The following is a 243,539-nucleotide window of genomic DNA, read 5'->3' as shown; positions in this document are numbered from 1 at the left end:
TTTAATAAGCCATTTAATGAAGGAGCTATAGTCTAAGTAGAAATGGAAACAGATTTGGTTAATCAGGTGTTCTTCAGATAAATGACCACAATTAAAGCCCAATTATCCTTGGGTGTCTCCACACATTTCTTCCTTCCTGATTTTTTTGTTTTTGTACATGTTCTTTGCCTTCTTGCCAATCCAGATTCTTCCCTTCTTTCCAAACTCAGTACCAAACTGTTTCTGGAGAAAACTCCGATCTTAAACCAGTCTTCTGTGGGTCTCTCCTTTACTCTGCATTCTGGTTCAATTGATGGTTAAGTTAATATTGCATTTGCTCGTACTCAAGTATGTTGTCATTTCATTCTTCACCAGATCCTAAGTTGTTAGGGGACAGAGTCTCCATCCACCCTCTACCCCTCCCAGCCTCACCAACCCCCTTACAAATACGACACACAGAAGATCCTGCAGCAGAGAGTGGGGGGGGGGCTGGGCTGAAGGAAAGTTGTGGTACTTAACTAATGATGCAAGAAATCCAGCCTCATCCTTCCCTGCTCAAATGCGTTCCTCATTCTCATCTAAAGCACCTCGGTCCAGGCCCCTGAAAACCTTCCCCAGCTGATGCAGACAAATCATGCTGCTGCTATGGCAGACTCTAGTGACACTGCCTACAAGCTTTGTGAAAGCAAATGATGCCTGCAGTTCCAAAGGAGGGGGGAGCACCTTTCCCTGCTTCCCAGTGCCCTGAGCTGGTGGCCAGGAACTCACCCACCTTCATAGGCTTCTTCTGGAGGAAAACTTTTGTTTTTATTCTCACAAATTCTGACTAATCCTTCCCAATATTCTGTACGTTATTCACTGTTTAGAAACAAGAATTTTGTGGAGGGTGGGCCATGGTGGCTCAGCAGGTAGAGTTCTCACCTGCCATGCCGGAGACCTGGGTTTGATTCCCAGTGCCTGCCCATGCAAAAAAAAAAAAAAGAATTTTGTGGAGTTTAGGGGTAGAGTGATAGGACATTTTATGCCTTACCAGGTCATTAGCAATAATTGTTTTTTCCCATTGGTGTTATCTATTTATTTTTAAGATAATTCTCTGGCCATGAAATACCTACATTATACTATAACATACATGTCCTATAAGCTTATAATTTGCTTTGCCAGTCTTTACATTAATGTGAGTTCATATTTCAAGAAAAAAAATGTTCTTTCAGCTATTAAGAATTATTTTGAGCTTTTTATACAGATTTAATATTGGACCCTTAGAGGTGTGGCCTGCCATAATTCATACCACCCTATTATAAGCCAATGATAAATACAATGCATTTGCGTTTGTTTCTTGATAATTTCTGAACAGTTCTCAGTTACAAATTATAATCCTTCCATGTAAGAAAACTAGCACAGCTGATTCATGCAGTCTTTATTAATTTGACAAATACAGGAAAATCTGCAATCATCTATCAAAATTATATCTTACCAAGAATTTGAAAGGTATTTAAAAAAGATGTATTCACATTCTGTCCCAATTATGTATAAAGCAGTATCTGCAGAAGCAAAAGCCAGACAATGAACATGTTGATAGTAAACGATCCCATTGAAACCCACATTTCAGCATCTCCAATCATACTATAAAGAAGACAATCCTGTACTCACTACATACAGTTGATTTCGAAGCTGCCTGATTTCAGCAGTTATTTGTTTCAGAAGGAAAACTGCTTTCTGGGAAATCTACTTTGCCATACAGATCAACCTGAAATGCTAACAACTCATTCCAGGGTCCAGGGAGGCCAACCTGTTTTTTCGCAGCAATGTTGCAGCATCCAGCGGGAAGCACTGGGAGAATTCTTTGACAGTCAAGGAAAGGGCTCATTTCAGCACCAGGCTGCTTCTTAATATGCAAATCTGAGGTTTTATATGCCTGACCAGGGTATGTTGTTGCTCGCAGCTGCCTAAACTGAAGCTCAGGCAGAGGTGTTTCCTTCTAGAGAGGAGTCCTGTTCAACGAGGGCATCCAGATGATTCTGAGATATGAGTGAGAGCCGGCTTTGTTGGTACACTCTAGCCTGCCACTCAATGAGTGTTGTCAAGAGCTGAAAGCCAGTGGTTTCAACCTTCTATGTTTCGGGAATTTAAAAAGAGGTGAGAAGATCACAGATCACTAGGCTCAAACTCACGATGATACTGTTTCCCTGCCAAGGGCAAAACCGAATGTACAGTTTTCAAGCCACTTCCAAACTCAGGGTTCTACATAGACTATGCAAAAGCAAATTCAGAGAAAAAGGAATACTTTACTGAGAGGATTGGTTTCTCAAGCAATCAAGTCACCTTCATAACATCAATTTTATAAGACTGCCATCTCCTTGGTGCAAGAAGAATCCACACAATGCCAAGAGATGTTACAATTTTCAGAACTGACTGTGCCATGACAGTAGAGCCTTCAATAATGATTACTGTGAGAAGTGGTTACTGACAAGAACCCAATATTTTATCGACGTTAAAGATGTCATGTTCCAGAAACAAGAGACTACAGCTGCATTCTGAGGCTCTGTCTTATAGTCTCGGTATCCTTGGTCTCCAGTGTATCTTTTGGAAGACACTGAACAAATCTTTTCACAGTGGTTTCCAAGCTCTTTTTCTACCAGGGTTAGATCATGAACGGGCCAATACACAAACCCTGCACTGGGGGATCAGGGATCACACGCTTCCTTTAAGCACCTTATTTTGGAGCTTAACTTCTGTTTCACAAGTACTAAACATATTATTTGTTTGGGCATGTACTAAAAAGAATTTTTAAAATAAGGAGAACACTTAAAAAAAAAAAGAAAAGACTGAGGAGTTAAAAAGTAAAAATATCACATTTTTAGTTGTTGCTTCTCCATTGAAATAAATTGTTTACTTATGACTCTTTTCTTCAAAGTTGCTTAGAAAGCATCCCTCTCTCCATTTTGATTGAGAAATTTAGTCATTTATAACAAGAGCTGTGACTTTAGAATCATAAAGTAACCTAGTGAGACTCAAAAACTGGAAGGTGAGCCCCTTACTCTTTGGAAAACAAAACAAAATTCTACCAAGCTTCCAAATGTGGTTAACATCTCTACAGGCTAGTTTGTGGCAATGATCTATAAATAAATACTCTGTCCTGTAAACCAGTCAGACTCTGATACTTTTCTTCCTACTATCTTCCCTTCCCTTTAAGAAGCCAGTGAGCTCAGCTGGTCATGCTTTATTTTTAGTCTTCACTAGCTCCAGTCAGCCCCTCTCCCCAGGGTGTGAGCACCTAACCTCTGTGGAAGTGCTTCTGTTCTCTCTGGTAACAAGCTATTTTTCATGGTGGATGAATAGCATTTTGTTATTTCAGGAGCAACTGAACTGATTCTGAAAAGAATGTTTGAAGGAAAAGTTCTGTGGCCAAGATTAGTGATTTAAAGAAATAAAATGGGTTCTTCTGTATGCAGCTTTATAACTATGCTCAGATGCGGCTCAGACTGTGGAAAGTGACAAATTTACTGCACTATTTCCACAGAGAACAATAGTAATAGAATGGATTTAAATACATGCCCTTACACATTTCACAATGCTCTTCTAAGATGAACCTTGTCATGGAAGATACAACACTTCTGGGACACCTGCACAAATAAACTACTCTAGAAAAGCGTTCCCTCAAGAATGCTTCAAGTCACAAACTGGCATGCAGGTGGCTCTGTTGAAGCCACTGAATTGCATGTGCTTTCTAGAGGATAATACCCACACTGCCATGTGTCATAAGAGAAGAGAGAGGCTGTTGGAAAAAAAAGTAAATCGAGAGGAGAGAACTTACTACCCTAAGCCCCACTCATTCTTTGTATAGTTCTTACTTTTCCTGTAGTTCCCCACTGCCTACCTAATATGAGCCCATTTTTACTTATATTCAGGTTGGACCAGCATGTTACTCCAAAAATTGGTTTCCTGTACGAAATACCCGACAGAAAACAAAAAGGCTAGTTCCAAGGAGAACCCCCAAACAACATCATAGGATAGGCAGGGAGAGAAAGCAGCAGGCAAAAGAGTAAAACCCTGGCCCAAAGAAATCAGTTGCTCACAAAGTTTAGCGTCTGATCACCATGGCTAAGGGTTCTCTGCAGTAAAAGAAGGGCTGTGTCCTGGTAAGGTTTCATTCAGCAGGGTCATGTGCACACAGGCTGATGGCTCTGTTCACATGCTTTGCCTTTCTCAACTGCACAGAGTCAGAATTTCACTGTAACTTTAGCCAGTATCTCCACTGCCCCGATTCAGATGAAGATTCACTGAGACAAAAGGTAACGTAGATTGGGAACCACAAAATACCCACTGTGAGATTCCTGAGGAATAAGTTGGATCTCCTCGATATCTGCTCATGAGACATGAACTCATTAGTCCCGTTGGCTACTGGAGGCCTCTTCTTCATTCTCTTGGTAGCTAGTTCTTCTCCTGAGCCCACATTCTTCTACAGTTTGCCAAGAGAAATAATAATGGTTTTCTCCAAAGCCTTGCTTTTGTACTAACACAACTGATTCATAAACTTTATAAAACACCAGCTTTTGTCTATTAGTTCATATTTTGACCTACTGTCAGAGACAATGGGTTATAGTATAAAAAGAAAAACCAGGACAGAAAAGTACTTCACCAGCCATTTTACTCTTCTTTAATTCTACCGCCTTTGGGCACATTTCTTATTTGCTATTGAGGAAATATGACAGCAAGGCTGATAGCAGTGATTCATAACACATTCTTTGCATCAAACAAAGAACAAAGTCCTAGAATAACTGGACCATCTGCTACCATAACAGAGCTATCTCATTTTCTGTATAAAGACTGCTTGTAAGTGGGAATGAGAGGAGAAAAGGGGAACAGAAGAGGCATTTGGGTCAAGCAAACTTACAAGTATATCTAAAAACTAGGATCGTGGTGGAAAATCCATATTTTACCTAAGGATGTTAGGGAATTATTGAACAAGCATTCCATTATTTCCAGAAATTACTGAAATTTGGAACCTGAGATTAAGACTTTTAAATCAAACACAAATAAATTCAAACTGGCCTTGGGAAGAAATGGCAATCATAGATGATAATGGAGTTTCAGTGCTTGAGAACATAAACTGTCTAAATCAACCAACACATCTGACTTGACCCAAGGAGAAAAAAAAAACTTATTTAAAAATGACAAGTCTGCAGCAAAACAAGTCTGAAAGTGAAAGTTTGAGCCCCTTTCCACATTTTCATTTTGCTGCTGGTGCCAGCTCTCCTCACAGTACCTCTTAAAAAGGTTCAGATTCCAACCAATACAGATTAGGTTAATATTCAACATGTAGTTTAAGATGAGTCCTGTTTGGTTTAAACCACTTCACTTAACCTCTTGGCAATGGTAGTCCTGAGAGTCCGTAGTGTTGGTAAAATCTACCTGTGACCAAGGGTCAAACTGCTGGTGGGAGCACAGCAACTTTTTGGCCCATTACGTTTCTTTCTTTCCGTCCCTCAAATACAGTAGTTTCTGCACTGAGGGACTCAGTCCAACACGAAGAAGTATGTTCAAACCATGTTCTGTAGATTCCTGCCTGCCCTTCAGTGTCCAATACTGCAGGGAGTCAGGAAAACTTGGAGGGAAGCTGTGAAAAGTCCAGCTGAAAATCTTGAGTCTGTTAGATGTGGACACAGGAAAATCACCTTAGTCCTCCCCAGATTTTATTACAGTCAAAGGAGAAAAATCCATGGGATTCCAATTGCAAATATGCTAAATATAAAATTGATGGAATGCTAGCTGGTCCATAAAGGGCTGCACAAGATAATCTGTGGCAAAGTAGAAAACAAGCCCAAAGGTGATAGAGATGGGAAGAGCTGGCAATGCTTTCTTGAAAATGGCAAGGAGTAATAATGTAAGGCACAAACCCTGTAGAAAAGAGAGAAAAAGACACAAACTTATAGATAATTATGAAACTATTTACGTGCAAAGCAATTCAATCACATGTCTTGGTTTTAACTTAACTGAATACTATAGTTTTGGGTTAAATTTGAAGAGAAATATTTTCATTAAATCTGAAGGAAGAGCCATTAAAAAATATAACTTCCTGATAAAAAGGAAACATTTATTTTCCTTTGTTTCACAGAGTTCTCTATGAACACAATGTTGATATTTAATCCCTTAATTCTAGGCAAGGAATAGTATCTAAAAATAAGTAAAAATATACAGTTTTTAAGATTTAAATAATAATGAAATGTCTATCTAAAAACATTTAGTTGTCCCCTGTGATATTAGTTTGGCTAGCTAAAATCCCAGAAAAGCATTCTTTAAGTTGTGTGGACCCCAAAAAAGAGATCCTCAAACTGATAACAAAGGTTTGCTCATGGAGAGTATATTGCTTTCTTGTAAAAACAGAGTAGCTATAACATGGTCTACTTTTTACCCTAGCAACTAAGACACTAACTATAAACTCTGATGGCTGAGCACTGTTTCAGTTTATCAAGAACAAATACATTTTTTCTTAAAAGCTACAACACAACCAATAAATAACTTAAAATCCAGAAAACTAACACTAAAAGAGAAATAAAAACATGAATATTTTAACTAGTTATGTCATGATAAATTACAAATGTAGTTACAAAACAAACATATAAGTAAAGGCTCTTACCTTACTCATTTAACTTCATTCATATACTACATACCAAAGGTATCACAAGAAAAATACCATTAAGAAACATTTTATAAATTATCTACCTACATCATAGCTCTGACAACTTCAGTGTTCATGTGTGGCACTATAAGCAAGACCTCTGTGGCTCATGCCCTGTGTTAGTGTTGTGCACCTTATACGTGTGTCCAATGTAACACTGTAGACCACAGGTCGTGTCATTAAACACAAAACAACAAACAAACCATCAGCAACTTAGTCCAGGGACTAAATGAGGATCTGCTTATTCTTTTTTTTTTTCTGATTCTGGAAATAAACTGAAATTTTAATTCAGCTTCACTTAAAAAACAAAAGTAGATTCCTCACCCCCACAATAAACATATTAATCACATTTTCACAGACAGAAAATGTAGGTACATTCAACTGTTTATAAGACATGTCTCTACATAATACATTCACATTCATGTGTATATATGAACTTATGTAATTGTACATATTGGTGACTTTTCTGTATATGGTACCTTTTAAAACAACTAACACATAATATGCTTGTTTTCTAAAAGTTCATGTAGAATGATTTAAAGTTAGTCTGTTTTGAAGAAATACAATAGCAGTATTCATACTAAGATAATTCAATACATTTATTTTTCTAAACATAAGCTTTGAGCTGAAGTTTTAGTGATTTATATTATCTAACTTGCAATGCATGGAATATTTATCAGGTTGTACTATTTGGTTTACAGTTTAAGTCATTTCAAGTAGATTCATAATCATTTGTGCATCAGGGGGAAAAAGCACCAAGGATAATAAAATGTTTTTCACATCAATGATGAAATCATAACACATTGATCTCAATTTCCCTTCAAAATCTAACTACTTGGAAAGAGTATTTATTTGAAATGCTCAATCTTTAAACTTTCTGAGATCAACTGACACATTAGAGAAAAGAATGGAAATGGTAAACACAGATGCTATATGTAAAATCTACTAACTATAGAATACAGATACTATTCTAACATTGAACTGAGTTCCTTAGATCTAAAAAGAACTTATAATATGTAATATTTATAGATTTTTCAATCACATCTCAAAAAGAAATTCAAAAGGTATTTACTTGCCAATATATGAAGCAAAAATTTTCCTGATGAACAAAAGAACCTTATAAAAAAATATATAAAAAGAAAATATTTTCTAAAAATTAATATGCAAATTTATACGCACAAATGTGTAGGTAGCCCAGTTATAAATGCAATATTTTAAATAACACACAATAAAAAAATTCAAAGCTCAGATTGAAAAAAATATCCCATACACCAATACTCCAGCCATTAAATATTGCAGCATACGTCATTTTAACAACTGGGAAAAAAGAGCTTCTAATCTAAATGATTAATGAAATCTCTTTGGAAATATACTTTAATTAAAAAAATCTCCAGTATGATATCCTGGCTATCAAATTTCAGCACAAGTCAAATGTTTTTAAAGCCAAGATGCAATGTCATGAGAACAGAAATGTATACACAGGCCACCTCAACAGCCCCTTTGGTAAGTACCATTACTGTTGTGACACTGTCACAGGCCAACTGGTTTTTATGTTCCTTTTCTTCACCACAAGCACAAGTAAACATGATAGGAAGAATGGTAGAGCTTTATCACCATAAGGTTTGCTACTCATGAAATGCTAATAAACATAGTTTTAAACATTTCTATATCATGACTAAAGTTATTTACTTGAATATATACAAAGAATCATCTAGCTGTTTAAAAATGAACACAGAGATGTATAAGGAGAAACACAAATTACTTGCTTTGACAATTTTTAGTCAAGGTTCATTACATGTTATTTTTTCCCCTTAAATGTGATTTCTATAAGAAATTCTAGCTTCTGCTAAGATTTCATTTCTTCTTCCCAGAGGTTTTTTTGTGTTCATGCACTTCTGTTTTGCTAGCTATGCTCTTTTTCCGAGATGAGGTATTAGGAGTAATTGCACTAGAATGTCCACTGGTACCTGGTTTGTTGCTTGCTTTAGTACTCTTTAAGGCAGCTGATGGTGTTGGGAGGATCTTTGCAGGTGTATATGTATTTAAAGATACTTTTCTTCTCACTACTGGACTGGAACGTGAAGCCGTAGATGAAATTTCAGGGGTCTTCCGTGGAACTTCACTTGATGGAAAAGCAATGGAAAAAAGAAATTCATCCACCTGCTTTAAAGACAGGGCATTGTGAAGAGTTTCTAGAGGACAAATAGATGGCACCATGGAATACAATTCAAAGCCTACAGGATTCTGTTTCTGTTCCACAAAAGTTCTTGGTGTTCTTAGGTAATTAGCATTTTCAGATACAACTTCATTTGTAGCAATTTTCCTAGATCTTGGAAGTGGAGACTTCCTGTGTATATGAATTGGTTCTGATACCATAGGTTTGAACAAGATCACAGCTCAATCAACCTCATCTTTTTTAGAAGTATGTGGTTCGTCATCATTATCAATTTTGGATCTCCTGCCTTCATTCTCTCTGGAAGCTGGTCTATATCCATAGCCAGAGGGTAAATTTTTATCTTCTTCACATCCCTTGGCTCCTGGACTAAAGTGTAATTCAACATGAAAGCGTTCCTCTGAGGAAAGATCCTTGTTGGGATCCTCATAAAGCATGATAACAATCTGAGTCATGTAGTTGAGTTCATTGACAACATTTAAATAAACCATAGCTCGTTTCCACTGTTCATCCTTTGATTCATCGCATAAGGCACCATAGCGAAGAATAGACAGCAAAGAATGTACATGACTTTCACTGGTGAAATACAATCTGGTACGGACATGACGTTCAGGAGAAAGAACACCTCTGGAATACACAGGATGGAGTTTATTTACGGTGTCATCATCTTGTGTCCTCTGAAGGTCTGAGCGAATTTTTCTAACTAGAGGTGTACAGTATCCTTTGGCAATATCCAGTTTTTCAGCTTTAGTTATACCATATTCCTGAGGGATAACAATATCTGCTAATGCTTTTGAAAGCCTATATAATTCCATTGTGTTTTCTAATTTCAAGGAACCATTATGCTGGACATCATATTTTATACAGTCATATATGTCAGGGATTTTACTAATGTCATATCTTCCATTCTTTGTTTTAAAGTCCTTTTCCAACTTGGACCATCTACGTAGCATAAGCTCTAATGTCTCGCTATGGTAAAGCTGAATATCTGATGACTTCGGATCTTCCATTCGATGTCTGATTTGAGAAGTTAAACTTTGAATCAAGGAATAAACTTTGTCACAAGTCTTCACAGGATTTTTAATTAAATGCATTGATTTGATAAGAGAAATGCTTCCAGATGGAGTAAGCTTTTCATAATCTTCTGTAGTAAAATCTCTATCTTTCTGAAGTATTTCATGAAGTCTTGCTTTCACACGTTGCTGACAACTGCTCAAAGTCACTATCACTATCCAAAAGACCATTCATATTGGCACTTTTTACCATCTGAACCAGAATGGGTGTAAGCTCTCCTTCTAAAGCTAAGAGTCCCTTTGCAAAAGCAGCTGCAGTCATCTGGACTCGTCCCTCATCAGAGGCATATATTTTGAGGTCATGTCGGTAGGTACTATGTAATCTAAGTAAACCACAACCAGGAAATCCTGCATAATCTCCTTGACCTCCAGGATACATACACCTGAAAGCTCTTCCAAGTTCTTCAGCCTGGACCCTGCCTGCAGGGGTTAGTTCTCCTCCCCATTTTAGAACCAAAAGTAAGGAGGGTTCTTCTCTTCGGCTGTCTTCCTCTTCACTAGATGTTTTAGGACAACCATGAGGGAGATAAGTCAATTGGACCTTACGATTTATTCCAGAAAAATGGCCATACATCTCTAATACAGTCTTAAGTTGTTCAAGTTTTGACTTATTTTCTTCAATCTCAGAATCATTATTTTGCCCAAGTTCAATAAGAAGTTGTCGTGCAATATCCAACACTTCCTGTAATTGTTTTGGTTTTTTGAGTTTTAATTTCCCAGATTTATATCCATCACACTTTTCAAAGAGATCAAAAAATTTTTGATGCCTCACTTCCATTTTCATTTTTTGTTTTGGTGTTCGATCCCCATGACGTATGACTGCTATCACACATCTAAGTTCCATCATAGTTCCAGACGTAGTTGGTACAATAGGGATATCTTCAGCTTCTAAGGGTATTGACCAGGGAATATGAAATTGTGGAGCAAGCTCTCGCATTACAGTATTGCCAAGTATTTTTGCACAGTCATCATAATACTTCATGGAATTTTTCACAAAACTAAAACCATTGACATCACAGACATAGGACTGTCCACTGGCCCGTAACAAATCAAAGCCACAAACTGTTTGCTTAAAAGCAAGGCAGACTTTCCAAGCAATTAATTTCTCTCGTGCATTGAGAATAACAGGGTATCTTACTTCCTTTCCTTCACTATCTCGTTCCACCTTGCCATCAAGTGCTGGAGATTTTCGAGCTTCTGCATGGGCATAATCAGGACCCACTGTATAAACCTTAACATCAGTACCATCTGTAGGCATAAACTCTTCATATATATATGAGCCTGTTTTTCGCACATTGCTTTCTGGGGAATATACACTACTTCTACTGCCAATCTTTCTAAAGAGTCTTTGACTCCCACCACCTGCAGATGTTGGATAATAAATGTAAACATTGTGATCTTCTGCACTTACTGGCTTTTCTACAAAGGGTTTTTGGAAAACTTCCCCATTTACTTCCACGTGATCTTCTCCTTCAATCTGATTACATTCTTTGGGATTATCTGGGTCACGATTCAAGATTGCATAACGAGGAAGCAAAATACCTTCAGCTTGAAGAATACTATACACTTCTCTCCTATCTTGAATGAGATACTGCATATTCAAATCATTGATTACAAAAGGATTCCTGAGTTTTGCATAGGCAACTGCTTTGTCCAGTGGAAATCCTTTAGAATGGAATGAAATAAGACAATCACACAAAGGCCAGTTTTCCACTGGTTCATTCAAAATAACATCCTCTTCAAATACTACTACTGTGATATATTTAAATAAGGAGATCCGTTCAAGAATTTCCTTCATTGGTTTGGATTTGGATTTCTTTGCCATGGAACATATTCCAACCACAATCTGCCTTTCTGGTGGAGAGTCGTCCTCGTCATCATCATCGTCATCTGCATGGTGGAAGAAATGTCGATAATTTCCAGGACTTATTTCTGTATCTTCAGGCCCAACAAAGAATCTAGGGGCTTCACTCATTTTTATTTCATTTGATATAATTAAAATGATCTATTCTAAAACGGCTTCTAAGTAAATGTTATCAGAAGAAAGCATTCTCCTTATAGCTGGTTGACACATAGGTCTGTTGCAGCTGGTTTCTGCTTATACAAATCACTTGAAATTATGATGACAGTTAGTTGGCAAATGTTCTTTTGTTCTCAGATATCAATGCTTCATGTTGATATTTAAGTTGTTGCTGCCACGGCTGCGGTCATCCCACGAGCTGCTCGAGATGACCGAGCCCATTCAGGTCTCGGTTTCCCCCTTAATCCCAGGAGTGTGAGAAGTAAAAGATGTTCATCAAGACACCCCAAGTGTTGGTGCGGACGAGGGTCTGTCTTCTCCCTTCAGTGGCAGTTGAAAGACACATGCAAGTATCTAGAAGCACTACTTCACCGCATGAATCCCGGCCACCTGCTTATTCTTTTAAGACTGATTTCTACCAGAGTTATTTTCATAAAATCTTGACTGCTGGGCTTGAAGAAGTGGTTCCTAAATAGAAATACTTACTAAATCTCCTGGGAGAACTTTTTAAAAATACACATATTAAAACATAAATAAGAATGTCTCAGGGCAGGGCTCATAGTTTTAAAATCTCCCAGTTTCTAATGTGTGGCCAGGGCAGAGAACTAATCAGGTGAGTCCAATCATCATGCTTTTAAAGTATTCCCCTGGTAACTGGAACACTCAACCCACCTGGGATTAAAACAAGACTGCCTGAAAGAGACAGAGTAATCAGGGTTTTGAGATTAGGAGTTCTGGCACATTTTTATTAGCATATACTTACAATTAATATGGCCACAAAACAGGCTATGGTTGTGTTCCAGTCTCCACTGGCTGTTGCTGAGGCTTTACCAACCAGAACACTGTAGAAAATGAAATCTCCCAATCCAAGTTTTACTCCCCCTAAAAAGGGAAAATCACAAATATAAAAGTTTATTCACTTTGTTCTGATTTCACAACTCAAAAACATGACTGTCTTACTCCACCTTATACAGAATGAGAAATCAGTTCAAGATATCATGCAAAATTAGGTAAGTGTGCATGTGTGTGTGCTCTGTGTTTTCTATACTAGAAGTGAATTTCAGATTCTACATATGGCTCACTCTGGTGTCCTGTCAGTCTTTAGGAGATTCTGCTGTTATATATCAGTAATAACAACACTAATAATTGATCGTTATTTATCAAATGCCTGATTTATACTTATCACTTGTACTAGTAAATCTCAAAAGATTCCCTTCCCTATGATAGGTATCCTCACCATTAAAAAAAGAAAAGGAGAAAAAAAGCTTTATTGAGGTATAATTTACCTTATAAAATTTATCCATTATTACTACAATTCAATGACCGAAATAAATTTAAGAGTTTGTTGTAACCATGAAGATAATCTATCCATCATAACATTCCCATCTCCCTAATAAGATACCTTGTGCTAGTTTATACTTTAATCCCCACTCTCAACCCCAGCCTCTGGGCTTTTCAAGACATTTCATATAAACAGACTCATATAGTCTTGTGTATCTGGCTTCTTTCATTTAATGTAATTTTTTTAGATTTATCTATGATATTGCATGTACCTGTAGTTCATTCCTTTTTGGTGACTAGTTCCCACTCTAAGGACGTATAAAACTATTCAGTTTCATATTTATGAGGGTCATTTGGCTATTATGATCATCTCTGTATTGTTCCAGTTTTAGTATATGTGCTACTGAATCAAGCACTTTTTGCCTTTTTTAAAAGCAGTTTTACTGAAATATATTCACATACCATCTAATCCATCCAAAGTGTACAACCAATGGCTTTTAGTATAATATAAAGTTGTGCATTCATCTCCACAATTTTAAAACACTGTCATTACTCCAAAAAGAGAAATTCCATACCCCTTAGAAGTAGTCTCTCTATCATTCTATCCTTCCCCAGCCCTACATAACCACTAATTTAATCTACTAGGTATCAACTCATAAGTGAAAGCAGGGATGCAAACAGACAGAAGATCACCATGGCCCCTGTGCAAGGCTGACATGCAAACACAGGAAAAATGGGCAAAAGATGTGAATAGACATTTCACCAAAGAAGTAATATAATGACTAATAAGTACATGAAAAGATGCTCAACTTCATTAGTCATTATCTTGCCAAAAGATGGAACCAACCCAAGTATCCATCAACCAATGAATGGCTAAACAAAATGTGGTATATACGCACAATGGAATATTATTCAGCTGTAAGAAGGAATGAAGTCTTGATGCTTGCACAATAAACCTTCAGGATATTATGCTGAGGGATATAAGCCAGACACAAAAGGACAAATATTTTATGGTCTCACTAATATGAGCTTATTACAATGAGCAAACTCATGTAGTTAAAATCTAGAATACAGGTTACCAGGAGATAGAATGAGGATAGAGAATAGGGAGCTGATATTAATTTGTGAAGAATTTTTTTTTTTTTTTTTGGCATGGGCAGGCACTGGGAATCAAACCCGGGTCTCCAGCATGGCAGGCAAGAACTCTGCCTGCTGAGCCACCATGGCCTGCCCTGTGCAGAATTTTTAATAAGATTGAATTTACATGTTTGGAAATGGATAGAGGTAATAACAGTACATATTGAGTATAATTAACAGTACTAAATTATGGGTGTGACTGTAGTTGAAAGGGAAATTTAGGGTCATGTATGTCACTAGAAGGAAAGCCAGAGGATGATACAGAGGACTGTATAATGTAGTGAACCCTGATGTGATTGGTGTATATATGAATGTTCTCTCACGAACTAGAACAAATATATGTCACTATTACAAGGTGTTAATAATAGGATGGTACGTGGGTTAAAAAACACAACTAACACAAACTATGGACTACAGTTAACAGTAATATTATAATATTCTTTTGTCAACTGTAACAGAGGTACCATGTGTATGTGTCAATAATAGGGAGGTATAAGAGGTATTGGATTTTTCTTTCTGCAGCAATCAAAATGTTCTCAAATTGTGGAGATGAATGCCAATTCTGATTAAACAGAGGAATATCAATTGTATACTTCGGATGGATTTTATGCTATGTGAATAAAACTTAAACCCAAACAGGCTGATATTTATCATTTTACCTTTCTACTACAAAACTCCTTCCTCCATTTAAAGATACTGGCAAAATCCATCTTCCTCCCAGTCTCTTGAGGTTACAAAAAAAAAGAAGTCTCTATCGGGTAATATTTCTACTCCTGGAAAGAGGCCAATTTTACTACTCTGCTAACCTTTAGGTCTATCAGTAGTGACACTTTTGATGAGCCTGTTATTGACATGCCGTTTGTAGGAAATTCATATTGAAATTCGCTAGAAACCAACTGTCTACACAGAGAATACAAATGTTTTAAATTTCTAATTAACAACTCTACTTTCTGATTAAATGCTGACTTTTAAGTATTCTGGGAGACATATGTATCTTTTAGAAACCAAATTCTAGTATAAACAGACTTTTTGTGAGTTACCGCAAGTCTGGTTTAAAAGAATCAGACATGACTACTATAGCAAAGCTGATATTTGTAAAAATTTTTTGATATTTTGAGAATGCACATAATTTTGATAGTTAATCAAATGGTATTTAAGATAGTGTTTAATATGTAGAATTCAAGAAACTGTGATATCTGTATTTATAGATTTTTTTCCCTTCCTTGCTTTAATTTTAAATTGGTTTACGAAACATATTGTACAAACAGGCTTTATGATGATAACTTAGATTTTTTTAATATGCCTATGAATAAGCTAATTAAGATGTCCATTTTAAAGACTTCCATATGTTAACTGTAAAAATATTTGTATCTTCACATTTTCCTGAAATAAGGAAAATATTTAGTAACATAGGTCATCACTATAGCAATGCAGATATTTGTTAAGAACTTTCTACTTGATATTTTGAGAACAATGGCAGTTTTGGCAGCTGATCAAATGGTATCTAAGTTAGTGTTTAATACTTAGAATTTAAGAACTTTGCTACTGAATTTGTAGATCTTTTTCCTTATTGCCTTAATTTTTTTTTGGCTTTTAATAAGGGGATTTATTTAGTTAAAAATTTATAGTTCTTCAGCAGAAAGGCAGCTAACTTTCATCTGAGGTTCTCTCTTACATGGGAAGGCACAGGGTGATCTCTGTTGGCCTTCTCTACTGGCTTCCGGGCTCCAACAGCTTTTCCCAAGGAGATTCCCTTCTGCATCTTCAAACGTCTAGACTGAGCTGCTGAGCTCTCTTCTGACCTCTCTTTTAAGCCTCCAGCTAATTAAATTAACCATCACTCACTGTTGAAGGCACTCCCTTAGCGGACCTCAAATGTAACCAGCCATAGATGAATTTCGCATGCTGATGATTTAAGTACACAGAAACAGAACAATGGGGCATCATCACCTGGCCAAATGACACCTGAACCTAACTACCTCAGTCCATACATTAACTCACTCACTACTCAGAGTAACTGGATTTTACACAGGAGGCTCAGAAAGGTTAAATGACTTGCCCAAGGCAGATCTATTCATAAGGGGAAGGAAAATCTTCAGACCTTAAGTCCTGTGATTTTTAAAAAAAATTTATTTATTAATTAAAAAATAAAGAAACAAAATAAAACAACATACATAATCAGTAATTCACAATATCATCACTTAGTTGCATAGTCATTATTTCTTAGAACATGTGCATTAATTCAGAAAAAGAAATAAAACGAACACAGGAAAGAAAAAAAAAAAGATTATACCTACCATACCCCTTACCCCTTGCTTTCATTGATCACTAGCATTTAAACTAAATTTATTTTAGCATTTGTTCCCCCTATTATTTATTTTTATTCCCTATGTTCTACTCCTTTGTTGACAAGGCAGATAAAGGAGCACCAGACACAAGGTTTTCACAATCACACAGTCACATTGTAACAGCTGTATCATTACTCAATCATCCTCAAGAAACATGGCTACTGGAACACAGCTCTACATTTTCAGGCAGTTCCCTCCAGCCTCTCCATTACATCTTGAATAACAAGATGATATCTACTTGATGCATAAGAATAACCTCCAGGATAACCTCTCACCTCTGGAATCTCTCAGCCATTCACACTTGGTCTCATTTGCCTCTTCCCCCTTTTGGTCTAGAAGGTTTTCTCAATCCCTTGATGCTAAATCTCAGCTCATTCTAGGGTTTTTCTCAATCCCTTGATGCTGAGTCTCCGTTCATTCCCCTAATGATGTTTTTAATTATAGGTATCAAAAATTTACTCTCCTATCTAGTATGAGAATCTAACACTATGAAACTTAATTTGAAAAATTTTAAAGGCACAGAGAAGTGTTTATAGTCAAAGTTTTTACCAAAGTCAAAGAACATGAAAATTAAAATGAAATTATTTTCTTATATAAGAACCTAATTAGCCACCATAAAACCTTTATCCAATCAGAATTCAAAGTCACCCTTGGAGATAGAAAAATGAACTCTCACTGAATTAAGGTTATGTGTACAATAAATCAAATAAATGTATTGTTACTTTTTCTATCCTTATTGCCTTCATTTTAAATTGGTTTATGAAACTTACTGTGCAAACACAGGCTTTACAATGATTATATGGATATTTTATTTAAATATACCTATGGTTAAGCTAACTAAGACATCCATTTTTGGTGGTTCTAAGCGTATTGTTTGTTTTCTTACAAAGAAAAATCAGAGATGGTTATGTGTGTGCTGGATGCAAAAGATGATAAAAGAGTATCACTTATTGCCTTATACTGGCCACAGGTAAAGAACATATTGATCTGAAGTTAAGAGGGGGAATACTTGGATTTTCCTTTTTTAAAAATTTGGTGGTGAGAGGGAGGAAGACAAAAATTGGTGATGAGGAGAGGGACTCTACAAATCTGAAAAAATAGTCATGAAAGGATCATGCTACTGCTATGCTTAACAGCTACATTATTTCTTTCTTTTGAACCCTGGCACCTTTGAGAGAAGAGGAGAGGAACAGAAGAGGCAACTTAGTTATAGTGTAACTTTGTGGGTAGAGAAAATATCAGAAAAGAGGTCTAGGCTAAATTCTGGCCATAAGATTAGGCAAATTACTTCAAGCTCTCTAGCAATGTGAAAGTCAGAAGCTATAGCTGGGCTCTGATATCTGGAAATCTCAGCTAAGCATCAAAGACTGGATGTGTCCTGGGAAAGCTCTGATCCATTTGAAAGAGTCAGGGTGAGCTGTAAGAAGTGTGCTGCTCCAGCTGAAGGATAAAGTCAAGATTATAATAGTGACTGAAGAAACTAAGGAACTAGGTGTTTGTTTCTTTAAAACCTACTTAAATATTTTGCTGCAATGTTTTAATCAAGAGGTTTTTTGGTGTGAAAAAAAGAAAAAAATGAGGATAACTTAGTTATAAAATGTACTAATCTCTTAACCCCCATGTGGTAGTTTGGAGCTGTTATGTATCCCAGAAAAGGCCATGTTCTTTTAATCCATCCCTTTGGGTGCAGACCTATTGTGGGTGGGGCCTTTTGGTTCAACTGGGATGTGACCCACCCAATACAAGATGGATCTTAATCCTTTAGTGGAGTCCTTTAGAAAGGATACAAATAGAAGCACAAAAAAGAAAGAGCAGAGAGTGAAACGTCCCAGTTTCAGTGCTTGTCAACAAAGGGAGTAACAACATAAAAATCCATAGATCTTTGTATAGGAAGTAGCAAAATACATTAATGAAAAATTTTTACATAAATATATTACAGCCCTGAAGTCTTAATGGAATAAGAATTTCAAAAAACTTTCTTTTTTTTTTTTTTTTTTGCATGGACAGGCACTCTTTTACTTTTTAAAACAAACATCAAGGGTGCACAGGTGGTTCAGTGGTAGAATGCTCACCTTCCATGTGGGAGACCTGCATTCAATTCCTGGAAAATGTACCCCCACCACCAAAAAAAAAAAAACTACCAAATATCAAAAGATCGGGCTGCAAATGGTCAACTAGGAAAATATGAGGGAAGAATTCTGCCCATCAACAAACTTAGCTATGAAAAAAATACCAATTACTAAAATTCAACTCGTAAAACCAATTACTAGAATTCAACACCCTCAATTCACTTTATACTTGGAGATGCTGATAAGCACATACTTTCCTCTGGATCCTCAGTGGGTGGGACATTGCTGGGAAGTTCCTGTACAGCAGCTCGTGATTCAGGTGTAGATCGATGAGGCCCCAAATGACTGTCCCTCTGGGCCTCCCATTCTTCACTGAAGCCTCCATCATCATTTGCTGTAACGTTGTTTTGTGTTTCACTTTCTGTGCCTTGAAGAGAAAGTGGAAAATGCAACCCTAATATTTAGGAAAAAAATCTTAATACCTTTAAGAAAATTACATGGAAACAGTAACCATCAGACTGTCACTGTAACTAAGTTAGCTGACTCTTACACCACAAATCATGGACTGCAGCAATGCTTTCTGGTTCCTTACACAACTGACATTCTCTTCTTATTTCCTGATTTTATTTGTGTTTCCACCTATCCGGTGGTAAATCCTGACTAATCCAAGCCAAACATGGCAATTCTACCTTTTCTCTTCCCAATGAAAGGCCTAAGCTATGGGGCTGTGACTCAGTACTAGCCAATGAATGGTGAGGTAAGTCTGCTGGTAATCGATGGGAATATTTTTCTCACTGTTTTCAATAGAGAATCAAGAAAGAAATCAACAGCTTCCTGTGCTGGTTTGAAAGGATGTACATCCCCTAGAAAAACCATGTTTTAATCAAAATCCCACTCCCTATTCAATACTGCATGTTTGAAACTGTAATCAGATCATCTCCCTGGATGATGTGACTTAGTCAAGAGTGGTTGCTAAACTGGATTAGGTGACGACATGTCTCCACCCATTTGGGTGGGTCTTGATTAGTTTCTGAAGTCCTATAAAAGAGGAAACATTTTGGAGAATGGGAGATTCAGAGAGAGCAGAGAAAAACGACATAGCCATGAGAAGCAGAGTCCACAAGCCAGCAACCTTTGGAGATGAAGAAGGAAAATGCCTCCCGGGGAGCTTCATGAAACAGGAAGCCAGGAGAGAAAGCTAGCAGATGATGCCTTGCTCACCATGAGCCCTTCCAGCCGAGAGAGAAACTGTGACTGTGTTCACCATGTGCCTTCTCAGATGCAAGAGAGACCCTGAACTTCATTGGCCTTCTTGAACCAAGGTATCTTTCCCTGGACACTTTTGATTGGACATTTCTATAGACTTGTTGTAATTGGGACATTATCTTGGCCTTAGAACTGTAAACTAGCAACTCATTAAATTTCTCCTTTTAAAAGCCATTCTGTTTCTGGTATATTACATTCTGGAAGCTAGCAAACTAGAACACTCCCCTTCTTCTGGATGTTGTTTTATCTGGATATGATGCCTTGCGATTACAGTTGTCATCTTGTGACCAGGAGCAGGATATGGACCAAGCCTGTCTGCTAGGAACTGCAGAGTAGGAAGATGGAAAGAACCTGGGCCCTGATACATCATTAAGTCACAAAATTAATTAACCCTGGAAGTGTTCAAACCCCAGGATTCTTGTCATGTGAGAGAATACATATCCTCTTTGTTTAAGGCAATTGAGTAGTGTTTTTCTGTTCTCTGTAGCTGAAAGCTTCCTTCAGCATTCACCACTGACTTTAGTGACTAAGTTATAAAAGCGGATTTATTATGGGAGGAGTGGGTAAGGTGGGAGAGGTGAGTCATTTCTTTATAGTAGCTGTCAATCTGCTTTAGTTGTCAATACTTGAAAATTGTGAGCATAACATAACAGTCTTGAGAACTTTCCATACCTTAAATAATTAAAATACATAAGTGATGCCCATAATATTTTTCTTCTTCTTTTATTTTTTATAAAAGTAATTACATGTTCATAGCAGAGGCAGATTTACCATGAAAAATTAATGAAGCTTCTGCTTCAGTGCCCTCACTTGCTTGGCCTTCTTGTGGGAGGGGACCTAGCCATATTTTTAGTTCTGTATTCTTTTTCTTAAAGGAGTGCCCCACCCCACCCAAGCTGTATAATCATCAGGCCCCACAAAACCTGAATCTTCCCTGGTGTTGAGTTTATAAAATTCATGTAAGCACAAGGTTATAAATAAAAACAGCAGTCCCTACTTTATCCCAGCCCTCCTCACTCCTGATCTATCCTCACTCCTACTTTCTATCTCTAGCAGTTTGGTATTTACTGTCATAATTAATTACAAATAGCATGCTCACACTGCTCCATGCTGATGTTCTGATTTCAGGTACTTATCTTACGTCTTATAGACAGATAAGCATTAGCACCCATACTGTTATAAATATGACTTTAATTGTCCCCATCTTCCAAAATATGTCATAATGTGGGGTTAATATTCAGTTTTTATGTTATCACTATTCAAATAGTATTCACAAGTAAACCACTTTACTACAGAATATACTATACTCACAGTTACTAATTATATTTTTAATGGCCGAATTCTTAACCTAAGATCTCTAGACTGTATTTATGGGTTTGAGCTAGTAGAACTCTTTAAATACCTATCTGCGTATTTACTGGGTATTACCACAGCTTACAGAAGATTCTCAAAGGAGTCCATGGCCAGTAAAGGAGGTTACTGCTTCATAGCACATTATTAGCCTAGATGATATGACAATGACTCTGAACAACCAGGAAATTACCAAATAAAAACACCTACTTTGGGTACTATAATTCGACTTTCTGGATACACTCCTCTGGGCTTCTGGGTCTCCTTCTGCCATATTCACCAACCACACCATTGTTGCTGTTGAGAAAGACAAAGTCCAGGTAAGCACTGGAAACACAGAAGGAAAACAACATAGATTGACAGTAGGCTATTATTTCTCTACACAAATTACCAGTTTTCTTAATGCTGTCTTAATAATCCTTAACAATCGAAGGTAAATGCATACTGACAAAAAAAAGGTTTCCTTTGGTCTGGGCAGGTAAGAAAATATTCTGAAACTGAACATTTCCAGAGCACTCAAACTGCAAATGCTATAGCAAAACCATTCATCATCATATAAAGCCCTGAAAAACAACAATAGGAAAACTTTTCAGGCAAGCAAGATACCACCAAAACAAAAGATGGACTAACTGAATATCCTAAAATAGTATGATCTCATTGATGAAAATCACTTATTGGACTTAAATTTGAGGACAACATGAGATTCACAAAAGCCTCAGCTGATGATTGTAATTCTAAAGGGGCAAAGAATAAGTTTCCTTCATACTATGTCTTACTTCTGAGACTTTCAATAATGCTAAACTGTGCTTTATACAAGCAGGAAAAAAAAAGTTAAAAGCAATAAACATAAAGAATACAGTCAACTGGCTTCTTCTATGTTCCTTCTACAAAAATACATATATCAACACATCTCTATCCCTATCTATATAGTACACATATCTAACAACCATTCAACCACCACCTCTATCACATTTTAGTTAAGAGTCAATGTGAGTACTTTAGTACTGTGCTGTGGCCAACTTCTCTACCTTGTCAATGATCTTGCTCCATTAATTATTTCCTCCTGCTGTCTCTTCAAAGCTTTCTCTATTTTTCTTTTCCCTAAGCCTTAGAACATGAATAAAACTTCCCTCTCCTGTAAACATCTTTTCTCAAACCTGCTCTCCTCTCCAGTCATCATCTACTTTGCCTGTCATTCAGGAATCTTTGAGGTAGTAGGTGATATCTACTACACTTCACCACCCATTTCCACTTCATTATTTTCATTGCCAGGAGCAACAGCAAGCAAACACACACATACACCACCACCACCACCATACCTTCCTCCCTTTGGAATATGACTTCTAGCCCTATCATTCTACTGAACTTGCTCTCATAAATGTCACTAATGATGTATTAAATACCAAATTCTATCTGGTTTGTGCAATTCTTACTATCTTTGACTTCCTCACAGTATTTGACATTGTCTCCTCCTGCTTTTCAAAAAACCCAAGAGAAAAATAGTCAAAAAAATGAAAAAAAATGTAAAAGGATTTATATCAAATTGATAACAGGGGTAATCATTTGGTAAGGAACTAAGTGGGATGATGATTATAGTGAAATTCAGCTTTATCTGTAGTTTTTCACTTTTAAGGATAATGTATTCATGTATTATTTGTAAAATTAAAAATTAATTTTAAAAATATGGAAAAGAATATTTGAAAAAGTCAAAACAAGAAATACAAATAAGTAAGAAAATCATGAAAAAATGTTCATTAATCACTAATAGCCACTAATAAACCAAGAAATGCAAAATGAAACAAGATGTTATTTTTGCCTATTAATTTCACATACAAAGAAACAAGTTATAATGAAAGTGCAAAGAGACAGGTACCTTCACGCTACTGAAGGGAATGTAAATAGATACATCCTTTTTAGGGGGCAATTTGGCAATATCTATCAAAATTTAAACACACACATCCTCGGACTTAGCAATTCAACCTTTAGAGATCTATCTTAAAACACAAATTCATGGGTCTTTTAAATATATTTTTATTGATAAAACAACATACAAACACAAACATTTTTAACATACAAACATTCCATACATGATGTACAATCAGTGGCTCACAATATCATCATGTAGTTGTGTATTCATCACCATGATCATTTTTTAGAACATCTGCATCATTTCAGAAAAAGAAATGAAATGGAAAAAGAAAAAACTCATACAGACATACCTCTTACCCATCCCTCTCAATGACCACTAGTATTTCATGGGTCTTTTTTTTCCAGGCATTGTGTTTATGACTGAAAAGAAATGGAAATGACCTAAAGGTCCTTCAGTAACAGACATTCTTTACTGAATATGTAAGAGAAGACTACACAGCCACTTCACATACTGACAAGAAAAACTGTCAAGATATACTGCTCAGTGAAAAATTCTGGTTTTTCCAATTTTCTGATAGATATATATTTATTTCCATTTCATTTTCTCACTTTCTAAACACTAAGAAGCTAACAAAGTACTTTGCTTGGCATTTTCTTTTCTCTCTGAATTTTTATTGTTCCTTTTATGAAACCAGTAACTTTTTGACTTGGATATTGTTTATATACTTATCTTATCTCTTTTCTAAATTGTAAGCAAATGAGCTTGAGGGAAGGCAAAGTATCTTATACAGGGCCCTGTGGAAGTAGATTAAGTTGACTGATGCTCAATAAATATTTACTGAATGATTAGGAAGAGGAGAAGGCACATTCTGAAGGACCAGGAAGCATAACTCTTTCACTAAGTTTGAGTAATAGTCACCTGCAATATATGTAACAAGGGCTCAATAAGTCTTGACTAACAAGATTTTAAATGGGAATACTGAGTCAAAAATCTCTAAATATTTTCTGTGTCCACCCATTTTGAAAACTTTCTTGAATCAATGTCAAATAGAAGACAACAGTTGGCAGGAAACAAAGAGGTTTGCAGGATGTCCATCAATGATATGCATTTACAATGGGAGGAAATACCAAAATGACTATAATTAACAGCTATCTGAGTTCCTGTAAATTCAAAGGTTATTACTAATTTGCCATCATTCTGAAAAACTTACAGGAGTAAATAAGAGCTGGAAAGAGAGTTTCATTTCTTTCCTGAGCTGTTTCAACCAGCATACGAAGTGGACCTTTTGGACACAAAACTGCTACTAAATCTAGAAAGAGAAAAGAGAAGAGATATCTGATAAAATGTACTGGCTGAACTTGTAAATGGGGAAGTTAGAAAAAAATAAGCAAGGGAAGAGAAATGGCAGGTAAACTGCTGGGGAAAAACAACCTAAATAAACAAAATCACATAGTAATAGATCTGTGAAAATTTCATGTGGAGTTTGACTTATTTGCTTAGTCTACCGTGTATCATCAACAAGTCTTCCCAGTTTGAAGATAAAAGGCAGAAATAATGACAAGACAGCTTTCTAAAGCTGTTATCAACCTACAACAAACAGAAATGAGAACAAGTCATTTTTAAACAAATCAAACTATAAATGGGAGCTTTATTATGAGAGGAATTTAATAGGAGGAATTTGACTGAATTTCAAGAGCAGCACAGAAGAGATGATTAGTTCCTTCTTTTAAAAAATAGTATATGTACTACTTAGGGATATTTGAAATAAGAGGGCAGTAAATTCAAATGAAACAAGATAGCTTATAACTCTGCATGACAAAGTTTAGTTTTTCTTTTATTCTTCTGTCAAATAAAAGCACCTCACAGATACTCAGGTGTCATGTTACATGTGCTGAAAAAGTAGTAAATAATGCCACGTTTACATATTTACAAAAACAGCAACTCAGTGAGGAAGAAAGATGACTAAATTACTCTTAATTCTGATTCTACCAGCATCTTTCCATTGACTGAAATTTTTCTTACATTTTCTCAGGCATTAAAATTCAGAGTACAGAAATACAGAAAATATTTTCAAACATTTAAAAATATAAAGCAAGTATAGCTAAAATTCAAAGGAAGACTTGACAGCTGTGTTGTCACTACTGTCATCCACTGGCATTTAATTAAGAAATTTCATGCCACCAAGTAGTCATGTATCCTTCTATAATAATATGATAATAAAATAATAATAAAATACACACTCATACACCCAAAGAAATCTCTGCTCAGAGTTTCCAGTTGATTTGTTTTGGAAGAAAACAGGGAAGCCTGCCTTGCTCTGAAATACTGAGATTTTCTTTTTTTTGCATGGGCAGGCTCCGGGAAATATACGGAGATTTTCAACTTGTTTGAAGTTGCCACATCTTGTCACCATTTTGGTTTTATAACAAACTCTCTAACAGCTAAATGATGAATTCCATTTTAAAAACAGTTGAACTGAATTAAAATTAGTTTTGCTTTGGGAATTTCAGAACAACCTTTGTGATGAAATGAAATACCTTGAGACCTTGTAAAAATGGAATTAAGGATCATTACTCTCAGTACTAGATCCAAAATCCTCTCATTTTAAAGGAACTCAAAGCTCTGCAGAGATAAGCATTTCTATTACATGTGGAAGAAACAGATGGTTGATGGAATAGTGTAGCATAGTATAAAGAACATTGGACTTAGAGGGGTGCACGGGTGATTTGGTGGTAGAATGCCTGCCTTCCATGAGGGAGATCTGAGTTCAATTCCGGACTAGGCACCAACCATCCCTACCCTGCTCCCACCAAAAAAAAGGTATTGGACTTGGGATTCAGATCCAGAGCAAATGGTATATAGCTGGACAAATAATTACCTTCATAAACCTCCAATTTCGGAACAATAAAATAGGGATTCTAATGACTTTGTTTACTTCAAAGGACTGTATTAAAAAAATAAGAGCTAACATTTACTGACTGCTCTAAGTGTTTTTACATGTACTATTTAATTTATACCTTTTTTTTTTTTTGCAAGGGCAGGCACTGGAAATCAAACCCAGGTCTCCAGCAAGGCAGGGGAGAACTCTGCCTGCTGAGCCACCACGGCCCACACTGTACCATTTAATTTAATCCTTACTATAACTGAAACTTAGAGGTTGAGTGAATTTCTATGGGCACATAACCAATTAATGATAGGAGAAGAGTGTGGCATTGAACCCAGGGAAGTCTATTTCCAGGACTGGTGTTCTTCGTCACAATCATGCAATACTAGATGAGTACTTTGCAAACCATCAGATACTATAAAGTCATTATGAAAGTCAGGCACAGAGAGTTTATGGACTTCTAGCTCTATGACTGACTTCTCAAATATGAGGACAGAACCAGTTCAATTCTATTTTCACAGACTTTCTCTTCATCAATCAAATGGGGATGACAAAGTTTTCTGTCACAGGTCACTGGTGCCTTATTATAATACACAGACCACAGAGTATGTACCTACGGCTGCCTTGGTTATTCATGGCTGGGATATATTCTGACTTTTCAGGATCTATGCCACACTGGTTGTTAAAGAATTTGACTTGCATATTACCTAAGAATTACTTGTATATTATTTTTAGAAGGATAATTCAGCCCAAGTTGCCTTATAAAAAGTACGTTACCTAATTTTGATTTTAAAATTTATTGAGCAATTTATGTGTGTCAAAAACTCTGGTAGTACTTTTCAGCATATATTCAATTCACTGAACTTCTACAACTCTGAGCAGTACTGTCTATTCTAAAAATGAGGAAACTGAAACACGTTCCTAAGGTCATTATGACTCTAAGAGGCAGAGGTGGGATTTGAATCTTCTCTTCCAAGAAGTCCTTGGCTCCTTCCACTAACCCACCAATGAGTTAAACTGGAGACACTAATAAAACATTTTAAAAAGAAGTTAACTTAAAATTTTTTGAAAACTTTATATGAAAAAGATTCTATAGCTTACTATTTACTGAATAGGCAGGGGATGTAACTGATATCATTTTCCCTGAGTCAAGATATTAAAAGAGGAAGGAAAACACACCAGTGAAGCATTTCTATGATGAACAACATATCAGTTTGAGTTTTACCATATACTGAAATCACAGCCAAGATGAGCCACGCAGTCCATTCAGGGAGGTACTTGATAAATACGAGGGCCATGAGGGCACTTATCATAATGAGATATGCCTGCTGGAGTCGAAGTGGACCTTTCCAGTGAATGGCAATCATTCCCACCACACCAAAATTCCAGATCAGGAGGGCAACAGTAATATAGTCTGTGGCAACATTGTAAGTTTTAAACACTTCCCTGAAAGAATTAAACAGATATTTTTAAAAACTTATCTAATAATCATCAATACATTGTTTAAACTATGGTTCCCAAACATTAGATATTCATATCCCACCTTCATATTTTTACCATATCAAATAGCAACTGTGATATTTAATACTTTTCTTTAAACTAAGTCATATTTTTCTTAAGTTGGCTTATTTTAACAGGAAACCAGGTCATTCTGGGAAACCAGTATCACATGCCACAACTGTAAAAATAAGTAGGAGATTATTAAAAAAATTTAGAGGTTTATCACCTAAACCTCTATACCATATACTTTGGGAAATCCTAGTTTAAAATATCTGACGTTGGTATATAGTCAGCTTATCTGAACACCGTAATTAAACGGAACCTTGAATAGGGAGTAAGGTCTTTTTGGTATGTACAGGTAGTTGTGATCCCCCAATACATCCCAGAAGAATGAGGGCAGAAGATTAAAAAGTACTTGCAAAGTTCCTTTGAGGGACTGTGGAAATGTTAAACTTCCCCACCTGGGGAATTTCTGACACTCTTGTAAGGAGAGGGGACCACCAGTTTGATGGGCCAGGCCCTTGTTCTTGGGGCTTGCCTTTATGAAGCTTATTCCTACAACGGAGAAGCTAAGCCTGCTTATAATTATGCCTAAGAGTCACCCCCAGAGACCCTCTTTTGTTGTGCAGATGAGGCCTCTCTAAGCCAATTCTGCAAATAAACTCATTACCCTCCTCTATAAGTGGGAAATGACTCCCAGGAGTGTAAATCTCCCTGGTAACATGGGATGTGACTCCCAGGGATGAGCCTGGCCCTGGCATTGTGGGATTAAGAAAATCTTCTTGACCAAAAGGTGGAAAAGAAATGAAACAAAATAAAGTTTCAGTGGCTAAGAGATTTCTAAAGAGTCGAGAGGTCATTCTGGAGGTTATTCTTATGCATTATATAGTTATTCCTTTTTAGTTTCTAGTGTATTAGAGTAGCTAGAAGGAAACACCTGAAACTGTTGAACAGTAATCCAGCAGCCTTGATTCTTGATGATTATTATATTTAAGTACATAGCTGTTGCAGTGTGATCATATGATTATGAAAACCTTATGACTGATGCTGCCCTTATCTAGTGTATGGGCACATAAGTATAAAGACAAATAAATAAATACATAATAGGGAAAGGCTAAGGGGTATGGGATGTTTTGGGTGTTCTTTATTTTGATTTTTTTGGAGTAATGAAAATGTTCTAAAATTTATTGTGGTAATAAATGCACAAACATATGATACTGTGAGCCACTGACTGTAAACTCCAGATGATTATATAGTTTGTGAATATATCTCACTAAAATCGCATTTAAAAAAACCCCTACTCTCTCCTCCCTATGGTTTTCTTTAGTTATTTATGGTTTCACTTCCATATTTAAATTTTTAATGCTATTTGAAACTAATCCTGGTAAGGAAGGAATCCAAATTCTTTACCCTGATGATTACCCAACCATCTCAATACCAATTATTAAATAACCCACCTATGGCCTACTAATGTTATACTAAATTCCTTTTATGTATTTTAGCATTCTTTTACCCTTTCTAACCCTTTCCACTGCTCATCTATTGATGGTGCAGGTGCCACACTATTTAGTTACTGCAGTTTTATTAATTTCATATGAGGAGTAACATCCCTTCATTTTTTTTCTTTTTCAGAATTCTCCTGGATTCCCTAGCTTATTTATTTTTCTAAATAAGCATTAGGATCATTTTATCTAGATTAAAAATAAATCCTGTTTGCATTTTGTTAGGATTATGTTAAATTTTAAAATAAACTTAAGAGGGAAGGCCACAGTGGCTCAGCAGGCAGAATTCTCGCCTGCTGTGCTGGAGACCGGGTTCGATTCCTGGTGCCTGCCCATGCAAAAAAAATAATAATGATAAAATAAATAATAATAAACTTGAGAGGACTGATATCCTTATGGTATTAAGTTTCTACAAAATCTGATAACTTTCCTTTTCTTTACATCTTCTTCTGAAGTCCTTCAATAGTGTGCTGGTTTGAAATGATATATGTCCCCTAGAAAAGCCATGTTTTAATCCTAATCCCATTTCATAAGGCAGCCATTTCTTCTAATCCCTATTCAGTATTGTATGTTTGAAACTGTAATCAGATCATCTCCCTGGAGATGTGATTTGGTCAAGAGTGGTTGTTAAGCTGGATTAGGTGATGACATGTCTCTACCCATTTGGGTGGGTCTTGAGAAGTTTCTGAAGTCCTATAAAAGAAGAAACATTTTGGAGAATGGGAGATTCGGAGAGAGCAGAGAATGCTGCAGCACCACAGCAGAGTCCACGAGCCAGTGACCTTTAGAGATGAAGAAGGAAAACTCCTCCCGAGGAGCTTCATGAAACCAGAAGCCAGGAGAGAAAGCTAGCAGATGACACAGTGTTTGTCATGTGCCCTTCCAGCTGAGAGAGAAGCCCTGACTGTATTCACCATGTGCCTTCTCACTTGAGAAAGAAACCCTGAACTTCACTGGCCTTCTTGAACCAAGATATCTTTCCCTGGATGCCTTAGATTGGACATTTCTATAGACTTAATTGGGACATTTTCTCAGCCTGAGAACTGTAAACTAGCAGCTTATTAAATTCCCCTTTTACAAAAGCCATTCTGTTTCTGGTACATTGCATTCTGGCAGCTAGCAAATTAGAACAAGTAGCATTTAAAAATCTCTTAATGTGGATCTTGTACAATTTTTGTTTAATCCAAGATATATTATTTTTTGCTATAATCACAAATGAGTATTTTTTTCACTACGTTTTCTGATTAGTTGTTTATGTGAAGGCGGTTAATTTGTGTTTTATTGGTGTTTAATTTTGTGTTTTGTGATTTGTGTTTAATTTTGTATTCAACTACACTACCAAGTTTATTTAGTGATTCTTAAATTTCGGGGGTTAGTTATAAAGCCAGATGAAGAATCATGTTATCTCTAAATATTGGTAGTTTAACTTCTTCCTTTCCAAATGTGATAACTCCGATTTCTTTTTCTAGTTTAGTTCTCTAGTACCTACAGAGCAATGCTCAGCAACAGTGGTGTAAAGGAAAGTCCCACAGTTTTCTTGACCTTAGTAGGAATGCTTCTTATTTCTCTATACGATGATCTTGGTCTTTAGAATGAGATTCATACATTTTATGTTGTTAGAGAAACTCCTGATTGGCAAAGCCGAGGTATGGGGGTCATGCTGTGAAAAGGGTTTTCTTTTTCTTTTCTTTTCTTTTTTTTTTTTCCTGTGGCAGTGTTTCTATGGCTTGACTACCCTTTGAATACAACTGCAAGGCTTCATAGGCTCCAACTGCCCCAGGCAAAGGCAGAATTAAGCTTGCCTGAGAGGCAAAGAGGCTGGGCAGGGGAAAGGAAAGAATTCCCTGGAAGCTGTGTCTTCCCCAGGAGAGGGGTAGGGCCCAGCTCAGATAGAATCCCTCCCTCAAGGAATTGAGACTCCAGGGTCTGGAAAAATGAAGTGATGAAAGCCAGCCTATAAACTCTCCTCTGTCTCAACCACGTCCCCAGCAGGCGGAGTCTGCTGAAGCTAAAGGTACTGCATTACTTTAAGCCGGTGATAAAGCCACACACTGAGCAGGTAGAGAAAGCCACATACTGAGCAGGGCAGGAAAAACACCGAGTCTAGAGGCTTCATAGGAAAGTGTTTCAACCTGCCGGGTCTCACCCTCAGGGAAAACTGATGCAGGTGCCTCTTTCCTCCTGAGAGGAAGCCAGTCTGGTCTGGAAAAATCTGACTGGGGTCTATAACACCTAGGTAGACCCGCCTAACGGGGAAAAAAAAAAACGGTACCATACAGCACAGCAAGAAAAAAAAAAAAAAACAGAAAAATTCTTATCTGTTAAACAAAACCTATGCTAGAGGTCTAGCATAAGCTGAACTGAATGTCAAAGTACAGCTAGACAACAAAGTCATCCAGCAAGAAAATCCTAGGTAAAAAAGTGAAAACACCCTCCAGAATAAACTAATTAAGGAAATTAAATGTCTAGATGCCAGTAAAAAGTAATGAATCATACTAGGAAAATTGAAGATAAGGCCCAGTCAAAGAAACAAATCAACAATTCAAATGAGATACAGGAGTTGAAACAATTTCTTCAGGATGTTCAACAGACATGGAAAATCTTATCAAAAATCAAATCAGTGAATTGAGGGAGGATATAAAGAAGGCAAGGAACCAACAAAAAGAAGAAATCGAAAGTCTGAAAAAACAAATCACAGAACTTATGAGAATCAAAGGACAGCAGAAGAGATGAAAAAAAACAATGGAAATCTACAATGTCAGATTTCAAGAGGCAGATGATAGGATTACTGAACTGGAGGATGGGACATTTGAAATCTGACAAGCAAAAGAAAATATAGCGAAAAGAATGGAAAAATATGAACAGGGACTCAGGGAACTGAACGACAACATGAAGTGCACGAATATATGTGCTGTCGGTGTTTCAGAAGAAGAGAAGGAAAAAGGAGGAGAAAAACTAATGAAGGAAATTATCACTGAAAATTTTCCAACTCTTATGAAAGACTTAAAATTATAGATCCAAGAAGTTCAGCAAACCCCAAACAGAATAGATCCAAATAGACATACTCCAAGACCTGAATGTCAGATGTCAAAGAGAAAGAGAGAATTTTGAAAGCAGTAAAAAAACAGCAATCCATCACATACAAGAGAAGCTCAATAAGACTATGTGCAGATTTCTCAGCAGAAACCATGGAGGCAAGAAGATAGTGATGTGATATATTTAAGATACTAAAAGAGAAAAATTGCCAACCAAGAATTATATATCCAGCAAAACTGTCCTTCAAAAAATGAAGGGCAGGGCAGAAGATGGTGGCTAAGGAGGCAGAGTTCTCGCCTGCCATACTGGAGACACAGATTTGAATCCTGGTGCCTGCCCATGAAAAAAAAAAAATAAGGGGGCACTGGTAGAATGCATGCCTTTCGCGGGGGAGACCTGCGTTCAATTCCCAGAACATGCACTGCCCCACCTCCACAAAAAAAGAAGGGGAAATTAAAACATTTGCAGACAAAAAAAATCACTGAGAGTATCTGTGACCAAGAGACCAGCTCTGCAAAAAATAGTGAAGGGAGCACTAGAGACACAGGAAAAGACAGGAGAGAGAGGTGTGGAGAATAGTGTAGAAATTAAGACTATCAGCAAAGATAAAAAGAAGAAAAATTAGATGACATGTAAAATCCAAAAGACAAAATGGTAGAAGAAAGTACTGCCCTTAACAGTAATAACACTAAATTTTAATGGATAAAACTCCCCAATTAAAAGACATAGACTAGCAGAATGTATTAAAAAAACAGGACCCATCTATCTGTGTGCTGTCTACAGGAGACACATTTTAGACCCATGGACAAACATAGGTAAAAGGTTGGGAAAAGATATATCATGCAAACAACAATCAGAAAAGAGCAGGAGTAGCTATACTTATATCCAACAAATTAAATTTCAAATGTAAAACAACTAAAAGAGCAAAAAAGGATACTATGTATTAACAAAAGGAACAAATTAAAACAAATAAAAGAGCAAAGAAGGACACTACATATTAATAAAAGGAACAATTCAACAAGACATAACAATCATAAATATTTATGCACCGAGCCAGAGTGCTCCAAAATATGAGTTAAACACTGAAAACATGGAAAAGAGAAATAAAAACAGCTACCATTATAGTTGGAGACTTCAATTCCCCACTCTCAACAATGGACAGAACATCTAGACACAGGATCAATAAAGAAACAGAGAATCTGAATAATACAATAAATGGACTAGACTTTACAGACATTTATAGAACATTATACCCTACAATAGCAGGATATACCTTATTCTCAAGTGCTCATGGATCATTCTCAAGGACAGATCATATGCTGAGTCACAAAGCAAATCTCAATAAATTTAAAAAGATTGAAATAATACAAAACACTCCTGTGGATCATAAATGAAGTTGGAAATCAATAATAAGCAGAGGGCCAGAAAATTCAGAAATATATTTAGGCTCTACAACACACTCTTAAATAACCAGTGGGTCAAGGAAGAATCAGTAAATATTTCGAGGCAAATGAAAATGAAAACACAACATATCAAAATTTATGGGATGCAGCAAAGGCAGTGCTAAGAGGGAAATCTATTGCCCTAAATGCCTCTATCAAAAAAGAAGAAAGAGCAAAAATCAAGGAATTAACTGTTCACTCAGAAGAACTACAGGAAAAACAGCAAACTAACCTCAAAGCAAGCAAAAGGAAAGAAATAACAAAGATTAGAACAGAAATAAATGATATTGAAAACAATCAAGAAAATCAACATAAACAAAAGTTGGGTTATGAGAAAATCAGTAAGATTAATGGACTCTTAGCAAGGTAGACAAAAAGAAGAGAGTAGATGCAAATAAATAAAATCAGAAATGGAAGAGGAGACATAACCACTGACCCTACAGAAATAAAGGAGGTAATGAGAGGACACTATGAACAACTTTATGCTAATAAATTAGACAACACAGATGATATGGACAACTTCCTAGGCTTGAACAACTAATACTGACTCGAGAAGAAATAGACGACCTCAACAAATCAGTCACGTTGTGCTGGTTTGAAAGGATGTATGTCCCCTAGAAAAGCCATGTTTTAGTCTAAATCCCATTTCATAAAGGCAGAATAATCCCTATTCAATACTGTATGTAATTAGATCATCTCCCTGGAGATGTAAACCAATCAAGTGTAATTGTTAAGGTAGATTAGGGGAGATGTGTCTCCACCCATTTATTTGGGTGGGTCTTGATTAGTTTCTGAAGTCCTATAAAAGAGAAAACATTTTTGGGAGATTCAGAGAGAGATTTCTGAGAGAGCAGAGAATGACTTAGCCACAAGAAGCAGAGTCCACCAGCCAGAGACCTTTGGAGATGAAGAAGGAAAATGCCTTCTGGGGAGCTTCATGAAACAAGAAGCCAGGAGAAGAAGCTAGTGGATGACGCCGTGTTCACCATATGCCCTTCCAGACAAGAGAGAAGCCCTGAACTTCATCGGCCTTCTTGAACCAAGGTATCTTTCTCTGGATGCCTTGGATTGGACATATCTGTAGACTTGTTTCAATTGGGACATTTTCTCGGCCTTAGAACTGTAAACTACCAACTTACTAAATTCCCCTTTTTAAAAAGCCATTCTGTTTCTGGTATATTGCATCCCAGCAGCTAGCAAACTAGAACACAAGTAAAGAAAGTGAATTAGTCATTAAGAAGCTCCCCAAAAGAAAAGTCCAGGACCATATAGCTTCACATGTGAATTCTACCAAACACTCAAGAAATAATTATTACTAAAATCCTGCTAAAACTCTTCAAAAAAATTGAAGAGTAGGAAAGGCTACCTAACTCATTCTATGAAGCCAATATCACCCTCATACCAAAGCCAGACAAAGATACTACAAGAAAAGAAAATTAAAGGCCAATCTCTTTAATGAATCCAGATGCAAAAATCCTCAAAATTCTTACAAATTGAATCGAGCAGCACATTAAAAGAATTATACACCATGACCAATTAGGATTCATCCCAGGTATGCAAGGATGGTTCAACATAAGAAAATCAATTAATGTAACACACCATATGTATTAGTTAGATTCAGTTGTCAACTTGGCCAGGTGAGCATACCTAGTCTTGTTGCTGCAGACATAAGCCAACAGTATGTGAACCTCATCTGTTGCTAATTACATCTGCAGTCAGTTAGAAGGTGTGTCTGCTGCAATGAGTGATGTTTGACTTAATTGGCCAGTGCTTAAATGAGAGAGTGCCAAGTAGCACAGCCTAAGCAGCTCGGCATTCCTCATCTCAGCACTAGCAGCTCAGTCCAGATCTTTGGAGATGCAGAAAGAAGTCACCCCAGGGAAAGTTGTTGGAACCCAGGGGCCTGGAGAGAAGACCAGCAGAGACCATCTTGTGTCTTCCACGTAAGAAAGAACCTCAGTGGAAAGTTAGCTGCTTTTCCTCTGAACAACCAACAAAATAAATCCCCTTTTATTAAAAGCCAATCCGTCTCTGGTGTGTTGCATTCCAGCAGCTAGCAAACTAGAACACCATATCAACAAATCAATGCAGAAAACCACAGGATCATCTCAAATGTCAGACATCTGACAAAATTCAACATCCTTTCTTGTTGAAAACATTTCAATAGATAGGAATAGAAGGGAACTTCCTCAACATGATAAAGGGAATACATGAAAAACCCAAAGCTGGCATCATCCTTAATGGGGAAAAACCGAAAACTTTACCCCTAAAATCAGGAACAAGACAAGGATGTCCACTATTACCGTTGTTATTCAACACTGCATTGGAAGTTCTCACCAGAGCAATCAGACAAGAAAAAGAAACACAAGGCATCAAAATTGGAAAAGAAGAAGTAAAACTCTCCTGTTTGCAGATAATATGATATTATATGTCGAAAACCCTAAAAAATTCACAGCAAAACTACTAGAGGTAATAAATGAGTACAGCAAAGTGGCAGGTTACAAGATCAACACTAAAAAACCTGTAGTGTTTCTATACACTAGTAATGAACAATCCGAGGGGGAAATCAAGAAAACAATTCCATTTACAATTGCAACCAAAAGAATAAAATATTTAGGAATAAATTTAACTAAGATACAAAAGACCTATATAAAGAAAACCGTAAGAAATTGCTAAAAGAAACCACAGAAGACCTAAATAAATGGATGAGCATACCATGTTCATGAACTGGAAGACTAAATATAGTTAAGATGTCAATTCTACCTAAATTGATTTATAGATTTAATGCAATAGCAATTAAAATCCCAAAACTTACTTTTCAGAAATAGAAAAACCAATAACCAAATTTATCTGGAAAAGCAAGGTGCCCTGACTAGTTTAAAATACCCTGAGAAAGAAAAATGAAGTCAGAAGTCTCACACTACCTGACTTTCAGGCATTATTATGAATCTACAGTGGTCAAAACAGCATGGTACTGGCATAAAGATAGATATACTGATGAAAGGAATGAAATAGAGTGTTCAGTTATAGACCCTCGCATCTGTGTACAATTGATCTTTGATAAGGCAAGTCAGCTCACCTGGGACAGAACAGTCTCTTCAATAAATGGTACTTGGAGAACTGGATATCCATATGCAAAAGAATGAAAGATGATCCATATTTGACACCCTATACAAAAATTAACTCAAAATGGAGAACTAGATATTCATATGCAAAAGAATGAAAGAGGATCCATATTTGACACCCTATACAAAAATTAACTCAAAATGGATCAAAGACCTAAACATAGAGCTAAGACATAAAACTTTTAGAAGAAAATGTTGGGAAATATCTTATAAATCTTATAAAAGGAGGCAGTTTCCTAGATCTTACACCCAAAGCATGAACACTGAAGAAAGAAATAGATAAATGGGAACTCTTCGAAGTTAAATACCTTCATGCATCAAGGAATTTTGTTACAAAAGTAAAAAAGACAGCCTACACAATGGGAGTCAATATTTGGAAATGATACATCAGATAAGGGTCTAGTATCCAGAATATATAAAGAGATTGTTCAACTCAACAACACAAAGGCAAACAATCCAATTAAAAAATAGGCAAAAGACATGAACAGACACTTCTCAGAAGAGGAAAAACAAATGGCTAAAAGGCACATGAAAAATGTTCAACTTCCCTGGCTATTAGGGAAATGCAAATCAAAACCACAATAATATCTCACACTCACCAGAATGGCCATTATCAAAATAACAGAAAACAGTAAGTCCTGGAGAGGACGTGGAGAAAAGAGGCACACTTATCCACTGTTGGTGGAAATGAAAATGGTATAACTGCTGTGGAAGGCAGTTTGGAGGTTCCTCAAGAAGCTAAGTATAGAATTGCCATATGATCTGGCAATACCATTGCTAAATATCTATTCAGAGGACATGAGGGCAAGGACACAAACGGACATTTGCACACCAATGTTTATAGCAGCATTATTTATAATCGTCAAGAGATGGAATCAGCCCAAATGTCCATCAATAGACGAGTGGGTAAACAAGCTCTGGTATATACATACGATAGAATATTACGCAGCTGTAAGACAGAATAAAGTCATGAAGCATGTAACAACTTGGATGGCCCTTGAGGGCATCATGCTGAGTGAGATTAGCCAGAAACAAAAGGACAAATAACGTATGGTCTCAATGATATGAACTGACACTAATGAATGAATTTGCAGAATTTCAGTTAAGAACAGAGGCCATCAGGAGACAAATATGGGAGATATAAGGTAACTGGAGATGAAAGAATATAGATTTTGCAACCGGACTGATTGTAAAAATTCAGAAATGGGTAGCACAATACTTTCCAATTGTAGCACAATAATGTTAGTACACTGAATGAAGCTTAATGTGAGAATGATAGAGGGAGGAAGGCTGGGGGCACAAATGAAACCAGAATGAAAGACAGATGATAAAGACTGAGATGGTATCATTGAGGAATGCCTAGAGTGTACAATGACAGTGACTAAATGCACAAATTAAAAAATGCTTTTGCATGAGAAAGAACAAAGGAATGTCAATATTGCAGGGTGTTAAAAACACATGGTAATTCATGTTTTAAAACTTTAACTTATGTGGGTGAGAATAAAACAAAAAAATGTTTGGTGCAAAACTTATATTTTGACTAGTGTATTTCCTGATATAACTTATATACACAGTTTAACTGAACACCATAAATACATGGAACCTTAAATAAGGCATGAGATTTTGCAGGTTTGGCCAGAGGGATGCTCCAACAAATCCCAGAGTGATGTCCCGATAAACCCCAGAGTGATCTGAACAGTGAATAAAAAAGTATTTGTGAAGTCCCCTTGGGGGAATGGTGAGAAAGGGGCAAAATTCAACTTCCCCATTTGGAGAACTCCTGATATTCTCACAAGCAGTGGGGACAAGTAAATCAATAGGCCGAGCCCTCAATCTTGGGGTTTGTTCCTAAGAAACTTATCCCTGCAAAGGATAAACTAAGCCTACTTAAAATTAGGCCTAATAGTCACCCCCAGAGAACCTCTTTTGTTGCTCAGATGTGACCTAGCGATCTCTCAGCCAACATGGCAAGCAAACTCACTGCCCTCCCCATCTCTATATGGGACATCACTTGGGTGTAAACATCCCTGGCAACGTGGGACAGAAATCCTAGAATGAGCTGGGACTCAGCATAAAGGGACTGAGAAAGCCTTCTCAATCAAAAGGGGGAAGAGAGATATGAGACAAAATAAAATGTCAGTGGCTGAGAAATGTTAAAGAGTCAAGAGGTTATCCTTACACATTCTATAGATATCCCCTTTTTAGATTAAGGTATAATAGGCTAGAGGGAGGTGCCTGAAACTGTAGAGCTGGGTTCCAGGAGGCATGTTTCTTGAAGATGATTGTATAATGATATAGCTTTCACAATGTGATTGTGAAAACCTTGTGTCTGATGCTCCTTTTATCTACAGTATGGACACATGAGTAAAACACATGGATTAGAAATAAATAATAGGGGGAACAAATGTTAAAATAAAAAAATATATTGGATAGATGGAAATACTAGTGGTCAATGAGAGGGAGAGGGAAGGGGTATGGTATGTATGAGTTTTTTTCTTTTTTCTTCTTATTTCTTTTTCTGGAGTGATCTAAAAAATGATCATGTGATGAATATGCAACTATGTGATGATACTGTGAGCCACTGACTGTACAGCATGCATGGAATATTTGTTAGGAATGTATGTGCTCGTACGTTGTGGTATCAATAAAAATTTAAAAAAAAAAGATCAAATGTGATAGTGGAGTCATACAGAGAAGGTATGATTTAGCAAACAAGTATGATGGCTGAATCATTACATTGATATTTCTTTTAGTCTCCAGTATCTCAGAGGTGCTAGAAGAAAAAAACCTAAAATTGTGAAATTGTAACCCACACAAACTCTGAAATCTCTTCTACAACTAATTGTTGTGCTGTGCTTTGAAATTTATTGCTTTTTTGTATTTATGCTATTTCACACAAAAAAGAGGAAAAAGTTGATTGTGAGGATAAAAAAAAATATTTATTCTTCCTAGCCTCCAATGTTCTGGAGCATCTGGAAGGAAAATTCTGTGAGGATGGTACGGTAGCCCATGACAAAGTCTGGGTTCTGTCCTGTAAAACTGCTTGTTGAAGAGTGCTTTGAAAACTGTTGCTTTTTTATTTCTTTGCTTTGTATATATGTTATACTATACAATAAAAAAGTTAAAAAAACAAAACAAAACAGGATTGTTTCAGTTTTCTTTTCCTCGATAACTAATATGGAGTTTTGTTATCAGTGTTAGGTTGGCTTCATAATGAGATTCTGGAAGTTTTTCTATGCTTTGGAATAGTTTAAATATTATTAGAGCTATCCATTCCTTAAAAGGTTAGTAGACTTTCCTTAACAAGTAAACAAATAAACAAAAAGTTTAGTAGACTTTCCATGTGAAATTTTGAGACTGGTGTTGTTACTGAACTTTCTGTATTTTTTCTTTGCTCTTTTTATAGATATCCTATCTTCAATGGTCAGATCTAATAATTTTGATTAGAAAATCATCCATTTCATATACTCTCACATCTGTTTCTTTTGTTAGTAGCGATTCCTCCCCATCTCCAAAGAATTAACTCTATTTACTGCCTCTGTTTATAATTTAAGAACTAGTGCAATGGTTTACGCACTGTATTCTGTTATGGGGACTGAAAGGCCAGGATGACAAATCTCTGAGCCTCTCTATTCTCTTCAACAGAGCAGCTCCAGGTTTTTCTATTTTATATGTGCATATTTTACATATAATTTCATTTGAAAAAAACGTCCACTGATAATACAGTTAAAACATATGAAAATCAATTAATACATTCCCCAAATCCTTATATAACATTCACAATCATCCTACCAGAAGTAAGGATTACTGAGTTCTTTCAGTTCTATTTATTCTAAGCAACGATCACTAAAAGAATTCCCTATCTATAATGTCTTGTCTTATCTACCAAGTATGGCCTATATTTGGAAACAGCTATAACTGAAGAGTAATTCATCAACAAAGTACCTGATGTCATAAGTGACAATTACAAGGCCCAGATAGATCTTATTTCTGAAAAACAGACGAAATATTTTACCACTTACCCTAAGTAAATGAATGAGAAAAAGAACAGCAACAATAGAGATGAAATAATAAGCCAGGCATGGATAACCTAGAAAATAAAGAGTATCAGTATAATTAACAGATTCCCACAGCAATCAAAACATGCAAACTTTAAACTTCAATAACAGTGTATTATATCTATAAATGTTATGTTTTTCAAATGGCAGAACACAAATGGCTTTGGTATACATACATATATGGAACTCCTCGGTGAGGAATTATTCATAAAATAGAAACCTCAGTAAGACATATAAACCCTCGTTTCTTTTGAAATACGTGAAATTTTGAAAGGAAAGCATTCTAAAATACAAATTATTAGCAGAATCAATAGGTTAAACTTTAAAGAAGGTTACTATTATTTTTTATTTATTTTTAATCCACGTTTACTCATCTGTTAATAAGGTAGATAAAAGGAGCCTCAGACACAAGGTTTTCACAATTACACAGTCACACTGTGAAAGCTGTATCATTATACGATCATGTTCAAGAGTTACTGGAACACAGCTCTACATTTTCAGGCAGTTCCCTCCAGCCTCTTCATTACTAAAAAGGGGTATCTATATAATGTGTAAGAATAACCTCCAGGATAACCTCTCGACTGTATCTGGAATCTCTCAGCCATTAACACTTTATTTTGTCTCATTTTGCTCTTCCCCCTTTTGGTCAAGAAGGGTTTCTCAATTCCTTGATGCTGAGTCCCAGCTCATTTTAGGATTTCTGTCCCACATTGCCAGGAAGGTCCACAGGCCTAGGAGTCATGTCCCACGTAGAGAGGTGGGAGGGCAGTGAATTTGCTTGTCATGTTGGCTGAGAGAGAGAGAGAGAGAGAGAGAGAGAGGCCATGTCTCTCATGGGGGTGACTCTTAGGCCTAATTTTAAGTAGATTTGACCCATCCTTTGTGGGGTTAAGTTTCATACAAACAAACCCCAAGTTTGAGGGCTCAGCCTATTGCTTTGGTTGTCCCCACTCTCTGTATGAATATCAGGAATTCTCCACTTGGGGAAGTTGAATTTTCCCTCTTTCTCAAAATTCCCCCAAGGGCACTTTGCAAATACTTTTTTATTCATTGTTCAAATCACTAAAGCAGGTTCTTTTCAATGGAGGAATTTTGTAATATTTCTAAAATAAAAACAATTTAAAATCAAATACTCAATTAAGTGAAGCTTATAACATTGACAAAAGAACATTCTGAGTCTGAAGTTTCAAAAAGTATTGCAATACTTTCTGTGTTTATTTTACATGGCTATTAATAAGTATTAATATTACAATTTTTGGAAACATAACTCAGTCCATCATTAACATGTGGAATTCACACAGTATTACATAAATGGTAATTTTATATAATAACTGTATTTAGAGAAAAATTATACAACCCAATAAATCTGGGTTTATTTATTTATTAAAACAATTTAACAAATGAAATGAAACAAAACATTAACAGATAATCAGTAATTCACAATATCATCACTTAGTTGCATATTTATCATTTCTTAGAACATTTGCATCCATTCAGAAAAAGAAATAAAAAGACAATAGAAAAAGAAATAAAACGAAAACAGAAAAAAAAAAAATTATACCTACCATACCCCCTACCCCTCACTTTTACTGATCACTAGCATTTCAAACTAAATTTATTTTTGTTCCCTGTATTATTTATTTTTATTCCATATGTTCTACTCGTTTGTTGACAAGGTAGATAAAAGGAGCATCAGACACAAGGTTTTCACAATCACACAGTCACATTGTGACAGCTGTATCATTATTCAATCATCCTCAAGAAACATGGCTACTGGAACACAGCTCTACATTTTCAGGCAGTTCCCTCCAGCCTCTCCCTTACATCTTGAATAACAAGGTGATATCTACTCAGTGCGTATGAATAACCTCCAGGACAATCTCTCAACTCTGTTTGGAATCTCTCGGCCATGGACACTTTGTCTCATTTCACTCTTCCCCCTTTTGGTTGAGAAGGTTTTCTAAATCCCTTGATGCTGAGTTTCAGCTCATTCTAGGGTTTTTCTCAATTCCTTGATGCTGAGTCTCAGCTCATTCTAGGATTTCTATCCCACGTTGCCAGGAAGGTCCACACCCCTGGGAGTCATGTCCCACGTAGACAGGGGGAGGGTTGTGAGATTTCTTGTTGTGTTGGCTGGAGAGAAAGGCCACATCTGAGCAACAAAAGAGGCTCTCTTGGGGGTGACTCCCAAACCTAAATTTTAAGTAGACTTGACCTAGCCTTTGTTGGGTTAAGTTTCATATGAACAAATCCCAAGACTGGGGGCTCAGCCTATAGCTTTGGTTGTCCACACTGCTTGTGAGAATATCAAGAATTCAATTTAGGGAAGTTGAATTTCTCCCCGTTTTTCATCATTCCCCGAAGGGGGCTTTGTAAATACTTTTCCAGTCACTGATCAAATCACTCTGGGGTTCATCGGGGCATCATCTGGGCAAACCAACAATCTCGGAGTTTTAAAAAGAGAATGAAATAGTATACTTGACTGTCAGGTCAAGTAACTTCTAACCAAAAGTGAAATTACTTGGAGATGGGTACATTCATTACTTGCTTTAATCTTTCAACAGATTTTATTGTTAATACGGAAAGTACTACTTAACGATAAACTTTTCCAAACTGGCATCTCTCTCTTTTTTTTTAATGATCATTCCATTCTACATCTATAATCAGTAATTCAAACTGGCCAGAACAGACCAAGTCAAATCTTGAGGAAGAGAAAAGAAAACCTCCAAATCAAGAATATTATTTTTTATTGATTTTTTTAACCTCTCACCCCATTCAACAGATCCACTTGTTGCAAAAATCAAATTCTGAACTATAAAAATCTTGTAGTGCTGAGACACCCTGTTATTTTTCTCTGTGGCCCTGTTTGATCATCCAAAGTGTTTAAAATCAGTGATTGCGAATTCCTTTGAAAGAAAGGATTTTTAAAAAATTCTCAGTGTCTCTATAACACCTTTAAAACATACTACAATTTGGGAGAAGTTCGACAGAATGGCTTTACATGGAAGGTGGTACTGTATGGACATTTAAATATTTACAAATTAACCTGACTATGCAAATAAAACAAATTTAATTTCTGGTGTTCTTTCCTGAAAATATTCCCCCAACATTGTATTATAAAAATTTTCAAACATACAGAAAGGTTAAATAATTTCAAAGTGAATACTCATACACCACCTAGATTCTACCTTTCACATTTTGCTGTACTTGTTTTATAACATCTCTATCTATCTCTCCATCTATTAGACCATTTTAGTTTTTACATACATCATAGTAAACTGCAGAACATCTGCACATTTGTCCCTTAAAACTTCAAATTCAGCAAATTTTTCTAAATTGTGTCTTTACTCTATTTCATCTGCAAAAAAACAACACAATACAGTTTAAGCAGAACAACAAAACAAAACAACAGTTTCCTCACTTGTCCCACCCCACCATGCTCCCAGGTTTCACCTTTAGAAACAATCCAAGTTCCAAGACTAAAAAGTACATAAAATATTACATGATGCAAAAGCTTTAAAGGCCAGAAGATGTACAATGGCATTTCCTATTAAACTGTAAGCTAAGAGCCAGAGTTAATATGAAATAGATTAAATTCCCATCTCTCTTAAGAGAGGAAATGCAAATCAAGCCACAATGTGGTACCATGGCACACCAACTTGGATGGATATTGTTAAAAATAAATAAATAAAACAAACAAAATGGAAACAAGTGTTGGCGAGTATGTGGAGAAATTGGACCCTTTGTACATTGTTAGTGGAAATGTAAAATGGTGCAGCTGCTGTGGAAAAAAGTTTGATGGTCCCCAAAAAGTTAAACACAGAATTACCATGTGACCCAGCAAGTCCACTTTGTGATATATATCTAAAAGAAGTGGAAAAATGGACACAGATATTTGCACACCAATATCCATAGCAGATTTTTCACAATAGCCAAAAGGTAGAAATGTAAATGTCGACTAAAAGATGAATGGATAAACAAAATATGGTAGATGCATACAGTGTATACAAAATGGATGAACCTCTGAAGACATCCGATTGAATGAAGTAAGCCAGACACAAACGGCCAAATACTGTATGATTTCACTTATATCAAATAATTAGGATATGCAAATTGAGAGACAGAAAGTTTGTAAGTTACCAGAGGTCAGGAGCATGGGGGACAAGACAGTGGAAAATGGGGAGTTAATGCATCACGAGTGCAGGGCATCTGTCTAGGGGGATGAAAAAGCTTTGGCAGTAGATGGTGTTAGTGGCAGGACAACATTGCAAACATGATTAATGGCACTGAATACACTTAAAAATGGTTAAAATGGCAGATTTTGTTATATGTATGTCATAACAAAACTTTTAAATAGAAAAAACAGGAAAAAGGTGCTTTTCTAAATATAGAAGTTATATATTCTTATTATAGCATAAAACAGTTAGAAAATACACAAACACTAAAATAAGAAAACAATTCCCAATGGGCAATGACAGCCAAACTTGACATTAACATTTTCCTCCCAGGCATATTTTCTGCTTGCATATATAGGCATGTGTAAAGACCTTTTAACAAAATTAGGATAACATAATAAACAGTTTTTCATTCTGCTTTTTAACATTTAATATTTTATTACAGACTATATTTTCAATTTTGAAGTTACTAAATAATAACATTCCACTTATAAGGATGAATCCATAATTAAATCTTTCCCTTATGCATGGAATGTTGGAATTTGGGTTGTTTCCTTTTTATTTTGTTTCAATTATAATTAATGCTAGGATGAACATCCTACTACACAAATATTTTCCTGCATTTCTAATTCTTTTGTTGGGATAAAATCATAAAAGCAAAATTTGTGAATTAAAAAGTACCAATACTGATTACTGATACATATTGGTTTAGTTATTTCACCAAAAGACTGGATTAATCTTTATCAAGCTGATATGCCAAATATGTCAGTTCATTATTTTAACATGCATTTCTTTTTTTGCTAGTGAGGTATTATTCAAACATCTATCTACTGATATGTAACTATTTATTTATTGGTCATCTATATTTCCTTTATAATTTCTCTGCTCAGGTCTTTTTACTGTTTTCCTGTAAGGATGTTCACAATTTTCTTAATAATTTGTAAGTGTTCTTTATACTGGAAAAATATTAACTCTTTGCCTGTAATAACAGTTGTAAATATTTTCCTATTTAGGTTGCTTACTTATCTTAAAATTTTATGAATTATTACCTGAATTCAAAGCCTCTTCTGATGACTAAATAGCTCCCCTTTTAAAAACTTTTAAAAGAAAATCGGGTAGTAAAACAGGCCCTTCTCTTCTAGCAAAAATCCCTAGCTTAGTTTAACTGTCTAAAGGCTCTGGAAAATAAAAAAGGTGCTGTTACCAAACAGTAGTAAGTCCTCTAAATCCTGAACTATGAAGGCCAAATATCATGTGATTTTAGTAAGTTACAATTCTATCTAAAACACATATATCAATGCAATACTTATCTGTCTTTTCTATTTATCCCCTTCCCAGGTTTTCTGGTCTTTTAGCTTCTGGTACATCTCATGGACATTACAGAGCCAACCACTGACATGACAAATCCTTAGGATTTATTTCCCAACAGGTCCTGGCAAGTTTCTGAACTTCTAACTCAAAAGCTCCTTTGATTTTACACTAGGAGTCAAATTAAACAATTTGTTTCTATAGAAGTGGCTGTGCTTGCCAGGACATGAACATTAAAAGAACAACTGAAGAAGTTAAGTGTGGAATTCTGGTTGAGCACAAGCTTTGTAAAAGTCTGTCTAAAATTCTTTACAAATTTGTAAGATTGAAATTATCCAAAGCACTTCTCTGACCATAATGGAATGGAGCTGGAAATTAACAACCACCAAAGAACCAGAATTTTCACAAATATATGGAGATTAAACAACAAACTTTTAAATAATTACCGAGTCAAAGAATAAATTGCTAGAGACATTGCTAAATATCTGGAGACAAATGAAAATGAGAATACAACATATCAGAACTTTTGGGTGGCAGAAAGGCAGTGCTAAGTGGGAAATTTACTGCCCTAAATGCCTGTATCAAAAAAAGAAGAGCTCTTCCCCCTCCTGCTCCGGCGGCTCTCCAACCACCACCGTGCCCTCTTCCGCCTTCACCGGCTCCTCCGCCACTGGCCTCGACAGCCTTGCCACCCTCACCTTTCCTCTTCCAGAACAGCTACTGGGGGAGTGGAGACAATACAGAGCAGCTCCCGGAGCCACAACGGAGATCAAAGGGATGGCGTACCCCATCCTGGAACAGCTGATTGTCTGGGAGAACCAGCTCCGATGAGATCGCCGAGAGGCGTGGGCTTTCCCGAGCGGGACGGCAAGCTCCCTTCCTCCTTCCCAGGTCAGCTGGCAGAATTGGGCAGGCGGTCCCCTTGGGCCGCGGCAGCTGGTGCCCCCACCACGTGAGGCCCCCCGGACCAACTGAGAGAGTTGGGTCGGAAATCCCCAGACTGCGGAGAACGGTGACCGGGGGGTCCCTTCCAAACACGTGACTCCCCGGTCCGGCTGGGAACAGTGCACTCTCCCGGGCTGCGGCAGCTGGCGTCCTCCGCCATGCTTGGCGCCCCGGGCCGACTAGGAAATTCGGTCGGGCGCTCTCCCGTGCTGCGGCGGCCGGCAACCCTCCCCGCGTTCGGACCCCCGGGCTGGCTGGTACTCTTCCAAGACGCTTCGGCTGCCGAACCTCCCCTATGGCGACAGTTTTCCAAAGTTAAAGGACCCACAGCAACTTTCACTGGTGGAACCGGTAGACAAACGTGTGCCACGAACGCCACCTACTGGGAAGGATAGGGAAAACAGAACCCAGAGATTTCACAGAAAAATCTTTCAACCTGTGGGGTCCAACACCCAGGGAAATCTGACTAAATGCCCAGACGCCAGCAGAAGATAACGGATCACGCTCAGAAAATTGAAAGTATGGCCCAGTCAAAGGAACAAACCAATAGTTCAAATGAGATACAGGAGCTGAAATAACTAATGCTGAATATACGAACAGAAATGGAAAACCTCTTAAAAAACGAAATTGATAAATTGAGGGAGGACATGAAGAAGACATGGGTTGATCAAAAAGAAGAAATAGAAAAACTGAAAACACAAATCACAGAGCTTATGGAAGTGAAGGATAAAGTAGAAAAGATGGAAAAAACAATGGATACATACAATGATAGATTTAAAGAGACAGAAGATAGAATTAGTGATTTGGAGGATGGAACATCTGAATTCCAAAAAGAAACAGAAACTATCCGGAAAAGAATGGAAAAATTTGAACGGGGTATCAGGGAACTCAAGGACAATGTGAACCGCACAAATAGACGTGTTGTGGGTGTCCCAGAAGGAGAAGAGAAGGGAAAAGGAGGAGAAAAACTAATGGAAGAAATTATCACTGAAAATTTCCCAACTCTTATGAAAGACCTAAAATTACAGATCCAACAGTGCAGCGCACCCCAAAGAGATTAGACCCAAATAGGCGTTCCCCAAGACACTTACTAGTTAGAATGTCAGAGGTCAAAGAGAAAGAGAGGATCTTGAAAGCAGCAAGAGAGAAGCAATCCATCACATACAAGGGAAACCCAATAAGACTATGTGTAGATTTCTCAGCAGAAACCATGGAAGCTAGAAGACAGTGAGATGATATATTTAAATTACTAAAAGAGAAAAACTGCCAACCAAGACTCCTATATCCAGCAAAATTGTCCTTCAAAAATGAGGGAGAAATTAAAACATTCTCAGACAAAAACTCACTGAGAGAATTTGTGACCAAGAGACCAGCTCTGCAAGAAATACTAAAGGGAGCACTAGAGTCAGATACAAAAAGACAGAAGAGACAGGCATGGAGAAGAGTATAGAAAGAAGGAAAGTCAGATATGATATATATAATACAAAAGGCAAAATGGTAGAGGAAAATATTATCCAAACAGTAATAACTCTAAATGTTAATGGACTGAACTCCCCAATCAAAAGACAAAGACTGGCAGAATGGATTAAAAAACAGATCCTTCTATATGCTGTCTACAGGAAACACATCTTAGACCCAAAGATAAATATAGGTTGAAAGTGAAAGGTTGGGAAAAGATATTTCATGCAAATACAACCAGAAAAGAGCAGGAGTGGCTATACTAATATCCAACAAATTAGACTTCAAATGTAAAACAGTTAAAAGAGACAAAGAAGGACACTATATACTAATAAAAGGAACAATTAAACAAGAAGACATAACAATCATAAATATTTACGCACCGAACCAGAATGCCCCAAAATACATGAGGAATACACTGCAAACACTGAAAAGGGAAATAGACTCATATACCATAATAGTTGGAGACTTCAATTCACCACTCTCATCAATGGACAGAACATCTAGACAGAGGATCAATAAAGAAATAGAGAATCTGAATATTACTATAAATGAGCTTGACTTAACAGACATTTATAGGACATTACATCCCACAACAGCAGGATACACCTTTTTTTCAAGTGCTCATGGATCATTCTCAAAGATAGACCATATGCTGGGTCACAAAGCAAGTCTTAACAAATTTAAAAAGATTGAAATCATACACAACACTTTCTCGGATCATAAAGGAATGATGTTGGAAATCAATAATAGGCAGAGTGCCAGAAAATTCACAAATACATGGAGGCTCAACAACACACTCTTAAACAACAAATGGGCCAAAGAAGAAATTGCAAGAGAAATTAGTAAATACCTAGAGGCGAATGAAAACGAAAACACAACATATCAAAACTTATGGGACGCAGCAAAGGCAGTGCTAAGAGGGAAATTTATTGCCCTAAATGCCTTTATCAGAAAAGAAGAAAAGGCAAAAATGCAGGAATTAACTGTCCACTTGGAAGAACTGGAGAAAGAACAGCAAACTAATCCCAAAGCAAGCAAAAGGAAAGAAATAACAAAGATTAGAGCAGAAATAAATGAAATTGAAAACATGAAAACAATAGAGAAAATCAATAAGACCAGAAGTTGGTTCTATGAGAAAATCAATAAGATTGATGGGCCCCTATCAAGATTGACAAAAAGAAGAAGAGAGAGGATGCAAATAAATAAGATCAGAAATGGAAGAGGAGACATAACTACTGACCTCACAGAAATAAAGGAGGTAATAACAGGATACTATGAACAACTTTACACTAATAAGTACAACAATTTAGATGAAATGGACGGGTTCCTGGAAAGACATGAACAACCAACTTTGACTCAAGAAGAAATAGACGATCTCAACAAACCAATCACAAGTAAAGAGATTGAATTAGTCATTCAAAAGCTCCCTAAAAAGAAAAGTCCAGGACCAGACGGCTTCACATGTGAATTCTATCAAACATTCCAGAAAGAATTAGTACCAACTCTCCTCAAACTCTTCAACATAATCGAAGTGGAGGGAAAACTACCTAATTCATTCTATGAAGCCAACATCACCCTCATACCAAAACCAGGCAAAGATATTACAAAAAAAGAAAACTACAGACCAATCTCTCTAATGAACATAGATGCAAAAATCCTCAATAAAATTCTAGCAAATCGTATCCAACAACACATTAAAAGAATTATACATCATGACCAAGTAGGATTCATCCCAGGTATGCAAGGATGGTTCAACATAAGAAAATCAATTAATGTAATACACCACATCAACAAATCAAAGCAGAAAAATCACATGATCATCTCAATTGATGCACAGAAGGCATTTGACAAGATTCAACATCCTTTCCTGTTGAAAACACTTCAAAAGATAGGAATACAAGGGAACTTCCTTAAAATGATAGAGGGAATATATGAAAAACCCACAGCTAATATCATCCTCAATGGGGAAAAATTGAAAACTTTCCCCCTAAGATCAGGAACAAGACAAGGATGTCCACTATCACCACTATTATTCAACATTGTGTTGGAAGTTCTAGCCAAAGCAATTAGACAAGAAAAAGAAATACAAGGCATCAAAATTGGAAAGGAAGAAGTAAAACTATCACTGTTTGCAGACGATATGATACTATATGTTGAAAACTCTGAAAAATCCACAACAAAATTACTAGAGCTAATAAATGAGTACAGCAAAGTAGCAGGCTACAAGATCAACATTCAAAAATCTGTAGCTTTTCTATACACTAGTAATGAACAAGCTGACGGGGAAATCAAGAAACGAATCCCATTTACAATCGCAACTAAAAGAATAAAATACCTAGGAATAAATTTAACCAAAGAGACAAAAAACCTATATAAAGAAAACTACAAAAAACTGCTAAAAGAAATCACAGAAGACCTAAATAGATGGAAGGGCATACCGTGTTCATGGATTGGAAGACTAAATATAATTAAGATGTCAATCCTACCTAAACTGATCTACAGATTCAATGCAATACCAATCAAAATCCCAACAACTTATTTTTCTGAATTAGAAAAACCAATAAGCAAATTTATCTGGAAGGGCAGATTGCCCCGAACTGCTAAAAACATCTTGGGGAAAAAAAACAAAGCTGGAGGTCTCGCGATGCCGGACTTTAAGGCATATTATGAAGCCACAGTGGTCAAAACAGCATGGTATTGGCATAAAGATAGATATATCGACCAACGGAATCGAATAGAGTGCTCAGATATAGACCCTCTCATCTATGGACATTTGATCTTTGATAAGGCAGTCAAGCCAACTCACCTGGGACAGAACAGTCTCTTCAATAAATGGTGCCTAGAGAACTGGATATCCATATGTAAAAGAATGAAAGAAGACCCATATCTCACAACTTATACAAAAGTTAACTCAAAATGGATCAAAGATCTAAACATTAAGTCTAAGACCATAAAACAGTTAGAGGAAAATATAGGGAGATATCTTATGAATCTTACCATTGGAGGCGGTTTTATGGACCTTAAACCTAAAGCAAGAGCACTGAAGAAAGAAATAAATAAATGGGAGCTCCTCAAAATTAAACACTTTTGTGCATCAAAGAACTTCATCAAGAGCTCCCCTCTCTTTCTCCGCCGGCCCGCCGCGCGGTGCCCACGCCCCGCAGCAGCCGAGCCGCCCGACCTCCTTCTCCCCTCTCTTTCTCCGCCGCCCCGCAGCAGCCGAGCCGCCCGACCTCCTTCTCCCCTCTCTTTCTCCGCCGGCCCGCCGCGCGGCGCCCACGCCCCGCAGCAGCCGAGCCGCCCGACCTCCTTCTCCCCTCTCTTTCTCCGCCGACCCGCCGCGCGGCGCCCAAGCCCCGCAGCAGCCGAGCCGCCCGACCTCCTTCTCCCCTCTCTTTCTCCGCCGGCCTGCCGCGCGGCGCCCAAGCCCCGCAGCAGCCAAGCCGCCCGACCTCCTTCTCCCCTCTCTTTCTCCGCCGGCCCGCCGCGCGGCGCCCAAGCCCCGCAGCAGCCGAGCCGTCCGACCTCCTTCTCCCCTCTCTTTCTCCGCCGGCCCGCCGCGCGGCGCCCAAGCCCCGCAGCAGCCGAGCCGCCCGACCTCCTTCTCCCCTCTCTTTCTCCGCCGGCCCGCCGCGCGGCGCCCAAGCCCCGCAGCAGCCGAGCCGCCCGACCTCCTTCTCCCCTCTCTTTCTCGGCCGGCCCGCCGCGCGGCGCCCAAGCTCCGCAGCAGCCGAGCCGCCCGACCTCCTTCTCCCCTCTCTTTCTCCCTCATCCCCCTCCTGCTCCGGCTGCTCTCCAACCACCACGGTGCCCTCTTCCCCCGCCTTCACCGTGCTCCTCCGCCACCAGCCTCGACAGCCTTGCCGCCCTCACCTTTCCTCCTCCAGAACAGCTACTGGGGAGTGGAGATAATACAGAGCAGCTCCCGGAGCCACGACGGAGATCAAAGGGACAGCGGACCCCATCCTGGAACGGCTGACTATCTGGGAGAACCAGCTCCGGTGAGATCACCAAGGGGCACGGGCTTTCCTGGGTGGGACAACAAGCGACCGGAGTCCCTCCCTTCCACCTTCCTGGGCCAGCTGGTAGAATTGGACAGGCGGTCCCCTTAGGCCGCGGCGGCTGGTGCCCCCACCACACGAGGCCCCCCGGAACAACTGAGATAGTTGGGTCGGAAACCCCCAGACTGCGGAGAACAGTGACCGGGGGATCCCTTCCAAACACGTGACTCCCCCGTCGGCTGGGAACAGTGTACTCTCCCGGGCTGCGACAGCTGGCGCCCTCCCGCCACGCTTGGTGCCCCGCGCCGACTGGCTAATTTGGCCGGACGCTCTCCTGTGCTGCGACGGCCGGCGACCCTCCCCACGTTTGGAACCCCGGGCCGGATGGCATTCTTCCAAGACGCTTAGGTTGCCGAACCTCCCCTACGGCGAGAGTTTTCCAGAGTTGAGGGACCCACAGCAACTTTCGCTGGTGGAACCCACAGACAGGCGTGTGCCACGAGCGCCACCTACTGGGCAGGATAGGAAGAACAGAACCCAGAGATTGCGCAGAAAAATCTTTCAAGCTGTGGGGTCGAACACCCGGGGAAATCTGACTAAATGCCCAGACGCCAGCAGAAGATAACGGATCACGCTCAGAAAATTGAACATATGGCCCAGTCAAACGAAGAAACCAATAGTTCAAATGAGATACAGGAGCTGAAAAAACTAATGCTGAATATACGAACAGAAATGGAAAACCTCTTCAAAAATGAAATCGATAAATTGAGGGAGGACATGAAGAAGACATGGGCTGAACATAAAGAAGAAATAGAAAAACTGAAAAAACAAATCACAGAACTTATGGAAGTGAAAGATAAAGTAGAAAAGATGGAAAAAACAATGGATACCTACAATGACAGATTTAAAGAAACAGAAGATAGAATTAGTGATTTGGAGGATGAAACATCTGAATTCCAAAAAGAAACAGAAACTATCCGGAAAAGAATGGAAAAATTTGAACAAGGTATCAGGGAACTCAAGGACAATGTGAACCGTACAAATATACGTGTAGTGGGTATCCCAGAAGGAGAAGAGAAGGGAAAAGGAGGAGAAAAACTAATGGAAGAAATTATCACTGAAAATTTCCCAACTCTTAGGAAAGACCTAAAATTACAGATCCAAGAAGTGCAGCGCACCCCAAAGAGATTAGACACAAATAGGCGTTCCCCAAGACACTTACTAGTTAGAATGTCAGAGGTCAAAGAGAAAGAGAGGATCTTGAAGGCAGCGAGAGAAAAACAATCCGTCACATACAAGGGAAACCCAATAAGACTATGTGTAGATTTCTCAGCAGAAACAATGGAAGCTAGAAGACAGTGGGATGATATATTTAAGTTACTAAAAGAGAAAAACTGCCAGCCAAGACTCCTATATCCAGCAAAATTGTCCTTCAAAAATGAGGGAGAAATTAAAACATTCTCAGACAAAAAGTCACTAAGAGAATTTGTGACCAAGAGAGCAGCTCTGCAAGAAATACTAAAGGAAGCACTAGAGTCAGATACAAAAAGACAGAAGAGAGAGACATGGAGAAAAGTGTAGAAAGAAGGAAAGTCAGATATGATATATATAATACAAAAGGCAAAATGGTAGAGGAAAATATTATCCAAACAGTAATAACTCTAAATGTCAATGGACTGAATTCCCCAATTAAAAGACAAAGACTGGCAGAATGGATTAAAAAACAGGATCCTTCTATATGCTGTCTACAGGAAACACATCTTAGACCCAAAGATAAATATAGGTTGAAAGTGAAAGGTTGGGAAAAGATATTTCATGCAAACAACAACCAGAAAAGAGCAGGAGTGGCTATACTAATATCCAACAAATTAGACTTCAAATGTAAAACAGTTAAAAGAGACAAAGAAGGACACTATATACTATTAAAAGGAACAATTAAGCAAGAAGACATAACAATCATAAATATTTACGCACCGAACCAGAATGCCCCAAAATATGTGAGGAATACACTGCAAACACTGAAGAGGGAAATAGACACATATACCATAATAGTTGGAGACTTCAATTCACCACTCTCATCAATGGACAGAACATCTACACAGAGGATCAATAAAGAAATAGAGAACCTGAATATTACTATAAATGAACTTGACTTAACAGACATTTATAGGACATTACATCCCACAACAGCAGGATACACCTTTTTCTCAAGTGCTCATGGATCATTCTCAAAGATAGACCATATGCTGGGTCACAAAGCAAGTGTTAACAAATTTAAAAAGATTGAAATCATACACAACACTTTCTCGGATCATAAAGGAATGAAGTTGGAAATCAATAATAGGCGGAGGGCCAGAAAATTCATAAATACATGGAGGCTCAACAACACACTCTTAAACAACAAGTGGGTCAAAGAAGAAATTGCAAGAGAAATTAGTAAATACCTAGAGGCAAATGAAAATGAAGATACAACATATCAAAACTTATGGGACGCAGCAAAGGCAGTGCTAAGAGGGAAATTTATTGCCCTAAATGCCTTTATCAGAAAAGAAGAAAAGGCAAAAATGCAGGAATTAACTGTCCACTTGGAAGAACTGGAGAAAGAACAGCAAACTAATCCCAAAGCAAGCAAAAGGAAAGAAATAACAAAGGTTAGAGCAGAAATAAATGAAATTGAAAACATGAAAACAATAGAGAAAATCAATAAGACCAGAAGTTGGTTCTATGAGAAAATCAACAAGATTGATGGGCCCTTAGCAAGATTGACAAAAAGAAGAAGAGAGAGGATGCAAATAAATAAGATTAGAAATGAAAGAGGAGACATAACTACTGACCTCACAGAAATAAAGGAGGTAATAACAGGATACTATGAACAACTTTACGCTAATAAATACAACAATTTAGAAGAAATGGACAGGTTCCTGGAAAGACATGAACAACCAACTTTGACTCAAGAAGAAATAGACGATCTCAACAAACCAATCACAAGTAAAGAGATTGAATTAGTTATTCAAAAGCTCCCTAAAAAGAAAAGTCCAGGACCAGACGGCTTCACATGTGAATTCTATCAAACATTCCAGAAAGAATTAGTACCAACTCTCCTCAAACTCTTCAACATAATCGAAGTGGAGGGAAAACTACCTAATTCATTCTATGAAGCCAACATCACCCTCATACCAAAACCAGGCAAAGATATTACAAAAAAAGAAAACTACAGACCAATCTCTCTAATGAATACAGATGCAAAAATCCTCAATAAAATTCTAGCAAATCGTATCCAACAACACATTAAAAGAATTATACATCATGACCAAATAGGATTCATCCCAGGTATGCAAGGATGGTTCAACATAAGAAAATCAATTAATGTAATACACCATATCAACAAATCAAAGCAGAAAAATCACATGATCATCTCAATTGATGCAGAGAAGGCATTTGACAAGATTCAACATCCTTTCCTGCTGAAAACACTTCAAAAGATAGGAATACAAGGGAACTTCCTTAAAATGATAGAGGGAATATATGAAAAACCCACAGCTAATATCATCCTCAATGGGGAAAAATTGAAAACTTTCCCCCTAAGATCAGGAACAAGACAAGGATGTCCACTATCACCACTATTATTCAACATTGTGTTGGAAGTTCTAGCCAGAGCAATTAGGCAAGAAAAAGAAATACAAGGCATCAAAATAGGAAAGGAAGAAGTAAAACTATCACTGTTTGCAGACGATATGATACTATATGTAGAAAACCCAGAAAAATCCACAACAAAATTACTAGAGCTAATAAATGAGTACAGCAAAGTAGCAGGCTACAAGATCAACATTCAAAAATCTGTAGCTTTTCTATACACTAGTAATGAGCAAGCTGAGGCGGAAATCAAGAAACGAATCCCATTTACAATCGCAACTAAAAGAATAAAATACCTAGGAATAAATTTAACCAAAGAGACAAAAAACCTATATAAAGAAAACTACAAAAAACTGTTAAAAGAAATCACAGAAGACCTAAATAGATGGAAGGGCATACCGTGTTCATGGATTGGAAGACTAAATATAGTTAAGATGTCAATCCTACCTAAATTGATTTACAGATTCAATGTAATACCAATCAAAATCCCAACAACTTATTTTTCAGAAATAGAAAAACCAATAAGCAAATTTATCTGGAAGGGCAGGGTGCCCCGAATTGCTAAAAACATCTTGAGGAAAAAAAACGAAGCTGGAGGTCTCGCGCTGCCTGACTTTAAGGCATACTATGAAGCCACAGTGGTCAAAACAGCATGGTATTGGCATAAAGATAGATATATCGACCAACGGAATCGAATAGAGTGCTCAGATATAGACCCTCTCATCTATGGACATTTGATCTTTGATAAGGCAGTCAAGCCAACTCACCTGGGACAGAGCAGTCTCTTCAATAAATGGTGCCTAGAGAACTGGATATCCATATGCAAAAGAATGAAAAAAGACCCATCTCTCACACCCTATACAAAAGTTAACTCAAAATGGATCAAAGATCTAAACATTAGGTCTAAGACCATAAAACAGATAGAGGAAAATGTTGGGAGATATCTTATGGATCTTACAACTGGAGGTGGTTTTATGGACCTTAAACCTAAAGCAAGAACACTGAAGAAGGAAATAAATAAATGGGAGCTCCTCAAAATTAAACACTTTTGTGCATCAGAGAACTTCATCAAGAAAGTAGAAAGACAGCCTACACAATGGGAGACAATATTTGGAAACGACATATCAGATAAAGGTCTAGTATCCAGAATTTATAAAGAGATTATTCAACTCAACAACAAAAAGACAGCCAACCCAATTACAAAATGGGAAAAAGACTTAAACAGACACCTACCAGAAGAAGAAATACGGATGGCCAAGAGGCACATGAAGAGATGCTCAATGTCCCTGGCCATTAGAGAAATGCAAATCAAAACCACAATGAGATATCATCTCACACCCACCAGAATGGCCATTATCAACAAAACAGAAAATGACAAGTGCTGGAGAGGATGCGGAGAAAGAGGCACACTTATCCACTGTTGGTGGGAATGTCAAAGGGTGCAACCACTGTGGAAGGCAGTTTGGCGGTTCCTCAAAAAGCTGAATATAGAATTGCCATACGACCCAGCAATACCATTGCTAGGTATCTACTCAAAGGACTTAAGGGCAAAGACACAAACGGACATTTGCACACCAATGTTTATAGCAGCGTTGTTTGCAATTGCAAAGAGATGGAAACAGCCAAAATCTCCATCAACAGAAGAGTGGCTAAACAAACTGTGGTATATACATACGATGGAATATTATGCAGCTTTAAGACAAGATAAACTTATGAACCATGTAATAACATGGATGGACCTAGAGAATATTATGCTGAGTGAATCCAGCCAAAAACTAAAGGACAAATACTGTATGGTCCCACTGATGTGAACAGACATTCGAGAATAAACTTGAAATATGTCATTGGTAACAGAGTTCAGCAGGAGTTAGAAACAGGGTAAGACAATGGGTAATTGAAGCTGAAGGGATACAGACTGTGCAACAGGACTAGATACAAAAACTCAAAAATGGACAGCACAATAATACCTAATTGTAAAGTAATCATGTTAAAATACTGAATGAAGCTGCATCTGAGCTATAGGGTTTTGTTTGTTTTTGTTTGCTTGTTGGTTTGTTTGTTGTTGTTGTTTTTTACTATTACTACTACTTTTATTTCTTTTCTTTATATTAACATTTTATATCTTTTTCTGTTGTGTTGCTAGTTCCTCTAAACCGATGCAAATGTACTAAGAAACAATGATCATGCATCTATGTGATGATGTTAAGAATTACTGAGTACATATGTAGAATGGTATGATTTCTAAATGTTGTGTTAATTTCTTTTTTTTTTTTTTCCGTTAATAAAAAATAAAAATAAAATAAAAAAAAAAAAAAAAAAAAAGAACTTCATCAAGAAAGTAGAAAGACAGCCTACACAATGGGAGATAATATTTGGAAATGACATATCAGATAAAGGTCTAGTATCCAGAATTTATAAAGAGATTGTTCAACTCAACAACAAAAAGACAACCAACCCAATTACAAAATGGGAAAAAGACTTGAACAGACACCTACCAGAAGAGGAAATACGGATGGCCAAGAGGCACATGAAGAGATGCTCAATGTCCCTGGCCATTAGAGAAATGCAAATCAAAACCACAATGAGATATCATCTCACACCCACCGGAATGGCCATTATCAACAAAACAGAAAATGACAAGTGCTGGAGAGGATGCGGAGAAAGAGGCACACTTATCCACTGTTGGTGGGAATGTCAAATGGTGCAACCACTGTGGAAGGCAGTTTGGCGGTTCCTCAAAAAGCTGAATATAGAATTGCCATACGACCCAGCAATACCATTGCTAGGTATCTACTCAAAGGACTTAAGGGCAAAGACACAAACGGACATTTGCACACCAATGTTTATAGCAGCGTTATTTACAATTGCAAAGAGATGGAAACAGCCAAAATGTCCATCAACAGAAGAGTGGCTAAACAAACTGTGGTATATACATACGATGGAATACTATGCAGCCTTAAGACAGGATAAACTTATGAAGCATGTAATAACATGGATGGACCTAGAGAATATTATGCTGAGTGAGTCCAGCCAAAAACTAAAGGACAAATACTGTATGGTCCCACTGATGTGAACGGACATTCGAGAATAAACTTGAAATATGTCATTGGTAACAGAGTCCAGCAGGAGTTAGAAACAGGGTAAGATAATGGGTAATTGGAGCTGAAGGGATACAGATTGTACAACAGGACTAGATACAAAAACTCAAAAATGGACAGCACAATAACACCTAATTGTAAAGCAATCATGTTAAAACACTGAATGAAGCTGCATCTGAGCTATAGGTTGTTTTTTTTTTTTTTTACTATTATTACTACTTTTATTTCTTTTCTCTATATTAACATTCTATATCTTTTTCTGTTGTGTTGCTAGTTCCTCTAAACCGATGCAAATGTACTAAGAAACGATGATCATGCATCTATGTGATGATGTTAAGAATTACTGAGTGCATATGTAGAATGGTATGATTTCTAAATGTTGTGTTAATTTCTTTTTTTTTTTCCGTTAATAAAAAAAAAAAAAAAGAAGAAGAAGAAAGGGCAGTGCAATGGTGGCTCAGTGGCAGAATTCTCACCTGCCATGCCAGAGACCCAGGTTTGATTCTCAGAAACTGCTCATGCGAAAAAGAAGAAAGAACAAAATTTAAGGTCTAACTGCTCATCTGGAGAAACCAGAGAAAGAACAGCAAACTCACTCCAAAGCAAACAAAAGATAAATACAAAAGATTAAAGCAGAAATAAATGAATTGGAGAACAATAAAAAACAACAGAAAGAACAAAAAACAACAAAACTTGGTTCTCTGAGAAAAACCAATAAAATCGATGGGCCCCTTGCTAGGCTGACAAAAATTTTTATGAGAGAGGTTGCAAATAAAGAAAATCAGAAATGAGAGGTGGGTCGCTACCACAGACTTTGAAAAAAAAAATCATAAGAGGATACTATGAACAACTATACACCAACAATTTAGACAACTTAGACGAAATGGACAAATTCCTACAAACACATGAACAAACTACACTGACTCAAGAAGAAAAAGAGGCTCTCCCAAGCCAATCACAAATAAAGAGATTCGTCAGTCAAAAAATTTTGCTACACTCTGACCTCAGCCGCCGACAAGCATTTCAGACTGAAAAAGACCTGGAAGCTCTGGGGTGACGTGAGCCACAGCCATGGTCATATGGCAAACGCTGGAAGCATCCGGGAAGCTGGGGTAATGCTGACGACATGCAGCACCACAGCATTAACTTCGAAAAATATCACCTAGGTTACTTTAAGGTTGATATGAGACACTATCACTTGAAGAGGAACCAGAGTTTCTGTCCAACTGTTAACCTTGATAATTTGTGGACATTAGTCAGTGAACAGACACGGGTAAGTGTTGCAAAAATCAAGACCGGAGCTGCTCCCATCACTGATATGGTGTGATTGGGCTACTACAAAGTTCTGGGGAAGAGAAACCTCCCAAAGCAGCCTGTCATCATGAAGGCGAAACTCTTTAGAAGAGCTGAGGAGAAGATTAAGGGTGTTGGGAGAGCCTGTGTCCTCGTGGCTTGAAAACATATGGAAGGAGGCTCATTAAATGCTAATACAAGCTCCCCAATTCCTCCCCCCAAAAATATTCCTATTAAAAATAGGCCAGAGATCTGTCAGCCGCTCCCTCCCGGCCTCGGTCTCCGCCCGCGCGCGCCGGAGCCTGTTCGCGTCGACTGACCAGAGTCCGCGAATTTTCCGCTCCGCGGCCGTCCAGACTACCCCGACCTCAGCTTTCTACCCTTTGAAAACACTGAGAATAATGTCTCTGCATCAGTTTTTACTAGAGCCAATCACTTGTCATGCATGGAACAGGGATCGTACCCAAATTGCCCTTAGTCCCAATAACCACGAAGTCCACATCTATAAGAAAAACGGGAGCCAGTGGGTGAAAGCTCATGAACTCAAAGAGCACAATGGACATATCACAGGTATTGACTGGGCCCCCAAGAGCGACCGTATCGTCACTTGTGGGGCAGATCGCAATGCCTATGTCTGGAGTCAGAAAGACGGTATCTGGAAGCCAACCCTGGTGATCCTGAGAATTAATCGTGCAGCCATTTTTGTGAAGTGGTCCCCACTTGAAAACAAATTTGCTGTGGGAAGTGGAGCGCGACTCATTTCTGTTTGTTACTTCGAGTCTGAAAATGACTGGTGGGTAAGCAAGCACATTAAAAAGCCTATTCGTTCCACAGTCCTCAGCTTGGATTGGCATCCCAATAATGTTTTGCTGGCAGCAGGATCTTGTGACTTCAAATGCAGAGTGTTCTCTGCCTACATTAAAGAAGTGGATGAAAAGCCAGCCAGTACGCCATGGGGCAGCAAGATGCCTTTTGGCCAGCTGATGTCAGAGTTTGGTGGCAGTGGCACTGGTGGCTGGGTCCACGGGGTCAGCTTCTCTGCCAGTGGGAGCCGCCTCGCCTGGGTCAGCCATGACAGCACTGTGTCTGTTGCTGATGCCTCAAAAAGTGTGCAGGTTTCAACTCTGAAAACGGAGTTCCTGCCACTCCTAAGTGTATCGTTTATCTCTGAGAATAGCGTTGTAGCTGCTGGCCATGACTGCTGCCCAATGCTCTTTAACTACGATGACCGCGGTTGCTTGACCTTCGTCTCCAAATTAGACCTTCCAAAACAGAGCATCCAGCGTAACATGTCGGCCATGGAACGCTTCCGCAACATGGACAAGAGGGCCACAACTGAGGACCGCAATACAGCCTTGGAGACTCTGCACCAGAATAGCATCACTCAAGTGTCTATATATGAGGTGGACAAGCAAGACTGTCGCAAATTTTGCACTACTGGCATCGATGGAGCCATGACAATTTGGGATTTCAAGACTTTAGAGTCTTCTATCCAGGGCCTTCGAATAATGTGAAGCTGAGTGAACCTCCAGGATCTAGCATGACAGACTGCGACTGACAATAGCTCTGCCGTTTGCATGATGGGGAGGAAAGCCAGCCGCCGAGAAACACTGAGAACATAGTGTTCAAATATCATTTGTGTGTTTGTTTGAATATAATTGATGAACGTGTTGGTTTTTTAAAAGAAGCAGTAGCTTTTTTTTTTTTGCTGTTTTCATTCCATTCTTGACCAAAGCTTCTCTTTAATCAATTTATTATGGAAAATTGTTACACTAACTTAAAGAAAGGGGTGGGGAGGTATGTAAATTGTCTGCTAGAAATTAAAATAAAATAATAAATGTATTTTTGGTTTGTTTCCTTAAAAAAAAAAAAAAAAAAAATAGGCCAGAGTTAGATGGCTTACAGGGCAATTTTATCAAACATTTCAAAAAGAACTAACACAAATCCTGCTCGAATTCTTCCAAAAATTAGAGGAAAAAGACTACCTAACTTATTTTACAAAGCTAACATCACTCAAATACCCAAGCCGGGTAAAGATGCTACAAGAGAGAAATACTATTTCTTCTTTCCATGAACGCTTTTTTGTTTGTTTGTTTGTTTTGCTTGGTTAGGCACCAGGAATCGAGCCCGGGTCTCTGGCATGGCAGGCGAGAACCCATGAACGCTTTTAAGGACTCCAGTAAACTAATCAAGACCCACCTTGAAAGGGCAGGGCTACACCTCCATGGAAATAACCTAATCAAAGGTTCTAACCAAATATTGAATCACGATTAGAGGAGCATGGCTTTTCTGGGGTACATAGCAATTTCAAACTAGTACAAGGGGGAAAACTAATATTGCATGCTATGGCCTGTAGTTGGCAGGAAGACAGTAACAGTAATTTACCAGGGGTAAATAACTGTGGGGGTGGGGAGGAGGGACAAGTGATTAGGTGAGGTTTTGATTTGATATTTAGCGAGGTTATGTTTATCAGTTCTTTGTCTCTTTAGACCAATGAAAACTATCTACAATTGAGAGTTCTGTTGACCAATGAAAACTATCTACAATTGAGAGTTCTGCTGACTGCACGAACAAGTGAGGACACTAAGACACGGTTTGTTTATTCTGGACATTATCCATCATGCCTAATGGATGGAGGGAGCTGAAATGTACAATTCCTGAAAAGATCAAAGGCGAACTATGATACATATATCTATATGTATGTAGATACAGATATAGCTAAATATATATATGATGGTATTCTGTGCAGCTACAAAAAGGAATGACATCATGAGGCATTCAATGAACGGAATGAACCTTAGGGACAATGAGTAGTACAAAATAAGCCAGAAAGAAAAGAACAAATATGCTACGGTCTCTTTCAGAAAATACTTATAAGAAAATTGGAGCCTTAGATTATTAAGCTCTTACAGCAGGGCAGGCCACGGTGGCTCAGCAGGCAGAGTTGTTTCCTGTTGCCTGTCTATGCAAAAAAAAATAAAAATAAAAAGATCTTACAGCAGCCATACTTAGTCCAAATTTCTAAGAGTATTTCTAGATTCTGAGACATAGGGCTAGATGGGTATAAGCTGGTATTTCCCTGGACCTTTGAGTTCCTCTGTGACACTTAAGATTCAGGGCTAGATTTCTGTAGCTCTGAAAGTTAGCAGTGCTACAAACATTAACAGTTAAAGTAACTGAAGAACAGATCAAGCTTTAATCAGAGATAAAAACGAAACTGATCTGGATGGACTAAGGTAACGAACACAGGGCAAAAAATCATAGTGTACGTAGCCTAGAGCTTCACCTACTGTATGAGACCAAAGGCAGAGAAATTCATTGCATCTAGAACCTAAGTTTTCTGTAATGCACAATCTAATCAACCTGTCTGGATAGATCAGTTAACCCAAAACACAAGGAGCCCAGAATGAGAATGAGGTCTTGTAATGCTGTACAGCTTAACGTGATATCCAGAGACATCCCCGACTATGGTAGGCTGATAATTAAAAAGTATTGGTAAAGTTCCTTGAGAGACTGGAGAAAAAATATGGAAATTAATATTAAATTTTCCCATTTGGGAAACCCCTGGTCCTCTCTCAAACATTAGGGACTCCCAAGAAAATAAGCCAAGCCCTTAAATCTGAGGCTTACCCTTACAAAACTTATTTCTCTAGCAGAGAAGCTAAGACTACCTATAATTATGCCTAAGAGTTGCTTCTAGGAAATCTCTTTGGTTACTCAGATGTGATCTCTCTTTCTCTCTCTCTAAGTCCAACTCTGCAAGTAAAATTATTACCTCTCACCCTAGGTGGGACACAACGTTCAGGAGAAGTCTCCCTGACAAAGGGAGATGTGACTCCCAGGGTTGAGTCTGGCCCTGATACTAAGGGATCAACAATGTCTTCTGGACTAAAAAGCGGAAAAGAAATGCAACAAAATAAAGTATCAATGGCTAAGAGAGCTCAAATGGAGTCAAGGGGCTATTCTGAAGGCTACTTGTATAAAGCTAGATATTGCTAATTACCATAGCTTGCCATAACCCAACAAACACCATTCCTGTTCACCCTAAAGAACACGTAAGGCTCTATCTGAGACTTTACAGATGTTTCATGTACTAAATTTACTTTCCTGAAATCTATAACCTCCAAGGGCTCCTAGGCCAGATAAATCCTGAAAACCAGAAAGGCCAGCCTCTCCTAGAACTAATTTCATCCACCTGTCCTATATTGTCTACACCCCTTTTTAACATGAAAAGGTTAGAATGGGCATAGCCCAAAGACCCCTATAGTTTGGGAGTAGGAAGGATCAAAGGAGAAAGAGGAGTTATAACAGAGAAGATAGGATTTAACAAACAAGTATAACTGTTGAAGCACTATAATGATATTTCTTTTAGCTGTTAGGGTTTTAAAGCAGTTAGAAGGAAAAACCTGAAAATGTGAAAGGGTAACCCATATCAAACTTTGAAATCTGTTCTGCAATCACTTGGTAAAATGCACTTTGAAAATTATTCCTTTTTTTGTATAAATATTTTATTTCACTATAAAAACATTTTAAAAAACAAAAGTCTGTCTAAAATGATGCAAAACTTAAAGATACACAAAAGTTACCAAAAATATAAAGACAGGTTCCAGGTAAAATGGAGTAATGCAACCACAAAACCTGGACAGAATGCATAGAGCAGCTACTTGAGGACTCTAAAGTAAATAGAGGCAGGTGGGTTGGGATAGAAGAGAATGCAAAGTTCCACTAAAGTGGCAGTGTGTATACCACTTTTTTTTTCTCCAGTATCCCCCGGCCTGAACTCAGCAAACCTGAAACCCAGCATGGACATTAGTGAGACAATAAATGTTCAAGGAGATATCCTCTAATTCTGGCTTGAGGAGCAAAAAAGGGGTCTCGTAGTACTCTAACAGAATGCAGAAATCCAGCTTTTCTTTTCTCATTTTTTTCATTTTTCTCTCACACCCAGGCCCTAAACAATCCTGTAGCAGAAGCGTGAGCCTAAAATGTCAAAGGAGAAATTTCCTCTCTGGCAGAGGAGCTATAGTTCTGAGAGAGTGGGGTGTATGGCCATAGTTTATTTCCCTCTTTCTTCTTGGCTCTGACATGCAGGACATAATGCCCAGCTTTCTGGTTGGAGGAATGGGAAATGGAAGCCCAAGAGAACCAGAAAGTACCTGGAGATGACAGAAAGACAGAAGCTCAGGAAAAATATTTTTTAAACTTATTTATGAACTTGTAAGCTCACTTTGAGGTACACACACGTGGATATGAATCTAAACAACACCACACAGACTTTTTCAATTGAAGTATAGATAGAACACCGTGCTGTTTTGAAAATATTATGTACTTCAGAAAAGCCATGTTTTAATCCTAATTCCATTTTGTAGGAGCAGCCATTACTGTAGGGTGGAATCCTTTGATTAGATTTTGGGAGATATGACACACCCAACTGGGGTATTAACTTTGATTAGCTGGAGATGTGACGCCAAGCAAGGAGCTTGCTGCCTGAACCCAAAAGACTGACTGGCCAAAAAAACAAAATATGAACATTCTTTGTAGGATTTAAACAAGACCCAGACACTCATAAGATAATATTCAGAATGTCCAAGATACAATACAAAATTACTTAGCATAGAAAGAACTAGAAAAACTCAATTTGCATGAAAAAAGACTCAACAGACATCAATGTTGAAATGACAACCTTTAAAGTAACTATTATAAAAATGCTTTAAGAAGTAAGGGCAAATATTCTTGCTATAAAAGGAAAAACAGAAAGAAAAAAAGTAGAAGATATAAAGAAGAAATTTTAGAACTAAAAATATCCAAAATAAAAAACTTACTGAATGGGCTCAATAACAGAATACAGATGACAAAGGAACCAGTAAATCCAAAGATGGATCAGTTTTAAAAAAAATTTATCCAACTAAACAAGGGTGAGAAATAAGATTGTAAAAAAAAGAGACAGAGCCTCAGAGACCTGTAGGACAATAATAAAAGAACTAACACTTGTGTCATCAAAGTCTTGGAAGAAGAAGATAAAGAAGGCAGTATAGAAGAAGAAATAATGGTTAAAAACCTCACAAATTGGGCAAAAGACAAAACTTAGAGATTCAAGCAACTCAGCAAACACCAAACTGGATAAGCAAATCCATACACAAACAATTAAACTGCTAATAACTAAAGTAAAATAAAATCACGAAAATGACCAGGAAAAAAAAGACATATTATGAACAATGCTTCAAATTACTGCGGGATGTCTTATCAGAAACTACAGAAGCTAGAAGCAAGTAGAACACCATTTTTAAAACACTGAAAAAAGAACCATCAAGACAGAATTCTCTGTCTAGTAAAAATATTCTTCGGGATTAATGGTAAAATAAGAACCCTAGTTTCCCTCTAAGATGTGGGAAAACTAACAGAATTTGAGGCCAGCAGACCTGCTCTAAAAAAACTGCTAAAGGAAACTGTTCAAATAGAGGGAAAATAATGCCAGAAGGAAACTTAGAATATCATGACCAAAGGAAGAGCAACTATGGAAAAATATCTGGGTAAATATAATAAATTACTCTTCTCCTACTGAGTTCTTTTAAAATACATTTGATAGTTGAAAGTAAAAATTATGACACCATATGATGGTGTTTTTGTAGATGTAGATGAATGTAGATGTAATATATAAGTATATACTTATTATATATATAATATGTATATACTTATATATATAATGTAATGAATGTAGATGTAATAAGTATAAGATAAAGAGGGAAGAGTGTAATATAAGATTTTTACATTCCATTTGAAGTGGCAATATATTGATTCTAAGTAGACAGCGACAAGTTAATAGGAAAGACATATGCTGAATAGTCTTTTAACTATTAAAGATTGTGAATTTTTTTGGGGGGGGAGAAGAAGTGCAGGGTCCAGGAATTGAACCCAGGTTTTCTGTATTGTGGGGAAAGAATTCTACCAGTGAGCTACCCTTGCACTGCCCAAAGATTGTGAATTTACAGTCTAAAATCTCCAAAAAGAAAATTTCAGGCATAAGAGGTTTCATTGGCAAATTTTACCATATCTTTAAAAAAGAAATAGCATTGATTCTATGCAATTTCTTGCAGCACACAGAAGACGAAGGAACATTTCCCAACTCATTTTATGAGACCATTATTACTCTGATACCAAAGTAAGGACAGAAAAAGAAAAAACTATCAAATGATATGTCTCATGAACACAAAAGTAAAATCCTCAACAAAATAATACAAATCAAATATAGCAATATTATCAAAAGAATAATATACCACAACCAAGTGAATAAGTATGACTTATCCCAGGAATGGAAGACCAGTTCAAGCTTCAAAAATATTTAATCAACAAAAGCTACCACTTTTTTTTTCCCAAAGTTGTTTTTTTAAATTAGAGAACACAATGTGCCACACACACATATACATTAACAACAAAGGAAGTTCGAGTCAGAGGTACAGCGTGAGAAAAACCCAAGATCTATGAGAACAGTTCAGAACAATACATCAAAATCACTTGTTTTTAAATATAAGAATAAATAGGTAGTATATTCAGAAATTCCTGGGTGCCAGGCACTATTTCAAGTGCTTTATGCATATTAACTCATTTAACCCTTATAACTCTGAGTAAGTACTATTACCATCACCATTTTACAGCTGAAGAAATGAGAACTACATCAACTGCCGAAGTCACTAATCTATCAAGTGACAGGGTTAGATGCAAATCTGGATGTCTGGTTCTAGAATCAGAGGTCCTAGCCACTCCATTGTACTGCCTCAAAGCAATTTTTTTCTGTAATTTTTTACTAGAAAAAGCATAGAGAAAACAGTTTCCATATACCCCACACGTAGTTTTCACTGAAGCCTGAAGCTGAAAGCAACAAAATCCCGGAGAGAGAACCACCAGACAGTGGCCAAATGCCTTCCCATGTGAGAATGGTGTCCCAAATGCCAGCAGCCTTTCTTCAGAGAAGGCATTGTCCTGTTGATGTCTTAATTTGGACATTTCCATGGCCTTAAAACTGTAAATTAGCAAGCTAATAAATCCCCGTTCTAAAAGCAAACCCACTTCTGGTATATTACATTTCAAGCAGTTTTAGCAAACTGAAACAAGTAGAATCGACATCTTAATATTTAGTCTTCCAATCCATAACATGGAATGTCCTTCTACTTATTTACAAATTCTTTGATTTCTTTTAGCAATGTTTTGGATTTTCCTATGTACAAGTGCTTTACATCCTTGGTTATATTTATTCCTAAATATTTGGTTCTTTAGTTGTTATTGTGAATAGAATTTTTTTAATTTCTTCTGATTGATTTCACTGTTCATGTATAGAGACACTACTGATTTTTGAGTGTTTATCTGGTACCATGCTACTTTGCTGAATTCATTTATTATAAGTCTCCATTTTTACAGTTTAAATTGGAAAAGTCATATAATCATGTTAATTGATGCAGAAAAAGTATTTGACAAAATTCACCACCCTCTCATCCAGGAATAGAAAGGAATTTCTTTAACCTGATAAACAGTATCCACAAATAACCTACAATTAACATCACACTTAGTGGTGACAGACTGAATGCTTTCCCCCTAAGACTGAGGATGTCAACTCTCACCACTCTCATTAAAGATAGTATTAGAAATTCTAGCCACTGCAAATAAGGCCTCTCTGGGACTCCTCTTCATTTGTACCCTTTCACACTTTCCATTGATACTATTAACTCTTTTTCCTTTTTTAGGTGCATGGTCCAGGAATCAAACCCAGGTCCCCTGTATGGAAGGCGAGCAGTCTACCACTGAACCACTAGTGCACCCTATACTATTAACTCTTTAAGTGGCAAAAGACACAGTTAACCAGAAAAGTATGGAAAATGATATAACAATGAATTCAATCACAGTTTAAAAAAAATTATTTTGAAATAATTTTGAACTTAAGGGAAAGTTACAAAAATAATACAGAGAATTTTAATACATGCTCTACCCCGATTTACCCAACTTTTAACATTTTGTCACAAATTTTTTGCTTCCTTTCCTTCTATTTTCTATTCATATGAGAGTAGGTTGCATACATCATGCTCCTATGCATTTAATACTTTCATGTATATTTCCGAAGAACATGGATATTCACAAGTAGCCACATTAAATATAATTATCAAGAAATTTAACATTGATATATATAGTCTACTCCAATATTTTTTAATTGCCCTAATAATGTCTATTATTCATTTTCTCTTCGATTATTAGGTTCAGTCCAGGATTACACATTTCATTTAATTGCCAGTTTCCTTTGGTCTTTTAATTGCTGTTACATGTATACAATATAAAATTTCCCATCTCACTCTCAAGCATATAATTCAGTGGCATTAATCACATTCACAATGTTCTGTCACCATCACCACTGTATTAATTCCCCATTCCCTCATATCGCTGGCCTTGGTAACCTGTAGTCCACTATCTTCTTTATAAATTTGCATATATGCTATATATTCTAGGTATTTCATATAACTATTCTTTCATATAACATCTATGCTTTTGGGTCTGGCTTATTTCACTCAAGATGTCGTCTTCATGAGTCATCCATGTTGTAGAACGTATCAGATTTTCATTCTTTTTCTGAATAAATAATATTCCATTGTATGTATACACCACATTTTATTTATCCATTCATTGTTGACTCATACTTGGGTTGCTTCCACCTCTTGGCTACTGTGAATAATGCTACAAATGGCGATGTGCAACTATCCATCTGAAGTCCCTGCTTCCAATTCTTTTGGATATATATCTAGAAATTGGACAGCCAGATCATATGGTAACTCTATGTTTAACTTTTTGAGGAACCACCAAACTGTTTTGCTGAGGCTGCATCATTTTCCCTTCCTAGCTACAATGCACAGGTATCACAATTTTTCTGCAAACTCACCAGCTTTTGTTCTTTCCCATTTTTAAAATAATAGTTATTCTAGTGGGTGTGCAGTGGTATCTCATTATGAGTTTAATTTGCATTTCCCTAATGGCTCCTGATGTTGAGAATCTTCTCATGTGTTAATGCCATTTCTCTATCTTTTCTAAAGAAATGTTTATTCAAATCTATATCAGTTTGTTAAGCTGCTGGAATACAGATATACCAGAAGTGGAATAGCTTTTAAAAAGGGAATTTAATAAGTTACAAGTTTACAACTCTAAGGCTATAAATATGTCCAAACTAAGGCATCCAGGGAAAGATACCTTGATTCAAGAAAGACTGATGCTGTTCAGAACACCTCTGCCAGCTGGGTAGGAACATGGCTGGAGTTTGCTGGTCCTTGTTTCCAGTTCTTTTGCTTCCAGCTTCTGAGGCCAGTGGTTTCTCTCTAAGAATCTGTGGGCCTTTACTTAGCTCTTCTGGGACACAACTCTGGGTCCTGGCTTGCTTAACAACTCCTGGGAAGGCACATGGAACATCTGCTGGACTCTGCACATGTCTAGGCATCTGCTCTCTCTATCAGCACTCCAAGCATCTCCAAACATCCATGTCTCCATCAGCTCTGAAGCAACTGTTCTCCAAGCATCTGTATCTAAGCTTTCTCCAAAATGTTTCCTCTTTTAAAGTACTCTAGTAAACCAATCAAGACCCACCTTCACATCTCCATCAAATCAAAAGGCCACATCCACAATTGGGTGTACCATGTCTCTGTGGTGATAATATAATCGAAAGTTTCCATCCTACAGTACTGAATCAAGATTAAAAGAAGCAGCCGTCTCCACAAGACTGGTTCAGGATTAATGTCTGCCTCATGTATTTTGGAGCATTCTGGCTCGGTGCATAAATATTTATGATTATGTCTTCTTGTTGAATTGTCCCTTTTGTTAATACACAGTGTCCTTCTTTGTCTCTTTTAACTGTTTTACATTTGAAGTCTAATTTGTTGGATATTAGTATAGCTACTCCTGCTCTTTTCTGATTGCTATTTGCATGGAATATTTTCCCCAACCTTTCACTTTCAACCTATGTTTATCCTTGAGTCTAAGATGCATTTCCTGTAGACAGCAGATAGATGGGTCCTGTTTCTTAATCCATTCTGCCAGCCTTTATCTTTTGATTGGGGAGTTTAATCCATTAACATTTAGTGTTATTACTGTACGGGCAGTATTTTTTTCTACCATTTTGCCTTTTGGATTTTAATGTCATATCTCATTTTTCTTCTTTTTACCTTTACTGATAGTCTTCATTTTAATATTCTTCTCCACACCTCTTTTCCTGTCTTTTCTTATCTGTCTCTAGTGCTCCCTTTTAGTATTTCTTGCAGAGCTGGTCTCTTGGTCACAAATTCTCTCAGTGATTTTTTGTCTGAAAATGTTTTAATTTCCCTCTCATTTTTGAAGGACAGTTTTGCTGGATATAGAGTTCTTGGTTGGCATTTTTTATCTTTTGATATCTTAAATATATCATCCCACCATCTTCTCGCCTCTGTGGTTACTGCTGAGAAATCTACACATAGTCTTATTGGGCTTCCCTTGCATGTGATGGGTTGTTTTTCTCTTGCTGCTTTCAAGATTCTCTCTTTCTCTTTGACATCTGACATTCTGATTAGTAAGTGTCTTAGAGTATGTCTATTTGGATCTATTCTATTTGGGGTACACTGTACTTCTTGGATCTGTAATTTTAAGTGTTTCATAAGAGTTGGGAAATTTTCAGTGATAATTTCCTCCATTAGTTTTTTCTCCTCCTTTTCCCTTCTCTTCTTCTGGGACACCCACAACACGCATGTTTGTGCACTTCATGTTGTTATTCAATTCCCTGAGTTCCTGCTCATATTTTTCCATTCTTTTCCCTATATTTTCTTTTGCTTGTTGGATTTCAGATGTTCTGTCCTCCAGTTCACTAACTCTATCTTGCTGCCTCTTGAAATCTGACATTGCAGGTTTCCATTGTTTTTTTTCATCTCTTCTACTATGCCTTTCATTCCCATAAGTTCTGTGATTTGTTTTTTTAGACTTTTGATTTCTTCTTTTTGTTCATTCCTTGCCTTCTTTATATCCTCCCTCAATTCACTGATTTGATTTTTGATGAAGTTTTCCATGTCTGTTTGAAAATTCTGAATTAATTGTTTCAACTCCTGTGTCTCATTTGAATTATTGGTTTGTTCCTTTGACTGGGCCATTTCTTCAATTTTCCTAGCATGATTTTTTTTTTTTGCTGGCGGCTAGGCATTTAATTACCTTAATTAGTTTATTCTGGAGATTGTTTACATTTTTTTCCCTAAGATTTTCTTGCTGGATGACTTTGGTGTCTATCTGTTCTTTGACATTCAGTTCAGCTTATTTTAGTCCTCTAGCTTAGGTTTTGTTTAGTACATCAGAATTTTTCAGTTCTTGTTTTTTTGTTTCTTGTCCTGCCTGTATGGTGCCTTTCCCCCACTCCTTAGGAGGGTCTACTTAGGTATTATAGACCCCAGTCAGATTTTCCCAGACCAAACTGGTCTCCTCTCAGGAAGAAAGAGTCACCTACATTAGTTTTCCCTGAGGGTGAGACCCAGCAGATTAAAAGGTTTTCTATGTAGTCTCTGGACTTTGTGTTCTTCCTATCCTGCCCAATACGTGGTGCTTTTCTGCCTGCAGGTCCCACCAGCATAAGCTGATGCGGTACCTTTTACTTCAGCAGACTCTTCCTGCTGGGGATGTGGTGGAGACAGAAGAGAGGTTGTAGACTGGCTTTAATCGCTTCAGTTTTCCAGACCCTGGGGTCTGAATTCCTTGAGGGAGGGATTCCACCTGAGCTGGGCCCCACCCCTCTCCTGGGGAAGGCACAGGCTCCAGACAAGCTCTCAAACAAGCTCAATTCTGCCTATGCCTGGGGCAGTGGAGCCCGAGAAGCCTTGCAGCTCTATCCAAAAAGTAATCAAGCTGTAGAAACACAGCCACAAAACAGAAAAATAAAAATCATTTTCAGAGCAGGACCCCATTCCTCGGGTTTGCCAATCAAGAGCTTAAGTTGGTATGCTGCTCTTGAATCTCCAGGTCCTATGTGCCCCCTCCTTTACTGCAGAGCCCAGACCTTTTCAGCTCCAAAATAAACCTGTTTTTTTTTTCTTTTTCTGTCAGCCCTGCCCCCTCTGCCCTGGGGCAAAACCCAGCTACCTTTGCTTTTACTGGAGGTTCAGCTAAGCTGGGGGCCTATTTTTAGTAGTCAGAATTTGTGAATTAATTCCATAATTGGAGTTTTGTTGCACTCAGCCCCGGCTGCTAGTAAAGTCCCTTTCCTTTCCCCTCTGGAAAGCAGCCTGTGGGAGAGGGGCACCAACTGCAGAGGCTTGGTGAACTCACAGTACTGGGAGGGGCTCGCAGTCAGTCCAGCTGGTCCAGACTGGGGTACACTGTGTGTCTGGTCACTGATGTGGCCCCAGCAGTTGTTCTGTACTGTTTCTGGCTATTTACTAGCTGCTCTGGAGGACAAACTAAATCCCACACCTTGCTAAGCTGCCATCTTGCCCCACCTCCCCAATTTGGTTCAGGATTAAAACACAGCTTTTCTGGAGTACTTAATAGTTTCAAATTGGCACAAAGTCCTCTGCCCATTTTTTAACTGGGTGATTTAACTACTTATTGTTGAGTTATAGAAGTTCTTTATATATCCAGATATTAAAATCTTAACAGATACATATGGTATAGTGGGTTGAAGCTGTATGTGCCCCAGAGAAACATGTTCTTAAATTTTACCTATTCCTTTTGGTGTAAACCCATTGTTAAGTAGAACCTTTTGATGAGGCTACTTCAGCTAAGGTGTGACTTCATTCAGGATGGGTATTAACTGTCTCACTGGAATCCTTCATAAATGGAATGAATACAGAAAGAGAGAGAGAAAAAGCCACAGAAGCAAGAAGCTAAAAGCAACAAAACCCAGAAGAGAAGGGAACGACCAGTAGATGATGTCATGTATCTTGCCATGTGGCACAGGAACTGCATCTTGCCATGTGGCAGAGGAACTGAGGATCTCTGGCAACTGGCTTCAGGAAGACAGTATCGCCTTGATGACGACTAGATCTGGACATTTTCCTGGCCTCAACCATGAGCAAATAAATTCTTTATTGTTTAAGCCAAACCATGTCATGGTATTGCTTTGAGAATACTTAGGACATGAAAACAAATTAAGTTTCCAAATATTTTCTCCTATTCTGTAAACTGTCTTTTTACTTTCCTGATAATATCTTCTGATACACAAAAGTTTTTCATTTTGGTTGCTATATTTGCCATAAAGTCAAAGAATCCACTGCCTAATACAAGGTCCTGAAGTTATTTCCCTCTGTTTTCTTCTAGTTTTAAAGTTTTAGCTCAAAACTCCATTTTGAGTTAATTTTTCTATATGGTATTAGGAAGGGGTGCACTTTCATTCTTTTGCATATGGATATTCAGTTTTCCTGGTTTTATTTGTTGAAAAGACTATTTTTTCCCTAAAATCAATTAGGCATAGATACATGGGTTTATTTTTCAATTTGTCATTTGATTCCATTGGTCTATATGCCTGTTCTTGGACCAGTACCACACTGGTTTGATTACTGTAGTTTTGTAGTAAGTGTTGAAATCAGGAAGTGTCCAAAACTCCATTGAGCCACGTATTTTAAGAAAAGGACAGGCAGAAAAACTGGGAGTAAACTTTAGACTACAAAAAAGAAAACAAGAATTCCATCCCTCCAATAAAATCTGAAAAAGAATGAAATAACAAAAGTAGTATATCATTCAGATAAAAATCACAAAGTATCTCTAATAAAGAGGAGAAATGGAACTAGAAAGTAAACACACACAGACAAAATATCTATGGTGAGAAAAAGGATAAAGAAAAATAATTAAGACAGGAGCATATTTAAAGGGAAAGACAATGTTTCTGAGCATGGATTTGCAGCCTTTGTACTCTGATTTCCTGAGTGTTGATGACTGCCTGTCATCATCTTTCATACTTTTCATCTTCAGTGTTCTCCTTATCCTGACTAATGTCAGACCACAAATGATCATCATTTTGGTTTAACACTACCCAGTCAATGGCTCAACAAATACCAAGGTTAAACTCTGTATAATTTTAGCTTTTGTGAGCATGGAAAAGGTATTCATTCGATCTTACTAATAATTGACTAAATGCAAATTCAGACATTTTGTTTTGCCTGTAAAAATTAAAACAATTTTTTTCACTATTATTATACACTCTAGGCAAAGGAAAGATAGATGTTAAAGACTGAGATGGTATAATCTAGGAATGCCTAGAACAATTTTTTTTTTAATTAAATGTGGTGAAGATGGGGCAAAAATAGAGATTCTCATTCACTATTCAAAATTCAAAATTTTTTTTAATTTAATAAAGAGAGTTAAAAACATGTACATAATGTGCCCCAGAAATTCCATGTCTAGAGCTTTACCCTAAGGAAATAATGTGAAAAATAAAAAACTCTAAGTACAAATACAGTCACTGTTTTTTTTAATAATAATGTAAATCTGGAAACAATTTTAAAAATCCAACATTAGGGAAATTAGGGGAAGTAAATTACAACATTCCCATTGAGTCAAATATTCCATAGCCAGGAGAAATATTTTCTAAGTATTTATAACATGGAAAAATGCTTATGCCAAAGTAAAAGTTAAGAAATGATAAACATTGATTATATATATATCATTTTAACCATATTAAAAAAATATATAGTAGGGCAGTGAGATAGTGGCAGAACTCTCACCTGCCATGTCAGAGACCTGTGTTTGGTTCCTGGCGCCTGCCCATGTCAAAAAAAAATACACACACACACAGTAATAAATGCTAGAAGGAATAGAATAGACCTTAATATTTGGAAAGTTTATATACATAACATGTATTCTTTGAAAATGACTCTAAAGGTCCATGACTTGTAATAATCAATTATTTTCCTGAGGCATGAATCTGAAACACCTGCCAGATTCAGGAGTCACTTAGTTAGAGAATGAGAGGATGGGGGAGATGGGGTTGAGTATGTATCCTTTAATGCACAAAATTAGTGATATTGCCAGAGAGATGGTGGGGGAATAGATGGCTACTAGTTCAGAAATGAGGATCTGGTCAATCACCAATGAATTCAACACCAGCATCTTTATTTGGGTATATCGTTTTATCCTCAAATATGAAAATCTGAAAGTTTTTAGTCATATCTCATTTTATGGGGACAATTATAACCTATTTGTAAGAGGATTCACAAAAGTTTTGGGATATATCCCTATGGAATACTCTAAGTCTACTGCAAAATGAAATGTTAAAATCACTTAGACCGTGTGATATTATATGAAAATGTTTGTTTTCCATTTATGCATTTTTGTATTTTTAAAATGTTCCACAATGAGGGGGTAAAAAAAAAATTAACTTGGCTCCAGAACAGAAATCCTTCTTCTTTGATAGACCAAGTAAGTTATCTATGATAGGAAAATCCAATCATAAAAAGAACCAGGTAGAAAGCAAAGCTCTCTGTCTCATGCTCACCTTATAGCACCTGTATTTATAGAGAACCACCAGGAGGATAGTCATGACAACAATGACGCTGATCATGATGGCAGCATTCAGAATCGAGTGCAGGGCTCTCTGGCCCACAGTCTCTGTGTCTTCAGTGAATGGGGTATAGATTCTATAATAAAACAAAACAAAAAAGGTTCAGGTAAGCGTTAATGGATATCACAAACCACATACACCTTCCAACACCAGAGATTTGTTTTCTTTTTCCTTGATTTAATTAATACCCTGCAGGTCATTTTCTTCCATCTCATCTTCTGGTCAAAAGTCTTTAACCTAGGAAAAAAGCTATACTCTAATTTAAAAAGTCTTCTTGGGGGACTGGGGAGAAAGGAGGAAATATTAAACTTCCCCATCTGGGGAAGTCTTGATATTCTCACAAGCAGTGGGGGCAACCAATTCAATAGGCTGAGCCCTCAATCTTGGGGTATGCCCCTATGAAACTTAATCCTGCAAAGGAGAAGCTATGGCTTCTTATAATTTTGTCTAAAAGTCACCCCCACAACCTCCGAGAGAGTCCTTTTATTGTTCAGATATGGCTTCTCTCTCTAAGCCAATTCTGCAGGTGAACTCACTGCTCTCCCCTCTATATGGGACATGACTCCCGGGGGTGTAAATTTTCCTACCAATGTGGGACAGAAATCCCGGAATGAGCCAGGACCTGGCATCATGGGATTAAGAAAGGCTTCTTGACCAAGAGGGGGAAGAGTGAAATGAGACAAAGTAGAGTGTCAATGGCTGAGAGATTTCAAACAGAGTCAAGAAGTTATCCTGGAGGTTATTCTTATGCATTATATAGATAACCTTTTTTAGTTTAGGGTGTACTGGAGTGGCTAGAAGGAAGTACCTCAAAATGTTGAACTGTGTTCCAATAGCCTTGATTCTTGAAGATGACTGTATAATTATACAGCTTTTACAATGTGAACATGTGACTGTGAAAACCTTGTGTCTGATCTGTCCAGGACATGGACAGATGAGTATAAAAAAAATAAGAATAAGAATTAAATAAATAATAGGGGTAATAAAAGGTAAAAAATTGGGTAGATTAAAATACTGGTGGTCAATGAGAGAGGAGGGATTAGGGGTATGGGATGTATGAGTTTTTCTTTTTATCTCTTTTTCTGGAGTGATTAAATATTCTAAAAACGATTATGGTGATGAAAACATAACCATGGTGATAACATTGTGGAGCCACTGACTGTATACTCTGGATGGGCTGTATTGTAGGAAGAGATCTCAATAAAAAAAAAATATATATATATATATATATAAAGAAACTTAACTTTGCTGGCAATCATGTACATGACTCTCTTGGACCTGTGTCTTCTCTGTCCATGCCCACTATAAAACCCTGCCTTCCCCTCTGATCAATGTGGACCACCAGAGCAAGGAACTGCTGTCTCTCTTTCTACTTCCAAGGATGAGGGCCCCATGTAAGCCCCCAATAAATGCTCTTACTTGTCAAAAAAAAAGCACTATACCCTAAAACTAAAAGCACTGTTTCAAAATAAAGGGAAATATCTAAAATAGAGGTGAACTTACATTTGAGACAGACATTGGCTCCATCTAGTGGATGCTTTATATTGAAATAATTACCTCACCAAAACATTTTTCCCACAGTTTAATAGTAATTTGTTCAAGAACCAGATTCTGCCACATAAATTACCTAGGCTACAAGTGGTTTTCAGAGGAAGGAAACATGGCTTAAAATTATTGTCTTTCATCCGTAGGGTAACCGAAACAGGAATTAGCTTAAGATAATGTCGCATACCTATTTTCCCCTGGTTTCTCATTCTAAACACTTTATTCCAGTGCCACTGTTCCCAGGTAAAGTACTTCAATACTGACTCCTTTACAGTTAGAAGTGGCCATGAGACTGTTAAAGACATAAGCAATTCTCAAGCAGCTAGAAGGAAAATTCTGAGAGGACTGTATGGTAGCCCATGACAAACTCTGGGATCTGTCCTGTAACTACTTGTTGAAGAGTGCTTTGAAAACTATTGCTTTTTATTTTTTTGCTTTGTATATATGTTATACTATACAATAAAAAAAGTTAAAAAAAAAAAGATAAAAAAAGAAGCAGATGCATTGTGAGGAACTTCTAAGAAATGAATTGATTCTGCTGAGACGTGCCTTGTGTTTATGTCCTTCTCTCTATTACTCCTTCCTTTTTCCCTGTGTCTGGAATGAAGGTTGGGTTCCAGCAGTCACACTGGACCCTGAAGTAGCCTGGCAGATAGAAGCTAAAGAAGAAACAAAGGAGTCCAAGCCCTTGATGACTGTGAAGCTGCTATACCAATCTGGATTACCTACCTCTATGTAATGACATATACATATCATTTAAACCAGTTATTTTCTTTTTCTATAACAGGGGTCAGCAAATTTTTTATGCAAAGGGCCATATGGTAAATTTAAGCTTAATAGGCTACACAGTGTCTATTACAATTATCCAACTCTGTCACTGTAGTGTGAAAGCAGTCATACACAATCCATAAACGAATGGGCATGGCTGTGTCCCAATAAAATTTTGTTTACAAATACAAGTGACAGCCCAGATTTGACCTATGGGCTGTATCTTCCCAACCCTTATTCTATAATATGTAGTCAAGCACAAGCCTAATTTATACATACAATATTTTCTAATCCCTTTTAGCTATTGTCTCCAATCCCTGCCCTTCACTTAAGCTTTTGCTTTCAGAACACTACAGTTTTTCAGACACTTCCCAATTTCAAATTCTAAAACTCAGTTAAAACTCTTATTTGAGCCACATGAGAGTCCTAGAGACAATCAAAGCACTTTTTTAGAGGCAAAGGCTGATACCAGTACCACCAGAAAATCTAAAGAACAGTTCTCACGAGTCCAGAAAAGTGCAAATTTGCATTATGTAATCATCCTTTCATTGAAAAATTCCTTAATGAGCAAATATTTTTTATATGCCTGGCCATGGAGATAAAATACCCACATAGAGCTTGCAATAGAGAAGGAAACCAGGCATTAGATAATGTAAATAAATATATATTTGCAAATTATGAAAGTGAAAAGAATAGGTTGCTATGAGAAGAAATACCAGGAAACATGTAAATCTGTTAGGAGGGTCAGGGAAGTTTGAGAACCTAAGATTTCAGCCAAAATGAGAATGATGATCAGAATTAACCCAACAAAGTTAGAAAAGGAATGAACATTCCAGGCAGAAGAACAATGGATCCAATGCCCCCAAGATAGGAAAGATTACTCCTCGACTCTTTACCTGCTCAGTTCCAGATAAATTCAGGCCTATCAAGTAACTGTGCAGGTCAAACAATTCTGTAGCCTTCATTGTCTACATTTACATCAGACAATTAATGCTTGCTCCCTCAACTGCTTCTGGGCATCAGAGGGGATGGACTCTGACCTTCATGCTCCTTCAGTGCAGAGGCCTTTATAGTAATGTCAACACACTATGAAGGAAACCACAAAGGCCTTGAGAATAATGAAATAAAAGACTCATACGTACAGCTGTCCATCCTTCCGGGTATAAAAGCTGACTGATTTTATGGTGGCCACGACCACCACCATGCAGAGAGTCACGGGAACAAAGAGCATGATAACATGTTTGGCACCATATTTCAATGTCAGCTCCTCGTCTTCTTCTTCATCTTGTTCCACCACCTGCCGTGTGTTACCCTGGGCTCGTCCATTAGATAATGGCTCAGGGTTGCCGCGCCGCCGCCTCTCACTGTGCTCATGATGTTGCCGTTCTCTACTGTCATTCTAAAAGCACAAGAAAAACTTTTTAAATAAGTTCAACTCTCAAAAGTATCAGGGTATTCTACATCAAAACTAGAAAATATAACAATTAGACCTAGGATTAACAAAAGGCCCATCTTTACCTGAGTTTTTAAAATACAAGGCAAGAAAGAACCAGAATCAATTTAAAGGACTTAGACAGTTACCACTGTTCCCTGAAGGCATTCATGTCCTCTCTTTCACCTGGCTCTTGGCTTACCTCCTTTTCAACTTCTATTCTCAACCTAACGTAATTCTTCTCATCTTTTGAGGTTTGACTTAAATAAAGACTCCTGCATGGAACCCTTTTTACTTGCTATCAACTGCAAGCCAAGTAATCTCATTCTTTTTTCATTCAAGAAGCACTTTCTACCTGTGGTTTCATACCAAAATTATACAAGGAACTGTCTTACCTTCATTATTAATGACTTCAAAATCCTTGCAGTGATGTACAAGAGAGCTCTCTGAATTACTGCTTACAACTGCATGTGAATCTACAATTATCTCAAAAGCAATATTCAATTAAAAAAAATCCTTGCAGAGACAAACTGTGTATTAAACTTCTACTTTCCTAAAATCCTTAATCCAGACCAAAGAAAACATAGGAATCAATATATCACACCACTATAAAAAAAATCTTTATCTGTTCCTATTTTTCAAGTTCAGCATCTTTTTTTGGTATTATTTTCACATCTTAAAATTCAGTTTTTGTAAAGAGTAGAATGAATAAAAAGAATAACAGTAACAATAAAAATAATAGATAACAACAAAAATAACAGTCACTCTTGTTTCTCACAGATAAGGAAATAGCAGAGGAGATAAAAGCAGAGGATTGTCACCATTGCTGGTAAGATATAATTAGCTTAAGATAAGAGTTTTCTGAGGAACATCATTTGAGAACATGCTACTCCTGGCACCTCATTTTTGAGCACAGAGAATAAATAAGTATTACTACAGAGTATTACCATTGTTAATTATAAATACATTATACATTTAACAAAAGCTTAAAATTATTACAATGTAAAATGTAGCTTAACATTCTATAAATGTGTGTTTTTACATTTAATTCTCATAGCCATCCCATTACCACTATTTTACTTGTGAGGAAAAACACACAGCTAGTACACGTTCTAGGTAAGGTCTGAGTGTAGAAATCATGTTCTTAACCACCTCTTAATTTGCTGTTCACAGAACAATGTAGAAGCTTTGCAGACTCCATGTGGGCTGAGAGTTCTTGTTTATTTTACTTTCAGTATATTCACCCCACAAGTAATTACCAAAATGCTATATTTTGGTACTCTGCTATAAAAATACTTAAACTAATGAGATCTAGAATACTGAAATTAGAGCAGCCAGCAATAGGAATTTCAAGCTCAGAAGAGTTGGGGGAAATCATTAAGTCTATTCATCTGTTTAAGGAGAGAATACAGTGAGAGGATTATCAAAGAGAGAATAGAGAAAAATCCTTTGAGCTTAAGTAGCAGGTGATGGGAGAAAACCAGTAAAAGAGGTTAAGATGACCAAGAATCAATATATCATAAGCAAAAGGAGGAGAACATCTTAATGAGGTGTTATTAAAGTTAAGCAGGATGACAACTGAAAAAACCACTGAATTTAGCAGTGTGAAGTTCACTGAGGTCTTTACAAAATTAAAACAGTAGAGAGGGAAGTCAGATGATAATTCATAATGGACTGGGAAATAAACAGAAAATTGAGAAGCAAAGGCAATTATTCTCTGAAGAGGTCAGGTTGAAAAGCAAAAAAAAGAGTCATCTGACAATAGAGAGGGATGTAAGTTTGAAAAAGTTATTTTAGGGCTGTTAGAGACTTGAGTGTACTTGTCAGGTCAAAGATTAGAGGAAGAGACAGAAGATTCAAGACAGAGCAACAACAACTGATGGAATATGGTAAGGAGATAGGAAAGGAAATGGTTTTGCCCTCTTCCTCAAACTGGAGGTCAGGAAGTAACTCTTTGACTTCACAGGGAAAATATTTAAGGAAGACCAGCCACACTGAGTATTGGAAAGGAAACTGTTCCGAGTTTGCTAGCTGCCAGAATGCAATATACCAGAAATGGAATAGCTTTTAAAAAGGGGAACTTAGTAAGTTGCTAGTTTACAGTTCCAAGGCTGAGGAAATGTCCCAATTAAAACAAGTCTATAGAAATGTCCAACCAAAGGTATCCATCCATCCAAGGAATGATACCTTGGTTCAAGAAGGCCAATGAAGTCACGGTTTCTCTCTCAAGTGAGAAGGCACATGGCAAACACAGTCAGGGCTTCTCTCTCAGCTGGAAGGGTACATGGCTAACACAGCATCATCTGCTAGCTTTCTCTCCTGGCTTCCAGTTTCCTGAAGCTCCCCGGGAGGCATTTTCTTTCTTCATCTCTAAGGGTCGCTGACTCATGGACTCTCTGCTTCATGGTGTTGCAGCATTCTCTGCTCTCTACGAATCTCCCATTCTCCAAAATGTTTCCTTTTTTATAGGACTCCAGTAAACCAATCAAGACCCACCCAAATGGGTGGAGACACATCTCCCCTAATCCAGCGTAACAACCACTCTTGATTGGGTTACAGCTTCAGGGAGATGATCTAATTACAGATTCAAATATACAGTATTGAATAGGGATTATTCTGCCTTTACTAAATGAGATTTTGATTAAAACATGGCTTTTCTAGGGTCCATACAGACTTTCAAACCAGCACAGAAACTATGCCTAAGCATGAAAGAAAATAATTTTTGTTGAACGCAAGTCATTAGAGTGGCCAAAGTTCAGTACAATTAGGATCGGAAACCATTATGATGAAGGTGAATCTGGAGGACAGGAATATAGAGTGCTAGAGAGCTGAGGAGCAGGATAATTAAGGAAAATTCATACTTCTATTTTCTCAGAGAAGGAGGTGACTAAACCATCTGCTAAGAATGTTATGTTTCTGACTACTGTTAATACATTTGTAACTACCTGGTGGGCTGATTAATGTTCACTATAAACTAAAATACAAGTAATAATTAGCTTATTTTCATATAGCATTTGATAATTTACAAAACCTTATCCCATTATCTTATTTAGTCTTCTCAATACCATAGGAGATTTTGGTAGATGAACATAAAAGCAAACTGTCCAAAATTTCAGAGCCAGAAAACAGGAGAGGCAGGAATCAAATTCAAGTTTCTTGCTTCAAAACTTGAGTTCTTCCTACGGTACCACAGCTGCCCTATTAGAGTATATAAACAGTTCAATTGGGTAAATCTAGCATGAAAGAGGCAATCACAATATGCTCATTCACAGTAATCAACCGGATGTTCTGGTTTATAATGAACATTAGCCAACCACACCCTACCCCACCCCACCTCTGGGGGTAATGATAGGAGTGTACAGCACTGTACAACTCAACAGTAACACATACAAATATACAATTATTCATACAAACCCTAGCACTTTGAATACTATGTTTTTTAAAATGATTACATGCTTTAATTTCTTTTTTTAAAGTATAATTTATTTATTTAAACACTTAAATCATTCACATGGGTCTAAAATAAAAAAGCATAAAAATGTATATAGTACAAGTCTCCCTCTTAATTGTCTCCCTAATTTCCCAATCCCCCCTGGTTTCCACTGTTATTGAATTCTTGAGAATCCTTTCAAAGTTTTTTTGTGCATATAGGAGCAAATCCAAATATATTCAGCCTCTTTCACTCTTGCTTTTTTCACTTAACTATGTATCTTAGAGACTTTTTACATACACATCAGTACATAAAACACATCTTCATTCTTAACAATTTTTCTTAACCAGCTACACAGCCAATGTATGAATGATTAATAATTAATTCGCTCAATCCCATGATGACACTTAGCTTGCTTCCATTATCAAAAATACTGGCAATGAATATCTCCTATAAATCATTTCACATGTATGAACATATTTGTAGAATAAATTCCCTGAAGTATACTTTCTGGGTCAAATTATATATATATATATATTTGAAATTGTGAACTATATTGACAAATTGCCCTCTCTATCTGCTACACAGCTGAGAGACTCAGAGTGCCTATTTCATTACACTTCTTGCTAGCACTGTATATTATCAAATGCTTTTTTTATAAATCTGTTAGGTGTAATATGATATCTCAGTGTAATTTTAATTTCTATTTCCCTTTTTGTCAGGAAGGCTGAATACCTTTTCTATGAACTACCTATTCACATCTTTTTTCATTTTTCTACTAGACTGTGGATACTATGTTTTAGTTCCTAAGCATAATTACTGCACTGATTAATTAATTCATCAAAAATTAGTGAGCACCAGCTATGTGCCAAACACTGTGCTAGGTGCCAGGGACATAGCAGTGAATAAGACAGATAAGGTTTGAACCTTGCCCAGTTCCTAAGAGATAACCTCTAAACCCTTGGAATATCCTGCCTATTGAAAGTGTCTTCATTACTTGAGACCTAGGGCCAGGCCAGAAAGTTTATACCAACAATGTCATCTGGGCCACACAGTATCCCCTCTGGAGAGGATAAGCGCTAAGGTCACGCACACAGTCAGCCACGTCTATGTGACCAACTCCCAATAAAACCCTGGATAGCAATGCTTGGATGTCAATACTCCATGCAGGCTGTTATACATTTTTAAAGGATACATTAAGGGCTGTCTCTACAACTCTACTGGGAAAGTACAAATGGAAACTGCCTGGTCTTTCCTGGTCCTTGCCCTATGCGCCTTTTTCCACTGCTAATTTTAATCTGTACCCTTTCACATAATAAACTGTAACTGTGAGTAAAACAGCTCTTTTGAGTTCTGTGAGTCCTTCTAGCAAATCACGAAGCCTGACAATGGTTTTGGGGATCCCCTGAACATACCTCTAAACTGAAAACTATAAAATATAGCTAAGAGAAATTAAATACCTAAACAAATACAGATATATTATGTTCATGGATTGCAATGCTTAACATTGTTAAGGTGTCAATTCAGCCTTCCACCCCCACCCCCTGACTGATTTTTAGATTCAATGTGATCCCAAAGTCCCAGCAGGCTTTCACTTTTTGTAGAAATGTTTGTAAAATTCAATAGAAATGCAAAGAATCTAGAATAGCCAAAACAATTCTGAAAAAGAACAAAGTGGGAGGACTAACACTACTTGATTTTAAAGACTTATTATACAGTAATCAAGAAAACGTGGTAACAGCACAAAGACAAATAGATCAATGGAATAGAATACAAAGTCCAGAAACAGAGCTATACATTCATGGACAACTGATTTTTTGACAAAAGTGCAAAGGCAATTCAGTGGATAAAAGATAGTCTTAAAATACAATCAGATAGCCATACACAGAAAAATGAATTCTGACCCACACCTCATAGTATATATAAAAATCAACTCCAAATGGATCATAGATCTACATAAAACCTAAAACTATAAATCTTCTAGAAGAAAATATAAGAGAAAACCTTTGAGGATTTAGGTTATGCAAAGATTTCTTAAATATGACACCAAATACATGATCCACAAAGGAACACACTGATAACTGGAAATTCACTATATTTAAAACTTCTGTTCACTGAAAAACACTGCTAAGAGAATTAAAAGAAAAGCCACAGACTGGGAGAAATTAAATGCAAAGTATACATATGATAGAGGACTTGTATCCAGAAAATATAAAGAACTCTCAAAGTTCAGGAATAAAGACAGTGTGCCGGTTTGAAACTGTGGTGTATCCCAGAAAAGACATATTATTTAATCCTCATTCAATATTGCTTGGTGGGATTTTTTTTTTTTTTTTAATATTTTTACTGGGAAATCTTCACATACATACAGTCCATGCACAGTAAACAGTCGATGGCCACAATACCATCACATAATTGTGTATTCATCACCATGATCATTTTTAGAACACTTGCATCACTCCAGAAAAAGAAATAAAAAGAAAAAAGAAAAAACTCATACTTCCCATACCCCTTACCCCTTCCCTCTCACTGACCACCAGTATTTCAATCTACCCAATTTTTTACCCTTTATCACCCCTATTATTTACTTTTTATTCTAATTTTTTTTACTCATATGCCCATACCCTGATAAAAGCAGCATCAGACACAAGGCTTTCACAATCTGGGTGGAATCTTTTTTTTGTTTCCATGAAGATGTGACCCATCCAGTTGTGGGTGGTAACTTTTGATTAGATGGTTTCCATGGAGATGCCTCTCTACCCATTCAAGGTAGGATTGCTTACTGGAGCCCTTTTAGAGGGAATCATTTTGGAAAAAGCTTTAGAGTCAACAGAGTCCACACAGTCAGAGACCTTCGGAAATGCGAAGGAAAATGCCCCCAGGAAAGCTTTATGAAATGAGAAAAGAAAGTCAGCAAACATTGAGTCAATGTGCCTTCCCAGCTGACAGAGGTGTTCTAGACCCACTGGCCTTTCTTGAATCAAGGTTTATCCTTCCCTGGATGGCTTACTTTGGACATTTTCATGGCTTCAGAACTGTAAACTTGCAACTTAATACATTCCCCCTTTTAAAAGCCATTTTGTTTCTGGTATATTGCATTCCAACAGCTTTAGGAAACTACAACAGATGGGAAAAAGCCAAGGAACATGGAATGCCAGCCACACAGAACACTACTGACCCTGGGAGGAAGCAAGCCTTTGAATTAACACCTTAATGTGGACTTCTGGGCTTTGGAAAATTCATCCTTCCTGAGCTGACCCTCTGCCACACTGGCACTAGAATACAGAACACAATGTTTTCTGGATGCGGAAAGATTATTAAATCTTTATGTCCACTAAAGTGGATGCAAAGCCTCACCCTTATCAAGATGGAGTAGTGAGAAGGTTCAGGACCCATCCACTCACAGAAGCTTTGAACAACCAGTAAGAGGTAGCAGAAGCATCTTTCTCAAAGTCCAGAAAACAGTCAAAGGGCTGCAGTAAATAGGGTGAATGCTGAAGGAAGAAAAAAGCTACTTAAAAGTAGTAGGCTCGATCTACGATATTGATAGATGAGTAAAAAAAATATGGATTAAAAATAAATAAATAATAGAGGGAACAAATGCTAAATAAATTGAGTAGACTGAAATATGAGTGAACAATGAAAGGGAGTAGTAAGGGGTATAGAAAAAAAATAGGGGGAAAAAGGTTAAAATCTATTGAGCAGATAGAAATACTAGTGGTCAATGAGAGGGAGGAGTAAGGGGTATGATACACGTGAGTTTTTCTTTTTTATTTCTTTTTTTGGAGTGATACAAATGCTCTAAAAAATGATCATGGTGATGAATATACTACTATGTGATGATATTGTGAGCCACTGATAGTACACCATACATGGAATGTTTGTACATTAAGAATGTTCATGTTTGTGTGTTGTTTTTGTTTGATAATACAAAAGAAAAAAAGAAAAAAATACCTTTATAAACAAACAAAGAAAAAAGTAGGAGGTTTTCTTGATGCCCTGGTTGGCCCCTTCCCTATCCCTCATCAGCTCAGTGCACAACTAGCCTGACTCCCTGCATGTATCCATGATCTTGGTTCTGGAGGGAGTAGAGTAACCCTTATACACATACTGGGAAGACGTATGTCTGGCCCAATCTGGCTGGTGGTAGCCTGAGGGATTTGCTGTACTAGAACTTGTCCTGGGTGTAGAAGGTGGCTCTCAGAGCTCATCTCAGAATAATGTGGGAGGACAATCAAGTGGCTGCCTGGAACAAGGGATTGCTGGCTACTAGACACACAATGCAGTGCCTAGGCCTGTTTCCTAGGGAACAGGAGTCATTCATACCCATGTAAATGTGGAAATTCCTAGAGCCAAAAGTGCACACCCAAGACAAGACTCATGCATAGTAAGGACCAGGGAGGCCCCTACACTTTGGCCTGGAGCTATTCTCTAAACTCTTTTCATAGATAAGCTCTGAAGGGAGCTCTTCACAAAGAAATATACAGAGGACTGGGAAGGGTATTTTCTTTTCTTCTTCCTCCTCCACCTCTTTTTTGGTTAGTCCCTGGCATTCAAGGAAAAGTTGTGTCATAATACTAGCTGGTTACAAGCTTAAAGAACAGACACACCCCAGAGTCTAAATTTCAGTGATAATGCATTAAAATATCAAATGTTCTGGTTTCAACAAAATATTACAAAACACACAAAGAATGAGGAAGCAATGGCTCAGGCAAAGGAGAAACCAGGAAAACAGAAGATAAAACAGAGAATATTAACAGAGAGATGGAAATTATGAAAAGGAACCAAACAGAGCTGAAGACCACAGTAACAAAAATAAAATTCCCTAGAGGGAGTCAACAGTAGATTGGAGCTGGCAGAAGAAACAAATCAGTGACCCTGAAGTCAATAGAAATGAAATCATGTAGTCTAAGGAACCGAAGGAGAAAAGAAAGAAGAAAAGTGAACAGAGCCTAAGGAACTTGTGCGACACCATCAAATGTACCAATATAAGTATGGTGGGAGTCCCAAAAGAAGAAAAAGGGAGATGGAACAGAGAGAATATTCAAAGAAATAATGCCTGACAACTTGCCAAATTTGACAAGACATGAATATACATCCAAGATGCTCAATGAACTCCAAACAGAATAAACCCAAAGAGAGCCATACTGTACCATGTTATAATCAAACTGCCAAATACTAAAGAGAAACAGGGAATTCTGAAAGCCAGGAGAGAGAAACAATGAGTCACATACAAGCGACCCTCATTTAAATTTAGTGTTGATTTCTTGTTGGAAGCCAGGGAAGCAATAAGGCAGTGGAAAGACATTTTTAAAGTGCTGAAAGCAAAGAACTGCCAACGAAGAATTTTCTATCTGAAAAAACTTTCAAAACTGAGGATGAGATATAGACATTCCTAGATAAACGAAAGCTAAGGGGGACTTCATGACCATTAAACTGACCCTACAAGACATACTAAAGGAAATTCTGTGGGTTGAAAGGAAAGTGTTAGGTCGAGGGAACAGGGAAGGTCACCGTGACTCAAGCTGTGCAAAATGTGCCGCCCCTTCCGGACGTCACCTGACCCCCTTGCTTAAAAACTGCCCGCGCCAAGACCGAGGCACGGACTCACCACCCCCTACCTTGGGTTCTGTGAGCTCTGCCCGGGAGCGCAGAATAAACCCCCTCACTCTAAGGTTTCTCTGTCTGCCTTTTCTCTCTGCTGCCTCCAAAACCTTTCATTTGGTGCTGAAACCTTTCATTTGGTGCCGAAACCTGGGAGGAGAGAGTGGGTGCTGCACACCTGGCCAGGGGCAACCCAGCCTCCTCTTTCCTCTTTCCTCTTTCCACCACATATCCAGCGACAGGGGATCTCTCGGCCCACTGCTACATCCACCCTTCCCTCCTAGCCCTGCTGTCGGGTCTCACCATTCCGAGAGAGCCTGTCCATAAATTACCCTTTGAAAATTGTGAATTCACGTCAGGTTCTCTTCCGAGGGCTGAGTTGAACGGGGATGTCCGCAAACCTCACACCCTTCCCTGGGACTCAAAAAGTCATGGAAATGCCCTGCTTCTCGTTTCTCTCCCAATTTTCAAGTCCAGGACCTGAAAGGGCCTCAAATCAGGGTGAGACGTTCTCTGGAGAGATGAGCCCCTGCTCGTAAGAGCTCCAAGGACTCTCTCAGGGCGTTGGGACACCGACATCCCCTGGGCCAGTCCTTTGAGACTTGTCAGTATGGGCAACAAATCCTCGAAAACCGAACCTTGTACTCCTCTGGGTTGTCTCCTGACTACCCTATCTACACTGGATTTACTTCCAGACATCTGGCCAAAATGCCTCATTTACTTTTATAATAAGTCTTGGCCCCAATATCGATTGAACAATGATTCCCATTGGCCTGAGGATGGGACTTTCAATTTTAATATCCTTACAGACCTCCGCAACTTTTGCCGGAGGTACAACAAATGGGCCGAGATTCCTTACGTCCAGGCTTTTTTTTCTTCTGCGCTCCCACCCCTCTCTCTGCACTTTCTGCTCTACAGCCCAGCTTCTTCTAGCCTAAGAAACCCCCAAGCCCACACTCCTGGACAAACAGTCCGATGAAACTTCCTCCTTTTCTGACCCCCTCGATTCCTCTTTCTTTAAACGACCAGGGCCTCCACCATATTTAGGACAACTATCCTCTTCTCCCCCACTCTACCCTCCTCTCCCTCCAGCAGCTCTCCAGCCGCCATCTTGTCCGTCTCTACCTCCTTCTACTCCAGTGGCTCTCCAACCACCACTGTGCCCTCCTTCCCCTTCACTGGCTCCTCTGCCACTACCTGGTCCTTCACTGTCCCTGACAGCCTTGCCTTCCTTACCTATAAGCTCCCATACCCACTCAAAAAGTACTTTACTCTGCCCACTCAGGGAAGTTGCAGGACCTGAAGGATTAATTCGAGTACCACTCCCTTCTCCCTGGCTGATCTCTCTCAGATCGAGAAATGGTTGGGCTCCTTTTCCAACGATCCAACTACCTATATGAAAGAATTCCAATATCTGGCTAACGCCTACGACTTTACCTGATATGACATTCATGTAATCTGCTCTTCTTCCCTAACTACAGATGAAATGGACCGCATTTTCAATGCGGCCAGGGCTCATGCTAACCAGGAGCATATAACTGACCACACCATGCCAATAGGGGCCGAGGTGGTACCAGATCAAGAGCCAGGATGGGACTATCAGGTTGACACTCCAGTGGGAAAAAATGGACGGGACTAGGTGAGACAAAATGCTTACATGCCTCATAGCCGGCATGCAGAGGGCTTCCCACGAAGTTGTAAACTTCCATAAGTTGAGGGAAATTACTCAGGGTCCTGAAGAAAATCCTGCTGTTTTTCTAAACTGGCTCACAGAAGCCCTCTCCCAATATACCTGCCTAGACTCTGACTCGGAGGCTGGTAAGACCATTTTAGCCCCACATTTTATATCCCAGTCGGTTCCGGATATAAGGCACAAACTTAGGAAAATCGAGGATGGTCCTCAGGCCCCTACTCGTGACCTGGTAAACATGGGCTTTAAAGTTTTTAATGCTCGTAATGAGTTAGAGAGCGTGGAAAAGGAGTCCCGGGGCCGCCGAAGGGTGGATCTACAAACCCAACCCCTGATTGCGACCCTGCGGCCCACTTTAACTGACAAGAGGCCAGCTACGACTAATCTAGCGCCAGGAAAATGCTTCAAATGTGGCCTCGTCGGACACTGGTTCCACCAGTGCCCCAGTCCTCGACCGCCCAAGGGACCGTGCCCTCTCTGTGGAGAAAAGGGACATTGGAAAAGTGACTGCCCCTTGGCGCCTGGCCGTGGAGGGGCCATCCTTCCAACCCCTGACCTGATGACGCCCAGCCTCAGTGACTCCGATCACCCTCGTTGAGCCCAGGGTAACAATAAAGGTAGTAGGTAAGTTCACATCCTTTTTGGTGGACACCGGGGCTACCTCCTCTGTCCTCCCCTCCTATTTGGGTCAACTCCTTTCTTCTCAGGTCACGGTTATGGGCATAGATGGCCATCCTTCGTGCCCCTTAACTACTGGACCACTTACATGTTTAATAGAAGGCTACCCCATTACACACTCTTTCTTAGTGGTGCCTTCTTACTGCAGCCCACTAATGGGACGTGATCTTCTTACCAAGCTGGGGGCCTCACTTCACTGGATATAAAAACCTCAAACAAATTTACTATGACCCTTATGCGTGGCCTCCAACTCCACCCAGGCTTCCACCCTTCCCTCACCTCCCCTACCGTCTCACCTAGTGAACCCAGAGGTATGGGATACCTCAACTCCCCTAATAGCTTCCCATCATAAACTGTTCTAATCCAGCTTAAGGACCCCACCACCCGTGGGTGGCATCCCTGCCTCCGAGCACTGGCTGCGGCCGCCACCCCTAACTCATGAAGCTCTTAAACTTAGTCTGGGTAGGCCTCTCTGAGTCCTGTCGCCCCACTGTTTACAAGTTCTCTTATCCCATAAATCTCTCTCCCTGCTCAGTCCTTCCTGCCTCCAGGAGTTTCACTTGCTCTTCTTGGAAAACTTGGATGTCACACTCTCTGTCTCACCTGGCCTCAACCCTACTACTCTTCTTCCTCGTGGTTCCCTATCAAACCCCTCTCCACAGCCCACTCACCTTTGCACTGAAATCATGGAAGAGCTCGCCTTCCCATGACAGGGCCTCTCAGTCACACCACTGTCACAGGCAGACCTCACCTTCTTTGTTGACAGCAGCTCAATAATAGACCAACAGGGAAAGCACAGGGCTTCATATGCTATAGCTTCTTTCACTGAAATACTTGAGGCAGTACAGCTCCCAGAGGTAACCACATCCCAAAAGGCTAAACTAATTGCTCTCACCAGAGCCTTACACCTAGCCAAAAATAAATCCGCCAACATTTACACAGACTCCAGATATGATTTTCTGGTTTCACACTGTCACTTGGCCATCTGGAGGGAGCGACGATTCCTTGCCACCAAGGGCTCACCTGTAATTAACACTAAACTTATCCAACACCTGCTTCAGGCACTTCAATTACCATCACAGGTGGCCATCATCCATTGCAAAGGACACCAAACGGGTAAATCTGAAGTCACCCGCGGAAATAACTGGGCTGATGCTGTTGCACGAGAACTGACCAGAGAATCTTCACCTTTAAACCCTACAGCACCAATTCTTTTCTTTACTCTCCCCTCCCTCCAACCCGCCTATTCTTCCAGGGAACATGAAAACCTCCTTGCACAGGGAGACTATACTACACTGGAAGGTTGGATCTTCCTCGATAACAAGGTGGCTCTCCCAACCAAACAGGCCCCCGATATTCTTTCTCAGGTACATTCGTCACTTCACACGGTTCCTCCAGCCCTTATTCCATCACCCATCCCTGACTCACCTCATAATGTCGGTGTGCTCCTCCTGTCCCACTTGTCAGGTAAGAAACCCTCAAGAAGGGTTGTGCCCCACTTTCCCAACCCATCAACTAAGAGGCCACCTTCCGGGGCAGGACTGGCAAATCGATTTCATTCACATGCCCACTCACAAAAAATTCCGATACCTACTAACTATAATTGACACCTTAACAGGCTGGATAGAGGCTTTCCCTACTACACGGGAAACTGCTGATGTGGTGGCTGACATCCTCCTAAAACAAATCATTCCCCGCTTCAGACTACCTACCTCCATCCAGTCCAATAATGGCCCAGCCTTTATTTCTCAGGTGGTCCAGTAGGTCTCGTCTGCCTTGGGAATAGACTGGAAACTACATATTCCATACAGACCCCAACCCTTGGGTAAGGTGGAACGAGCTAACGGTCTTATCAAGATGCAGTTAACCAAATTAGTCACTGAACTACGACAGTCCTGGGTCGACCTCCTTCCTCTAGCCCTTGCCCAACTACGCGCCGCTCCATGGGCACCTACTTTCTTAAGTCCTTTTGAGCTCATGTACAGCCACCCGTTCCTACTCAATCACCCCGTCTGCTGGTGCAGCCTCCTCCTCTGGGCTCTTACTTACCTTATCATTCCTTAATCAGGCGTTTGCTGCGGGAACACACTGATCAATTTCTGCCATAACCCAGGGAGACTGATCCCGCTGATCCTCCCCATGGTCTCCAGCCTGGAGACGAAATAACTAAAAGAAGATCTCTACCACAGAAAACAGGGAACCAACTCCACCCTGAGCTGGTTTTCTTCTCCCCTGGCAACATGGCTCCTCCCGCTACTAGGACCAGTTATCCTAATCTGTCTTTTCTTTCTCCTAGCTCCCTGTCTCCTCATCTTCCTTCAAGGATGCATGAAAAAACTGTCACAGGCGGCAATCAACCAAATGCTCCTGCATCATTATCACCGCCTACCTTCCTCACCAGATTCCTATGCCAAACTGTCTCCTCTCCCGACTATGACGGTTCCGGTCTATAACCCCACGCCGCCCCAACACAGCAGAAAGTAGCCAGAAAGATCTTGGCACCCTATTATCACAAAAAGGCTGGAATGTTAGGTCAGGGGAACAGGGAAGGTCACCGTGACTCGAGCTGTGCAAAATATGTCACCCTTTCTGGACTTCACCTGACCCCCTTGCTTAAAAACCACCCGCGCCAAGACCCAGGCACAGACTCACCATCCCCCTACCTTGGGTTCTGTGAGCTCCGCCCAGGAGCACAGGAATAAACCCCCTCACTCTAAGGTTTCTTTGTCTGCCTTTTCTCTCTGTCGCCTCCTAACAGAAAGGATGCTAGAGAAATTAACTGAAGTCACATGAAGAAATAAAGATCTTTACATGGGCAAATATAAATATCAGCACTATAATATTTCTTTATTTATAACTCTACTTCTCCTTCCTACAGAATCTAAAAGGCAAATGAATAACATGTAATGATAAAGCAATAGTTTGGGGATCATAATGTATAAATATGTAATTTGTAACAAGAACTACATAGAAGTGGGGTGACAAAAGAGTATAGGAACATAGTGTGTGAATGCTATTGAAGTTAAGCTGGTATCAAAGCAAATGAGATAGCTACAGATTTAGGATGTTAACTTTAAGCCCTGTGGTAACGACAAAGAAAATGTTTTTAAAATAGGCAAACTTATAGAGACAGAAAGTACAGTACAGACTACCATAGGTGGCTGAGCCGGGCAATAGGGATTTAATGCAAAATGAGTGTAAGGTTTCCATCTGGGATGAAGAGAAAATTCTAGCAATGGATGGTGGTGAAAGTACTACTCATTGGTATACTTGGGAAGGATTGGAATGAGAAGACCTATGTGGTATACATGTTTCCACAATTAAAAAGAAAAATTAAAAATATATAGTGACAACTAAATACAATACATGATACTGGATGGATCCAAGAATGGAGGAGATAAGACTCAAAAGAACATTACTGGGACATAAGGAAAAGTAAAAAAGGAATATAGAATGTAAGCTTTATGTTAACATTAAATTTCTAGAACTTGATAACTGTACTCAAGGTGATTACATAAGTAAATATCCTTGCTCTACAGGAAATGCACATGGAAGTATTATATGTTCAAGTAGTGTGGTATGTGCAACCTGCTCTCAAATGTTCAGAACATGACAGAGAGATAGACAGACAAGTAGGTAGGTAGATGGGTGGGTGGGTGGATGGACAGATGGATGGAAAAAGCAAAGATGGCAAGATGTTAAAAATGGTAGATCTAGGTATCTGGGGTATGGAAGTACGCTGAAGTTCTCTCTATGGGGTTTGTATTATTTTTACAATATTCCATAAGTTTGAAATCATTTCAATATAAAGCAGACTTAAGTTTTAGTAAAAACAAACATAAAACTTCAATAATAAGAAAACAACCCAATTTAAAAAATGAGCAAGAGATGTGAACAGACATTTCACCAAGAGAGATATCAGTATAACAAGTATTATCCTGATGCTCAGGATGCATCCTGAAAAGATACTTAGTATCATTACTTATTAGATAAATGCAAATTAAAAACACAATGAGATACTACTACACAGCTTCTTGAATGGCTAAAAGCAAAAAGACTGACCATACCACATGTTGAGGAGGATATGGAGAAACTGAAACTCTCATACACAGTTGGTGGGAATGTATAATTATACAATCACTTTGGAAAATGTTTGACAGTGTTTTTAAAACTTCAACTTAAATACACACATATCATACAATCCAGGATACTCGCCTCCTAGATATTTACACAAGAGAAATGAAACTTATATCCATGCAAAGATTTTTGCGTGAATGCACACAGCAGTATTATTAATAGCTGCAAACTTGAAACGATAAATAAAAAAGTATTTGCAAAATTGCCTTGGAGGAATGGGGAGAAAGGGGGAAAATTCAACTTCCCCATTTGGAGAATTCCTGATATTCTCACAAGCAGTGGGGACAACCAAATCAATAGGCCAAGCCCTCAATCTTCGGGTTTGTTCCTATGAAACTTAACCTCACAAAGGATAGGCTAAGCCTACTTAAAATTAGGCCTAAGAGTCACCCTCAGAGAACCTCTTTTGTTGCTCAGATGTGGCCTCTTTCTTTCTCTGCCAACACAGCATGCAAACTCACCGCCCTCCCCCTCTCTATGTGGGACATGAATCCCAGGGGTGTAAACCTCCCTGGCAATGTGGGACAGAAATCCTAGACTGAACTGGGACTCAGCATCAAGGGATTGAGGAAATCTTCTCAACTGAAAAGGGGAAGAGAGAAATGAGACAAAATAAAGTATCAGTGGCTGAGAGATTTCAAACAGAGTCAAGAGGTTGTCCTGGAGGTTATTCTTATGCATTATACAGATATCACCTTTTTAGTTTATGGTGTGGCTAGAGGGAAGTGCCTGAAACTATAAAGCTGTGTTCCAGTAGCCATGTTTCTTAAAGAGTGATTGTATAATGATACAGCTTTCACAACGTGACTGTGTGATTATGAAAACTTTGTGTCTAATGTTTCTTTCCACCTACAGTATGGACAGATTAATAAAAAATATGGATAAAAAATAAACAAACGACAGGGAGAACAAAGGTTAAAATAAATTGAGTAGATTGAAATACTAGTGGTCAATAAAAGGGTGTGGTAAACGTTATGGTATGTATGAATTTTTTTCTTTTTTCTTTCTACTGCTGGAGAGATGCAAATGTTCAAAAAAAGATCATGGTAATGAAAACAGAACTATGTGATGATACTGTCAGCCATTGATTGTAACCATGTCAAGAATGTTTGTTCTATGTCAAGAATGTTTGTAGGTCTGTTGTTTATAATAAATATATTAAAAAAAACCATAAAAAATTTAATCAGTGTTTGCCTGGGGAAGGATTGGAAAGAGATAGGAAGGTGTGGAAAGGAGCACAAGAAAACTTTTGGAGGTGATGGATAAGTCCATTACCTTGATTACGGTGGGGGGTTTCAAGGGTGTAAACCTATGTCAAAATTTATCAAATTTTACACTTTAAATATGTATAGTTTATTGTATTTAAATTATAACTTAATAAAGCTGTTTTTAAAAAACAAAGTGCCGGGCCACAGTGGCTCAGCAGGCAGAGTTCTCGTCTGCCATGCCAGAGACACGGGTACTTTTCCCAGTGCCTGCCTGTGCAAAAATAAATTAATTTAATTTACAAAAAAAAAGTGCCTTTTTCAAAGTTTTCAAAGTAGGTGCTTTTTGAAGCTAGAACTGCTAGGGATTTCCCAAGTGAAAAATCTTGACAGCTAAATATAAGAATGATGACTTAGTATTACCTTTAAGGCTATTTTCTCTTTTTTGTGAAAAATAACATTTATATAAAAAAGCAATAAATTTCAAGGCATATCACAATAATTAGTTGTAGAACAGATTTCAGAGTTTGGTATGGGCTACAAGTCCATAATTTTAGGTTTTTAGTTTTAGTCTCTAGTATCTTAGAGAAGTTGGAAGAAATATCAACATACTGATTTGGGTGGGCCACGGTGGCTCAGCAGGCAAGGACACTTGCCTGCCATGCCAGAGGACCCGGGTTTGATTTCCGGTGCCTGCCCATGTAAAACAAACAAACAAAAACAAACAAAAAATTATATATATATATATATATATATATATATATATATACTGATTCAACAATCTTTCTCATTTATTAAACCTGACCTTCTCTGTTTAACTCCAGCATTACCTCTGATCTTTCTCCCACTCTTTAGGGGTATTTGGGTTATATCCAGTCTAACTTTTTCATGTTGGAAGGTACTGCTGATAATATGGGACAGGGGATGGAACTAGTTGATGTTCTGGAGAGGCTGGTCCCTCCGCATTTCAGGACTTATCTGGTCCAGGGACCCATCTGGAGGTTGTAGGTTTCTGGAAGTTATCCGAGTGCATGGCATCTTTGTAGACAAAGCTAATTAAAAAAAAATATATTTTCCTACGGAAAAAGTTCAACAAATACTGTCAGAAGAATGAAATGACACTCCATGTTCACACACTCAGCTTCAGTAAGTATCAACTCATGGCTAATCTCACTTCATCTATTCCCCTTATCCTACTTTGGCCCTCTTACCACATTACTTTGAGGCAAATTTCAGATATATTATTCCCATCATAAATATTTTAGTATATATTTCTAAAAGAAAGGAAACTAAAGGCTATTTTTAAGGTTAAGAAAAACCAATGTTGTAGCTACTAAAAATGAATTTCATTTTAGTAGCAGAGGCAAGGATTACTCATTATATAAATGTTGTTTCAGGGAGGGTGAGGTCCTATAGGAAGTGGTGAATATGTGGGAAGTGAGTTCCTTTAAAGCTATGTTCCCCAGAGTTTCTGCTGCACTGAGTCAAGAGCTTCATTTTATTTCTTTTTCCCTTCTCCCTGCCTCAGAACATGATGCAAGTATAGATTCAGCAACCCAAGGCCTATGTATTCTCAAGCACGGAGGGTATTTTTCAGGAAGCAAAAACTGTGGGCATATTTTTCAATATAGTGTTGTACCTGCCTGTTTTGTTTTTTTCCTTCCATCTTGTTTTCTGCTTGTCCTTTTCTTTTTTCTTCAATGTTTATTTCTGTACTTAAATGTAATTAACAAAGGTTTACAACAAAGAAACTAATCTCCTCTACTGCACACTATGAACATGGTGAGCTATCCGATGCACTGTTGGATTTTTAAAACATATTTCTTCAACTTGCTTTTACTACTTGCTGATATATCAGTTATCTTTCTATGTCATACATATAAACATACTTCAATCTTTAAATATAATAACAACAATTATGATAATACTTGTAGAATTTTTGACTCAGTATATGTAGACAGTATGTTTAAGCACTTCAGGTGGGTTACCTCATTTAATTCTAATAAAACTCTGAGTTTTTACTATTATAAACTTCATTTTGTGGATAAAGAAACTGAAGCTTACAGAAGACAGATAATTCACCAAAGATTGCACAGCTAAAAAGTTTTAGAGCAGAGATTCAAATTCAGACAGCCTATATCAGAGTCCTTCCTGTTAGCCATTATCTTCTATTACTGCCTCTCCTAGAGCCCTGTGAATGTAGATTTGCAGGCCAACCCCAGAGTCACATGAGCCAATAAATTATCATCAATCAATCTCTTCCACAGACCCCCCACCCCCACCCCAATATATCTCCTATTGGTTCTGTTTGTCTGGAGAACCCTGACTGATACACACATATGTACATAGATAAAATGAATGTTTACAAATTCTGTGTTCTACTTTGTTCACTTAATGTTATTTCATGCATATGTAATAACAGTCACCTGCCTACAACTTTAATCACAATGTATTTTATTATATTGATATACTTAAAAGAAATTATAAACTGTTAGGTTTTATAGACATTATTTAGATTTCTACAACTACAAATGTGAGGCTCTTAAGCCTGTACTGTAGGAAGAATTATAATGGTAGCTTAACTGAAGAACTGGCAAGTTAAGTGGAAAACTTGAAAGCATTTACTAATCATAGGCAATATATTTCCAACAACACACAGAATTTCAGCCAGTAACTGTGATTTTCTAGAGTCAGGGGTTCAACCACTACTTTAACATCAAGGAAGGCAATCATTTCCCTGAACAGCTGACATGACTGGTTAGAGATAATATTTAACATTTATGATGCTGTTATGTTAGATCTGAACTATGAAGACTGGAAAATCTCACGAAGATTTTAAGTTCTTTTTCTCTTTACTTCTCTTTGACATAACTGGGAAAAAAGATTGATTACTATAAATAGTACAATAACACTGTCAAAGGCTTAGCAGACCTGTGGATCCAATTCAGTTTAAATTTAGATTACGACTTTCTTTTATTTTTCTCCTCAAGGTCCCACACATGTAAACATCACTGTAAATAGCTTATAGGTTTGCTTTCTGTCTTATATAACATATATAATTACACAATAATTATAGAATTATTAATCTAAAATTAATAACCATTTCGATTAATAGAAGCACTTATAACATGATTATAATGCAAATAATTAAAATTATGTATTATAAAACATGATTTTGGGGTGGGCCACGGTAGCTCAGCAGGCAAGAGTTCTCGCCTGTCATGCTGGAGACCCGGGTTTGAGTTCCAGTACCTGCCCGCGCAAAAAAATAAAGCCATATTATAAATTGATTGTTTTATAGGATTTCTCACGCTTCCGAAGGTGACCCACAATCCTCTAGAAAATAAGGTTAATTCTGCCAGTCTATGATTTCCTGACGACTTCGTAAAATTTTTTAAATTTAATGCTTTGTATTGAGAAAATTACTGTAGATGACCTTTATTTATAAAGACCAGATACATTTTGATGTTATTAATTTAGTAGCTGAAGGTAACGGGTTTACATGAATGTTCTTCAGCAACTGCTTCATAAAGAGAATCTTTATCAGTCTTTCAAAGGAGGCTTATTTTTTTGCTAACAGAAGACTGACTGTTTTCTATCTTAAGTCAGAAGGGCTGCTGACAATGCATTTCTTTAAGGACTAGAAAACTGGGGTCAGAATAAATCAATATGAATAAAAATACTGAGTATTAAATAAATAAATCTAACCATTTTTCTCTAACATCACTTTCCCTTTATTTCTTTATCTCCAATACAGTCATTCTCAAAGCACGGTTCTTGCACCAGAAGCACTGTCCTGGAAATTGGTCAGAAATACAAATTCTCTGGCCTCACCCCAGACCTACAGAATCAGGAACTCTGGGAGTAGAGCAAGATAATCTATTTTAACAAGCCCTCTAGGGGAATCCAATGCAGACTAAAGATTAAAAATCACTGATCTAATATACATTCTATAAGGCTTAAATAGTAATATAAACTGATTTTAGATTTCAATATATTCATTTCTTTGTACCTTAAACAAAGTCTTAGTCAAGCTACATAAAAGATGTAAATCCAGACAAGATGAAAATATGATCTATTATGTTATATTTTTAATTTTCTCTGATTTTAGAATATTCCTATAATGTCACTAAAAATGAAATGGAGACTGATACCTGGCCAAGAATTACAACAAGTCAAGGAAAAAGAACTACCCATCAAAAATTTATTGCAATACAAAGATTAAAACCTTACAAAATATTTTAATAGGCATATTAATAATAAATCAAGGAATTATGATAGATCACAAGCTGTAGAAAAAATACCCAGATTAATGCTGTTAGAGCTACCTCAATATTCAACCTATACAATGTATTTAGGAAACAAAGAACTTCATTTTGCAGCTTGCAAAGTGCCTTTTGTCAGAAATAGCTGAATCATAGTCAGCCTGCCTGCTGACAGACAGCCAACTAACAGCAAAAACAAATGTGAAGTCCATACTAGCTTCTAGTTAGATGCAGAGGATAACCTAACGGAAAGCAGTGAAATCATAAACTGAACGCAATCTCTAAGGAATCAAGACAACATTCCTGAGAAAAATAAAGATAAAGCAGATTCTCCACTTGGCTCTTGTGACATGCCAAGCTATCTTCTGACAACTGTTCTACATAAAATTAAGAGAGAATAGTGCAGCTATAACTTAATAACAAGGCTAAGTATACCAGAGAACAGAGACCCCAGAAATCTCTCAAACCAAAGCTGAAGTTAAATCTTAAGCAACTGCTAAGATTCGTTTTGGATTTTTATTTGAAGAAACAAAATTTTTAAACTTCTTTTACTAACATCTGAGAAAAAGCCAAAAACTCCTTTGTTCTTTTGCTGGGAGATTTTAATTCAACTAGTTTAGTGATACCAAGCAACCAAAAAACTCTAGAAGTAGCTCAGAAATAGATTAAAGTTCCGCCTTCGGGGAATTTACAACCAAGATAGGCTAAACAAGCCTAAAAGTGTAAAAAAAAACTCTAAAAATGTGAAAAGATGAGAAAATGCAATGTGTCAACCCCCCTCATCTGGCATCAGCAGGAATTAATTTGTTTCATATGGGTTAGTTTTCCAGATAATCAACACTTAAAGGGTAAGTCCAGAAAGTTTTAATAGTTTTGATGAAATTTTTTTATAATATATTGTAAACATTTCAATCTTTAAAACTAGAGATGGGCAAACATAACTGAAGATTTTAGTTGATGATGAGGGCATATTATAAACTCCAGTTACCAATAGGGGTGGTGTTCTCAAATATCCCATGCTAACAGGCATTTTTTGTTTCTTTCACATCAGCTGTTGTGACTCCCCCACTACTGTCAGTCATAACTGAGAACTCTGAATGCCTGTCCCCTGCCCCCAGATTTGCCTCAGGCAGCATACTTCCCTTTTGCGACCTTTCTTCACATAGAAAAATGTTCTTTCATAAAAGTTTTTATTTTAAATTATGAGAAAACTGTATTATAGAATGTTTGGAAAGTGAAATGGAAAAGTCATCAAGATGACCAGTCTTTCTCTTTTCTGGAATCAATATAAGACAATGATAGAACAGGTGTACATTAGCTGACTATATAGCAGTTTCTAGCAAAGTTTAGCCCATTTTTCTTTATAAAATATGGAAAAGCTTTTTTCATATTCAGGGCTGTTAATCTACACATATTTCTTAAACAATTTTTAATTGAAAAATGCAAATAAATTTAGTTTTTCGGGGGGGGGGAGTGGGAGGGAGGCCATGGGCCAGGAATCGAACCTGGGTCTCCCATATGGCAGGTGAGAATTCTACCACTGAACTACCCTTACATCCCTAAATCTAGTTTTTAAGAAGAAAGAATAATTCACCTTCAAAACCATTTAAACTACGTACCATAAATAAATATATGTACACACTATACTTTTACAAAATCAGTAAGAAAAAGAAGATGAACTCAATGGAAAAATGGGCAAAGAATATGAAAAGGCAAATCACAAAAGAGGAAACTCATATGACCAATAAACATGTAAAAAAAAAAATGCTCAACCTCATCAGTGGCCAGAGAAGTATAACTAAGAAAACAAGAGATACCATTTCACCCATCAGACTGACATGAAATAAGTCAAACAAGACCAAGAACTGACAAGGATAGAAAGCAATGGAAACTGCCATTCACTGCTGATGTATAAGCATTCTAGGGCAGTGCAACAGTGGCTCAGTGGCAGAATTCTCGCCTGCCATGCCAGAGACTTGGGTTTATTTCCCAGTGCCTGCCCTGGGACAATGATGGAACATTTTTTAAAAAAGCATTCTAGCAATCTCTAATATAGTTTAAGATCCACATACGCAAACATGGTAATTACATTTGAGAAACTCACAAGTGCATATAAAATTAGTAAATTATAATATCATTGCAGCACTATTATGAAAACTTGGAAATAACCAAACATTTGTGAACAGAATAGACACTGTTAAATATATTCTTAAAATAAGAGAAAATGAATGAACTAGAGCTACATGTTGATATAAATAAACTACAAAGACATGTAACATGAACTTTCACAACTTTTACATACACTCACACTTTCTTATGGTACAATACTACATAGAGTTTTAAAGCAGGCAAAATAATATTTTATGTTGTTTGTACACATAAATATTTATAGTAACCATATAAAATCTGTATGAGAATGATAAACACCAAGTTCAGGAGAGTAACAACTGTCCTGGGAAAAAAGGAAGGGGAGTAGTGTGGGAGAAGGCACTTCAATTTTATCTGCATTTTGTTGTTGTTATGTAACTAGTCTCTCTTTCCAAATTAAATACAAAATTTTGTTTTGTTCAGTTAGAGTTTTGTTTAGTGCAGGATGAATATATAATAGAAATAAAAAAGACTTCATGTAAAAACTTTGTAAAACAGGGTATACACAGCAAATAAGACAACATGTAAAAGTTTAATAAATTTGGGTGGTAGGTACATGGGTGTTCATTATACTATTTGTCAGACTTTCCTGTACATGCCTGAAATAGTACCTAATAAAAATCTGAGAAATAAACATTTGGGTCTTAAAAAAACCTACTGTTTTCACATTTCTTTACTACTCTCATCAAACCTTAATCCACTGTGAATGAGATTATACATAGCAGGTCACAAAAGGTAAAACTACTTTCCGGGATATAGCATTGCTAGAAGAGTATCATTTTATATAGTATATACTAAGGCTGAAACAGATGAAAATAAAGACAACACCTGACCTTTGGAATGGAGAAACACTTTCAATTTATCTTCTACTTGAACAATAACAATGTATCTCGGTAACAGTACTAGAAGTTATACAAAGAAGTTAACTTTTGATTAAGACTTGGTTAGTCCGCTCCAAATAATTTCAAGTTCATAATACTTCTGGTAGGGTAACCAATTTGTCCCTATTTGCTCAGGACTATCCCAGTTTTAAAACCCAAAGTCTTGCATTCCAGAAAACCCTCAGTCCTGAACCAAACTGGGAGAACCCTAACCTCTGCTCATATCAAAATTGTAGAGGTGGAAGAGAAGTTGACATTATCAACTTAATCACCTAATTTTAAAGGCAGAAAAGTGAAGTACTAAGAAATTAAATGAGATAAATTTATACACAAATTTGCTTTAAATTACAACTGGATCAAAGCTATTATTTCCCTTCAGGGTGCCTATTTTTATGTCACTGAATCACAACCCCTAAATGCCAATACTTTAGTGTTTCATGGATAGTTTTCAGTATCTGGATACCCTCTTAAATTTTCCCAAGCTCAAAGATGCCTCATGATATGTATTCAAGACTAGGAGTGCTCCTGACCTTGGAGGAAGACTTGAGTATAGGAAAGGAATAGAGGATCCACTTCCTTTTACTTTGAACAGTCTATACGGAGGTTACTCTCTTTTCAATTTTTAAAATCAGGTTAAGTGAATCTTTTCTTTTCTTGTGTTAATGTAAAATAGAAATTTGTGTATTCTAGTGGATATACTCATATAGCTAGGCACTTGAAAAGACTAGGTATTCCAAAGAGAAGAACACAGAAAGGAAATCTGCTCACTTATGGTATGTGCCCCGAAAATGTAAGGTCCTAAAATTACACACTTGTGACAGTAACTGCACAGAGTCTAGCACACTGAAGACACTTAATAGGTTAGTTTTTTTTTTCCTTGAGTAGTATGAAAGATATAAACTTTCCTTTTGAGCCTCTAAACCAGCCAGTGAAAAAACAAGGAAAAAAATTACATTGATAGGGATTTTTTCATTCCTGCAGAAGCTTGTCTTAGCATACTTTGTATTTAATAACTCTACTGTTGAAGAGCTACAATAGAAGAGATGCTTTCAGTTGATCCACAAGAGAGTCATCTATGTCCAATTTAAATTTGGACATACTCCCGTCTTTCATGACCATCCAGAACATTTACAATAGATTCTTTATAGCTAAAAAACTTAACAGTGAGATTCTTTTCCTCTTTCTTTGAGGTGAAATACTATATACTGAATATATATGATATAGAGGCTTAGAATTTTTCTTCACTAGGGTTTTTTCATACTTATCTGCTTTCAGTATCATAACATTTTTCTGAAGTAAGAGATAATAGGAAGAATAGAAAGCTCACAGGAGATTTGGAATGAGAAAGTACAGTTTTAAGTTCCAGGTATGAATTTAATTTTCTATGTGATCCTGATCAGGTATTTAAATTGTAAAATTGGTATAATAACTATCCATGGTAAGTGGAACATTTAAATGAAAATGTATGCCGAAAATTTTTACAAGTCATGGAAGATATTTTTACGGAAACTTATTTGACATCATATTTTTAATAGCACAGCAAAACTAAACAAAGAAATTAGATCTGGTTTTCTTCATAATACTACCCTAATAGGTCTGGAAGAAACCCCTGAGAGCACTAGCACTAAAACTAAACCATGAAATACATGTAATTTCAACAAAAATCCTCTGTCAATCTACCTCCTCTGAAGCACCTTTTCAATTCAACTTATTAGTCACTTAGGTATTAAAAAAAGCAGAAAAAAATTTGAGCATGAGGGATATAAATACTACTACATTAAAAATGAAATATTCAAGCACTGTTCTTGGAATTGAGGATTCAGCAGTGAACAAATCATATAATGCTCCTGACCTCAAGCAGCTTACATACAGTAGGAAGAGACAACTAAACATACAGCATGTAACAAATACTGACACATGCTATGCACAAGTAAAGTGGAGTAAGTGAACGAGGGTGCAGGGTGGAAAGGGGAGCTGAGGAATGTCTTTATTTTGCATAGGAAGACCTCACTGATAAGGTACTTCATAAAGGAGGTAAAGAAAGGGCAATCTGTGAGAAAAGTCATAGAAGACCCCAGTGTACAGAGACAGAACTGAGGAAGCAGTGAGTGAGGGGGAGGGTCTAAAGTGGGAAGATGATCCCTAGCTCTGTCTCTGATTCAAACAGAGGAAGTCTGACAACCCCCCTCAGTTGAAGTTCAACAAATAGACAATTTGGTGAAATAAAAAAAGCCTGCACAGCCCTCTCTATGGCAAGAGCAGTTTCAGAAGCTGACACTGTACCTGGTTACGTACAGTATTGCTCAGGTGGTTATCCTCGGACATCTGCGCATTCTGGAAGTAGGACAAAGGTGCAGGTAACTCTGTCATTGGAGCAACCGTATAGAAATACTTTTCACAGAACACAAAGCCTCTTGGGATCCTGAAAAAGGAAACAGAAAACAATTCTTTGTGCATTACAATTACACTTTAATTTTTTTTTTCAAAGAGAGAAAGAATTTATTACTAGGCATGTAGTAGGAGAGCAGATGGCCTAGTAGCCTAAAATCTATCTCCCAAACTACTGTAATTCAGGTAGTTTATTAGAGAAAAGATGGGCAGGGTTTAGGATAATGAGCACAGTAGCTTGAGATGATGTAATTAGAGGTGATTTATTATTGAGTGTGTGTAGACTGATTACCTGCTTAGTCAGAATGTATGAAAGAAAATGGCAGAATGAGGTTAAGTGACTTGTAGGTTAAAGTCTAAGACACTGAGCATGTCGGGTGGGCCCACTTTGGTTAGATCCAGTCTGAGTCATCAAGATAACTTTAGATTTGGGGTGGGTTAGTTCTGGGCTAACCCAACATCCTTCATTAATATACATTAGGGAGTGTCTTTAGCAATTAGAAGATTCTAAAGTTAAAAAACTGGATAAATGGGTACAAATGAAGGTTAGTTACAGGGTTTTTTACAATCATAAAGGCAGAAGATAAGGGCTATACAATCATTATCAAAGATGAAGGCATCTGGATTACAATTCAGAGATTTCAGTTATTTCCCTCTGTTTGTTTCAATATGCCAGAAAGAAAAAGTAATATTTATATAATGATTAAGTATTCAAAATCATCCCTTAAATCCTGAGTTCTTGGTTACAATCCCTCCCTTTCATTTGATTATACTTTAATTTTTAAACACTTTCATAAATTACAGTCAGTAAACATAAACCTTTCTTGGGAAATTAAAGTTGTATATATATATTACTGGAAGTAAAATTAAAAAGAAGAATAGGATGGTACAACATTAACAGTAAAGCCCAATGTAAAGTATGAACTACAGTTAAGAGTACAATTGTAATAATATTCTTTCACCAATTTTAGCAAAGGTACCACACTAATGCAAAGCATCAATAAGAGAAAAACTATTGGGGAACTCTGTATTTTCTGCAAGGTTTTTCTATAAACCTACAACTTCACTAATAAGATAAAATAAATATTTGGGGAAGGAAGAGAAGGCCTGTCTTTCATGTGTTCTCCCCAAGGTCAAGACTTCTAAGAACCTCATGGTCTGCTGTCACTTGCAGGCTCCCAGATTAGATCTGAAATAGGACTTTACCAGGTGTGCTGGTTTGAAAGGAAGTATGCCCCCTAGAAAAGCCATGTTTTAATCAAAATCCCATTTCATAAAGGTAGAGTAATTCCTGTTAAATACTGTATGTTTGAAACTGTGATCGGATCGTCTCCCTGGATGATGTGATTTAGTCAAGAATGGTTGTTAAAATGGATTAAGGGATGACATGTCTCCACCCATTTGGGTGGGTCTTGATTGGTTTATTGGAGTCCTATAAAAGAGGAAATATTTTGGAGAACAAGAGACTCAGAGAGAGCACACAATGCTGCAGCACTATGAAGCAGAGTCCACCAGCCAGCGACCTTTGGAGATGAAGAAGGAAAATGCCTCCTGGGGAGCTTCATGAAACCAGAAGCCAGGAGAGAAAGCTAGCAGATGATGCCGTGTTCACCATGTGCCCCTCCAGCCGAGAGAGGCCCTGACTGTGTTTGCCATGTGCCTTCTCACTTGAAGAGAGAAACCCCGAACTTCATCGGCCTTCTTGAACCAAGGTATCTTTCCCTGGATGCCTTAGATAGGACATTTCTATAGACTTGTAACTGGGACATTCTCTTGGCCTTAGAACTGTAAACTAGCAACTCATTAAATTCCCCTTGTTAAAAGCCATTCTGTTTCTGATATTTGGCATTCCGGCAGCTAGCAAACTAGAACACCAGGTCACTCAGAGTTGGTTCAATCCTAGTAAATCCATTCACACCAACCAAATCCTCATATGACCAATTTGTAAATCAGAAATGTATTAATTTGTCAACAACTTTGTACTAACAAATTTACTGTCAGCTCAAGGTACTTCCTTGGTAATGAGGATTGGCTGTAAAACCAAGTATTTTTCAATCATGAAAACACTTAATGACTTCAGATATAAAGCAAAGAGAGTTGAATGATCATAAGGCATATCTTCAAAAATGTCTTTCTTTTTCTATGCTGACCAACCCAACTCATTTTTTATGTTCATAAAATTTTGTCTACTACCTCTAGGTTTGCGAAACTTTTTCTAATTAATAAACAATAGCTAAAATATTACCAAGAACATAAATATTTTGTCAATGACCTGTTTCATTTTTCATTTTCACCTCAGTATCTTTGACTGAGTCTATACACTCCTTTTTTATTTTCTGATGGTGATTTTTTCATAAAAAATTCATAAAGCATGAACTAGAACAAATGTATGAACCTATTGCAAGGAGTTAATAATAGAGGTGTATATAGGGAAAAAATGAACCTATTAGAGTTAACTAATATTTTAATACTCTTTCATTAACAGTAATAAATGTACTACACCAATACTATGGGTCAACAATGGGGAGAATAAGGGGTAAGGGAGGATTGTTTTTATCTTTCTTTTATAGACTAATGAAAATGTTCTAAAATTGATCATGGGGATGTACATACAACTTTGTGATGATACTGTGAGCAAGTGAGCCAATGATTCTAGACTTCTGATAGTTTGTATGGTGTGTGACTATAACTCAAAACTTCATTCAAAAAAACAATAACCATATTTTGAGCAAAAGATGCAGGCACCAAAGGACTAAAGAAATGCATGATGCAATTTTTTCTTCTAGTAAAGTTACTGAGTTCAAATTAACGCTTAATTACCTATATTTGAATCATTCAGATTATGACCTTTCTTTTGCATTTTTTATATATTTTTTTTAGTTAGAGAAGTTACAGGTTTACAGAAAAATGAAGAAGAAAATACAGTTCCCATCTCACCCTCCTATTATTAACACTTTCTATGATTATGTTACCTTTGTTACAAGTGATGAAAGAATCTTATAACTGTACTAACAACTATAATTCATAGTTTACATTAGGGTGTATTTTTTTCCCCATATACCATCCTATTATTAACATCTTGCATTCATTGGTGTGCTACATTTAATATAATTCATGGAAGAACATTTTTATAATTGTACTATTAACTGTAGTCCATCATTTACAATAGGGCTCACTGTGCTGCCAAGTCCTATGTCTGATATTTAAAATTTTTCTTTCAAGTTGTTTTTCTTTTTTTGCATAGGCAGGCACTGGGTTTCCAGCATGCAGGTAAGAATTCTGCCATTGAGCCACCATTGCACTGCCCTGATCTTTTAATTTTTATTCTCGTAACATACACATGACCAAAACTAACCACATTTACATATACAATTCAGTGTTGTTAATTACATTCACAATCCATTTGGAGTATACAATGCTTCACCATCCATTTCCAAAACTTTACAATCAACCCAGACAGAAATTCTGTACAAGTATTAACTGCCCACTCTCTATCTCCAACACAGCCCTGGTAACCTATGTTCCAGATTCTGACTCTATTAGTTTGTTTAATGTAATTATTTCAAAGCAGTGAGATCATACACTATTTGTCCTTTTGTGCCCAGTTTATTTCACACAACATGTCTTTGAGGTTCATCCATGTTGTTGTATGAATAGAATTTCATTCTTTCTTAATGCTGAATAATATTCCCCATTGTATGTATACACCCATTCTTCTATTGATGGACACTTTGGCTGCTTCCATTGTTTGGCAATTGTGAATAATGGCTGCTATGAATATTGGCTTAGCAAGTATCTGTTCAAATCCCTGCTTTCTTTTGGGTAACCTAGAAGTGAGTTTGCCAGGTCATATGGTAATTGTATACTTAGCTTTCTGGGGAACATAGCCAAGTGTCTTCCACAGCAGCTGCACCATTTTACATTCCTACCAGCAATGAATGAGTGTTTCTATTTGTCCACATCCTCTCCAACAATTGTAATTTTCTGTTTTATTATTAGGAGCGATTCTAGAGGGTATGAAACGGTATCTCATTGTGGCTTTGATTTGCATTTCCTATCAGTCAATGATCCTGCACATCTTTTCATGTACTTTTGGTCACTTGTAGATCCTCATTGAAGAAATGTCTATTTGCGTCTTTTGACCATTTTTAATTGGATTGTCTTTTTATTGTTGACTTGTAGGATTTCTTTACATATTCTTTCTGGATTTGGTTCCAAATATTTCCTCTCACTGATTAAGTTGTCTTTTCAATTTTGTGATCAAGTTCTTTGAGGCACACAAGTTTTTCATCCTGATGAGGTCCCATTTATCTATTTTTTTCTTTTCTTGCTTGTGCTTTGGGTGTAAAGTCTAAGAAACCATTGACTAGCCAAGATCTTGAAGACACTTCCCTACATTTTCATCTAGGAGTTTCATAGTCTTGGTTCTTATATTTACATATTTGATCCAATTTTTGTATATGGTATGTGATAGGAGTCCTCTTTCAGTCTTGTGCATATATATATATATAAATGCACATCCAGTTCTCCCAGAACCACTTGTTAAAGAGACTATTCTTTCCCAATTGAATGGATGTGGAAGCCTTGTTAAAAATCTATCCTCATTTTTCTGAAGAGCAAATACATACGGCTCAAAAGCACATGAGATGTTCATTCTCATTAGCTAAAAAGGAAATGCAGACCAAGACTACAAAGAGATACCACCTCATACCTGTAAGAATGGCTGCTATTAAACAAACAGGAAACTATACATGTTAGAGAGGATGTAGAGAAATCGGAACACTATGCACTGCTGGTGGGAACGTATAATGGTACAGCCACTATGCAAGACAGTTTGGCAGTTCCTTAGGAAACTAAATATTGAGTTACCCTATGTTGTAGTTTGCTAGCTGCTGGAATGCAACACACCAGAGATGGATTGGCTTTTAATAAAAGGGGATTATTTCATTAGTTCTTCAGAGGAAAGGCAGCTAACTTTCATCTGAGGTTCTTGCTTATGTGAGAAGGCACAGGATGGTCTCTGCAGCCCTTCTCTCCAGATCTCTGGGTTCCAACAACTTTCCCTGGGGTGATTTCTCTCTGCATCTCCAAAGGCCTGGGCTGAGCTGCGAGTGCTGAGATAAGGTATGCTGAGCTGCTTGGGCTGTGCTACGTTGAGCTCTCTCATTTAAGCACCAGCCAATTAAGTCAAACATTCATTGCAGCAGGCACGCCTCCTAGCCGACTGCAGATGTAATTAGCAACAGATGAGGTTCACGTACCATTGGCTCATGTCCACAGCAACAAAACTAGGTGCCTTCACCTGGCCAAGCTGACAACTGACTAACTACCACACCCTATGACCCAGCAATAGCACTACTTGGTACATAACCAGAAGAGCTAAAAGCAGTGACACAAACAGACATTTGCACACCAATGTTCATAGCAGTATGTTCACAATCACCAAAAGATGGAAACAATTTAAATGCCCATCAACAAGTGGATTAACAAAATGTGGCATATACATATGATGGAACTTTATGCAGCAATAAGACGAAATGACATCCTGAAGCACATGGCAAGATGGAAGAACCTTGAGGACATAATGCTGAATGGAATAAGCCAGACACAAAAGGATAGATACTGTATGATTCCACTTTTATGAGCATGGTAAAGGTAAAATCAGAGGCTTATAATATAGAATATAGGGGACTTAGAGATACGGAGAAGCTAGAGATGGGTGAATGTTTGGCTAATAAGGTCGAGCTCAAATATTAGGGAATAGACAAAAGTGAAAGTGGTTCTCTAGTGGGTCTGTAAGTAATATTACCATATTGAAGGTGAACAAGTTTGAAAGTGTTGGATAGACCTATGTGTCCCACAGATTAACACTAGAAATATAAATGGGTTTTCGCAGGAACTGCTTCAAGGGTGTGATTCACGTACGGGGGTGTTAGGATCCAGGGTGCAGGGGGGAGGGGGGCTGCTGTTATATGCTGTGGGCTGCGTTTAGTAGGAAAACTTCAGCAGTACTACAGCAACAGTAGGGGTAAATAATGAGGGGAGGGACAAGAATTAAGGGGAGGTTTAGATTTCCCATTTGGCGAGGGTGTGTTTATTGGTTATCTTTTCCTTGGTGTTCTAGTTTGCTAGCTGCTGGAATGCAACACAGCAGAGACAGACCGGCTTTCTATAAAAGGGGATTTATTTAATTGACGTATAGTTCTTCAGAGGAAAGGCACTAAATTTCAACTGAGGTTCATTCTTATGTGGGAAAGCACAGGGTGATCTGTGCTGGCCTCCTCTTCAGGCCTCTAGGTTCCAACATCTTTCCCCAGGGTGATTCCTTTCTGCATCTCCAAATGCCTGGGTTGAGCTACAAGTGCTGAGATGAGAGGTATGCTGAGCTGCTTTTGCTGTGTTACGTTGAGCTCTCTCATTTAAGCACCAGCCAACTAAATCAAACATCATTCAGTGCAGCAGGCACGCCTCCTAGCTGATACAGATGTAATCAGTAACAGATGAGGTTCACATGCCATTGGTTCATGTCCACAGCAATAGATCTAGGCACCTTCACCTGGCCAAGCTGACAAATGAATCTAACTACCACACTTGGAAACAATGAAATTATCTAAAATTGAGAGTGTTGATGTACTGTGGACTTTGGGCATTATACATGATGCCTGGTGAATGCAGGTGACTGAAGGATACACTGAGTGAGAATTAGACTGGTGAACAATGGTGTATACTTATGATCGAATATTGTGCTGCTACAAAAAGGAATGAAGTCGTGAAGCGTGCAATGATATGAATGAACCTGTGGGATATTTGGTGAGGCAAAATAAACCAGAAACAAAAGGACAATTATTGTATGGTCTTCTAAGAAAACAGGGTTCAAGATTGTAAGCTCTTATAGCAGACACGTTTAGTCTGGAGTGGTAATTATTATTTCTGGATTTGGAGAGGTTTTTTTTTATATATCTATAACCTGGTATTTAGAGATAAGAACAAAGCCAATCAGGTCGGGATTAAGGTAATTCAGAACACAGGGGTAAGGAAGACTGTCTGTATTTCAGAACAGCAACTACTCCAAGACCAAAGGAAGAAAGGTTTATTTTGTCTGAAACCTACATTTTCTGTAGCACATAATCTAGCTCAAACTGTCTGGATAGCTCACGTGAACAACTGAAACACAGTGAGGCCGGAATAAGAATGAAGGCCTTTAATCCTGTATCATTTAATGTAATGCTTGGATGCATCCTAGATTATAGTAAGCAGATAATCAAAAGGTTATCTTTTGATTTCCTCAAGGACCCTTGAGGAATGGGAGAAAAAAATATGGAACTACTAAATGTTACTAACAGGGAATCCCCTGATACTATGTCAAACACTGGGGACATCCAAATCAACAGGCCAAGCCCCTGATCTTGAGGCTTTTGTGAAGCTTATGTATGTAGTGGAGAAGCTTAGCCCACCTATAGGTAGGCCTAAGAGCTACTTCTGAATGACCTCTTTTGTTGCTCAGATGTGGCCTCACTCTCTCTAAGCCCAACTCTGTAAGTGAAATCATTGTCAACCCTCACATGACATTTAGGGGTGAAAAGTCTCCCTGGTGGCGTGGGAGATGACTTCCAGGGATGAGTCTGGCCCTAAACCGTGGGATCAACAATTCCATCCTGACCAAAATGGGGAAAAGAAGTGCAACTAATAAAGTTATCAGTGGCTGAGAGAATTCAAATAGAGTTGAGAGGATATTCTGGAGGTTACTCTTAAGCAAGCTTCAGTTAGACATTGCTAACTATCATAACTTGTCAAACCCCAACCAAAACCACTACAGCCAATCTTAAAGAATACCTAGGGCAATATATAAGATTCTACAAAGGGGAGAGTTAGGTAGTGTTAGTAACCTACTAGTAAGTAGGATAACTAGTAGGTTCCTAGGGTAACTTTCTAGAAACCTACAATCTCCAGATGGGTCCCTGGACCAGGGAAGTCCTAAAGGGCCCAGCCTCTCCAGAACATCAGCTAGTTTCATCTCCCTACTCCATGGTACTGACAGCCCCTTCCAAAATGAAAGTTAGAATGGCCATAGCCCAAATACCCCTAAATAGTGGGATACACCCAGAGTGAGGTAAACAGTGAATAAAGAAGTATTTGCAAAGTCCCCTTGGGGGAATGGGGAGAAAGGGGGAAAATTCAACCTCCCCACTTGGAGAATTCCTGATATTCTCACAACCAGTTGGGGCAACCAAATCAACAAGCCGAGCCCTCAATCTTGGGATTTCTTCCTATGAAACTCACCCCTACAAAGGATAGGCTAAGTCTACTTAAAATTAGGCCTGTCACCCCGAGAGAACCTCTTTTGTTGCTCAGATGTGGCCTTTCTTTCTCTCAGCCAACATGGCATGTGAACTCACTGCCCTACCCCTTTCTATGTGGGACATGAGTAAAAGAGTGTAAACCTCCCTGCCAGCATGGGTCAGAAATCCTAGAATAAGCTGGGATTCAGCATCAAGAGATTGAGAAAGCCTTCTCGACCAAAAGGGGGAGAGAGAGAAATGAGACAAAATAAAGTGTCAGTGGCTGAGAGATTTCAAACAGAGTCAAGAGGTTATCCTGGAGGTTATTCTTATGCATTATACTGACAGCGCTTTTCAGTTTATGGGTGTATTTGAACAGCTAAACGGAAGTACCTGAAATTGTAGAGCTGTTCTCCAGTAGCCGTGTTTCTTCAAAATGATTGTATAATGATATAAAGTTTATAATGTGACTGTGTGATTGTGAAAACCTTGTGTCTGGTGCTTCCTTTATCTAGGGTATGGACAGATGAGTAAAAAATATGAATTAAAAATATACAAATAATAGGGGGAACAAAGTTTAAAATATATTAGATAGATGGAAACACTAGTAGTCAATGAGAGGGAGGATAAGGGATATGGTATGCGTGAGTTTCTTCTTTTTATTTCTTTTTCTGGAGTGATGCAAATGTTCTGAAAAATGATCATGGTGATGAATATACTACTATGTGATGAAAAAAAAGAGTGGGATACAAAGATCAAAGGTGATGCTGGAGTTATACAGAGAAGGTAGGGTTTAATAAACGAATATGATTGTTTAATCATTATACTGATATTTCTTTTAGTTGCCAGTATCTCAGAGCAGCTAGAAGTAAAAACCTAAAATTATGGAATTGTAACCCACACCAAACTCTGAAATCTCTTCTACAACTAATTATTGTGCTGTGCTTTGGAATTCATTGCTTTTTTGTATATATGTTATTTTTCACAAAAAGAAAATTCAACTGTGATGATAAAAAAAAAATTTATTCCTTCTAGCTGCCTATATTCTGGAGCAGCTAGAAGGAAAAATTTGAGAGGATGGTATGGTAGCCCATGACAAACTCTGGGATCTGTCCTGTAACTACTTGTTGAAGAGTGCTTTGAAAACTACTGCCTTTTTTTCTTTCTTTGCTTTGCATATATGTAATATTATACAATAAAAAAGTTTTTTAAAAAAGTCAACTGGCCTCAAATATACCTAGAATCACATGAGTCGTCTTTGTGTCTTGCAAAAGAATTGGGTACAGCTTCAACAGGCTCATGAGGTGCACAGCGAGTGTACATATTCTGAACTGTTACATTTTTCTTATAATTTGACTTTTAAAGAAATGCCAACTGAAATCCTGAGGCCACTGCATTAATTTTGTATGTGTGTTTAGAATTCTGTTATCAAAAACTTGATGAATAAACTAAATAGGTACCATTCTAGAACTTAGGGTTCTAAAATTAGTATAAAGAGTTTGCAGATTGTTAACAAATAAGGCATCAGTGGTTGAGAGAGTTCAAATAGAGTTGACAGGTTACTCTGGAGGTCACTCTTATGCAAGCTTCAGTTAGACATTATTACCTATCATAATCTGCCAAACTTCAACCAAAACCATCCCTGCCAATCCTAATGAACACCTAATGCATTATATAAGATTCTACAAAGGTTTCATGCATTGGGGAAACTTTCCAGAAACCTACAACCTCCAGATGGGTCCCTGGACCAGATAAGTCCTGAAATGCAGAGAGGTCAGCCACTCCAGAATGTCAACTAGCTCCATCCCCCTATCCCATATTACTGACAGCCCCTTCCAACATGAAAAAGTTAGAATGGGCATAGCCCAAACACCCCTAAAGAATGGGAGAAAGATCAAAGCTGATGGTGGAGTTATACAGAGGAGGTAGGGTTTAACAAATGAATATGATTACTGAATCATTATATCAACATTTCTTTTAATCTCCACTATCTTAGAGCAGCTAGAAGTAAAAACCTAAAATGGTGGAACTGTAACCCATACCGAACTCTGACATCTGTTAAATACAACTAATTGTTGTAATGTGCTTTGAAATTTAATGCTTTTTTGTATATATGTTATTTTTCACAAAAAAGAAAACAAAAGTTGATTGTGATGATAAATGCACAGCTGTATGGTGGTATTGTGAACCACTGATTGAATAACTTTGGATGATTACATGGTACGTAAGTATATATTAATAAAAAGTAGATAATTTTTTTTAAAGTCTGTAGACTGTCAATCCCTACCAACCAGACTTCAAACTTAAAATAAAAGCTTAAAACTTTTGGAAATGAGAAAAAAAAAATCAATTAGCCTCATCGTGATGAACGCATAGCTGGGTGATCAACTGCACACTATGTATGAACTGTATATGTGTGAAGATTCATCAATAAAAGTATTTTTAAAAAATCAATTGGCCTTAAATGTTAGGGTCTATTTCTGAACTCTCAATTTGATTCCATTGGTCTATATATCTATCCATGTACCAGTATCGTCCTCTTTTGACCACCATAATTTTGTAATAAGTTTTAAAGGCAGGGAGTGTGAGTCCTCCAACTTTTTTCTTAAGATGCTTTTGGCTGTTCAGGGCCCCTTACTCTTTCAAGTATTTCTTTTTTTTTTACATGCAATGCTTTTATTTTAGACATGCTAGAAAAGCTATTTCAGAATCGACTACTTTAAAGCAAGCAGCTGTATGCAGATAACAAAAGAAGCAACCTCTTGTTACAGTTCAGCACACAGCATCCAAAGCAAACAGGCATGAGACAGTACATATTTATGCAGCATTAGAGTCATATGAATAATGTACTGCAGGGGGAAGTGAATGGGATGGTGGTGGAGGAAAAAGTGGAAATGAAAGGCCAATGTTTTTCAATGCCATCAAATTTCTCATTTGATAAGCCCATCCAAGTACCTCAGATACAGTGCATTTGATGAGAATGGGAAGAATGGAAATAGCTTATCTATATATCTGCCTAATACTAACTTTGGTCAGCATGTATTTTCATAGATATTTTGATGGTAAGCAGGTATGAGCATATTTTGATGTTTAATCATGTTACTTAACTGACTTTATACTCTCTTGTTATACACAATGATTTGGTACTCTTTTTAAAACAAAATGCTGCATATTTTATTGAAATGTATACCCAGAATAATGTCAATATTAAAGGTTTTAATATTCTGAAACATAAATCAACAGTTTAACTAAACGTTAGTCACTTAAACGAAGACATAAGTATAAACTGTAACTAGCAAAATTTAAGTATTTAGGTATTTAAACTGAACATTTAAATTTTAACTAAAAAAAGGTACTTTGAAAGGATTACTTACTTTTGAGCAATAGATAGTGCAGAAGATGTTTTTTTGACAGTTTTCTGATAGTTCAATAGTATTATAAAGTACAGAAGTGATAAAGGTGGCATTACAAAATTCTTAAAACTGGGAATGTTGTACCCTAAATATTAACTGCCTGTCTTATTCCTGCTTATGTTTTCATGTGATACATTAACTCATACAGAATGTGATATAATCAAGCTAAACATAGTTTCAATTTTTTTTTAAACTATATAAAAATTTGAATGTTAGGCCACTATTTATTTGGATTTAGCATTCCAGCTATTTTTCCTTTGATAAACATTTCCTCTTCTAAGATCAATCACAGATTAGTGATAACACATATGTGTTTAAGTTGAAACATTACCCAAGACGTTCAGGCCCTATTCTTTTCAAGAAGAAATTAAATCAGTTGTGGACAGGAATAAGCTGTATCAAGATCACATATAGAATGAAAAGAAAACAAAAATCGGTTAGGGATGGGGACAGAAGAAAATACAATTGCAAAGGTATTGGTTCTGAAATAATCTATTACTATTATACAAGATAACCAAGCTGAGGATATTTTCTTTCATAAGAATATCAGCTGTCTATTTCCTCTGTGAAATTCTGCACACACAATGAATAGTCATTTAGTACACAGGCACATTAAAATATTCATGGTGTGGCTCCTGGAGGAGCTCTGCCTGCTCAATGGCCTTGAGGACATTTTTCTTGGATATTTCCTGAACTTACCCTTTTCTAAGAGAAACTCATCCAAAATAAAGAAAGCCTTCTCAAAATTAAAGATGATATCAAGTTCACACACACTGCCAAAATACTTGTCAAGTAATTCCACATATTGATGAATTATTTCCAGGGTAATTAGTTTATTGTCCTGAACCTCAACAGCACAGCAAAAATACAGACTAACATATTTTTTGTAAACAATCTTCAGATCTCGCCACTCAAGAAAGCTGCACATTTTAGGTTTATGTGCTAAAATAGCTTGAACAAGTTCCCTTGTGATCTTTTTCTTCTCTTTGTCTGACAGTGGGACATACCGCTTCTGCAATCAGAGCTTTCCCTGACGACTAAAAAGCAACATAAACTGCACTGTGGGCCTGGGCCTGGGCGTGGTGGAGCTCAGCTGGCAGCAGCTGCTGCGGTGGCTGAGGGGAAACCCCTGTCCTTCCAAACAATCTTGATGATTGGCTTTTCCATTTTTGTAAAGTAGGCTACTAGAATTTTGATTCAGACTGTGTTGACTCTGTAAATCATTTTGGGTAGAAGTGACATCTTGACAGTATTTTGTCTTCCAATCCATAAGCATGGATTGTCGTTTCATTTATTTAGGCTTCTCTGATTTCGCAACATTCTGTAGTTTTCTGTGCACCAAGTCCTTTATATCCTTGATTAAATTTAATCTCAGATATAAATCTTTTAGATGCTATTGTAAATGGATTTTTTTCTTGATTTCCTCCTCAGACTGCTCATAACTAGTGTACAGAAACACTACAAGTTGATCTTGTTGAACTCATTTATTAGCTCTAGTAGAACTTTGTTGTAGATTTTTCAGGGTTTTCTATATATACATCATGTCATCTGCAAATAGTGAAAAGTATACTTTTTCCTTTCTAATTTGGATGCCTTTAATTTCTGTTTCTTGCCTAATTGCTCTAGCTGGAACTTATAGTACCATGTTGAATAACAGTGGTGACAGTGGGGGTTTATTCCCTAAATAGAGGGCACAGGGGAAGCTCCTGGGACACTGGTTAATGTGTTCTTTACTGATCTGGAGGCTAGTAACACAGGATTTCAATTTGTGAAAGTTTACAGAGCTGTACATCTATGACCTATATTATACTTCAATTAAAAATTCAAATAAGGGGTGCAAGGGTAGTTTAGTGGTAGAATTCACACCTGCTATGCAGGAGACCCGGGTTCGATTCCCGGCCCATGTACTCCCCCACCCACCCACACACACAATTCAACAAATGGTGCTGCGATAACGGGACAGTCACATGGAAAAAGAATGAAATGTAACCCCCACCACACGGCATACAAAAAAAAAATTCAAATACACTTTTGTGGGAGTAAACTTCTATTTAAGATTATTCAGACCATTTGTCCTATGTTTTTAAATGGATAAAATTAAGACATGGCAGTATGTATATTACCCAAAAGAGAGATGGTGTCCAAAAGAATAGTATATTTTCTAAGTATACTAACTACTCAAATTAGATGTTCTGACCTAAGCCATATATATATCTTTAAGAGTTAACTATATAGTCGAAATTTTAATGTTAGTATAGCATTAGTAATCAGCAAACAGAGCAAAAGTTACACCCTTTCTTTCCACAAAAACATTTAGAATAGTACATACCATCTCAGCTAACCTAGAAACGCCAAAAGATGTCAAAAAGAAAAAGGTGCTATCAGTTATCTCCATTGCCTGCACTGAAATCTATACTATAACACTTAAAGTATGGGCTCTATTATGGAAAAGAAACTTAGTAATCTGTCATTAACGTTCTCATATGACCCGTCAGAAAAAAAACAAGCAAAACAGTGTTAGCCAAATGAATTAAGGCAAAGGGAATTTAGAGTGTAATGCATTTCAGGTGATCATTACTAAAGTTTACTGACTGTCTACTTAACATGCAAAACTCATATTCAGACACTGAGAAGATTTATTTCTTTATTTGCTAATTATTATGTTCATTTTACTCATTGTATAGATTAAAACAATGTGGCACAGAGAAGGTAACTAACTTGCCCAAGGTCACACTCCAATAAGCAATGAGGCCCTGTGTAAAACTCATCCCTGCCCTCCAGGAGCTTAAACAGTAAAAAGCATTAAGATACAATGAGCTCACAGTGGTCAAAACAGCATGGTATTGGCATAAAGATAGATATATCGACCAATGGAATCGAATAGAGTGCTCAGATATAGACCCTCTCATCTATGGACATTTGATCTTTGATAAGGCAGTCAAGCCAACTCACCTGGGACAGAACAGTCTCTTCGATAAATGGTGCCTAGAGAACTGGATATCCATATGCAAAAGAATGAAAGAAGACCCATATCTCACACCCTACACAAAAGTTAACTCAAAATGGATCAAAGATCTAAACATTAGGTCTAAGACCATAGAACAGTTAGAGGAAAATGTAGGGAGATATCTTATGAATCTTACAATTGGAGGCGGTTTTATGGACCTTACACCTAAAGCAAGAGCACTGAAGAAGGAAATAAATAAATGGGAGCTCCTCAAAATTAAACACTTTCGTGCATCAAAGAACTAGAACTTTCTTGTGCATCAAGAAAGTAGAAAGACAGCCTACACAATGGGAATCAATATTTGGAAACGACATATCAGATAAAGGTCTAGTATCCAGAATTTATAATGAGATTGTTCAACTCAACAACAAAAAGATAGCCAACCCAATTACAAAATGGGAAAAAGACTTGAATAGACAACTCTCAGAGGAGGAAATACAAATGGTCAAAAGACACATGAAGAGATGCTCAATGTCCCTGGCCATTAGAGAAATGCAAATCAAAACCACAATGAAATATCATCTCACACCCACCAGAATGGCCATTATCAACAAAACAGAAAATGACAAGTGCTGGAGAGGATGCGGTGAAAGAGGCACACTTATCCACTGTTGGTGGGAATGTCAAATGGTGCAACCACTGTGGAAGGCAGTTTGGCGGTTCCTCAAAAAGCTGAATATAGAACTGCCATACGACCCAGCAATACCATTGCTGGGAATCTACTCAAAGGAATTAAGGGCAAAAACTCAAACAGACATTTGCACACCAATGTTTATAGCAGCGTTATTTACAATTGCAAAGAGATGGAAACAACCAAAATGTCCATCAACAGACGAGTGGCTAAACAAACTGTGGTATATACATATGATGGAATATTATGCAGCTTTAAGGCAGGATAAACTTATGAAGCATGTAATAACATGGATGGACCTAGAGAACATTATGCTGAGTGAGTATAGCCAAAAACTAAAAGACAAATACTATATGGTCCCAATGATGTGAATCGACACTCGAGAATAAACTTGGAATATGTCATTGGTAACAGAGTTCAGCAGGAATTAGAAACAGGGTAAGATAATGGGTAATTGGAGCTGATGGAATACAGACTGTGCAATAGGACTAGATACAAAAACTCAAAAATGGACAGCACAATAATACCTAATTGTAAAGTAATCATGTTAAAATACTGAATGAAGCTGCATCCGAGCTATAGGTTTTTGTTTTGTTTTGTTTTGTTTGTTTTGTTCTTATTATTATTACTTTTATTTTTTTCTCTATATCAACATTCTATATCTTTTTCAGTTATATTGCTAGTTCTAAACCGATGCAAATGTACTAAGAAACGATGATCATGCATCTATGTGATGATGTTAAGAATTACTGATTGCATATGTAGAATGGTATGATTTCTAAAAAAAATGGTCAGCACAATACTGCCTAATTGTAATGTAATTATGTTGGAACGCTGAATGAAGCTGCATCTGAGCTATAGTTTTTTTGTTTTTTTTTTTCTCTTATATATTTTTGTACTTTTTATTTTTAGTTTTGTTTTCTCTCTGTGTTATCACTTTATTTCTTTTTCTGTTGTCGTGCTATTTCTTTCTCTAAATCGATGCATATGTACTGAGAAATGATGACCATACACCTATGTGATGATATTAAGAATTACTGATTGCATATGTAGAACGGAATGATTTCTAAATGTTGTGTTAGTTAATTTTTTTTAATTAATAAAAAAATTAAAAAAAAAAAGTGTGACCCCTGCCATACAGCATACAAAAAAAAAGTACTCATCCAGAATAGGTAAATCCATAGAGGTAAAAGCAGGTTGGTAGTTGCCAGGGTCTGGGGGGAGTGAGGAGTAAATGATTAATGGGTCTGGGGGTTTCCTTTTGGGGTGATGAAGATGTTTGGGAACTTGTGGAGGTGCCTGCACAACATTGTGAGTGTACTAAATGCCACTGAATTGTTCATTTTAAAATGGGTTTGGTATTTATATTTTGACTAGTGCATTTCCTAATATAACTTATGTGGGCAGCTTAATTGAACACCATAAGTACATGGAACCTTGAGTAGGACATGAAATTTTGTAGGTTTGTCCAGAGTGATGCCTCCATAAGTCCCAGAAGGATTTGAACAGTGAATAAAAAAGTGTATGCAAAGTGAAAAAAAAAAAAAAGATACAATGAGCTGATTTTTATTGCTAATAAAACTTTGGCTTAGAAGCAAGTGAGATCTTAAACTTCAATAGTGTAAATTAAAAACAGAAGTGCTAAAGGCAGCCCCTGATGTACAACAGTCCCAGTATTTCTCTAAAAAAAAAAAGGATAAGGTGTAATAAAAATCTGGTAGTTTCAATTTTGCATTATCCTTATATGATTTGTCCAAACACAAGAAACTATACAAACTGATCAGACTGGAGCTTTCTCAGACAAATCTTGTAAGAATCATCAATAATACAGGTCATTTAGCATATCCAAACACTATTTTCAAAATACTTTTCACACCCATTATTCCACTTGATTTTCAAAAAAAAAAAAAGAAAAATCCCAAGAAGAAAGGCATCCACATTTATACATTAGGAACTAAGTTCAAATAACGTGAAGGAATTTGCCCATCCTCCAGAACCCAAGCCTTCTATTGCTCAGCCCAGGTTTTCTCCAGTTCACCCAGCTATGCCTCATGCCTCTCTTGGTGTTCTGAAGATCACAGTGCCAACGGACGGCCTTTCCTGGAAGAGGTACTCTTTATTTGGAAGTTCTGTAGGAAACAGAGGCGAAGGCGACAGGACTAGTGAACAAACAAACACTGTTGGTACAAAGAAAGGGGCAGGCAAAGCAGATTGGATTTTGGTCCAGTAACAGCTGAAAACAATTGATGACTGCATTAAGAAGGTCAATGACCCCACTGTTCAGGCAGCCATGGCAAAAGCCACTACATTCTTAGCAAAGCACTAAGAACAAGAAAAAATAGTTGCTGGAAGTAAGAATCTTAGGTGTGACCTGGATTGCAGAAGAAGAGAGAAGGGATGGAAGTAAATTCTGGCATTTTGTCTCTCTGGCCACCTGCTAAAAGACTATTTAAGACTGACATAGCACAAGACTTGAATTCACTGCCTTCTATTTCCTTTATCTCAAGACATTTGCTCAGACAAAAGGAAAAAGAAATCTTTTTCTGATGGGCAACCACAATTTCTATTACAATGTATAAAAAGAGAGATAGGCATAGAACTACAAATAATCACAAGTTTAGATACACTAAATGGAAAAGGCTGTGTACCCAAAAAACTTTCTACCCAAAGCACTGTTAAAAAATATCAAAATAAGGTATAATGGAGAGGCTGGAGGGAATTGCCTGAAAATGTAGAGCTGTGTTCCAGTAGCCATGTTTCTTGAAGATGATTGTATAATGATATAGCTTTCGCAATGTGACTGTGTGATTGTGAAAACTGTGTCTGATGCTCCTTTTATCTACCTTATCGACAGACGAGTAAAACATATAGATTATAATAAGTAAATAATAGGGGCAAACAAATGTTAAAATAAATTTAGTAGATTGAAATGCTAGTGATCAATGAAAGGGAGTAAGGGGTATGGTATGTATGAATTTTTTTCTGTTTTCTTTTTATTTCTTTTTCTGAATTGATGTAAATGTTCTAAGAAATTATCATGATGAATATACAACTATGTGATGATATTGTGAGCTGATTATATATGTAGAATGGAATGAACATATGGTGAGCATGTTTGCGTTTGTATGTTGGTATGTTTACTAAATAAATAAATTTTTTAAAAAAGTGTCACAGCTTCCCAGTGCCTGCCCATGAAAAAAATAAAATAAAATAAAATAAAAATCACAGGACCAAGGTTTGGAATCTAAAAATAAGTTGATTAATAATTTCTTTCAAGGAAGCACCGTTAGAAAAGTACATTTAACAACTAAACCAAATTCCTATAGAGCATGGCAACCTGAATTGACACCATTCTTTTTCTTCACTCTTAAAAATAAATGCAAACAAAATCTGCGTTCTACAAAAGTAAACAGCTTCATGAAACTTTTCATCCTGCTATCCAACAAAAAATGGCTTGTGGCTTGCTTTAATGACTCTGGGCACTTGACTAGTTTCTCTCACTTAAAAGAAAAAAATTTTTTTGCCACATCAACATTTTAATAAGTAGTTTGCAAGTGCCAAAGGAGCTTATGATTTATTCTTTTTCCATAGAAGTATCTAATCAGCCTTGGTGTTACTTTAACGGCATCTCCCTTGACGGGTAGTCCAAGTTCTGATTATATGGATGGATTTATAGAGCCTGTACTTGAGTTTTTAAAAGCTCACATCCAACAGTAAATGTAACTGAACTCTGCACTGTAGTTTACAGTAAAAATTTTTAAAGACTATAAAACATTAGGAATTATGGGAAGACTCCTCTAATTTTTAACAGACTAGGAACAAATAATTTCCCCACCTGTAGAAGAGGCTTTGTGAAAGTAAGAGATGTCAAGAAGAGCAAGGATAGTGATACATCTTATTTGGTGACTTTGTTTTTCTCCTTCTATCTCACTCTACTCCTGAACCATATATGGCAGATTATTATTAAAATAGCAAATATTCACTCCTTCCCCTAGCATCCCCAGGGGAGGAATATACTTTTTCTCTACAGCGATGCTGGGCTTGACTGTCATTTGCTTTTCACTCACGGTGGCACAGTCCACTACCCAACTAGTGCCTTTGAGCATGATCATATGACTTGCTTTGGTCAACAGGCTCTTAGCAGATATGACACAAGCAGAGATTTGAACTAAACTTGGGTAGTTGGTCTTGCCTTCTTGCACTTCTGCTGTAGCCTTGAGAAGAGCTTACCAAGGAGGGCCACTGCCCCTACAGTTCAGACCCCAGTATGCAACTTGCAAAGCAGAGTTGCCAAGATGACCCGCAGACCTGCACCTTAAAGGAGACTCCTGAGTGAGAATAAGTGCTCTAAACCACTGAATTTTCCAGAGATCTGTTACTTAGTACTGTGGCAACTTGTTTTTAAATAATAATGATTATGTGGGCTTGGAAGATCAGTGAAGATCAATAACCAAGGACTTAACAAATACAAATTCAGAATGCTTCATCTGACTCCCTTAGGACTAAACGTTGTTTCTGAATTCAGATTTTTCTTTTTTATAAAGATAATATGATGCAGATGCAATATATTACATAATGCTCCCACAGGGTCTTAGGGAAAACCTCCAAATCAAGGCATAAGTCTACAGGGAGTCCAATGAAAGTCTATTGTGAAACATACAAATAGCCTTAAATCACAAAATAGAGACTAGAAAGAGCTCAGGTCAGATTTTGTCATCAAATAAGTTAGGAAAACCTTTCAATTTTCAGAGGTTTCTGGATTTCAGAATTGTGAAATGGGGTTATGGTCCTTTATGCTCAATATTCTGTAAATACAAACAATTTTTTTCTAAAGAATATTTAATTTCAATAACTCCAGGAAGCAGGTATGATTATCCCAGTCATGGTATCAAATTCTCTTTGGAAATGGGTAGAATAAACTAATTTTTAATGAAAATAAAAATGACTACTTACATGTAATTAGTCTGTAAATCATTAGTATTACTCTGCAATGCCTTTTTCCTTGGGATCACCTTAAACAAGGAACAGCACAAGGCATTGTGAAAAATCAAACATTAATACTCTTTAATCAACACACATTTGTCGGGCTTCTTCAACACACCAAACATTGTATTAAGTGCTGAGTTTACCAGTGAATCATAAATTGCTGCTGTTTTCATAAGGAGCTTACTATCTAGTGGGGAAGATAGACAAGTACATTTTCATATCAATTACATTTGGAAATGGAAATATTTTGGATTGGGTTAAATAAAATAAATTATTCAAATTAAGTTCATCTGTTTCTCTTCACCTTCTTTAAAAAATGTGCTTATTAAATTACATTTATGACATGTATTATATTTCTATTGGCCATTGCTGCTCCAAATCTTCAGTTCTTTCCTCTACACCAAGCCTTTACTTAAAATCTCTGACAACGTTTTCCTTCCTGAAACTTCCCTCTCTTCCTCAGCTTTTGTGACACTGCCCTATTGAGGTTCCCCTTCCACACTTAGCTGGTTCCTCGTTCTTCTCCTACCCCTCACTGTTAAGTGTTCCTAAGTCTGTGCTTAGCTCCCTTTTCCCCTTCCTTCTCTTTTCCACTTCTCCAACATTAACCTGTAAACCTATTTCAGTGACTCATGTTTATAGCTCCAGTTCTGTCCATGGGACATTTTCATCTGCTGACACTTCAAAAGCGATACTTCAAAACAACTTCCTCATCTTTCCCTTTAGCGTTATTTCCTCCTAACTTACCTTTTTTTCTGAGACAGTCTTCTCCATTCCCCAAGCTCAAAGCTTTCTATTCAACTTTACACTTTATACCTTCCTCCTCAATTGGTTACCCTATCCAGTTCATATTTCTCCTTTCTAAACCCCTCTTGAACTACGCAAGAGAGCAATACCAATATCAGATTAACATGTATAAAGTAAAACTCTGATCACAACAGTGCAGCCCTCAATGTACCTTTCAATTCTGCCTGGCATCCATCAGATTAAGGAGCAGTTAAACAGGTCCTTAAAAAGGTATTTGAGAATATATCCAGGAGAAATAAGCCTCTTCCTACAGTCTGATATAATAGCAGTTCTACACTGCAGGAACAGTGGGAACCTGGGTCTGAGAAAGGAAAAAGACCACATAAGCCTTGGCCACAGGCAAATATTACATCTTTCCTGCTAAAATGATACCCAGTACAACTTCAATCCTCCAATTTCCCCAAGAATGGGAAAGATGGGAATCCATGCAGCAGTCTTGTTCTAGTAGCAACAATCAACTTCAAATGCAGCACTAAGTCATACCCATCCAGAGGAAAGTATACGAGAACTAAAGGAGCTATCTACCTGAAAGCCAGGAATAGAAGAGGAAGCCAGTAGACTGATGCCATTTCCCTCATCTGTTTTGTTTTTTTTTTTGTCAGGGGCTGGGGGAAAGCAAAGGATGTCTACGCACCAATAAACAGGGTTCTTTTTCACTGTAAGGGTTTTCTGTTAAAACAGGGCTTAACCTGGTTGAACGCTGCAGATGGGCTAGGGACAACTGAAATATGCTTTTTGCAGGTGGTTGAAATTAGACAAATACAGCAGGCTCCAATCTACTTTCTTCTTTCATTCTCTTCATAAAAGTTATTTAATGTTCTGAGTCACTGGATACTTAGTTTAAAACCCAGAGGCCCCTGTTTGTGGTACACCCTCTGATTATAATGCATTCCTCCCCCTTCAACTCCAAGACTGAAACCCTTCCACCGCAAAAAAACTCAGATTCTCTTAACCAGCTCTGACCTCTCCTTGCCTCAAACTTCAGACACTGCTATACCCTTACAATGTGTTCTGCCATAGTTATTTGTATACTATTCTTATCTCCTATACTAAAACCTTAAAGACTTTATTCAATTTTGTCCGAAATAAACAATGCTTTTAAAATTATAAAATTACCTTCCTACACGAGAAGCAGATACTTATTATAAAGAATCTGAGAGGGAAGAAAAAACACCGAAGACAAATGCAAAACACTGTCCACACATACTTCGTTACAGTCCCGTTGAAGGCAAAGGCATGAGACTGTTCTCCATCTCAAATGTGAGACAGAGAACTTAGTGCCCCCCGATTCTCGCGAACGAGGACACAGAGCACGAGGCGCAGAGTTTCACCAGTTGCTCAACCAGACCCAGCGAAAGGCTCTTCCTCTTTTCTCCTCCTCCACTCCAACCAAGATGATCAATCCCGGCCCAAGGCACCTGCGCCCTGAGACGTCTCCGGGATATCCGCATTTCCGGATCAAGCCCCGATGGGGACATCTCTTTTTGACCAGACCCCGCACCAAGCCCTGTGTCCGAGAAACTAGCCACCCCTCCTCGCTTCCCACAGGGGTTTCTCGGCCCCCACCCGGCTGCGCCCCGCCCCTCATCCTCGAGGGCACCGGCTCCGCAGCTCTGGCCGCGACAGAAAGCCGAACCCAGCCCGCGGTTCCCGTATCCGTACCAGGTCTGGGGCGCTTCCTCTCCCCGGACTCCCCGTCACGCACTTACTCGTTCCTCGCCGCCGCCAGTCGCTCGCCACCAAGGTTTCTTCCCGAGCAGCCGCTGTTTTGTTTCCGATGTGAAGTCGCGGACCGGAGAAGCCCGTCCCAAGCCCCGCCCCCAAAGCCACACCGTCGTCGTCACTTCCGGCCCGGGCGTCGTTGGCGGCCCAGCCGTCAGGGGAGGAGCGGAGGCTGGAGTTGGCGGGGCAGATCTCCGGTACGGCTAGTTGGTTGAGCGCGCAGCCCTGGCTATAGTGGGCTTGCCCTGCCTGATGGAAGCCACCCAAAGTGCCGGCATGACTTTGATGTTGTCAGGGATCCGAGACTACGTGAACCAGTGTGCTTCTCCCGGCCCACAAATTATAGCATCTTCAATCTAACGTTTCTTTTCTTTATCCATAGGGTTAATTTTAGTGTTTCTCAAAATGAAAACCAGCTGCAATGATCAAGCGGATGCTACTTAAAAGTGCCTGTGCTCCATCCACCAGGGCCCACTGAATCAAAACTTTTGGTGAGTGGGATGAACCCGAGAAACTGCATTTTAAACAAACCTCTTATGGGATTCTTGGGCTCTAAGTTTGGGAACAGCAGTCTTCTTAGATATTGAGCTTCTAGAGAGGAGAAAAATGGGATCTGGGGTCTTACTTTTGGAATCCCAAGACCTAGCAATATCTTGTACATTTGACTTTTGCATCCACCAGCTTTCCCTTCAAATTGTGGTAAAGACAGTACCAACAACCTTCAGCAGCATAACACTCATACACTCATCTAAAGGCTAAAAAGTTAATACCACCATGTAAAACCCAAGAAACAATGGAGAAATGGTGAAACTCACAGGTAATCAGAAAACTGGCAAATCAATGATACATAGCATCTGGTCAGATTTTAAGTTTCTTTAAAACTCCTCCCACATATGCCTTCACATTTTTAGAGCATCAATTTCCCAACCTCTCCTACTCTCTCCATCCCCAATCCACCAACAGATTTAAACAGCTTTTACATACAAAAAACTTAACAGCAAAAGCAATCTTTTCCACTAACAAGGGGGAAAGGTTGGCAGGAAAAAAAAGATTTTTCAAGTCCTTATCTGTTGTCCCCACACACACACACCCACCTCATTTAGCTTCACATGGGTAGGGATTTTTGCCTTTTTGCTGAGTCTGTTCACTTACATATCCCAAGTGCTAAGAACAGTGACTGTGTAAGTTTTCAGTGGAACGGTGAGGCAGAAGCCAGAATAAATTGATAATTGAAAAATTTTCAGGGCACATATACTAAAAACTACTCTTCCTGGAGTCTCAGTGAAGGAAGAGATAGGATTCAGCTCTAAGTCTGTTTTCAAAACATGTGCCAAAGTGAGAGATGATACCGGAAATACTGAGCAAGGATAAAAACTGCAGGATAGTTACAAACCAAAGCCAGTGGGGTGGGGACTTCTGGATAGTATGGATGTAATACCCACTGTTAATCACAGAAAGCAGAGGTTTAAGATGGATGTTGTCATAAACTGGAGAGCTAGAGCTTAGGCAATCGTGCCTTTTAAATTCTTTAAACTTAAAAATTTAACTTAAAAAAAGAAAAAGGGTTATGAAGCCAGGGTTATTTGCTAGATTAGGAGAAAAATCAATCTTTGTCTTCATGTACAAGTCACTGCCATGTTTCCCATGGGAGGAAAGATTGATGAGATTATTGTCAGCAGAGTTCAGTGGCTGACCACATTCTCTCTTCCAATTCTTTCCAAGAACTAGGGTCTCCTTAGACTGGAACCTGCTTAAGATCAGGGGCTGGCTTTATTTTATCGATCTTGTATTACCAGCCTTAAATTCCAAATAGGCTGTCACTTTCTATTATATCTAATTTCCATTTTAATGAAACTTTTACCACCCCCATCCTTGGCTCAATAAAATGTAGCTTCATTTTCTATGTACAGTAACAATCCATTCTTTTCATGTGAGTACTGTCTTTACCTATACTGTAACACTGACAAGAAAAAAGAACCATCAGTTTAGGGATTCTACAAGTGCTCACTAGTTTGTTCTTTTGTTATGCAAAACAGAAAAATTGTTTACAACTATTCTTAAATTCACATTACAACCTTCTTTGCTTACAAAACTTCGCTAAAAATGCTTTCATTCCATGTTGGCATTTTATTAACAAGCATGTCCTCTGCCCTTAGGGCTATATAGCACCTGAAACAGCACTGTCCAAAATAACTGTAATCATGATGTTCTACACTATCCAATATGTTAACTGCCAGCTATGTGACTACAGAGCACTTGAAATGTGAATTTTCATGTTAATTTAGCCACACGTGTGTGACTACAACTGAATTTTAAATTTTAATTAAAGCCTCATCATTAGTGATAGTAGTTGATAGTGTAGATCTAGATGATGAGAATGCCATACGGGGCTCTAGATAACCATGTAGAAAAGACTAGAAGTCCTCAATGGTCTCTTCTGCATATATTAACCTCTGCTGAGAATCTTGCTATGATCCCTCCCCCCTTATGTTACTACCATTTCTCCAATTACTGTGTAATTCTTCCTTCTTAAACATCAAGCTATCAGGTATAAATAAAGTCTCTTTATTTATCTCTGTATTCACCTCACCAAGCTTATAACATGAACAGCATATATCAAATGTTTGATAAATGTCTGGTGAATGAAAATAAATATATATATATATAAACATAACTACAACAGAAATTCTAATGGTTAAGTCATAGTAAGGTCATCCATTTAGGCAAGAATAGCCATGTCTACTATACCATGAGTTTCAATAAGTATACCCCAAAAAGTTTCACTGTTAGTTCCCACTCTGTGCACAAGAATCTAAGAGTCATTAACCCAACTAATACATGCTGTGGCAGAGTAGGCAGACTTGTAATGTCATTTAATTCAAACAACATGGCTTGAAAAAATCTTTATTCATTTTTTTATAGAAATTATATTTTTCCTGGGCATTTTAGATGGCCATTCATAATTTGACCTTCATAATGAAATGAAAAGCAAAGAATCTGTAAAATAAAGATAAAAATGTAAGCATTCAAATGTATATAAACAAACATAAATATTTCAATAACTTACCACAATCACATTTCAAAAAAATCTACCAGTTTATCATAAGCTCACTTCGGTCTAGAGAACGAATGTAATAGTAATAGCTCCTGGGTTAAAAAAAGTGTATGTATATATGAACTTTCCAGTTTTCTTCTTGACATTAGACTGTTTCTTTGCCTGAGATTCTCTTCCATCTCCAGTGGGATTCACAAGTCAATTTCATCCTCTCTTGCTGAGTAAAACTATTTCTCAATTTCATATGATTAAGAGAAAGGTAAACTGCAACCTGAAAAACCATTTTGGCATAAAACCTTTCAGAAGTTTAGGGGTAGAAATTGGGAGCATTCATAACCTATTAGAAAGAGCTGGATAAATAAGCCTCATATAAACACTGTATACCTGTTAATATTTTATTTACATATTTTAAAATTTATTTCCCTCCATATGCAAGGAGAAAAAACTATAGTGTTTTAGTTTAATTTGGCCCTCAAGCCCACTATTTTCTGTGTGTTTACTATATCTGCATTCATATCTGATTAATACCTGAAATAGCACTCTCCACAAAAAATAATCATTAGCTTCTACTAATAAATAGCTTGTACACTATTAAATAGTATGTTCAGATACAGAGTAGGTATTGTAAAATTCTCTAAGAAAATGCCGGTGGAATAAAAGCCTAGAATATCAGGGTTGTTCTCAGGTGTCATTTTGGAAGATTACTCTCTGTTCACAGGCATACATAACATGTATCTATATATTTGCCTCAGAAAAATATTTCTCTCTTTAAAAAGAAAAATTGCACTGGTATAGTTTGTTAGGATAAAAATAGTACTGAGTAGGTACTTTAAACCCTTGCCAATTAAAGTGTAGTCCTTGGAATCACTCACAAGCTGGTCTGAAATGCAAAATTTTTAATTTAGGCCCTACCCCAGAGCTACGAAAGCAGAGTCTGCGTTCTTTTTTTTTTTTTTTTTTGGCATGGGCAGACTCCAGGAATCAAACCCAGGTCTCTGGCACAGCAGGCAAGAATTCTGCCACTGACCCACTGGTGAACGGCCCCAGAGTGTGCATTTTAACAAGATCCCTAAGTGGCTCAAATACAACATTAAAGTTTGAGGAAAACTACTTCAAATAACTTCACTGTCTGTACACAGATGTTCATATGTAGAATTGTAAGTGCTAGATCAAGAATGGATCTCAACCTTTTCAATTTTTATAACTTGAATAAGAAATATGAATATGATTTCCAAACTGAAATTAATTCATGTGTATAGTAAAGGCAATCCAGAAAGCCCAATGAATTTACTAGACATTTCTTAATGTATTTTCCCAGATATTAGAATATGCCAGCTTATACCTGTCCAATTCTTTACATGCAATTCTGAACTCTTGTTCAGCTTCTAAGCTCTGAAAACCTAAAGGCTTTTCATTAAGCTGAACGGAAAATCTGACTTGAACTGACATTATACTAGTAATGGTCTTTACCCCACTTAGTGTGACTACTTCTGTGTTGCTGAAGAAATGTTTAATATTTGAATTGGGATCCTGCCACACAAACTCCACTGGGGTTGCAATAGTGTATTATGTATGCCCCCAAGGTTTCAGCTAAGGGGTATCTCTAACTTTTATAAGTGTTCTTTAAAATAAGTACAGTTCAAAGAATAGGAAAACACAAAGCAAGTGAAATTAAATTTATGAGAATAAACCTTCATGCTAACACAGGCTAAATAAAAACAACCTATTATGATACCTCAGAAGCAGAAACTGTGCAGTATGTTAAGAAAAGAAGTATTAACTGCGCTGGAAAAAGGGCAAAGAGGGATCTGAAAAAAAACTAGTAAATAAATTTGTAAATGACAAAGGGGCATTGTTCTAAAATTTTTGAGAAAACAGAATTTAAGATATTTTAACACTAAAAAGGTAAAGTTCTACAGCTGATTAGCTTACACCAAATAAGTAAGGTAAATATAAATGGCCTCTTTCACCTACAGCTACTAATACTCATAAAAATCAAGTCCACCGAAAATTCTGTCCATATTTTCAAGTCTTCTAATATGCATTGCACAATTACAACATCATGCCATTTATTTGACAAGACTCTGAAAGAATGAATCCCCCAGATCAAATATATACACTTTTAATATTGAAATATTTACATAATGGAACGATTTTGTGTTCCAATGTTAAGAACAGTGTTTTAAAATGTCTTAAGATGTAAAAAATCTAGTAACTTCAGCTCAGTTATGCTTTTTTAACAGGCCAATCTTCATTCTTTTAAATAAATATGCTGACATAAAAATAGCTGCACCTAATTTTATAATGAACTGTTTAAAAATTGTTACATTTTCAGGTAATTTTGCTCCCTAGTAAGGTTCTGATCTACAATTAAACAGCTCATGTATGTCTTTAAGCACATCATTAGTATATATTTCAACTTTGATGAGCAGAGGTAAATTAAGATGTGTATGTGTACACATAAAGATTCAAACTGTTTCCAGAACAACAAAGTGAAAGCAAAAAATGAGTGATCAGTAACTGCCTTAAATGATTTACTTCTCCCTTAGAAATAAGGTGTGTAAACTTTGTACAAAGTATCAACCTCAACTCCATTTGTGTTTTGTCAAACTTTTCCTAGTGTCTAAAATCACCTAGTTTTATCTTTGGTTTTTAAATTTTTTTATTTTAAAAGGATTTTTTTTCACTTTTGCTTTAAAAAGAAGTTGTCTTACAGCAAAAGTTGAACTAAGAACCAATCTGTGGGAAAATGCATGTAATAAAACTCTCAAGAATCTAAGGATCTCCCTCATTTCTGAAAATGAAATTATGGAGGGGGGGGATCTATACAACTCAAACTCGCCTAAAAGAGAAGCTGAAGCAGCCAATTAAAAACATAGAAACACCATCCTGTTTAACAGACTGTTTCTCACCACAACAGTAAACCATTTTCTGAGAGACTAATAACCTAATTATCCCAGACATTTGGGTTGGCACAATATGATTTTTCCTTTATGACTTCATGCTGCAATTAGGAAATGTTTAAGGGAGCCTTCCGAAGAAAATTAGAGAAAAGTAAGACTTTTATACATACATTCACACAAACACATTCATTCAGAAGAAATGAACTGTGGGCTGAATCCTTGCATTCTAATTTTAAATTCCACACCTTTACAAGGCCTTGCCATTTCTGATCAAAGGGGAATAATAGATGTGAGTGGTATTCATTCAATTAAAATTGTTCATGTTGGTTCCTATACAGTACAGTTCAATATTAAGTGCAATTCTGCAAAAGAATTGGGGAGTCATTTTAATATTTACAAGGAACAAATCAGCAGAACAAGATTATATCAGATAGGCTGTGTACAGTAGCTGCGGCTTATAAAACATACCAGTAATTTGTACCTGGTGAGTATAAAGTGAACCAAGGTAGGACTCAGATGACTTTACAACCAAGGGAGTACACAATCAACAAATCAGAGGACCAAAAAAAAATTCACATTTTCTACATAAAAAAAAATTACAGGTCTCACAAATGTCTTTGAGGACAAAGAAAACTTCAAAGTCCTTTGAATGGTGAGAAAGAAGAAGAAATCTGAAATGGAACTCTAAATGTAAAAAGAGTTTTACTTCACAAGACCAATTTTCTTGGCTTCTGTTTCATATATCAATAATCTCCACATTTTGACTATAAAAACTTCTGCTTCTTCATCAAGTACCTAGAGGAGAAAAACAAAACACATAAATAATCAGCAGCATCTCGAACAATATTGAGTGACTCAACACAAAAAAGGGTTTTATCTATAAAAGACAAAGGAAATCTGTCTAGTTTGAGAAACGTATTAAGAAAAACATGTAAATTACAAAAAAAAAAAAAACATCCCGCAAAATTCCATGGCTTATTTAAACAGTGATACTAGAATATTGTTCTGATTCAACTGTTATTCTTATCTTTATGGATATTACATTTATCCATTTCTGGCAAAAGTTTTAAAGAAAGCAAATACTTTTCATAAAGAACACAGTAATTTACTACCTCACTTTTTTTGTTTGTTTGTTTGTTTGCACAGGCAGGCACCAGGAAACGAAACTCCATCTCCGGCAAGGCAGGTGAGAACTCTGCCTGTTGAGCCACCGTGGCCCAGAACATAGTTAATTTAAGCAGAACTAAATGCATAACTACATAATAACTTTATATAGCTATTTATCAGTTATTGCATTTATCCTTCAATAAAAAATCTTACAATTTAACATTTATCAAAGTGTTTATTATGTATGTGACACTGAATTAAACATTAAAGGAGAATATATGTAAAGAACTTAATACAATATCTTATATAGTAAACAGAGTAAATGAACACTGCCATCAAACTTTAGGGAAGACCTATGCTGAACGCTAATTAATACAAAAGTCATACCTTCAAATTAATACAGATTTAAGCACAAAATGCAGCCAAAGTTCATCAATTAATGCAAAATGAAGAATGGTATGATCAGATTTATAAGAGCAAAGTACTACTTATATTAAACATTTAATCTCTTCATTCAAGTGGCATTCAGAGGACCCATATCAGGACTGATCTGACAACACAGAATCAATTTGGTTTCCTACCACAGTGATCAACAGTGAACCAAAAAATTGTCAAAAACCATGTAAGAGAAGTGAGTGAGCAGCAAAGAGTCTAGTTAAACAACAAATATCAAAATGTCTCATCAGACTAGATTAACAGTGATACACAAAATCTTCAGTGACAGTGACTGCAACTCCACTAAGGCCAAAAATTAGGAGAGCATTGACTTTTTTAATAATTCCCTCATTTTTTAATGGAAAGACAGATGATAAAGACTAAGATAGTATAATTTAGGAATGCCTAGAGTGTACAAAGACAGTGACTAAACGTACAAATTAAAAAATGTTTTTGCATGAGGAAAAATAAAGGAATGTCAATATTGCAAGGTGCTGAAAATAAATGGTCATTCATATTTTAAACCTTTAACTTACATGTAGACTAAAGCAAAAAATGTTTATTGGGTTCAAAATTTGTATTTTGACCAGTGTATTTCCTAATATAACGTATATGGACAGTTTAATTGAACACCATTAAGTACATGGAACCTTGAATAGCGCTTAAGATTTTGTAGGTTTGTCCAGAGTGATGCCCCAATAAATCCCAGAGTGATCTGAACAGTGAATAAAAAAGTATTTGCAAAATTGCCTTGGAGGAATGGGGAGAAAGGGGGAAAATTCAACTTCCCCATTTGGAGAATTCCTGATATTCGCACAAGCAGTGAGGACAACCAAATAAATAGGTCAAGCCCTCAATCTTGGGGTTTGTTCCTATGAAACTTATACCCACAAAGGATAGACTAAGCCTACTTAAAATTAGGCCTAAGAGTCACCCCCTGAGAACCTCTTTTGTTGCTCAGATGTGGCCTCTCTCCCTCTCTCTCAGCCTACACAGCAAGCAAACTCACCGCCCTCCCCTTCTCTACATAGAACATGAATCCCTGGGGTGTAAACCTCCCTGGCAATGTGGAACAGAAATCCTAGATTGAGCTGGGACTCAGCATCAAGGGATTGAGAAAACCTTTTTGACCAAAAGGGGGAAAAGAGAAATGAGATAAAATACAGGGTCAGTGGCTGAGAGATTTCAAACAGAGTTGAGTGGTTATCCTGGAGGTTATTCTTAAGCATTTTATAGATATCCCCTTTTTAGTTTAATGTGCATTAGAGAGGCTAGAGGGAAGTGCCTGAAACTGTAGAGCTGTGTTCCAGTAGCCTTGTTTCTTGAAGATGATTGTATAATGATACAGCTTTCGCAATGTGATGTGATTGTGAAATCCTTGTGTCTGGTGCTCCTTTTATCTATGATATTGACAGATTAGCAAAAAATATGGATTAAAAATAAATAATGGGGGAACAAAGGTTAAAATATATTGGGTAGATGGAAATACTAGTGGTCAGTAAAAGAGAGGGGTCAGGGGTAAGGCATGTGTGAGTTTTTTTTTTCTTTTTATTTCTTTTTCTGGAGTGATGCAAATGTAAAAAATAATCATGGTGATGAATATACTACTATGTGATGGCACTGTGAGACACTGATTGTACACCATACACGGAATGTTTGTATGTTAAGAATGTTCATGTTTGTATGTTGTTTTGGTTGGATAACACAAAAAAATGAAAAAATAAAATAAAACTCACCTTCCCTTAAAAAAAAAATTCCCTCATTTGAGTCTAACTATGACAACCTCTCTCCACCCCAGGGATAATCTTTAAAGAAGATGGAGGGCGGGCCATGGTGGCTTAGCAGGCAAGAATGTTTGCCTGCCATGCCAGAGGACCCGGGTTCGATTCCCAGTGCCTGCCCATGTTTAAAAAAAAAAAAAGAAGATGAACACTTAGGGAAGTTCACATTCCTTCCCCAAGGATAGTGGCCCATTCATACTTCTTGGAGCTTGGAGAAAATATATGTTTCATAAATGTTTTATCAGGATTCTAAACAACAGATACACCTGGCTGGCTGAGCAGCAGAAAATGAATGTCACCTGCCTTTAGACATCATATAGTGCCTGGACAAAACACACCTGACCTCCGAGTTCCTTTTGGTTTGGAACCCCACTATGACCCTCACTGCCATCCTTGGCTGCAGTTCAAAATGCAAGCTCCCCCAGTCATCTATTATCTTATATCCTACTTGATGTTTCTTCCTCTTTCCTAGCTCATCTTCACTCTACCATTCTGACCCCTATTCCATTCTATTTTAATTCCATTCTATCTTCAACTTCTTTATTAGTCGGTTCATTTCCTCACCTGTTCTATTCCCCTATAACATCAACTCTGTAGCCCTTTTACGAAGTTCCTCACTCTCAATGCTTTCATTTCTATATCACAGGAAGGGGGAAACAGCTAGCAGTGTTCTGCTTCCTCACTATTTCTATCTTCAGAAAAAAAGCATTTCCATTAAGATTTATTAATCCTCACTACACCACCCTTTTCACTCCAACAGGTATCTAGCAATCACCTGTTCTTTTCCCCACATTGCCTGAGCCCTCTGTCATCTGGTTCCGTTATTTCTCTCCAATCCCTGTCCCAATACCCAGAAATTTCAACACCTATGTGCATGGCCCAGGCTGAAAGTTCGCTATTATTCTGAAAAATGTTAACAACAAAACTCCATAAACCCTCTCCTACAACCATCATTTGGACTGATGCAGCACTGTATTCTTAAACTTCAACACTCTACCCTCTGACCATAACCTTCTCTTTTCCCAGTATTTTTTTTTATTCTAACACAACTTTCATAACTTGGTTAGAACTACCAGTCCTTCATTCATTCTAACCACTAGCTAGCTCCCTTCTGGTCTCTACTGCAGTGTCAATATATTGCAGGTTGGCACAAGAAATTAAATGGGAATTTTGAGGGAGCTGTGCAGAAGCCACAGATTACATAAAAAGGTGAGCAAACGACATAGAAAAATTTAGAAACTCAGAAACGCATAAAATGTATGCATACATAACTCAAATTTTACACTAAGGTACTGTAAACACCCCATAAAAAAAAATCAGACTTCTTTGAAATGAAGGGAGGGCCAAAAAAATTTACACGGACATTTCAGATCATTAGCACCACACCCTTAACCCCCAGGATGTAGAAGAGATAACCATATTCTCTTCTAGTTTGGAGCACATTGTCCATTATTTCCATCATTCTCATCTTTACAATCAATGCTCTTTCTGATTCATTTTTTCACAAAATCACAATGTTAGATAAATGCAACCATAGACGCTACTCTAAAACCAAAGTAAATATAAATGGCAATCTGGAGCCTAACTACTGACCCAACAGGTACCTGTCTGAGGACAAAATGGTTATACAACCTTTATGGCCTGGTTGAGAAGGAATTAGTATTTTGCTTTTTCTAATTACCCTCAATTATAATCAGATGTTCTATATCCTATCTTCTAATCCCATTATTCCTTTCACATACTTCCATTCTAGCAAGGGTCTTATAATATCAATATGTGTACACCTGTCTTCCTACTAGCTCTTTAAGGGCAAATTTCCTTTTAATGCACTGCTCAACCCAGTAAGCATTTAATAAATGATGAATAAACCCAAGATTTATATTTATACATACAAACACCAAAGAAGGGGGAAAAGAGTCTGGTTAAAAAAACAACCGGGGCACACAGGTAGTTTAGTGAATTCTCACCTGGTATGCGGGAGACCAGGTTCAACCCCCTGCCTATACACTCAAAAACAAAAAAAAAAATGGCAAGGGGGGTCCACGGTGACTCAGCAGGCAAGAACGCTGGCCTGCCATGCCAGAGGACCCGGGTTCGATTCCTGCCCATGTTAAAAAAAAAAAACCACGAAAAAACGAAACTCAACAAATGGTACTGCAATAACAGTCCTCACATGCAATAACAGACACTCACATGGAAAAAGAATGAAATGTGAACCCTATAGCCAACATACAAAAATATGTAATACCAAAAAATACATTATATATACTAACATACATATGTATAGGATATGTATGTCCTGTTAATCCCAAAGAACGCCTAGGGCTCCACCTGAGATTCTACAAAAGTTTCATACACTAAGATTATTTCCAGAAAACTACAACGTTGAGATGGTTCCTAGGCTAGATAACTTCTGAAACTCAGAAGGGCCAGCCTCTTCAAGAACATCAACTAGCTCCATTTCCCTATCCCATATTATCGACATTCCTTTCCAACATGAAAAAGTTAGAATGGGTAGAACCCAAATACTCCTAAAGATTGGGAAAAGGGTCAAAGGAGAAGGAGGAGTTATAATAGAGAAGATAAGATTTAACAAATGAGTATCTACTGAATCATCATACTAATATTTCTTTTACTCTCCAGTGTCTTGGAGCAGCCAGAACGAAAAATCTAAAACTGAGAACTGTAACCCATACCAAACTCTGAATTCTGTTCTATAACTAATTGGTACAATGTACTTCAAAATTTATTGCTTTTTGTATATATGTTATATTTCACAATAAAAAATGTTTTTTAAGAAACCCTAATTTTTGTGTTGTGTAATACCTTGTTCTGAGTGCCTTTAACCTCTTTTAATACATATTCAAAGTTTAATTCAGACCTACAAAAAAGATTCAGAAACTAATACAGAAAAGTCCATCAAATTCAGAGAAGCTACAGTTTGGTCATTTACATAAACAATTAGTAAAAGTGAATTTCTAACTTACCATGGCAACATCATCTAAAATGCTCTGAGGTGAACTGTGAGCCATAACCTGGAAAATAAAAACAAAAACAAATTCTCACTTTGAAGATAAACAAAAAATTAGCAATGTCATCAAAAAATTTTAAGTACAAACTCACAAACTGCTATGGGAAGTTCTCGTGGCCAAGGAATCTATCTACAGACCTTTTAATTCCCTAGAATCTCACTAACTTCAGTGGAAGCTTGACAGCAAAACCTTGGATCCTAATCACTATAGTGTTCTAATAGTTTTATAATTCAGAGCCAGAATTCATTTATACAAGTTTTAATGCTACAATAATTACAAATAGAAAGGGTGCCCAAATGTGCACTTTCTAATGTTAAAAGAGCAGTACTGATGGAATGCACACAGTTATACCTTCATGGAATATGGTGACTCCACTATGTTAACTCTTTTATTAATGATAAGACTGCTTTCAGGTAACAACACAAGGACATGGTATGCCTTGGTGGGTATATAAAAACATAAGTTTTAGAGGCTTAGCTCTAATGTTTATTATACTACTTATAACTTTGGTCAAGGCACAATTTTTTATTGAGCCACAATTTTGTCATCTAAAAAATGGGTATAACAATAGCAACATATCCTTGAGGTTGTTAGCAGGTTTAAAGGAGATAAAGTTCTATAAATGCTTAATACAGTACCTGCCAAGAACAAAGTCTACAATATAGTACTCAATCAATAAACATTGATTATTATTATTAAGGTACTGAGGAATTATTTTTTTCCCCTTCCAAAGACTGGATGACTGACAAGGGGTAGAGGAGACGAGCTATAGCTCAGTAGCATCGTAATAATTAAAACAAGAAGGATTTGGCATCACATTCTCAGGGACAGGAAGAGAGAATAATTGGAAGCATCCAGCAATTCTGTCCTTCATGACCCCATGAAATGAAAACATGTGATGGTGGTGGGGTCTGAAAAGGGATAGAGGGGTTTATTTAAGCAGCCCTGAATTACTTACCTACAAGTAAATGATCATGCACTTAGCTCTGCAAGATTTTTTCTTATTTTAGCAAAATATCAAAATTTAAAACCACAAAACAAACACTGAGGGCAGGTGGAATAAAGACTAACCTTAGAACAGACAAAATCAACTAATGTAGCCTCTTCTTCACCTATGTACTCTATGATTTTCTTATTAATCCATGGTCTAATTCGCCGTTCCATCAATATCTGCAAAACAAAGTATGGTTAGTGGTTTTTAAAACTTTAGCTTTTATTATGTTTACTGAAGTAAATAACCTCAGATATTTCCCAAGACTTATTCACAGTATGTTTATTTAAAAATCATACTAAAATATAGATCATTACAGCTGCTTATATAACCAGAATAAAGTTTTAATTGAGGAAAGGTATGAAAATAAGACATCAGGCAAAGCCATGATACTAGTAGGATTTACTACAAATTGTCCCTCTGGGGCCAATATTAACCTAGAATCCTTAGCTTTTACCACATTATACACCTGAAGTAAGAGCTAAAACAGAAATGTACCAAAGTACAATTATTTGTTTCTAATATATGAAGACTTCAAAGTAGTTCAAGGACTATCAAGAACTTTCCCACTCTAACATCCTTGGCCATGGCATTAACTCTGTCAAGAATGCAGCCATGCTATGATTCCTACTTATTTGTTATGAATAGAATCAAAGGGATTTGCATACCATATTCAAAACCATTCCCAACTGAACATTATGAAGCAAAATCCGCTACTCACAGAATCCACAATAGACCAATCGAGAGGATAAGCAAAGAGCTCAGGTTTCGCTGTTGGAATTTTCTCAATGAGACTCTTAATGTGCTTGCGTTTTTCTTCAGTGTTTACAGTGCCTTTGGCAGCATTTTTATCATCTTCACCATAATCCAAGGGAACCAGTTTCCTTTTCCTGGGTACATCATCACTGTCTTCATCCTCAAATTTGTTAAAGACGCTATCTACAGGGAGTTTCTTTCTCTTCACAGAATTAGGTTGACCAGGACTATTGGAAGCACCTATAGTAAAGACGTATTTTAGCATGATGACAATTTTTAAATATTACGTTTTACAACCCATCATCCCTCACAAGCAGTGTAAAACAGAATATTTTCACAAGTCTCAGAGAAAGATCCCAACTGTGAAAAATAACCCACTACTCACAAGTGCTAGAAAATTTAACTTTTCACTTCTTCTCAGAACTTGAGGCAGCTGCAGATATAGGAGCACTAGTAGAACTATGAAAACAATCATGAGCTAGAAAGCATTTTTTGAATAATTCCTATCTACCTATCAAGCATCATATATTTCTTTTTTTCCTTATGGTAAAATTTAGGTATTTGTAGGAAAAAAGGAAGAAAGGATGGAAAGAAATGCTAACATACCCAGTTTAAGGCTTAGTCCTATTTTTGGCCTATGCTCCTCAGGTTGTTGTTGATCAGGTGAGTTTTCATGAGGAATAATAATACCACAGGGAGACTCATCCCCAGGAGTGTTGGGGGTTGCATTCCCACTAGCAGAGGAAACAGAAGGAGCAGAGCTGATGGGCCTCAGTGTCGGTTTGAGACAGGGCTTTTGCTCTGGCTCTTCTTCCTCTTCCACAGGTTCTTCTCGTTTTTCTTCTTTTTCTTGCTTTTCTTCTTCCTCTTCTTCTGATTCTGGTTCTTGCTTTATCTGTGGTTGTCTGCGCCTCTCAGCCTCTTGTTCCATCTATAAGAAAAAAAAACAACTTGATTTTAACTTGAAGAGACTACAATTATACTTGATTCAACTTGCTTTTTTATTCTACATTGTTTTTTCTAAAATTTATTCTCTGTTTGATCAGGGAATAACTTAAACATTGCCTGTTTCTATACTCAGAAAACTGGACAAATCTAGAACATGTCAGGTACAATGCACAATGTTTTTTTAATATTTTATGTCTACTACCATTCTTCAGAGACATGTAGGCTCTTCAGAGACAGCAAAGATTACAAAGTCATCGCCTGAATTTCTAAAGGATAAAGTATGTTTTTGCATTTTTATTTTAAAAGTTATACCTAAATGTTTTACTTTAAGACATTATAGAAAATACATAAAAACACAAATGAAATCCTCATAATGACCATGCAGTATCATCTTTTCTCACTGTACCGTCACTGAAATTGCTAATTACTTTTGTAATTCACAAACAACAGGGAAAGGAAGAAATAATTTTGCAGCCATGGGCCTAACCCAAACAAACATTCCATGAAATGTTCATAGATAATAAAAAATATATAAACATTAAAAACATTTTAAAAAGTTGGATGAATAATTAATAATTTTTCTGAGTACTTAAAAAAGAAACATAGAAATATGTATCTACATTAAAACATAATTTCTACATGACATAACAACATCTAAATATCAATTCATACGGACAAATGGTCAGTGAACAATCTATAAGGAATTCAAACCCAGCAGTAGTCTGAGAATAAAAAAATAAACACCAACACCCCCAAACCTACACATTACAATGGTTAAAGATTAAAAAGACTGACAATCTACTATGAGAGTGAAAGTATGGAAAGACATGTAAGGGCTATAAACTGGTACAATTTGGGTGGAAGACTACTTGATTTGAGAGCACATCAGAAAACTACAATCCCACTTAGAAAACTTTTGTGCGAGGGGACTATAAGTATACATCTATGAGGACATTTAAAAGATCACTGTTTTAACTGACTGATAAATCAGGATTCAAATGGATTTTAATTTCTTCATTATCCTTTTCTTTATTGCCTGAACTTTCTATTTACTCATATAAGTATTGACTGTAACAAATTAACATTTTGAAAAGTAGAAGTGGTAAATGGACCATGATTCCTATTATTCAAAAGCATATAACAACCCCTCCCACCAAATAAGCATTTAACAGGTTAAAAAAAATTTTATATGAAAAATTCATAATAGATTTATAATACATTAATAATACATTCATGATATATTAATAAAATGACAACCTATTCTCAAATGCAAAAACAGGGTATATGGTGTCCTATGACAGTGTGTTTCTTTTTAAAAATGTTCATGAAAATATCATTATTATAGAAACACAATGTCTGGGACGGCAGTGTGAGAAATAACTTAAACCATAAAAAGTTTTAACTGTCAGAGCAAATTACAGTAAGGACAGGTTTCTAGCAAGTTTCATTAAAAGATAATCATTTTACTTGGGTCAATACTTAACAGGAAACAAAGGAATAAGACATCTGTAAAATGCTTAAAATAATTAAATTTACAAATCAATCAATACTGATGATTTGCGTAAAAAAAGTAGTACTAAGATTCTCCCACATAATAACAAGATACATAGAGATATTTCTCTCAACTATAATCAAAACGACAGCAGAGTTGGCTTATGATGATGAGATAATCTTAAAACAAAAATTATGGATATTAACAATATCTTACCCTTTGGAGCTCTGCATCTGGGTCTGGGTGCCCTTCTGCCAATAGGCGCTGCCTGATTTCCTCCAATTCTTCCTTCTCTCTCTTCCTATCCCGTTCATCTGCTTCCATTTCCTTTTCCCTATCACGCAACCTTTTCTGAAGAGCGCTTCCTCTACAAAAGTAAATCATAGCAGCCTCATTTATATCCACATCATAAACTATTTCACAAAACTCCAGCACCACTTTTTAATAATACTAAAAGCTGCATGCAAAGAGACTAAAGACTACCTGTTCTCTACAGGTTAGTGCTTAATAAGTAAGCACTGTATGTTTTGTCATTTATCACCATTCCTCATGCTGAATTCATTCTAAATAAGAGCTAAAATAAGTACAAAGGTTGTTTTCAGAAGAAGAGTGCTCATCTTTTGTCTGTTCCACAAGGGAATGCCCCCAACACATAAGTTGTCTTTTCTTACATGCCAAGCTGTGAAAAAATAAGTTTTTTTTATAAAAGCCACATTATATTTATAATATATTTATATATTTATATAATATATAATATATATATTATATTTAATAATATAGTTTTAAAAAAATAATTAGTGGTTTAAAGTAGCTTTAATACCACTAATACCACTAAGAATAATTCTGTATTCTCAACTCAAATTAATTCTTTCCTTTGTGGAAAAATCCCCAGAAAGAAGTAGTGCGGAATCAAAAGAAAGCAAAGGTTATATCTATCTATTTAACTAGCAATTCATTAAGTCTCAGAATGCCTCTATATTTTACTGATTTTTGACATTTTCTACATCAAAGTCAAATCCTTTGGTACTCTTACCAATTCTAGTGTTTTCACAATTTTGGCTACAGTACTAAATTCAATGTATATATTAAATGTATTCTATATGCCTACATATGTCAGACGCTATAGAGATAAAACAGTATCAAGATATTGCATATCCTCAGGGAACTTACAGACAAAACAATATTACCATTATATGGTTAGTGCTAGGTTTGGAGTAGTTAAGAAATGCCATGGAGACAAACAGATGAGAGAGAAGGCAGGCAGACTTACACTTCACGGTAATTTATCAATTTCTTAATTTCAGGGGTGTGTAAGGGATGGGACAGGTCAGGTTATTATGTATTGTTCCCAAAATCCATGAAAACAAAAATTCATAGCAACCCTAGAGTTATAAAAATCAGTCCTATTAAATACATGTGAAGAGGAACATTTTTAAAGAAATCTGTTACACTACTATCACTGACATTTTCCCAAAAAGATGCATAGAACTGTTGATCATTTTCCAACAGCTATTTTACCTCTGGAAAACAGCATGTCATGAGCTACAGGGTCATTATGAGATGGAATGTGGTTAATTTCTCTTTCTTTTTCCACTTAGTGAGCCTGTACTCTTTGGCAGGTGAATATCCTTCCTCTTGGAATTTCAGATACAACAATTTCAGATACATCTAATAAAAAGCTGAAAGTATAAGTTTATAAAAGCAAGGCTTCTTTACCTGTAGTATTTGGGATCATCTCTATCATCATCATAGTCTTCTAAGAATTCTTTCAGTCGTTTAGCTTCTTTTGCCTATGAGGAAATGAATGAAAAGGTATGCAAAATTAGTGTGAAATTCATTTAGATTATCCCTCCTTATTTCTTAAGAACAGCTTTTTTTTCTTATCCAAATCACTTCAACTTTATAATTCTCATATACTTCACATAGTATGCGTTTTACAATTCACATATACTCCACATATTAAGCATAAATCCCATCAGATGCTATTTATCTTTCATACACAGGACAAATCAGATTTATGGGGCTTATCATGTAATGAAAACCACATAGAATATGCTACAATATCCTCTCTGAATAAATTAAAAAACAACAGTACTTATAGTCTAATGAAACCTGGGCATAACAGGAAAAAAGGTAAATTTCCTTAGTGATTTTGTAAAATAGGCAAAAAAGTTTTAAATTTCTTTTTGTAGATAGATGATGTTTCAGGGAGTAGTTTTTTATGAAATGCAGGATGGAAAATTTAATTCATGCTCCCTCACACATTTAAATCTGAAGGTAAAGATTTAAATTAACTACAGTAAATCATGAAAATATGACTCCCACATTCTTCTGCTTAGAATTTCAGATACAACAATCATCATATCTAACAACTATACAAAATAAATTACGGTAGGTTTCTGATTTCAATAATTTTAACAAATTCTATTCAGTTCGAATGTCACCTCTCAGTAACAACTTCCTCAAGCTAACCATCTATCTATAAAGATTTTCCCAACCTTATTATCCTTCCATTATTGTCCCCCCAGAGGTAAATCTGTCATTCTTTCTAGGCACACCCAAAATATTACAAACATACTCTCATGATAACATAAACACACACATACAATCCCCCTACAATAGCCCCTATCTCCTTTGCTATACTGCCCAATTTTTCCAAAGTAAGGAGCATTAGTCACTCTTTTACACTTAGCACCTAGCACAACAATGCACCCTCAGAATTTATCAAACAAATAATAGATCGTTCAGTGGCAGTGACAATACTTATGAATACCTTAAACAATTATTAAAGTATGGAGATACAAAAGGCATATAAGGCACATAAAATACACACAAAAATTACTATTCTTAAGCAGAGGGGTAGAAATCTTCACTTTTTACTTTTTATCTGTGTTTGGCTTGAACATTTTTATAATAAGCAAGCAACTGTTTCTATAACTGAATATTTTAATCTCCTAAACTTTTTAAAAAATAGAGTTTTCACTGGAAAGGTTTCAGATTTGCAGAATCATTTCAAGTTACTCCACAATGTTGATGATGGCAAACATCCCTTCAAATAATTATACCTTTTGCTATATTGTTCTCTTGTCTATTTTCTAATTTGGAGATGAAAAAGAAATTCTAGAATGGGAGCTATTGGGAAATTTAAATAACTTTCAATAATTCTATGACGTTAGAGAATCTTATATCCAAAAAACCCAAACTATCTATTGCTGCACGTGCCCTTTTGGTTACTTACAAAACTTCCCTGTATGTCTCAGTTCAAAAGCTATTTGAAGAAGATTCCTAACTTCAGTGAAGTTTTTGGAAGAATAATCTCCAAACTGGAGAAAACATGGAACATACTGCTGAAGAAAATATTATGATAAAATACATTTTTTCATCATTATAATTAATAAAAACCTATGCCAACTGCTTCACTGTTAACAGTTTATCAACAAAGGCAATGGAAAAGACAAAATTTATTTTAACGATTATTACGTAGTTAAAAGAAACAATAACATGGTAACATAAGGAAAAACTATAATTTGCAAATATTTTAGAGACAATAAGTTTTATTTGTTATAAAAAAGCAGAGTTCTTCCCACATTATCTGCTTCATCCACCTGTACTGCAATTATACAGAACAATATTAAAGCCTCCCCAAATTCAACCAATTTTGCAGATTCCTAATTAAACATTCTGTAATTTCTCATTTCTCTACATTGCACTAAGACGGTTTACTCTGACAGTTTACCACAACAAAATTCTGCTTATGTACAGCCAAAGAATAAAAAATGAGAGGATAAAAGATTTGAGTACTGAAATTGTCTCAATGTTACTTGAAATATGCAAAAATTAAGTTATCTATGTGCGGGAAGGTTATAAATTTTAATTTTAAAGTTAATTTTACTTAACAATAAGAATTTGATCTTAATTTACCTGAAAATGTGCATTTAAAGAGAACCTAGAATCTTACCATTTCTCTTCTTCTTTCTTCTTCTCTTTCAGCCTCTTTCTCATATTCCCGAGTTTTCTTTCGTTCTCGGATTTCCCAATTCTTAAGACGCTAAAACATAAATTGTCAAAGTTTTAAATGCTATACAAAAGAGTTCTACAAATTATGAATAACCTACTAAGTACCACACTTTAAGACTAAAGGTATTTTTTAATCTACCTCTTGATAAGCAGCTTCTTTCTCTCGGAGTTTTCTTTCAAGCTTTCTTCGCTCATATGCATCTTCTTCATCCTCTTCTCGATCCCGTTTCTTGTCTTTCTCTCTTTCTCGCTCCCGTTCTCTCTCTCGCTCTCTCTCCCGCTCCCGTTCCCTCTCCCGTTCCCGTTCTCGTTCTCTCTCTCTTTCTCGTTCTCGTTCCCTTTCACGGTCTCTGCTCTTCTCTCTGCGTAGAAAAAAGATTTTTAAAAATCTGTCCATCTAACTTCGTTTTCCTTCAAAACAATCACAGGAAAAAAGACTATATATATATATATAATGAAATATTACAAACTCAACCAGAATTAAGTATATGATTTTGACAAAACTGTAAACTCCTCTATGCTCACCAGGAACACACAATGTAATTTCAGACCCAAATTCTAAAGTACATTCTAAATTCAATGTTAATGCTTATTCATACGGCAGGATACAAAATTATTATAAAGGATTGAAAAATGATTAATTATGGCCTATCAAATTCTGAAATACCACATAACCAATTATAAAAAGGTAACTCCCAAAAGAAATACAAAAGGCTAATAAACACGTTAAAAAGATATTCGACCTCACTAGTGATCAAGGGATGTGGTACTGGCAGAGGTGTGGAGAAATGTGCATTTCAGCAATACTCAGACAAACAAAATAATGTATAACTGACTGGGCCAATCTTTTTTAGGTAGCAGTACTCAAAAGAAAATACAAATATTTATTCTATCATTATTTCATTAAAAAGATAAACCAGAGACAAGCTAACTGCCCATGAAAAGCAACAGCTAAAGAAATTATGGTGCCACTCACTTTTTTTTTTTTTTTAACATGGGTAGGCACCAGGAAGTGAACCCAGTTTCTGGCATAACAGGTGAGAACTCTGCCTGCTGAGCCACCACGGCCCGCCCTGGTTACCATTCACATGTGTTTATCTCATATGTCTATGTATTAAAAAAAAAAAATACAAATGTTAACAGTGGTTAGCCCTAGGCCTAGAAAGGAAAACTTCTATGCTTACTTCATTTACTTTTCTATTATCTGAATTTTTCATAATGACGATATATTTATACAGAAAATTTATTAAACATTAAGAGTAAAACACAAGTCAAAATTATCAACGTGGAGTGCAAGGGTAGTTCAGTGGTAGAATTCTCGTCTCCCATGCAAGAGACCCGGATTCAATTCCCAGAACATGCACTTCCCGAAAAACAAGCAAGCAAAGAAAAAACAAACAAAAATTCAACAAATAGTGCTGCAATAATGAGATACTCACACGAAAAGGAATGAACTGTGACCCACACCATACAGCATACCAAAAAAAAAATCTGATACGACATCACTTTGTTTAAAAATGAAGTATTTAACTAATAAGTCTATAAAAAGACTTGTAAAGTATAAACAATATCTCTAGGTACTGTCTAATGGGTGATTTTTATTTTCTTCTTTTTTTTTAATTTGTAATTTTTGAGTTTACACAACAGTTATATTTTAGCATTCCAGAAAATTTTAAAAAGTGAATCACAGTGTAAGCCAGAAGCATCATTCCACTTCTTAACTTAGGGAACTATGGTAGGAATAGGTATTGAATAGGTATTAATAATACCGACAGCTCTGTAAATGAAATATCTAAGCTTTAATCAAATCCTGTGATACAGACATTCTATGGGAGCTAGAGAGGGCTCAAGTAACCAGAATGAAGGCAAAGGCACCTCAATTAATGAATTCCATACTGTGAAGTAGGAGTGATGAGATTAAGTGTTAAGTCTCTCCTCTGGAATACTACCATGGTTAAAATACTGTTTAATGAATGTATATTTTTCTACTTATTTTCTTTAAACAAGAAACAAAATCTATAATCATAGTTTTATGAGAAATTCAATAGCAATAACAAATAATTACATTTTTCTTATAACCAAACAATGATTTATATAAATTGTTGGCACCATATTAAGTAACAGAAAACACTGGACTGGGAATCAACAGACTTCAATTATGTAGTCAGCACTCTGTTAATCACTACCCTCAAAACCACAGTCAAATCATTTAAACTCTGTCCTCATCTATGAAAGAAAATCCTGCCACTCTAATCTCAGGTTGTGAAGACTAGGAAAACTGTATCATATCAGAAAATTGTTTTAACAATAAGAAGCCATAACAATACACAAATAAACAAAAATTATAAAAAGGACTTGATGTGAAATATGGCAGAGATAAAGTAGTGCAGCACACCTACAACTCTCCAACTGAGATTAAAGTTCATTATCAAAATCAAGCTATCTGAAACAAATTAAAGGATAAAGGATAAGTGTTGTAGAAAATATATTCCCAATTTGTATGGGCAAAAGATGTGGAGTTAGATGCCTAAACTCTTAATGAATTAACAAACAAAATAAAGTGCTTTTAAAGTTTCAGGGAAAGCTCTCCAGTCTTTTCCTTCTCCAAGTTCTTAGATATATCTGTGAAGTTTTTTTTTTTAATTGGTTGTAGAAATTAGAGGGAAGGGGTGAATTATCTTAAATTAAGCTTTCAGTTTAGTAGCTTAATTTCAAAGATGGTTAAGAGGTGACAAAATTAACGAACTAGATTATAAATTAAATTTGTAATTTCAAAGACAAGATTAGAAAACAATATAAAATGGGCAAAACATATTTGATTCAAGCATATGATAATATACTCTTACCATTAAAAACCATGTGGTATGAACACTAAAAGTTGAAACATAAAATTCAGTGACCAAATTATAGAATATATATAGAATACACTGATTTAATTAAATTCATATGAAAGAATACATTTTTGTGGATACATGCATGTAGTAAAACTATAAAAACACTGATTTTTACACTTATCTATTTCTCAATAATGATTATGCCAAGGGAAGGAGAGGGAAGGATTCTAATGACCACTTAAGAGGGAGAATAAACTTCCAGTTTCAGCCACATGGTAGACTGACCCAAAGTGACTTTCCTCTAGCTACAATTAAGTGAAAACTTCAATAAACCTACTTTTTAGGTTTATATTCACAAACAAGTGAAATTCATATGAGTCATAAATAAATAGAGTAAAATTTAGAACCAAGCAGCCTAGCGAGCTAGTGAGCTACAGAACCAAATAAAAACAACCAGGAGTTAAAAGCAGTAATGCTAGAATTTCCCAGTATGGAAAATGAGGGAAGGACTATAAAAAATGACCACCAACTCAGGGATACAACAGGGAATTATGTCTGCCTGAAACCCTGATGTGTTCTGGGTCTCTATTAAAACTGGTTCCAGATAGAAACCAACCACAAAGTTGGAAATTGTTATTTTAACTGATGCTACATGTGTGTGAGGCAGCAAGCCAGGCATTTCTGTGGCTAAGAAAAGTTCTCTCATCACATAAACCCAAATGGTGTTACGGAAAAGTGCTGACCGGTAGTTCTATCAAAGGGACTGGAGAGCAACAACTTCTACAAGATCTTACCTAGATCGACTCCGATCCTTATTACGATCTGAGCTCCTTTCTCGATCTCGGTCACGATCTCTCTCTCGATCCCGGTCTCGATCTCTTTCTTTTGTCCGGTCACGATCCCTATCCCGTTCTCGTTCCCGCTCCCGTTCCTTCTCCTTTTCTCGTTCACGTTCTCTTTCCCTTTCTCGTTCCCGTTCTCGCCTTTCTCGTTCCCTTTCACGCTCCCTCTCTCTTTCTCTCCGTTCTTTCTCAATTTCCTGTCTTTCTTTCTCCTTTTTGCCTTTCTCTTCTTCCAGTTTCTAGAAACCAACAAAAGTACTTTTAGAGTTAACTCTGTAGCACCAATATTCAGATCTTTCCCGGCGCAACGCCCAATATTAGGACAAAAACACCAAACCACTGGTACTTTAATATTAAATACTGGTGGGTTTTAACTTGACATATTAAAATGAAGCAATCACAAGACTGACAGATTTCCTATAAAACCATATGTACTCTACACAGATGAGGAATCTCCAATCTTGGATGCTGTGAGATTGTGTCAAGTGTAGCTGGCCACTCAATACTATGTAATAACTAAAATGACCCTGAGGAATGTGGTAGTTCACAATTATTAATAGAAATACAATCACTAGGCACTTAACTAAAACTTAACTCTGCCCATTATGAATTTCTGTTAAACAGTCGAACTACTATAATTATAACCTGACTTCCTACTACTTAAAGGTTACTAGTTTGAGGATTTTAAAGGAGGGGCAGAAAAGAGTCAGGTCAGTATACTGTAACAAAACAATGTGCCCTTTGGTTTTTCCACCCAAATCTGCCTAACTCTATGGAAACATTTACTCCCACCATTACAAGTTGGACAGCCCACCAGATACAAAAAGTTTGAAAATCACTCACTCCAAGCAAAAACTGTACACGATAGCAATATTTTCATTTAACTTAAATTTCAAAAGCAACATATTTATGCCATTATGCCTATACAACAAAAATATATCAATGATAAATCCATCCTTGGAAGGAACGATTGTATATTAACTTACAGATGCTGTGCTAGGACATGGCTCGCCAACACTGGATTAACCTTGCCTACAAGCTATGTTTCTGGGAGGAAGAGCAAGTACACGGTTCAAAAATAAACCAAATAACAAAGTCAGACCAAATTTGTACCCTGACAAGATTACCAGTGTACCACAGGGTTTCTATACAAAGTCAGAAAAAATTCCCCAAACAAGAAAAACAACAAAGCAAAACACATTTTTCCCTTTGGTTCCATGTTTAGTGTCACTGAAATGAACTTTAAACTGCAATAATAAAATGTGCATTTTTTTTTCATTTCTGTAAAGCATTTTAAAACTTTAAAAAACAATCTTACCTTTTAGATACTTTTTCTCTTGCTCATGGATCAGAGAACTGATAAAGATTTATGAGAGAAGAACTTATGCATGAAACATCAATATAATCAGCTGCTATGCCCAGTCTATATAAAAGTAGAATACAGGCAAAGCCAATACTGAATACATTGAAATTACAAAGGAAAGAGAAAAGAAATGACAGAAAGAGGACAGAAATAGAAAACTATTTAAAGGGCAAAATTCCATTTATGAAAAAGTCTTAATGTAACAAATATTTATATTGTAAAATGAGGCTAGACTACAAAAAAACTTACCTCAATGTCATTATACCCTTACAAAGAAATCTGTTTATTTCTGAAAGATACTTACAGATTATTTTAGCTGTTCCAATAATAATTTCCTTTGTAGAATTTCTGAATTGTTTACTGTAGGTTATTCATTGCACTACTTAGCTCTCAGGTGTATAATTTCATTTATGTATTAGTTTGCTCCAAGAATCATTTCAAAATTTTGGTTTAAGTGAATGAATCTAGTTGATAGTAAATGCTTTTCCAAAAGAGCATATTCATTTATTACAAACACACATATATTTAAATGACAAAAAGACTGCAGAAAAATGAAATGGGGAAAGTATAGAAAGATGTAAGAAAGTAATGAAGAGGAAAGGACAGATAAAATAAAATCATAAATCTTACCTCATTCTCTCTTCAGACTCGTCCGTGCTGTAAATGGACGCCCCCTGCCACGCTGATACCCTGACAGTCTGTGGTTATTTAATAAACTCATACCAAAACATGCAAAGGTTCACTGAGCTCATATTTTTTAACTATAATTCGAAATATCCCCTTTAGCCATACCGCCCCAATAAAACAACAGTGTTTAAAAAATTTTCCTTTTTTGTTTTTGGTTTTTTATTTTTAAAACACATTTTAGAAATTCAAAATATTCCCTCCAGTGAGCTAAGTCTAAGGCAGTCAAATGCCTGACAGCTTCTCAATCTCTGAAGCAAATATCTTTTCAGTTCATTTTTTTAAACATGATTTCCTCATAATTTACCAATGACATGACAGGGTTTGTTTAACAAATAACAACACAAAGGGGTAAACCACACACACAACTGTATACCATTTTCAAGCTTACTCAGACACTAAATTTGAGTATTGAACCTAACCAAAAGTATTCCTTTAAAATGACTTCCATGAACTACGCTTTAAACTCTTAAACTTCTGGAGAATAACACTTGTGCTCTGAAACACATTCCACTCCTAAAAAAGCACTGTGTATGTGAGCTATAGTTGGGCATCTGGATAGTAAATATTCAGTAGCATTAATTCAATATCAACTTGGAATTTTGAAGAAAAGATAGAATTGTTTGAAAAGAAAAAGTGAACAGTTAACATTTCACTGAGTCAAAGGCCACTTGGTTTATGGCTAAGAACCAATACCATTTATTACCTCTAAAAACAAAATACATTTCATGCAGTATTTGCCAATTCACTGTGATAAGCATCACCTTCAACACCAGCGAACATTCACAGATGCATTGTCACTGAGAGAAGCTTTCATAGGCAAAACTCGTGAGTGGGATTTACTGTGTACAAATACCCATTTCCAAGCCAGTTACCCCTTTGCATATTTTTCTGAGGGGGCATCCATAAATATAATAAAAAACAGAAGCTCATACTTACATCCTATTCCTTGTTACTTTCCAAGCTGAGAGTTTCATCTTGCATTAGTCACCATATGATCTCTATCATAATGGTGGGGGTCAATGAATAGATTAGCTTTTATGGGAATTTACAGTTCTTCCATGCATCTAAAATTTGGTAAGTCTGGTAACCACTGACTTACTTTTCAAAATTTCCCCCTCTCAACTTAAATCTATACAAATATAAATCTTTAATTTTCATTTCAGCGCTAAAGAAATGTTTTCCTAAGATTAAGTTAAACAAATGCCCCCCAGAAATATACTAGTGTATGTTATCCTGTTGCCCTTTGAATCTAATTTAAATCTGATCTTGGTGTTCATGTTGAAATCAAAAAAAAAAAAAAAAAAAAAAAAGCCTTTATTCATAGTAAAGTGAGAAGACTGCAGAGTAATCAGTAATTGAAAAAAACTAAGCGTGACATGTCCACTTTAATATGGTATTGGTCTTCTGTTTCTTTCTAAATAGCAACTAAACCTATAAAAAACATTTAAATTATATTCTAATGTAAGGTTGATTTTTTTTTTTGTCTTTTGCTTTGGATTCTGTAAAAAGTCTAGTTTGGTAGCAAGTGAAAAAATAAGAATACTACCTTGTGTGTGTCTCTGAATTTGCTGATCTCTCGGGATATCAGGTCTCTTTTGTCTTCTTCCATTTCTATAGCATTTATATCCTCCTAAAAAACAAGGACAAAGGGGAATGCAAAAATTCAGTCATAATCAAGACAAACAGAGTGAAAAGGTTATGTATTTTGCATAACTCTTATAAAAGATAAGAGTAAATAAATAGCCGTTCTACAATAACAAACCTAACAATGTAAAGTTAAATAGTAAAAAAAAAAAAAAACAGATGACAAGAATCACAAACTTGGCAATTATCAGTAAACAACTATTGTCTAAAATGTAAACCAACCTTAGTGATAAGTGGATAAGGGATCAGTGGGGCCACTGGAAATCTGCGGAAAATCTGCAGAAAAACCACAAAAATTTAAAAAAAAAAAAAACCCTCTGAAAAACAATACTCTATACGTTTATACTGCAAGCAGTGCAGTATTTTCTTGAATTCAAATTGCCTGACATTAAAAATCAATTTCATTCATGCTCTCTACAACTCCCTCTCATTACCCAGCCCCACTCTCCCTCCAACATGGCCAACCAATGAAATGAGGATCTCATAGTACCAGGACTTTTTCCCTTAATACCCTCCAACATCAAGGAAAAATTACAACCACAAAATTAACCCAAAATTCCTGCCATAGAACAGGATTTCTGTGATCCCCTCCTTCTAACCTATATATCAAAATTTTTTTTTGATATATACTACACTAATGAGGGAAAAGAAGGAACAAACTCAACAGCCAGCCTTATAGGCCTCAATTACCCTTTACTTGACTGATCCTACCAACCACCATTCCCCACTGACTGCCACTTCACTAAATAGGTTTTCATGATATGACTGCATCAGTTAGAAAATGTCATAATAAAAAATGTATTTGGCTACAAAGAAAACTGAATACGAACCTAATAATAAGACCCTGAAATCCAAGAATAACATGAACTATTAAATATCCCTCAAATTAATCACAATTTATGTTTTATACTATTTTCATGGTATATACAATCCATGCATATAAAATACTTTCACTACTTCTAAAAAACATTTTCCATAATTTCTCAAGTCTATACAAGGAAACAGGAGTAACAGAAGCAAATATGTCCTTTCAGTCGGGACTCCCTAGAGTCAACTGGCTTAAGGTGACTAAGGAAGTGTCAGTTAATCCACTAGAAAGGAGGGTAGTGCGGTGGTTCCACAGGAGACTAGGGGCAAGGCTGCCATATGATCTTGCCCATTACTAGGTATATACCTGGAGGAACTCAGAGTGGGGATAGGAGCAGACATTTGCATGTTGGTGTTTATAGAGGCAGTGTCTGCGATTCACAATGGATGGAGGTGGCCTAAGGGTATAACAACTGAGGAATGAGAAAACTATGGTGTATTCATACAACAGAATACCAAGCGGCTGCCAAGAAGGAATGAAGTTGTGAGGCATGCAACTAGGTGAATGAACTTTAAAGATTGTATGTTGAATGAAATGTCAGAAACAAAAAGACAAGATCATGCCTCACTCATATGGACTAACTGTAATATACAAACTCAGAGAATTAAAGTCCAGAGCATGGGTTATAATGTTGGGGCCTATTGTAAAGGGTTGTAGATGGTAAGCTCTTATAGCAACCACATATATTTAGGAGTTTGTAACTGATATTTCTAAGTTCTGAGATACTAAGCTATTTGCTTATAACCTAGTCATTCCCTGAAATTTCACGTATTTATGTGACACCTGAGACTCAGAGCACTGAAGCTATGAAAGTCACGTTTCCCAAATCAGCAACTGTTAAGAAAGCTGAAAAAGTGATCAGACATCGACTAGAGATATGAATGAAGCTGATCTGGAAAGAACTAAGGTAAATCAGAATAGTGAGTACAGGATGGTATGAACCATATTTTCAAACTTCAACTTTGATGCAAGACCAAAGGGAGAGAGGTTTACTTAGTGCAAAACTTATATTCTGGGAAGCACATTATCTATTTTAGCCTGTATGGTTAGTTTACTTGAACACCATAATTACATGGAATCTCGACTGTCCAAGTTAGTGTGATACCCAATATGTCCCAGAGTAATTTGGGCAGTGAATAAAAAAGTATTTTCAAAGTTCTCTTGGGGGGCTGGGAGAAAGAAGGAAATATTCAACTTACCCATCTGGGTAATTCCTGCTTGTCTCGCAAGCAGGGGCGACAACCAATTCAATAGGCTGAGCCCTCAGTGTAGACACTGGCCCCGGTGAAGCTTATCTTTTGCAAAGGGGAAGCTAAGCCTACTTATAATTATGCATGAGAGTCACCCCTCAGAGAACCTCTTGTTATTCAGATGTGGCCGCTCTCCCTAAGCCAACACAGCAGGTGAACTCACTGCCCTCTTCCCTACACGTGACATGATTCTCAGAAGTATAAATCATCCCTGAATCCTAGGGATGAGCTGGGACCCGGTATCATGGGAATTGATGGGGAAGAAAGAAATGAGTCAAAATAAAGTCTCAATGGCTGAGAGATTTCAAACAGAAGCTATGAGAGGTTAGATTATGACGTTACTCTTATGCATTATATCGATATCCCTTTTTAGTTTATGTTGTATTTGAGTGGCAAGAAGAAAATACCTGAAACTGCTGAACTGTGCTCCAGTAGCCTGATTCTTGAAGATCTTATAACTATATTCTTTTACAGTGTGACCATGTGATTATGAAAACCTTGTGTCTGATGTTCCTTTTATCCAGAGTATGGACACATGAGCAAAAAGATAAGAATAAAAATAAATAAATAATAGGGGTGATAAAGGGTAAAAAATTGGATAGAATGAAATAGTAGTGGTCAGTGAGAAGGAGGGGTAAGGGATATGGAATGAATGAGTTTTTTTCTTTTTATTTCTTTTTCTGGAGTGACGTAAGTGTTCTGAAAATGACCATGGTGATGAATACACAACTATGTGATGATGTGTGAGCTGATGTTTGTATAATATGGTTCGTTGTGTGTGACGATTTCTCAATAAAAATATATTTTTTATAAAACTACTACTAGGGAGTAGTAGTTCTTGACTGTTCTTTCTTAGTCCTCTAGTTGCTCAACAGCATTTCTGTCCATGGAGGGTTACTAAAGGAAAGACAGCTAAAAAATACAGTATAAGTGAAAATTCTTAGTAAATGGCACCTGCTTTCCTGCTTAAAGCAGAGACAGAACAGCAGAACAGCCACAATTATGGGGTAAGGCAAAAGAGAGCCAGTCGCTTCACGGCCAAGAAAATAAAAATCTCGTTTTACTGCTTAATATAAAGTCCCTACTTATACCATTCAACTTCTTTTTTTTAATACTGAAATTTGAATTAAAAGATAACTACAAGACTCCATGCCAATGCATTTCAAATATACAAAACAAACGTTTTGGTCAGAAAATCAGGAAGCTGACTGATAGTGACTGTCAAATTAGGCTTAACAGTATATCATCATAAACACCAATCATTCAGTTTTTCCCTCAAAAGCTGAAATGTAATCAAAGTATAATATGACATCATAGAAAATAAACTGTAGAAACGTGTCTGCTCTATCAGAAATCAGTAACACATACGTCCTCCTTCTTTTCCTTCTTCTTCTTCCTGGGGTGAGAGTCAGATTCCTGGGAGGGGGCATTGAGCTCACTGGAGTATTCACGTATTAAAACTTCTATCGCCCCTTTAATCATCTGATCTCTTCTCTTCGTTTCTTCATCTAAGGCTTCCTCATCATCATTAGTGACAGTCTCTGGCCTGGCATTCTTAAGAAATAAGGCAAAGTTTGGGATGGGAGGGGAGAAAATCAAACAAGAAAATGAAAATCATTCTAAAGAGTTGATAAAAAAAAAAGCACATTTTCTCTAAAATATCTCCACAGTCCTTTTAAATGAATAAAGAGCTGTTTTGTCTTCACAAAACTAAGCTTCATTTGTTTTTTCCCTAAGATACTAGTACTTTTTCATTGTCTTTTCCTCTGTTCCCTTAATAACTAAAAATCTGGCCCCTAACCAGGTGAAAAAAACATTAAATGACAGGACTATTATTTATACAACCATTCTGCAAAGCTTAAACAATTTTTCACATAGTACTGTCAACAATTGCCTAAACTATTTACTTAATAACCAAAATTATTTACTAAATAATTCATTCTTGCAAACAGACATTAAACATTTGTCAATTATCTATGTGGAAAAGTCAGAAAAAAACTTTACGTATATATCATAACCACCATTAAAATAAACAGAAGCACGTTAGTGTTAACAAGCAAATAAAACCAGGAGACAGCTATATACACCAAAACGCAAGTATAAGATAGGTTAGGGGCTAAAATCATGGCTTCTTTGTTTCCCACTTTGCTTTCTGTAATTTCTGTAATATGGGAATACCACTTATAAAAATTTGTATACCATCCCCGACCATGCACCCCCAAAGAAACACCTGTATACTTATATAACAAGCAATCAACATTCGCATTAAAGTCTTCCTCCCAATGACACACACATACACATATAAAAGTGAATAAACTGATGTTGTACTGCTTCTCAAAAAGTAAATAACACTGTTTGTAACATTAATAACATTTGTAACATTAATAAATCAGTAACACTACTGATAATCTTATAAGAGAACTCTAACTCCGAAAAAGGAAAAAAAATACTGGCTCCTAATACACTACTATTCTTCTTATTTCTTAATTTTATTATAAGCCCATGGCTAAAAAATTAATCCAGTTGAAACCACGAAAAACATTTTAGAGAATGACCGCAAAGCTTTTGATAATTTCCTTTTACTATCAACTACTGACTTCATAAAATATGGAAAGGGGAAAAGATGACAAAGAAACAACAAGATGCTTTGTAATTTAAAACTATATATACATACGTACTCTAAAATACATATGAGCTTATTCAGTAAACATACTGTAAATATTTTCACAGATACAAAAGAAAAGAAACATTTTTTTTTACACAAATGTCTGACTCTTGGTCAAAATGCACAGAAGTCTATTCAAGGTGAGCTTTATACCTTGTTTCTCAACAAGATAAAACAAGCAGTGATTTTATAACTCCACCACTATTCTGGAAGCTGTTTCCAATGGACAGCTATTCACCAAGCACACGTATCTTAATTCACTCAACAAATTTTTACTAAGTGCCTTCCTTTGTGCAGGTCCCTTGCTAGAAGACAGAAAACTCAAAACTGCAAAAAGATAACCCTGCCCTCAAGTGTTTAAAAATATGGGATAAGTGATGGTTTTGACACATATAACTTCAATATAAGGTATTACATGGTATAACGACACTAATTGCTATAAATAGGAATTTCTTAACATTTTCAAACCCCTGCCCCTTCAATCTTCTGTCAATTTTCTACTTGGTATTTAATAAGAAAAGATACTTTACCCAAGGACTGTAATTAAATTGTTAAACTTATTTACCAAAAATACAATGAACTATAATTGTGTTGATGTGTTCCTTTCTTACATTAAATCAATTTTTATAATAGGTCTACACAGCTCTATCTATAAAGCTCTCTCAAAAGACCTGTCAGTGGGATTCTGCTTCTCTCTAGGACTGAATTAATAACCCCTCTGATAACTCTGTAGTGAAGGTTTAGGTGCTGAGACACACACATGGTTATTCCAACCAAAACTCTCAGCTGCTAAAACCTAAATTCTATATTATGAAAATATACATTGTAGTGAGCACCCAGTCTGGCCATTTTCCCTACATCGTGAATTCCTTTCCATAAGACCTCTCTCTTGCTATGCTTTCTTAAGCAGTGAGAGAAGTAGGACTATAAATCCAGAAGCCTACTCATATAAAACTACTCACAGCCAATTTCTTGTCACCCCCATCCTAAACCAAAATTTAAACATTAGCTGGTTTTACTGAAATTAGAAATAAAGCATTTAGAATGAACTAATTCACACTACTGCTGAATGGCCCCTGATCTACAGAGAAAATGGACATTTTTAGAAAGAAAGCTTAGTAGCACCATCTCTTAACAGGTTGCTAATGTACCAAAAAAAGAAAAAGAATGACACATCACGGGAAAAGTTATTTTTGGTTAGAGAGACCATTACATAGGCTGGCAGGTTTCAATTCAAGATCTACCACTAAGTCCTCAATCAGAAACGATTTCCAGACTTAGAGTTTCTTCTTCCACTTCAGAAATCAGAAAGCACATTCAATTATTCTGGGGAGAAAAAGGTGGAGGGGTTTAGCAGCACAAGAAGCTTATCAAAATCATCTGCATAATTGAGATGTTTATGTAATCTGCCCAAATGGCTCTTTTCAGGGGAATTAAAAGAACCAAACTACAGCTCTTTGATAGTAAAGCTGCTAGCTGTCAAGTTGTAAAACAGTTCCTCTAGGCTTACTCATTGGCAATGGTTTCTAGGGCTCAAAACAAGACCTTTCTGGGAACTGCATTTAATTCAGAGCCCTTTTATTATCAAATAATGTAGACTCACTCAGCCAGACTAGTTTCCAGGCAAAGATGTAAAGATGACCACCTGGAGCCTCCATCCTTGATTAGAATGTCATACATGTGGCTCTCTCTCAGTGAATATCTGTACTTGGAAAACCTTTCAGACTTCATTCTTGAATGTAAGATTAACAACCCCTACTTGTGACAATCTAGATTGTCAATGGACTACACTGACATAACCACCTCAAAGGAAATACTTTTACTAAAAAAATGGCACCCCACACACACATAAAAAGGGTGCTTATATAAATTCTGAATTAAATACTTTCAATCAAGCCACTTGACAGGTACCTTATATAAAGCACATAATAACTCTTAAAATTCTGGATTAGGAAAAATGTCTCTCATTTTATAGGCAAACTTGCATGTTTCTTAAGTGAAATAAGTCAGACACAAAAGGACAAATATTTTATAATCTACTATGAACTAATTATAATATGCAAACTTACAGACATAAACTAAAGAATATAGGTTACCAGGATGTACAATGACTCCAGAACAGGAAGCAGTTGCACAGAATGCTTAACTAGGGTGAATTTAACATTTGGAAATGGATAAAGGCAATGGTAGCATGTTGTGAGAATAATTAAGTGCTGAATGGTGTGCGTGTGTGTAGTGAAAAGGAGAAGTTTAGAGTCATGTATATCACAAGGAAAGTCAGAGGTTAAAGCATAGAAACGTATAACACAGTGATTCTTATAGACAATATCCATGATTAACCGTATAAATATAAAAAAGTTCTTTCATGAACTAGAGCAGATGTATGACATTATTATAAGGAGTTAATAATAGAGGGTTATATGGAAAATAATGTAACTATTGCAAACTATGCACTGTAGTTAACAGTAATATTTTAATACTTCTTTCATCAACAGTAACAAATGTAACCATACCAACAATATGGGACAAAATATGGGGGGATAAGGCGTATGGGAGGATTAGGGTTTTATTCCTATTTCTTTTCTGGAGTAATGAAAATGTTCTAAAATTGATCATGAAGCTGTACACACAACGATGTGATGATACTGTGAACCAGTGATTGTATACTGCAAGATAGTTTCTATGCTGTGTGAATATATCTCAGTAAAATTGCATTAAAAAAAGTACTGTGAAGACCTCATGTTTTGGTTGAAAAATCATGGCAAATCTGCACATTAGTATATAGCTTTGTTTGATTAAATTATTTGGGGAAAAAATGTCCGCGCCAGCTAGAATTGCTCAACTTTTAAACTTTTAACCCATATTCTTGAGTAAAACTGGCATTCTAGGAAAAGATAACGACATTTGTCCTGTGATTTCAAATACCTCTGGGCACCAGGTCATGTACATCCAGAAGTATACATACAATAGCTGGAAAACTAAAAGAATTAACCTAAGTGATGTCTGTTAACCATTTTCATTTCACTTCATCTGAAATAATTGTTCTGGATGTTTTTATTGGAGGTATCTTTAATTCCATTCTTCAAGACATAAACAGATTTAGTCATGTGATTTCTCTGGCTACAAATGATATTCAAAATCACATCATTGTGCATTTTCTTGTTTATATAAATATACAGTGATTTACTTCACATTCATAGTTCTTAGTACACCATTTGTAAATACTACAAATTTAAAAATTTAGTGATTAAACACAGTAAAACAGTGAGTTTGAGGAAAATTAACCAAAAACTCTGAAGACACTGAATCCACACTTTATTTTAAATAAGAATTCAGTTATCACAGCAAGGAAAACCTGAACCTGAAAATTCTTAGTGCAGTTTCTTTGTTTTTTAACAATGTTTTTAGTGATATGACAGGGAACACTGGGAACACTGCTGATATGAGATCCAATTTACAACTCAGAGACATCGTTCTACTATTTACTTACAAAGCTGGGTAAGAACAGTTATCAAGACCATGAGGTAAGCAATATAACTGTACCTGTTATTCAATAAATGCTTATTATATTTCTGATGTGGGCAAGACATTGTGCTGGGTACTGTGGAAAATGTAAAATGAAAAAGACATAGTCCCCAAACTTCCCTTTCTACACTATAATCAGAGAATGGGAGTAAGTGAGAGGATATGAGAATGAGATATAAGATATCTCTATATAAGTAGTTCTAATAGATAAAGAGATTTATAAACAATATATAATACAAAGCTGACTGATATACAGCAGTAAAAGTTATCCTTTATATGTGATAACAAGAGTAAAGATTTTAGAGACCAAAGATAGAGTCAATGAAGGTTATAAGAAGTAGAGGGCATTTTAAGTATTAACTCTAAGGATAAAGTTTCAACTGGGCACCTGGAGGAGCAACAAGGACATGAGATCTTAGCAAAGCACAAAATTCGTGGGAGTAGTTGAACTGGTACAAGAATAAGAGGGGGAAAAAGAGGATGGGAAAGGAGATAGTTAAAAAGATAGACTAGAACTCCTAAATAACCAGAAACAGTACAGAACAGCTCCTGGGGACACGTCAGTGACCGGACACACAGTGTACGCCAGTCTGGACCAGCTGGACCGGCTGCAAGCCCCCACAGAACTGTGAGTTCCCAAAGCTGCGGTGGTCGGCGCCCCTCCCCCATAGTCTGTTTCCCAGAGAAGAAAGGAAAGGAACTTTACCAGCAGCATGAACTGAGCACAATTAAACGCCCATTGTGGAATTAATTAACAAATTCTGACTACTAATAATAGGCCCCCAGCCCAGGTGAAACTGGTTAAAGCGGAGGTTGCTCATTTTTGCCCCAGCGCCAAGGGGGCAGGGCTGACGGAAAAAGAGGGGAAAAAAAGAAAGAAACGAGGTTTTTGTGGCTGTGCTTCTACAAAGGCTTGACTGCCTTTGGATATAGAGGCAGGACTTCTCAGGCTGCAACTGCCCCAAGTATAAGCAGAAGCGAGTTCTTTTGGGGGCTTGTCTGGAGCCTGTGCCTTCCCCAGGAGAGGGGTGAAGCCCAACTCAGGTGGAATTCCTCCCCCAAGGAATTCAGACACCAGGGCTTGGTAATTTGAAGCCATTAAAACCAGCCTACAACCTCTCCTCTGTCTCCACCACACCCCTAGCAGGGAGAGTTCACCAAAGTTAAAGGTACCGCATCATCTTACGCTGGTGGGACCTGCAGGCAGACAAGTGCCACATACTGGGCAGGATAAGAAAAACAGAGTCCAGACTTCACAGGAAAGTCTTTCAACCTGCTGGGTCTCAACCTCAGGCAAAACCAAAGCAGGTGATTCTTTCCTCCTGATAGGAGGCCAGTTTGGTCTGGGAAAATCCAGCTGGGGGTCTATAATATCTACGTAGACCCTCCTAAGGGTGGGGGGCGGGGGGGCGAAAAGGCACCATACAAGCAGGGCAAGAAACAAGAAACCAAGGACTGAAAAATTCCCCTCTGTTAAACAAAACTTAAGCTTGAGGTCCAGATAAAGCTGAACTGAATGTCAAAGAACAGATAGACAACAAATCCATCCAGCAAGAAAACCCTACGTAAAAGAAGTGAAAGCAATCTCCAGAATAAACTAATTAAGGTAATTAAATACCTAGACGCCAGCAAAAAATAACAACTCACACTAGGAAAACTGAAGATATGGCCCAGTCAAAGGAACAAACCAACAATTCAAATGAGATACAGGAGATGAAACAATTAATGCAGAATATATGAACAGACATGGAAACCCTCATCAAAAACCTAATCAATGAATTGAGGGAGGATATAAAGAAGGCAAGGAATGAACAAAAAGAAGAAAATGAAAGTCTGAAAAATCACAGAACTTATGGGAATGAAAGGCAAGGTAGAAGAGGTGATAAAAACAATGGAAACCTACAATGGTAGATTTCGAGAGACAGAACATAGGATTTGTGAACTGGAGAACGGAACATCTGAAATTCGGCAAGAAAAAGAAAATATAGGGAAAAAAATGGAAAAATATGAGCAGGGACTCAGGGAACTGAAAAACAATATGAAGCGCATGAATATAGATGTTGTGGGTATCCCAGAAGGAGAAGAGAAGGAAAAAGGAGGAGAAAAACTAATAGAGGAAATTATCACTGGAAATTTCCAAACTCTAATGAAAGACTTAAAATTACAGATCCAAGAACTGCAGTGTAGCCCAAAGACAACAGATCCAAATAGACATACTCCAAGACATTTACTAATCAGAATGTCAGAGGTCAAAGAGAAAGAAAGACTCTTGAAAGCAGCAAGAGAAAAGCAATCCATCACATACAAGGGAAGCCCAATAATACAATGCGCAGATCTCTCAGCAGAAACCATGGAGGCAAGATGACAGTGGGATGATATATTTAAACTATTAAAAGAGAAAAACTGCCAACCGAGAATTCTATATCCAGCAAAATTGTCCTTCAAAAATGAGGGAAAAATTAAAACATTTTCAGATAAAAAAATCACTGAGAGAATTTGTGACCAAGAGACCAGCTCTACAAGAAATACTAAAGGCAGCACTAGAGACAGATATGAAAAGATAGAAGAGAGAGGTGTGGAGAAGAGTGTAGAAAGGAAGACTATGAGTAAAGGTAAAAAGAAGGAAAATTAGATATGACATATAAAATCCAGAAGGCAAAATAGTAGAAGAAAGTACTACCCATGCAGTAATAACACTAAATGTTAATGGATTAAACTCTCCAATCAAAAGACATAGTCTGGTAGAATGGATTAAAAAACAGGACCCATCTATATGCTGTCTCTACTCAAAGGACACGAGGCCAAGGACACAAATGGACATTTACACACCAATATTTATAGCAGCATTATTTACAATTACCAAGAGATGGAAGCAGCCAAAACGCCCATCAACAGATAGTTGGCTAAACAAACTGTGGCATTTACATAAAATGAAATATTATGCAGGTGTAAGACAGAATAAAGTTACGAAGCATGTAAAAACATGAATGGACCTTAAGGACATTATGTTGAGTGTGATTAGCCAGAAACAAAAGGACAAATATGTATGGTCTCACTGATATGAACTGACATTAGTGAATAAACTTGGAATATTTTGTTGGTAACAGAGACCATCAAGAGATAGAAATAGGGTAAGACATTGGGTAACTGGAGCTGAAAGGATACCGATTGTGCAACAGGACTGAATGTAAAACCTCAGAAATGGACAGCACAATATTACCTAACTGTAATACAAATAAGTTAAAACACTGAATGAAGCTGCATGTGAGAATGACAGAGGAAGGAGGGCTGGGGCATAAATGAAATCACAAGGAAAGATGGATGATAAAGATCGAGATGGTATAATCTAGGAATGCCTAGAGTGTTAATGATAGTGACTAAATGTACAAATTTAAAAAACATTTTTGCATGAGGAAGAACAAAAGAAGTCATTACTGCAATGTGCTGAAAATAGATGGTAATTAATATTTTAAAATTTCAACTTATGTGTGAGACTAAAGCAAAAAAATGTTTATTTGGTAAAAAATTTATATTTTGACTAGTGCATCTCCTAATATAACTTATGTAGATAGTTGAACACCCTAAGTACATGGAACTTTGTATAATGTTTATTTGGTAAAAAATTTATATTTTGACTAGTGCATCTCCTAATATAACTTATGTAGAGAGTTGAACACCGTAAGTACATGGAACTTTGTACGGGACATGAGATTTTGTTGGTTTGTCCAGGTGATGCCCTGATGAATCCAAGAGTGATTTGATCAGTGAGTAGAAAAGTATTTGCAAAGTCCCCTCGGGAAATGGTGAGAACGGGGGAAAAACTCAACTTCCTCAAGTTGAATTCTTGTTATTCTCACAAGCAGTGTGGGTAACCAAAGCTATAGGCTGAGCCCCCAGTCTTGAGGTTTATTCATATGAAACTTAATCCCACAGGGAACAGGTCAAGCCTACTTAAAATTAGGTCTAGGGGCGGGCCACGGTGGCTCAGCAGGCAAGAATGCTTGCCTGCCATGCCCGAGGACCCGGGTTCGATTCCCAGTGCCTGCCCATGTAAAATAAAAAAAAAATAATAATAATAAATAAAATTAGGCCTAAGAGTCACCCCCAAGAGAACCTCTTTTGTCCCTCAGATGTGGCCTCTCTCTCCAGTCAGCACAGTAAGCAAACTCACCACCCTCCCCCTGTCTACATGGGACAGTGACTCCTAGGGGTATGAATCTTCCTGGCAACATGGAACAGAAATCCTAGAATGAGCTGAGATTCAGTATCAAGGGATTGAGAAAAACTCTAGAACGAGCTGAGACCCAGCATCAAGGGACTGAGAAAACCATCTCGACCAAAAGAGGGAAGAGTGAAATGAGACAAAGTGTCAATGGCTGAGAGATTCCAAACAGAGTCAAGAGGTTATCCTGGAGGTTATTCTTACGCAATAAGGAGATATCACCTTGTTAACCAAGATGTAATGGAGAGGCTGGAGGGAACTGCCTGAAAATGTAGAACTGTGTTCCAGTAGCCATGTTTCTTGATGATGATTGTATAATGATATAGCTTTCACAATGTGACTGTGTGATTGTAAAAACCTTGTGTCTGATGCTCCTTTTATCTACCTTGTCAACAGATGAGTAGAACATATGGAATAAAAATAAATAATACGGGAAACAAATGTTAAAATAAATTGAGTTTGAAATGCTAGTGATCAGTAAAAGGGAGGGGTAAGGGGTATGGTATGTAGAATTTGTTTTTGTTTTTGTTTTATTTTTCTGTTGTCTTTTTATTTCTTTTTCTGAATTGATGCAAATGTTCTGGGAAATGATCATGATGATGAATATGCAATTATGTGATGATATTGTGAACTGCTGAGTGTATGTGTTGGGAATGTTTGTGTTTCTTGTAATTTCTGTTTTTGATTAATAAAAAATTAAAAATAAAAAAACGATAGACTAGAGTCAGGCTAAAATTAGCAGTTTCATTTTTATAAAATATTGAACTTCACTACAGATGCATGAGCAAGTGGTTTTGGCTTTAATTATACTTATATTTTAGAAATAAAAGCAGAACTGTTAACAGTTGATGCAAGGAAAGAAAATCCAGAGAAATCAGTTAAAATCCTTAAAAGTCCAAGGATAAAAAATCATAAAGTGAAATAAAAAAAAAGGATTAAGTGAAATAATAAAAAGCTGTTTACAAAGCTATCTGGAATCCAATCCTGTTTCACGAAAGAAAAAAAATCTACATATTCCAATTAAAACTATATTCATCCACAAACAGACATATGGAAGAATATGCAACCAAAATCTCTACAGTGGTTACTTGTAGTGATGGAGTTAAATGTGGCATTTAATTTCTTCTTGATACTTAATTTTATTTTTTTTATTTTACAAGGAACATAACAATGTTTCTATAATGAATAAAGAAAAGGCAAGAAAGCTATTCCTATTTTGAAGAGGGTTAATGAAAGCCTGAATGAACTAGAGAGCAAAAACGCTTCTTAAAAATTTTGTTGTTTTTGTTGTGAGGGGAAGGTAATACTAAATCTATTTTGGATTTGTTCAGCTTGAAACACAAAAAAGGAAGTTGGAAGGAAAATAAGGAAATACGCACTGAAGTTTTAGCTAGATATTTTTTGTTTGTAGAGAGGAGATAATAATGCATGAATTATAATATAATATGCAATAATTTCCTCTACCTTAGCTTCATTTATCAGATCCTGAATATAAAGCCACCGAATTAAGTAATCAGACACATCTTTATTCATTTTAGAACCCGTGTACTTTTAAAAAAGAGGGCAACAATAAAAATCATGTAGGTTGAAATACATTTTGTACTTACTTACAAAGCTGCCTTACTGAATTAGCTCTGTTTGGAATAGTCTGTACCAGTGTTTTGTCTGGCAAGTTAACCTTGTCCAGACTCCCTTACTACCTTCATCCCAACCCGGAACAAGCAAACCAACAGTCATCCACCCACTATGGGTAGATAAAAGTCTTAAAGTAACTACAAACTATAAATCAAACTCTTTAAGCACATAACATTATGATGATGATCTTGTGAAGCCCCGTATAAGATTCATGTATAAAGAGAAGTGTTTATATTAAAATAGCACAGGTGACCAAAAGAGAAGGTAACACTATGGAAAACATACCCCATTAGAAGCTTTCTTCTTTGCTTTCCATTCATCGAGTTGTGCCTTTGTCTTTGCATCAACTTTAACAAGCAACTTCTTCTCTCCAATCTGTAGATCGTGCAATAACCTGAGTGCACGGAGGGTAGATTCAGGCTCCTTATACTCACAGAATCCGAAGGCTAGAAATAGATGTAAAGAATTAGTGAAATAAAGCAATGACGAAAGATGAAATAAAATGATGGAAAATTAAAATCATTAGAGATCAAATGTTATAACAGAAGGATCATCCAAGTTCTCATTTCTTCCCTCTTCTTCAATTGACTCTGATAAACATTTCACTTTCATTAGCACCTCAACAACCAAAAGAAAAGAGAGAGAACAAAAAAAACTCAGAAAAGGAAGAAAAACTCAAATCAAGCAATTTTTCCTCTTAGCAATTCTCCTAAAATATTTAGCAGAATCCACAAAATTTATAACTAAACTGAGTCTTTTAATTACCATCCAGAATTCTTCATAGCCACAAATAAGTAAAAACAGATTGCTTGAATCCAACTAAAATACTTTTAATTCTGAGATATTAAATTATAACGTACTGACCCTTTATCAGTTCTTTTCTATGTTTCATTTTAGTAACTATCAACTTACTACCATTCATTCACATGTCTTTAAATCAAATGGATAAAATTAAAATTAAATTTAAAAAATAAAAAAATAGAAAACAAAATGGAACAAATGAAGCTTTTATGTACCCAGCTAGTGACATAATCACACAGAAGGGAACTGTTTCAGATGATTTTAAAACACAGCAAATTTGTCTTTACATTTTCAAGCGTGATAAACTCTGTCAAAAAGACATGTTCCCCCTCCAAAAGGACACTTTTCAATAATCATATTGTTGATGAATGTTGGTAATATTGTTCTGAAACTATTCTACATAATGTGAGATAAAGCAAGTCATTAATTATTTAATGGTCTATCATTCGCAGTGCCCTTGAAAATCAGGATTCAAAGTCTGGGAAAAAGGCAATAGAGATATATGACAAGACATTAAATAAACGCCATTTCGTCCTGAATTTAAATCGGTGTACACTGGAAAACACTAAAAACAATAACCAAACCACTCTCAAAACGAACATGACACACCTAAACCTGAGGTGGTGATCAAGAAAACAATTTTCCACTGAAAGGAACCAGAGCACCTTAGAGGAAAAGCTGACTGCCAAGTCTGGGGTAGAAAGACTAAAAGGTGAGCACAAGACAAGGTTCATACTGAGAAAACGAAGCTATCGAAGGCAATTAGGGTTGTATTAAAGCTACGAAGTTCCAACCGACAGAGGGCCCCACTGGTCAAAAATAAGACAACTCACAAAGGTTAAAATCTATTGAGTAGATGGAAATAACTAGCGGTCAATGAGAGGAAGGGGTAAGGGGTATGGCATGTGTGAGTTTTTTTCTTTTTATTTCTTTATCTGGAGTGACGCAAACGTCCTAAGAAATGATCATGGTGATGAATATACTACTATGTGATGATATTGTGAGCCACTGATTGTACACCATACACAGAATGTTTGTATGTTAAGAATGTTTATGTTTGTATGCTGTTTTGGTTTGATAACACAAAATAAATTTTTTTTATAAAATGCAAAAAAAAATAAGACAACTCAAAAGTCAATAATGGTAACAGTAGACTGAAACACATTAAACATGCTTTAATCAGTAAGTTAAAAATGATTATTGAAAATTAAAAAAAAGGTCACTGCTAGAGGCTGTTCAGGACACCAGTTGATTCCTCCAAGAAATAAAAGAACTAAAGCATTCATCCCACCTTTCCTATATAAACTATCACTGAGTAAACAAATATGATGATGGAGGGGGAAGTTTCTTTTTTTAGAAGTACTCTAAAAAAAAGAGATTTGCTCCTCAAAGAAGGAATGATAGAATTCTTCAAGATACATTACATTATATTCTGCAACCCCCTACCTAATAAACTAATAAATATAGGCACTATCAACTGCTACTATACAAAAATAAAAAGGCATGTTTATCCTAACAGAAGCACACCACCTTTATTGTATTCTTACAAATAAAAGCTACAACAAAAATAACACGTAAGGCCCCATCCCAATCAAGATGGCTGGAATGGGAAACTGCAGGGCTCCGATCCCTAATGGAAGCTTTCAGCAAGGAGCAAGAACTAACCGAAACATCTTTCACAAAGTTCCACAAAACAAGACTGCAATAACAAAGTAAACACAAAGAGAAAAACTACTTAAAAGCAGCAGGATCTCCAGGAACCCTGGCTGGCCCCTCATCACCACTCAAGATCTCTATCTATGAGGAGCCACCCTGCTCTCCCAATATGAATCCTTAATCCCAGTTCTGTAGCATGCAGAAAAACCCTCATGCACACACTAGAAAAACAGGTCTGGTACAATCTATCTAGTGGACCTGAGAGTCTAAACTAAGATACTCATCAAATACACACTATTCCAAAACTTGCCCTGTGTTTACAAAGGAGCTCACAGAACTGTCCTACAGAATGCTATGGGAGAGAAGTCAGGGACATGGGACTGTTGGCTATAGGACATGAAATGCAGCATTTGGGACCATGAGGAAACTGTTTCCTGGGGAAGGGGGACATTCATATCCATGTAAAAGGGGAATTCCTAGGGCCATATGCACATGCCCAAGACAAGACTCCCATGTACTCAGCATCCAGGGATTGAAATAATCAGGTTTGCCTCTATACTTAGGCCTTGAGCTACTCTTTTAACTCGCTGTATAAATAGGCTCTGAAGGACAGTGCTTGCACAGGTCAACCTGCAAAGGTTGTGAAAAATGCCTTCTTCTGTTCCTTTTCTGTTAGCTCCTGGAATTCAAGGAAAGCTCTAAGGAAAGCTTGGGGAACAGATGTTTCAAGAGTCTAAACTACACTGATAAGGTTTAAGTGTCAGAATGTCTAGGTTTCAAAAAAAAGACTATGAAACACAAAGAAACAGGGAGTGATGACCCAGGCAAGGGAGAAAATTAAAGCATGAGAAGCCATCAACCAGGAGGATCAGACAAGGAGACATAACAAAGAAAGATTAAAAACATGGTCCAAAATTCCTAGAAGAGCTAAAGGAAAATATGGACAAAGAATTTAACAAGATCAGAAAAACGATAGGTGAATACAAACAGTATCAACAGAGAGAAGGAAATTATGAAAAAGAACCAAACAGAGCTGAAGACCACGGTAACAGAAATTAAAAATTCCTTAGGGTTCAACAGCAGATTAGAACTGACAATAAAATCAGCGAACGTGAAGATAGGACAATTGAAATCATGCAGACTGAAGATCAGAAAGAGTAAAGAAGGAAGAAAAGAAAACAAGAAGCTTGTGGGACATTATCAAGTACACCAATATAAGCACAGCACAGTGGGAGCCCCAGAAGAATGAGGGGCAAAGAGAATATTCAAAGAATAAATATCTGAAAATGTCCCAAATTTAAAGAAAGACACAAATTTACATATCCAAGATGCTTAATGAACTCCAAATAGGATAAACTCACATTATGCCATATAAAAATAAACTGTTGAATTCAAAGACAAAAAAAGATTCTGAAAAGCTGCAAGAGAGAAGCAACATTTCACATACCAGGGAGCCTCAATGAGATAAGTGCTAGTTTCTCATTGGACTTTAAAGTGCTGAAAGCAAAAATTGCCAGCCAAGAATTGCATATCTGGCAATACTGTCTTTCAAAAATGAGGAAGAAATTATGGCACTCCCCAAAAAACAAAAGCTGAGGGACTTAGTCACCATGAGACTGCCACTACAGGCAGTGCTAAAGGGAATTCTTAAGACTGAAAGGAAAAGGACACCCAGACAATAGATGGGTTGACACAATGATGGCTAAATAGAATGATATGGTGAATATGACAAAATGTTAAAATTGGTGGATCTGAGTATATGAAGTGGATAAGGGTATATTGTAATTCTCTGTATGAGGTTTGCATTAATTTTTTAATAGTCCTGTAAGTTTCAAAGTAGTTTGTAATCGAATGTTGAAAATAAAAAAATAACACAATTCAAATATGATTAAGTGTCAAGACATAGCTACTGACTAGAGAAAACTGAACTGGGTATTTGATCATGCCTGGAGATTTAATGATATAAAAGAAGATGGCTTAAACTTTTTTAGGTCTTAGAATAGCAAGCATTCTGGATATGTTTTTGTAAAAAGCCCTTTAGACATATATACTGAAATATTTACAGCTTCAAAAAAAAATAACAGGGAGGAGGTAGGGGGGTACAGATGAAACACAAATTGGCTATACATAGATTGATAAATGTTAAAGCTGGATGCTGAGTACATGGGAGTTCATCATACTGTTTACTTTTAATTTTCATTTATGCATGAAATATCCTAATAAAAATAAAAGTATAAATCAAACAGGTGTTTCCACCAAAGAGAATGAAAAGAACAGTTTGTTTTCCAGAGCAACAGGCCATCTTAATATCGTTTATCCTACTCTTGTCTAAGTCCTACTTGTTCCATCTTGATTATAGTCTGAGACAGAAAGGATTTTTTAAAGTAATCTTATAAAACATCAGTTAATTTAGGGTGCATGGGTGGTTCAGTGATAGAATGCTCGCCTTCCATGCAGGAGACCCAGGTTCAATTCCCAAACCATGCACCAAAAAAAAAAAAAAAAAAAAAAAAATCAGTTAATTTAGTCTGAGAAATTTTTATTTTTTCCTTTCCTACCTCCTTCCTGTTACACTTTTCCACCTTCTAATCTCAACTTTCAGTCAACATCTTCCCAATTGCCTTTTAATCCTATCCAATAAGAAGAAAGACAACAAATGCTAATAGAACAATTCCAAGGTTAAAGGCAGAGAGCAAAATATGTAAAAAGTGATTTACGTACAGAGGTTCAAACGACCTCAACATCAAATAAGGAAGAAAATTACCTACCTTGAAGTTTTCCAGATGCACCTTGCACTCTCTTCCAGCTCAAAACCAATCCACATTTCTTAAAAAACAAGCACAAACAAAATAGTATAGTAAGTATTTAACAAAATAAGTTAGCGTCTAATAAAAAAATAAAAATGCAAGCAAAAAATATTACACCAGCATCTAAGTGTCTTAATATCTCCCCAATCCCACAAATTATATGAATGAAATGTCTAATAATTCTAAGAAAAAATATAAATTCTTATTTCTTATTCACAGAAAATGCCCTAGATTTTTATAAATTAGAAATCTTACAGCATCATTTATCCTATCAAATAAATAAAAACTTCTAGGTGTCCAATTTTAGAATAGTTACAACTATAAATAAAATTTAAGTAAATATTAATCCACAAAGATTATATTTTTAAAAGATATATTTATGTGCAGACTCAAATATATTTCTGAAGGGTTTTAATGAGATGGGGCTTGATACAGTATGAAAATAACATGGGAACATGAAATTGTAAATATAATTAAGATTTTAACTATATGCAGACTAATGAACCATGAATTAACATGTGAATTTAATTTCAACACCAAATTACCTAATATATCCCCCAAACAATAAGGTTTGCTCATAAGAGTTCAAGGTTTGATTCAAGTAAGGTTTCCAAATGTACCTCTTAAAAAAAACTACTTAAAAAAATTCTATAAAAAGGATAATATTACAAATTGTTAAAGTATGTAGTCTGAAAAGCAGGACTTTATTACTTTTCTTACTTTCAGTTTTAATATTATATCTAATTATCAAAGTAAAAACTAGACAGTAAAAGACAATTATTCACAGAAAATAACTGAAGACAGCCTGTCAAAGCTGAAAGAAAGGATGAATTCTTCCCACCTCCCTTCAGAGAAACCACTAAAATGAGAGTAAAGAATATAAAAGATATAAACCCACAAGATAAATTTTAAAGTAAGGAAATAGCAGCAGACAAGATTTCAACAAAATTTTCAAATATAAAATACAAGTGGATGGGCGTAATTCATCTAGCAAGTGCCTACAGAGGCAGATACTGATGAGAAAGATTTAACCTAATGGATGCCACTAAAATAAGAGGATACAGGATGAAGGTAGAGGATGGGGTTAAAGCATGAGGGTGAATAAAAGCATGTGCTTGCCCAACAATGTGAATATGGAATAATCAGAGCTTCAGGACCTTTTTTCAATTAACAACACTATCCCTAACTCCCAGAAATGACAGCATGAATAGTAATACTATGAAGAAAATGAACAGAACAGGCTTGGAATCTGGAACACCAGACAGAGTGGAAGACCTACACAATGTACACAAAAGATACAAGGGTAAGTAAGTAAAGGTATGGCTTATAAGAAATGATTGAACCCCAATCTGTAGCCCCACTCCTAGACAGACAGTCATATTTTCACTAGCCATGAGACTGAAGTTTTCTAGAGAAACCAAAAGACTGCCACATACTAATGCTAAAAACATCTGGATACCTGCTAGATAACCTTACAATGAAATCCCACATTTCATAAACACCCCAACACACATAAAGATGTTTTAATCTCTAACTCTTAAACATGAACAACCAAGAATCACACGACAATTACAGAAAGCCTTCAAAATGAAAGAGAAATGAAAAGAGAGAAATAAAAATAAGTCAGAGGAAAGAAATGATTCAAGGAGTCAAAGAACAAAAACACTTTGTTGCATATATAAATCAAGAACAGATTTTAAAAAAAGATATTTCAAATTGAAATATCCACACAAAAACTTGTAAACAAATGTACATAGCATCGTTATTCATAACAGTCAAAATCATTAATCACAGAACCCAAATGTACATCAATTTCTTAATGAATAACCAAAATGCGGTACATCTATACAATGTATTACTCAGCCATAAAAAAAATAAAATACTGATAGATGTTGCCAAAATGGATGAACCTTGGAAACATCTGCTAAATAAAATAAGACATAAAAGGCCACATATTGAATGATTTCATTTATATGGTATCTACAATAGGGCAAATTTACAGTGATTACCAGGGGCTAGAGGGAGGGGGAACGGGGAGTTACTGCTTAATTGGTACAGTTTCTATTGGGGATGATGAAAATGTTCTGGAAATAAACAGCATTGAAAGTTACCAGTATTGTCAATGTACACTGAACCGTACTCTTAAAAATGGTTGAAATGGGTTTTGTTATATATATCATTGCACAAAGCAATTATACTATGTGAAATAAACCAGACACAAAAGATCATATATTACATGATTTCATTTATATGAAATGCCCAGAATAGGCAAATTCAGAAAGATGAAAGTAGATTAGTGGTCGCTAGGGGCTAGGGAGAGTAGGGAAGTGACTGCTGAGTACCGCTTTTCTTTCGGGGGTGATGAAAATGTTCCGGGACTAGTAATGGTTGCAGAATTCTGTGAATATACTAAAAATCAATGAATTGTACACTTTAAAGGGTGAATTTCACGGTAGGTGAACTGTATTTCAATAAAGATGCTAAAAAAAATGTTTTAAAAAGAACCACTGTGACAGGTAGCAAAAAAGGAGTAGAATGTTCGAATTGGCAGGATACTATCGTTTTCCCACAGTAATTTCAGACATATATTTCATTCATTTATTCATCCATCAATCCACAAACTCAACCATCAATCGGGCTGTGACCATCCATCCAACATTCATCCATCAAATATTTCCTAAATGCCTACCATGTATACATAAGTACAATACATCTATCCACAATTATTGATAACGCATGCCTGCCTTAGCCTCTAGACCAGTGGTTCCTCTATCCCAGCTAGTATTCTCTCTCAATCTCCACCTCCCAATGTCCAGAGACATTAAAAAAACATGATGGGGGAGAGGGGACACAGGCACGGATAGGGGAAGAAGAGGTGGATGTCGCAGAGAACTAATAGAAATTTAAAACAAAATATTAAGAATAAATATTCTAATTGAAGTCTTGTAGGATAAAATTGAAGGCAAATCCCAAAAAGTAGCACAAAAATACTAACAGACAGAAAATCAAAAAGAGCCAAGGAGGCACAACATCCAAATAAAGACAGTTTCTGAAGAAAAACAGAGTAAAGAAATAATAATCTCCAAATGTCCCAAAACAAGGACATAAATCTCCAGAATGAAATGACAAACACCAAGAAGGTGATCAGCACAATAATAAGAAAGAGAAGAAAACCTAAGATGAAATTTCACAACACCTGGTAGTAAAACCACCAAAGAACAAGTCATACACAAAGAGGGATCAGATGGCACTGGATTTCTCAAAACCATTGTTAAATGCTAAAACACGATGCAATACCTTCAAAAATATGAGGGAAATGAGTTTCAACATAGAATTCTACATCCAGTTAAGCTACTGATCACAAGACAAAGCCAGAATATTACAAACCATATATCCTAATATATCACACATATCCACAGGAAGCTACTGTCTGTAAAAGAGCCAAGAGCAAGACATGGGATACAGAAAACATTACATTCAATGTAGAAGAACAATAACAGAGTCCTAGAAAGACATGGGGTAAATCCTAGATGACAGTAGGCTTAGAAAACAATCAGAGCAACAGAGGACAAAAAGGCTCTGACAGGGAAGACTCTAGAAAGAAGGGAAGTTGGTAAGATTACTTAATACATTTCAGTCTTTAGAAAAAACATTGATAGGTGTTAATTAAAGCAGAACTGATAGAGAAGTTAGAACACTTTAAAATTAACAGAAAATCATGCAAGTAAAAGAATAAAGAGATTCACAACTTCAGAGAAAGCAAAAAGTTGTATAAGAAAGGAAATGAAATCAGTTTTGCAGAAACTAGAAAGTCACAGTAATTATAACACTGATTACTAATTTCACTACAATTGTAGCACCAATAATAGTAATTGGGGAAAACTGAAGCCAAAAAGAGAGTTCAGGTGTCATTTACCATAAGCCAACAGATAATGTCAAAAATGATAAAGAACAGTAACAAAATGCAAATCAAATAGGAATTTTAAAGTCTGAACACAGAATTTTAAATATACAAAAGAGTGGAAACAAAATATTGTTGCAGTGGAAATATAAACTGGTATAACCTTTGACAAAAAAAATGGCATTATCTTGTAAAACTGATTATCATGCCATAATTCCACTTATAAGCGAATAAAGTTATTTATGTATATGAAAGCCCATTAAAGCAATGTGCTAAATTATCAGTGATAGTACAGCAAAACATTAACATCATATAGAAAAATGGAAATGATCCATATACCCATTAACAGAAAATTGGTAATTCATGGTATATTTCCATAATGCAATGGTATATAGCCTAAAAACTTAAACTAGAACCTCACATGTGGGTGAAAAAGGCAGAACGAAAAACTTGCAAATTATCTATTTTATGAATACTTAATATATAGTTAAACTAAAAAACATGCATACAAGGAGAAACACCAAATTTACGATAGTGGGCTACCTCTGAGGATGAAAAGAAAGTAATGGGATTTGAGGCCTTCAAATGTAACACTTATCTTGAAAAACAAGACCCTGAAGTATCACAAAATACTAAGATCTGCTAAAACCAGGTTTTATGGGTACTTGTGATATTACTCTTAAATATTTTTTAATATGGGGAAAATAAAACTTACAAAACAATTATTAATAGACTACATTACTTAGAAATGAAGAGTTAAACTAACTTCTCTAATCTAGGAATGCCTAGAGTGTACAATGATAGCGACTAATGAACAAATTAAAAAAATGTTTTTGCATGAGGAAGAACAATGGAACATCAATACCGCAGGGTGCTGAAAATAGATGGTCATTCATATTTTAAAACTTCAAATACTGTATGAGACTAAAGCAAGAAATGTTTACTTGGTACAAAATTTGTATTTTGACTAGTACATTTCCTAATTTAACTTTTACGGAAAGTTTAATTGAACACCATAAGTACATGGAACCTTGCATAGGACATGAGATTTTGTAGGTTTGTCCAGGTTCGTGTGATGCCCTGATAAAGCCCAGAGTGATTTGAACAGTGAATAAAGAAGTATTTGCACAGTCCTCTAGGGGGAATGGGGAAAAAGGGGGAAAATTCAACTTCCCCATTTGGAGAATTCCTGATGTTCTCCCAAGCAGTGGGGACAACCAAATCAATAGGCCAAGCCCTCAATCTTGGGAATTCTTCCTATGAAACTTAACCCTGCAAAGGATAGGCTAAGCCTACTTAAAATTAGGCCTAAGAGTTCCCCAGACAACATCTTTCATTGCTTAGATAGATGTGTCCTCTTTCTCAGCCAAAATGGCAAGTAAACTCACTGTCTTCCCCCTCTCTATGTGGGACATGAATCCCAGGGGTGTAAACATTCCTGGCAACGTGGGACAGAAATCCTAGAATGACTGGGACTCAGCATCAAGGGACTGAGAAAACCTTCTCAACAAAAAGGGGGAAGAGAGAAATGATACAAAATAAAATGTCAGTGGCTGAGAGATTTCAAACAGAGTTGAGAGGTTATCCTGGAGGTTATTCTTACGCATTACATAGACATTCCTTTTTCAGTTTATGGTGCATCAGAGTGGCTAGAGGGAAGTGCCTGAAACTGTAGAGCTATGTTCCAGTAGCCATGTTTCTTAAAGATGACTGTATAATGATATAGCTTTCGCAATGTAACTGTGTGATTTTGAAAACCTTGTGTTTGATGCTACATTGAGCTATGGTATAGAGAGATGAATAAAATATATGGATGAAAAAATAAATAGAGGGAAAAAGGTTAAAATAATTTGAGTAAACTGAAATAATAGTGATCAATGAAAGGGAGTAGTTAGGGGGGTACGGCATGTATGAGTTTTTTCTTTTTCTTTCTATTACTGGAGAGATGTGAATGTTGAAAAAAATGATCATGGTGAGGAATACACAACTATGTGATAATTTGGGGAGCCACTGATTATAATCACGTCAATAATGTCTGTATGTCTAGAATGTTGGTGTGATGGTTCATTGCTCATAATAAAAATATTTTACAAGAAATAATTAAATAACATCTAAATAGTAGTAAAGATTAAGAGGAAATGAATATGAGCATTGTTATTTTTCATTATAAAACCTCAGTATTATTTCACTTTATTATGCGCATGTATCATCGGAATAAGACTTTTTTAACAAGGACAAAAAAAAAAAAAACAACCAAGAATTTACCAAATCTAATAAACGTAATAGTTTTCTGCTCAGAACAAAAACTCTGAATGGAATTAGTCAATTATCACTGCACGTTAAAAACACTGTTACAAAACTTGTTGGGCAACAGGACTCACCCAGTCTCAAAATATTACCCCAGAGATTAGTAACAAAGGGGGAAAGGTATCCTTACAATAGAGAGATCTGTAAAACATTACCAAGTTATTTAACTTAGTATCATAAAAATTAGAATCAAGAAACATCATGTGACCCCTGCTGTGATGCACTGAGAAGGACTCATCACCCATGAAACATTCTTGCACAAAAAGTTTACTCGGCATCTAACTATGAGCAATCAGTCAAACAAATCCAAATCTGGAGAGAGATTATGAAAAAGAAAAAAAAAAGGGCAAAATGATCAGGACTCTTCAAAAATGCCAATGTCATGAAAGACACAAACAAAATAAGCAAACTGATAAAGGCAGGGGAAATGATGTTTGATATCAACAAAGTTGCCTAAAGAGGCATGACAAACGCAATAATGCATATCCTTGACTGGTCAAAGGTTGAAAACAAAAAGTGCTATTATGGACATTAAAGGGAAAATTAAATGTGAACTATTCATGTTCTTGTTAATAGTGCTATCAATATCCTAAATTCCTTAAGTGTGACAATGGCATTTTCCTTGTATAGAATGGCCTTAACTCTTAGGAGATACATTCAGAGGTATTCAAATGTCATGTCACAACTTACTCTCAAATCATTCAAGAAAAAAAGTATGTGTTTACTCTTACAAAAAGTAAATGTGGCAAGAAATATTAATTGATGAATCTAGGTAAAGGGTAAAAAAGGGTATTCATTGTACTACTCTTTCACATTTTAGGCAGGAGTGATACTTTTTCAAAATAAAAACATGGGAGAAATTCATCATTTAGAGATTTCTGCTTTTGCATAGGTTTGAAATTCGTAATAAAAATTTTACGAAAAATAAAGTTCAACTTACAGCTAGGAGCTGTCTTATAAGCATGTCTGAGGCTTTCTCGGAAATGTTGCCAACAAAAACTGTAGTAGTGGGACCACAATTTTCATCATTTTCTTTAGCCTTTAAACCTGGATGATCTTTTCTTGCTCCCAAATGCTTTCCAACCATGGACACAGTGGGTACTAAGACCTGAAGTGAAGAAAGGCAACAAAATTTCATCTGGCAATTAAATTTCCTATCAAGCTGAATATAAGTTTAACTAAAAACATCACATTTAAAATAGTAAAAATACATACCACATTATTAAAATCTGCATAGTACTTAAAATTCCTAAAGCACATAGTACTTTTCATTAATGCCAACATTCATGACAAGTAAAGTCTCACTATTAAATTACTTTTCTTTTAAAAATAATAAAGACAAGGCGGGCCATAATGGCTCAGCAGGCAGAGTTCTTGCCTACCATGCCAGAGACCCAAGTTCAATTCACAAAACCTGCCCATGCAAAAAAAAAAAGGTGTATTCTATCTAAAAATAATGAAGACACAAACTAATTTTTAATTATTTACAACCATTTGAAATTATTTAATATTCTAGAAATGTTTTCACAACTGTATACTATCTATCTATATACTATACTATCAATATAAAAACAAATTTCAATTATCCCTACTAATGCCCAGGCAGCATATTCAAATATCCCCTTATAACACTCCCTGCACTTACATTTTCCCTTTTATCAGTTTTAAACTTGCCAGAGGAAAGAACACAGTCTTTCTCATCTTTGAGTATCTAGCATTGCATAAATAATAGTGAAGTGGGGAGATGCTCCAAAATTTTATCTTTCCCAACCTGAAATTCAAGGAGGTAAAAGTACCTGTCATGTGGAAGCTTTCCAAAATACCCAAACTATGGGTGTTAAGTACAAGAAAAACTGGACTCCCATTGGGATTCAGAACCCATGTCTTCTTTATGGTCTGCCTCACAGCAGATTTTTAATTGCCCATTGTAATTCCCTTCTCCCTTTTAATATAATAACGCTCCCTTCCCCATTCAAAACTGACAGAACAGTTGAAAGGAACATGTTCTATCCTCCATTATAATGAAACTGTCCAAAGAAGCTGGTATTCTACCAATTAACTCAAAGAAAAATTCTCGTTAAATAAAAACTGAGAGGTATCATTTATTCATGTTTTAATTTAATAGTCATGATTATTTTCTTAACTAAGATGCTTACAGTGTATAGGAGCTTTATGGAGAGTTATGTTTCAAATTGGGAGATTGGATAATGAAGCACTTCAGCACAGGAAAGACTTAAAGTTTTATAAAGCTGAAGGTATCATATTAAAAGACAGTAAATAAATAGTAAGACAAAAAAAATAGCTTAGCAAAAGCTAAAAATTAGGGTGGTGGGGAAAAGAGTAAAAAATTTCATTTTAAAATTTAAATTTTGGGGATCAAGAATTCCATCCTGACCAAAAGGGGGAAAAGAAGTGTAATTAATAAAGTATCAGTGGCAGAGAAAGTTCAAATAGAGTCCAGAGGGTACTCTGGAGGTTGCTCTTATGCAAGCTTCAGGTAGACCCTGCTCCCTATCATAACCTGCCAATCCCCAACCAGGATCATTCCAGCCAATCTTAAAGAACACCTAAGATTCCACAAGGGTTCCAGGCACTAGAGTAACTTTCCAGAAATCTACAACCCCCAGATGGGTCCCTGGTCCAGATAAGTCCTAAAACCTAGCCCAGCCTCTCCAGAACATCAGATAGTTCCATCTCCTTACCCCATATTAGTGACAGATCCTTTCAATATCAAAAATTTAGAAGTGCCATAGCCCAACCATCCCTAAGGAGAGGTATGGAAAGATCAAAGGTGATGGTGGAGTTATACATAGAAGATAGGATTTAACAAATGAATATGAATGCTGAATCATTAAATTGATATCTCTTTTAGTCTCCAGTATTGTGGTGCTGTGCTTGGAAATCTATAGCTTTTTTATATTTATGTTATTTTTCACAAAAAAGGAAGGAAAAAAAGTCGATTGTGTTGATAAAAAAATATTTAAGCCCTCTAGCCTCCTTCCTATATTTTGGAGCACTTAGAAGAAAAATATGAAAGGATCATATGGTAGCTCATGACAAACTCTGAGATCTGTCCTGTAACCACCTGTTGAAGAGTGCTTTGAAAACTATTGCTTTTTTATTTCTTTGCTTTGCATAGATGTAATACTATATAATAAAAAAGTTAACCAAAAAAAAAGAAAAATTAAAAAAAATTTTTTTTATAGCTCAGATGCAGCTTCATTCAGTGTTTTAACATAATTACATTACAATTAGGTATTATTGTGCTGTCCATTTTTGAGTTTTTGTATCTAGTCCTGTTGCACAGTCTGTATCCCTTCAGCTCCAATTACCCATTACCTTACCCTGTTTCTAACTCCTGCTGGTCTCTGTTACCACTGACATATTCCAAGTTTATTCTCTAATGTCGGTTCACATCAGTGGGACCATACAGTATTTGTCCTTTAGTTTTTGGCTAGACTCACTCAGCATAATGTTCTCTAGGTCCATCCATGTTATTACATGCTTCATAAGTTTATTCTGTCTTAAAGCTGCATAATATTCCATCGTATGTATATACCACAGTTTGTTTAGCCACTCGTCTGTTGATGGACATTTTGGCTGTTTCCATCTCTTTGCAATTGTAAATAACGCTGCTATAAACATTGGTGTGCAAATGTCCGTTTGTGTCTTTGCCCTTAAGTCCTGTGAGTAGATACCTAGCAATGGTATTGCTGGGTCGTATGGCAATTCTATATTCAGCTTTTTGAGGAACCGCCAAACTGCCTTCCACAGTGGTTGCACCATTTGACATTCCCACCAACACTGGATAAGTGTGCCTCTTTCTCCGCATCCTCTCCAGCACTTGTCATTTTCGGTTTTGTTGATAATGGCCATTCTGGTGGGTGTGAGATATCTCATTGTGGTTTGGATTTGCATTTCTCTAGTGGCCAAATTTTAAAATTTTTGCTACATTCTTTCTTCTCTTTTAAGACATAAGACATGTCAAACCATTCTCTCAGGACCAAGACAAGATGAGGGAGTGATCTAAATGTTCTAAATCTGTAGTAATAAATATGTAAAAGTCCAGAGAATATTTAAAGAGAAAACAAACATTATCTATGTAGGGATCATATTTTAGGGAGTAAATACATATATGCATAGCTGAGTGAAAAAGATACTCATTCAAATTAGTATGATATTCCCAGATGCTATAACTCTCTTTCTAAACCCTTATAAATAATTCATCTAAATTTATCAAGATTTTTAACTTTAAAAGCCCTAGCTTTATATATTTCCCGAAAACTCCATAAAACTAAACTTACAGTTGGAGCAGGAGCCATAATGCTCATTGGTACAGGAATCATTGGGGTCCCTAAGAAAAGAAAAATATATAATGAATCTTAAGAATAGTATTTATTTATGAGCATATTCTGTATCAATTACATGCCATACAGGTAAGTGTCCTCACGCAATTCATATACATGAAAATGTAGAAATAATGAAAATGAGATACTGACAAATACTTTATTTTCAAAAGCAATGTGATAATAAATTGATCTATATGAACGTACACACAGCAAAAAATTATTCTGAGAGCAAAAAGGCTACTACAACATGTATAGCTTTTGCCTCAAGGATTATATATCTCTGGACAGTTTACAGATTGAAGTTATCTGGTTCAGCAGATTCTCAAAACTTTTCAGAAATAAAGATTAATTTATTGTGAACAATGGTATCAAAAAACTGTTTGAACATAAAAACAAGTACCAAATAAGAAATTAAGCTGGAAATCTAAGAAGGACCTTGTTACTCCTGGGTTCTCTAACAGAAAACTGTAACCTATAATCATGCACAGAGGAAAGCAATTGTCCTTCAGAAAAACAACCAAGACAAGTGTTTGCTGCTCTGAATAACTCATTCTGAGAGTTTAGGAACTGTCAATAGGCTATCTACTGTTGACAACTTCATGGTATCTGCATTTATTTGTTTTTTTCAACCGCACAGATTATTAATCAATGTCTGCTACATTCAGAGCCCTTGTTCAAAAACTAAGGAAAAAAATCTTACCTTCATGTACCAAGAAAAAGCTTCTAATGAGAGCAAAATAAATAAAGATTTGTCTCCTTTTCTAACATAAATTTTATAACTCTGAAGATATCAAGAAGTTCCAAAATCATCCTTCAGTTCAAATTTAGCATCAGTTTAAGGTAATTCTCCATTGAGAACTGGTAACAAATTCTTACATTTAACGCCATCTCTTTATCTAACTATGAATTTATGTGGTTACAAATACCTTCACATTTTTCAAAATAAGATTTTTAAAGGGTAAAAAAATCAAGATTTTTCACAATTAGCCCAAATAAAATTGTACAATAGAAAACACACGGACTTGAGGAACAAACTTGGGCTCAATTCTTTGGGTCTATCACTTTTTGTTATGTAAACTTGGGCAAGCTCTTAAACCTCAACTTCAGTTTACTCAATTCTGCTGAAGTAATTGTCTCTTCAGAGTGTCTGTGAGATTAAGATAATTTAAATGAAGCACCTAAGTACAGTGGCTGTTCAAAACTCTAGTTTACAGTTTTGGTAAACTAGAAAAGAAGAAATGTTTCAACATCTTTTGAGTGTTTTCTTTAATAGTTTGTTTACCTGTGCCTCAATTTGATAAGTAGGGGAGTATTGTAATAAAATGAAAAATTTAGATAGAGATTGACTAAATGCAATTATCACTCAAGTAAACTATGTTTCCCTCAAATAGAAATGGCATCATATTCTATTATGAACGGAATCAGAAGTATAACAATGTTACTGGCTCTGTGAATAAATGCCCACGTTAGTATGGCATCAACCAAACAAGCAACAAGAAATACTGAAAATCATGTTAGGGCCTGCTAACCTTTCTCAAAAGAGACACAGGGAAAAACATGCCCCAATTACCTTCTACTTTCATTTATAATTTGGCATAGAGTTCATCAGAAAACGTTACACTAAGTTTTTCTTTAAAAATTAAAAAAATTAGAAAATAAATATTTTATGTAAACCCAATCTACTAAAGGAAATTAAGGCACTGATTTTCCATTATCAACTTTTCTGATTCTAAGCAGGTGATTAAGCTGCATTCCCATTCTCTCACAAACATATAAAACAGAAACTATTCTTCCCTATAACTCTGTTAACACCAAGGCTTTATTTAAAAATATCATGGTTTACTAATAAGTCTATCAAAAACTAATCTTGTATTATGAGATCATAAATATATGAACAAAATCAGAATACACAGATCAAAGAAAAAAAGGGGTGCTCAAATTCAATGGGTTCAAGACTGTCATTCTAAAGCTGTTAATCTGTTTTGAGAGGTGATGACTAACTGTATTCAGTTTTTTGATAACATTACTTTCTCAACCCACCTTTTAACAAAAATTCCTTTACAGTCCATTACTGTCCAAAATTCATTTACTGTTACATGGAATAATGAACTGCTGCATTTAAACTTTTCCACCTCACCCCTTTCAGAAGATAAACACACACCCACAATTATTTAAAGCACAAAAAATACACATCCGCAATCATCAAAAGCACAGCATAAAGCCAGCCTACTAAAAAAATTTGTACAAATACAGCATTTTATTACATTATATATATATATATATGAATAAATAGCTGTTTCTAATCTTTAAGACTATGATTTATCTCCAAATTCTTCAAGTCATAATTGATATCCCATAAAGATTGCCATGTTTACCTTGTGGCTTCTCACACCTACTGAAATACTGTTGTCACCAAGACTTAGTGGGGGACAGTCTACAAAGTTGAACCAGAACAACGAACTATCCCTAATTTCCTAATTCAATATTAAGAGGTGAATAGTCAAATCCAAAATAAACACAGATCTGCTGTTTGTACAACTCCTGCAATATATCTAGCAAACACGGTGAAAAAACCACAAAGTAATTTAATTTTTCAGCAGTCAAGCTTTTTAGCAAAAAAAAAAAAAAAAATGTAATTTCAAATTGAAAAAATCCCATGGCTAAAAATAAGTCCCTTGTAGGGCGGGACATGGTGGCTGAGCAGGCTGAGATCTCACCTGCCATGCCAGAGACCTGGGTTCGATTCCCGGTGCCTGCCCATGCAAAAAAAAATAAGTCCCTCGCAAAATTTTCCTCAAAGAGAAATACTTATGGATGATCTACAAGACCATTTGCTGATTTCAGCCTGAATTATGTGAATTATATGTCAAAACAAAATACTCTTAACATATAAAATTAAGGAAGGTGCTATCAGATAATACCTTTTGGAATGGTTGGGGGTGGTTGGAACTTATTTTGTATGAAATATTTTTAACCCTATTAAAATAGAAAAATATCTGGACTATCACCCATAAAGCCAAAGAAAAGCTATCACTATCTTTTAGGCCAAGCAATGTTAATTGTGTACTTCAAGTAGATTCTCAAATGTAAATTTTCTATCTATGCTTAAATGGAAGCCTAATAATCACCTGGGAACTTGCTATAAAAATAAAGAATTCTGGACCTCAATTTCAGAGAATCTGATCCAGCAGGAAGGGGAACAGACTGAATTTTTTTATTCCATGAAACTTCAGAGAAAGTCTTTTATATTATCGATGTAAATAAATTACGTGAAAAAAGCAAGGTGCAGAATAATGTATGTAAGATGCTATGTATCTGTGTTCTTAAAAAATATAAAGGATAAAGAATATGTACTTTAAAGATGCATGAAACACATACTGAAGGATAAAGAAACTCATGACTGGTTTTGTTTCTTTCTTAGGTGGATGGTAACAGCAGATGAGTGGATATGAGGAAAATTTTTCACTTTTTACCTTTCCACATTTTAAAACTTCCCAGTTGAATTTTAAACTCAACCAATTTGCAAACCACTGCCAAAGGAAAATGAGACATCACACTTCCAAACCAATACTAATTTATTATTAACGTGTTCTCATATATTTAGGAAAAATATCATTTTCCTAAAGTTACTATGTAATAACAAAAATACAGGTTAAAAACAAAACAGTATCAAAGCTCTCTCTCCCCCCCATCCTCTCTTTCTCCCTCTCTCCTGCCTCTCTCTGTTTCCCCCTCATCACTATGAGTAATCCCCCTCATTACTACTTATAAAACTAATAAAAGTGGTTTATTACTTTGGCGTGTGATAGCTTTAAAATAAATTAATAAGTTAAAAAAATACAGTATCAAAGCTTACCTGGAGGTACAGGTGGAGGAAAGCCAGGAAACTGTGGGGGTGGGATCCCCGGTGGGAGTGCTGGGATTCCCATAGGAGGGCGATTCAAATGAGGGGGGAAAGACATTCTTACTGCAGCGGTCTAAAGAAAGAAATCATGACAGATCATTTTATTTGAAAACTTTACAATTCAATATGCCTGGTTTGCGGGCCTTCATTTTTAGAGTATCTGCAAAAATTCTAATATGTTCTTACCCAAAGGAGTTGGCAAAGACCCTCTTTTCTCTGTCTGTTCATTGAGAATTTTTAAAACTTAGATCTTTTCTAAAATAAGTTCCCAAAATGGACACGATCTAAGTTCTGCATAGACTCCTACAATCATATGGGAATACATATAAAAGAAGAAAAAAATTTTGAAGTTCAGTTAATATCCAAAAATTAAAAGCCAAACATCAATGAATCGCCTTAAACCAAACTCAGAATCCAAGAGGGTTTCTAACAGTATTTTTTAAGTGTTCTGATGCATTCATTTCTTTATACATATCAGCACCCTGAAAACTAAATTTCCAAAGGCATACTGTACTTGTTTATTCAACATGGCCAGTTCCTCAAGGACAAATGTGTCAGTGAACTAACTTGGGGTGGGGGAGGGAAATTTCTGACATCAGGTCATAATAACCACTCAAAAACAGAACAGAACTTGTGGCAATGAGAAAAAAAGTTAATTTTTTTAAATTTAAAAGTAAACCTCTTAACTACTCTTAAATTCAACAGATGTTAGCATTTAATTTTTTAAAATACAAGAAAAACTTTAGTATAGTTTGCCATACAATTACTTAAAGGAAGCATAACTTTGTCTTTTAGTTAAGTGAAGAGAAATATTTAAAACTTCCCCTCTCTTTAAAATTTCATATTTTTTAAAACATACTTTATAGAGTCTAGAACTATTCAAAAAACTAGAAAAACAATGTTAAGATACTCCAGGAGGGTTCCATCCATCAGTAAAAACAGTATCCAAAATAGGCAGACTGACTCCGTATCAGAGATCCCACAAAATTAGTGCAGCAGGAGATATTTCTAATGGACACTTGGAAAAATTACCTCACCTATGCTCTATAACCAAAGGAGCTCACAGTTGTTAAAAACTCCTTAAAAATGTTTGGCTACTATTATCTTCTTTTGGGTTTTGGACATTGTTTCACTCATGCTTTAGAATCACCACTTAGAAGAAAGTAAAAAGTACAACTGTTTCACTTCTTGCCCCCTAATCCCAATAGTTTGGTATATATGGGTGTATTTTTCTAAACGTTTTTCTACACATAAACTAATACATAATCCTTTGTACTTTTCTGCAAAACAATGTAATCATTCTTTGTAAAGTTGGCTCCACTTTTTAACACTTACCAGTAATGACTACTGGAAATACAGCTGTAATTAGTCTACAAAACAAGATTACTACTGTATATATTCATACTTCACCTCCAAATCATCCTCCAAAAGTATGACATAAATTTATATGCTCCCCTCCCAGTATATGAGTATGTCCTTTTCCTCACATCCTCATTATTGCTGGTGTAAATCAGAGTTTAAATTCTAAGAATCTGTTAAGGTAAAAAATACTCTGTTTTAATTTACATTCCCTTGATTACTAATGAGGCTGAGTCTTTTTACCTGTTCTTTAAAACATTTCTTAAAAAGTCTTAAAATTTTCCTTCAGGATCACAACTGTTCTTCCTCAGTGTTCCTTTAACTTAATAAGCTGGGTAATGCAACAATAGATAAAATTTAAACTTCAAGTTCATGAAACACAGTACACTTAAAATATTCAGAAAGCTGTATACTTAAAGGAAATTCCTAGGATGACTTCAAATACTTAGCAAATAAGATACTAGAAATGCTTTAAAATATTACAAAATATCAGCATAAATTTAAAAAGGAAAATACAACTGATTAAAACTGTACATGTGTTGAGCTTTTTCATTTTAAAATCTGTCTGTATAATACTTTTTGTCCAAAAAATGAAAACAAATATCCTATATGGGAAAAAAGTAATTGTACCTGTCTTTTAAAACAAAAAGAGGGCTACTGTCCTACTTACAGAAGCTCTTGTATTATCATTATAATACTCTATCTCAGCACTTTCTTAGGAGGGCAGTTGATTTTAATGCCTGTTGAATAAATACATTAATCAATAAATGAGTTAAAACTGTAAAGATCTTATTAAATTTATTAAGACATTACTACGTGCCAAGTACTATGCTGGCAATGAATGACCTAGTGGCCTGCCACACAACAGTTACTAAAGTTGCCATGAATTCATCTTAGAACCACTTTTTCTCCCAATCAATACTGGATATAAATAATAATGTGATAACATTCTATATTCTTGGTGTTTTAAACTATACTTCAAGTTTTTCAAATGTACAGTTTATTCTGTAAGTTACCCACATATGTTTAACTACAGTTTATGCCAGGAAAAATTCACTTTTTAATTTTTCCATAAAATAGTTCCCTATTATTTGTAGCTGCAAATAATTTTATTTATTATAATTATATTATTAATTTTATTTAATAATAATTTAATTATTCATATGTTAGACTTCAAAATTGAAGGTAAAAAGACCATGGCTAATGAATGAATTTTTATGAATCTTTTTTTCCCTTAAGAGAATGGCACTTCCTATGGAAATTAATAAAATGTACATTTCTGGTGATCCGATGAATATTAATGTTCACTTTAAACATCCTAAAATGAGCATATTAACAACTTATTTCAACGCAAAATTTTATGTTTTGGCATATGTAAAAATGACTAAGAAAAAATTTTCATAACCATAAGCAAAGATCAGGTATGTTACCTATAGATGATAAAATAAGTTATAATACTCTTATAGTAAATTATAGAGATATTAAAAGTTGGTCAGTGGGTGGTGCGATGGTGGCTCAGCAGGCAGAATTCTCACCTGCCATGCCGGAGACCCGGGTTCGAATTCCGGTGCCGGCCCATGTAAAAAAAAAAAAAAGTTGGTCAGTGCTTTGAAGAAAACTAAAGCAGTGAAGAGAGCAAGGGAGTGGTATATTTTGAATACGGTGATCAGACCACACCAAGAAGGTGACACGTGAACAGACTAGAAAGAGGCTAAGACAGGAATAATATTCATATTATAGAAGTCTTTCAAGCAGAGCAAAGAACAAATACAAAGAGGCTAAAGTGGGAGCATGGAGTATTTGTGGGAAGAACAGCAAAGGCAACAGTATGGCTAGAACAGACTAAGGCAAAGTAGCAGAAAGATACGTGCTGAATATTAATTGTGGATGGGGTTCATTCAGCACGCTACCGTAAAGATTTTGGTTTTTTTTCTCAATGAGATGGAAAATATCTAAAAGGTTTTTTACATGATTTACAATTTAACCACTATGTTAAGATAAAACTGAAGGTAACAAGGGCAGAAGCAAGAGATTAGTGCCATTACCCAACGAGAACGGTGGTCTGGAAAAGGTGGTTGTGGTGAAAGTGGAAACATATTGTTGGACTCAGGATATATTTTGAAGGTTAAGCCAATACAATAAGCTGAGGGACTATCTGTTGGGTTTAAGAAAAAGAGAGAGGCAAAGGTATTTTATTAATGAAATAGCATTTAAAAATTTACTTTAAAATGGTTACAATGTCAAATTGTTAGATGTATTTTATCACAACAAAATCTGAAAAGTTTTAATGGATATTTGAATAGTTATGCAGTAAGAAACTTTACGACCTAAGATACCAAAAACAGACACCAATGAAGGAAGTGCCTCTTATCTCAAATGTGAGGATACTCACACAGGTGTATTCATTTGATAAAATTCATCAAACTGAAAACGGGTGCCATTTTTATTATATTTATGTAAATGTTCTCTCATTAAATTTGGTCAAAAAAAGAAAAACATCTAAATAAGACTTACATCTACTACTTAACGTACGCATGCATTTTGCTTTTCTCTCCACTGCAAATTTACCCAGTTAGAAAACAAAATATTTCACCAATGGTAGATATGTAAGTTAGACCCATCAAGACACTGTGTCAAAAAATTCCAAAATGAGGTGGCAAAGAGGCCAACAGATTCACCTCAGCAAACTAAGTCATTCATTCCTTCGATAGATATCTGGCTTCAATTATGTGCCAGGCTTTTTAGGTATTTGTAATAGTTCTGAAAGGGCTGAAATATAAATTACTACATAAAGTTATGTGGTCAGCCCAGTGGCTATACATTAAAGATAAGTGATTATTAGCGCAAAGTGCTGGTTCCTATCCTGCTCAAAACTGCTAAACACACCAGAGGCTGACATAATTGCAATCCCTTTAAATTATCATTTTTAAAATTGAATTTCCACAGAACTGGAGCCATCTCCGCAGGAATTATTCCGAGAAAAATGTTCCATGCCCAAAGAAGAAATCAGGAAATACCTTATTTTAAAAAAAAGTTTCTTTACAGAAAAGTTTTTCAGAGGGGTGAAAATATTCATGTTTTGAATTTCTAAAAAAGGGGTGATCTTTTTTTGGAAGATTACCACGTTGCTATTTTACCATTCTCAATAATTAAAAAAGCAATATCCTCTATAGAGACAGAAAAATTAATGGGTGCCTGAAGCTGGGGTGAGAACAGGAAGTGAATTGCAAATAGTCAGGAAGAATCCTTTTGAGGTATTGGAAATGTTCTAAAACTGAATTCTGGTGAGGGTTGCACAACTCTGTACATTTACCAAGAATCATTAAACTGTACGTTTACAACTAGTGAATTAATGGCTTTCAATTATACCTTAAATTTTTCTTAATTTATTTTTATTTTTTGTTACCTTAAATTTTTTTAAAGCAATTACCAATTCAAGACAACTAGCAATATCCAATTAATACCTTAAGATTAGATATTATTGTATCGATGTTAATTTCATGATTTAGATAACTGTGTCCTGCTGTTAAATAAGAATGCCCTTATTTTTAGGAAATACACATGTTAAGTAGTTAGGTGTTGCAACTTACTAGTAAAACATTTCAGAAGAAAAACATGGAAAGAAAAGAACGGAAAAAGCAAACTGGTAAAATGGTAACATTTGGGGCAACTGGGTAAAAGTTATCTGAGAATTCTTTGTACTATTCTTAAACCTTTTTTTTTTAGTTTGAATTTATGTCAAAACAAAGTATTTTTAAAAACAGCACCACTGAGAGTAGCACATTATGAATGTGATTAATTCCATTGGATTACATACCTGCAAGTGACTGAGATGGGAAAGTTCGTGTTATACATAAAAGAGCAATTAAAGAGACAATAGCAACCAAAGGCAACACATAATTCCAGAATGGATGTAACAATGGAGAAATGCCCTAAAGGACATTACTGGGACACACGAGTGGAGCATAGACTACAAGTTTTTATCAATGTTAAATTTTATTGAACTGGATGACTACCTAAGTGAATATCCTTTTTCTTAGGAAATGTTCAAGGAACTAGTAAGTGTTCAAAGAGCATGAGGTATGCAACCTACTCTCAAATGTTTAGAAAACAGAAAGATAAATAGAGGGCAGGAAGAATAAGTAGAGGGCAGGAAGAATAAATGTAGTAAAAAGTTTAAATGCAGTAAAAAGTTTAAAAGTTGGTGAATCGAAGGTGGGGTTATGCTGGCATTCTGTATATGGGTTTGTAGTATTTTTCAAGCGTACTCATTCTCAGTATGGGTTTGTATTATTTTTCCAAGTGTACTGTAAGTTTGAAATTATTTCAAAATAAAGTTTTAAAAAAGCAACATCAATCATCTTGGGTAGGGGGAACATTATTATGTTCTTTATACTTTTTACAAGTTTCAAGACGCTATAAAGGGATCAATCAAACTTTCCTTTTATGGATGGCAGTGACGGTGTTAAGTATGTACAGATTTTGCTTTTTACAAAACGATTTGATGATTTCTTTTGCTTCCAAAGTTATAAAATAAGTATTCTCTAAATTATATTTAAATGAAAAAGTATATAATCAACAGACAAAAAGGTAATTACTTGAAAAATCTCAATTTATATCTAAAGCAGTTATTCAACTTCAAACTTTTAATCTTATTAAAAAATATATTCAAAGCCTCAACACAGTAAAATTTAAGCCACAAAACTTAAAAACTTAGACAAAACCATTATTAATAAATGGTGCCTATGTGCAACAGTAAGAAAGCAAAAACATTTAACATTTCCTTTTAGAATTCTTCCAACACTGTCCCCCCACATCCCCCCAAAAAGAGAACCACTTTGGTAATCAAAAAAGAGGACATCTGGTAACCCCAAGAAGATAAATGACTTAATTAAAACTGTCAATATTTTTATTTAGTTTTAATGTTTACAAAAGCCTTCAGAATACGTTAGCTCATTTATTCTCATAAAAACCCAGAGCATATATATTATTCTCACTTTGTGGATAAAGAAACTAACCTGTCCAAAAGAACACAATTAGTGAGTGGGATGGTACCCATTATCCTGAAATTATAAATCCACTGTTCCACAATGTCACTTTATAGTAATATAGTAACATGCCAATGAGAGTAAGGAATTTCCTTTGAAGGATTAACTTTATAAAAGTCAATTCAACACGGAGAGAAACCTTAAAAGTCCTGGCTGGATGCTTGCACTTCACTGATTAAAAATAACAAATAATATCAGCTAATATGGATTAAATACTATGTTACTTGGTTATTACACTAAGTGAGGACTTTACCTATATTTTTCTCAATTAATCCCCAATCCCAATAGTCTACGAGGTGGATACTGTTACAATCCTTACTTTACAGATAAAGACAATCAAGACTTAAAGAAAGATTAAATTAATTAGAATAGGACATTATCTGCTTCAATCATGAGGGACTGGAACTGATGAACAAATGAATGCCTTTCTAGACCTTCTGTTTTGGGGAAACAACCTTTCAAAAATTAAAGCTTTCAAAACACTATAAAAATTGTTTACACACTACCTAATACACATTACTTCACACTATAGAAGTCCGTTGTAAGAGCAAAAGTCAATCTCTTCCCTCGTTTTGGTCTGCTCCATTTTGCCCAGTATCAAAATGGCATTTCCATTGCAATATATATCCAATATTACATAGTTTCAAAATAATCTTCATACTCCCAGATCTACTTTGAAAACCGTATTTAAATAGTAATACTGAAGACCAAAAAAAGGTGAGAAAGAAATAATACATTTTAATGTAGAGTTGGTACATACTCTAATGGAACAGAGGACAGCAATACTTATTACAATCTAAGACAAGGAGGGACGGAACGGGCTAAAGTACGGTGGGCATTAGCTAAATTCAAGGTGGGTGGGGCCCAGTTCACTTGGTGGCGGGCTCTGGATGACCAAAGAGGAAGGGAAAGAAATCCGTTGGTGGCCAGCACCTTGTTAAAAGGAGTGGATGCAGAGTGGTTTCATCGCAGAGCCTGAGGCGCGTGTGTTATAGGCCTAGAATATCTACCGAGGGGGTTCAATGGAAAAGGGGCCTTAGGAAAAGGATCCCCAGGAGAAGACCGATCATTTTGTGGCAAACGTAGAGCCCAGAACAGGCCTAAGCGATTCACTCTGGAGTAACGTGGCCTAGGGAAAGTGGGCGACAATGCAAGGGAGGAAAGCTCAGACAGTAGATCCGGCGTCCTCCGGCTCCTGCCCCGGAATGGGCCCACTGGTTTTCGAGGCCTTAGAGAAATGAAGAAATCCAAGCCGCGTGCCCGTCCCCTCCCCCACCCAACTCCCCCTTTACCTTACCTCAGTCTTTTCGCAGCCACCCGGCTTTTCTTCCTCCCCCAATCAAGGTACCCCGTCTCCCTGCTTCCACACGCGTTCAGAAGCGTGAACTCACCCGCCGCTGAGTAAACGGTACTGAACTCGCAACCTTCCGGGCTCCAGGTTACGAGTGGCCTCCACCGGTTCGTAGATTCTACGCGCCCCTCGCCCGTGAGACTGGTATCGAAGCACCTACTCGCATAGGCCGCAAACACAGCCGCGATGCGCGGGGAGCTTTCTAGAGGTCTTCCTCTTGCCCGGCATGCACTGCAACCGGAGGAGTAGAGAGGAGGATCATTGAGAAGAACGCATATAGAGAGTCTTCACTGTTGGTTCTGAATCACCAAGCCGAGCCGAATGACCATAGAGAAGGAACGCCTACTGGGGACTAGAAAGGCTCGATCTGTAAATTACGACCCACCCTGCCATTTTTTTATTGGAGCTGATTGAATCTTGTGACTACCGACGCCATCTTGAGGTCAAGGTTTTGGGTGGGTACCGAGCGAGAGCTCTTACGGGCTTTCTCACTTCCCGTAGTTTGTGTTTTGAGCATTAGAATCTTGTTGGGTGGTTTACTGGGGTTGAAGTTTGGATAACTAGGCTCCACCCAGCACATAAGCAGAAAACCCGAGTGCTAATACGTCCCCCTCAGAAAATTATCTGAAGAAACAACTGGCAAAGGCCATGGTAGTTTAAGTAGCCACAAAGTGCCTAAAAGATGTATGAAATACTTGGAAAGGCCTGTAAAAATATGTACACAACATCATTAATGTAATCATGCTCAAAGAACCTCACTTAATAGATTAATGAAAATGAATAAACCTCATCACAAAGGATTAGGCTATTTAGTTTATGGACTTTATAGTCAATATCTGTTTACAGACGTTAGTTTTCCAACTGTTTGCTTCTCAGAAGACTTATAATGTATTCAATATGAAGTTATTGTATCCGTCAGCCTAGTACTGAACTAAATACTGGGATTGAGATTTTGTTCCTGTCTTAGAGGAACTGCGGACAAAATGGAAGATGTAGATGACAGACCCTGACCACCGTACATAAAACTTAAACATACTCACACTCCCTTTCTCTTTTTCCTGCTTTATATTTCTATATAGCACTTACCGCTATCTAACATCTACATAGTTTTATTTATTTTGTTAATGGTCTGTCTTCTTCCATTCTATAATGTAAACATTGAATACAGTGATTGTTTTTTGCACTGCTATCCCAGTACCTGGACAGTGCCTGGTTCAAAGCAAAAGCTCCATAAATACTTGTTGAATGAGAGAATTGATTACCACATGTTGAGTACCATCAGAACTCAAAATGCAGTGGGGGGCGCTGATAGGAAAGACTGTAACTCATCTCCATCAAAGGGAAGAAGGTGTAAAATTTACATCTATTTGTATTTCTGCTTGCTGGGTTCTCTTATCATTAACTAGGGCTAATAATTCCCTATTCCCAGGGCTAGTATAAGGATTAAATTATCTAATGCATATGAAAACACTTGATTCAGTAAAGTAAAAGAGTCTCTGCCTTTATTTACAACCACAAGCAGAATCACAGAAATGCTCTCAGATTAATCAGTATTCTATTGTTAGAAACACTGTATGTGAATTTATGTATTATTTGTGTAATAAAACCTTACACAACACAAGACCCTTCACAAAGTCTGCAAATATCGGGCTCAAAGTCTTCCCTGGTGGCATGGAAGATGACTCCCAGGGATAAGTCTGACCCTCACACCGTGAGATCAACAATTCCATCCTGACCAAAACGAGAAAAAGAAGTGTAACTAATAGAGTATCAGTGGCTGAGAGAGTTCAAATAGAGTTGAGGGGCTACTCTGGAGGTCACTCTTATGCAAGCTTCAGTTAGGCTTTGCTACTTATAATAATTTGCCAAACCCCAACCAAAACCATTCCAGCCAATCCTAAAGAATACTAGGGAAATACATAAGATTTTACAAAGGTTCTATGCACTAGGGTAACTTTCCAGAACTTACAACCTCCAGATGGGTTCCTGGACAAGATAAGTTCTGAAACCTAGAGGGCCCAGCCTCTCCAGAACATCAGCTACTTCTCTCTCCCTGACGCATATTATTGACAGCCCCTTCCAACATGAAAAAGCTAGAAATACCCCTAAAGAGTGGGATAGAAAGATTAAAGGTGATGGTGGAGTTACACAGAGAAGGTAGGGTTTAACAAATGAGCATGATTGCTGAATCTTTAAATTGATATTTCTTTTAGTCTCCATCATTTTAGAGCAGCTGGAACTAAAAACCTAAAATTGTGGAATTGTGATGCATACCACATACTGCAATTTGTTCTCCAGTAATTGCTTTGAAATTTATTGCTTTTTTGCATATATGTTATTTTTCATAAAAAAGAAAAAGAAAGTCGTTGTGTGGTAAAAAAAAAAAATACATATATATATTTATTCCTTCTAGCCTCCTATATTCTGGAGCACCTACAAGAAAAATCTGAGAGGATGGTTGTAGTAGCCTGTGACAAACTCTGGGATCTATCCTATAACTACTTGTTGAAGAGTGCTTTGAAAACTATTGCTATTTTTCTTTCTTTGCTTTGTATATATTTATTGTATAGTATTGCTATACTATACAATAAAAAAAGTTAAAAAAAAAAAAAAGTCTGCCACTATTGAGGACGGGGACATTGCTAGAGATTCCAGAATTATGAATTTCATGCACCTACCATGTCCTGGCCTGTGCAGGGACCCTTATGGTAGAGCCCATGGAATCAGAAGACAAGGCAAAGCTGTACAGATTCTGTGACGCCATGATCAGCATTCAGCAGGAAATTGCCGACATCAAGGAGGGTCACACTGAACCCCGGGTCAATCCACTGAATTGAACCAAGGAAAAGTATGATTAGAGGCACGTGTGTCCACCCAATAGAAGAGGACTTGAGTCATATTGAGGCAGCCCTGCCACCACATTTAACCTCAAGAGACACATGAGTTCCAGAGATGTGAAGATGGTCATAGAGAAAATTACACAGAGAAGAGGGCAGTCAAATGTGGACAGTGCCATCCCCTTCTTGAACAAGAACTTCTTTTCCAAAACCAATGGAAACTGAGGCGGTTCTCCTAATGTGGCCATGGTGATGGTGGACGGCTGGCCCACAGACATAGTGGAGGAGGCTGCAAGACTAGCCAGAGTCAGGAATCAACATTTTCTTCATCACCATTGAAGGTGCCATTGAAAGTGAAAAGCATTATGTGATGGAGCCCAACTTCGCAAACAAAGTTGTGTGCAGAACAAATGGCTTCTACTCCCTCAATGTGCAGAACTGGTTCATCCTCCACAAGACCGCGCAGCCCCTGGTGAAGCGGGTCTGTGACACTGACCGACTGGCCTGCAGCAAGACCTGCCTAAACTGAGCACACATAGGCTTCATCATTGACAGCTCCAGCAGTGTTAGGACTGGCAACTTCCGCACCATTCTGCAGTTCGTGGCCAACTTAAGCAAGGAGTTTGAGATTTCAGACACAGACATGTGAATTGGTGCCGTGCAGTACACCTACAAGCAGCGGCTGGAGTTTGGGTTCAAGAAGTACAGCACCAAGTCCGACATCCTGAATGCCATCAAAAGAGTGGGCTACTGGGGCGGGCCACAGTGGCTCAGCAGGCAAGAACACTTGCCTGGAATGCCAGAGGACCCGGGTTCGATTCCCGGTGCCTGCCCATGTATTAAAAAAAAAAAAAAAAAAGAGTGGGCTACTGGAGTGGAGGGACCAGCATGGGGGCAACCATCAACTTCGCCCTGGAACAACTCTTCAAGAAGTCCAAGCCCAACAAAAGGAAACTAATGATCCCCATCACCGATGGGAGGTCCTACGATGACATCCAAATCCCAGCAATGGCTGCCCATCAGAAGGGAGTGATCATCTATGCCGAAGGTATTGTCTGGGCTGCACCAGATGAGCTGGACGTCATCGCCACTCACCCTGCCAGGGACCACTCCTTCTTCGTGGACGAGTTTGACAACCTCTACAAATTCGTCCCCACAATCATACAGAACATTTGTACAGAGTTTAATTCACAGCCTCGTAACTGAACTCAGAGTGTGCGGCTCCCCAGCAAATACTGCTTTACCGGTTGGCTCTTCGGACACCCCCCAGCGCTTTATGGCGCAGATACGGGGCAGACCCAGGGTGCAGGCATGGAGGGCTGGGGAAAAGAATGTGCTGTGCTCTTCTTTGCTATTGCTGTTTTTTGTACTTCAAAACTTGGAGTTAGAAAGATGATCCTATATTTGTAGACTAAGCCAAAAAGATAAATCATTTTTGAGCATGCTGGGGATTTTACATCTTGACAGTTGCTTTCAGAATAACGTTCAGAATCGAGGGCAGCACTTGTGACAGGCTGAAATGGAGCTTTGCTGAGATTTTTAAATTCTTGTCTCTCAGAGTTTTGTAGCCCACAACAAGTTTCATTTTGTCATGATATTGTAGGAGTTGCTTAATTAATGTTTACAAGCACTCCAGGTATCATTCTGGCTGGCATGTGCTGGGTTCATGGTGGGGTCTCTCCTGTCCTCCTGGCTCCCCAGGGCACCTGCTGTGCACTCACCCAGGCCCACAGTGACAGCACCTCTAAGAGGGTGGGGCAGGGGTAGTGAAAATGTGGCAGCAGCATGTCTTCTCCTGATTTGCCTCCCTCTTCTCAATTGTCTGAATCACTGAGTACATGTAACTGCTTCAGTAGCATTTGAGGAACAGCCCTGGAGGACTGGGTTGATTTTGCTTAAAAATGGTCCACTGCAGAGATGCAAGTGCTCTCAGCCTGGGCTGCACACTAGAATTACCTGGGAGCCTCAAAGTGCTGATTCCTGGGGTCTACCCCTATCCCAATGAAATCTGAGTCTCTGGGGCAGGAAGCCCAGTCACTGGCATCTTTTTTCAGAGCTCTCCTGGTGGTTCTGATATGCACCCAGGATAGGGAGTCACTGAGCTGACTCATAAGGGAGGTTATGGTGTCATCAACATTGTGCAGCTCTCCAAGTCACCAAAGATAGTGACAGGTGTCAGGGTGGAGAGACTCCCTGTTTTTTCCAGTTGTCCTGGGTCCCATCTACTTTAGCTTCTGTCCTGGATTTTTCACTTAGCTAGATAATGTTATTCATAGATGCATTAAAATAAGCAGGACAGGTTTGGTTGAACTTCACTTTTGACCTCCAGCTTCTGCCAAAAACTCATCTATTAGGGGATAAACTACATATGCAATGGTGGAACATCCAAAATAATCATAAGAAGAGATGACTTACCTGACATGTTATGTTTTATAAAAATGTGTGTTGAAGAATCTTACTCTGAATGGAGGCAAAAGATAGTACCTGTGTTAATACTTGGAATAAAAAATTGCATAACACATTAGAATTGGAGCTAACCAAATCTCTCAGTAGCTGGAGAGAGAGTATATTGTCAATAAAAATATCATGGTCTATAGCAAGTAATCAATGAAAGGTGTCAGCAATTTCTAATTTATTAACCATAAAATTTACTTTGAAGGCAATCACAGTTTTGTTCAAAAACTTCAAAGTAAGAATAATCATTTTAAAGAAGGAAATTCTTCAGAAAGATATCAATGACATGGTATTAGAGACTGCTAAGCCAAGAAATTTAAAAACTTAAGTACTAGGTGCAATTATTCTGTCTGTTTTGATTGGAAGATAATCAATATAAAGGGTTTTTTCAATGTTGCTTTAATGGGTACCTATAAGTCATTTTAACTTTTTAAAGAAAAATTGCCTTCAAAAATAGTTTTAAAATATAACTATTATATAAGGGCCTTAATATAATAAAAGCAATTTATGGTGAAGTAAAAAAAAAAAAAAAAGGAAAAAAAAGAAGAAGAAAAAAGAATATCCAAATAGGGGATCAAGGGAAAGATACTTTAATTCGAGGAAGGCTTATGGGTCAGGAACACCTCTGCCAGCTGGGAAGTCATGTGGCTAGAATCTCCTAGTCCCTTGCTCCTCAGCTCTGTTGTTTTCAGCCTCTGTTCCAGTGGGGATTCCTCACTTTGCTTCTCCAAAGCTGACTTTCAGCTCGTGCTCTCTCCAGGTTCTTTCTGGCTTGCTTAACATCTCATGGCAATGTCTGCTGGGCTCTAAACATCTCCAAATATCGCTGTCTTTGTTCTCCAAGTGTAGGCATCTGTGTCAGCTCTGCTCTGAAGTTTCTGTTGGTTCTCTCTGTCAGCTCTGTTGTTTCTGACTCTTTCCAAAATATTTGCTCTTTTAACATAGTCTAGTAAGATAATTAAGACCCACCTGGAATGGGGAGCCACATCTCTATGGAGTTAATCTAATCAAAAGCTTCTGCCCTACAATTTTGGATTAGGATTAAAAGGAATGGCTGCCCCCATAAGATTGAATCAGGATTAAAACATGGCTTTTCTGGGGTACATAGTATTTTCAAACTGGCACAGAAGCTAATAAACTCACCTTTACCTAAATTAGTTTGAGTTTTCATCCCTTGCATCAGAGAGAGCCCTAAATGATACGCCTGTCTATCACTTGTAGAGACCAGGCCAAGCAATTCACCTCTAATGCCAACTGACCCCTTCCTGAGGAGTCTTTCTTCAGAGGTCCTTCCTAAGGAAAGTGTCTGTAGATAATTCATACGGATAAAGATGGCCACATTATGTACATTTTTACCTTATTCCCATGGCTACATCTGACCCAAACTGGTTAGTAGCATTACTGGGTGATATATCAGGAAAGCTTTGCCTTAACTGGAAAAACATTACTTAGCTGGATCAAACTTTAAACTGGAGACAAGGATCGGTGAAATGATAACAGAAGAGGAAAGCAGAGAAAGAATGGCTAAAACATATTTAAAATAGCAGATGACTAAATAGGCCCTTTCACCCTGGATTGGGAGGAAGAAATTATTTGAATTCTTATTAAGTCACCTGAACTATCATAAGAACTGCTGGAGATGAGGCCTAATGTAGTCCTGGTCTCCCAGAAGAGCAGTCATGTAGCTTCGTTCCTGCTTCATCATTTAAGGGTATACCACTGTATGATAATGAGGTGCTGGTTCACATTGTCTCCCCTATTAGACATTGAGCTCCTAAAGGAAAGGACCATGTGTTTTTTCACCTTCAAATGGCCAAGCTGGACATAATATGCACAAAATTAATGTTTGATTAAAAAATTAAAAACCACAATACGTTTTTCATTAAAAAAATAGCAAAACATAGAACATTTTACACCCCCAGGTATCAATCAATCAGTTCTTTCTCTACATCTTTGTCATCAAAGGCTACTTTATCATTAAGATGAAGACTTTGTAAATTTCATACTACTGCCAATTAGCATTATTTAAATGTTTGCGTAATTATAGAGGATAAATCTATAATTGTGTTAGACCTAAAGTTTTCAAAAACAAATAATGATATTGAGTATAATAGGAAATGTGTGTAAATAAAAGCAATTTTAATACAAAATGGTGAGTTAGATCATGCCTTCAGTTGTAAAGAAGAGAGACTCTCTTACGTAGCCTTGAAAAATGGGGGGTTATTGAAATAGAATGACAGAGACGCACACAGTAGTGGTAGGAAGATTTAGCCCAGCATTAAATCTGGTGATGTCAGAGCAAGCTTCCTGGAGAAATATCATCCGAGCTATGTCTTAGGCCTGTAGAGGGAGGACAAATGAGGTAGCACGGGAATTAGCACAGAATCTGGAAATCAAACCTGGATTCCTCAACCAGATAGAGCATGTGAAAGTGAGTTTACCAGATTAAGCTGAGCCCTGAAAGGAGGTTAAAGTGGTCCCATGTAAGCAATACCCTCAACTTCTCAGCTAAAGCAAACACAAATTCTCTATGGAGAAAAGAAGCCCTAATTTAGGCTTCAAGATTTTGACATCAAATATGAGCTCAAAATTAAAAAGCACATTCCTGGATCCTGCACCTCCCCTGCCAAAACAAAATTAAACAGCACAAAGAATATTAGGAACAAGCCATCATCACACCTGCAGATGCAAAACGAACAGATTTAAATTCCTAATAAATCCGGATATTGAAATAATTAGACACAGAACATAAAAATAACAATGTATGTTTACCATAGACTGGTCTCAAGGAAAGAAAGAACGAAAAAAACAGTTCCCCAGTGTGTGGGTTTGAAAAGATGTATGTCCCCTAGAAAATCCATGTTTTAATCAAAATGCCATTTCATAAAGGTAGAATAAGCCCTATTCGATCGTGTATGTTTGAAACTGTAATCAGATCATCTCCCTGGAGCTCTGATTTAATCAAGAGTGGTTGTTAAATTGGATTAGGTGACAACATGTCTCCACCCGTTTGGGTGGGACTTGATAAGTTTCTGGAGTCCTATAAAAGAGGAAATATTTTAAAGAATGAAGGAGATCCAGAAAGAACATAGAATGCTGCAGCACCACGAAGCAGAGAATCCACTAGCCAGAGTTTCAAAGATGAAGAAGGAAAATGCCTCCCGGGGAGTATCATGAAACAGGAAGGCAGGAGAGAAAGCTAGCAAATGACACCGCGCTCGCCATGTGCCTCTCCAGCCAAGACAGAAACTCTGACTGTGTTCACCATTTCCCTTCTCACTTAAGAGAGAAACCCTGAACTTCATCAGCCTTCTTGAATCAAGGTATCTTTCCTGGATGCCTTAGATAGGACATCTCTATAGACTTGTTTTAATTGGAACATACTCTTGGCCTTAGAACGGTAAACTACCAACTTATTAAATTCCCCTTTTTAGAAGTTATTCTGTTTCTGGTATATTGCATTCTGGCAGCTAGCAAACTAGAACACTGAGAGCTAAGTTTCCAAATCTCTTTTGAAAGGTTTTACACACAAACTACACATATACCCACATGCACATGCATGCATACAGCTGTATGTGTGATATTTCAAAGGTGACTATCATCATAGTCACTTATTGAAGTCAGTTTTTCTCCATCACAGATATAGTGTAGATTCTGGGGACTCTTTTATTTGTTAAAAAAAAAAAAACAAGCAAACAAAACGCTTTTTTGTTTGTTTAATTAATTTTTAAATTAAAAAAATACCAAAAAACACCAAAGAAACGCAAACATTACTAACTTTTGATCATTCTTTTCTACATATATAATCAGTAATTCACAATATCATCACCTAGTTGCATATTCATCATCATGATCATTTCTTGGAACATTTGCATCTATTCAGTAAAAGAAATAAAAAGAAAACAGAAAAAAATTCATACATAACATACCCCATACCCCACCCCCTCACCGATCACCAGCATTTCAATCTAAATTCATTTTAACAATTGTTCCCCCTATTATTCATCTTTAGTCCATATGTTTTACTCATCTCTTGATAAGGTAGATAAAAGGAGCATCAGACACAGGTTTTCACATTCACACAGTCACATTGTGAAAGCTATATCATTATACAATCGTCTTCAAGAAACATGGCTACTGGAACACAGCTCTACATTTTCAGGCAGTTCCGTCCAGCCTCTCTGTTACATCTTAACTAAAAATGTGATATCTATATATAATGTGTAAGAATAACCTCCAGGATAACCTCTCCACTCTGTTGGGGATCGCTCAGCCATTGACACTTTATTTGCAAACAAAACACTTTTGAGGTAGTTGTAAGGGGAGTTAGTTTTGAGTATGGTTCCTTAGGTGCCATGAACTTGGTATTGTGTTGAGATTAAGGTTGTATTTATTCCCAGTTAATGCCATGGATGGCCCATAGCACCAAACACATGTTTTGATAGTTGATGGTGGAGAATGTACTTTGAATCTACAATTCTTGTCTCCTCATTGTTGAGCTTTAAGTTTATATTTATAAACATTAACTTTTTGAAACTGAAAAAAAATGACCATGTATGAAATGTTTAATGAAATTTTTTAAAGTCCTAAAAATTTTAATGACAAATGACCAATAAAATTATTAGGCAAATATAAAAAAGAACCAAATTAACTTTTACAAGTGAATATATAAATAATGAAAAATTTAAAACAAATGATGGTCCACAGAGCACATTAGGTCCAGTTGGAGAAAAAAAAAAAAGATAGATTAACCATATAGCATACCAAAAAAAAAAAAGATAGATTAAAAATTACACAGTGCAATAAAGAGAGAAAAGTAAATGGAAAATATGAGTGACTAAGAATCTTGGAGAAGAGAACTAAAAGGTTTAATAGGACCCTAATTAAAGTTCCAGAGGAGATGAGAGGGGCAATATTCAAAGAGAGGATGTTTTAGAACACATGAAAAGCATAAATATGCAGCTACAAGAAATCTAAAAATTATCAAGCAGGATAAATTTAAAAATCCACATCTAGATACTTGGTGGTGAAACAGCAGAAACCAACTGACAAAAAGATCTTAAAAGCAGAAAGAGGAATGAAGTTAAGACTGCCAGGCCAAGATGGTGGCTTAATAATGTGAGCATTTTAGTTCGTCCTCCAATACAACTACTAAATAACCAGGAACAGTACAGAACAGCTCCTGGGGCCACGTCAGTGACCGGACACACAGTGTACTCCAGTCTGGACCAGCTGAACTGACTGCAAGCCCCCCCAGAACCGTTAGATCCCCAAGCAATGGTGGTGGTGCCCCTCCCCAACAGGCTGTATCCCAGAGGGGAAAGGAAAGAGACTTGACCAGCAGCAGGGGCTGAGCCCAACCAAATGCCAATTGTGGAATTAATTAACAAATTCTGACTATTAAAAATAGGCCCCCACCTCAAGTGAACCTGGTCAAAGTGGAGGTCGATAATTTTTGCCCTGGCACCAAGGGGGCAGGGATGACAGAAAAAGGAAAAAAAAAAGAAGGAAACAGAGGTTTTTGTGGCTGTGTTTCTACAAAGGCTTGTCTGCCTTTGAATATAGCAGCAGGGCTTCTCAGGCTGCAACTGCCCCAGGCATAGGCAGGAACAAGCTCCTTTGAGTGCTTGTCTGGAGTGTGTGCTTCCCGAGGGGTGGGGTGAAGCCCAACTCAGGTGGAATCCCTCCTTCAAGGAACTCAGACACCAGGGCTTGGTAATTTGAAGCCATTAAAACTAGCCTACAGAACAGGGAGAAATTCAACTTCCCCAAGAAGAATTCTGGATATTCTCACAATCAGTGTGGACAACCAAAGCTAAATGCTGAGCCCCCGGTCCTGGGGTTTCTTGATATGAAACTTAACCCCACAAAGGATAGGTCAAGTCTACTTAAAATTTAGTTCTAAGAGGCACCCCCAAGAGAACCTCTTTTGTTGCTCAGATGTGGCCTCTCTCTCCAGCCAACACGAAGAGCAGTCTCACCACCCTTCCCCTCTCTGCGTGAGACATGACTTCGAAGGGTGTGGCCCTCCCTGGCGACATGGAACAGAGATCCTGGAATGAGCTGAGACTCAGCATCAAAGGATTGAGAAAAACCCTAGAATAAGCTGAAAATTAACATCAAGGGATTGAGAGAACCTTCTTGACCAAAAGGGGGAAGAGTGAAATGAAACAAAGTCTCAATGGCTGAGAGATTCCAAACAGAGTCAAGAGGTTATCCTGGAGGTTATTCTTACACATTAAGTAGATATCACCTTGTTGTTCAAGATGTAGTGGAGAGGCTGGAGGGAACTGCCTGAAAATGTAGAGCTGTGTTCCAGTAGCCATGTTTCTTGATGATGATTGAACAATGATATAGATTTCACAGTGTGACTCTGTGATTGTGAAAACCTTGTGTCTGATGCTCCTTTTATCTACCATATCAACAGATGAGTAGAAGAAATGGAATAAAAATGAATAATAGGGGGAACAAATGTTAAAATAAATTTAGTTTGAAATGCAAGTGATAAATGAAAGCGAGGGGTAAGGGGTATGGTATGTATAATCTTTTTTTTCTGTTATCGTTTTATTTCTTTTTATGTTGTCTTTTTATTTCTTTTTCTAAATCTATGCAAATGTTCTAAGAAATGATGAATATGCAACTATGTGATGATATTGAGAATTACTGATTATATGTGTAGAATGGAATGATACATTAATATTTTTATTCATTTCTTGTTAATTTTTTAAATTAATAAATAACAAAAAAACAGCCTATAACCTCTCCTCTGTCTCTACCACACCCCCAGCAGGGAGAGTTTGCCAAAGTTAAAGGTGCTAGATCAACTTATGTTGGTGGGACCTGCCGGCAGACAAGCACCACATACTGGGCAGGATAAGAAAAACAGACTCTAGACTTGACAGGAAAGTCTTTCAACCTGCTGGGTCTCACCCTCAGGGAAAACCAATGCAGGAGACTCTTTTCTCCTGATAGGAGGCCAGTTTCGTCTGGGAAAATCCGGCTGGGGTCTATAATACTTAAGTTTCCCTCCTAAGTGTGTGTGTGTGTGGGGGGAAAGGCACCATAAAGCAGGGCAAGAAACAAGAAACCAAGGACTGACAATTTCTCCTCTGATAAACAAAACTTAAGCTAGAGGTCCAGATAAAGCTGAACTGAATGTCAAAGAACCGATAGAACAGAAATTCTTCCACAAGAAAACCCTAAGTAAAAAAAGTGAAAGCAATCTCCAGAATAAACTAATTAAGGTAATTAAATGCCTACACGCCAGTAAAAAATAGCAACTCACAATAAGAAAACTGAAGATATGGTCCAGACAAAGGAACAAGCCAACAATTCAAATGAAATACAGGAGCTGAAAAAATTAATGCAGAATATATGAACAGATATGGAAAACCTCATCAAAAACCAAATCAATGAATTGAGGGAGGATATAAAGAAGGCAAGGAATGAACAAAAAGAAGAAAATGAAAGTCTGAAAAAACAAATCAGAGAACTTATGGGAATGAAAGGCATGGTAGAAGAGATGAAAAAAACAATGGAAACCTACAATGGTAGATTTCGAGAGACAGAACATAGGATTTGTGAACTGGAGGATGGAACGTCTGAAATCTGGCAAGAAAAAGAAAATATAGGGAAAAATAGAAAAATGTGAGCAGGGACTCAGGGAACTGAAAGACAATATGAAGTGCATGACTATATGTGTTGTGGGTGTCCAGGAGGAGAAAAGAAGGGAAAATGAGGAGAAAAACTAATGTAGGAAATTATCACTGAAAATTTCCCAACTCTTATGAAAGACTTAAAATTACAGATCCAAGAAGTGCAGCGCACCCCAAAGAGAATAGATCCAAATAGACGTTCTCCAAGACACTTACTAGTCAGAATGTCAGAGGTCAAAGAGAAAGAGAGGATCTTGAAAGCAGCAAGAGAAGAGCAATCCATCACATACAAGGGAAACCCAATGAGACTATGTGTAGATTTCTCAGCAGAAACCATGGAGGTGAGAAGACAGTGGGATGATATTTTTTAAATTACTAAAAGAGGAAAACTGCCAGCCAAGAATTCTATACCCAGCAAAGTTGTCCTTCAAAAATGAGGGAGAAATTAAAATATTTTCAGACAAAAAATCACTGAGAGAATTTGTGACCAAGAGACCAGCTCTGCAAGAAATACTAAAGGAAGCACTAGAGACAGATATGAAAACACAAAAGAAAGAGGTGTGGAGAAGAGTGTAGAAAGTAGAAAAATTAGATATGACATATAAAATACAAAAGGCAAAATGGTAGAAGAAAGTACTACCCGTGCAGTAATAACACTAAAGGTTAATGGATTGAACTCCCCAATCAAAAGACATAGACTGGCAGAATGGATTAAAAAACAGGATCCTTCTATATGCTGTCTACAGGAAACACATCTAAGACCCAAAAATGAACATAGGTTGAAAGTGAAAAGTTGGGAAAAGATATTTCATGCAAATAACAACCAGAAAAAAGCAGGAGTAGTTATACTAATATCCAACAAATTAGACTTCAAATGTAAAACAGTTAAAAGAGACAAAGAAGGATACTATGTACTAATAAAAGGAACAATTCAACTTGAAGACATAACAATCATAAATATTTATGCACCAAGCCAGAATGCCCCAAAATATGTGAGGCAAACACTGCAAACACTGAAAAGGTAAATAGACACATCTACCATAATAGTTGGAGACTTCAATTCCCCACTCTCATCAATGGACAGAACATCTAGACAGAGGATCAATAAAGAAACAGAGAACTTGAATATCACAATAAATGACCTAGACTTAACAGACATTTATAGGACAATACACCCCACAACAGCAGGATACACCTTTTTCTCAAGTGCTCATGGATCATTCTCAAAGACAGATCATATGCTGGGTCACAAAGCAAGTCTCAACAAATTTAAAAAGATTGAAATCATACACAACACTTTCTCAGATCATAAAGGAATGAAGTTGGAAATGAATAATAGGCAGAGCGCCAGAAAATTCACAAATACATGGAGGCTCAACAACACACGCTTAAACAACCAGTGGGTCAAGGAAGAAATTACAAGAGAAATCAGTAAATATCTCGAGGCAAATGAAAATGAAAACACAACGTATCAAAACTTATGGGATGCAGCAAAGGCAGTGCTAAGAGGGAAATTTATTGCCCTAAATGCCTATATCAAAAAAGAAGAAAGGGCAAAAATTGGGGAAGTAACTGTCCAGTTGGAAGAACTGGAGAAAGAACAGCAAACTAACCTCAAAGCAAGCAAAAGGAAAGAAATAACAAAGATTAGAGCAGAAATAAATGAAATTGAGAACATGAAAACAATTGAGAAAATCAATAAAACCAGAAGTTGGTTCTATAAGAAAATCAATAAGATAGATGGGCCCTTAGCAAGATTGACAAAAAGAAGAAGAGAGAGGATGCAAATTGTGCTGGTTTGAAAGGAAGTATGCCCCCTAAGAAAAGCCATGTTTTAATATAAATCCCATTTCATAAAGGTAGAATAATCTCTATTCAATACTGTATGTTTGAAACTGTAATGAGATTATCTCCCTGGATGATGTGATTTAGTCGAGTGGTTGTTAAACTGGATTAGGGGATGACATGTCTCCACCAATTTGAGTGGGTCTTGATTAGTTTCTGAAGTCCTATAAAAGGAGAATGAGATATTCAGAGAGAGCAGAGAATGTTGCAGCACCACGAAGCGGAGAATCCATTGGAGATGAAGAAGGAAAATGCCTCCTGGGGAGCTTCATGAAACCAGAAGCCAGGAGAGAAAGCTAGCAGATAATGCTGTATTCGCCATGTGCCCTTCCAGCTGAGAGAGAAGCCCTGACTGTGTTCGCCATGTGCCTTCTCACTTTAGAGAGAAACCCTGAACTTCATCGGCCTTCTTGAACCAAGGTATCTTTCCCTAGAGGCCACTGATTGGACATTTCTTTAGACTTGTTTTAATTGGGACATTTTCTCGGTCTTAGAACTGTAAACCAGCAACTCATTAAATTCCCCTTTTTAAAAGCCATTCTGTTTCTGGTGTATTGCATTCCAGCAGCTAGCAAACAAGAACACAAATAAATAAGATCAGAAATGGAAGAGGAGACATAACCACTGGACCCACAGAAATAAAGGAGGTAATAACAGGATACTATGAACAACTTTATGCTAATAAATACAACAATGTAGATGAAATGGACAACTTCCTAGAAAGGCATGAACAACCAACTTTGACTCAAGAAGAAATAGATGACCTCAACAAACCAATCACAAGTAAAGAAATTGAATCAGTCATTAAAAAGCTTCCCAAAAAGAAAAGTCCAGGACCAGATGGCTTCACATGTGAATTCTACCAAACTTTCCAGAAAGAATTAGTACCAACCCTGCTCAAACTCTTCAAAAAAATTGAAGTGGAGGGAAATCTACCTAATTCATTCTATGAAGCCAACATCACCCTCATACCAAAACCAGGCAAAGATATTACAAAAAAAGAAAACTACAGACCAATCTCTCTAATGAATATAGATGCAAAACTCCTCAACAAAATTCTAGCAAATCGAATCCAGCAACACATTAAAAGAATTATACATCATGACCAAGTAGGATTCATCCCAGGTATGCAAGGATGGTTCAACATAAGAAAATCAATTAATGTAATGCACCATATCAACAAATCAAAGAGGAAAATCACGATCATCTCAATTGATGCAGAAAAGGCATTTGACAAAATTCAACATCCTTTCCTGTTGAAAACACTTCAATGGATAGGAATAAAAGGGAACTTCCTCAACATGATAAAGGGAACATATGAAAAACCGACAGCTAATATCATCCTCAATGGGGAAAAACTGAAAACTTTCCCCCTAAGATCAGGAACAAGACAAGGATGTCCACTATCACCACTGCTATTCAATATCGTGTTGGAAGTTCTAGCCAGAGCAATTAGGCAAACAGAAGAAATACAAGGCATCAAAATTGGAAAGGAAGAAGTGAAACTATCACTGTTTGCAGATGATATGATACTATACATCAAAAACCCTGAAAAATCCACAGCAAAACTACTAGAGCTAATAAATGAGTACAGCAAAGTGGCAGGTTACAAGATCAACATTCAAAAATCTGTAGTGTTTCTATACACTAGTAATGAACAATCTGAGGGGGAAATCAAGAAACAAATGCCATTTATAATTGCAACCAAAAGAATAAAATATTTAGGAATAAATTTAACTAAAGAGACAAAAGACCTACACAAAGAAAACTAAAAGAAACTGTTAAAAGAAATCACAGAAGACCTAAATACGTGGAAGGGCATACCGTGTTCATGGATTGGAAGACTAAATATAGTTCAGATGTCAATTCTACCTAAATTGATTTACAGATTCAACGCAATACCAATCAAAATCCCAACAACTTACTTTTCAGGAATAGAAAAACCAATAAGCAAAATTATCTGGAAGGGTAGGGTGCCCCGAATTACTAAAAGTATCCCGGGGAATAAAAACGAAGCTGGAAGTCTCATGCTGCCTGATTTTAAGGCATATTATGAAGCCACAGTGGTCAAAACAGCATGGTACTGGCATAAAGATAGATATATTGACCAATGGAATCGAATAGAGTGTTCAGATATAGACCCTCTCATCTATGGACATTTGATCTTTGATAAGACAGTCAAGCAACTCACCTGAGACAGAACAGTCCCTTCAATAAATGGTGCCTAGAGAACTGGATATCCATATGCAAAAGAATGAAAGAGGACCTGTATCTCACACCCTATACAAAACTTAACTCAAAATGAAAATCAAAGATCGAAACATTAGGTCTAAGACTAGGGAGATATCTTATAAATCTTATAATTGGAGGCAGTTTTATAGATCTTACACCGAAAGCAAGAGCACTGAAGAAAGAAATAAATAAATGGGAACTCCTCCAAATTAAACACTTTTGCGCATCAAAGAACTTCATCAAGAAAGTAAAAAGACAGCCTACACAATGGGAGACAATATTTGGAAATGACATATCAGATAAAGTTCTAGTATCCAGAATTTATAGAGATTGTTCAACTCAACAACAAAAAGACAGCCAATCCAATTACAAAATGGGAAAAAGATTTGAACAGACACTTCTCAGAAGAGGAAATACAAATGGCCAAAAGGCACATGAAGAGATGTTCAACGTCCCTGGCCATTAGAGAAATGCAAATCAAAACCACAATGAGATATCATCTCACACCCACCAGAAATGGCCATTATCAACAAAACAGAAAATCACAAGTGCTGGAGAGGATGTGGAGAAAGAGGCACACTTATTCACTGTTGGTAGGAATGTCAAATGTTGCAATCGCTGTGGAAGGCAGTTTGGCGGTTCCTCAAAAAGCTGAATATAGAATTGCCATATGGCCTGGCGATACCACTGGTAGGTATCTACTCAGAGGACATAAGGGCAAAGACACAAACGGACACTTGCACACCAGTGTTTATAGCAGCATTATTTAAAATTGCAAGGAGATGGAAACAGCCAGAATGTCCATCAACAGACAGTTGACTAAACAAACTGTGACATTTACATAAGATGGAATATTATGCAGCTTTAAGACAGAATAAACTTATGAAGTATGTAACAACTTGGATGGACCTTGAGAACATTATGCTGAGTGAGACTAGCCAAAAACTAAAGGACAAATACTGTATGGTCTCATTGATATGAACTGACATTAGTGAATAAACTTGGAATATGTAGTTGGTAACAGAGACCATCAGGAGATAGAATTAGGGTAAGATATTGGGTAATTGGAGCTGAAGGGATACAGACTGTGCAACAGGACTGGATACAAAAACTAAGAAATGGACAGCACAATACTACCTAACTGTAATATAATTATGTTAAAACACTGAATGAAGCTGCATGGGAGAATGATAGAGGGAGGAGGGCTGGGGACATAAATGAAATCAGAAAGAAAGACAGATGTTAAAGATTTAGATGGTATAATCTAGGAATACCCTGAGTGTATAATAATAGTGAAATGTACAACGTTCAGTTTTTAAAAATCTTATTGCATGAGGAAGAACAAAGGAATGTCCTTATGGCAGGGTGCTGAAAATAGATGGTAATTAATATTTTAAAATGTCACCTTCTGTATGAGACTAAAGCACAAAATGTGTATTTGTTACAAAATTTATATTTTGACTAGAGTATTTCCTAATATAACTTATGTAGATAGTTTGACTGAACGCCGTAAGTACTTGGAATCTCAGGTAGAACATGAGATTTTGTTTGTTTGTCCAGAGTGATGCCCTGATGAATCCCAGAGTGATTCGATCAGTGAGTGGAAAAGTATCTGCAAAGCCCTCTCCAGGGAATGGTGAGAACAGGGAGAAATTCAACTTCCCCAAGTTGAATTCTTGATATTCTCACAAGCAGTGTGGACAACCAAAGCTATAGGCTGAGCCCCCAGTCTTGGGGTTTGTTCATATGAAACTTAACCCCACAAAGGATAGGTCAAGTCTACTTAAAATTTAGGCCTAAGAGTTATCCCCAAGAGAGCCTATTTTATTCCTCAGATGTGGCCTCTCTCTCCAGCCAATATGACGAGCCGTCTCACCACCCTCCCCCTCGCTGCGTGGGACATGACTCCCAAGGGTGTGGACCTTCCTGGCAACGTGGGACAGAAATCCCAGAATGAGCTGAGACTCAGCATCAGGGGATTGAGAAGAACCCTAGAATGAGCTGAGACTCAGCATCAAGGGATTGAGAAAAACTTCTCGACCAAAAGGGGGAAGAATGAAATGAGACAAAGTGTCAATGGCTGGGAGATTCCAGAGTCGAGAGGTTATCCTGGAGGTTATTCTTATGCATTAAATAGATATCACCTTGTTATTCAAGATGTAATGGAGAAGATTTAGATCGTATAATCTAGGATTGCCTAGAGTGTATAATGATAGTGACTAAATGTACAAATTTAAAAAATGTTCTTGCATGAGGAAGAACAAAAGAATGTCATTACTGCAGTGTGCTGAAAATAGATGGTAATTAATATTTTAAAATTTCAACTTATGTGTGAGACTAAAACAAAAAAATGTTTATTTGGTAGAAATTCATACTTTGACTAGTGCATCTCCTAATATAACTTATGTAGATAGTTGGTTGAACACCTTAAGTACATGGAACTTTGTATAGGACATGAGATTTTGTTGGTTTTTCCAAGTGATGCCCTGATGAATCCCAAAGTGATTTGATCAGTGAGTGGAAAAGTATTTGCAAAGCCCCCTTGAGGGAATGGTGAGAGCTGGGAGAAATTCAACTTCCCCAAGTTGAATTCTTGATATTCTCACAAGCAATGTGGGCAACCAAAGCTATAGGCTGAGCCCCCAGTCTTGGGGTTTGTTCATATGAAACTTAACCCCACAAAGGATATGTCAAGTCTACTTAAAATTATTCCGAAGAGTCACCCCCAAGAGAACCTCTTTTGTTGCTCAGATGTGGCCTCTATCTCCCACCAACACAGCAAGCAAACTCACCACCTTCCCCCTGTCTACAGGGGACAAGACTCCCAGGGGTGTGGATCTTCCTGCCAACGTGGGACAGAAATCTCAGAATGAGCTGAGATTCAGCATCAAGTGATTGAGAAAAACTCTAGAATGAGCTAAGATTTAGCATCAAGGGATTGAGAAAACCTTCTCGACCAAAAGGGGGAAGAGGGAAATGAGACAAAGTGTCAATGGCTCAGAGATTCCAAACAGAGTGGAGAGGTTATCCTGGAGGTTCTTCTTTTTTCTTTTTTACATGGGCAGGCACCGGGAATCGAACCCGGGTCCTCTGACATGGCAGGCAAGTGTTCTTGCCGCTGAGCCACTGTGGCCCACCCCTAGGGGTTATTCTTATGCATTAAGTAGATATCACCTTGTTAACCAAGATGTAATAGAGAGGGCTTCTGGGTCAGGATGGCAGCTTAACAACATGCGCGTTTTAGTTCGTCCTCCAGAACAACTACTAAATAACCAGAAACAGTACAGAACAGCTTCTGGGTCCACGTCAGTGACCAGACACACAGCCTACCCCAGTCTGGACCAGCTGGACCGGTGGCGAGCAGCCCCCCGAACCGTGAGTTCCCAAAGCTGCGGCTGCCAGCGACCCTCCCCCACAGGCCGCTTCCCAGAGGGGAAAGGAAAGGACTTTACCAGCAGCAGGGACTGGGCATAATCAAACGCCAATTTTGGAACTAATTAACAAATTCTGACTACTAAAAATAGGCCCCCAGCTTAGGTGAACCTGATCAAAGCTGAGGTTGCTCATTTTTGCCCCAGCGCCAAGGGGGCAGGACTGACAGAAAAAGGGGGGGAAAAAAAGAAGGAAACAGAGGTTTTTGTGGCTGTGTATCTACAAAGGCTTGACTACCTTTGGATACAGTGGCAGGACTATTCAGGCTGCAACTTCCCCAGGCATAGGCAGAAGTGAGCTCTTTTGGAGGCTTGTCTGGAGCCTGTGCCTTCCCCAGGGGAGGGGTGAAGCCCAACTCAGGTGGAATCCCTCCATCAAGGAATTCAGACACCAGGGCTTGGTAATTTGAAGCCATTAAAACCAGCTTACAACCTCTCTTCTTCTCCACCTCTCCCCCAGCAGGGAGAGTCTGCCAAAGTTAAAGGTACCGCATCATCTTATGCTGGTGGGACCTGCAGTCAGACAAGCACCACACACAGGGCAGGATAAGAAAAACAGAGTCCAGAGACTTCACAGGAAAGTCTTTCAACCTGCTGGGTCTCACCCTCAAGGAAAACCAACGCAGGTGACTCTTTCCTCCTGATAGGAGGCCAGTTTGGTCTGGGAAAATCTGGCTGGGGTATATAATATCTAAGTAGACCCTCCTAAGTGTGTGTGTGGGGGAAGGCACCACACAAGCAGGGCAAGAAACAAGAAAACAAGAACTGAAAAATTCTCCTCTGTTAAACAAAACTTAAGCTAAAGGTCCAGATAAAGCTGAAAGGAATGCCAAAGAACAGATAGACAACAAATTCATCCAGCAAGAAAACCCTAGATAAAAGAAGTGAAAGCAATCTCCAGAATAAACTAATTAAGGTAATTAAATACCTAGACCCAGCAAAAAAAAAACAAATCACACTAGGAAAATTGAAGATATGATCCAGTCAAAGGAACAAACCAACAATTCAAATGACATACAGGAGCTGAAACAATTAATTCAGAATGTACGAACAGACATGGAAAACCTCATCAAAAACCAAATCAATGAATTGAGGGAGGATATAAAGAAGGCAAGGAAAGAACAAAAAGAAGAAACTGAAAGTCTGAAAAAACAAATTACAGAACTTATGGGAATGAAAGACACAGTAGAAGAGATAAAAAAAAAATGGAAGCCTACAATGGTAGATTTCGAGAGACAGAACATAGGATTTCAACACTGGAGGACAGAACATCTGAAATCCAACAAGAAACAGAAACTATAGGGAAAAAAATGGAAAAATATGAGCAGGGAACTGAAAGACAATATGAAGCACATGAATATACCTGTTGTGGGTGTCACAGAAGAAGAGAAGGGAAAAGGAGGAGAAAAACTAATGGAGGAAATTATCACTGAAAATTTCCCAACTCTTATGAAAGACTTAAAATTACAGATCCAAGAAGTGCAGCGCACCCCAAAGAGAATAGATCCAAATAGACATACTCCAAGACATTTACTAATCAGAATGTCAGAGGTCAAAGAGAAAGAAAGACTCTTGAAAGCAGCAAGAGAAAAGCAATCCATCACATACAAGGGAAGCCCAATAAGACTATATGCGGATCTCTCAGCAGAAACCATGGAGGCGAGAAGACAGTGGGATAATATATTTAAATTATTAAAAGAGAAAAACTGCCAATGAAGAATTCTATATCCAGCAAAACTGTCCTTCAAAAATGAGGGAGAAATTAAAACATTCTCAGACAAAAAATCACTGAGAGAATTTGTGACCAAGAGACCAGCTCTGCAAGAAATACTAAAAGGAGCACTAGAGACAGATATGAAGACAGAAGAGAGAGGTGTGGAGAAGAGTGTAGAAAGGAAGACTATGAGTAAAGGTAAAAAGAAGGAAAATTAGATATGACATATAAAATCCAGAAGGCAAAATAGTAGAAGAAAGTACTACCCATGCAGTAATAACACTGAATATTAATGGATTAAACTTTCCAATCAAAAGACATAGTCTGGCAGAATGGATGAAAAAACAGGACCCATCTATATGCTGTCTCTACTCAAAGGACACGAGGCCAAGGACACAAATGGACATTTACACACCAATGTCTATAGCAGCATTATTAACAATTACCAAGAGATGGAAACAGCCAAAATGTCCATCAACAGACAGTTGACTAAACAAACTGTGGCATTTACATAAGATGGAATATTATGCAGCTGTAAGACAGAATAAAGTTATGAAGTATGTAATAACATGAATCGACCTTAAGGACATTATGCTGAGTGTGATTAGCCAGAAACAAAAGGACACATACTGTATGGTCTCACTGATATGAACTGACATTAGTGAATGAACTTGGAATATTTCCTTGGTAACAGAGACCATCAGGAGATAGAAATAGGGTGAGATATTGGGTAATTGGAGCTGAAGGGATACAGATTGTGCAACAGGACTTAATATAAAAACTCAGAAATGGAATGAATAGACTTCCGGAGAAGATGGCGGCTTAGTAAGACGCGCGGGTCTTAGTTCCTCCTCCAGAAAAGCAACTAAAGAAACAGAAACAATACGAAACAGCTCCCGGAGTCACGACAGAGACCAAAAAAGACAGCGTACCCCATTCTGGAACGGCTGAACGGGTAGGGAAAATCCACTGCTGTGAGATACCCGAGGGGTGCACGTTTTCCCGGCTGGGGTGGCTGGCGTCTGGGGTCCCCTCCACGCACGTGGCTCCCCGGTCTGACTGGGAACATTGGATAGCGGGGCCCTCCCGTCACGCTTGGCGTCTCGGGCCAGCTGGGCAATTTGGACCAGCACTCCCCCAAGCCACGGCCAGCGACCCCCGCCTCCACGCGCGGTTTCCCGGGCCGATTGCCCCGCAGACAAACGACCGCCACGAGCGCCACCTACTGGGCAGGAAAAGAAAAACAGAGCCCAGAGATTCCATAGAAAAACCTTTCAACCAGCTGGGTCCCACACCCAGGGAGATCTGATCAAATGCCCAGACACCAGCAGAAAATAATGGATGACGCTCGGAAAATTGAAGATATGGCCCAATCAAAGGAACAAACCAATAGTTCAAATGAGATACAGGAGCTGAGACAACTAATGCTGAATATACGAACAGAAATGGAAAAACTCTTCAAAAACCAAATCAATAAATTGAGGGAGGACATGAAGAAGATATGGGCTGAACAAAAAGAAGAAATAGAAAATCTGAAAAAACAAATCACAGAACTTGTGGGAGTGAAGGACAAAGAAGAAAAAATGGAAAAAACAATGGATACCTACAATGGTAGATCTAAAGAGACAGAAGCTACAATTAGTGAACTGGAGGATGGAACAACTGAATTCCAAAAAGAAACAGAAACTATAGGGAAAAGAATGGAAAAACTTGAGCAGGGAATCAGGGAACTGAATGACAATATGAAGCGCACAAATATACGTGTTGTGGGTGTCCCAGAAGGAGAAGAGAAGGGAAAAGGAGGAGAAAAACTAATGGAAGAAATTATCACTGAAAATTTCCCAACTCTTATGAAAGACCTAAATATACAGATCCAAGAAGTGCAGCGCACCCCAAAGAGAATAGACCCAAATAGGCGTTCTCCAAGACATTTACTAGTTAGAATGTCAGAGGTCAAAGAGAAAGAGAGGATCTTGAAAGCAGCAAGAGAAAAACAATCTGTCACATACAAGGGAAACCCAATAAGACTATGTGTAGATTTCTCAGCAGAAACCATGGAAGCTAGAAGACAGTGGGATGATATATTTAAATCACTAAAAGAGAAAAACTGCCAACCAAGACTCCTATATCCAGCAAAATTGTCCTTCAAAAATGAAGGAGAAATTAAAACATTTATAGACAAAAAGTCACTGAGAGAATTTGTGACCAAGAGACCAGCTCTGCAAGAAATACTAAAGGGAGCACTAGAGTCAGATACGAAAAGACAGAAGAGAGAGGTATGGAGTAAAGTGTAGAAAGAAGGAAAATCAGATATGATATATATAATACAAAAGCCAAAATGGTAGAGGAAAATATTATCCAAACAGTAATAACACTAAAAGTTAATGGACTGAATTTCCCAATCAAAAGACATAGAATGGCAGAATGGATTACGACCCAGCAATACCACTGCTAGGTATCTACTCAAAGGACTTAAGGGCAAAGACACAGACGGACATTTGCACACCAGTGTTTATAGCAGCATTATCTACAACTTCAAAGAGATGGAAACAGCCAAAATGCCCATCAACAGACGAGTGGCTAAACAAACTGTGGCGTATACCTACGATGGAATATTATGCAGCTTTAAGACAGACTAAACTTATGAAGCATGTAATAACATAGATGGACCTAGAGAACATTATGCTAAGTGAGTCTAGCCAAAAACTAAAGGACAAATACTGTATGGTCCCACTGATGTGAACCGACATTCGAGAATCAGCTTGGACTATATCATTGGTAACAGAGACCAGCAGGAGTTAGAAACAGGGTAAGATAATGGGTAATTGGAGCTGAAGGGATACAGACTGTGCAACAGGACTAGATACAAAAACTCAAAAATGAACAGCACAATAATACCTAAGTGTAATGTAACTAGGTTGGAACACTGAATGAAGCTGCACCTGAAATATGGTTTTTTGTTTGTTTGTTTGTGTGTTTGTATCTTTTGTTTTTGTTTTTTTCTTTTTCCTTTTTATATATATATATTATTAGTATTATTATTTTAATTCTCTTCTCTATATTAACATTCTATATCTTTTTCTGCTGTTTTGCTAGTTCTTTTCCTAAATCGATGCAAATGTACTAAGAAATGATGATCATACATCTATGTGATGATACTAAGAATTACTGAGTGCATGTGTAGAATGGAATGATTTCTAAATGTTGTGTTAATTTCTTTTCTTTTTTTTGATTAATAAAAAAATTAAAATAAATAAATAAATAAATAAATAAATAAAAAAGAAAAAAAACAAACAAATAATAGGAGGAACAAAGGTTAAAATATATTAGGTAGATAGAAATACTAGTAGTCAATGAGAGGGAGGGGTAAGGGGTATGAGATGTATGAGTTTTTTCTTTTTTCTTTTTATTTCTTTTCCTGAGTGATGCAAATGTTCTAAGAAATGATCATGGTGATGAACACACAACTATGTGATGATATTGTGAGCCACTGATTGTACACCATGTATGGAACGTTTGTATGTTAAGAATGTTTGTTTTTGCATGTTATTTTGTCAATAAAAATATTTAAAAAAAAAAAAAAACAACTCAGAAATGGACAGCACAATACTACCTAACTGTAATGTAATTATGTTAAAACACTGAATGAAGCTGCATGTGAGAATGATAGAGGGAGGAGGGCTGGGGACATAAATGAAACCAGAAAGAAAGATAGATGTTAAAGATTGAGATGGTATAATCTAGGAATGCCTAGAGTGTATAATAATAGTGAAATGTACAATGTACAAATTTTAAAAATGTTTTTGCATGAGGAAGAACAAAGGAATGTCATTATTGCAGGGTGCTGAAAATAGATGATAATTAATACTTTAAAATGTCACCTTATGTGTGAGACTAAAGCAAGGAATGTTTATATGTTACAAAATTTGTATTTTGACTAGAGCATTTCCTACTGTAACTCTTATAGATAGTTAAAAAAAAAAAAGATGTAATGTAGAGGCTGGAGGAAACTGCCTGAAAATGTAGAGCCGTGTTCCAGTAGGCATGGTTCTTGAAGATGATTATATAATGATATAGCTTTCACATTGTGTCTTTGTGATTGTGAAAACCTTGTGTCTGATGCTCCTTTTATCTACCCTGTTAACAGACGAGTAGAACATATGGAATAAAAATAAATAATAGGGGGAACAAATGTTAAAATAAATTTAGTTTGAAATGCTAGTGATCAATGAAAGGGAGGGGTAAGGGGTATGTTATGTATAAATTTTTTTCTGTTGTCTTCTTATTTCTTTTTCTGAATACATGCAAATGTTCCAAGAAATGTTCATGATGATGAATATGCAACTACGTGATGATATTATGAATTACTGATTATATATGTAGAATGGAATGACAAAATAGGAATGTTTGCATTTGTTTGGAATTTTTTTGGTATTTAAAAAAATAAAATTAAAAAATTAAAAAAAAAATCCCCTGTGAAGCCATCTGGCCCTGGGATTTTCTTTTTTTAAAGATTTTTGATGACTGATTGAATCTCTTTACTTGTGATTGGTTTGTTGAGATCCTCTATTTCTTCCTGAGTCAGTGTAGTTTGTTGTGTGTCTCCAAGAATTTGTCCATTTCATATAAGTGTTGTAGTTTGTTGGCGTGTAATTGTTCATAGTATCCTCTTTTGATTTCTTTTATTTCTTCCAGGTCTGTTGTAATGCACTGCTTCTCATGTCTGATTTTGTTTATTTACATCCTCTCTCTTTTTTTTCTTTGTCAGTCTTGATTGTGGCCTATCAATTTTATTGATTTCTCAAAGAACCAACTTTGGTTTTGTTGATTCTTTCTATTGTTCTTTTGTTCTCCCATTCATTTAACTCTGCTTTAATCTTTGTTATTTCTCTTCTTCTATTTGCTTTAGGGTTAGTTTGCTGTTCTTTCTCAAGTTCCTCCAGGTTTGCTGTTAAGTCCTTGGTTTTTGCTCTTTCTTGTTTTTTAATATAGGCATTTAAGGCAATAAATTTCTGACAGCAGTCTTTGCTGCAACCCATAAATTCTAATAAGTTGTATTCTCATTTTCATTCATCTCCAGATAGCTGCTGATTTCTCTAGCAATTTCTTCTTCAATCCTCTGGCTGTTTACGAATGTGTTCTTTAATCTCTATATATTTGCGAATTCTCATTCTTTGGTGGTTCTTGCGACCCAGCTTCATCCTATTGTGATCAGAGAAAGTGCTTCGAATAATTTCAGTAGTTTTAAATTTAGAAAGACCTATTTTGTGCCCTAGCCTATGCCCAATCCTGGAGAATATTCCAAATATTCCATGAGCACTAGAGAAGAATGTATATCCTTGTGCTTTGGGCTGCAATGACCTATATAAATCTGTTATGTCTAATTCATTTATCAAGTTATTTAATTTCTCTATTTCCTTGTTGATCTTTTGTCTGGTTGTTCTACCTATAGAGGAGAGTGGTATATTGAAGTCTCCTACTATTATTGTTGAAACACCTATCTCTCCCTTCAGTTCTGCCAATGTTAGTCTCATACATTTTGGAGCTCCTTGATTGGAAGCATAAACATTTATGATTACTATATCTTCTGGGTGAATTGACCCATTAATTAGTATATAGTGTTCTTCTTTATCTCTTATGATGTCTTTACATTTAAAGTCTATTTTGTCCTATATTAGTATAGCTACTCCTGTTTATTTTGGTTACAACTTGCATGGAAGATCTTTTTCCATCCTTTGACTTTCAATCTATTTGTATCCTTGTGTCTAAGATGAGCCTCTTGTAAGGATCATATAGCTGGATTATGTTTCTTAATCCATTCTGCCAATCTGTATCTTTTAATTGGTAAATTTAGTCCATTAACATTCAAAGTTATTACTGAAAAGATGTTTCTTGAATCCATCATCTTATCTTTTTTATTTTATTTTTCAGATCTATATATTCTTTTCCCTCTTTATCTTTGTATTCTTTAAATTACCCTTAGTGGTACTCTTCAATTCTGTGCCCTCCTTCAGACTTCCCTCTCCTGTCTTTTTTTTTTTTTTTTTTTTTTTTTCATCTTGGCAGAACTCCTTTCAGCAGTTCTTGTAGGTCTGGTCCCTTGTTGACAAATTCTTTCAGGACTTCTTTGTCTGTGAAAGCTTCAATCTCACCCTCAATTTTAAAGAACAATTTGGCTGGATACAGAATTCTTGGCTGGAAGTCTTTCTCTTTCAGAATCTTGAATATATCATATCACTGCCTTCTTGCCTCCAGGGTGTTAGTTGAGTAGTCTGAACTCTGTCTTATTTGATTTCCCTTGTATGTAGTAGAAGGTTTTTCTCTTGCCACTTTCAGGATTTCCTGCTGCTCATCGACATTTGATGGACCGATTAGTATGTGCCTTGGGGAATACCTATTTGGATTTATTCTGATTAGAGTTCTTTGGGTTTCTTTAACTTGTGTATTTATGTTCTTTATGAGGGTTGGGAAGTTTTCCTCCATTATATCCTCAACTACTCTTCCTAGCCCTTTACTCCTCTCTTCTTCTGGGACACCAGTGATTCTTATATTTGTGTGCTTTGTTTTGGCTGCCATTTCTCTGAGTACCATTCAATTTTTTCCATCTTTTTTGCCATTTGCTATTTTGAGTCTTCGAATTCAATTATCCCATCCTCTATATCACTTATTCTTTCTTCTCTTTTCAAATCTGGTGTTGTGTGCCTCTAGTATGTTTTTTATTTGGTCAGCAGAGTCTTTAATCTCTGTGATTTCCACTATTTTTCTATTTATTCTTTCAAATTCCTCTTTGTGCTATTCTCATGTCTTCTCAATCTCCTTTATGTCATTTACTATCCCAGTTATTTTATTAAGTAGAGTTGTATGAACATTTTGATTAGTAATTCCAACATCTGTGTCTCCTCAGGTGTTTTAATTTGGTCATTAGACAGCGCTATATCTGTCTGCATTGTAACATGCTTAGTAATTTTATGCTGTCTTTGTAGCATGTAAACATCTTGATTGATTTACTTTGGGAATTGATCTCTTTCTGGAGTCTAAGGCCTTGTGTATGCAGAATGGTTGTATAGCAGGGAGCAGGGCATGGGGTGGAGCTCTCAGTATGGTGATTTCTTTCAGGGCAGGTATGGGTACAGGTTGGGGATGTTACATTGGTGCTTGTGAATGTGGGCATCCAGTGGCCAGGGAGGATGTAACTGTGTCAGTTCACCAGTCTGGGGTTACGTAACCCTGGTGTGTGCTGGTTTAAGGCACAGGGCCCTTTGTGCACATGCTTAGAGCACTGGCAGTAGGTCAGCATTATGCCTTCATGGATTGGGGGCAGATATGACCTGGTTGTGCCGATTGGCACTTTCTCAGAGCTGCTAAGTGAGGCTGAGGGCTGTGCGCATGCGCAATTCTAAAACTGCTGTAACATGCAGTTCCCAGAGCTGAATGATGTGATTAGGGGTCCATGCACATGCTTGGGCCTGAGAGTGCCATAAATGGATGCACTGAGCTCAGGGAGGGTGGTGTGAGGCTGTGCACCACTATGGGTGTGTGTGGGGGGTGAGGGTAGCCTAGGTTTGGAGGATAGTGACTGGAATCTTTATGCACTGGTAACAACCTGGAGGGAGTAGGGAGGGGGAGGTAATGCTTGGGAGGGGTGTAGAAGAGGTGGGTTGGGCTGCACTTGGGGTGGGGTTGTGGGGCAGGAACGTGCACTGGGGGCTGCTGGGGTAGGGGTGCCTGGAGTGCAGGGAATGGAAGCCAGTGGGGGGATTTAGGTGTGTGGAGTGTGAGGTGAGTCACAGGACTGTGTCAGTGAGGGTAGTGCACTTAAGTGCAGACTTGTTCACAAGAGATTGAGAAAATCTCGACCAAAAGGGGGAAGAGAGAAATGAGACAAAATAAAGCGTCAGTGGCTGAGAGATTTCAAATGGAGTCAAGAGTTTATCCTTGAGGTTACTCCTACGCATTATATTGATATCCCCTTTTTAGTTTATGGTGTACTAGAGTGGCTAGAGGGAAGTGCATGAAACTGTAGAACTGTGTTCCAGTAAACATATTTCTTGAGGATGATTGTATAATGATATAGCTTTTGCGATGTGACTGTGTGATTGTGAAAACCTTGTGTCTGATGCTCCTTTTATCTATGGTACAGACAGAGGAGTAGGAAACAAAGATAAGAAATAAACAAATAATAGGAGAAATAAAGGTTAAAGTAAATTGAGTAGATTGAAATATCAGTGGTCAATGAAAGGGAATGGTAAGAGGTATGGCATGTATGAGTTTTTCTTTTTCTTTCTTTTGCTGGAGAGATGCAAATGTTTAAAAAAATGATCATGGTTGATATTGTGAATTACTGGTTATATATGTAGAATGGAATGATCAAAATAGGAATGTTTGCATTTGTTTGGTGTTTTTTTGGTATTAAAAAAAATAAAATTAAAAAAATTAAAAAAAAAAAGATGTAATGAAAAGGCTGGAGGGAACTGCCTGAAAATGTGGAGCTGTGTTCCAGTAGCCATATTTCTTGAAGATGATTGTATAATGATACAGCTTTTACAATGTGACTGTGTGATTGTGAAAACCTTGTGCCTGATGTTGCTTTTATCTACCTTATCAACAGATGAGTAAAACATATGGAATAAAAATAAATAATAGGGCAAACAAATGTTAAAATAAATTTAGATTGAAATGCTAGTGATCAATCGGAAGGGAAGGGTAAGGGGTATCGTATGTATGAATTTTTTTCTGTTTTCTTTTTATTTCTTTTTCTGAATAGATGCAAATGTTCCAAGAAATGATCATGATGATGAATATGCAACTATGCGATGATATTGTGAATTACTGATTATATATGTAGAATGTAATGATCAAAAGTTAAGAATGTTTGCATTTGGTGTGTTTTGGTATTTTAAAAAAATTAATTAAAAAAATCAATGGTACTATATTATACAAACAATGAACCCTATGTTAAACCACGGACTTTAATTAATAACACAATTATAAAAATGTACCATCATCAATTGTAACCGTGTTCCACACCAATGCAGGGTGGTGGTGGTGAGGTGGTATGTGGGGATTCTGAGTTTTACACATGATTATTCTGTAAACTCACAACTTTCTCTAATAAAAAAACAAACAAAAATGATCATGGTGATGAATACACAACTATGTGGTGATATTGTGAACCACTGATTGTAACCATGTCAAGAATGTTTATATGTCAAGAATGTTTATATGTCAAATATGTTTGCATGGTTGTTCATTGTTTATAATAAAAAATATTTTTAAAAGATTTCATGTACTTATGGTGTGCAACTACATTGACCATGTAGGTTAAATTAGATAATGCACTATGCAAAATATAAATTTTGCACCAAATCAACATCTCTCCCTTTGGTCTCACACATAAGCTGAAGTTTTAAAATATGGACGATTTCATCCTCTAACCTGTATTCTGATCTACCCTAGTCCTATCCAGATCAGCTTCATTTATATATCTAATTGAAGTCTGATCCTTTTTTCAACTTTTTAAACATTCTTGTATGGGGTACTGATGACTTTCATAGCTTCAGAGTTCTCTAACTCTGAATCTCAGGTGTCACATAAATACCTGAAAGTTTCTTGGAAGGATCAGGTTATATACAAACTGCTCAGTATCTCAAAATTTAGAAATAACAGTTACAAATCTTAAATATATGTGACTACTGTAAGAGCTTACAATCTAGGACCCTTTACAGCAGACCCCAATCATATAACCCATGCTCTTGACTTCAGTTCACCAAGTTTTTATATCATAGTTAGTCCATATGAGTGAGGCATGATAACATTTGTCCTTTTGTTTCTGACATTTTATTTAACGTACAGTCCTTAAGGTTCGTTTACCTAGTTGCATGCCTCACAACTTCATTCCTCCTGGCAATCACTCAGTAGTCCAATGTATGTATCCAGCACAGTTCCCCCTTCCATTCTTCAGTCTTTGTACCCTTAGGCCACCTTGTGCTGGTTTGAAAGGAAGTGTGCCCCCTAAGAAAAGCCATGTTTTAATATAAGTCCCATTTCATAAGGTAGAATAATCTCTATTCAACACCATATGTTTGAAACTGTGATTGGATCATCTCCCTGGTTGATGTGATTTAGTCAAGAATGGTCGTTAAACTGGATTAGGGGATGACATGTCTCCACCCATTCAAGTGGGTCTTGATTAGTTTCTGAAATCCTATAAAGAGGAAATATTTTGGAGAAGGAGAGACTCGGAGAGAGCAGAGAATGCTGCAGCACCACGAAGCAGAGAGTCCACCAGCCAGCGACCTTTGGAGATGAAGAAGGGAAATGCCTCCCGGGGAGCTTTATGAAACCAGAAGCCAGGAGAGTAAGCTAGCAGATGACGCCGTGTCTGCCATGTGCCCTTCCAGCCGAGAGAGAAGCCCTGACTGCGTTCGCCATGTGCCTTTCCAGATGAGAGAGAAACCCTGAACTTCATCGGCCTTCTTGAACCAAGGTATCTTTCCCCAGATGCCTTTGATTGGACATTTCTATAGACTTGTTTTAATTGGGACATTTTCTCGGCCTTAGATCTGTAAACTAGCAACTTATTAAATTCCCCTTGTTAAAAGCCATTCCGTTTCTGGTATATTGCATTCCAGCAGCTAGCAAACTAGAACACACCTCCATCCATTGTGAATCTCAAACACTGCCACCATAAACACCTGGTGCTCAAATGCCCATTCGGGTTCCCACACTCAGTTCCTCTAGGCATATATTGAACAAAGGGCTTGCAGGATGATATGGCAACCCAACCCCTAGCCTCCTGTGGAACCTCCACATTGCCCTTCAAGGGGCTGCACCTCTCAGCTTCCCTGCTGACAGTTAATTGGTACATCTGTTTCTCCACCTTTTCTCTAGCTCATATTTCTATCTGTTCATTTTTAAACAGTTTTTATTTATGCAACATAGAATCCAACCTAAGTAAACAGACATGCCTTTATCACCATAATCTATATGAAGAAATTTCCTTTTCTTCCACAAAGAATCCATACCTGTCCCCCATACCCCAACTTGTTGACATTTAGTTTTGGCATAATGCCTTTGTTACTTTCAGTGGAAGCATATTACACTGTTACTGTTGACTATGACTCTAGCTTGCATTGATTATTTTTTTCCTGTATACCATCCATTTTTAGCACCTAACAATGTTGACATTCGTTCTCCCTCATGCAAAAACGTTTTTATATTTGTACATTTCACCACCATCATTGTCCATTCTAGGATTTCCTAAGTTATACCATATCAGTTTGTGCCAGTTTGAAAGGATGTATATACCCTAGAAACGCCATGTTTTAATCCTAACCCCATTTTGTAAAGGCAGCCATTTCTTCTAATCCCTATTTAGTACTGTATGTTTAAATTGTAATTAGATCATCCCCCTGGAGATGTGACTTAATCAAGAGTGGTTGTTAAACTGGATTAGGTGGAGACATGTCTCCACCCATTCTAGGTGGGTCTTGATTAGTTTACTGGAATTGTAAAAAGAGGAAACATTTCAGAGAGATAGACATTCGGAGAGAGCAGAACAACACAGCTATGAGAAGCAGAGAGTCTACCAGCCAGTAACCTTTGGAGATGAAGAAGGAAAATGTCTCCTGGGGTGCTTCATGAAACAGGAAGCCAGGAGAGAAAGCTAGCAGATGATGCCATGTTTGCCACATGCCTTTCCAGATGAGAGTGAAACCCTGACTGTGTTCTCCATGTTCCTTCCAGATGAGAGAGAAACTCTGACTGTGTTCATCATGTGCCTTTACACTTGAGAGAGAAACCCTGAACTTCATTTGCCTTCTTGAGTGAAGATATCTTTCCCTGGATGCCTTAGATTGGACATTTCTATAGACTCGCATTAATTGGGACATTTTCTTAGCCTTGGAACTGTCAACTAGCAACTTATTAAATTCCTCTTTTTAAAAGCCATTCAGTTTCTGGTATATCACATTCCAGTAGCTAGCAAATTAGAACACAGTCTTTATCCTCTATCTTTCCTTCTGGTTTCAGTCATGCCCCCCAGCCCTTCTTCAACCATATTCACATTCACTTTTATTCAGTGTACTTATATTATTGTGCTACAATCATGTAGTATTGTCTATCCATTTCTGAAGTTTTACAATCAGTCCTGTTACACAGTCTGTATTCATTCACCACCAAATGCTCAATTCTACCCTATTTCTGCACCCTATTTCTTAACCTGTGTTTTTAGCCTTCACTCTCAAAGTTCACTCATTAATGTTAGTTCATATAAGTGAGACCATGCAGTATTTGTCCTTTTGTTTCTGGCTAATGTCATTCAGCAAAATGTCCTCAAATTTAATCCCATGTTGTTACATGGAAAGCAGATTTTAAAAGTCACAAACTTGGATACATAGCAGAAGGGATTTCCAAATTAAATTTGGAAGGAGTTACCTGGTTTCTCCTTGCATCTTATAGTGAAATGTGATAGGAAAGAGATAAGCTGAGAATTGAACTCTTGGGTACAAATAAACCAGGAATTGATATTCTGGAAAATTCTGGGCTTCTGTCAGATCCCAATCCAAGTAGCAGTCACTCTTATCTGGTAGCAAACTGAAAGAAAGCATGAAGAACTGCTGGTAGAGTGCTCATCTTTAATCATTCCCTCTGCTCTGATGCTTACAGAGCGGTAGTCCCTTATATACTAAATTACATAAAAGTGGCATTTTTCCAACAGGTGACATCATTCGTGGGATACAGATTAGATACATGTATATTACATCATTGGTTACACAAGTTATGCTGTATCATATTTCCCTGGAAATTAAGGCCATCTTAGCAGGCTGTTTATAATGAGTAATGCTTTTGGGCCCCACAGCTTCTAGGAAGGGAGACTCCAGAGATTACCATCCCATGTGAGGATTTAACCAAGCATAGAACCAGTCAGCCATATCAGATGGAGATGGAGTTATCCAGGAAGGATTTGTGGAAAGTCCTTTTGTCTGATGGGCATGATTCCAGCGTACTGCACAGGAAACCAATAAGTGTGTTGTGGGATCTGTGTAAACAGAACCGCAGTCAGTCTGGACTAAAAGGGACAGAAAAGGGACAAATTAAAAGAAAAATAATTTCAAAGGCAGAACCTTGGAAGCTAAGGTCTGAAGCCAAGAAACTTTGGGCCAGAAGAGTGGCCCCATCTATGCACTCGGAAAGGGTGTTTCCCCTAAGGCAGAGGTCAGGAGTTTCAGTGCCCAAAACCTCAGAGAGGGTGGAGCACATTCCTTTGGGGAAGGGGAGAGCCTGGCTGCTGTCCCATTGTTCTGGAGGAGTTGAGCATGTGCCCCAGAGATGGCAGAGATCCTGGGTGCAGCCCTTATGTTTGTAGAGGCTAGAGCCAAGAAAAATGTGGTTTCTTCAATGTCTCCCAAGATTGCATTTGGAGAGAGCTGGGCCACTGCATAGGCCCTTTGAAAAGGTGGGACTGCCACTTTCCAAAACCTGAAGATTAAATGAATCTCAGACTTTGTAATCTAATGGAGTTTTCCCTGCAAGTTTCTGTATCTGTTTGGATCTGGTGACCTTTGTGTGCCTTCCAATTTCTCCCTATGGAAATGGAAACATGTATCTTATTACTGTCCCTCCTCTGTAGGTTGGCAGCAGATAACTTGTTCTGAGTTTTGCAGGTCCAGAGCCAGAGGAGAATTTTGCCTTAGGACAGACCATGCCAGTAGCTGCCTTTGTTAAGATTTTGTACTGTTTCTGACTTTGTATTGTTTTTGTATTTTTACTGAAATAGTTTAAGGCTTTCTGATATTGTTATGGAATGAATGTATTTTTTTAAGATTTTAAATCCTTTATTCTTTAATGCATTACATGATTACATTATCATCACAATCAACTTTAAAAAATTTTTTATTTATTAGTTAAAAAAATTAACAAACAAAATATTAACATATCATTCCATTCTATATATACAATCAGCAATTCTCAATATCATCACATGTTGCATATTCATCATTTCTTAGAACATTTGCATAGATTTAGAAAAAGAAATAAAAAGACAACATAAAAAGAAATAAAACGATAACAGAAAAAAAAAAGATTATACATACCATACCCCCTACCCCTCGCTTTCATTTATCACTAGTATTTCAAACTAAATTTATTTTAACATTTGTACCCCCTATTATTTATTTTTATTCCATATGTTCTACTCGTCTGTTGATGTGGTAGGTAAAAGGAGCATAAGACACAAGGTTTTCACAATCACAGAGCCACATTGTGAAAGCTATATCATTGTTCACTCATCATCAAGAAACATGGCAACTGGAACACAGTTCTACATTTCAGGCAGTTCCCTCCAGCCTCTCCACTACATCTTGAACAACAAGGTGATATCTCCTTAATGCGTAAGAATAACCTCCAGGATAACCTCTCAACTCTGTTTGGAATCTCTCAGCCATTGACACTTTGTCTCATTTCACTCTTCCCCCTTTTGGTGGAGAAGGTTCTCTCAATCCCTTGATGTTAACTCTCAGCTCATTCTAGGGTTTTTCTCAATCCTTTGATGCTGAGTCTCAGCTCATTCCAGGATCTCTGTCCCACGTTGCCAGGAAGGTCTACACCCCTGGGAGTCATGTCTCACGCAGAGAGGGGGAGGGTGGTGAGACTGCTCATCGTGTTGGCTGGAGAGAGAGGCCACATCTGAGCAACAAAATAGGCTCTCTTGGGGGTGACTCTTAGGCCTAAATTTTAAGTAAACTTGACCTATCCTTTGTGGGGTTAAGTTTCATATGAACAAACCCCAAGACTGGGGGCTCAGCCTATAGCTTTGGTTGTCCACACTGCTTGTGAGAATATCAAGAATTCAACTTGGGGAAGTTGAATTTCTCCCCGTTCTCACCATTCCCCGAAGGGGGCTTTGCAAATACTTTTCCACTCACTGATCAAATCACTCTGGGATTCATCGGGGCATCACTCTGGACAAACCAACAAAATCTCATGTCCTACCTGAGATTCCAAGTACTTATGGTGTTCAATCAAACTATCTACATAAGTTATATCAGGAAATGCACTAGTCAAAATATAAATTTTGTACCAAATTTTTTTTGCTTTAGTCTCACACATGCAGTATTTTTACATTACTTGCTTCGACCAGTAAATTTACTAAAAGCTGTTGTAATGCTCTGATCTTTGGGAAATTTTTAGATAAAATAATTTTAGATCATCACACTATTTATATAGTAACTACTACTTAGATAAGAGATTTCAAGGCTAAGTGTGTTTACTCATTTGTTTGCATTTCGTATTCCAATCCAGTTAATTAGATTAAAGAAAATCACAGCATAAAGTACGGAAAGTCCTAAATAACCTTCTGCTCTCTGAGCATTATAGCTAATGTGAAAAAAAGAAAAGAATCTCTGGAAATGAAAACTAATGTTTAGTCTTATTTTAGTACTTAGTATACAAAAGAATCATTAGCGCTGAATACCACTGTGTATTTCAACTACTTAGAGGCTCCAGTTCCTTTTGCAAATTTTAGTGGGCAAAATAATCGCTGTGGCATTTTGTTAAGCAGGTAGATTTTCTTTATTCCACCCCCAAAGATTATAATTCAGTATATCATAATACAGAGCAGGGTTTAGGAATCTACATTTTAAAGACCTCCCAGATGATTCTCATTAGGGTGCTTTGAAGTCCTAGCTAGAAGAAACATTACCCTAGGTACTGTGAATACATCAGTGAATTGAAGATTGGCAGTCCTACTTTCTCTTATGGGGGATTTCTATGATGACCCATTAGAAGTGGTTTGTTTTCTTATTTATGGCTGATATTTTTCCTGGTATGGGTCGTATTTTTGGTCTCTTTGCTGACTGTAATTTTTTATTGGATGCCACATACTGTCATTCTTATGTTGTTAGTCACTGGATTTTTGTTGTTATTGTTGTTTTTAAATATATATACCATTGGGCTTTGTTTTGGGACACAGGTTACTTAGAATTTGTTTGATCCTTTCAATGCTTGCTTTTTAAGTTTAGCCTGGGTCCCAAGGAAGCCTCTTGTTTAAGGCTAAACTGACCTCACTACTAAAGCAATACCTTTCTGAAGACTCTATTGGATATCCCATTTATTAAGAAGTCCACTGTGCTAGTGAGAACATAAACTACTCAAAGCCCTGTATGAGCCATAGGAATTATTGTATCTACTCCTTTTGTTTTTCCTTTCCTGTCCTGAAATAGTTTCCTCATATTCATGCTAGAACAATATTCAGCCAAAGACTTGGGTCAGACCCCTCCATAGATCTCCTGAGTTCTCTCTCAGAGTTGTCTCTTCTAGCCCCCAACCCCTGCCCCCACATTCTAGGCCCTGCAAATTCCCCAAACTCTGAATTCTTCAACTCAAATTGTTGAGATCAGTTTGGGTTCTCCCTCTCTGCACTGCACTTGGAAACTCTCTCTAGGCCGTACATTGGAGCAATTGTAGAGCTTACCTCATTTCTCATTTGTCTCCCTTGTGTGAAATCAGTGTCTTATGCTACCTGTTGTCTATCTCAAAACCATTGTTTCATATATTTTTCCAGTTTTCTAGTTGTATAAGGTGGGAGAGGAGTAAACTTGTTCCCTGTTACTCCATTATAGTCAAAAGTAGTTCACTGAGTTTTTAAAACTTAGCTCTGTCTGGTCATTTTTCATTTTAAAATTTCTTGCCAATTTTTTTCTTAAGCCATTTCAAAATTTCTCTCTACAAAATTAATGTATTTGATAATTATAGTATCTGATAATCTCAGAGGTCAATATTTTGGTGTGGCTGACTTAATCACAGTGACTTGTTTTTGTGAGTTCATACTTAGTTTCAGTTTATCTATGATAATACTTATGAGCCTGGGTTGAGGCTGTTGTCCTCCAGAGAGAGTTTGCACTTATACAAAGTGCATTTCCAGCCTGGGATCACTTCAATTCAAAGTTCAGATCCTCAGAAGGGTTGAACTAAGGTTATCAAAAAACAAAGAAACAAACAAACAAAAAACCTCTTACAGTTATCATCATTATTATATTACATTCCACCTCAAGCCATACAAAGATAGGATTCTTCTTTTGCAGACAGGCAAATTTTTTCTAGCCTGTCTTTTGACTCAACCTGTTGAGGCTCTCCTTTTTCAAGGGCTCTTTTTAAGGCCCAGCCTTCCATTCTCCTACATAGTTGTTGCTAATCATTAAGGCTCTAAGACTGGCCTTCAGGGCTTCCCTATTAACCACTCTGGAGTGAGCTCTGTTTTTACTTTTCTTTTTTAACCCTAAGGGCATCCTCTTATTTTCTTATCAGCTCAGTAGTGTCTTGAAATGTGTATATGTTGAGGCTTATTCAACATGCGAATTCTGCTGCTACAAAAGCCTTTTTGGAATATCATATCAGGTACCCTGTTACAAACTGAAGCCCCATTATGAATTCTAAACTGCTCCTTTTTCTTTTGTCACTACTCTGGACTCATAGTCCTTGGTTGGCTCATCGATTGGACAAATGTCCCATCAACATTCAAACCTATGGACATTTATACAAACACAAGAAGGGGATTAGACATTAGACGCACCCTCAGTGGCAAATGTCTACTCACTGTTTCTGAATGCCAATAACATATTCTCAAGGTAGAGAATCTGCTTGGCATAGCAAGGGATCAGGCTAATGCAACACAAATGTGATTGGTCAGGACCCACCTCTATGGGTAGGTACAGAGATTTCCAGAGACAGAGAAAGTAATTACTCACCAAGCAGATTACTTTGAAGTCATCTATTTTACCTTTTCTACCTACTATAGAGCTTCAGAAGAGTTCCTCAGTCTGCAGGCCCAAATAACATTATTGTTTTAGTTTTAGTAGTAAAAATAAAGCGGCAATATTGCATATTGCCTGAATTCCTAGGTTAAATACAACTTTGGCCATACCGATTTTTCGTTCAATTCATGGTATGGTCCATGTGGGCCAAAAGATACTAGAAAGTATCTTTTCACAGAGCAAAAGTTTTCAATTTGATGAAGTCCAATTTTATCAATTTTCTCTTATGAATGGTGATTTTGCTCTCATGTTAAAGAATTCTTCATCTAGTTTAGTTCCTGAAGATTTTCTTATTAATTCTCTTCTAAAAGTTATGCATTTAAGTTTACAATCCAGCTTGAATGAATTTTTGAGTAAGATACAAGGTTCAGATTGAGGTCCATCTATTTTTTTTGCCTTGTTTCAAGTATCATTTGGTGAAAAGCATCATTTGTTTCTAGAATCATTTGTTGAAAAGACAATCCTTCCCATATTGAATTGCTTCTGCCCCTTTGTAAAAAAATCAATTGGGTACATTTCCCAGAGCTGAGAAATGGAGAACTCAAGATCTTAAGCATATTACTTGAGTCCAAGATTGAGTTTGGGATTAAACAAATCCCCCAGATTGTTCAATTATGTTAGCCAATACATTTCTTTCATTGATTAAGGCAGTTTGAACTGCAGTTTCTTGTTATAACTAATGGAAGAGAAATATAGTTCAGGATTTGGCAAGATTTAAGTGTAATTTGATGACATTTATTATATTTAAAGAAAACTAGAAGTAGAGTCGGTCAACCACGTAAGTATAGAAAAAGCAAAGCCCTCTTGGCAATATAAAGCCTCACTACTAATGGACATTTGTTGCCATTTTGTCATCTAACATCCAACCTCCCTCCCTATTTGGGGTGATCCCCCACTGTTTCATGCTTCCCACTCCAGAACTCAATAAGAAAGATCTCACCTTTCTTTACTTCCCTGGCATCCAGGCCACATGTATGTAAGCCATGTGAGACAACTGGATTCTCTTACCCAGGATTTTGAATCTTGAAAGAGAGATATAAAGATGAAGGAATACTTTAGAAATTATTCACAGTAGCACTGTTGTATTAATTTTTTATTGCTGCCATAATAAATTACCACAAACAGTGGCTTAAAACAATGCAAATTTATTATCTTATTCTGCTATAAGTGAGAAGTTGAAAATGGGTCTTTTTGGGCTGAAATAAAGGTGTTGGCAAAGCTTTGTTCTTTTCTGTGGCTCTAGGGGAGAATCCATTTCCTTGCCTTTCCAAGCTCCAGAGGCCACCTGCATTCCTTGGCTCATGTCCCCTTTCCTCAATCTTCAAAGCCAATAACTCTGACCCTTTTTCTTTCGTCGTATTCTTATTCTCTCTGACAAGAGCCTGGAAAATTTCTTTGCTTCTGGATACTCATGTGATCAGTGTGGGAGTGGGAGTATGTCATAATATAGGATAATCTTACCATCTCAAGATCCTTACCTTAATCTTATCTGTAAAGTCCCTTTTGCCATATAAGGTAAAAGGTTCTGGGAATCAGGATGTGGACATCTCTGGGAGTAAGGACCATTATTCTGTTTATGACAATTGTCACTGTTGCAGGTAGAATAGTGACAATAGTATAGAGAGACCAGAGGAAAAGGTGTTCAGTGGAGACAATGTTAAGGAGAGCGTTCTTTCCTGACTTCCTAGTGTGTGAACTTGGTTGTGATTTCCACTAACCATTTTCCTGTACCTGACCATTTTCTGAGGTACAATTCTAAGATTTCTAACACTCTTCCTATAAATTAACTTTCTAATTAAATTATCCAGAGACAATTTCTGAGTCCCCTCTTGGTGGATAACCAAGTAATGTAAAAAAGAAAGGTAGCTTCAAAATAATTCAATTATTCTGGTCCCATGGGTAAAGACCATGTCCAGCAGAAGGTCTATACATATTAGCTTTATATCATAAATATTCACATTATCTGATTCCTTTCCTCTTGTTCTTATTCTAAACTCAAATAGCAACCTTTTCACAGGGATTCTCCTATAGGAATATTATCATGGGAATGAATGTGGTGTGTTAATTTTAAGCATTCCAGTCTGAGAAACAGTGATTTTTCATTGTAACTATTGGACTGGCATCCTTAATCTGGTAAGCTTGGTTAATGTGTTTCTACTCTGAAGAGCTAGATCCACTGTAGGTGAGTGACAAAATAGAAATTCCATGCCTATAAGCCGGAAGGTTGGATTCTGGGCTCTGGGTAAATTCACCGAGGAAACGAATGCCATTTCTTAACACCACTTGGGAAACAGACTTTACTTCACTCATGCTGGATATCTGGATGTAGTTTCATGGGCTTGGAAGCGTGTTTTTTAATAGCTCCAGATCAATTGTGTATGTGTGTATGCATGTGTGCGCACGTGTGTGCACATGTGTGTTCATACTGAGGACTCCCTGTAAGAGGAAAGCAGTATGGAAAATTGAGGGAACAAATAGAAACCCTATTTTCTATTTGTTTCGTTTTGTTTTCCTTCTATTTGTTTTAAATATCCTGTTGTGGTTAAATATCATAAAGATCTCTAAAATGCTGTGCTGAATGAATTAAGGAAATGACATTATGAAGTCCAAGGGCTTGGTTTGCTTACCTTGTTGAATCTACTTTCATGGTACCTTTTGCTTCATTCATTTATTTTTCCTAATTAAATTTTTTTTCTAAGCTTTTTTTGGTGTGTGAACTATATCATACAGATGGTAGGTGTGCTGGTTTGAAACTGTCATATACCACCAAAAAGCCATTTTCTCTTAATCCTAATCCAATCTTGTGGGTAGACCTATTGTTTGTGTGAGACCTTTTGATTAGGTTATTTCCATGGTGATGTGACCCACCCAATTGTCGGTAGGACCTTTAGATTAGATGGATGTGACCCCACCCATTCAAGGTGGGTCTTAAATAGTTTACGGGTCCTTAAAAGAGCTCATGGAGAGAAAAAAGAGCCCAGAGCCTATACAGAGAGCAGATGCCTAGACACTGATGTTTTTGAGATGCAGAAGGAAAGTTCGCCCTGGCAGAAGCCAGAACGACCCACAGGAACTGAGAGAGCCATTTTGAAAACAGCTCAGGAGGACCAGCAGACGTTGCCATGTGCCTTCCCATGTGACATAGGAACCTACATGCTGCCTATCCTCTGAGAAGGTATTCTCTTGTTGGTGCCTTAATTTGGACATTTCCCCAGTCTTAGAATTGTAACTTGTACCTTAATAAATTCCCTTTATAAAAGCCTATCCATTTCTTATATATTGCATTCTGGCAGCTCTAGCATAACTGAAACAGAAGGGTACAAAAGACATATGAATTGCTGAAAGCATAATTAGGAAGTGAAGATTGGTGCAACCACCTGCCAGGTCAAGAACAGGACCCTACCAAAATCCGAGAAGGCCACCATGTCCCCTGATCATATTGGCCTCTCTCCCTGACCTAACTACTAGCATGACCGTTCCTTTCTGTAATATGGTTGATAATATGGCAAACTAACCATCCACTGAAAACAGCTAAAAATGTTGGTAAAGTATTGAAGAACTGACCAGGAGATAAGGGATTATAAAACCTAAATCTAGGTGAAGGCAGGGTCCAGAGAGCTAAATAGAGCAATGCTCCTTTTACCCTAAGGTCATGTGCCTTATTTGGTTAACTTGAGCTTGGGTTTTTGAGGCCCCTTAGAGTAAGTGGGACAGAAGGCAAAGCCAATGGCCTACTGGAATTGGGAAGTCTAAAGTTGAGACCTAAAAGGGCTACA

General features: G+C 37.0%; 2 protein-coding genes, 1 long non-coding RNA gene and 6 pseudogenes across 16 annotated transcripts; 4 read left to right on the top strand and 5 right to left on the bottom strand.

The window, feature by feature from the left end:
- Nucleotides 1-4,613: 4,613 nt before the first annotated feature.
- On the bottom strand, nt 4,614-130,342 carry PSEN1 (presenilin 1). Of its 9 annotated transcripts, none has more exons than XM_077122950.1 (12): nt 130,238-130,342; nt 127,689-127,747; nt 107,301-107,439; nt 80,690-80,946; nt 77,169-77,310; nt 40,757-40,824; nt 27,355-27,575; nt 24,456-24,554; nt 21,586-21,672; nt 19,013-19,186; nt 12,688-12,806; nt 4,614-5,877 (listed from the first exon to the last, which is right to left on the bottom strand). In XM_077122950.1, coding segments are annotated over exons 2-12 (1,464 nt in total). In that variant the 5' UTR covers nt 127,691-127,747; nt 130,238-130,342; the 3' UTR covers nt 4,614-5,721. The 9 variants fall into 9 exon arrangements, with proteins under 9 accessions (XP_076979065.1, XP_076979069.1, XP_076979066.1 ...); XM_077122954.1 differs by having other exon boundaries at nt 107,313-107,439; XM_077122951.1 differs by having other exon boundaries at nt 130,191-130,241.
- Nucleotides 6,221-12,648, bottom strand: LOC143651959 (inositol hexakisphosphate and diphosphoinositol-pentakisphosphate kinase 2 pseudogene; annotated as a pseudogene).
- LOC143652781 (U6 spliceosomal RNA) lies at nt 13,524-13,621 on the bottom strand (annotated as a pseudogene).
- Nucleotides 47,103-60,869, top strand: LOC143652651 (large ribosomal subunit protein uL15 pseudogene; annotated as a pseudogene).
- LOC143651968 (actin-related protein 2/3 complex subunit 1A pseudogene) lies at nt 60,962-62,548 on the top strand (annotated as a pseudogene).
- LOC143651292 (AP-1 complex subunit sigma-2 pseudogene) lies at nt 119,044-120,989 on the bottom strand (annotated as a pseudogene).
- LOC143651969 (uncharacterized) lies at nt 130,329-137,535 on the top strand. The gene is made up of 3 exons (XR_013160351.1): nt 130,329-130,447; nt 130,633-130,741; nt 137,355-137,535. It is a non-coding gene; the product is annotated as an uncharacterized LOC143651969 (long non-coding RNA).
- RBM25 (RNA binding motif protein 25) lies at nt 136,582-200,035 on the bottom strand. Of its 6 annotated transcripts, none has more exons than XM_077122934.1 (21): nt 199,826-200,035; nt 195,432-195,541; nt 194,057-194,126; nt 191,980-192,100; nt 188,079-188,128; nt 184,715-184,882; nt 177,528-177,585; nt 172,588-172,748; nt 161,624-161,809; nt 158,360-158,413; nt 158,040-158,123; nt 154,396-154,682; nt 150,907-151,129; nt 150,709-150,798; nt 148,467-148,540; nt 146,967-147,117; nt 144,917-145,241; nt 144,276-144,550; nt 143,635-143,733; nt 142,519-142,566; nt 136,582-137,003 (listed from the first exon to the last, which is right to left on the bottom strand). In XM_077122934.1, the coding sequence occupies exons 4-21, from the start codon at nt 192,083-192,085 to the stop codon at nt 136,911-136,913; spliced, it is 2,532 nt and encodes an 843-aa protein (XP_076979049.1). In that variant the 5' UTR covers nt 192,086-192,100; nt 194,057-194,126; nt 195,432-195,541; nt 199,826-200,035; the 3' UTR covers nt 136,582-136,910. The 6 variants fall into 6 exon arrangements, with proteins under 6 accessions (XP_076979049.1, XP_076979043.1, XP_076979047.1 ...); XM_077122928.1 differs by lacking the exon at nt 194,057-194,126 and adding an exon at nt 192,214-192,330; XM_077122932.1 differs by lacking the exons at nt 194,057-194,126; nt 195,432-195,541 and having other exon boundaries at nt 199,826-200,034.
- Nucleotides 200,036-202,490: 2,455 nt separating this feature from the next.
- LOC143651393 (vitrin pseudogene) lies at nt 202,491-203,580 on the top strand (annotated as a pseudogene).
- Nucleotides 203,581-243,539: the final 39,959 nt, after the last annotated feature.

Source organism: Tamandua tetradactyla, chromosome 12, assembly GCF_023851605.1.
Source record: "Tamandua tetradactyla isolate mTamTet1 chromosome 12, mTamTet1.pri, whole genome shotgun sequence".
NCBI classification, from domain to species: Eukaryota; Metazoa; Chordata; class Mammalia; order Pilosa; family Myrmecophagidae; genus Tamandua; species Tamandua tetradactyla.
The sequence above is the reverse complement of the archived record's forward strand: the minus strand, read 5'-3'. Positions and strand labels throughout refer to the sequence as shown.

Coding starts and splice junctions, on each gene's coding strand:
- PSEN1 (XM_077122950.1), bottom strand. Junction 24,555..27,354: donor GGCTGTGATTTCAGTATATG/GTAAAACTCAAA, acceptor TTCTCTTTCTAG/ATTTAGTAGCAGTTTTGTGT. Junction 19,187..21,585: donor GTCGAATTATAGTACCCAAA/GTAGGTGTTTTT, acceptor TTTCTCTTCAAG/GCACAGAAAGTGAAACACAA.
- RBM25 (XM_077122928.1), bottom strand. CDS start 192,255: ATGAACAGACAGAGAAAAGAGGGTCTTTGCCAACTCCTTTGG. Junction 154,683..158,039: donor AATTCAGAGACACACACAAG/GTAGTATTCTTA, acceptor GTTGGTTTCTAG/AAACTGGAAGAAGAGAAAGG. Junction 151,130..154,395: donor AAGGATCGGAGTCGATCTAG/GTAAGATCTTGT, acceptor TTTTCTACGCAG/AGAGAAGAGCAGAGACCGTG.